General features: G+C 35.5%; 24 protein-coding genes and 7 long non-coding RNA genes across 44 annotated transcripts; 14 read left to right on the top strand and 17 right to left on the bottom strand.

The window, feature by feature from the left end:
* The first annotated feature begins 3,005 nt into the window (after window positions 1-3,005).
* On the top strand, window positions 3,006-6,302 carry LOC120333832 (uncharacterized). The gene is made up of 7 exons (XM_039401218.2): window positions 3,006-3,152; window positions 3,525-3,624; window positions 4,574-4,727; window positions 5,401-5,531; window positions 5,676-5,805; window positions 5,887-6,007; window positions 6,112-6,302. Exons 1-7 carry the CDS (start codon window positions 3,135-3,137, stop codon window positions 6,208-6,210), a joined length of 753 nt encoding a protein of 250 aa, XP_039257152.2. The 5' UTR covers window positions 3,006-3,134; the 3' UTR covers window positions 6,211-6,302.
* Window positions 6,303-8,145: 1,843 nt separating this feature from the next.
* On the top strand, window positions 8,146-14,410 carry LOC120333800 (cell cycle checkpoint protein RAD17-like). The gene is made up of 13 exons (XM_078109550.1): window positions 8,146-8,304; window positions 9,130-9,245; window positions 9,349-9,423; window positions 9,522-9,666; window positions 9,882-10,083; window positions 10,260-10,385; window positions 10,594-10,754; window positions 11,023-11,187; window positions 11,264-11,346; window positions 11,726-11,921; window positions 12,004-12,116; window positions 12,689-12,924; window positions 13,783-14,410. The coding sequence occupies exons 1-13, from the start codon at window positions 8,268-8,270 to the stop codon at window positions 13,940-13,942; spliced, it is 1,815 nt and encodes a 604-aa protein (XP_077965676.1). The 5' UTR covers window positions 8,146-8,267; the 3' UTR covers window positions 13,943-14,410.
* Window positions 14,411-15,591: 1,181 nt separating this feature from the next.
* Window positions 15,592-17,607, top strand: LOC120333852 (uncharacterized). 2 transcript variants are annotated; one of them, XR_013480651.1, is made up of 5 exons: window positions 15,592-15,803; window positions 15,900-15,940; window positions 16,032-16,208; window positions 16,484-16,605; window positions 17,277-17,607. It is a non-coding gene; the product is annotated as an uncharacterized LOC120333852 (long non-coding RNA). The 2 variants fall into 2 exon arrangements; XR_013480650.1 differs by having other exon boundaries at window positions 15,592-15,940.
* A 1,627-nt stretch (window positions 17,608-19,234) lies between these two features.
* Window positions 19,235-22,533, bottom strand: LOC120333854 (uncharacterized). Of its 5 annotated transcripts, none has more exons than XR_013480679.1 (6): window positions 22,018-22,533; window positions 21,628-21,715; window positions 21,362-21,425; window positions 20,932-21,040; window positions 20,040-20,095; window positions 19,235-19,302 (listed from the first exon to the last, which is right to left on the bottom strand). It is a non-coding gene; the product is annotated as an uncharacterized LOC120333854 (long non-coding RNA). The 5 variants fall into 5 exon arrangements; XR_013480678.1 differs by having other exon boundaries at window positions 21,317-21,425; window positions 22,018-22,532; XR_013480682.1 differs by having other exon boundaries at window positions 20,851-21,040; window positions 22,018-22,532.
* Window positions 22,534-25,078: 2,545 nt separating this feature from the next.
* LOC120333838 (hydroxylysine kinase-like) lies at window positions 25,079-26,478 on the bottom strand. Its single transcript, XM_039401225.2, has 2 exons — window positions 26,307-26,478; window positions 25,079-25,968 (listed from the first exon to the last, which is right to left on the bottom strand). Exons 1-2 carry the CDS (start codon window positions 26,449-26,451, stop codon window positions 25,532-25,534), a joined length of 582 nt encoding a protein of 193 aa, XP_039257159.2. The 5' UTR covers window positions 26,452-26,478; the 3' UTR covers window positions 25,079-25,531.
* Window positions 26,479-32,646: 6,168 nt separating this feature from the next.
* Window positions 32,647-35,223, top strand: LOC120333849 (uncharacterized). Its single transcript, XM_039401235.2, has 3 exons — window positions 32,647-32,728; window positions 33,478-33,599; window positions 33,810-35,223. Exons 1-3 carry the CDS (start codon window positions 32,703-32,705, stop codon window positions 34,076-34,078), a joined length of 417 nt encoding a protein of 138 aa, XP_039257169.1. The 5' UTR covers window positions 32,647-32,702; the 3' UTR covers window positions 34,079-35,223.
* A 553-nt stretch (window positions 35,224-35,776) lies between these two features.
* On the top strand, window positions 35,777-39,314 carry LOC120333841 (uncharacterized). The gene is made up of 4 exons (XM_039401228.2): window positions 35,777-36,037; window positions 36,461-36,605; window positions 37,006-37,145; window positions 37,395-39,314. The coding sequence occupies exons 1-4, from the start codon at window positions 35,974-35,976 to the stop codon at window positions 37,574-37,576; spliced, it is 531 nt and encodes a 176-aa protein (XP_039257162.2). The 5' UTR covers window positions 35,777-35,973; the 3' UTR covers window positions 37,577-39,314.
* Window positions 39,315-41,903: 2,589 nt separating this feature from the next.
* Window positions 41,904-44,780, top strand: LOC120333837 (uncharacterized). Of its 2 annotated transcripts, XM_039401223.2 has the most exons (4): window positions 41,913-42,353; window positions 43,102-43,143; window positions 43,216-43,350; window positions 44,453-44,780. In XM_039401223.2, the coding sequence occupies exons 1-4, from the start codon at window positions 42,044-42,046 to the stop codon at window positions 44,554-44,556; spliced, it is 591 nt and encodes a 196-aa protein (XP_039257157.2). In that variant the 5' UTR covers window positions 41,913-42,043; the 3' UTR covers window positions 44,557-44,780. The 2 variants fall into 2 exon arrangements, with proteins under 2 accessions (XP_039257158.2, XP_039257157.2); XM_039401224.2 differs by lacking the exon at window positions 43,102-43,143 and having other exon boundaries at window positions 41,904-42,353.
* An 856-nt stretch (window positions 44,781-45,636) lies between these two features.
* Window positions 45,637-49,121, bottom strand: LOC120333819 (stabilizer of axonemal microtubules 3-like). The gene is made up of 5 exons (XM_039401200.2): window positions 49,029-49,121; window positions 48,425-48,625; window positions 46,903-47,198; window positions 46,305-46,516; window positions 45,637-45,827 (listed from the first exon to the last, which is right to left on the bottom strand). Exons 1-5 carry the CDS (start codon window positions 49,119-49,121, stop codon window positions 45,637-45,639), a joined length of 993 nt encoding a protein of 330 aa, XP_039257134.2.
* Window positions 48,488-54,119, bottom strand: LOC120334541 (protein unc-93 homolog A-like). Its single transcript, XM_078109369.1, has 11 exons — window positions 53,894-54,119; window positions 53,476-53,705; window positions 53,328-53,403; window positions 53,190-53,263; window positions 52,923-53,104; window positions 52,455-52,847; window positions 52,077-52,244; window positions 51,381-51,615; window positions 51,079-51,246; window positions 49,029-50,643; window positions 48,488-48,625 (listed from the first exon to the last, which is right to left on the bottom strand). Exons 2-10 carry the CDS (start codon window positions 53,696-53,698, stop codon window positions 50,549-50,551), a joined length of 1,614 nt encoding a protein of 537 aa, XP_077965495.1. The 5' UTR covers window positions 53,699-53,705; window positions 53,894-54,119; the 3' UTR covers window positions 48,488-48,625; window positions 49,029-50,548.
* Window positions 54,120-57,390: 3,271 nt separating this feature from the next.
* On the bottom strand, window positions 57,391-62,390 carry LOC120334542 (protein unc-93 homolog A-like). Its single transcript, XM_039402051.2, has 9 exons — window positions 62,114-62,390; window positions 61,966-62,041; window positions 61,808-61,881; window positions 61,547-61,728; window positions 61,085-61,471; window positions 60,503-60,664; window positions 59,776-60,010; window positions 59,491-59,658; window positions 57,391-58,429 (listed from the first exon to the last, which is right to left on the bottom strand). Exons 1-9 carry the CDS (start codon window positions 62,310-62,312, stop codon window positions 58,335-58,337), a joined length of 1,578 nt encoding a protein of 525 aa, XP_039257985.2. The 5' UTR covers window positions 62,313-62,390; the 3' UTR covers window positions 57,391-58,334.
* Window positions 62,391-66,606: 4,216 nt separating this feature from the next.
* Window positions 66,607-67,903, bottom strand: LOC120334543 (protein unc-93 homolog A-like). The gene is made up of 5 exons (XM_078109451.1): window positions 67,681-67,903; window positions 67,534-67,609; window positions 67,318-67,454; window positions 67,120-67,274; window positions 66,607-67,044 (listed from the first exon to the last, which is right to left on the bottom strand). Exons 1-5 carry the CDS (start codon window positions 67,901-67,903, stop codon window positions 66,607-66,609), a joined length of 1,029 nt encoding a protein of 342 aa, XP_077965577.1.
* A 2,824-nt stretch (window positions 67,904-70,727) lies between these two features.
* On the bottom strand, window positions 70,728-131,795 carry LOC120333784 (uncharacterized). Of its 3 annotated transcripts, none has more exons than XM_078120386.1 (7): window positions 131,693-131,795; window positions 130,910-131,032; window positions 130,083-130,217; window positions 127,836-129,102; window positions 72,912-73,052; window positions 72,624-72,792; window positions 70,728-72,331 (listed from the first exon to the last, which is right to left on the bottom strand). In XM_078120386.1, the coding sequence occupies exons 1-7, from the start codon at window positions 131,742-131,744 to the stop codon at window positions 70,856-70,858; spliced, it is 3,363 nt and encodes a 1,120-aa protein (XP_077976512.1). In that variant the 5' UTR covers window positions 131,745-131,795; the 3' UTR covers window positions 70,728-70,855. The 3 variants fall into 3 exon arrangements, with proteins under 3 accessions (XP_077976512.1, XP_039257088.2, XP_077976513.1); XM_039401154.2 differs by lacking the exons at window positions 70,728-72,331; window positions 72,624-72,792; window positions 72,912-73,052 and adding exons at window positions 124,613-126,545; window positions 126,829-126,997; window positions 127,113-127,250; XM_078120387.1 differs by lacking the exons at window positions 70,728-72,331; window positions 72,624-72,792; window positions 72,912-73,052 and adding exons at window positions 126,336-126,502; window positions 126,829-126,997; window positions 127,113-127,250.
* On the bottom strand, window positions 73,535-77,973 carry LOC144411786 (uncharacterized). Its single transcript, XM_078109372.1, has 4 exons — window positions 77,602-77,973; window positions 76,709-76,831; window positions 75,891-76,025; window positions 73,535-74,895 (listed from the first exon to the last, which is right to left on the bottom strand). The coding sequence occupies exons 1-4, from the start codon at window positions 77,660-77,662 to the stop codon at window positions 73,535-73,537; spliced, it is 1,680 nt and encodes a 559-aa protein (XP_077965498.1). The 5' UTR covers window positions 77,663-77,973.
* On the bottom strand, window positions 79,133-85,168 carry LOC144432373 (protein unc-93 homolog A-like). Its single transcript, XM_078120389.1, has 9 exons — window positions 82,738-85,168; window positions 82,568-82,643; window positions 82,410-82,483; window positions 82,150-82,331; window positions 81,433-81,825; window positions 80,815-80,982; window positions 80,158-80,393; window positions 79,874-80,041; window positions 79,133-79,447 (listed from the first exon to the last, which is right to left on the bottom strand). The coding sequence occupies exons 1-7, from the start codon at window positions 82,958-82,960 to the stop codon at window positions 80,319-80,321; spliced, it is 1,191 nt and encodes a 396-aa protein (XP_077976515.1). The 5' UTR covers window positions 82,961-85,168; the 3' UTR covers window positions 79,133-79,447; window positions 79,874-80,041; window positions 80,158-80,318.
* Window positions 92,590-95,323, top strand: LOC120333865 (uncharacterized). Its single transcript, XR_005568317.2, has 3 exons — window positions 92,590-92,700; window positions 94,389-94,478; window positions 95,234-95,323. It is a non-coding gene; the product is annotated as an uncharacterized LOC120333865 (long non-coding RNA).
* Window positions 96,378-97,875, bottom strand: LOC144432372 (G-protein coupled receptor GRL101-like). Its single transcript, XM_078120388.1, has one exon. It carries the CDS (start codon window positions 97,790-97,792, stop codon window positions 96,455-96,457), a length of 1,338 nt encoding a protein of 445 aa, XP_077976514.1. The 5' UTR covers window positions 97,793-97,875; the 3' UTR covers window positions 96,378-96,454.
* On the bottom strand, window positions 98,145-100,470 carry LOC120333786 (uncharacterized). The gene is made up of 3 exons (XM_039401156.2): window positions 99,209-100,470; window positions 98,508-98,648; window positions 98,145-98,388 (listed from the first exon to the last, which is right to left on the bottom strand). Exons 1-3 carry the CDS (start codon window positions 100,426-100,428, stop codon window positions 98,145-98,147), a joined length of 1,605 nt encoding a protein of 534 aa, XP_039257090.2. The 5' UTR covers window positions 100,429-100,470.
* On the bottom strand, window positions 101,574-103,590 carry LOC144432374 (uncharacterized). The gene is made up of 3 exons (XM_078120390.1): window positions 103,359-103,590; window positions 102,493-102,615; window positions 101,574-101,841 (listed from the first exon to the last, which is right to left on the bottom strand). Exons 1-3 carry the CDS (start codon window positions 103,417-103,419, stop codon window positions 101,651-101,653), a joined length of 375 nt encoding a protein of 124 aa, XP_077976516.1. The 5' UTR covers window positions 103,420-103,590; the 3' UTR covers window positions 101,574-101,650.
* Window positions 105,478-112,731, bottom strand: LOC120333807 (protein unc-93 homolog A-like). Its single transcript, XM_039401185.2, has 10 exons — window positions 112,581-112,731; window positions 111,449-111,698; window positions 111,282-111,357; window positions 111,129-111,202; window positions 110,862-111,043; window positions 109,043-109,435; window positions 108,434-108,601; window positions 107,628-107,862; window positions 106,157-106,324; window positions 105,478-105,763 (listed from the first exon to the last, which is right to left on the bottom strand). Exons 2-10 carry the CDS (start codon window positions 111,669-111,671, stop codon window positions 105,696-105,698), a joined length of 1,587 nt encoding a protein of 528 aa, XP_039257119.2. The 5' UTR covers window positions 111,672-111,698; window positions 112,581-112,731; the 3' UTR covers window positions 105,478-105,695.
* Window positions 114,890-122,380, bottom strand: LOC120333815 (tektin-2-like). Its single transcript, XM_039401196.2, has 9 exons — window positions 122,088-122,380; window positions 121,641-121,768; window positions 119,585-119,731; window positions 119,153-119,223; window positions 118,828-118,971; window positions 117,577-117,799; window positions 116,918-117,061; window positions 115,835-115,914; window positions 114,890-115,593 (listed from the first exon to the last, which is right to left on the bottom strand). The coding sequence occupies exons 1-9, from the start codon at window positions 122,227-122,229 to the stop codon at window positions 115,365-115,367; spliced, it is 1,308 nt and encodes a 435-aa protein (XP_039257130.2). The 5' UTR covers window positions 122,230-122,380; the 3' UTR covers window positions 114,890-115,364.
* Window positions 131,796-136,212: 4,417 nt separating the features above from the next.
* On the top strand, window positions 136,213-138,412 carry LOC144432466 (uncharacterized). The gene is made up of 2 exons (XR_013480708.1): window positions 136,213-137,012; window positions 137,309-138,412. It is a non-coding gene; the product is annotated as an uncharacterized LOC144432466 (long non-coding RNA).
* A 1,088-nt stretch (window positions 138,413-139,500) lies between these two features.
* LOC120333781 (uncharacterized) lies at window positions 139,501-146,085 on the top strand. Its single transcript, XM_039401146.2, has 9 exons — window positions 139,501-139,638; window positions 140,121-140,149; window positions 140,382-140,459; window positions 140,681-140,809; window positions 141,110-141,244; window positions 141,803-143,063; window positions 143,415-143,558; window positions 143,631-143,802; window positions 144,196-146,085. Exons 1-9 carry the CDS (start codon window positions 139,592-139,594, stop codon window positions 145,678-145,680), a joined length of 3,480 nt encoding a protein of 1,159 aa, XP_039257080.2. The 5' UTR covers window positions 139,501-139,591; the 3' UTR covers window positions 145,681-146,085.
* A 477-nt stretch (window positions 146,086-146,562) lies between these two features.
* LOC144411617 (uncharacterized) lies at window positions 146,563-152,579 on the top strand. Its single transcript, XM_078120562.1, has 7 exons — window positions 146,563-146,711; window positions 146,938-147,066; window positions 147,429-147,563; window positions 148,084-149,344; window positions 150,022-150,165; window positions 150,244-150,415; window positions 150,652-152,579. Exons 1-7 carry the CDS (start codon window positions 146,651-146,653, stop codon window positions 152,107-152,109), a joined length of 3,360 nt encoding a protein of 1,119 aa, XP_077976688.1. The 5' UTR covers window positions 146,563-146,650; the 3' UTR covers window positions 152,110-152,579.
* Window positions 152,580-154,358: 1,779 nt separating this feature from the next.
* LOC120334319 (uncharacterized) lies at window positions 154,359-166,486 on the top strand. The gene is made up of 17 exons (XM_078109368.1): window positions 154,359-154,770; window positions 156,314-156,369; window positions 158,168-158,297; window positions 158,860-159,002; window positions 159,303-159,444; window positions 159,652-159,817; window positions 159,927-160,060; window positions 161,347-161,581; window positions 162,106-162,309; window positions 162,436-162,645; window positions 162,734-162,889; window positions 163,325-163,479; window positions 164,195-164,333; window positions 164,419-164,510; window positions 164,709-164,935; window positions 165,016-165,198; window positions 165,490-166,486. Exons 1-17 carry the CDS (start codon window positions 154,680-154,682, stop codon window positions 166,480-166,482), a joined length of 3,456 nt encoding a protein of 1,151 aa, XP_077965494.1. The 5' UTR covers window positions 154,359-154,679; the 3' UTR covers window positions 166,483-166,486.
* A 2,963-nt stretch (window positions 166,487-169,449) lies between these two features.
* LOC120334206 (uncharacterized) lies at window positions 169,450-178,166 on the top strand. Of its 3 annotated transcripts, none has more exons than XM_039401671.2 (17): window positions 169,450-169,693; window positions 170,055-170,204; window positions 170,326-170,490; window positions 170,675-170,754; window positions 171,284-171,366; window positions 171,754-171,849; window positions 171,939-172,073; window positions 172,272-172,342; window positions 172,712-172,795; window positions 173,200-173,371; window positions 173,631-174,160; window positions 174,746-174,985; window positions 175,779-175,833; window positions 175,933-176,164; window positions 176,639-176,750; window positions 177,029-177,083; window positions 177,707-178,166. In XM_039401671.2, the coding sequence occupies exons 1-17, from the start codon at window positions 169,544-169,546 to the stop codon at window positions 177,805-177,807; spliced, it is 2,511 nt and encodes an 836-aa protein (XP_039257605.2). In that variant the 5' UTR covers window positions 169,450-169,543; the 3' UTR covers window positions 177,808-178,166. The 3 variants fall into 3 exon arrangements, with proteins under 3 accessions (XP_039257605.2, XP_039257604.2, XP_039257603.2); XM_039401670.2 differs by having other exon boundaries at window positions 169,451-169,693; window positions 171,942-172,073; window positions 173,197-173,371; XM_039401669.2 differs by having other exon boundaries at window positions 169,451-169,693; window positions 173,197-173,371.
* A 3,741-nt stretch (window positions 178,167-181,907) lies between these two features.
* On the top strand, window positions 181,908-223,291 carry LOC120333766 (uncharacterized). Of its 2 annotated transcripts, none has more exons than XM_039401126.2 (14): window positions 181,908-182,072; window positions 190,048-190,244; window positions 192,141-192,303; window positions 193,232-193,393; window positions 195,223-195,403; window positions 196,103-196,397; window positions 196,838-196,934; window positions 197,966-198,032; window positions 198,736-198,812; window positions 198,892-199,522; window positions 200,394-201,006; window positions 201,091-201,230; window positions 220,755-220,970; window positions 221,293-223,291. In XM_039401126.2, the coding sequence occupies exons 1-14, from the start codon at window positions 182,049-182,051 to the stop codon at window positions 222,093-222,095; spliced, it is 3,666 nt and encodes a 1,221-aa protein (XP_039257060.2). In that variant the 5' UTR covers window positions 181,908-182,048; the 3' UTR covers window positions 222,096-223,291. The 2 variants fall into 2 exon arrangements, with proteins under 2 accessions (XP_039257060.2, XP_039257061.2); XM_039401127.2 differs by lacking the exon at window positions 181,908-182,072 and adding an exon at window positions 188,488-188,938.
* On the bottom strand, window positions 199,351-206,290 carry LOC120333767 (uncharacterized). Its single transcript, XR_005568294.2, has 3 exons — window positions 203,773-206,290; window positions 202,273-202,368; window positions 199,351-199,480 (listed from the first exon to the last, which is right to left on the bottom strand). It is a non-coding gene; the product is annotated as an uncharacterized LOC120333767 (long non-coding RNA).
* LOC144432357 (uncharacterized) lies at window positions 206,914-218,012 on the bottom strand. Of its 2 annotated transcripts, none has more exons than XR_013480550.1 (3): window positions 216,382-218,012; window positions 209,642-209,769; window positions 206,914-208,542 (listed from the first exon to the last, which is right to left on the bottom strand). It is a non-coding gene; the product is annotated as an uncharacterized LOC144432357 (long non-coding RNA). The 2 variants fall into 2 exon arrangements; XR_013480549.1 differs by having other exon boundaries at window positions 209,642-209,764.
* Window positions 223,292-228,208: 4,917 nt separating the features above from the next.
* Window positions 228,209-232,806, top strand: LOC144411836 (uncharacterized). The gene is made up of 5 exons (XM_078109450.1): window positions 228,209-228,232; window positions 229,406-229,539; window positions 229,779-229,853; window positions 230,999-231,080; window positions 231,287-232,806. Exons 1-5 carry the CDS (start codon window positions 228,209-228,211, stop codon window positions 231,296-231,298), a joined length of 327 nt encoding a protein of 108 aa, XP_077965576.1. The 3' UTR covers window positions 231,299-232,806.
* Window positions 232,807-233,981: 1,175 nt separating this feature from the next.
* LOC120334547 (uncharacterized) lies at window positions 233,982-238,882 on the bottom strand. Of its 2 annotated transcripts, XR_013480548.1 has the most exons (6): window positions 238,865-238,882; window positions 238,143-238,269; window positions 237,552-237,671; window positions 237,361-237,455; window positions 234,858-234,914; window positions 233,982-234,233 (listed from the first exon to the last, which is right to left on the bottom strand). It is a non-coding gene; the product is annotated as an uncharacterized LOC120334547 (long non-coding RNA). The 2 variants fall into 2 exon arrangements; XR_013480547.1 differs by lacking the exon at window positions 238,865-238,882 and having other exon boundaries at window positions 238,143-238,287.
* Window positions 238,883-245,779: the final 6,897 nt, after the last annotated feature.

The following is a 245,779-nucleotide window of genomic DNA, read 5'->3' as shown; positions in this document are numbered from 1 at the left end:
TACACATAAAAAGATAGGTTTTAAAAATGGAAACTTCCTATAATTTGAGACGTTTGTATAAAATGTTGTCATTCGACCTACGCCGGCCTATCAGTAACAGTATATTACACGGCTGTGTGGAATGCTTATTCATTGAAAGTAATATCCAGGCCTGTAACAAGTAAAGAAATTAATCAATATTTGCCACTGATTGAAAATATAAATTTTTGATGTTTATCAGGCGCTCCCGAAGTATGTGCACCAAGATGGCGCACAACCTGATAACCCTAACCTGGTACACATACTATGTTCAGGCTGTGCGCAATCTTGATGGCGTTCATCAATATAAATAGACCAGTAGATGAACCTGGTTGACGAATTCATGAGGAAGTTATAAATATGATTAGAAACTATTACGTTTGCTTGTCCCAGTACATCAGTCCGTGTCATAATGTAGAGGTACCCTGTATAAGCAGAGGTTCCTATTTTTTTTGGCTTCGTGACAACCGTTATCTATTCAAATCTCCACCATGAAGACAAACCTATATATTTGCAACTTACGTGTCGTTGCTCGATAACCAGTTTTGGTTCCCCGCGGCTTCTCTTTCCCAGTAAAAATGTGTGTTGAATTTTATCTATTTTTTTTCTCAATTGCGTATGTCATTTTTTACTGGATGGAAAAAATAAACTTGACTATGGCTTTTATCAGTATGCTTTTTACTTCTTGAAGTTGAAATCGTATATGATATATGCACCACTGTTATACATAAATCTCTCCACTTATGTTCATTGAAACAAGCGAGAAATGAAGATCAACTATGTGGCTTCTGTGGAATTGTGTCAAAATTTCTCCGCGTGAAAAAACTCTTAGAAATATTGCATAATGACAGGCATTAAAATGATGAGCTTGGGAAATGACATTTCGACTTTATAAACCCTGCAGGGTGTGTGTACATGTAAACATTGTCAACAATATATACACATGGACCAACCAGGGGCTTTATATCAGACCCTTTTTAGGCTCGGTTTATATTCCAATCCTACTATTATTTTCCGGTTTATCGGTAAAAATTATAATTCAAATCTTAACGGATTTTGCTTTCAATATGTAATTTTAAATGTTTAATTGTAGCTTTGTGAACACACTTGTCCAACGAAAACATGGGTTTTGCCACCAGATTAAAAAGTGCGATAAAAGGTGGTGCAATATTACACGCTTCGTTTTCTAATTATAAAATAGGAGAATTTGAAATTTTGCAAGTGCTAATTTAAAAATCGGCAATTTTTGAAAATCGACTTGCATAAATGGGGAGTGACTATTTTTTGGAATTGGTATTCGCAATTGTTTGCATTTTATTTTTAGTTTAGTATTGTAATTAATTTATTGTCTATTAAAGTCTATTATTGGTGATTTAATGGTCAAGCTTAGTCGGTAAACAGCCGAAATAATATAGAAAATGCGTAGTTATTAGATCTTGCTATACAGGAACTTCAGCATATAAATTTGGGATCATATCTTGTGAAAGTTAAAGCTACCATTACTCTATTAGATTCTTGATGAAAGTATGAGACAGAATTTCGATTAAAAAGCATTTTGTAATACTTCAATTTTCTTCAGAATACAAGTGAAATACGACATATTTTGAGCAACCACCGCATAACCGATCTCAAAATTCATGTCTCAGTAGAGCTATATTTAGAAATGTTAAGATTCATAATAAATCAAATCCGAGAAGTGTCATTTGAGATTGACAGATATTAACAGGCCTTGAGGCAAACCATGAAAAAAGAAATATTTATGTCTTGTCAACATTGTTGTTATATCGTGTGACTAGATTATCTTTCTCGGATCAAAAACGTTTCGGAATTAATTAGCAATGGATTAGTCACTCGAAGGTCAAGCACTAAGCTGTTGTCAAAATGAATGTTCGTTTCATCAGTAGTTTATGGTATTATATAATATTTCAGAATTCGCTACGTTTCGGTACACAAGGAAATGTTACATCAGTTTTCGGTAGTTCTGCTGAATAAGAGCTCTCATCAAATGTCATTCAGGATATAAAATTATATAGAGGGCCCTTAAATCCTATACAGTATATGCGTTGCGTATCGAAAAATTTGCTTTGGAAGCTAGAACTGACGACGCCATCAAATATTTGAATTGCGGTTATAGTAATCCAGATCGAGATTACTTGTCCTATTTTTGTTCGTTTTTTTTTTCAAATGCTTCACCGTATGTTGTAGATTGCGCGGTTGATAATAGAATTTCATAATATTCGAACAGGATTTCCATGACTTTGCATCCCTCTATGAAATAGCCATACATGTATTTACAGCCTAGCATAAACACGATAAAAAGATCAAATATGCTAAAAAGCCCGTTATGGCTTGATTAAACCACGATCATGGTTAGCAAAACGATTTCCGACATAAGAAGTATTAATCTATGATAATCGAAGCGTAATATGCTAAATAGAGAATTCAAAGTTTAGATTTTTTAGAGGTGACGTCTTGTGTCAGTGTTGTGTTGCTTAAACCTAATTATAAACACCGCATCATATGAATTCATGCCAAGGTGAATTCTAATCCCAACGTGACGCACCCTATACCAAAGTAATAAGTGCCACGAAAACCCACAAAACCAGGATAATTCACACTTTTCTTCATTTTCACAATAAACGCCTGTCCATAGCGCACGTACCATTCTGTTACGCCAAACGTACAATTTTTATATTCCACGCTATGAGCTAATAAAAATGATCGGGTCGCCGCGGTGTCAAATAATGACAGTGAGTCAGTCAGGCATTACGCATTTACCGGTACGATGTTGTGTACACATTACTTAGACCTGCGGGACATGTGTGTGGCGTATACTGCTGCCTGAATAGTGTTTTTTGATAACACAGGTATTTTAAATATAAATTTAGACGTTTTGTTACTCTAAGTATATCATTCATGCAGATAAACGTAATCAGCAATTTGTAGGCTGTTCCGCACACTTTGTATGTAATCTTTCTTATTCTACTTAATCTATCAATTTCTCCTTTAAATGATTCGCATACTATTTCCGCATTTGCAGCCATAGTTTAAATCGGTATAGGCTAGATTACCAACCGTAGGCTATTTGTTATTTTGGAACTGAATGCGCGGATACGATGGACGCCATTAACGAGGTAAGTGCAGTGTTGACCTCCGTATACTGGACACAGTCCCACCTGAACAGTAATGAGTTAGTTTAATTTCATACATTGTGATGACTGCTATAGTGTTTATTATAACTAATCGTCCTTTACGATATGTCATTGTAAACTATTTGTGATTGTAAATGATTTAATTTTCCAATATTCAAGCAGTATTCATACGATTCAATGTTATTAGGTAGTCGATTCGCGTTGATGATTTTGGCGGGAAACTTCCGATTTGCTACTGACATATACGCTCGCTGTGTGTATTGTTGCCATTCTTGTTCTACAATTTTTTCATTGAAATTTTTCTCCAGCATTAATTCATTTTGTAACTGCTAATAAATATTTTTTTCTTCCAAGATTGCAGATACAATTACTGGGAAAACTCTTCCTCATGTGGCAAAGCAGATGAATTGTTGTTATTTAATTTTTATGACGATACAAGCTTGCAAGACACATGGTAAGACGGCATTGCATATCACTTATTGTACTGCAAATGTATCTATATTACATAAAATTTGGCTACAGTTGTAGACATATTATTTATTGCACTGTTACGTGGGCGAGATATGATATTTTAATAAACGTACACCGACATCTCGATTTCTATTTAAATCGTTTTTGCCCAACCGTCTTTCTCATAGCGGCCGGAAGACGTACTGAATCGAGAAACGGTGTATTTTTGGCGAATCATTTTGACAAAGGTGTGGCATGAAATCCAATTTCGATCCGCATTGTGAACTCCAGTTATGCCTGTTCCCGAAATATGTTTTCTTCCTTAAGTCAGTCTAACGTCACCTCACCTTCGGTAAATACACCTATGTGGTTATAAAGCAGATATTAATATGAGTTTTCAACACGTTTGGGTAAATACTTCATTTCTTAAAATGGCTGATTCGCCTTGAAATATTGCGCAATATTCGGACTTCCAAAATGGAATTGAATTAAAAAAGTACTGAAATTAAAAAAATAATCCTTTGATAATAGCGGGGTACTCAGCGTTTTGAAGTCGGTGTTTCTCAAGTCTTCTTCTCAAAGGCAAATGATATGCAATATAAAATCTAGTTTAGTACGAAATAAGTCAAGTACATGGAAAATAGGTGGTGTGTGTTTGTGGGTAGAAAAACCAAATATAGTATTCTTCAAAGCCACAATGTCTATGTAATTTGTAGAAAGATAAACTGAATTATTTTTCATTTTTTTACGTGGTAATCCTTTTATGATTTCGACAAAACTTTTGTGTTTCATATCACGCTTCTTAACACCGAAACTGCGTCATATTCAGAATTAATTCAAGGCGATTCGACGACTTTAATACGGCTTCACATTCGAAATCATCGTGGATATAAGAATTAAATGATGAATATGATATTAGTGAATTGAACTTTTCTTACATGATAATTTGACAGACTACGCATGGCACAAGAAGAACTGGTTCCTTTCATACTGTAAAGCTGTTCTATATGGATTCGGTTGTGATATTATTCTATCAATTTTGATGGGGAAATCTTCGGTGGAGGCAATGTCAGTCAATAGATCGTTGGCACTAATTGCCTTAGCATGGTAAGAAGATGTTTTCGTTTCTTGCTGTGCTAAATTTGGCAAATGTGTGCGTGAGATAAGACACGAGGTTCGCTAATTTGAATTTATCGGAAATTTCATTTTTTATATATTTTTTCATTATTTTATATTTTAATTAAATCAAGATTAATTGGAAATAGTGGTATAATAGAAGCGATATTTTCACAATATATAATAAGTTTATTTTCATATATCGCTCATTAACAATAGACTTACTAACCAGAAAAATCCACTTAATTTACTGTAATTGTTATTTATATGTGTCGGAAATGACAAACCATGACATTTTCTACTATGACGTCAATTGGAACATTCTTCCTCGACCTTGGTGGCATAAACAGCTTTTTTTTCTCAATTTTCTAGAAAATGGAACTTTTTGGTTTCAACAGTTTGAATAATGAACGGTGTCAAACGGTTTTTCCGTATTTTGAGTTCTTATTTTGTAACTGCTTTGTATTATTTATTTTGAGAGACTATACCCACTAAGTTGTGACCTATGATATATGGATGCTCTTCTTCCTATCTTTTATTTAACATTATTGAGATAAAATTAAAAATGATATTACCATTTTAACAAACAAAACGTAGTCTGACAAAAAAATCATAAAATACGACCTCAGTAAATAATGTTGTCATATATTTTCTTTACCAATAGGTGGCTCGTTCTTTTTCTTCCGTACGATGTTTTCAATAAATTCTTGTATTTCAAAGTTGGAGAAATTCAACCAATGTTTTTGATTATGGTGACTTTTGCAACTGCTCGTCGCATGGTGAAAACAAGTGTAGGTGAGGAATTTCGAATAACAGTATCCATTCTTCAAAATTATTTGTCGGTTTATTCACTTCGCACATTTCATTGTCAAATAGAGTTAGTGTTGAATATGTATTTAACCTCATTACAAGCTTATTTATATTGGCAATCTCTTTCAGCTGTTGAAGCTTGCCTAGCAGCTTATCCCGGGTCCTACATCGCCGTGCTTGCTGGCACTTTGGTGTCCAATGGAACAACGATCGTTGCGGATGTTTTTGGCGACTTTGCAGACAGAATAACAAACATAACGTGAGTATTTATTTGGTGTTACGGATATCAGAATGACGTTTAGAACAATAAAACGTATTTCATTCTTTATTTTAATCATAGGACAGGCAGGCTTGCCGTGAGCGCGTCAATCATGTTTACTCTCATTGGAACTGGAGTCATCACTTCAATCTCTCATTCTCTCGCATTAGCATTTTTCGTTGTCTTCGGTATCATAGTTGAGGTATATATATTCATGTTTGCTTTATTTAGGAATATATATTTGTTGTGTTAGTAGTTTACGATGACTAGTAATTTTAAATCATATTTTATTTACTTTCATATCAGTCGATGGAGGCGAGCAATTACCATTTCAAAGGATTCGATTACATGCATGATGCAATCGGAAAAATCATTGCAACAAAAGATTGGGTCGGCAAGAAATAGTAAATATTTCATTAAAGAGCACCACTTTAAAACTTTTCGCCATTTATTGGGGAGATGTGAGCACGGAAGATCAATATTATAACCTCTATTTTGAGTCTATATTTGCAAGACAACATTATGTAATTATTCCATATTATTGTATCATCATGTTATTACCACTAACCTATCGTAGGTTACAAAATATTATTTTATCTAATTTGGCACTTTATAACTGACCTATATTTTTAATAGAAATAAATGTGACTCTTGTTTATCGACTATTGTTCACACATTTGTATCATTTATCACTGAGTATTCAGGTAAAAATTAAAATTGTAATGATGTAGAACCAATATCTCAAGAGCAGATGCTCATTGCGCGATAGAAAAATTGGAAGTTTAATTGGAGAACTAAAAGAGAGAGAGAGAGAGATTTAGTATTTGTCAACAAGAAAAACAAGCATTGCAATAGTAATAAAAATATATAATAATAAAGTTATTTGGTATAGACCGGGAGGAGCGATACGACACTACGGTCATCAGAGTCAGCTCCCCCATATTCACTATTTTATATTATAAATAATATTTTTTGCTTGTAAAGAGATGTCAAAGTAATATATAAGAAGACAAGTGAATGATAAATAAAAAAGTAAATAATTATAGTAGTATGAGTTGATGTAACAGTAAAATATAAAGAAGTATCGTAATTTCATTATCACAAAATATGAATATAAAAAGCACCATTGGCGAGTTGTACATAAATAGGAGGATAGGACATGTATGCTCAAAAGAAGAGCTGCAATATACTATACATAGAATATATGTTAATATACCTAGGACCCGTTCGATCAAATATGAAAATATGATATAATAGACATACAATTTGTAATAATGTATTTCAATTCGAATGACAGAAGTACAATGTTAGGTGACACCACTTGGAATAATACAAAGTCTAAATGATCTCCACTATACAAAATATCATATTCCAGAATCTGAATAGTTGTGAAAGATTTTTCAATTTTTATTTCCCTTATCAATTTTTATAATCCATATTGCCCACATATAGGGGCAAATGTCCCAGATTCGTATGGACTCAACGTAGGAAGAGAATGTAGCATTTTTTATCAGTATATACAATAATAAAAATGATTTGGGATAAAATTAACAAAAAAGACAGACGCGCGACGGAACTTTCGACTTAGCTGTGGTTATAAATTAGATTCAGTTTAGATATTTTTATATATTTATTTGATACCGTAGAAGTATATTTCGCGATAAAGCCCCTTTTGTACTTGAGAGTCTTAGGACTTAGATAACGAGTTTTATTCTGGAAAACTAAGTGTGTGAAATGATGCTAATGTTTCTCATATAAAAGCCAGGTCTCTCGATTTTTTTAAATTAAAAGATGGCCTATTCGTATCCCATTGGTACGCTAGTGTCGAATGTGTATTTTAATTTTTTGAAACGTGGTGCTACAATAAAGCGCTCACTTGAATATAAGGCAGCGGTTCCAAACTTTTTGCTCAGTGCGACGTCAAATTATCAGGGGAAAAACTCAGGGCGCACTTACACGAAAACAAAATTGATGCCATTATATATAAAACTCAATTTTGTGATCGTTAATGGGTACTTTTGCTTTTTAAACTTGTAGACATGTAGGCCTGAACAACAAACTCGGCTCACGAATTTGCGCGTACAGCGAGTACTGTCTATCTACCTAACAGTTACGTTTGGGAACTGCTGATGTGGGGAATAGTGTCAGTCGTCTCACAGCCGAGTTTTGAGTTCTGACTCGCCGTTTCAAAGTATATTCCGAGCAACACCATTTCTATATCACGTGTATTAATTTTTCACCATTTATTATTGACAAAATATATCAACTCTCTCCCTCCACTGAAATCAAAATAAAATTATTATCGTTCACAACGTCGTTAGTGGCCGCGCCACAGAAGCCAGTGGCATGAGATTCATGTCTCGTAAAGATTCGTCTTCATTTTTTAATTTTAGCTCAAGTTTTCAACTCAACATCTCCTGGTGTTCTGCGGCGAACTGGGTTGTTTGATTACTGGATATGAAATGTCATCATCGTGGCCTAGTACGTTTGACGATTTTGGTAAGGTTGTATATTCGTTTAAGCTTGAAAATATTAAGGTTAGCTCTGTAATTCGTGTGTTTCAGTTGCTTTCGTAAACTTACTGGAAAAGTTGAAAGCTCACATCATTATCAAAACTTTGCTTCATAATATTGTGGTGGTATTTGTTTAGTGCGAGAGTTTCATAAAAATGTTAGGGTATATTTAACAAGTGCAATCAAGATGTGATCAATTTTATTCCATTACAATTTCTGAATTTCAATATTTAGCAATACGACTACCTGACTACTGAACTAGGTATCGTTCCATAGCTTTATGGATAGTTTTCATAAAATAGATAGATAGAGAGTTTCATAAAAATGTTAGGGTATATTTAACAAGTGCAATCAAGATGTGATCAATTTTATTCCATTACAATTTCTGAATTTCAATATTTAGCAATACGACTACCTGACTACTGAACTAGGTATCGTTCCATAGCTTTATGGAGATTTCTAAAAAATGAGAATATTGCTATCAGGTCTCCTTAAGCTCAATATAGGTATTTCTGATTTGTAGTTATATATGGAAAAACAGTATAAAAAGTTTGAAAAACAAAGCGGCCAAAATAATACCTGTAATAAACACTGAAACATGTGATACAAGATTTGATCTGAGACAATCATTCTCTTTATACTGCTTCATACTGCAGTACTGTTATATATTTGCTTGAAACAACTGTTTGGTATATTTGTAGTCGAATAATTTTATTTTGAATTCGAATCTATTTGTATTTTCTTACATTTCATGGATTCAAGTCACTATTTTATCATTTAAGCATAGTCACCCTTTAATTTCTTTGTTTAGGATCTTCCTCCCACTCAGCATCCAAGAAAAGGAAAAGACCAGTAAATAATGTTGCTATCAAGTCATCAAATGAAGACAGCGCAACATGGATTGATAAATATACTCCTTCTACCTTTGTAAGATAATTTAATGAAGAGCTATTCCCCTTCCAGCCTTTTCAAATTTGTTATTATCTTGTACATGAATAGACTAGACTAATTTAACTTTTTAAAACTTTAGGATGATTTAGCCGTTCACAAAAAGAAAATAGCAGAAGTTGAGGCATGGATTTCTCATAGTAAAATAATGGAAAAGGTGACTATTACTTTTCAATTACTTCATATGATAAATGGAATAGGTGTTAAAGATATTTGATTCTTTGCAGTATTTTACATAGCGTGTTTTTTTTCTAGAAAGGTGCCCCCATCCTTCTGTTAACTGGGCCATCTGGATGTGGTAAAACAGCAACAGTTTTAGTAGCTGCTGCAGCACATTCAGTACAAATACAAGAGTGGACGAATCCTCTGTCTATTTCATTCACAGCATCTAGAGAAGCAGGTAGGCATGAGTATTTTTAATTTTTTTTTTCATAATAGTAACCCTTTGCTTTGATTGTTATTTTCTTCTTCTTCGTAGCCTAGCTTGTGGGAATTGGGCTTAAATTTTCAATGCGTACTTTGTTTCGTCTGCATTATTTCTGCTAAGCACACACCTTGTTCAAGGTGTTAAATTCACTCACTTACATCCACTCATTTATGAATATTTATTTTCAGGTCTTTATCATATGAACATGACCTCACAGTTTGAAGATTTTTTATTTCGAAGTGGTCGATACCCATCACTTGTTCTATCTAATGATTATACTAATAATAATACGCCTTCACAACAAAATTATGAAGGTAGAAAAATGTTATTACTTGAAGATTTACCTCATCATATAATACGTGAACCAACAACTTTCCGGGACCTTCTTAGGTACGTTTATTTTGTATTTTGTAAATTAACATTCAGATTATGAATTTCATTTTCAATTCGTTCTAATGACCGAATCACCGTGCTAAATCTACTTAATTATATGTGGCTAAACTAAAAAGTCTGTAGAGCAAATGGAATGAGAAAATATTTTTATCAAAATTTTATTATCATTGCAGGCAATACAGGCGACATCAGAAACATCCGCTGATTATTATATTAAGTGATGGAAGTATACCCGATTCTGTGAAAAGAAATCTACTTCCTACTGATGTTCTTAATCAATTGAAAATTCAAAGTATTAGGTTGGTAGTGAACAATTTGAATTTTGAAATTTACTTATTTGAGTCTTTCTATCAATATGTTTCAGCTTGTTCAACCCACCTTTAAATTACCGTAGATTAAAAAATGATTTTATTAACCAGAGATATTCAAATACCATGAGTCACCACTTTTATAGAGGCTTATTCAGAGCAATAAAAACTTGTCTTGTATGTTTGTGAACTTTTTCAGTTTTAATCCTGTTTCAATGACTTCAATGAATAAAGCATTGACTAAAATATCAACAAAAGAAAACCAAAAGCTTTCAAAAGAAGTTTTAAATTTAATAGTTTCATCAAGTTCTGGGGACATAAGAGCAGCAATTAATTCACTTCAATTCATATTACAAAAAGGTAAGTTTTACATTTCATTTAGATATAATTTTAAAATAGAAGATAATTATATTCTCTCCAATGAGGCACGTATGATGAATCTGACTGAATTATTTTAAAGATTCTTTATTATGTATGACACCTGCAACGAATTATTGTTATTAATTGTATTTATTTTAATTTTTTGTGAGTAATTTATTAAAATGTATGGAAAAAATGGTATCTGCCTTATTTTTTTATAAGCAATGTCTTGAACTGAAGAATATTTTACCTAGTTTTGTTTCTCAAGGTACACCAGTTTCATTTCTTCAACCAGAAAGCAAAAAAATGAAAGGTTCTCTCAAACGAAGGAAGTCTGTTGATCTTGTAACTAACAATGCAATGCCTTCTATTGGTGGAAAAGATGTTTCATTAGTATTATTCAGAGCCTTGGGGAAAATCCTATATTGCAAAAGTATGTTTATATTATACTATTATAACCATACCTTTTGATTTAGTTTAATTGTGCTGTTTATGTCTATATTGAACAGGGAAAGAGCCAGAGAAAGAAGCTTCTAAACTACCAAATCATCTTCAGCATTTGTACAGGGATCCTTTACTATTTGAACCTGAGGTTAGTGTGTTTTAGTGTGGACCAAAGAAGAATGATATTTGTTACTTATACTATAAAATCACAGTGTATGGGATGCTGTAATTTAACATGATGTCACAGTAAATTAAAAAATAGATGTGCAAACGATTCAAATATTTAAATTGATTCGGAATTAATTATGATATATTCGATTTTTTAATTCTTATTTTAGTAACAATCTGGGATTTCACTCTAAGCAACTGAAGTTCCTAGTAATGAACAAATTTTTTCATTTGGATTTCGTATACTGGATTATATATTTATTTCATTTTTGTTGAGTGGTGAATAATAAAAAGAACCAGAGGACTTGTATTCCTCCTAAAAAATAGAGTTAATAACAGTTTCCCTTTTTTTACGACAGGATATTCTTGATCATTGTTGTCTCTCAGGATCTTCATACAGTTTATTTCTACATCATAATTTTGTACCTTTCTTCAGTAAACTTGATGATTTATCTGCTGCACTCGATTCTTTTTGTATCGCTGATATAACAAGTACGAGAAAAACAGGAACAGATTTTTCTACTGATTCTAACACGGCATTAGATAATTACGAAGGTATGAATTACATTATTTTGACTATTTCCTATTTTTAACTATTAATATGGTATATTTTGTCAAATTCACCATCAATTTTCAGGTAGTCTGTCTTCTCGTTCAGTTGCATTTTGGAATTCAGACAGAGCAACATTAAAACAATGTGAATCTTCAACTGGTCAATGGAGACCACTCCATAAACCAAGCTGGTATCAGGCAAGTTAGGTTTTGTTTTATTATTCAAATTCACTAAAATGCATTATTGTAAGTTCAGTTTTTGTCATGAATAACATCAAAGTGTGGAAGCACTTTTAATATGAGGTGGTGTACCTTGTAACTGCTTTAGTTTTTCTAAGCTACTTTGTTTTAATTTACCGGACAAAGGTGGACCTATGGATTGTTTTGTCCTTGATGTTGTTTTTGTTGTGAAAAATGGCTTGAATTTTTGCTGTTTTTCTTTTATGGGCACACTTTCATATGACATCAGGTGCAATTTTTTGTGACATTCGGTACAGTTTCCTTCAGTACTTAGGTGTGTAAGAAAAGATTACTGAGAGGCTATTACTTTTATTTTATTTAAAAAAATTTTGAGTCTTATACGGTCTGATATTTAAGCTGAAATTTGCTGTTTTTTCTCATATGGGCACACTTTCATATGACATTCAGCGCAATTTTTTGTGACACTCGATACAGTTCCCCTAACATAAGCACAAAATTTTGTTGACATTATAGTGGTCATATTAGTCATTTGTATCTATGCTGAACAATGCTCTTTCTATTATTTTTAGGTCAACAAGAAATGTCATGAAAACGAATCCTCCAGTCATCGTTTATTTTGGAATTTCAATCTACCAAATCGAGAACTATTATTAAACATGCTTCCATATATGCAAAAAATCACTACGATACAAAGAAATAAAAATTATTCAACAACTAAAAATTTTGAAAGTATTTCACTCGATCGCAGTCAAATTGAATATTTATCCAAAGTTATAAGTTTGCCGAAGTGGAAATCTTTTTCAAGGTAATTATTATTACATTATTTAAAACATTTGCGGAACAGTTCGTAAGTAAAATATTACACTTGATTAGCAGTACACATTTTATATAGCTGCCCTAAATAGCAATTTCACTGTCTATATGGGAGCTTGTGATATCTCCTGTGCCCTCTACAGACGAGGCTATTCAAATAACTGTTGTGGGGATTCTACATATTTATCTCGCGGGAGAAGAAAGCTTAGTTACCAGTACATGTCAGATTTTGGGATTCGATAAAAAGGCATTTGTGTCATTTGCATGAAATGGATGGTGTAGGAAGTCGTAACCGACCGGTGATGACGTGAACCCGTAGGTCCTACGGCAGAAAAGAGTTCAGCAATCCTCTCGCACATAATTATTAAACAAGGATTCTAACCTGTGAACTCATGCCGGGTAATCAGATGTGTGATCGCGTACGTATTCCTAACTTAGCACTATGTGCCACACCGCCTATATATCAATCTCTATTCAGCGTTGACTGGGAAGATTTAAAAAAATGTGTTTTCGAGTTTTACTCATTTATGTTAACCAATTTAGGTGATTTCCATATATATATTTTGACTTTTATTGTCAGATCTTTCAAGTTACATAGCTGAAACATCAAGTTATATAGCTGTAATTTTCTAGTTGTTATGTCTGCAATATATTTCTATACTAGTTTCAATAACCTTTCAAAACTGATAGATCATGATATTATAACCTCCTACTGTGTCAAGATTCACTTATCGGTGTCAACCGTTCATTCTCAATATTGCATTATGATCCATTGTAGGGTATAAACTATAAAAGGTTTTGCGACCTATCTAATTTTTTGTGAAATGACTCATTTTCATCATCCTTTCAGTGTAAATGAAAAAATAGTTGAAAATGAACTGGGTGAAAATATGTCAGAAAATTTACAACAATTAGAAGTTTCATGTCCAGATGCTGCTGATGGAGAAAATATTGAAGATGTTAATAAAGATCCTGATGAAGACTTTAATATAGAGGAATTTAGCGACTAAATGAATGCTGATATTTTCCTAAAAACGCTATATTCTAACCAGAAGTCTTACCTCAGTGTGCAATAAGACTCATTTATAAAAGATGACTTCACTCTTGCCGCAGGCAACAGCCATGCACTATACACAAGGCATGGAAAAGGAATGCGTTTTCAGAGCAAAGAAAAACAATCATACCCAACTTTGATGTCTCTGAATTTATATATATTAGATGTATTAATCATTTTAACACCACATAGAAGTTGTACTAATCTGAAACTCCTGTTTCATTTGTAAGGCCAGACATCTACTCGAAATTTTTATTTCCAACTTGCCTTGTTGTGTGAACTTTGAACCAAAGATTATTAATATTTAGTATATTCTAATTCTTGTGAAATCTTGGTTTTCAAATGTGTGCATTGTTGCTGTGTATTGCTCACTGTCTTTATTATTGTCTTTACTGATCGGTTTTCAATAAAACATATTTATACATTTGTTTGTCTTAATCATCAGCAATCGGAAAAGTAAGGCTTAGTTTGCTATACATTGTGGGCTTTTCGTCAAAATCCCGCCTGCCAATATAGCTCTGATCATCAATTTGCGGAAGAAAACCGTTGACGGGGCACGCAAGCCTGCTACTGTTTGCAATCTTCTAGTAAGTGTGGGAAGAATTTTAGTTCTTTGTAGCACTTCTGGTATTGGAATTAGCCAATGACTATAATTACATGCGATAAATCAAGTATTTCGGGGAGAATGAAACCAAAAATCACATATCTGATAAATAATCTCCAGTCAGTTACGGTGAATCTACCAGAATACTGCTCTGGTCGCAGGTTTTTGGCCAGTCGGCGATTCAAGAATTTCAATAAATGGTGTTGGGTGCGGCAGCGAAGACGATGCTACGATCGCAGAGAATCCTGATTCCATCTAACAATATACACCAACCTTTATGCGTGTCAATAGGATTTCCGCGATGATCGCATTGACCAGGCAGGGTTTAGGTCAGGGATTCTCAAACCAGGCCCACACATCTCCTAGCTAGGTAGTCACGGAGCGGATTTTCAGGGCCCGATCAATCAGGATGACTACCTTAATTTAAAATAAGTTGACGGTGATTCGTTAATTCCTCTGCCTCCGTTTGTTTGGGTTTTTAAATATTAAACAGGGCGCATAAAATAACTGAGTATATAGATATATATATATAAGCACATGGAGACATAAATGTTGAACGTTTTTGGAAGGACGAAGGGCCCACCTTGGCTTGTGAATTGGATTTCATTCGGTTCTATCACTACTCCTTCTCGTTACATGATCAATTGGGTATCTTATCACGCCAAAGTACGTGACGTGCTTATCCCCAAAAATGTAGGAACCAATCATGGCGAGGCCCGTCACGTGATTGTGACCTATCAACCAATCGGTGTTATCAATCTTGTGCCACTTATTTTATCTTGTGTTTCTTTATTATGATTGCCTTTTTCTAATATTGACACGTTGGCTCGGAGGAAAACGGGGATGACGCGTATTTGAATCGGGGACATTGAGGATATGGCAGCGTTTTGCGGTCGGTTTTGGCTAGACTTCAGTCAGTTGGTCAGCCTTTTTGTAGTCATTCGAGTAGTGTTTTTTTATACACAAGGCAGAGTATAGTACTTTACTGCAATTTCGTACGTTTCATGCTTTAATTTTATTTGTTTTATTGTGCTATTTTATGGTTTATTGACTTAAGGTTACAATAGTACTATTCGTATTTGACCGAAATAATCTTATCCTCTAAAAAAGTATCGCACCTACAACAATTTTGTGCCCCATTAGTTAACTCGGTCTGGAACGAATCGTACTACAGTAGACGACATTTAATGTTTTGTGGAGTGATTTTGAAGTGGTATGTTATTATATATATTGTGTCTATTGCTGCATTTGTTGTTTTCTGCTACGTTCCGTTATTGTTCAAACAAACGCTCAAGATTTGATTTTTCAGGTCAAACCAAGAGATCTCGGAATTCATGTCCGACGTATTTTGTAAGTATTAAATGGGCGGATAGGCGATTTAGCGTCCTCACTATTTATCATTTCAAAAAAATTTATGTGCATCGATGCGTTATTTCCGCAGGTTTTTTGACTTTGGCGAATGCAATTTGTGATTGGAGGCGATGTCAAGTTAAAAGAGCTTAGCAGATCGAAGAGTTCGGCTATTGACATTCTCTACCCTGTTTCTTTTTTTTCAAAATTACCGCTCAAGAGCAAATTATGAGCAAGCTGATTTCATCGCCATATGGCCTCAACTAATGTAAGTATATCGCATTGTATTTGAAGAACAAAAATCAAGTTAATCATGTTGGATATATATATATATATATATATAGCAACCCATGAATACTTCGTGGAGGAGGCGATATCCATACCTATTTTTATCTGATTTTAAAACCCAATTTCGGTAAGAGATAAGCGATTCATGTACATTGCTGATTTTTGTTTTTTCAAACCGACCTGGCACAATTCGAAAATCCAAATTGACAGCATCGTGTTTGATCGAAAAAGTAACTTGTATACATTAATTGCCAGGCGAATCAAACATGAATTTGCAGACTATGATGACGTCATCCGTATGTAGTGTTCGCAAAATTTCTGTTGTCCAGTGAAGTTGTCGCAACGCTGGATAAAAACGTCAGAATAAGGTTCGATATGTGAGTATGAATTTTTGAAATAAATTATCGGCATGTGAAAATCTAAGTAATTAACTGTGATATGTCGAAAACCATCATACTGCCCGAATTAGTTTTTTTGTAGTCCAGTCCATTTTTCGTAGAATCAGGCAAAAGTGGGATTTTCTCTTGGCGAACTTAGTAAAATGTTAGTGTTAGATCCGGAGGATTTCAAACTTGTTACAGTGATCGAAATAAAAGGAATCTGGTTAGAGAATTCCAATGATTGAGTAAACTTTGAACTGCCAAACTCGCGAGATAATTTATTTAATTTAATAATTTAATTTGGACCTCCTGAAGTGTGCGCACCAAAATGGCGCACAGCCTGAACTCGGGTTATTCAATCATTCGTTTATCCTGCCTCGTTAGATGGTCGATCTCCCCGGTGGATGAGAATTTCAAGTGAGGGTCAGTGATGGATTAATTTGCATAGTTTTATTGAACATGCCGTCCATTAAAGTTTAAAATTTTTTTAAGGTTTGTGGCTTAAAATTTCGCGCCACTTTGAATAAATTACAATAATATCGCAATTCTGACTATGGGATTTCCACTCCCCCCAACAATCCTAATAAAACGATATACACAAGCTAGGGGTACAGAGGCGCAATGTCCAATATGTAAAGTATAAATTTCTTTTTCTTTCTTGTCCACAGGGTCATCAACAGTGTCAAACAGCTGAAGATCGAGAGAAAGTTTTTATTGCAATATTTTGTATTAGTTATTCAATTGTCCAAACCTTTTTTGTGTAATTTTCAATTTTTTGGCATATTTCCTATACGTGATCAACGTGTAAATCGTGTTTTTGCGATCTTTCTATTTCAACTCTTTTGATATTTGATTTTTCTTTTAGTCTCTGAGTAGTTTTTGTGTTTGACATTTTCTGACGTCTTATGCACGTGATCAACATTATAAATGATATTTAATATATTTCCATATCCTGCGGATCAGATTTTTTCAAGCCTATGTCGCTGTGATTCAATAAATTTTTTTCAATAAAATTCTGGCAACTGTACTTGATCTCTTAAGTTTGAATATGTTAGTAATGTGGTTAAGCTTGTACAGTAAGTTCTGCGTATTAGGGGATCGCTATTCCATATCGTGAAGTGGATCCCAGTAAGGCGTCACGGCTGGGAGGGAAATTTTTTTCCAGACCGTACGGGCCGGGAGGGAAATTTTTTTCCAGGCCGTACGGGCCGCGCTGTACAAAAATTTGATACGCGAAATTTTATATATGGCCAATCGCAGGCCATAGATAATCCAGGGATGAATGCTGAAATTTATCATTGGCCAAGCATGATCATGCATGATCGATATGTAAATTTAAAAATGAAATGATTTTCTGAGTCTTATCCTTCGATTTTTCACATTTTTGGGGAATTTCGACCCTTTTACTTACCGTGACGTCCGCCAGCACACCGATTTTTTTTTTTTTATGTGAGAGCCGTGCTCAGTGGGCCACGAACTATTGTCATCATGAACAAATAGGTAATCATTCCTCTAATTCAACGCCTTTATCCATTAGGCCATGAAAGCCAGTTGCCATGATGCTTCAAGTTCTAATATTTATGTGTGGGTATTAAAAACTCTTTGAGACATTGACTACTCAGGCCACTAAGAGTTTTCAATGTCCACAAATAAATATTAGAACTTGGGTCCTCATGGCAACTGGCTTTCTTGGCCTAACGGTTAAAGGCGTTGGATTAGAGGAATGATTACTTATTTTTTCATGATGACAATAGTTCGAGGCCTGCTGAGCACGGCTCTCACATAAAAATCGGTGTGCTGGCAGACGTCACGGTAAGTAAAATGGTCAAATTCCCCAAAAATGTGAAAAATAGAAGGATAAGACTCAGAAAATGATGACATTTTGAAATGTAAACGGTGATCATGCATGATCATGCTTGGTCGATGATAAATTTCAGCATTTAACCCCGGATTATCTATTGCCGGCGATTGGCCATACACAAAATTTCGCGCATCAAATTTTTGTACTGCGCGGCCCGTACGGCTTGGGAAAAAAATCCCCCTCCCCGGCCAGTACGGTCTGGAAAAAAATCCCCCTCCCCAGCGGTGACGTCATACTGGAATCCACTTCACGATTTGGAATAGCGATCCCCAATACGCAGACCATACTGTACGAGCTTAACCACACTACTAACTTCAAAGAGATAAGTATTGTTGCCAGATTTTATTGAAATAAAAATAAACATGAAAATACAAAAATGTTTTAAAAAAGTGGCGAAATAGGCAAGCTTTTTTAATCAAGTTCGAAATAAATTATATTATTCGTTAAGAAGTTTGCCCAGCATAACAAGATTATAGTATAGTATTCATGTTTATATCATTACACAAATAAGGCAAAAAATCCAGGCATTTGGATATGAATGCAGGGAACAATAAATAGTCTTTGCAAACTCCATGACCAGATTTTATAGACACAAGGTGATCGATTTGACGAAAATGTGTAATAATGCGTAATAACAAACAAAGTTTCTTTCATTACGTTCGAAACAATTTATATTATTCATTACGATGTTTATAAGACATGACAAAACTAACTGAAGAAAGAAAACATGAGACACGTGAATTATTTACAAAAAGGGTACAAAAATTAGAATGCAGGAACAGTCGTCAGTGCAAAATCCTCTTCACGTGCTTTCTTGGGCACGGTTGGTGAACCTGCAAACATTGAAGAACTTAAAAAAAATGCTTGTTACTGGACATGAGATTCACGGCTGCTGCCGACATTGGAGGGTCGTATTCTAGAGCAAGAGCAAGGCCATTCTTATTTTTGACTCTTATTACGACTCAAATACAGTCGAACCAAAACTATTTCTTACTACAGACCTGAAGTTGCCTGTGCGACAAAATTTTGACATCGACTCTCCCCCATGACTTGAATCTCAACAAAACACTATAACCCAGACTCCGGCTACACATACTTTAACTTGGAATCACCGTACTTCTCGCCATTTCACAATTCATTTAACAGGATCTGGCGTGATAATACACCAAAAAGATTTGGGCTAAATTTGTCTGTCTTGACCTTACATTTTCCAAATCTGACAAGATCCACCAGCTAATTTTTTAAATGTTTCAAATGATGCATAATGCATCAAGACCGAATAACGAAATAGACTTCATGGAATGTTTATATAAATGGCATGCTGAGAAGATGCGAGATTATTCGCATCTTGAGTCAAGCCAGAACCGAGTCCATTTTATTTAAGATTACTGGAGAAACTTTGGGTCGTTGATCAAATGGTGAAACTGGTCTAAACCAAATCGAGCCATTTACATCTCTCTTCACGCGGATGCAGATAATTATTTTCCAGTTTGTTGGTCACACAAATTATTGGCAAATTTCCCTATTAAAACAATCAAACTGACTGAATACGTTTTCTGCAAATACTTACTGTGAAATAGTTTTCTTCAATGCTGCAAAATCGTACGAGTTTCCCCGACTGAAAATCTGAAAAATAAATCACTTTATTTTTTTATTAACTTTAAAATCCAGATTCTTGGTTGGGTAGCAGGGATGGCAAGGAAACTTGGTACGTTGGAGTCTTGAGTCAAGTCTTAGTCCAAGACGAAAATTTAGATTTTCAAAGGGTATGATATTTCTACAGAACTTAATGGAAGGATCTACTCGACCTGCACCAGGTTTAATCCAGGTACAAAATCCCGATTAAAGGTAATTTATTTTACAGTTCTCGCGCATATAATAAACCCGACGACCCAAAGTGTGAAATTTCACATTTACAATTAGTGCGAGTAATATTTAAAACGTCTAACCTTTGGTACTCCCGAAGTATGTGAAATTTCATTCCAATTTTTCTTATTATAGTTCTATTACGAGTTCGGGGACTACCCAAGTGACTCGCGTAGTATTTGTACCTGAAAGTATGGCCCAACCCTAACCTGGTACACATACTACGTTCCAGTGTCCGACATCTTGATTCACGTACTTCGGGACTATCCAACTTTTTGCGCACGACGTAGTTTCATGCTGTATTTGTGGTATTCTCTGCTCAGCGTCAACACGAAATTTACATTCGAACATCTTTCATAATATAATTTAGTTCAAATAGAATCCCTCACACATGGTAGCCAATACTTGCCTAAACAACATTGTTTGATTTTAGCCTTTTTTACTTAATACCACCACATGACCAAACTCGCTTAAAAGTCCAGTGAAAAAGTTTCATGAAAAATATATATATGGACCTGAGGTCGCACTGGACACTTGGAAAATGTCTTTGGGGTCGTCCTGAAAATGGCTTGTGAACTTCTGTTATAAGTAGTCACCTTGTAGACTATACCCCGGCGTTTGTATTCGGTGCTGCAACAACTTGGATCGACAATAAGTGTTACATATGGACGACTCCATCAGTCTGTCATTTCTTGTTCGATTCACCTGCCATAAATATATCGACTCTTGTTAAAAATATACTTTTATTTCGCGAAAGTGTCGCACAAATATACAAAAAACAAAAGTCTTCTATATTAATAACGACCACCAGATACAATTAACAATTTTTTGCAATAGCAGACGCCTTGTGTAATTATCTGGATGTATATTTATTAATAGTAACGTACCCCCAAAATGTCATGTATCACTACTTTGTGAGACAAGCGGAAGACTGTCGGACAAGAAAATTTTTAAGACTTTCATAATATTTCAAATAGTTACCTCAAGCGGTCCAGGAGCTATCACGAACGTAGGGAACGTACCTACCATATTGCATTATTATTCTGTTCTTGACGAATTTTGACGGTCACCTGTATCTGATTCCTGCAAACTAAATTCAATGATATATTATTGACGATAATAACGATACGAACAATTATGACGTAATTACGTTTTCAAACCGCACCCAATCCCTATTTGCATGGCCTCCATATTGGGTCACTAACAGTAACAGGTTTAATTTATCGACAGCGGTACACCTAAGATGTACAATATGTACGCCAAACGCTATACGCGTTTCTCAGCACACCAACCTGAGGCGTGAGGCGATGAACCTGATCATCTTTTACATATAATTAACTCCCGACTCCAGCTACGATCTGTCTTCGCCAATTCAGAAGCCTGTGAATGAAAAGTAATATCGGTAAGACACAGAAATAGTTTAACGTTCTTTCATGTAAGGATATGTCTTTAAATTAAATACAATGCGATATAACTTAGCTGAGGAAATCCGTCGATGAAATCAGGACAGAGGAGACCATGTCCACCAAACAAAAATCGTCGAAATAACACATATCGACTCAAATCATGAATCACACTCGTCAATTCAATTACCTGTAGAACATACTCATTAATATATTCTATGCTTACAAACAAAAAACACGCAGTCATTAGAAGCACTCATTCGTCCGTTTATTACTTACTGATTGATCACTTTAAACGAGCATGCACATGAATCCCACAATGATTTTGCACTCCTTCTGAATTTCAAAAACAAACGATACTGAAATATCAAATGCATACACAAAATAGAATACACTCTACAAAATTATACCTCAATATCGTCTACTGAAGAGCGATTCGCCCCTGTTAAAATGAAGCGTAGAATTACAGCAGATGCTATGCCCAATTAGAATACGATTATTTTGGCAAGTTAAAATTACGCTTCCATTCCTGTCGTCGCGAATAGTACTACAGTAGATCATACGTATAACTTTAATAAACATTTGAATAAATACAATACAACAAACAAATTTTCAACAAAGAACGAATTTAACTAAAGAAAAATGAAACTTCGCACTGCATTCTGCTCATGCATAAATAGACACATTATTTACAAATAGTTACAAAAACTCTGACTTCTAACTTAGCGATCCTAACATGCATCGACCGCTAAACGCTGCGATCTCCTCAATGCCCCTGATTCAAATGCGCGTCATCCCCGTTTTCCCGACCAACGTGTTAGAATAAAAAAAGAGCAATCATAATGAAGAACCATAAGATAAAATTAGTGACACAAGATTGGTGGTGCTGATTGGTCGACGAGACCCAATCATGTGATGATCCAAGCCATGATTGGTCCCAACGTTTTTGGAATCGGCGACGTTTTTTTGGAAATCAATCTTTATCTCACTGCAAATGGCGGACGACAGTCCTTCCATGTTATAATACTTTTCTCTGTCACAAAATTTAAAATTGCACGAAATGCGAATTGAATTGTGTTTTTATATTTTTATACAGACGTACAACTACGCCCATAATTTTGTACTGTGACCTACATAAGATACCACTGACATATTTAGTTTTAAGTTACCGTACTGATCGTGGGTAGAGCTAGGCATTTTCAAAAACCTGATGATTCCAGAACCGAATCTCGAATACTTGTGACTTTTTTTTATTGTAATTGATTCTCCGGACACATAAATTAAAAAAGTCAGACAGTTTGCTGAGAGTTCACATCCATGAAGAAACCTGTTTCGTGAATAACTCACTAAGAGGAAAGACTAATATGTCAGAATTGCATTGTACAAATATAGCCTCAATAAAAAATTTGAGGATTTCACCTCGACCTTTAGCGGACAAAGAAAACAAGATGGCAGCGATTCGAAAACTTTTGAAAAATGAGACGGTGAACTATGATTGTTTTTTTCATGATTTATGAGCTGGGTAACGGAAATACTTCATAGTATTTCACTTCATAATCCATAATAATTCACTATTTGAGAAGACTTTCGGCGAACCAACGGAACATCCCCACCAAACCCCAGAGGTTCGGTCAAACTTAGGTTAAGAAATATGGCCTAGAGTAACTTTTCTGTTCAAGAATATTCATTGAGTCGAATATACGAGAATATCGCTCAGAGACCGAAGACTCATCGATCGAAAGTTAGGGGATCCCCAAAACAACGCTCTTACTCCATAGTGACACATTGTGTCCTTTAACTAATTAATTAATAACTCACTAATTATACGACATAAAAAAATCAAATAAAAATCAATAGGCTTCTGGTCCGAAATATGATGAATGCACATGCAAAATTTGGAGCAGATTCAACCACGCCACATTGACGCGGAATACCTGAAGGTCCGGACACCTGTTAAATAGCAATGGCTTCGCTAATTTCTTTGTCGCATTCATTTGACGCTTAGAAGTCGAAAAACAAGTTGCGTCTGCAAATTTACAAAAATGGAGCATTCCTTCAACAGACTAACGATGGATGAATCATGTACTCAGAATATTTAGGGTCCAACAGAAAAAAAAAACATTAAAGGAGATTACGAGTTCAGAATCTGCAATGGAAATGTTCAGACCATGGTAATAGGTGAGCAAGATAAATTCAGCACTAACCAAACAACAGTGACTGTCTGTGCCACTGGCATATCGTGGGGACGTGAATTAGTTTCTAATCAGGGCTGAGAAGTTGGAATTTGGAATGTTTTAGTGGTGTCGAAGCAGCAGTGATATTTTCGAATTCATCTAAAGTCCGAAGTAGGGAGTCGATATTTCCGACTTTCAAATGGTTATGAAAAAGTCGAAAACGCAAAAACCATTAGGAAAGCTTGCATAGGCCTCAGTTTTCGATGAACTCTTGAATAATAATTCAATAAAGAATTATTGTAACTTCGCTTTAGACGAAATTTTTGAGTGATATTTTTATAGATATATATATTATGATTCGACATCTTTTATGCCGTTCAAGCGAAATTCAAATCTCACGTTATAGTAGTGTGAAATTGTGTTTTTTTAAAGTACACTGAACCAATCAACACAAGTGTTGTCACAATGGAGCATCCGAAGAAAAAAAGAGCAAAATATTCGGCCAGGTGAAACGGAGGTGAAGTGGGTGGGTGAGTTAGTTTAGTTTATAGCTGGTATATTGCAAACAACATAATCTCATGGATATACGTCCGGTAAGTTGATGACTAGACCCAAGTATATAATTGAGGTGCATTACATAAATATACGTTTGAGCAATTAAGAGACGACGTCTTCTTAAAGCAGCACGTTTATGTTTAAAACCTCATTTCGAGTCTTGCCACCTTTATGAATTACCCCTCCTGTATGTTTGTCTTGTGTATTGTTATTATTTTATTTTACCAGATGCTCCAAGGTTTTCAAGGAAGATAGGGATAAGCCAATCGGATCAGGAAGCATTTCTGAAAAATATTTGTTTGTCATATTAAGACTCTGCAAGCAGCGCGAACCCGACTTGAAAAGCTAGACACGACTTAAAATCCCAACTCTGTGGGCGAAACTGTGATTCATTATTGATTAAGGACCAGAGACTAAATCAGACCGAGAATGCATCTTCATTCCATCCTGATGTAATTAAGTGAAAGATATATACAGCATATTAGTTCTTTGACTAAATGTCGACTTCTAGTCGAATTTCTTCATTCAATACAATTTCACTACAACACAGAACACGGACAAATAAATAAAGATGACCGACAAGGGCGACTGGAAGATCGAGAACGTCATCGGAATCACCATTCTTATTTATGTCGTCAATCAAAAAAGACTTTTCAACTTGTCTGCCATTAGGGTGAATGACGCAGTTTCCTCGTTAAACAATGCTAGTGCCTTCGGAACGCGAGTACAGCCAAGCAACAGCTTTCAAATTGTTTTTTAATCAGATCACAAGAAAGATTTTGCCATTGTCGGCTTCCTCTTTTTCCATGTCAGATATTATCTCATAGAGTTAGCTATACTTTTAGGCCCAAAGGATGCGAATTTCCGTGAAGTGTTAAAATAACGCATTGAACAGAATTCGACAATTTCAACTGTATGGGCAGACTACAGCTCTGGTAAGCCTTTCCACGAAACCCCTAAAAACGTTAAACTCAATTATTCAATCAAATTATTCTCACGGTTCGACGAAGAAACTATTTTAACACGTCACATGAAACTCTTTAAATTTTGTCAAATTTTCGACATTAGCTTTGAAGACATATTTCATCCCATTTAGTTTTTCCTATTTTCCATATATTCTTTATAATAATCTCTAACTTTTCTAAGTTTATTCCTGTATGGGTTGCCACGTCATTTCTATGCATTATATAGTAGCCGCCGAGCACTCTTAACGCACACAGTCTAGCCAAAACAGCATAAAATAACATATTTAGGTCGACAGTGTTCAAATCAAACTCTTTTCTGTATCCGCCCAGTATTTCTTTAGTTACAGCACAGATGTTCAAGTCAGGTAGGTTCAAGAAATCGGCTTCATACAAAACACTGCAAATTATACCCGCCGTTTCAAATATATAACAGCTGATGCTTGTGTCATAGAAATCTATTATGCCGGTGACGTCGTAGTCGTGTCCTTCCTTTTTGTAAATCAGGTTACGTAAGGTAAGATCTCCATGAATTATTCCTGTTGTGTATGAATGAGATGGGAGTTGATCTTTTTTAACATGTTCTACATTAATCTAGTAACATAGCATCCGTCAAGAAAAATGATTCATTTGGGAAATACTCGGTCAAGTTGCTCGTCGGTTTATTGCCATCATATTGTAGACTCAAGCCTCAGTCACAACGAATGTGATTTAAAAAAAGTAGTCATTTGGTGGTGTTTGAATTAAAAATCAATTGCTGGACAATACAATGGCAACAAGCAATTCCACTCGAGCTACTGGCTTGACGGTTCATACCATAAGATGTTGATTTATCATAATTTATTTGCCTATTTTCAGAAGCCCAACTTTCACCAACCTTTGCTAGCTTTTATATACAAATTTCCAGAACAGAAATCCTCAATCTTTTTCATAGTCTGTTCACATATATTTTTACTCTCCACATCTTTCAATACGTGTATTTTCTTCTTCCATGATTGAATATTCTCCATCTTCCATTCCATGTAACCTCTATGCAGTATTTTTGGCGGAGATTTAATTTTCTGTTTTAATTATGGAACAAGTTTAAACAAATTGTATCATAAACCATTCTATGAAATTATAATTTGTTTGCTTAATCTCGAAGATATATTCTGAAATTTTGAAACCTAACGTTACCTTTTCATGATCATGTTCTGGTTTAAAGGTTGTCAGATATATAAAACTGCACTAACTGACGACTGCTATGACCATAGCAGAATTGAGATATGACGGTGTACTTCAGCCTTTGCTAATAGTTTCATTGGGGCTTTCTTTTGGTAAGGTTTCGCCAACGACATGGTAAAAAATGAACAATCTTACGTATTTAATTCACACGAAAATTTAACTATGAGAGGCATTACCAACTAATAAACGTAAGGAATGTTTGCGCAAGACCTGTGACTTCCTTTTTCTTTCGATCTTTTATTTTCACAATGTCGATTAAAGTAGTATGTTTAATTTCATGTATATATATTCATTTATATCATTGCGTGCAATTTATAAAAGTCTAAGATAAGTTGCATATTTATACATACAATAAAAAACGAAACTTGCCTCCAACTGCGAGTCCAGTTTTCCACAAAATATTCCGACTTTATGACAGAATTTTAAGTAGCTTTCATATTGAAAATCTAAATCCTGTGTTTCAAGGCCGGGGATGTAAGAAAGAAGCATTATTTTTCTGAGCTGATCTCCTGGAATATGTCAAAATTTTTAATTGAGCAGTTATTTGACATTAACTTTCTTAATCATGCCTCGACTTTCCGACCTCGGTAGATTTCTGAAAGTTTACTCTATTTTTACTTTATATATTCGCCTGCAGAAAGCCAACAAGCTGGCGTTGATTGAAATCGCATCAAATCTTCTATTCATAAATTACTATCACTTTGCGAGGAATATCCCCAATTTCTCTATTTCTACAGTAACTTTTTTTTTGGTTGCTTACCTGAACCAATGCATATCACGTGTTTATTTTCATTTGACAATATCGGTGCGGAGCATGGAACTCCGCTAAACAGCACTTCTTGAAGCACAAAGACTACTGCTTCTATTAAACCTAAAAGAAATTACGTATCATTAAGATCTTATAACCGTGAAATTGAAGAATGCAGATTTGTTTTGTACTTACATACTCTCGTTGCTAACTCGTTTGTAATATTGATCAGTCATTACTTATCGATCTTAAGATCGGTAAGTATATTGATAGGTATTTGTATGTCTGTGTGTGTGTGTGTGTGTGTGTGTGTGTGTGTCTGTTAGATGAACGCGATATCTCGCGAATGCGAGGTTGAATCTGCTCCAAATTTTGCATGTGCATACATCATATCTCGGACCAGAAGCCTATCGATTTTGGGTTGATTATGTCGTATAATTAGCGAGTTATTAATTAATTAGTTATAGGACACACGGTGTCACTACGGAGTAAGACCACTGTTTTGGGGGATCCCCTAACCTCCGATCGATAAGTCTTCGGTTTCCAACCGAATTCTAGTTTTTTATATTAGCATGATGTTTTGTTATGAAAGTAAGCAAACTTTATATTCATTTGTATCGCAAATACCGATGTTTTCGTCAGACTTTATTCTCCACGATATTTGGTTTTCCAATCTCAAAAACTCCTATCAACTCTTTCATTAACAGCAGTAGGCTTGGCAGTCAGACTATGAACTAAATGAAAATCACTAAACTCACCATTTCTTATGGAATCATCTGCGTTAATATATTTTAAAACAAATGTGTCTATCTCTTCGTTTCTTTTGCATCTCACAACATAATTTATATCTTCATATCCACTCAGTTGTTTATGTGAAATAATTTCCAAGTCGTAATATTGTTTCAATACATCGCCGATGTTCAAATTGCAATGCGACATTTCAGTAAATTATGATAGAGAATAAATTTAATAGTTTGCTTCGTTGAGGTTTCGTCGAGAAGAATGCGTTTAGAATGAAATGACGATGGTAATGACCAAGTGCAGTAATTCTGTATAAAATCCGATATAGGATTGACAAATAAATTTAATTTCGATTTGTGATATGTAAACTTTAACATTGCCAAAATGCAAACTACTTTTCATTTCAGTTTAAAAAATTAACTCACGACTCATGAAGAACTTTTGGAATCCATGTATTGGTTTTGTGATTCAATTTTGACAAAAATCACATTTTCAATTCAGTTCTCAAACTTTTTGGAACAACTTCTGGAATCAGTACTAGTGACCGGTATTTGACTATCTAAGTTTGCTTCGATCATAAAGGGCCACCTGCAAGGTATGTGCATTCACTAAAGCCTACATTTCATTGAATGTTAGGATTGCTGATTGATGAAATTACTGACATGGCTTTGGAGATTGGAAAGTACGTGCCTCGTTTCGAAATAAACCAATATGGGAGTATATCTATAGAAAATTGAAATTGTAGTACAATTATAATGTCATCAATGTTGTCGTGAGCGTCGGTGTGTTCACAACATGCCCCCATAAACCCCATACCAACTCATTCGTCATTCGCATTCGACCCGCGGGCCGCAGATTGCATACATCACAAATCAAAAGATATTAAACTGACATCGCACCTGGTTGTGAGTAAAATATAAAAAACATAACCACTAAACGCAAAAATAGCCTAATTTCTCGGCAATGTCACTTCGTAAGATGGCATCGGTGGGACTATTTTAATTTAGGGCTGAGCATAGACTACGATTTCTATAAGTAATAAACCAACTCAATGAAACTACCCATGCACACCACTACTAGCGTCACAGTCAATACCATATACTTCCACAAAACGGCTCAGAAAGAAACTCAAGATTTTCGTTGCATAATCAGCATGAAAACGGTTTTCAAAATCGATAAAGTTTGGAAATCCGATCCTTTGCAAATGCAATCTTCAGGAAACACTGTTCCGTTAGATTAATCGTCATTACCACCAGCTGTACTACTGAAAGCTACATCAAGAAATTTTCGTGTTCAAACCTGGTCCCACATCACCACACTTGGTCAACTTATCCTACAGTCGGTCCACTGTTTTTGTATTCATATATTTCGGTGCAAATGTTTGCAGGAAGAATATTGAGTATGAATCATGGTATGTTCTGGGTTAGGATAGATATATTACTCTGACAGAGGGTTAAAGTATTGACATGAATAGAGATCTATACAAGTGGGAAAATTTTGTGTGACATGCAGTATACCCTAAACCAGGGGTGAGCTATGTTTTTGGCCAACGGTCAAAAATTTTGCCCACCTAGACTGGCGGGCCATATAAGTGGGACGTAAAATGTTACATTTTATGAACAAGATGTTGTTCATAGTGTTACAAAAGCAAAAGTGGAAAACAATGTTCCTCGTACCAAACTAAATGTAATTACAAATTAAACAAATTCAGATGTCTATACTCTCTATAACAATCGGATTCGGCCCGCTAGCCGTAGTTTGCCCGTGTCAGCCCTAAACTTTTCATCACCCCGGCTTTTTTCGGCAGTAGCTGTCGTGAAAGTTGCACAGTATATATTCACTATCATAAATAAAATAATATTTTATAAAAGATCAATAATGCAGAGCTGAAACAGTGATGCCCTGCAGCCTACGCAAATGACTTCGAGTTTTGAATTGCCTGAATTTGGGACTCTTCTTTTTTTGTGTATGTTGGCATAACAGTTGAAAACTTGAATGAATACTTGCGGAATCCCTGGACTGTACCGATGGAAACCGGGTTGAAAACCACTGCTCTATATGATCAGGTCTACAATCAGCAAAGTGGTGATTTGTTAGGATTTATCATCGAATCAGTAGAATCGCTTTGCACGAAATTGAATTGGACATTAAAAAAATCAACTTCTTGGCAGATGGCGATGATTTCCACACTTCCAAAATATCGAAACGAGCTCGATTGAGAATGATATAAGATGCTGTATGTCGTCCGGTTTACCTAGGTTTGATATCGCAGAAACAGTGTTTCCCCTTCAACTGAGATTAAAGCAAGACATTGCTCTTGTGTTTATGGATTCCTATGTTATTGTTGCTATTAAATTTGATAAATTGTGCGCTGGAAATTTTATTTTTGTGAAAGGGACAATTGAGCTTTTGGTAATTTGATTCAGGGGAATCTATATTAAAAAGTTAATATTAAAACGCCAATACGCCATAAGATTTTATATCATAACACATCTGATGTATATCATATGTCATTTTTGCTTTTTCACTCATATTAAATAAACTGAGACTAACTAATGTTGGGATTGATGTGATATCTCACTAAGCACGAGTTTCAAAATTTGATAACAGACGTGGTATTCTTGTGACGCGGTAAATTGGCCACACAGGGCCGTAACGAGACCAACCACAAATAGAACGCGAAGTGTTCGATTTACTTTAGATGCTGCGTTCGTGATCTTATTGATCTTCTACCTAATGGTCATGTTAAATATTAGAACACGCGAACGTATACTGCGCAGCTTGTTGTTGAAGAAGTCTATTTATCAAAAATATTGTTACGGCAGACCAGATAGAGTTTAATATTGGGTTAAGTTGGAACATAGCAAAATAACCTTGCAGGCAGTTGTATTCGCCATTTTAAATGTGTATAATAAGTATTCAATTTGATCTAATTTTCAGTAGTTGAGCTCTGGTCTCGAATAATCCATTGAAGTTGTTCGCATTGAAGTTTCCATTACAAAGTTTACTAGTCAACGTGTAATCATAGTCTACGGTCAATCTTGGTAATCTGCTGGTCGCATTAAGAAATTTCAATCTAAAGTAGCCTGAGGGTTTTCTGATAAAGACTTTGTGCAAAAATTGCGGAAACTTTTAGAACTACATCCAACTAAACACAAACTTCTCAAAGCAAGCTGTTCTCCGGAAACTAAAACCAATAGAGTTCAATACCGAAAAGTTTAAAAAATCATGCAGATGATAAATCCTTATTGTAGGTGAAATAGATATATTATATTAAGCATTGTAATTGTATCTCTACGAATATTTCACAAACTGGTGAACTGAGAGATTATTTAACACGCATGATTCATGCCAGACAAAAACGATTATGTTCATGCAGCAATATGAATCAATGCAGTCTCGACAGTTGCAAGAACAAAATATTAGACAGGTTTTTATCTATATTACTTTGGTTGAAATGAAGACGATGTTTGTTAAATTTGTTTCCACTCCATCTGAGTCTCATTAGAAAATAGAGTGAATCAGCGAGAAACTAATATACATGACAAGAAATTCTATATTATGATGGAGAAATTGGTCGACGGACCAACCAAAAACATTGAAATTGATTTTGCTTCTTTTTCTGTGGGCAATGCAATTTGACAAAACAAAGTAGTCTAATAATTAATGTAGTCAAATTGTAAAAAAAAGACTGAAATTAGCGAAAAAGCAAAACAAGTTTGTTTCACATATTAAAAACAAGTATCGCAATAACTCAATTTATCAATCGTGTCATATTCTATCTAAGTGAGGGTTCATTGGCCAATATTCTGTAGCCATGTTCTATGACTAATGGCTTGTTCTGACACCAAGCATTTGCTATTGAGCATGTGCATTGGTAGTGCTGTAATGATTTTGTATTGTGAATATCTACAATATGCATATGCAATCCGGTTCAAATGTAACTAATAGAAAACTGTGGCAATAATATTATTAGTGAATTTATTTTTATATGTAGTAGAGATTTTTGAATGAGAGTTGTATTTACTGAATGCAATTGGAAGTCAGAAATTGAATATGAAAATTGGTGATTTCGGCTTTATTTTCTTGTAAAAAATTTGTGAAATAGATGTGATTCTATCAAGAAACCCTTTTTAGAACATTTTGTTGGATTCGAACGGGCATGCAGAAATTGTTGATATTGATTAAAACGTACTTTGAGTACAAAGGCGTGGAAAGTACAACATAGCATGACATGCCACACTGCAACGACTTCTACACACGCCTCAACGGCTCACTTTTTATGTACACAATTTACATTGTGAGCATTTTAAGCAATTTTTTTTTATTAAATTCGTTTTGAGTGTTAATTGGAAGTTAATTAAAAGCAATAACTTTGGACATTTCGAAAGGATTTTTGCGAGTTTCTAATACTAATGTTTATTAGTTTTAATGATGTCTATGGAAAATACAAAAACAATTGTTAGCGGTTTTTATAATCAATATATATATATATGAATTTTACAGCTGTAGTGACAATGACACGACTATACGTGAGTTAGGTTAATCAATACTTGAAAAATGACCGATATGCTCCAGAATATAACGTAAGTAGACGAAGCTCTACATTGGAACGTGTTTGAACTCTAAATTATAAGCAGACCTAATTTTACGTCATAGCTAGTACTAGTATATCGATAATTTGGTTTCATAATTATCGGTGAGAAACATCTCTAAGACAATCAAAAACGTACTCTATGTGTTTGAAGAAGACCAGATAGAGTTTAATATTGAGTTAAGTTGGAACAAAGCGAGACAACCTTGCAGGCAGTTGTATTCGCCATTTTAAATGTGTGAAACAAGCAAATGTAGACACTAATTTGGCAAAGATTCGGTGTCAACATACATAACTCATACCAAAGACAAATTTGAAGTGTTATTTGATGGTGGGACAATGGAATTCATTAACGTATCACTCCGCAAATGATGTCATTATTTTATTGAAAAATTTGACTAGTGCAAGTATAACTAAACAGTGCGCGTATTTCGGGGTGGCAACGAAACTAAAAACTTTATTACTATAAGGATGTTTGGAAGTAAAAAATGGAATATTTCTTGTCTCTCTCATCCTAAAATATCAAAATGTGAAGCCTTCCATCCAAAGTTAGTCCTATTTTTGTTTTTAAATGTTTTCGAAAGCGACTTATCGAGCGTCACTATAGATGGGCTACTTGATTTATAGAAATCTTTAGAATAACGGTGTGGTTGAGGCAGACATCTTTAACTAATGTAATCACGAAATTTGAAGTAGAATAAAGAAGCCAATACAAAATGAAAACTAACCATTCTTGCCTAGATTTGGAACAGTTGCTGCGGTCGTCATTGGAGCGTTATTTGGTTGTCTGGGATGCATTGCTATATGTCTTTTATGTTGCAGAAGAAAAATAGCTACAAGACGACCTCCAGGATCCAGTCAGGGTGACAACCTCGCTTTTTCTTGATATTTTTATTACCAATACTAACTTTATACTGACATTTCGCCACTTCTACTCTGTTGAGAAGCGTAAAGATTAATGATAATAAAAAATAAGGACTGTATTCCCGACGACTTCTGCAGTGTCCTTATTCATTTTTCTGTATTTGATTTTAGTATTTAGGAAGACTAGTAATAAATTGCATTTTATACAGCTCAAATCTTACCGGTTCCATCTGTAAACCAAGGTCCATGTTACGAAACACCTCTGGCACAGGCGCAATGCCTCGATGCCCCACCATCTTATGAAGACCTGGCCCGAACTGCAGATTCTCCTCCACCATACGAATATCCAACACTATTAACTCTCTCTCGGAGAAAATCAGGCCAACTGAGAGTCCCTTCGTCGCCGGCACATTCTAGCTCTAATATGGAAGCGAATCATATCGTTGGATGGCAGGAACATCCGGGCCGAAAACTCTAGCATCGAACACTCACAACTTTAATTCAGAGTTTGTAAGTGTCTGAAGGTTTGGAAAAGCAAACAACATTGGCAAAACAACATTAAAATGCAAGCTAACGTTAGGCCAAGCTGGTCATCACTTTTAAATACGCTTATCACGTTGGCTACTTCGAATAATGGTGGCGGAAGGAAATGTGAGACAAGCATAAGTAAATCTGGCCATTTGTATCATTAAAATATAAAAAGATACAACATTTTTTATCAAAACTTTCATTGTTGTAAAGTACAATTTTGGATAATTCACATACTACAATATAGATTAGGTGACCGTACATTTGAACCCACGTACATTTGAACCCATGCGTATATCCACGGGTTCAATCTATATGCGGGTGCTAAAACCCATGGGTTAGGGTTAGTATGGGTTTAACTATCCGTGAAACAAAAAAAAATTCCATAGATGCAATAGCATACAGGTGCAATTGTCATGGGTTCAAATGTAATGGAAACTAAAGATCAGGGCTACTCAACTGGCGGACCGCGGTTCGAATCCGGACCTTTCGAGTATTAGATTTGGACCGCACCTATTTATTTATTTTGGATCATTAGCCCCACTTTTTGAATTTTCTATTATAAAATGACTTTCATAGTTTTGAATATATACGAAAAGAACTATAACACCATAATAAACAATTTTAATTTGCTACAAATCATTAGTCGGTCGAGGAAGTGCTCGTTTGAGGATGCCGAAATATCAGTTCTGGAAAGACCGGACCCAAATAATTTTGAAGTTTAGCTTGCGGACCTTCGATAAAAATAGTTGAGTAGCCCTGCTATCGATTATAAAGTGTCTCAAAATGAATGCGATTGGATTGAGTATGAAGAGCGTCATTTCTATCAAATTAGATGATGCTGTAGTTGTCAGTCGACCTTATGGCACATTGCAGAAACACTGAAGTTAGCAATGAGCCTACGAGGTATCATAATCTGTGAATCATTTTTTACGGATTGTGTACTGAATATATAATTGTTTTTGTATTTTCAATATTAAATTTTTTCTAATGCGTTTCTGAAGTATAATATACCAAATGGTTTGTTTCACGAAGTATTGTTTTTGCAAATAAATGTTTCCCTGCATATCCTTAGTTATATGCAGAACATAACAAGAGTATTTCAAAGTAGAATAACTTTTTGCGAGAACGGAGCTTAACACGTAGCCAACTATCCTGACAGGGGCCTAGAAAACCATACATGAAACCCCATATTCTTGCATGTAAAATTCAAATGTAAACCTTCAAATGAAAGTCCAATCGTGATCTAACGAAACGTTTCTCCCAAACTGGCTCCTCCTAAAATTTATATTATATAATATATGAAATCGTTCACCCACGCATTATTATGAATATTATATCAAGAAAATGGCATTGATCACCAGTAATATTACGGTAAGATGATAGGATTTCATTCATTCAAAACATTCTTCTGTCTATATCAAAGCGGATTGAGCATTCCTTGTCAGGTCATGCCATCTTAGTATATTATGAAAAACATGAAAATGGTCGCACGGAAACCCTATCAACGGTATAATCTATGAGCCTGAACAAGTATACACAGCAGAAATTCATCAGCGCTCAAGTGTCCTCATAACTTGGACGTCTATTTTGTTCTAATCTAACGGCTCTCAAGTCTGGGTTACCGCATCGCTTGAACGACCGCGATCAAAAACATGAATTCACAACAGGCCTATTCAACCATAAATCTTCTAGAAGCAAAACAAGCCTTGTTGTCACGCTTATTTACAGACGAGAGTATAGTTGTGAACTGTTCGGTTCTATTCTGTATATAGTACCCAGTTAATCTGAGACGAATTCGCAAAACTTGCTGCTTCAAAGGATTCTTTAACATTCTACGACACTATGCATCGACTCGAGAAAATGTGTTACATGTCACTACTGATCGTCACATTTTCTCAGAAATACGGTAAGTCACTTTATGATTATTTCGTATGTGAATGTCATAATGCCTTTTTCAGGCCCAGAAATGTTTCATTTTATTAAATTAATAAGAACACGCCGCAAAACTTGCTATTTTTCTTCACGGGTAGGATGGGACATATGTTTTATGTACTCATCCAGGAGGAAGAATATTAGCGTAAAACAAAATTGCTGACTACGACATTTAACCAATTCATCAAAATTGTGGAGTAAAACGCGACTTGGGGATGTACATCCATTTGGCAACAAGCGGTGGTCACGCTTTGCAACACATAGAACCGCAATCTTGAGTCAAATAATCGTCCCTCCTGCTTCGCCAAGCCTAATCGACTCTAACATAATTAACCAGGATTGGGAAATATCACTTATTGAGCCAATTCATATTAATATAGCCAATTTATTGTTGCAGTTGAGGCAATGTGTCAGAGAAATCGAGATTGTGTCACATTTCAAGCACCTTTTAGCAACAGAAGATATTGTTGTAATCGACGGTTTTGCTGCACTTGGGATCAGTATAGAAATCGAACAAGATCTGATCCTGTTGTGGCGTTAAGGTAAATGGCAATTAACATAACAATGAAAGAAACCAAGTTTAGTATAGTATACGATAAACGAGAAAGTGAACGCTTTTATTCTTGTTGTTGAAACACCAAAAAAATGTTAATGTCCAATGCGAGAATTTAAATGCGATTCATATATTAAGACTAATGGTTGATAGACAGAGTCATAGGGCCATTTCCCACTTATTTTGTACAAATATTTCTATTCAAGTAACATAACTGTTCACATTTGTGTTAAAATAAATCAGCTGAAACAGTATTAAAAGTTTTTGTGTTGGATACTGTTATCCGGTTTACTATGTTAATAATAATACGTTATCTATATACATAGAAATAATATGTTATTTCTATGTATAACTTTGGAATAAACGAATTCTCAATATTTTGTTCTCAGCATTGGAGCAATCATTGCTATCGTTTTCGGGGTGATATTGTTTTTCGTCATAGTTGCAGTAGTTGTTGCACGATTTTGCAAGAAAAAATCTCGAACAACTCTTCCAGGAAACACAGAAACTCCGAGTTCGCCTCACACAGGTAGACATTTATGGCTTCTAAACGCAACTATGGATATGGTGGGAATGGGAACAATATCAGTTTTTAACGAGCGGATGCGATCTTGCTGATTAGTGCGTTGTTTTGTTTTATTCTAGCATTTTCGATACCTATTTCATTTATTTCTTTTTGCATTTTAAATTGGAGTTTTGAAAATAGATATTTGTCCGAAGGTATTAGCAGAAATATATACTATATTACTTATAACAAGATTTCAATCTTTCATTACAGTTACTCGTAACGGCCAACACGAGTCTTTTGAACGCAATATGCCGGAATATGATTCAGCCGACTACGAGACAAATACTCGCAAATTGCCTTCTGCACCATGGTACGCTCCACCACCATCAAGAGAACGTACAGATCGTAACACCTACGAAACTGCTCCGCCGCCTTACAATTACAACACGTGATATATACATAAAGTAGTTGCCAGATTTTTCTATACAAGCGTATTTTGCAATAACTGTGAATCGACTTTGAATGTATGATGAATGCACTTCTGTTATTGCGACTGCTGCAACAGTATTGTTTCTCTTTATTGCACTTAGCTTCCAGCCTGCTTGGTTGGAAGTATCGCATGTTGCTGTATACACTCAGCGTGGTGTTGCATTTTACACACTCTTAGCCGTCCTTGCAAGATCCAAATTCTATGTCAAACTCAGAAGAGGCTATTCATTAAGTGGTGTTGCTACTAGTTTTGACTATTTGCTCAGATACTTCTCTGTAGCTTTGGAAAATATTTGAATAAAATAATCAGATTTTTATTACATTTAACTGACAAATATTATGCAAAAGCGACCAACAGTCCCTTAATGTATCATTTGTTAGGTTTAACATTTTTGACTGTTTATTTTAAATTGTAAAAAGAGTCTACATTTTGTTAATCTGTTTTATTCTGATCTGATTTTATTTTTTCAATAAATATTGGGTGGACATTTGATTCTGGCAAGTTCACCCTGCCTAGAGCCTGATACTTTTGCTTCCGTAATTACGATGAATGGTATGAACAACCGCCATAATATACAGAAAATGGAATAAGTATAGATACCCCTTTATGCTCGGGTCAAACTATCCGGTTCCACCAACAAAAAATAGCCAGAATGGAGCAATGGATAAATTTTAGTGTATTATCGCCACGACTTCAAAGGTGACATAATTAACGAATAAGAAAAAATGAATCTAAAAAGCGAACCATCTTATTCCCATGAATTAATGACAATGCCAACGGCAATAAAAGAATATAAAATTTAGTTCAGACAGAATAGCGGAGATCAGCGCCAGGGCATCGGCTCGGAACAAGATTTGAATAAAACCATGTCGATTGCAAAAAAATTCGAAATTGCGTCAAATATTCCCATATCATGATAGAAATAAAAACCATAACATATTTCAAATAGATTTTCTGTGTGGCTTTCATGTTGGGAGTATTAACGCCAACGTTCTTACTACTACATGGATGGGTGTAAAAACTAAGAGAATGAAGCAAAAGTCGGTTTCATGATCTTATTGCCGACATTATCTATATCCAATATTAAATTAACTAATAACACTCAGTAAACATAACTATTACACGAATATATCAGATACATCAGCCCCCGCCACAACCGCCTTGGTCACGACCACGAAGCAACCCCCGGAAGCACGGGCAGGTCCACGGAGGTATATATATTTTTTTCCAGTACAGTGGGCATCCCAGATACAAAATCAACGAGGCGTGAAAGATAACAATAATAAAATGAAGTAATAAGCAATGTTGTCAGGAATGAACAAAACAAAATATGTTGATAAAAACAATTGAATCTTTCATGGTGAACCATATAATTTCTACTTTTGATAAATAGCATTCAAAAACACATTGAGTGAGGCTTGGCAACACATAGGTATTGAACTTATAATATATATATTATACATGCTTAAAATAATATGACGTCCATGATAAACCATACCTTTATGACATGATTTCAGTCCTTCGTGAAATATTTTCCGACAAGTCTTAATGCATCTACGGAGAATGCATTCGAGACAAAAGTCATTCTTCCTATTTTGCAATGGTACGATCTAAAGCGCGTTGTGGCTGAAATATATATATATATATATAATATATAAATGGGGAATATCCTATTTGTCAGGTGAAATCTCAGGGAGAATAAATAAAAAACATTGCATTATTCGATAATATAATATACAATAAAATGAAAATAAACAGTTAGTACATTGAGTAGTTATTAAAATGGCAATTCAAAGAACCCGACTCTACAAAGTCTACTCTGATATTACAGCCATCTGAAATCATTCACCGGTTACCGGTCATTTAAAGATCTTATCCTAATATCTCAACTGTATTACCCGGGCACTGCGACCAACGTATTATAGTGAAATAATGTTTACTTTGAGCATACTAGTTACTCGATTTGCTGGATACTCGCGTTACGTTAGTAAGAGGATATATTGTAGTAATTTCAGATAGCAAGTTTTTCAACATTATGACATGAGCTTGACAATGTAAAACCTAGAAAGTTATTACACTTCACAAAATTATTACACCTATTTTGGTGTGGTGGCATGCCACACAGCATAAGGCCAGACTCAAAAACTGTTATAGCCTACCCAAGTTACTCGAATCTGTCACAAGACCTAGAAATTATACTACTAATTTGATTTTATATGCATTATAAACCAATGTTTTATTTGAAATTAGTATACTACTAATTTCATTGAGGGTTCATATTACCCCATACATTTCCATATTTTAAACTGCCTGGTCTCATATACATTCAACAAGCTGAACCATTAGATATCAACCCTACAGGTTACAGTATCCAGCCTTCACTGAATTGTGCCGCAACTGTTTAAAGATGACGTCAGCTCTAAACGCTGACGAACGTAAACAAAAGTAAAGTGCAATGTAGTTGAGTGATTGCACGACACTGTTAATCATTATGGACTTTTCTCCGACCTTTGACCCCAAAAAAATCCTTCCTATACTTCACCATTGCAAAAATTTCGGGGCTTATATTAAGAGTGGTTTATCGAGTTGGCTCTTGTAAAATGGGGTATGTGTTTCTAACCACCATTATGATTCATCGCATACAACAATCTGTTTTTCAAAAGTACCGGTAAAGAATTTTAGCCTCGTCTATCACAGCTAATTCTACACAAATCTTTATTATTGCAATTAAATTAAAATTTCTAAGAAGACAGAGTGATCATTGAATTATCTGATTCATATTTATATTTCCGAAACACAACTGAAAACTAACGAATGTAGTTCAAAAACGCGAAAACGAGGTAATGTTTATGACCACGCCTGGAAATCTTTCTGGGTGAGAAAAGTGTCTGAGCGGATGCAAAAAGGGATCATTGTTACGTCACTTTTTGCATCTTGCTGACTGCCCAATATCACGAAGTAAACAAGGAAGTCGATGCTCGGGGAATGGTCCATTGAACACGAAATGTACATATGGATCGTTTTGTTATTATGTTGGTATTTTTATTATTATGAAAAAAAATAACTATAGCTATTGGTCCGGAGTTGAACACAACCGCAGGCCCAAATTTCTTTGGGTGGTATTTACGACAATGTTAGTTGAACGTGACATCCGCTGAATGCTGACCACGAGTTACCAATAAAAGAATCAATATTAATTAAAATTATAACTTCTCCCATTCAAGGGCATACGGAATATTATTTTTTGAGAGATGTATCATGAATCTAAAACCATTTTCAAAATCACTCTGTGTGATTTAAATCAATCTCAATCGGTGTGGATACTCCATTTCCTACCTATTACCAGTGTCTCCGGAGAAATATATATATACATAAAAAAATAATGAATATTGTACACAAATGTTTCATATCAAGTCTTACCTATTTTTTTTTTTAATGGCTGATTAATTTGTTTTTTATGTTTTTATTGGATTAAAACAAGAATCTGGATATGTGAAAACTTGGTCAATTCTTATGCTACGGGCATCGATGACTTGTCCGTACGCGCCCTCACAGACTGTAGCACAATGGTCCTGTCACACCACGTGGAGTTGTGAACCACCAGATTCCCATGCGGCGAGGTCGAACACACAAGTTTGTCCTATTCTAACGGCAATGCGAGGGATTTTTCAATGAAAAAATATAAAAGGAAACAAAAGGAGTATTCTAAAAGAGCTCTTATTTAAAAACAGTCTGTTTTTTAAACAAAAAAATCTGATATACTAATGCAATCAAATTTAGATGACCTAATATTGAATAAAATTTTAATTTAAATGTTAAGCAATAATACATAATCATAGTAACTGTAATTAAGCACGGTGTACATAACAGATATCAATGTTTATGTAATTATTTAGCGCGGAACTAACCACGCATTTCTAAATAAACACATAGCATGTTGTCAAACCATTATAGCTCATATTAACCAATAGACAGCTTTCGAATTGCCTTTGACACATAATTTTGTTAGTCAAATTAACATTCAAATTGTAGTTTTTAGATGGATTAATGACCCATATATATAATATATATATATCATGGTGTAACAGGCCTACTTGCCTCTCAGGTCTAATGTGTTTTCCAATGACAGTATTTATGGGCTTAAATTTTAAAGAATGTACCTTGTACAAATGTTGAAAATTTTCCACCGGTGCTGGCATACATGCAAATTTTACGTGACGCCTGATGAGTAAACAATACGACCCAAATATAAATAAAAACCACCACAGTACAGCATACTTCATTGTGGCTAAACCAGCAAGGACCAACATCAAAACACGAAAGCTTTAGCCCGCGGCGCAATGAAATTCCATAAATAAAGTCTATACGTATACGAACATTTAATGATAAGCACGCACGTGAAAGATGACAATCAAAAATAAAAGGCTTAATGTTAATTAGTAATTGCAGAATTAGAGTGAATATAACTGAAATGTGGTCTGCTCTTCTCGGAACTTTTGTGTTTCAATCGTTATACATGGTTGGCAGCAGTTTATCGCCAATTCCAATATGTCAGAATGGTGCTACACATGATTATATTGGGGACATATTTGGAAAGCGTGGTGCATACGGTAGGCATAGCGGAACAAGTTTTTCAGCATATGGAGCAAGAGGGTATAAAGGTTCCCTGAAAGGATTTTCCAAAGCAAATGTAACGAGATTTAATGAAATAGTTGAAAGAAAATTTGCGGAACTAAAAGGTAAGATTGTGTGGAATACGGACTAGCTGTTTTTTTGCATCAGAACTAACAAGCGTTGGTCTGAAAAAGTGCAGGTTGAACAGTGGTATGGAATTTTGGTCAATAACATATTTGTAGCTCCTCTACTTATATATACTCTTACTGATATATATGGGCATGATAATGACACTCGGTATTTTACATACAGCGTCATACTAATTTTCATTTCAGTTCTGTCAAAATTACCTATACGCAGACAAGGAAACTCAGCCAGCGCAAGGCTGGGAGAAATCAACGAAGTGCCGAGAGTTAAAAATGTAATACCCTTCAGGCAATTGCGCCGTGGACAGAGGACCTGTTAATATGAACTTGAAAAGAGTTCAATTGAGACTATCAATTAATTATCTGTATATGATATACGGCTCCGCAGTGTTGCGCATTGTGCCAAGCGTTAGGAATACGCTCGCCCCCACACTTCTGATTACACTGCTTGAGGTCACAGGTTCGAATCACGTGGGGAATAAGTATGCTGAGAAATAATGCTGGCCGCCGAGTCGCCGTAGGGTGGTTCATGAAACCGCTGGTCGGTTACGGCTTTCTCCGCCCTCAAGTCCATGCATCTGAAACAAATAATAACTAGTCCCATACCCAACATTGACTGATAACCGGGCGAGAGGCCGTGTTCGCCGTATGATTATGCCCTCTTATTGTCTTTTCTCTTCCCTACCTCCTACCCTACATGCTCACTTCGCTATTTTTATTATTTCAGCTGAAAATGCGGAGCTAAGGGCTGCAGTTGAAGCAATTAAAAGTGAGTGTCAGTATGTATTAAAAATGATAAGTAAATTAATAGACTAATCCTAATCACTTACTTTTTTTATAGGAAAAATGATTCCATATCTTGCGCGTTGCTTCCGCAAAAACGGCAAAATATCATGCTTTAAAACATATCTCCATGGTCAAACAACGAATTTCACTCGTCGAACAAACGAAAACGAGCAATGTTCAAAAAAGACACGTAAGGAATTCTTTTTAGTTGCTAATTATTATTATTATATTGCGGTATTTAACTTTAGTCTAGCAGCACGTGGACATGCCTTAAAATTGCGGACGCGCATCAAATTACTTACCAGTATGTTTATAGTCTACGATTGCAAAAGCTTGAATCTTGAACATAAATTTAAATTGGTAATCCTTACAAAATTATTAATATGGTGTGGTAAATTTTACTTTCAGGGTGTCTCAAAAGTAAGTATACACTTTTAATTTTGATTTGCTTTTCAGGTACTCATCATAGAGTGTTCATTTTCTCAGAAAACATAGTATGGATTAGTAGTTGAATTTAGGTATTGTTTGCATTTTTCAACAACCCACAGAATGACAAGGAGATTAACCCAGGAAATGAGGTGCAAATAGCTGTTTGGCAAGAAGCCTATAAAACAGTGAGGCACTCGGCACTTTTACGACGAAGAATTACGCAATACATCATAAATTCATGGAAACTGGATCTGTAGTAGATGCACAAAGATCAGGAAAACAAACCATGGAGCGGACGGCCTGAGGAAAACATTCGAAGCTTAATTAATTATAAATTCTCTGTTAAAGAGACGCTAAGTTTGCCTTACTGATTTACATGCTTCTTGCCAATCAGCGATTTTGCTCCTCATTTTTGGGGTTAATTTCTTCGTTATTCTGTGGATTGAAAAATGCAAACAATACCTAAATTTCACTACATATTCATACTATGTTTCCTGAAGAAATGAACGCTCTATGACGAGTACCTGGAAAGCAAATCCAAATTAAAAGTGTATACTTATTTCTGAGACACCCTATTTAATTTATTTTTTATAATAAATCTTATGTTTATATTTTTACCTTTTTCTCTATTTTAATTTTATTGTGTATGCGTGCGTGTTTTAATTAATTTAATCCTTTTGGGTGAGCGAACACGAACCACTTCTTTTGACAACATCTTTCATTCAAAAAACTGTACGTTTAAACCTTACCTCAGGTTTTGTTCGCTTTCCTGATTTTGTAATCACTTTCATTTTGTTTTTAGCAATTATTTTATCGTCTATTATACTGATTATTGACTTAAAATAAACTTATACTTATTTCAGAATGTCGATGCGCCTCGCCACAAAAACCAATACCGCCTGTTACGAAGCCAAAGCCCCTCGTTCGTCCAATTAATTTACCGAGAGGAATGAGGATAATCGGATAGTAATGCGTTCAACTTATTTTATGTTTCTTTTTTTCTTTACACTTTTGATGGTATGTGACTTGGTTACATACTTTATTTAGGCTTAGGTATGCCACATGCAACCAATACTATTCAACATTTATTTTTCTAAATATAAGCACTTATTTTACTGTGTGTTTTACTTGTCGTGTTGTTGTTCTGGTGTATTTTGTTGTAAAAAATATACCGTATTCGGAGACGAGAAATTGTTTGGTATTGTGTTATACACATGATTCAGTATTCAGTGAGATGTATCTATATTTTGGCATAGAAAACTAGCATGTTAGATATTTAGTGATAAAGCCCAATATCTAGTACTGAAGCCGCACGTCAACCGTGTCATACGGATTGTAGTACATTTTGTAGGCTATCTTGCACAGTATAAAGATCAAGATTGTTTTGAAAATATGGAATCAGCGACCAGCGCTGTGAAAAAATTACAAAATATTGGCATATTTTGCCCAATAACTCGTCATTATAAGTAAAAAAATATAGCTCTTACAACAAGAGCATGTTGTGCTGATCAAGTTCCTATTGCCTACAAGTGCAAACTATATTGAATTCAACCATCCTCCGTTTAAAATTAGACGATCTCACATAGACAAGCAAAAATCACCATTGATTTAAAAATATATTTATTGCTCTGATGGACTAGCTAACATATTTCATGACAATACCAGTAATGAAGCAATATACCTAATATGGCACATATAACAGTAATAGAAGTCCAAGCATGTAACGTTGATACATCAAACTGACAAGTTTGATATATCATCTATTCATGCTTGGCAAGATCATAAAAAACACCAAGGTTACAATAAGGTGAATTGAAAATTATTATTTTGTACATAACTTTTATGAAAAGTAACATAATATGTCTTGCTGATTGAAGCCACGGAAAAGTCCAGCCCTCTAAATTTTAAAAATTATTGTTAAACTAATTAGACTTGAACAATGTATAAATCAAAAATTTTAAGTGCAGGTTAAGCTTGATTGGACACTGAGCATAATTCTAGCATTTGAAATAAAATAGATAAAAAAGGGACAATTGAAAGGGTATGTTCAGCTCACTGTGACTGGTCTTTTACTGCCATAGGTCATATATTCTGTGTCATACATTTTAGGGATTGACATAATTTCTTTCGGGCCGGGGCTTGCTATTACCCATGGGGTATCGACTGGACAAGAAAATATTTCTTTTACTTTTACATCAGATGGTTTGCGGAATGAGTCGGCGACTAACGATTGCAGGCCTGTAATTAAAAGATTTTGTAAATTTGTTGTAAAAAAAACAAATTTTAGGATTTTTCTGAATCATTCATAAAATGATTGCTTGCATGTCCAATTATTCTGGTCCATTTCTAAGTAGGTTAGATCGATGTCTCAAAAAACAGTAATTCTAAACTATTGGAACTGATAAAATTTCACACCAGAAGCCCATCCTTGACTATATATAATCCTATGAATTATTACATCAAATCAGTTTGAGCAACTCTATCAATCACAATACCAGACTCCTTATTAACGCAGGTTTAGTGGTGTAATCAGTGGTCCAAAAACTCCCATCAACCAGGTATACCTAGTAAGCAGCCATCTTGGAATACTAAATGACAAAAATATAACTAGCTATTTGTTAACGAATCTCACCGACTTTCCTCTTCTTGACCTTCTCATTTGAAATTTCTATAAGGTTAGCATAATTAAACCAGAACATATATAGCGTTTCATACCTTTGTGAGGAACCGGAACCATTGCTTTTGGTATTCTCGGAATTTTCGTTGCTGATGGAAACCAAGTTGGATCTCTTAATGGAGGTCGTTCTCTTGGTACAGAATGTTTCGGAAGTGGATTTAGTTTCGATCCATGACCCCAGGCACGGGGATATTCTTCACATTCCCAATATGTCGTGGCGTCTTTTTTCGGATAATCGAGCAACTCTTCCCTAACATTTAAAGAAAAATGTCTAAATGAAAATTTCTTTTGGCCCAACGAAGTACTGTTTCTAGGAATGAATCTCAACGCATTTAAGAATTCTTTTTGTTATATACAGGAATGTGAATGAAATATTAGAATACATTTTGAAATTTGATATACAGTATTCTTAATTTTAGGAATATTTTCATTATTGACATATGATGTTCTGATCAAAATTACCAACAAAAACAATCTAAACAACCTTCACTTTACCTTTCTGCACTATGAAAATCGGTCACTGTAATATTAGAATAAGCTGTACAAGTCAATTGCTAAATACCCGATTTGGAATATATTCCATTTTTGAAAATATTATTTCGCAGTAAAAGTTTAATACAATATTAAGATGATTACCTGTTGAAAGATCTATGATCACGTTGTGTTGTACTTGCATAAATATCGTTCATATTTAAAACTCCCTTATCCCGAATAAAAAATGGTTTCGCAGTCATAGATCTATTATGTGTGCTTGCAATAACATTTTGTGAGGGTCCATTAACATGATGTTGTGACAAATTAAAAGGTTGAAGACCAGCTTTAAAATTTGTTCTCATGCTCGGTGAAATTTCTTGTTTTCCTTGATATTCTGCTTTCATTTCTGAACATTGATTTCCAACTTCCAGCGGTGTTCTCCATTCTCTAACTTGCATCTTTGGAAGATAAAAAAAATTTGAGTACATAGCTACAAATGCATAAGAATATATATACGGTATATTTGTATATAAATGTATCATAGTTACACTGCGATATTGTGAATGAAAATACATAGACTATGGGATATGATAATAAAGAAATGTGCATATGCTCGGCAATGAGCAAACTGAAAATTAATGTATCTTGTTTACAATTAATATGACAACTCATATGATTAACTATAAATTTAAAGATGACATGGGTAACCTACGGCCTGCGGGCCAAATTTGGCCCATTGGGTAATTCAATTTGGCCCGCCTGATGCTGCTAAAACTAAACTAAAACCAAATTTTGATGTTCAGCTGAAAAATAGCTCAAGAAATTTGTTGAGATTGCGATTAAATTTAGTTTTGGCACGAGGCTTTTTTTTGCCACTTTTTGACACCGCTTTTGCAACACTGTAAATATTGTTCATAAATCAGTGCTCTTCAACAGGGGTTCTGCGGAACCTTAGGGTTCCGCAATACATGGCATGGGGTTTCGTGAGTTTATAGGGTTTCTTAAGGGTTCCGCGTTTTTTTTTAGGGGAAATCATTTCTTGCTTCAGCATGTTGATCGATCATTATGAATATTCTTAGACCACTGTGTCGCATTCAAACTCCAAGTAAGCCAGTTCGTTAAACAGGAGGTTTAATCACAGTGTAGTTGATAGACAAAACAGAAATATTTTCAGTTGTTGCGTCACTTTAGTCATTTTTATGCAACTAACTGTTAGTTACTAACAAGAACGCTGCTGCACCATAGTTACACAATGTTCAAAGTATGTAGATATTACTCTGTAGATATTTCGTTTTACAAGTATTTCGTTTTTTTTTAATTTTGTTAATTGGGGTTCCATAAAAAACGAAAAATGATATCAGGGGTTCCACAATAACAAAAAGGTCGAAGAGCACTGTCATAAAAAATCATCTTTTTACGTTATACTTACATGGCCCACATGCCTAGGTAGACAAAATTTTTGGCCCTTAGTCAAAAAACTGTGCCCACCCCTGATATAGAGTGTAATTAGCATGTAGTTTATTTATTTTTTACAAAGGAGATTGGTTTGAATGCAGGCCATGACATAAAATATTAAGAAAAGTAATCAAATGAGTAGCTTCAATCGTCTAATTTTTCTGGGTGCAAATAGCTGTATATGTGGTACAATGGCTTCAATAACTAAAAAATTTGATATTTACAGTACCTTTTCAATATTATCTTTAACAAAGAGCACTTTCCATGATCCAGCAGCTTTCTTGTAATGGGGATGTGATAAAACACCCCCTATATATTTAAAATCATGTGTAGTACCAGTAGTTGTATGGTAATTGTTTATCACTTGGTCATATGGTATAACTTGGTCCTGCACAGTCAATGGTGGAGGAAGATCATCGCAAACAGTCCTCTGAAATATAAAGTAAAATCAATCAAATTTATTGTACCGGTAGTTAATTTTAATATCCGCCATTGTTTTGCGAATAATTTGTGAATTTTGGTCTGAACTGTACAATTGATCATTACAGTATTAGAAAAATGATGGATAATTGTTTTTTCATTTGTGGAACGGAAAATAAATTTTCTAATATTACATTACGCCGTCAGTTAAAGTACAGAAATACCGGTACTGTATTAAATAATTTTAGTGTGGACTGATTACAGGCTAGGGTTAGCAATATAATCAGAATTGGTCTCAGATAGTTTACCAACTAATCCGTCACACATTTCTAATGTGGACATAAATTTAACGCTTAATTGAATAACATACCATGTGTTAAACGAAACAGACCGAGGGCGGTCTGAACTCTTACCCGGAAGTCTGAGGGAGGAAAATAATATCCTTTTGAATAATAATGACCTCGACCAGTGCTGGTTTTCCTCAGATCCTCGCCATTAAGCGGCATAGGCCTAGCTACCTTACCGTTCATCATTCCGAGAAAAATAAGTCGGAAAGCAGTGAAATATAGAAATAAGCAAGCTACTACAAGAGCAAAATTTATTACAGGAGTGCGCGTTGCTAATAGTAACGTCCGAACGTCGCGCATCAGTAGTTCTGGTAACATGGTGTCTCTCGAGAAGTCACACAGTTCAGTGAACTGTAATCAGCGAAATTATTATCTCCAATTATAATATTAAAATTACCCAATGCGGAAAAAATAGATTTGAATGTTTGGAAAATTAGCATGTCCGAGGCGTAGACATATGATTGCGTCACGAATACCGGTATCATGAGTTCGGCTATTTATTTGTTGGGTTGTTGATAGAAAAACCGTTTTTGTGAGATAATAATAAAGTCAATCGGATTTTGGTTTTGTCCTCCAACTTTGCTCGTCTTTGTAGCTGAACCTACAAATAAGTCTGCATCTGCAATGACGCAAGCTGCTAATAGTTTAGTTTAGTATTAAGTCACAACCGACTGGGTAAGAGCTATTTCCTCCGATAGTTTTGCCCTGAGGATTTTCTACTACTAAAGGATTTGAAGACAGGACAGCCCTTTGAAAAATCATATCGGGTTGGTTTTCGTAAGTTGTACCTCACTAGAACGCCAAAAATTGAGAATCGTTTGCAGGTGAGTCGCATATCTATCATGAAGCTAGCACGCAAGCGGCCGCGGTGAACTTAGTCGGAAATGAGCCGACTATTACCATTGATTGTTCTTTTTAGCAAGTTCGGGATAAATTGAAAATGGTTCATAGCGTTGGCTTTCTAATTTTGTCAGAGGTGCAGTGTTAGGTGCTCGTAGACCTGATATGTATTCCGGAATAGTCTTCATAAATGGTAATAATTTAATATTTCATTATTGGCTTTAACCATTTTTGAAGTCATTTGGTTTTAAATTGTTTCAATTGTCCCCATGTGTTTTTGGATTGTAGACTTGCAGTTATTAACTCGAGAAAAATCCTTAAACCGCGCTGTCGGAACGATATCGTCTCATAATTGTACTTTTGCCCTTGCCTGCCACTTCATTTCACATTTCCAAAATCTGCTCCCCTCTTATTATTAGACAGTCGTCCCACATTTATACAACGTATTTCACTTGTGCAACCTCCCCCACCCGGAGACCCATGATTTAAACACGAGCAAGTGTGGGACAGGTAAGTGGGTCGTTTGAGACACGATAATTATATAAACTTATTGATTTAATTAGGTTTATATTGAAGTTATTAGGTAAAAGCATTTCACAGCGTATACCATACACAGGCAATCAAAGACTCCCTTTGAAAAATTTGTAATTCATTTTTCGCATTTTGTCAATAGTTTGCTGGTTTCGGATGCTGGTATATTATGTGACAACTACAACATATTTGACAAAAAAGGAGTTGAAGCTATTTTAGCGGTGTTGGTTGTTAGTAGTGCTTGAGTGTTGATTATTCTCTTTTTTGTAAACAAGTTTCTTCTCTTTATTATGAATATACTCCGCTCCCGCTAAACAAGAGAAAGAAATTGTCGTACGTTTAAAAAGCATTTATCATGATATTGCAAAATCTTAAGAGTGGATTCAAATGAGGTAATGCATAGTCAGTTCCAGTGAGTTTACTTTAACGAGGCCAGTTTGGTATGATGGTGGGGTTGTCGAATAAAAAAGGGGATCACATTATCCAGTTCAGCTTGGAGGACGTGGGCCCATTATACACAGGACACATATATGCTAACGATGAGTGGAAAGATCAAGAACAAATTCTTCAAGCAACTATCGTGGAATCTTTGTATGGTTGAAAATAAATAGGATAAAGAAAATCGAAACAAAATTATGGCCTAACCTGGTACACACACTACAGGAGTACCGATTCTCTAATGTGCGATGCACCGCCGTTTCGTAGTAGGTAGTAAAATATCAGTCATTGAAATACCAAAACTTACCATAGCACAATATACCAAATATAAGAAGTCCGATTTGAATGTAAAGTTTTACACTGACACATAAGTGGGGACTACATAAGTATGCAACCGCTATTCCAAGCGTTATCCAAAAATTCCAGATTGTGAAAGAAATTTCTTGATTGTGCGGAAAATATTCCGTGTAAAAATCTGTATAAATATCGAAATGATTAGTTTTAACGCGGGGCTCATTTGTGAATGTGAACACTTTAATTACTTTACAAAAATTGAAAAATTTCAATTTCTATCACTGACAATATCTTTAATATCACAGTAAAGCATACCTATGCTGCAATTCTTCCACGTTCCATCAGAGAGGCCATACATAACACCAATCAAGTAGACAAGGTACTTTGTATCATCTTGTGGCCTCCACAGCAAACAGTATATAAAGTTTGAAAAGTCTATCACGCATGCGAAACTCATTACAATATTTCTACCAAATTTGTAGACCATTCTTGGCGTGGATGCTGACATAAAGCCGCTGACAAATGCGTAAACAATCATTACAGCCCCCACCTGAATAAAAAAACTTTCATTCATTATAAAGTGGTAACCTAGGTGTTACTATATTATACTAACTTGAATTTATTATATGTACTACTAAATACATAGAAACCAAGATCGCGCAAGATATACCGGTACGGTACTGCAACTTGCTCAAAAAATCGGCTGGCGATTATGGCGGAGGCGGTCAAGTGTGACGCAAAGCAAAAGTGTTCCCATTTAATTTGAATAAACAGCAAAATTAAAAATTATTAGCCCTTTAGCGACTTTTCCATCCTTACTGGTACTGAATGCTTAGATAAATTGCTATTGGATGATCAGTTAGTTGATCAGATTTCGCCAGAGCACTCACTGACAACGACATTTCTATTAGACATTCAAGACCTATGTATTAATTTCTAAAATTACTCTGTCTTAATCACATAAATTGTACAAATTCAAGGAAAGGCAAACAATTAGTTAAATTATCTCACTTGCTCGACCCCAAGCACACACGAAACGAAAGCTCGATTCATTTCACCGTATATGAATGCAATGAATATTCCAAGGTAAAACAGAATAGGTGATACCAGCAATTGCTTTGGGTTGCAAATTTGCTTCCATGTTTGCTTAAGTGTTAATACATACGAGAAGTTTGTGTTCTGTAAATAGGAAACGATTAGAAATCTAAACACTACAATGATTTAAGTTATCGGTAAGATTTGTCACTTCTGCGGTGTCCAGTGCAAATTTTCCAGCTTGTTGCTTGTTGTAAAATGTTTTACCAAAAATGGATAAGATTGTATGTTTTTTTTTCTTCGGATCGACTAATATAATTCAGTCTGCATTTAATAAAAAAATTGCTAGTTTACCTGGAAAATGATCTCACTTTCATCGTCAGTATTCTTCTTTTCGTACAACACGTCTTGATCATTAGATTCAACTTTTTGTGGCTTTGAGTTCGCTCTCGGAAGTAATTTAAAATGAAGGCAAATTCCAATGAGAGACATTGCACAAAATATAGAAATTAGGATATACAGTGAGTACGAATCGGATGGGACGTAGCTATCGATGTTTTCGCTGGTAACATTTGAACTTTGACAATCGTTTGCTCCACAGTATTGATACTGAATGTATGGTTTCAGGTGCGTCTCCGTTTCGTTTGCTTGTAAAAGATCTGAGGATAAATTGTACGATGTAGATATTTCTTGTGTTTTATTTTTGAATCCATATAATACGCCATAGCTGACGGAACTGCCAAAAATCTGCCAAAACATACGCAATATGGTTGATTCGAAAATTTTGAATTCAATATTCTCTCATGAATGAATCACACTTACCTGACCAAATTGAAACAGCACATAAAATAGGCCAGTATATTTCAAAACATATGATTCAAACGGTTTGGTTCCAAACTCCCCATGTTGATACCCGAAATGCCAGAAATACATAGGTAATGTCGTCCACACCAAGGCCTCACCACATCCAACTAGAGCGCCGGCAATTATCATGATATAAGATTCTAATAATAAGAAAGAATACATACAGTAGAGAACGAAGCAAATGTAATGAAATGGGCATAGATAATTTCGGTTGAGGATACTCACTGGGGTAAAAGTTAGCCAAAACGTAAATCAAATATCCCATTTCGCCGATGACAGTTGCTCGGTGTGATCCAAATCTGAACGAAAAGCATTTAATTCAATAAACCAATAAACCTGCATCAAACATACAACCATGCTCACCTTCTGATAGCGATGGGAGTTATAAATATAGAAAAAACAATTGACGATGTATAAGCCACTCCCAAGGAAAGTGTTCCTGCAATAGAGAACAACAGATTTGATGTTTAGTTTAATGCTTCATAAATTTTGTGATGTTATCACGCATTACCAATGCCTTCCTCAATGTTGATACTGCTCTGCAAGCCCGCAATTGAGAGGTATGGCGCAAAAGCCAGCAAAAAACATATATTGAATATCCAAAATTGCTTAGCGGTCTTCCTCGTCCCATGCTTTTTGTGTTTCCTATTATATGGTATGTCTTCTTCCTTATATTCTTTTGGTTTGCCATTATTTTCTAATGGCGTCATTTCATCAGCTGGCGACAAATCCATATTCTAACTGTTAACGTGAGAGCATTGTTGTGAAAATGTTAAAATTAATAAAAAACTAAATATATATATATGGAATTGCTCTTCGAGCTTCTCTGAGCAATTATTCTCAATTATTCTAACATGGAGATAATTGTAAACAACATCATTTTAAATTTTTTGTAATCAGTAAGTCAGTACAAAAAATAATATACTCACAAACAGAAAAATATAGTTGAATTAAAATCAGTTTTGCACTTTTCGACAAAATTTATTTCAAAATGTAGCATTTTTCTGACTGCGCGATAAAATTAGCTTTCGTTAAATAATATTCGTCAATACGCAACGCATAATTGTTGAGAAGTTCTAGACGTTTAAAGGTACCCGATATTTCGACTTATTTTATTATCCTATCGATACGGCGCCATGGACCTTCCGGATCAGAGAGTAACTACGCTCACATAGGTCAGAGTAACCTATATTAGTAGTAAACCTGAGAGCGATACAGCTTATGGTTCTTTAAATATCCAAGCGTATCTTAGATAGCACTTTACACAATTATCGTTAAGTCTTTATACGCTGAACCTGACCAAACACAATCTGTTAGGATTCTTGCTCAGTAAATCCATACTAAGTCTACAATTTCTAAACCGACATGTCCCGATCTGCCAACGTGTATTTGCATTAGGTCGCTGCAAAAAAGTTTACTGTGCTAATAAAGCAACGTAGTGTTTGAATAGCTCCAGTTCATTCCAGTATCATGAATTTATGAATAATAAAACAGTGAACCTTTGATTATTTTCTACACTGTATGTTTGTAAACACTAGCACTGAATAGCTAGTACATGGATGGCGAACCACTAACCTAATTGGGTAATAAAGTATCCTGCAAATAAGTCTACATCTGCAATGACGCAAGCGGCTAATATTTAGAGCTAAGTAACAACAGGTTGGGTCAAAGCTATTCCCTCCGATAGTTTTGCGCCGAGGGTATTTTGCTCGGCGTCGCAGAATAAAGGTCCCTCGACTACTGCCGAAAAAAAACAAAGTTGAAGTATTAATACCTTTTCCTAAACTCACGTATTTCATTTTACATGCATCAATATATTCAGTTCGAAAAATTTGCAGAGAGGACAGGTTTTCGGAAGAATCATGACGGTTTGGTTTTTGTAGGTTGCACCTCACTTGAGTAAAAAAAATCTAAAACCCCACAAACCAAGAATGCATATTTTGGCATTTTTACCATTAATCATTTCATTGACACAGACATTTCACGTAGATTTTGGATATATATAAATTAATCTAACCATTTGCAGATGAGTCGCACATAGCACACTTGCTCACTAACGCGGTGGCGATTATTATTAGCAAGTTCGGAATAGTTTGAAAATAGTATATGGCGCTAGCTACCTAATTTTGTCAGCATTAAAAGGCGCAGTGTGTAGTGCCCGTAGACCCGATATGTATTCTTGAATAGTCTAAGTCAGGGGTCACCAAACTACGGCCCGCGGGCCGGATCCGGCCCGCGACGTCATTTCATCCGGCCCGCGACGTCATTTTATCCGGTCCGCAATAACACACAAAAATGGCTAAATTTTTTTCCAAGGGAGATTTTCACGAGCATCGTCGTCTTTGTTTATTCCGTAACATTGGCCAATCGGCAAGATGCAAAAAAGTGACGTAATAATGGGCCTTTCCGCGTCCGCTCAGACACTTTTGTCACCCTGACAGATTTCCAGTCGTGGTTGTAAACAAAACTTCGTTTTTGCGACTTTGAATGCTACCAGTACGTAACGTTTTCTGCGATACACTTGTACACTCGTGGCGCGTGCTTTCGACGAAACTGTTTGTTTTTGATGCTAAAATAAACGTCGAATGTGCATTTTGTGCAGTACTGTAATCCCTCGCGTACTGCTCCTATTTCAAAAGCCACACTAACTTTTGTACTGCTTTAATGCGGATATTCATGTAGGTATGTTACAAAAAAATTGAAGTCCATCCGATTTAAATAAAAACTGCTCCAGTGGAAAGATCTGAGTAAAAATAGAAAACAATACCAAGTTTATAATAAACGGTCAGGAAATAACGGAGATATCGGAATTTTAGTACCGCCCGACAGGCCAATTTTTCCATAATGATTGTATTACTTTTTTGATAAGAACTGAACTAAATATGGAAAAATAACACATATCAATCACTAATCTTTCGATGTGCGTCACATCTATGGTATATTGAGACTATTTCAGAATTTATTCTGGCAACGGTCATTGACACCGCCGAAAGATCGTCGCAAATAAACGCTGGAGTTGTGCATGATAGTTTGACAGTGGTTCATTGTGGGTAATAATTAACGATGTTCTGATTGTACGAACTTCATTAAAATTGGTAAGTATCAAGTTAGGAAAGAAATACACAAGTCCACATATATTTTATTGGTGTCCATAGACAATATCATTAATTCGCACTACGTATAACTGGAGCGTAATTTTTAAAAGCGTCGAATGTTGGAAAATTTATGCGCTACTGAAAAAAATCAAATACCAGATAATAGTTGTTTATTTTATCTAAATTATGTCAAAATTTCATAGAATTCAAAGCTACAGCAGGTAGTCGTTTTTATGAGCGGTATTTCAACTCGGCGTAACGGTACTTAGCAGACCGTAGTAGTATATATTTACGAGGAGACGTGATGCGTACATTTTTGCCGCGGATTTTGTAACATTTCTAATTCATGACGACAACGTTTTGATAACAGCTAAACTCAGGATAATTGTCTAGATATAGAAATCTTGTTAATTTTTTTCCTAGGATGTTCTCGATCTGTATTCTGCGATATTCCCAACATTTGTGAATTTATTGTATTGCATTGACAAAAATATTCATCCGGCCCGTTTCAACACAATTTGAGTCATACCCGGCCCGCGGTCAAAAAAGTTTGGTGACCCCTGGTCTAAGTAGTACTAATTTATTATTCTAATATTGGCTTTAGCAATTTTTGAAGTCAATAAATATAGGTACAAATATTCCCAGCCTAGTTAGATATCCAATTTTCCCCGACTCCACAGCCATGCCTCTAACAAAGTTTAGTTCTATTATATAGCGCATTCATGAAAATGCGTACCTATTTGTTTTGAAGTTGATTCAATTCACTTCATATTATTTTGAATTGCAGTTAATGGCCAAATTCTTTATATACACTACCTACGGTATGTTGTTTTGTTGTAATTGGAGCTTTAGAAAATTGCCCAAACCTCGTTGTCGGAACGGTGTCATCTCATAATTTTACTTTTGCCCTTTTCTACCACTTGTCACATTTCTAAAATCTGCCCCGCTCTTATAAGTCGACAGTCGTCCCACATTTATATTACGTATCCCATTTGAGCATAGTCTAGTTTATTTTCCCATTCAGTGAGAAATACCATACGAAATTGACAAAAAATAAAATTAAACACACATATTACCGGGGAAGGGAAGCCGCGGGGAACCAAGATTGGTTATCGACCACCGACTCCCAAGGTTCAATATCTAATTAAATTTATAATGATAGAAATTAACTTTTTAGAATATAGTTATAAAAGGTGAATATTAGAGGTTGGCAGCTAACCCACTAACAGAATCCACTTGACGTGGAGGTTATATGAGACGACCATAAATGTTACATGGCATGACAACTATCTTTAAGCGAACCCACCAGACAACTTAAGGCAAGGGCAGGTAAGCAAAGTTGCTAAAGTGTGTAAACTGATGGAAGTATATTAGTTGCTATGGTAACTTTGCCATTCAATTCGATCCAGTGGTGCAGTGTTGGCCGGACATTGAAAGAGATGGGATGAAATAGCGAAGAAAACAGGTAATATATTTCAAATAGAAACACCAGATCTGCGCAGTAAGGTACTAATTTAGTCGGAGTTCCGTGTAATCACTCATGCTGTCATGCAAATACAAGAGCTGAAGAAGTAGCTCATTAAAACTATATTTTATGATAGACGATCGTATGGACATGTCATTGAGTCAGTCGCTCTTTAACATATAAACGAGATGGCGGTTGGAGACCGCCGACTTGTTGATCTAGCGGCGTGTATCCTTCGCTTTGACTCAATAGCGACACCACGTGTCACATCACTGATTAATCAATAACTCGTATACGACATAATTCATTCAAAATCAATAGGCCATTCATTCAAAATCAATTCTAGTCCGAGATATGATGAATGCACATACAACATTTGGAGCAGATTCAACCTGGCTTTCGTGAAATATCGCGTAACGAAAGTGTCCAACAGACAAATACCTATCAAAATACTTACCGATCGAGATCGATAAGAAGTAATAATCACTTGCCATAAAAGGAGACAAGTAACATGCAAGAGCAACCTCTCCCACCACATGATAATTCGAGGTAATTATATAATACCAATTTTTAAATTGAGTATTGAAGTTGCCTAAAAGCGTTTGAGCGTACACTTTAAACAGGCCCTATTTAATCATTGACCTCTCTGGAAAATTTGCAATTTATCCCGCATTTTGTCAATAGTTTGCTAGTTTCTTTTGATTGCATAGTTAGCATTAATTAAAATTTGTTTTATGGCTTCAGAATATTAAATGTTTAGGTGACAACTACAACATATTTGACAAAGAGGGACAAAGAGTTGAGGCTATTTTAGCGGTGTTGGTTGTTAGTAACGCTTGAGTGTTGATTATTCTTCTTTTTGTGCACAAGTATCTTTTCTTTATTATGAATGTACTCCGCTCCCGCTAAACAAGAAAAAAAAATTGTTGTACGTTTAATAAGCATTTATTATGATATTGCAAGATCTTAAAAGTGGATTCAAATGAGGTAATGCATAGTCAATTCCAATGAGCTTACTTTAACGAGGCCAGTTTTGTATGGTGGTGAGGTCGTTAAATGAAAAATGGGGATCACATTAACCAATTAAGTTGGGAGGACATGGGTCAATATAACAAACAGGACATATATTCTACCGACAAGTGAAAAGATCGAGGACAAATTTGCCGGGCACACATTGCGGAAGCTTTGATGTTTGATTGAAAAGAAATTCTTCAGTTAATAAACCGAATATTCTCCGGTGCTCCAGAAGTGTGTATACCAATATGGAGGTAACTAATTTTGTTCGCCGACTTTACATCAAGTTGTGTAGAGGGACTGATTACCAGGCGTTTCTGTCCCATCCCATAGCAATTTATGCCTATCCCATCCCATTGGAATGCAATTCAATGAAAATTGTTATATATATTTAGGTTTAACGACAACTAAATATAACTACATGTACAAAGAGACATGCAAAAAGACAAAATGTATTGACTTTGTTAACTTCAAAAATTTAGAACTATTATATAACTAAAAAGATAGCTAAGTATATGGACACTAAGTTCATACCGAAATGTTCTACCATCTATTTCCCGGAAATCATACGGTATCCTGAACAGCCACGGTAATTTACCAGTACCTGTATCGGGGTAACGATGCGCATACTGTCCTAGCTTTTTCAGGTCCTGTGAAGATGATCTATGCTACATGATTCAGTTAAAAGATCCAAACAACATGAGCAACAATAAGAACAACACCATATCAACAAAACGATCCATAGGCCCAAATACAAATATGTGCTGTCCCATCCCATTCACATCGACAAGCCTGCTGATTACTATGGGCACGGGGTATATTCACTTGGCTAACACAGACAGTCCCCGAACTCGTAATAAAACTAAAATAAGGAAAATCGGAATAAAATCATGGCCTAATCCTAACCTGGTACACACACTGAGGGAGTACGTCAATGAAATACCAAACTTACCATAGCACATCATACTAAATATAAGCAATCCGATGTCAATGTAAAGTTTTACACTGACGCATAAGTGGGGACTCCATAAGTATGCAACGGCTGATCCAAGCGTTATCCAAAAATTCCAGACCGTGAAAGAAATTTCTTGATTATGCGGAAAATATTCCGTGTAAAAATCTGTAAAAATATAGAAATGATTAGTTTTACCAAGGGCTCATTTGTGAACATTTCGATTTATTTACACAAAATTGAAACGTTGCAACGCAGCCTGTTTAATATCAGAGAAATCCATACCCATGCTGCAGTTCGTCCACGTTCCATCAGTAAGGCCACACACAACACCAACCAAGTAAACAAGGTACTTTGTATCATCTTGTGGCCTCCACAGCAAACAGAATATGAAGATTAACAAGTCTATCATGCATGCGATACTCATTACAATATTTCTACCGAATTTAGAGATTATTCTTGGCGTTAATGCTGACATAAAGCCGCTGACAAATGCGTAGACAATCATTACAGCTCCCACCTAAATATAAAAATAAAGAACCTCAATTCATTATAAAGTGGTAACCTATGTTTTACTATATTACATACTAACAAGAGTTTATTATATATACTGTACTACCAAATACATAGACACCAAGATAAGGTAAGATATACCAGTACGGTACCGCAACTTTCTTAAAAAATCGGCGGGCAAATATGGCGGAGGCAGTCAAGTGTGACGAAATGAAAAAGAGTTCCCACTTATTAAATATTAAATTAAACAGCAAGAATAGAATTAATAGTATTCTAGCTATCTTTTTTCCTCTTTAGGTACGGAAAATTGAATCGCGTAGATGAATAGCTAGCTATTGGATAATAAGTTTATTAGATGTCGCCAAGGCATTCACTGACAAGGACATTTCTATTAGAGATTCAAGACAAGTGTATGAATTTCTAAAATTACTCCTCTGGCTCAATCACATAAACTTGTACGAATTCATGAAAAGGCAAACAATTAGTTAAATTATCTCACTAGCTCGACCCCAAGCACACACGACACGTAAGCTCTATTCATTTCACTGTATATGAAGGCAGCGAATATTCCAATGTAAAACAGAACAGGTGACACCAGCAATTGTTTTGAGTTGAAAAATTGCTTGTATGTATGCTTAAGAGTTGATACATACGAGAAATTCTGCAAATTAGAAACGGTTAGAAATTTGTACATTACAAAGATTTAAGTTATCAGTAAGATTTGTCACTTCTGTGGTATCCAGTGCAAACTACTGGTACTTGATTCAATAGTCCAGCTCAAATATTTTGTTATCTTTGAATGTCAATTTGTTCCATTATTTTAATAAATGCCCTTCTGTGGTTGTATCATCAACCTAGATATAGATGTCATTTGTCTCTACTCGCAACTTGGGAATATAAACTTATCCTACTTTAAGTTTGGATCGATTACATGACAATAAAACATTTAGTAAGGTATAGACTACTTGTTGAAAAATATTGGACCAAAAATGGGTAGCATTGTAGGTATGTCATACTATTAGAGCAATCGGTATGATTTTATAATTCAGTCTACAATTAAAAACGAGTATTGCTCGTTCACCTGGGTAATGATTTCACTTGCATCGTCAGTATTTTTCTTTTCGTACAGCACGTCATGGTCATTAGATTCAACTTCTAGTGGTTTTGTGTTCGCTCTCGGAAGAAATTTAAAATGAAGGCAAATTCCAATGAGAGACATTGCACAAAACATAGAAATTAGGATGTACACTGAGTACGAATCAGCTGGAACGTAGTTATCAATGTTTTCGATGGTAACGTTTGGACTTTGACAATCGTTTGCTCCACAGTATTGATATTGAAGGTGAGGTTTCAAGTCCGTTTCGTTTTCTTGAAAAATATTTGTGGATGAGTTGTTCGATGTAGATATTCCTTGTGTATTATTTTTGAATCCAGATAATACGCCGTAGCTGACAGAACTGCCAAAAATCTGCCAACACATACGCAAATTTGTTGAATCGAAAATTTTAAATTCGATATTCTCTTATGAATTAATCACACTTACCTGACCCAATTGAAACATCCCGTAAAATAGGCCATTATATTTCAAAACATATGATTCAAAAGGTTTGGTTCCAAACTCTCCATGTTGATACCCAAAATGCCAAAAATACATAGGTAATGCCGTCCACACCAAGGCCTCGCCACATCCAACTAAAGCGCCGGCAATTATCATGATATAAGATTCTAATAATAGGGAAGAATACAGTAGAACGAAGCAAATGTAACAAAATACGCATAGATAAACTTGGTTGAGAATACTCACTGGGGTAAAAGTTAGCCAAAATGTAAATCAAATATCCCAATTCTCCAATGACAATTGCACGGTGTGATCCAAATCTGAACGAAAAGCATTCGATTTAATAAAGCAATAGGCTAAATGCATTTAGTTAACCGTTGCATCAAACACACAACCATGCTCACCTTCTAACAGCAATGGGAGTTATAAATATAGCAAAAACAATTGACGATGCATGAGCCACTCCCAAGGAAAGTGTTCCTGCAATATAGAACAGTAGATATGATGTTGAGTTGTAAGCTTCAAAAATGGTGTGATATTATTCAATATTACCAATGCCTTCCTCGATGTTGATACTACTTTGTAAGCCCATAATTGAGAGGTATGGCGCAAATGCCAGCAAAAAACATATATTGAATATCCAAAATTGCTTAGCGGTCTTCCTCGTCCCATGCTTTTTGTGTTTCCTATTATATGTTATGTCTTCTTCCATATATTCTTTCGGTTTGCCATTTTTTTCTAATGACGTCATTTCATCAGCTGGCGACAAATCCACCTTCTAACTGCTAACGTGGGGGCATTGCTGTGAAAATGTGGAAATTAATCGATAAATTTGACATTGACGGAGAACATTGAACACACTTATTTATATTATTCTAACATAAAGATAAATGTAAATGACATTTGTGGACCATTTCAAAATTTCCCTCTTCGTGTAATTACTAAAAAATTGCAATATTCCAGTTACGTGTATAGCCGTTTTTTACTCTTATACCCATTTTTTCAGATTTTAGGCCATTTCGTCGTTAGAGATCGCCCTTTACGTAGCTACGTAATCTGTACGTCACTAAGCGTACGACCGCTTATCGATCACCAGTCACCTGATCATCCTCGATCACCGATCACCTGATATATTTTTCACATAAAAAAAACAGAAGATTTTGAGTCATGACTCACTAACAAACAGAAATAAATATAGTTGGAATAAAATCAATTTCGCAATTTTGGACAAAATTTGTTTCAAATGTAACATTTTTTTCTGACTGCGCGATGAAATTTTATTTCGTTTAAAAAGATCCTTCAATACGCTACACATAACTGTTAAAAGTTATAGATGCTGAAACTAACCAATATTTCGACTTATTTTATTGCCCCATCGATAGGGCGCCACAGACCTTCCGGATGAGAGAGTAACTTCGCTCACATACGTCAGAGTATGATTGTAATGTCGAAATGAACTTATATATATATTAGTAGTGAACCTGAGAGCGATCCATGACCAGCTTAGCTAATGGTTCCTTAAATCTCCAAGCGTATCTTAGGAAGTACTTTACACAATTATCAACTTATAGATATAAGTCTTAATACGCTGAACCTGACCAGACACAATCTGTTAGGATTTTTGCTCATCAAATCCCTACTAAGTCTACAATTCCCGACAAGTCCCGATCTGCCAATGTTTATCTGCTTCATGTCGAAGTGCTTGCTTCATAATAGTTTGCTTTGCTAATAATACAACGTAATGTTTGAATAGCGCTATCGTTCTTGTATAATAAATTTATGAATAATAAAACAGTAAACTTATATTTCATTTTCAACAGTCTATGTTTGTAAACACTATAGCTAGTGCATGGATGGCAAACCACTAACCCGTATGTAATAAAGTGTCCCTGCAAGTAAGTCTGCATCTGCAATAACGCATGCGGCTAATAGTTAGAGTTAAGCAACAACAGGTTGGGTCAGAGCTATTCCCTCCGATAGTTTTGCGCTGAGGATATTTTGCTTGGCGTCGCAGAATAATGGTCCCTCGACTACTGCCGAATAAAACAGAGGTGATGTATTAATGCCTTTTCTTAACGTACGTATTTCATTTTACATGCATCAAAATATTCAGTTCGAAAGATTTGCAGAAAGGACATGTTTTCGGAAGAATCATGACGGTTTGGTTTTTGTAGGTTGCACCTCACTTGAGTAAAATAAAAATAAAACCCCACAAATCAAGAATGCATATTTCGGCATTTTTACCATTAATCATTTCAATGACACGGACATTTCACGTAGACTTTGGATATATATAAATTAATCTAACCATTCGCAGATGAGTCGCACATAGCACGCTTGCTCACTAACGCGGTGGCGATTATTATTAGCAAGTTTGGAATAGTTTGAAATTAGTATATGGCGCTAGCTACCTAATTTTGTCAGCATTAAAAGGCGCAGTGTGTAAGTGCCGGTAGACCCGATATGTATTCTTGAATATTCTTCAAAGTAGTACTAATTTATTATTATATCATTGGCTTTAGCAATTTTTGGAATCAATAAATATAGGTACAAATATTCCCAACCCAGATATCCAATTCCACCCCCGACTCCACAGCCATGCCTCTAACAAAGTTTAGTTCTATCATTTAGCGCAGTCATGAAAATGCGTACCTATTTGCTTTTAAGTTGTTTCAATTCACTTCATATTATTTTGAATTGCAGACTTGCAGTATTTGACCAAATTTTTTATATTTACTACCTACGGTATGTTGTTTTGTTGTAATTGTAGCTTTAGAAAAATACTTAAACCTCTATGTCGGAACGGTGTCATCTTTTAATTTTACTTTTAATCTTGCCTACAACTTAACACATTTCCAAAATCTGCCCTGCTCTTATTAGTCTACAGTCTCCCCACATTTATACAACGTAGCCTATCCCAATTGTCAATATTTTTCTGGTTTCTGAAGAGGGTATAGTGTTTAAGCTTTGTTTTTGCGGCTTCGGGATATTTGTTTTAAATGTTTATGTGACGACTGCAACAAAATTTCAATACTAATTTTTAGCTGTTTTTATTGTTAGCAGTGATTGAATGTTGATTATTCTTCTTTTTTTCAACAAGTTTCTTCTCTTTATGATGGATATACTCCGCTCCCACTAAACAAGAAAAAGAAATTGTGATTCGTTTAAAAAGCATTTATTATGATATTGCGAGACCTGAAAAGTCAGTCAGTTCCAAAAAGTTTACTTAAACGAGGCCAGTTTTGTGTGGTGGGGGGTCGTTGAATAATAAAAAGATATGATCACACTAACTTATCAAGTTGACGTATACGGTATAACAAGGGTGAGCAAAATATTTCGGTTTAAGAGCCGGATGAAGCAAGTCACAAATATGTGAGAGCCGCATAATTTTGAAATATTAATATTGGAGCTCATTAAATCATTCGCATTGTAACGGTTACATTGGTACTAATTTGGGAGATGCGCATTTGTGTAGCGCGACGCGAAATCGGCATTTGGGCTATTACTCGCTTTGTGTTGTTGGGATCCGAAACTGCGACAACATCAACAATCTTTTTTTCACAAAATCACAGTCAGAGTATGGGTGTTTCGAGCAATATTCCATGATGAACCAAAACTAGCTCCAGTTGTTGCATCGGATTGCTTGGCAAATGATATCATAAATTTTGTTAATTATGTGCGAGAGGATTGCTGGACTCTTTGCCGTCGTGAAATATCAGTCAGTGAAATACTTACTTACCATAGAACATTATAGCGAATATAAGAAGTCCGATTTCAATGTAAAGTTTTACACTGACACATAAGTGGGGACTCCATAAGTATGCAACGGCTATTCCAAGCGTTATCCAAAAATTCCAGATTGTGAAAGAAATTTCTTGATTATGCGGAAAATATTGAGTGTAAAAATCTGTAAAAATACAGGAGTGATGGGTTTTAGCGCTCTTTAACATTATACAGTAATGCATACCCATGCAGCAATTCTTCCACGTTCCATTGGAAAGGCCACAAAAGACGCAAACCAAGTAGACAAGGTACTTTGTATCATCCTGTGGCCTCCACAGCAAACAGAATATAAAGTTTGACATGTCTATCAAGCATGCGATACTCATTACAATATTTCTACCGTATTTGGAGATTAATCTTGGCGATGATGCTGACATAAAGCCGCTGACAAATGCGTAAACAATCATTACAGCTCCCACCTAAATAAAAAAAACTTTCATTCATTATGAAGAGGTAGCCTATGTGTTACTATATTTTACTAACAAGCGCTTATTATATATACTACTAAATACATAGACATCAAGATATCGCTTAGATGAAAAGCTAGCTATTGGATAATAAGTTGATTAGATGTCGCCAAGGCACTCACTGGCAAGGACATTTCTATTAGAGATTCGAGACATGTGTATGAATTTCTAAAATTATTCCTCTGGCTCAATCACCTAAACTTGTACGAATTCAAGAAACGGCAAACAATTAGTTAAATTATCTCACTTGCTCAACCCCAAGCACACACGAAACGTAAGCTCGATTCATTTCACCGTATATGAAAGCCACGCATATTCCACTGTAAAACAGAAAAGGTGACACCAACAATTGTTTTGGGTTGAAAAATTGCTTGTATGTATGCTTAAGAGTGGATATATACGAGAAGTGCTGCAAATTAGAAAATGTTAGGAATTTAAACGCTACAAAGATTTAAATTATCGGTAAGATATGTCACTTCTACGGTGTCTAGCGCAAATTTTCCAGCTAAACTCAACTTATGGTACCTAATTCGGTAGTCTAGTTCGAACATTTTATAACCCTCGAATGTCAATGTGTTTCATTTTTCAATAAATTCCCGAGTTTGGGTATATATCATCAACCTAGATATAGATGTCAATTGTCTCTACTCGCAACTTAACAATATAAACTTTTAATCCCAATTTAAGATTGGATCAATTGACTACTTGTTTTAAGAATCTTTTAACAAAAATAGGTAGCATTGTAGATACGTCATACAATTAGAGAAATTATTATGTTTTTTTTTCTTTGATCGACTATAATATAATATAATTCAGTCTACAATTGTAAATAGCAATTTGCTCGTCTACCTGGATATTGATTTCACTTGCATCGTCAGTAATTTTTTTTTCGTACAAGAACTGATCATTAGATTCAACTTCTAGTGGCTTTGACTTCGCTCTCGGAAGAAATTTAAAATGAAGGCAAATTCCACTGAGAGACATTGCACAAAATATAGAAATTAGGATATACAGTGAGTATGGGTCGGCTGGAACGTAGCTATCAATGTTTTCGCTGGTAACATTTGAACTTTGACAATCGTTTGCTCCACAGTATTGATATTGAAGGTGAGGTTTCAAGTCCGTTTCGTTTTCTTGTAAAAGATCTGTGGATGAATTGTACGATGTAGATATTTCTTTTGTTTTATCTTTGAATCCATATAATACGCCATAGCTGACGGAACTGCCAAAAATCTGCCAACCCATAAACAAATTTGTTGATTTGAAAATTTTGAATTCGATATTCTCTTATGAATGAATCACACTTACCTGACCCAATTGAAACATCACGTAAAATAGGCCATTATATTTCAAAACATATGATTCAAATGGTTTCGTTCCAAACTCCCCATGTTGATACCCGAAATGCCAAAAATACATAGGTAATGCCGTCCACACCAAGGCCTCACCACACCCGACTAGAGCGCCGGCAATCATCATGATATAAGATTCTAAAAATAAGAATACGACAGAAAGAAGCAAATGTAACCAAATAGGCATATATATATGGACTTGGTTGAGAATACTTACTGGGGTAAAAGTTAGCTAAAATGTAAATCAAATATCCCAATTCTCCAATAACAATTGCACGGTGTGATCCTAATCTGAACGAAAGGCATTCAATTCAATATAGCAATAAATGCATTCAGTTAACCGTTGCATCAAACATACAACCATGCTCACCTTCTGATAGCAATGGGAGTTATAAATATAGCAACAAAAATTGACGATACATAAGCGACTCCCAAGGAAAGTGTTCCTGCAATATAGAACAACAGATTTGATGTTAAGGTGAATGCTCTAAAATTATGTGACATTATTAAACATTACCAATGCCTTCCTCGATGTTAATACTGCTTTGTAAGCCCGTAATCGAGAGGTATGGCGCAAAAGCCAGCAAAAAACATATATTGAATATCCAAAACTGCTTAGCGGTCTTTCTTGTCCCATGCTTTTTATGTTTCCTATCATATGGTATGTCTTCTCCCTTATGTTCTTTCGGTTTGCCATTATTTTCTAATGGCGTCATTTCTACAGGTGGCGACAATTCCATATTCTAACTGCTAACGTGGGGGCATTGTTGTTAACATGTAGAAATGAATCAAAAAATAAATATATATAGAGTTTCTATTTGGGCTTCTCTGAGCAATTATTCTCACATGGGGCTATTAAGAGCGATAAATATATGACATTAACAAAGAATATTGATTACACTTGTTTGATATTATATAATATTATTCTAACATAGAGATAACTGTAAATAACATTTGGGGGACATAAAAAATACCCGTCAATACGCAACCCATAATTGTTAAAAAGTTATAGACGTTCAAAGGTACCCGATATTTCGACCTATTTTATTATCCTATCGATACAGCGCCATGCACCTTCCGAATGAGAGAGTAACTTCGCTCACATACGTCAGAGTATGATTTCAACATTGAAATAAACCTATATTAGTAGTGAACCTGAGAGCGATACATGGCCAGCTTAGCTTATGGTTCTTCAAATGTCCAAGCGTATCTTAGATAGCACTTAGTTACACAAGATACACAATTATCGTTTAGTCTTCACACGCTGAACCTGACCAGTCACAATCTGTTTTGCTCAGTAAATTCATGCTAAGTCCCTATCTGCCAAACGATATTTGCTTTATGTCGCTGTGTTCGCTGTATAATAGTTTACTTTGCTAATAATGCAACGTAATGTTTGGATAGCGGTTTTTGTATAACAGGGGTGGACAACCTACTTGCTACCGCGATCGACTAAAATCGTCAAAATATATCGCGATCGACTTAGCGCAACGGTAATTAGGTCATGCAAAAATGAGTACTGAATATGTAGATAACTGCACACGCGTATTCAAAATTTCCGCTGATGCCAATGCGCTCGGTTCCTTGGGCGCATTCTCAATGAAATCGCCGGTCGGTCGGTCGATCGACGTGTTGGCCACCCCTGGTGTAAGGCAGTGAGTTGAATCGGAGGTGTGGTTTCAATTCCACTCAGTAATAACTATATTTCTGTAAAAATATTACAGAAAAATTAGAGATTATATATTATGTACTTCATAGAAATAAAGCATAATATGTCTTAACGAAATATCGAATAGCACCTGTGGGCCGCGAGACGAGGCTGTTTATATTTCAGTTTCTTAGCATGCATAAGGGAACTACCTGAAATGATTTTAAAACGCTCCTTAGAAAATTAGTAACAAATAATACTTTGTTCTCGTTTCCAAAAGTTGCACGTTTCACGAAAAAGACGCTTCAACTACAAGACATATGTGTTTACTATCTGTTCTCTATTCTCTGCTTTTCCGATAACAGTGGCCAATGAAGGCAGACTTCTGCATGACGTAACAATAGGACTTTGATCTGCTGTAGTGGATTCCTGTGGTCGGATGAATCTCAGATGTACTGCTCGCTTTTGCGTTGAGTTGAGTAACCTTTCCATAGTCTTTCTCAGTTATTATTAGGTAATAGCAATTTCAAGTGAGCACTAGCTCATAAAACGTTGTTAAATAGGTACGGTATGGTAATTCCAAGGAAAACTAGACTTAGAAAGATGTGTCACAAACAACGATATTTTCATGCTTGTATGGAAAGTTTATAATTAATTTAATGACGATTCTTGACTATTCAGCAGATTTATACTACTATGAAGGCTACGCCTACAGCATGTTTGATCAGAAAATAATGGCCGTTTGTGCAATGCACGTTTGTGTGAAAGAGTGGAAAGTAACCAATTTTACTGATGTCAGTTGGTCTACTCTAAATTCACAGAGTCGACAAGAACCTGGGCAGCAATGATAAGGTATGCAGGAGTTGAAACAAATAAAGCGATTGAGAGGTTAGGGAGATCGTGTATCAAGTGGTAGGCTGACAGTTGATGTTTCAGAATATACAGGGCAATTCAGATTGTGTGATTTATCGAGATTCAGTGTAGATATAGTCTAGTATGCAAACACTGCAGAACTGTAGTGCATCAGATAAAATGCATTATGTATGAGAAGTATTAGTCAGTATTCAGTGGTATTTTTTTTTTGTCAAAAAATACTCATGTTGATAATAAATGAAGCACAACCAGTGTTAGCAAAACGATGTGATTTGCCGACGTTTCGAATTTCTATACAGAAATTCTAGAAAAACTTCATCAAGGCATGATATGGAAAGGACACAAGTGGATATATATAGCGCAAGAAAAAGAAAAAAAGGGAAAATTATCATGACGTCAACTCTAATCTAAAAGGATGATGAAAGAAAATATATATAAATAAACAAATTAGCGCAAGTTCAATTATTTAGAACGAAAAGGGTACCGTATTTATAGTTGCGTCGATTGATGAAGCCAGATGATGTATATCTAATGAACGATCAAAAAGACTACAAAAAGTGCAAGTTAGTGCAGTTACGATGGTATTATACCCACAATTTGTATTTCGAACATACACATATAAATGACATTACTTAAGATAAAATGCAGTTCTCCTATACTGGCCCAGCCGGAGAAGAGTGATTATTTACAACAACAAGAGAGCTACGCCCAAATATATGGACACGTCTGTTCGCAGTACAGTACGGTTTACCGTACCGTCAGATCACAGTCTACAAATATATTCACACCAAGCGAAGCAGTACAGTAGGACACAAAATGGCGTCCGATGTACGCAGAAGGTTTAATGACGTCATAGCAAACAAAAACAAATCTCACAGAGCTAACAGAAATATTTAAATGAATAAAAGTAATAGCCTTCTGGGGAAATATTTTATCTTTAACCACTGAAAATATCGAAGCAATTGGTTCAGTATTCGAAGAGAAAAGCGGTTTTTTAATATTTCCACTAGGTGTATTATTCTGTGTCAAACAACAAGACAAGAACAACATAATATTGAAACGATCGTTATGTCCACTACGTGTCCAATAATTCCGATAACTTAGCAAATCAATCAATTTATTGAGTTCTTTTCGTGTCCTCTAACTGTAAAGACGTTGGGTTGGATGGCGTCTAAGAATTGAGTACTGATGTTGGAGACAGCGTTTGCACGCCTGTTTTCCCACTATCATGCATTGCGATGTTATTTTGCTCGAATTCCGGATCAGGCTTTCGCGTTATACGGCGTCTGATAGAAGCTTGAATTGCTACAGTTTTGTGAGAAAGAGCTTCTCGGGCAACGGCAAAACCACTTGAGTATATAATAGGATTTAGTGAACTGTTGATTGGTAACAATAGAATCGCAGCAACGGCATATGCGTCTCCTGAGAAGTTCGTTCCAACTTGACTTGCTATAGACATGACGCAAATCGGAAGCCAACAGCACAGATCCGTCGCAATTAGAATTGTGATTTTTCTCTGCATTACTCTACTCCGGTTATCGTGCTTTGTTGCACTGCCCTTCACTTTTCTATGCGTTGACTTATGGTATATTTTACAATAAGCAATGATGATAAACAGCAGGATACAAAAATTCAGACCTATTATAAACAAAGACAACGCGTGGAGAGACGGTCTTCCGCTTATTCTGAATAATCTTGGAATACAGACTCCATCGGCGCTGTAGAAGCCGAAGTAACCGAGTACACTCGGAGCAAAGTCCTTGTAAATACTTTCCAACATATTACGTGCATTCTTCCAAGTTTCAAAGTTTGTTGATATTTTATTTACACGGCGTCCAAGAACAGCAATTCGTTCTGCAAACATTCTGTAGTCATCCCATGATACAACAGTGTTTTCAAAGTACATTGATGGCTGTGTGAGTGCTTCTGGTACCATAGTTTGATTAATTGAAGGAATCAGAGGCAACGCAGCTAGAATAAAGGACAAGGTCCACGTTATAATCACTGCAACAATAGCCCATTTTGGTTTTACATTCCTGCTTTGAAACGGTCGATGAATCCCATAAAAGCGATACATGGTCAAGACAACCAGAGAAAACACGGATGTTTCACTGGATAATACTGTCATAACTCCGATCGCGTTACAAGAACCACTGATCCTCCATTGTTTGTCCTTTAAACAGTATTCTCCGGACATTGAAGCTGACTTAATTCCAATCATAAGCAAGGTGACCCCCATGAGGAAATCAGATATTGCCAGGTTTATTATCAGTATTCTGTTACATCGACTCATTGGGCTTTGTGCACTAGACTGTGAGCCAAATTCAGAGTAACAAGTTTCTATAATAACGGCGAGGTTTCCTAGAATTGCGATACATGACATAAACCAGATGAAATAACGGAGAAACGAAAGTCTAATCATTTCTTCTGGTGAAGATAACGGGTTCAGGTCATTCCAGTTGTCTGGACATTCGTCGGTGTTGTCTTCGCAGTCTTGTTTGCCGTTCATTACTGATGAGAATGGAACAAAGAGAGGGCTTCCGCTTTTGCAATAAAAATGAGTCGATTCATTGCAGTCTTTTTCATCCGATTGATCCAGGCAGTCTGATTGTAAATCACATACTTTGTCTTTTTTGACGGCAATGCGCTAAAAATGGGAAAAAGTGGATTCGAAATAAACAAAAATAAGTTGCACTAATTTGGGAATATCACCAGGCAACTCATATATATTTATGAACAGATATTTTCGTTCAAATTCATTAAATGGATTTATATTGAAGAAACAAGCTCGAGTGAACTCACTACGGTGCCACTAAAATGCCGTTCCCTACTTGTCGGATACATACTACTTTCAGTTACACCATTTACACGACTTGAACCATAGATATTAAAAGGTTTGTAACTAAATACATTTGTAAAGATTTTAATGAGAAATCAACCTGTCTTGTGCCCAGTGGTGATTCTACTGTACCAGCGTTGCATTTAAAAAAATCTGTGCAATTCTGTTCATCGGCACCGTCTGTACAATCTTTGATTCCATTGCATATTGATTGTCCGAGGACAAAATTTGTATAATCGTAACCAAATTCCGTCACATAATCACTGCATCTGTCGAAAACAATGCTAAAGATTTGAAAGTAGGTATATTTTGATTTATCGCATTGAAATAATACGGTAATTTAGCAAACATTTCGAAGAGAGTACGAGATATCGAAATCGTCACTTACGCCCGGACTTTTTCTACTACTCCTCCAAAAATAAATTCATTGAACGTTATTTCTAACAGTTTGAATTTATCGCATTCTGGCAGATAACATTCCGCATTGCATTCATCTTCGAAGCGAGCACAATCGATTACACCGTCACACCTTGTAACACGAAAATAAAAAAGCAATACTCAGATATATGAACGCAATAGCGAAATAACTTAGCCACCACAATGTCAGCAAAGTGTTGGAGAATTCTACCAAAAGTCATACGAGTTGGGACAAGAATTGTACTTGTCTTCGTGAGAACAAATACCAGTTAAATTTATGATGAGTTATAAGACCCTGAAGGATTCTGGGACAAATTATCAATAGCCTTCTGGTGACTACTTTCATATTTATGTACTGAAAAATTGTGATCGATTGGTGTGTTAAATGCGGAGAAAAGTAATTTTCCAATACAAAAACAACAAAATCAAGTAAGAAAACCGATCCAACCAGGTACATTTCGTGTCCAACAAATCATAACAAGTCCAGCAATGGACCCACAAAAATTATCGAATCAATGATATCTTGGTTAGAACAATGTTGGAGAAAAATAACTGAAATCGGTCGTTGACGCCACGAAGCATTCGAATTTTATACTAGCAATGAGCCATTAATATTATTTTTCTAATAAATCCCTGAATTTGGATATCGGATAATTTTCGCTTTTGGAATTTTAGGAAATTCACATACTTTTTACCGCGCGTTGAATATATATTGTTGAAAAGTTCCATGAGATTTGTAGTTTGTGCTATTTCCAAAATAATATCTGAAACTTTCCAACAATCAAAATCAGTCGTGTTCCGTATTGCAACAACATCCTTGTCAGGCTGAATGCATGGTTTCTCGTCAATCGCTGATATTGGACAGTCCACAACACCATCACACACCTTTGAAAGGCTCAAACATTTTTTGCTCGTATCACAATACAACTCTCCGGCTCGGCAGTTGTTAAGATCGCCGCATTTGTTAGAATGATAACAAATCGAATTGCACAATTTCATCAACTCGACGTTATTTCGCTTCGAATTACAAAGGCATTCATCTGATAAATCTGTACAATCAATGACGCCATCACACATTTGACGTTTCGCTATTATTTTGTTGTCAGATACACAACGAGCGCAATTAAATGAATTATTCTTGAAACATAAGTCTGATTTGTCTTCGCACATAGTGTGATTATCATGTAATGTCCATTGAGGAATATTACACATTTCTTCTTCTGTTGCTAAGACAGTCTTTTTACACTTAAAACCAGGCATATATTGTGGGTTGTCGATTCCTTTTGGACAATCTTGGAATCCATCGCAGGCGTAAGACTGCGGTATACAAATTGATAAGTCGAGAGGACACCTAACCATACGCGCTTCTTTGCATCCTTCTATTTCATCGCTACAATCTCCACAATGATCCATCCCATCACATAAATATTTAGACAAAATACATCGACGCCCGTTGTGACAAGAGAATTCTTTTGTTGAGCAAGTTTGATTCCAAAATATCACTTCATCGCTGCTATCTTTACAATTTTTGACTCCGTCCCCAACCCAATTGCGCGGAATACATCTTCCGCTATCATTGCAACGAAACTCTGTCGTAGTTATGCATTCCGCCAATTGTTTTCTTTCATCAGCACCATTTTCGCAATCTGGATGGCCGTCATTCACACGATATCTTTTTAAACATTGTCCGTTGTCACACCGAAACTCTTCAGCGTTGTTGCAATATCTGGAAGGTTGAATTTCATCTTCACCATTTTTGCAATCGTCATTTTTATCAAAAACCCATTCTCTGGGAATGCATCTTCCGTTAGTGCAGTTGAATTCACTGTCACTGCAAGAATGGAGAAATGCCATTTCGTCACTGTCATCATCAACTTCGGCAGTTTTGCAATTTACGTTACCGTCCATCACTGCCCACCTTGGCAGGCATAGCCTGCTGTATCGGCATGTAAATTCTGAATACAATATATAAATATATATATATATATTAAAACGACCGTATGGTGGTTTAGAATCTATATTATACATCCTTGTTTAGAAGCAAATTCTCATATTATAAACGTTAATTTTAACCGTGATTTTATACTTGGATAAGAGGTGATGAAAAATAAACTATGATTAATTTTTAGTTACAAAATCTCAATTTTTCGCGTATTATTTTTATTTGTGTCCAGGATGGGCCCCGCAAATCGCGCATTCCCTATTGGTGTGGTCCTAGCAATAGTATAAGTCGGCCCTATTTGTATTAGCAGGTGAACCACGTTCTGTTAGGTAGGTCGATCCGATAATATTAGAAGCAGAGAACTATGCACTACTAGATTAATTTTATTCTTCGACGTTTGAGCTATTTTGAGATTGTTTACTAATTTCACCAGGCCAATCCACAACTACCGAGCGAGTTGAAACAAATAGACGAAATAGTTCAAATGACGTACACGGCCTCTGCGATGCAAGCGTAATTCCACTTGATGAATCGCGAAAATAAATCCACCGAATATCATAATGAAGGTTTATCGTGAATTTTTCAAAATCAGTAAAATTTGTGGGTAAATATTGGGACCCGTATAACTCAGATAAAATATTGTTAAAATAAAAGTAATAGCCTTACAGCAAAATCGATTGCCTATTAGGTGAGAAATAAAAATCGATATTTTCACAAAAGGCAGAACAAAGCTAAAGATTGAGCAAAATTATCCATAGGTTTGCTTGTCCCACAAGGTGACAAAAGATATGTGTGACGTCGTGTATTTTTCAGTGAGTGCTACCAAAGACACAGGAGAAAAATGTGACCTACGTTGAATCTTTTATACGTGAGAACAGTGTAGTATATATTAGAGAAAACACATATTCACTTCGTTGCCAATGAATATTCATTCAATTTAATTGACGCTTTGTAACAATAGTAAAAACATATATACTGCTGTAATTGTGTAATATTGATGTATTTTACCATCAGGCCTGCATGGAAGAGTGATGACTCCTTTCTTTCCCAAAAGACAACCATTCTTTGTTCCCAGTAACATTCTTGGTATACATCTATTGATTCCACGGCATGTAAATTCATCATCCGTACAATTCACCCTTTCTGTGATAAAATTCATTGTTAAATGGTGTTTATGTTACAGTTTATTATTCAATTTTGCACAGTTTCGTAGTGCTGGCATTTCGCAACAAATGGTTTCCTTAGTACAGACAATGAACAAAAGTGTTCCATTTGAATTGGTTGTCAATGTATGCAGAATATTAATTACTTAATATGTGGAGAAAGGTTGGACTAGTAATATTGCTTAGTTATTGATATGTCAACGAAAATTTATCCTACGCTAAAACCTCTTCCTCTTTATCCCACCTATTGGCAAAATGTACGCTCGGAGTCTTACACGTTGAGCAGGTCAATATTTATTTAACAACATCTAATTACCTGCATTGAGTGTGGACGATAAAGAGCATGTCAAGTCTAACCATACGTGAAATTCAAAGTAACTGGTCAAACTGAATAGTTCCAAGAAAAGGATAGTTATTTTTAACCCTCCTGAATAGGTTACTTTTAGTAACTGATTACACTTGGTCCCAAGGAACAAGTTACCCAAAGAAAAAATATATTGTCATTATATTGACAAGATGTGTGAGCATACTGATAATTCCTAAAAATACATAAAAGTTACGTCGGTAGAAAGATCTATAACGCAGAGTGCCGATTCCTATCAGTAAATTTTTTTTTAAATATTTGCTTGTTTTTTTCGAATAAAATTACAAGTTGATACTGACCCTTCTCGCATCTATCATCGAAAACACCATCTCGTTTTTGACATTGTCCAGTTAAAGAACATCTGTGATAGCCATCTTCAATTCGACAACCTGGACGAAGCCTTCGTATATTTAGAGAATTTACTGTGAAAAACACAAAAAATAAAAAACAACTATTCGACTGAACGATTTTAGTTCGTCCAATGATGAATAAGAAATGAAATTATCAAAATAAAACTTGCGCAAAGGTAAAACAAATGATGACAATCTAGAAATGTGTACATAGTAAGAAAGGAGTAAACTCGTCATCCCCGTTCTGAGTAATATACCATACGAATTATTTAACCAAGGGAGTCAAATCACCACGGAATATTTTGCTTCATTTTTTGATTGTTCAATTTTTAAAATGGTACAAATGTCACAATTGAAATTTTCCAATATTATTTTGTATTTACCTGGACTGCGGGGTCGGGGAAACGGGACATTTTGACTGAGCTGAAGCCAGGGTTAACAAAATAGATTAGGCCTGAGCTACCAGAAATTTCAGTGGCTCCATCTCCTAACTATCTAATTGTTTACCTTATACATTTGAATCACTCTTTCCTTTTCAGCTCCATTTTTTTTAGCTTGATTTCTGATTTTATTTTAAGTTTCAAGTTCGAAGTTGAATTTGGATATATAAACTCCGAAGAAAAATTTTAAAATTCGGGCTAAAGTTTTATGGTCATCAACATCAATGGCCAAGGATCCGGAACCCAAGCACAAATATGAAAGGCTAGATATGAAGACTTAGGTTGAATATACCAAGTCCCCGTAAGTGCAGACATTGTGATGTCTAACTAGCTCCCCAGCCCTGATGTTAACTATAGGACATCCATGTAAATTTCTGTCTCCGGTGTATATATTCAACTTACCCAAAATTGCGACATTGTAATAGAGAAGAAGACATTGAAGAAATTTGAAAAGACAGCACATCTCGCGTTTTCAGCTGTAATCCAAAGACTACTTGTGACCTAGGATGCTCATCATTGTTTGAGAATATGAATCAAAAGACGTCATTCTTATAGCAAACGTTGCAGAAAGTCTCGTGCGTCATTAAACCTTGCGAGTACTTCTTAACACACTCCACGATGTTTATATTATTTGAATTTGTCTTATTTCCAAGTCCCTTTACGACATCAATTTTGTTATGAAGTCAGTTCTCAATATACTCGTATCTTAACCAGGTTTGTTGTTACGTAATCAGTAATTGTTTACGTATTTTTACTTCATTCAATCATTTTAATGCATCTGTGAAAGACAAAGCAATATATGGTATCGATAAAATCCCTTTTGCAATTTAAAAAATTTGTAAGACAGCACATCTTGCATTTACTGCTGTAATTCAAAGACTTCCTGACCTAACGATGACCATCATTATTTAAGAATATGATTCGAAAGACGTCATTCTTGTAACAAACGTTGCAGGAAGTCTCGTGTGTGATTAAACCTTGCAGATACTTCTGACCACACTTCAATGTTAATATTATCTCTGCTACAGTTTTATCCAGGGTAGATCAAATGCACACTTAATAGGAGCAGTTAAAATACCCTTTGTTATTGCTTGTTAACAAATTTCTATGCATGAACTTCCGTCCGACTAACCGTTTACCAGTCAGGTAAATTCTATCGTTTCAAGTCTGGTATTGGTTCATATCTACCAACGTCTTTCTGGCCATTATAATCTCGTAAATCAACGCGTGAGTGATTTAATACCCAATTTTCTCAATATTAGTTAGCACGCAATCTGAACCATTAAAAAATTACAATGTATACGCAATTCTAAATTTAACAGTATGTATATTCCCAATATAGATTAATTTATGGCGAATCCCGTCTAAATTTAGGGAATAAGAAACTATACAGATGTTTCATGATCTTTTCGTAATAAGCTGCACAATAAAGACATTTTCCACAAGTGGAAATCACCGTATTCACGTCATTGTATTATTATTAACATATTTGAACAATCGATTCTTTTTATTGTTATGAAGAAAAACGACTTATAAAACTAACTATCAGTGGGCCTATATCGACCTGGAAACGGGAAGCTACCCAGCTAATGGGTATTAGATACAGATACCTTTAGTTAGACGGCGGATGAACTGTGGACACACTTGTCCTTTTAATCAGAAACTTGTAAGGATTATGCTTTCCCTATGATTAAGTATAATCAGTATATCATCAAGCGATTATTCATCCAAATAAGATCTGGTGCGAATCATTAATTGCTCAATATTCATCTAACTGCCAAATCTATTCGTAACTAGCTTAGTCCTAGCAATCTTGCAAAATAAATTGTTTCTGCTGTCTTTATATGCATACCGGTATATAAAATTGCGTTATTTAAACACGAGTGGGGTACGAGTAAGTGGCGCATAAGTGTGGGACAACAGGACGTTTGAGACACGATATTTATTAAAGGTAACTAAAAGCAATTTAAGTGAATATCATAAAGCATAAACAGGCAATCATAGACTTCTTTGGAAAATTTATAATTGTTTTTTTTTTGTCAATATTTTGCTGGTTTCTGACGAGGATATCAGTTAGCTTTGTTTTTGTAGTTTCGGGATATTTGTTTCAAATGTTTATGTGACGACTGCAACAGAATTTCAATACTAATTTTTAGCTGTATTGATTGTTAGCAGTGATTGAATGTTGATTCTTCTTCCCTTTTTTCAACAAGTTTCTTTTCTTTATAGTGGATATACTCCGCTCCCACTGAACAAGAAAAAAATTGTGGTTTATTTAAAAAGCACTTGTCATGATATTGCAAGACCTGAAAATGGATTTAAATGAAGTAATGCATAGTCAGTTCCAATGAGTTTACTTCAACGAAGCCAGTTTTGTGTGTTGGTGGGGTCGTTGGATAATAAAAATAAAATGATCACATTAACTAATTAAGCTGAGAGGACCTGAGCCCATAATACAAAGGAGACATATACAGTATACTAACGAAGAGTGGGAAGATCAAGGCCGATTTTTTCGGGCATTCATTGCGGAACCCTTGATGTTTGATTGAAAAGAAATTATTCAGTGGATATAACGAAGATCCTTCGAAGTGCGATGCACCGCCGTAACGACGTTAGTTAGGCTACGTGTGCGCGCGAGGTCGTAAAACATCAGTCAGTGAAATACCAAACTTACCATAGCACAATATACCAAATATAAGAAGTCCGATTTGAATGTAAAGTTTTACACTGACACATAAGTAGGGACTCCATAAGTATGCAACCGCTATTCCAAGCGTTATCCAAAAATTCCAGATTGTGAAAGAAATTTCTGGATTATGCGTAAAATATTCCGTGTAAATATCTGTATAAATATTGAAATGATTAGTTTTTATTTTACAAAATAAAAAAGTTTAAATAATTGCTTGTCGTTCTATCATTGACAATAAGCAACATATTTGATATCAAAGAAATGCATACCTATGCTGCAGTTCGTCCACGTTCCATCAGTTAGGCCACAAATAACACCAACCAAGTAAACAAGGTACTTTGTATCATCTTGTGGCCTCCACAGCAAACAGAATATAAAGTTTGACAAGTCTATCACGCTTGCGATACACATTACAATATTTCTACCGAATTTAGAGATTATTCTTGGCGTGAATGCTGACAAAAAAGCCGCTGAAAAGTGCGTAAACAATCATTACAGCTCCCACCTGAAGAAAAAACTTTTATCAAGAGATTATTATATAGGGCAATAGGCCATACTACCAAGGTAGCGAAATATACCGGTACGATACGAGCGAGCAGCTTACTCAAAAAATCGGCGGGCAAACATGGCGGAGGCGGTCAAGTGTGACGGAACGTAAAAGTGTTCCCATTTAATTAAATTAAATAGCAAAAATTAGACATTAATAGCCTTCTTAGCGACTTTTTTTTATCTTTAGGTCAGAAACTGAATCGCTAACCGCTATTGGATAATCAGGTGATTAGATTTCGCCAAAGCAGTCACTGACAACCACATTTCTATTATACATGCAAGAGATGTGTATTAATTTATTAAATTACTCCTCTGGCCTAATCACATAAACTTGTACGAATTCAAGAAAAGGCAAACTATTAGTTAAATCATCTCACTAGCTCCACACCAAGCACACACGAAACGTAAGCTCTACTCATTTCACTGTATATGAAGGTAATGAATAATCCAATGTAAAACAAAATAGGTGACACCAGCAATTGTTTTGGGTTGAAAAAATGCTTGCATGTTTGCTTAAGTGTTGATACATACGAGAAGTTTGCGTTCTGTAAATAAGAAACGATTAGAAATCCAAACACCACAAAAATTTAAGTTATCAGTAAGATTTGTCACTTCTGCGGTATTCAATGTAAATTTTGCAGCTAATCTGAACTACTGGTACTTAATTCAGTAGTCTATTTTAGTAGTCTATAAATTTTGAATGTCAACTTGTTTCATTTTTTTTTATAAATGCCCTACTTTGATTATATATCAACCTAGATAATAATACTGACTTTAATTGTCTCTACTCGCAATTTAGTAATATAAAGATTTTATTCCAATTTAAGTTTGGATCAATTACATGACGACAAAGCATTTTTTGAAAAATGTTTTACCAAAAATGGATGGCATTGTAGGCATCTCCTACTATCGGAGCAATTTTGTATGTTTATTCTTTCTTTGGATCGACTTATATTATTCAGTCTGCATTTCAAAAAGATGAATCGCTCGTTTACCTGGATAATGATCTCACTTGCATCGTCGGTATTCTTCTTTTCGTGCAACACATCTTGATCATTAGACTCAACTTCTAGTGGATTTGAGTTCGCTCTCGGGAGAAATTTAAACTGAAGGCAAATTCCACTGAGAGACATTGCACAAAATATAGAAATTACGATATACAATGAGTATGAATCGGCTGGAACGTAGCTATCAATGTTTTCGCTGGTAATATTTGGACTTTGACAATCGTTTGCTCCACAGTATTGATACTGAAGGTGTGGTTTTAGGTACGCCTCTGTTTCGTTTTCTTGTAAGAGATCGGAGAATGAATTGTACGATGTAGAGATTTCTTGTGTTTTATTTTTGAATCCATATAACACGCCATAGCTGACAGAACTGCCAAAAATCTGAATAAGGTAAATAATTTTTTAAACGATGCTATATCTGCAGTCACTGATACCATGCTACTGGACTACTGAGCTTCTAAGTTTGGTGGCTCTGGTTCAAAATTGAATATTCATAAAATTTCGAATTGTATATAATCTTATAGTGTTTTCCCATGAACCTTTGACACTAGATTAATTGGCATCTATGAATTACCTAAGAGCCGATAAACATTGTGGATATATGGCACCGTAATAATATTTCATAATAGCTCATTAATAAAATAGTAAACATTTTCCTAACTCGATTACTATTCTGGCAAGACCCTTTATAAGCGTATTACTTACTTGACCTAATTGATACATAGAGTAAAATAGGCCAGTATATTTCAAAACATATAATTCAAACGGTTTGGTCCCGAAATTTCCATGTTGATACCCAAAATGCCAGAAGTACATAGGTAATGTCGTCCACACCAAGGCTTCACCACATCCAACTAGAGCGCCGGCAATTATCATGATATAAGATTCTAAAAATAAGAAGAATCTAGTAGAAAGAAGCAAATGTTTGAAAATAGGCATAGATAAACTTGGTTGAGAATACTCACTGGGGTAAAAGTTAGCCAAAATGTAAATCAAATATCCCAATTCGCCAATGACAATTGCTCGGTGTGATCCCAATCTGAACGAAGAGCATTCGATTTAATAAAGCAATAGGCTAAATGCATTTAGTTAACCGTTGCATCAAACACACAACCATGCTCACCTTCTAACAGAAATGGGAGTTATAAATATACCAAAAAAAATTGACGATGTATAAGCCACTCCCAAGGAAAGTGTTCCTGCAATATAAATCAATAGATTTGATGTCTTGAAAATGCTTCAAAAATTTTGTGATATTAATGATATCTATATATATATATATATAAACATTACCAATGCCTCCCTCGATATTGATATTGCTTTGTAAACCCAGAATTGAGAGGTATGGCGCAAAAGCCAACAAAAAACATATATTGAACATCCAATATTGCTTAGCGGTCTTTCTCGTCCCATGCTTTTTATGTTTCCTATTATATGTTATGTCTTCTTTCTTATATTCTTGCGGGTTGCCATTATTTCCTAATGGGGTCATTGCATCAGCTGGCGACAAATCCATATCTTAACTGTTAACGCGGATGCATTGCTGTGAAATGTGGGAATTTATTCTAAATATATATATATTTATATAAAGAGAATTGCTTGGAGCTTCTCTGAGCAATTATTCTCACATGGGGCTATTGAGAGCGATAAATATATGACATTAACGAAGAACCTTGAATACGCATGTTGATATTAAATAATATTATTCTGACATCGAGATAATTGTGAACAACATTTGGGCGCCATTTTGAAGTTTCTTTTTTGTGTGATTGCCAAAAATTTTGCCAACATTCTAGTTAAATATCAGTAGAGGTTACGCGAGACTAACTCCCAATCCTTCCTAAATGCTGTTCCCAAAGTGAGGTCCGTGAAGCACTTTCGGAGGGTCCGCGAAAAAATCTGTTATATGGCTCATAGTTTGATTCTAAAGAAATAGTATGCTTAAATTTGCAAATTGTCGCCTTTTCTGATTCGCAATCACTGCTGGAAACACTGATTATCACTTTCTATTTTGATCACGCGGCCCATTGTGATGTCACGGAGCAAACGGTGGGCCTGTAATATCACAGAAAGAGTTCAATTGCTACCTGCTGCCATTACAAGTTAACTCAGATTTTCCCAAACTTTTTGGGCCGCGGACCGCTGTTTGTGAATTTTATTTTTGACGGACTTCCATCCTATGCCGAATCAATTTCTGTGCCTAACCAACGGAGAAGAATAATGTTTCCTTTGACGAAATAAAACTCATGAAAGTCTGATTCAATACATATTGAAGTTTTAATACTGGTAGACCAATGGCAATTCGATAATATAATGATCTATTTGCCACCCGATATTTAAACTGCCGGTACTAATTGAACACATGGACCTAATTTAAATGTGTATATAACTACAGTGTCACACAATTAACTAAATTTCGTTTCATGCCCCTTCCTTGCAGCAACGGTTAACAGCCTCAAATGACCTTAGCAAAGTCGTACAAGTTATCGACTGATGATAACTCAGTAACCCATACGATCAATTGCTACCGACGATGTAGCCCTGGAACGAAGAACGGAGGTCTACCTCACAGACCGTAAAAGCAAGAATCGTTCCACAGTTCACTTCCTTTGTTAAAGTTTCGTAACATTGACGATTTGCGATTGCGTGAACTCGTGACTTTACCTCGTTTACGAATGTCTATGTGACAGTGTATATACGATAAAATATATATGTTCCAGGCCCATCTCATATCGTTGCGGACACCCGACCCCAGTTTGGGAAATCCTGAGTTAACTAACTGCCCAGTTCAGACGTGTAGCTGACGCTGATGGGAGGGAGTTACAGTAGGCAGTCTATGAAGTTATTCCAGTTCGCTTCTAAATACCGCTTTACAACGAAACAAGTGCACCCATCTCCATAAACTTTGGCATATACTTCGGTTCGTTTCAATGTTTTTTACTATATGGCGCATTAATTTTTTGTTGTGATCTTTTAATGCTTTGCTTTGGTGCACTAATTTTGAGGTGCGATTCGACACTGTAATTCCTAACTCAAGTATAATTGTATTCAAATATAACGACTATGGCATATTTATCAGTGTAGATGAGGGGTTCCGAACCGCAGTCTGCGGGCCAATTACGGTCCGCGTGGCAATTTAAAATGGCCCGCCGAACTTGAGTGAAATAGTTTAACCCTTCATGTGGTACCTTTTGAGTTTTAGATACGTCTATTGTTACATCATTATCACAGTTTAAGCACGTTTATTTCGTAACAATTGAATTATACCGGTATCCTATGTATACGTGTGGGTATTAGGATTACACACTGCAGTATTTTAGATATCAGCCGTATATTAAGAAAGCTTAAAAGATGTCACAAAACTAAAACTAGGCACTAACAACAGACGTTTTTAGATGAATGACAGCGTTTTTATTTCTTCATTGAAAAGAATCAAACTTCAGCGATTTGTCTTCTTACCAACAAAATATTTCAGTTCTGAAGGAATACAACATTACGCGCAATTATGATCAGTTGGCGCGCGTATTTCAAAATTTAGTTCATTGCTTAATTCATACAAAAGTCAAACGGACATGTTCAAAAAAATGTGAAATGTGTAACAAAACAAGCCATAAGTAGCCATTCATACTATGCCAGATTAGCAAGTAACTTCATTAGTCACTATCAGTTGCAAATTACTTGTTGAAACGTAGTAGTATATATTAACGGTTGAAAGCCGTACTTGTTATCTATTTCCCGGGAATTCTATCAGCTAAATATTATAATTATTGATTTCATTACATAACAAACTGCGATGTCTAAAATCAAGCTCAGAGCCTATTTTGGTGCCTATTTCTCAAAATTTTCTCAGGGCGCTTAACCCCAGTCCCCAGTCGTGTCGTCGCGCACTTTTCCTCGCTCCCCTTTTCTGGCCCTACAATTTCATTCTGCTGTGGATTTTGGCTCGCGTCAATCAACTTGGGGGGCCCCCCATGTACATCGTTTCTTAAATACATACCATTTTTTTAAGAATACAAATATCCTAATTTTATCTCCAATAGCAAATTATTTACCACCCCTTAAATTTCGAAACACCCCCCCTAAAAAGAAAAGCTGGGGAACATACTGTCACTAACACAACTGTATTTCTGTAACGTTTCGTCTGACAAAAATCAGACTACCTCAGATAAACAGTTTCTAACAGTCAGGATTGAATATGTCATACGGCGGAAGTTTTTGCAGATCTTTTGTCAGTCTAGACACGCGATATACGGCAATTCATTTTCAAACCTTGGCAGCGGAAAAACTTGCATTTTGGTACGTGATAATTTACTTTATTGGGCTTGCGCATACTCAAATACTGTATGTGTATAATGTATTTTGTGTATACGCATACAAAGTATGTACTGTATTCTTCCTGTTGTAAAACACACAACGAGTTCGCGGCAATTTTTGGGGATATTTTAATAACATTCACTCAACATCAGACGCGAACGACTGCTCGAGACGTGGCGATCGACGTGTTGGCCACCCCTTGTATATATTGTTGTAAATTGCTTGACTGAGGAAGTCTGATTTTGGAATGTGATGTGAAGGTGTTCACGGCCTAACGTCACGGATCACACTGAATTAGATTGGCGAATATAACAAAATACAACCACACGCCTTTCAAACATTTCCACAATCCACACAAATTGATCGAAAGTCACTCTGATCGTATATCCCACCTTGACTTTTATATACGATACCACGGTTACTCCCGAAGTATGTGAACCAAGATGGCGGACACTGGAACGTAGCATGTGTATCAGGTTAGGGTTAGACCATAATTTCAGTTACAAATACTACGGCTAGTACCCGAACTCATAATAAAACTAAAATAAGGAAAATTGGAATAAAATTATGGCCGCCATCTTGGTTCACATACTTCGGGGGTACCATACCACGCATATGTTCGCACTTGTAGCCAATTATAAATGTGTCCGAATACATCATATAAATTGTATTTTGACAATGTATATAAATACGGACGTATACACATATTTACCCTAAAATATCCCGGTATAATACTAAATTTTACGAGATTCGAGGCTTCAATTGCACGCGGGTGCGCCAAATGGAAGCATTGTTCATGCGCCCCAGAATATGAATTTTCAGAAGGCCAATCAAGCGTGCAACGTCTGTGGCGGGACAATGAGTTTTCTATTCATTGTGAGGTCATCGATGGTGTAACTCGCTCAAAGACATCAGAGTTCAAAGAAGTAATATGCTGAATACATTATCACAGGGTGGTCCAAACCATGCGATACTATATTGCTGGAAGGGAACGTATTTTCTTGCCCACAACAAAGGTAAACAGCGTCTGGTGTGCTTTAAATTAATATCTTACACGTAAGAATATAATTTAAAGCAATAATACAAAACCAAACACGGGAAAGATACGGGAAGTGCCACGGTACTTGTTTATACACTTACTGGCAACAAAGCTCAAAACTACACATTACCAACCACGAATTATTATACTCGCAGAATAAGTTTCTCCTTGATGTAAACATTGATTAAACATCTATTACTTACAGTCTTCTTTTCACGAAATATAATTATTGACCCAATCATCAGAAAAGGTTTGCTATCCCTGCACTAGTGTATGATTGAATACGAATACGTACGGAATTGCTATAATAACCCTCTCCGGAAATGCATAACACGTATGCAACAACATATTGTAGACTAGCCATGATTACATTTTCTGCCGCAGAATGCCTTTTCTACTCAACGCACTACAGCGGTACTTATTTGTTTCGATGCAACTGCTATTTTGCATTGCCGCAGCCTGATAACGCTGCAAGCGTCTTTTGCAAGATGCGGTATCCGGTGCTCGTGTCCGACTGGTGAACCATGGTCATATTTTGCGCAACTATACCAGTTAACATACGCCTAATTCGTCATATCTGTGCACGGGGCAAAAGAATAGTGTACTCTATACAGAAGCTTTACAAACTGATTGCAACCTCGAACGGTTTATGTGGTTTCTTGAAGGGGTGGTTAAAATTAGTGTTGCATAAGTGCAACATTTTCCCTCAGAAGTGATTTCGGTAGTTAAATTATCTAAGATTCGTCCGTTCAGTTTCGCCAGTTATGTTGGCTTATTGAGCAGATAACATAGATTATGAGTTTCCTATGTCGTATAAAGTACAATCAGGTTTATTAGGATGCAGTATATGAGAATTTGCCAAGTAGGAGAAAATTTGGCTCCCGATAATTTTGTAGTAAACAGAAGATTAAGAGGCGTGATATGAAGTATGCACAAGTGATATGATTCAGGTTTATAACCAAATAAAATCGAGGTATATTAACCATAAATACGTGGTTAGAATGATAAAGAAGTGTCTCAGATTTTCTATTTGTATTTTCAGCGATCTAGCAGAACAATTGCAAATAGGCCGAATATGTAGAAATTGCATTGGGTTAGCGTGTGTTTCTAATGCCACATTTTCAGATAAAGAGACAATTGAGACTTACAAATATGAAAATGATGACGCTGATCTTGATAAAACACGTAATTTTCAGAAGGATATTTATGTAGCTAAGATTTTGAGCCTAAAAATCAGACCATTTCAGCATTTTGACTGTTGGAATTTATATGGGCAGACAATAGCTGTCTAAAAACGAATCTAGAGTTAAAACTTAGTCTTGTTTTGAAAGTCCGAGTGCGGCATCGTTCACCCTGATAAACAGAAAAGCTAATTCAACGTTCTTGGCAAGGCACAGTTTTTCTCTGCTCCGAATTTTTGACAACACCATAAAAGTATTGCAACCCACTCTTAAACCAATCTCTACTAATTACCGAGCAGAACAATAAATGTGTACACAAAAATGGAATTAGCCTGAACACAAATAAGGCTGAAAACTACCACTGGTCGTGTTTTTATTGCGTCTTCCAGAGTGGAGGCAGGGCCCGTCGATGAATTCAAACGAAAGTCTGAAGTAAAAAGAGAAGACATACAGTCCCAAAAATATCGAAATTGCCAACGATTTTTCTGCTACCAAAAGATTTATTTAAATCATACAATTCTGATTCAGGCTCTGCCTAATTTTTAGTTGTAAGTGTTGAAAATTCCTCAGAAGGCCTTCCATGAAACTGGTTCAAAGCAATTTTTTGAGGTATGTGTCAAATTATCTCAACATTAGACGCGATCGACGCGTTGGCCGTCCCTGGTGTAAGGCAGGGAGTTAAATCGAAGGTGTGGTTTCAATTCCACTCAGTAATAACGTAACAATTAAACTTTGATCTGCTGTAGTGGATTCTTGTCGTCGGATGAATCTCAGATGTACTGCTCGCTTTTGGGTTCGAGTTTAGTAGCCTTTTTATAGTCTCTTTCAGTTATTATTACTTAAGTTATTCTAAGATGGTGTTAAGAAGTAAAAGTTAGCTATTAAACACTTGCATATCTTTACCATGGATAGCAATTTTAGCTGAGCACTAGCTCATAAAACGTTGTTATATAGGTACGGTTCGGTAACTCCAAAGAGGGCTAGACCTAGAAAGATATGTCAAAAACAACGATATTTTCATGATTGTATGGAAAGTTTATAATTAATTTAATGACGATTCTTGACTATTCAGCAGACTTATACTACTATGTAGGCTACGCCCACAGCATGTTTGATTCAGAAAATAGTGGCCGTTTGTGTAATGCACGTTTGTGTGAAAGAGTGGAAAGTAACCAATTTTACTGATGTCAGTTGGTCTACTCTAAATTCACAGAGTCACCAAGGACCTGGGCAGCAATGATAAGTTATGCGGGAGTTGAAATAAATGAAGCGATTGAGAGGTGAGAGAGATCATGTATCAAGTGATAGGCTGACAGTTGGTGTTTCAGAATATACAGGGCATTTCAGATTGTGTGATTTAGTTAGATTCATTGTAAATATAGTCTAGTATGCAAACACTGCAGAACTGTAGTGCATAAAATGCTTTATGTATGAGAAGTATTAGTCAGTATTCAGTGATATTTTTATTTGTCGAAAAATACTCATGTTGTTCAAAATATGATTTTCTTCCCCATTTTAGATACTGTACTACATCAGAAAACGGCAATGTTCCATCAATCCAACCTACCGCAGGCTATCATCGCTGCTGCTATCAGCGCTATACCTGTAAGAATAAAATAGATCGAAGAAGAAGTCTCAAAGAAAATCGTCAAGGTATATGAGAATCACACGCGTTGCAAACTGCGATGGGCTATTCATATTGAAATATTTTGGCATTCTTCTGCACTTGACGATCACTACGATCAAACTGATGTTCTGTGGCGTGGTTATCAAATGAAAAAAAAAATTTTCTACTTCTCTACTACTATCAAACCTTGACATTTTGTGAAATTTTTTTTTCCATGCAACCTTTTTTTAAAACATCCGCAACAACCACAATTAATTCTGTTATTAAACTTCCGAAACAAACACATAAAATCATCAACAGATGCATATCACCAAGTAGATATTGCTGAATTGATATTTGTAGTCAGAGCTCTTGGGGCTCTGTCAAACAAAGTTACATACAAAATATTGGTTGTAAAATGCAAAACATGATCATGTTGTTGGAATAACTTGGCATTTTAACACGCATATATCATTCATTGTTGAGAATATTGACGAGAATATCGGTCGGAGACCGAAGACTTATCGATCGAAAGTTAGGGGTTCCCGCAAAACAGCGCTCTTGCTCCATAGTGACACCTTGTGTCCCATCACTAATTAATTAACAACTCGCTAATTATACATAATTCGTCCAAAATCAATAGGCTTCTGGTACGACATATGATGAATGCACATGCAAAATCTGGAGCAGATTCAATCTCGCTTTCGTGAGATATCGCGTGCATCTAACAGACAGACAGACCTATCAACCTATCTATCTATCTACCTATCAACATACTTACCGATTAAAATCGATAAGTAATAAAATCATAAAATTCAAAAATCCGTTTTTGTGAAATTTTTGTTGTAGCTGAATTCCAGGGACAGCGTGATAACAGGCAAGAGAAGCACGGTCGCCTCTTCTAGTTTATGACAGGGTTTCTTAAAAGCGGACCCCGTCCTTCTTGGAGGCCGCTGATCGGTTATCTGGGAGCACGATGGAAACAAACAGATGGAAATGCGAATATATAATAACAATGTATTTTTATAGAAAAGAAGAAGCAAAAGTGTTGAGAGTTTTTGGTAGTTTGAAAAGCATTGGCATGGAACATAAGAATGAAATACATTCTTTCCCAGGGATATACTATAAAATGTAGCAATTATCTCATTCTTGTTCTCGTGATATCATTATCTTTCACTGCGTCGTCGTGATCATCCCGCTGCATAACAATTCTCGCTAACAATTAATTGACTGTTCTCCACCGGGTGTATATCCACTTGAACCACTGGCGACTGCATTAGCAGGCTTGTATTGTTAATTGCAACAAAAACGGGTATTTTGAAATAGTACTCTTCATTTTACGCGTATGTTTCGACAGTATTTCCATATACTGTATATGGGTCGCGACCCAAAGCTGGGCTTAACAAATACCTAAAAGGTATTGATTTTATTTCCCAGTAAATTTGGTTCTTGCGTAGTTTGTGCACCAAGATTGCGCACAACCTGAACATAGTATTATAACAGGTTATGGTTCAGGTTGTGCGTCATTATGATGCACAGGTTTGACGAAAAACACTAATACAAATATAGAGCTCAAGGCTGTAAACTCCACACCCATGTAGAAATGATGAGCAATGACCCCAAGATGAATAATCACAAATAAAAAATATTTATTTCTGAAATCAAACTTGGGCTAAAAAGGTCCCCTTATCTGCCGGACTATAACCAATCTCCAAACAAATTGATAAACGAAACCTGATTAGCAGACTGACGAAGCGAAGCTAGAACAAACCGAGGCTGCCGCGTTCCCGCGATTCGCCCGACACATAATGGCGTCCGATATGCATCATTGCACTCGATGCCTCTACTTGGTTTATATTCACTTTAAGTAACGGTATCGTAATGCTGAGTGAAAATATTTTGGTCTCATTTGGAATTACCGGTAACATACAGATTGATAGCACAATATTTACTCAATTGAAAATTGTAGAAACTACATAGCCTATGTTAAAGTACCGTATTGAGATAGGACTGTAGGGTGTCTGGGTGTGTATAACTACTGACTGACTGAACTACCGGTATTGGACTAGCTACCGTACAGTACATAGGCAGGTAATTACCGTACGGCAATACGGTAACAAATCAATAAATTATGGATCGTTTAATAATCTTTATGATGTGCTCTATTGAGACAATGTTTACAGCATTGACATGATAAAAATTAAAACTGTGTTAATTTCCAGTTCTGGCTAACTTGAATAATTTAGGTCTAACGTCTGAACGTTGGTATATTTCTCAATGTCTTTTTTCGTTTCAGATTCAGTTGTTGCCAATCGATATTCTTCTCTTGTGATTTTATCGAACGAAGTGAATTGATGTTCTACATATTCCTCGTGCCAGGTCTGATAGAGAACTTTTGCGGAAATGAGATGAGGTGAGTTTGAAATTTTTCTCCTATAATTCAGGCAGATCTGTTTTCTTCGTATGGTAAGTAGTATTTCTGAGCTAGCATGTAGTACTGCATCAATCGGTGTGCTTTTCATAGCTCCAAGACAAATACGCAATGCATCATTCTGAATAGTATCTAGTTTTGTCAATTGTGTCCTAGATGCAGAACAATATAGCTGGCCTGCATAATCAAATACTGAGCGAATTAGTGATCTATAAAGAAGAACCATTATATGCAGTCTTGATCCCCATTTGTTTCCACTGATATATCTAAGAATATTCAATCGTTGTTTAACTTTTGTTATCATGTATTCCACATGGTTTTTCCAATTTAGTTTTTTATCCAAAATGACACCGAAATATTTTGTCTTCTTAACTATTGGTATAAATTGTTCTGATATTTTGAGGTTGATGTTGGAATTATGTCTTCTTCTGCTGAATAGCATTGTTTTGCATTTTGTGACAGATAGAGCCATTCCCCATATTTCTCACCATCCATTTATTTTGTCCAAATTTATTTGCATTCTTCTTTCTAGGGATTTCACATTCCTTTCGGTTTTATATATAGCAAAATCATCTGCAAATTGGCCTGAGTTTGCATTATCTACAATTGATGGAAGATCATTCACCATTATATTGAATAGAACATGAGATAAGCTTGAACCTTGAGGCAATCTGCGTATGGTACGGTGGGTTTGCGATATTCCATTTCCCACTTTGGCGCTAAATGATCTATTTCGTAGATAATTTTCAAGAAATTTAAGCATATGTCCTTCCACCCCCAAATCTGCTACTTTGCCCAACAATCCACTGTCACAAACTGTGTCATAAGCTTTGTGAAAGTCTAAGAATATGGCTAATGTTACTTGTCTGGTTTGTAATGCTTTGAGAATGTCATCTTGCAGGCATATAAAAGTATCCAAAGCTGACCTTTGTTTCCTAAATGCGCTTTGCACTGAGTTTAGTTTCCAGGTAACTTCCAAATAGGTCCATAGTCGTTTTACAATAATCTTTTCCAATATTTTGCATAAACATTTCAAAATCGGTATCATTATTGAATGCTTCTATGATTCAGGCATTTGACCTATTTCCCAAATTGTATTGTAGAGATGCAATAAAATCCCTTTACTTGGACCAGGGAGATGTTTTATCATATGCTGTGTGATTTTGTCCAGACCTGGTGTTGTATTTCTTGTTTCTTTAAGCGCCCGGTCCAATTCGAATAATGGTATACGTATGTTGTATCATCTTTGTGGCTGAGCTTCTTGTTACAATATATTTTGTTCAACATTTTGGTAGTAGTTTTCCCGAATCATTTTGTTCATAGTAAAAGTCTCTCCTGTATTGTTTTTGCATACAATATCTACAAATGATTGGGCAAAGATGTTTGCTTTTTCTATGTTATCCGTCTATGTCGTCCGATCATTGATTAATAATTTTTGGTTTTTGTATTTCCTTTCATACTATTTATAGCATTCCAGACCTCTTTAGGATTTGTTTCAGAGTCCCAAAGAAGTTGTTTGTTTGTCCAGTATTGTCTTTTTTGGTGCAATATAATTCTTATGGCAAAGCCTCGAACTTTTTTATAATTAATGAGATCCTGTGGTAAACATGTTCTCTTGGCTCTTCTATATGCTTGTTTTTTGTTTTACAGCCTAACCACAAGTCGAATTCCGCCATGGTATGGGATTTCTTATGTGTCTTTTCACTGGGACTGTGGTCACTGTTCAGATTTTCTTGTAGTGTTTCCATAGTACATGTATGGGCAATATCATTTGTAGTTATACAAAGATCAATGATTGATACCTGGTGTCCTCTGGCTTCTCTAGTTGGAGAGTCATCGTTTAGCAAAACAAGATTATTTTGCTCAATGAATGATTGTACTTCCAGACCTCTAAGAGTTCGTTTGTGAGCAATACCAGATAGTGTTTTGGGCATTCAAATCACCAAATATTACGGTTCTCCTCCCAAAGCAATTAAGTATTTGGTCAAGGTTGTCCTTTGTTAAGTTTATTCCAGAGATATATACGTTCACTATATTTATCCCATCTATTTCCACTGCTTGTATTTTTTTTTTGCTATGAGACAACCACCTCCTCTTCTTCTTGTTCTATCCTTTCTATATATTTTGCATCCAGGTATTTCGAATGTGTCATTTAAATTCAGCCATGTTTCTTGTAAGCGTATAATGTCTGGTGTTTCTGCCATATGGTATATAAGATGGACCAAGTCCAAGTCCTTGTTTCTAACGCTGCGGCAATTTCATTGCAGTATTGAAAAGCCTATGAATGATTTATTGCCATTTGTGTATCTATTGCTTGTACTGATTCTGTCATTTCTACAGAGTTTTCCATATATTCTATATTTCTTGTTTTAGGCGAAGATTTGAGGTCATCAGTAGTGATGTCGATGTGGAATCTGGATTCTGTTGCACTGGTGATGATTGTTACTATCTCCTCTTCTGAAGGTCCTTCAATGTCATAACTTTTTTTAATATATCTAAAATGAAACCAATGAAAACCATGGTATCCATTATAATAGGTGTAGGTACAGATTGTTCTGTGGGCTGAGGGTGATATATAATATTCTTTAATTTTGTTTGATTACCGGTATCTCTTTTAGGTAGGTTCTCTTACAATTGTTGATGTTGATGGTGCACCACTCAACTGTTGAGGCTGACTGTTTCTCATATTGTCAGTCCTTTTGAGCTGCCGGGCATCAACCACACGAGCAGCATCTGCATATGATACATGTTGTTTCATTTGAATATTTTTCTGACGTTTATATTGGGGGCTTGCAGCACTATGATTGCCTTGGCATCTATAACACTTAGTGGTTGACTTACATTGAGTTGTAGAGTGGTTCAATCCACAGTTGGCACAACGTTGTGTAGCCTTGCAAAATTTGGCAATGTGTCGAAACCGTTGACAATTGTAGCATCTTTTGATGTATTGTTCCACTGGGAACCGTTTATAACCCAGATAGATGTATGATGGTAAAGGTGCTGAGTCGAAAGCACGGTTTTTGTTGGGTTTTTTCACTATTGGAGCTCGATGTTCTCATGATGCGGCGGACTTGTGAAACACCACTGCTTTTCCATTCGGCTTTTAGTTCTTCTATACTGATGTCAATATACATGTTTTTAACAACGCCAGTACATTTTTTGGGTCCATTGAGCACATTGCAATATAATTCTTGCAATATTTTGCATTCAATTTTCAGGTCTCTTGAAGGCATTTTGCGGACTGTGTGTACATTTTCAACTATTTTGGAGATTTTCTGTCTTGTTTTAAGACTGTTTATATCCGACAGATCAGATATATCAGAAATACATTTGTGTTAGTGCGCAGCAGGACTCTTGAATTGAATAGTTCTTATGCTGTGTTGAGGTAAACCCATGGATATTGATTTTATGGGAATCCCCTCATATGCATTTTTGCATCAGAATTTCAACTGATTTACTTGTGTTTTTGTGCTCACGATGTTAGTTTGTGACTTCATCGCATAAAATTGATGCGTTTGATGGCGACTATCAAATGAATGCAACATTTACATACCGTGTCGTTGTAAACTTATGGTTATTGATATTCGGAGAATCCACATAAATCCAATTTTTGCATTAGGATTTTTGATGAACTTTCTTTAGTGGTAACAAGCTGTAATTCGTTTAGTATATTCATTTTCATACAAAACTAAAGAATTTATATAGTTCCCAGATGTGCGCTACGAAACTCACTTTCAAGGCGTTTTTAAGGGCCTCGTTTCACGGCCTATCGGTACCGTAATGAGTTACCAAGTAGACATCCTTTGTTAAATACCTATTCATAGTTAGGATGCATCGATCGATGATGCCAGAACACGTATATCTAATGAACGATAAAAGAGACTCCAAAAAAGGCTTCGAGGGAAATTCAGCTACGGTAAGAAATCTGAAGCAACAATGACCTCAGACGAACATGGCAATTTATGTGATTTTCAAAGCCTAACAGTTCCAAAGTAGGCATCAAGAATCTTACAAGGGTAACGCACAGGAAATATTTTTCCTGATGTCATAGGCATGGCTCGGGGAAGCATCATCAGGCTATGAGGATCCGAACAAAACCGGCACGCGGGAACAGATGTAGATACCAAACTTTTGATAATGAGCATCATGATTTCCAAAATAAAACGAATCTGCAATGAAAACCGATTCCAAATCCAAACCCAAAAAGAAATAAACAGTTAATGTGTTAGTGCAGTTACGATGGTATTATACCCACAATTTGTATTTCGAACATACACATATAAATGACATTACTTATGATAAAATGCAGTTCTCCTATACTGGCCCAGCCGGAGAAGAGTGATTATTTACAACAATAATTCCGATAACTTAGCAAATCAATCAATTTATTGAGTTCTTTTCGTGTCCTCTAACTGTAGAGACGTTGGGTTGGATGGCGTCTAAGAATTGAGTACTGATGTTGGAGACAGCGTTTGCACGCCTGTTTTCCCACTATCATGCATTGCGATGTTATTTTGCTCGAATTCCGGATCAGGCTTTCGCGTTATACGGCGTCTGATAGAAGCTTGAATTGCTACAGTTTTGTGAGAAAGAGCTGCTCGGGCAACGGCAAAACCACTTGAGTATATAATAGGATTTAGTGAACTGTTGATTGGTAACAGAAGAATCGCAGCAACGGCATATGCGTCTCCCGAGAAGTTCGTTCCAACTTGACTTGCTATAGACATGATGCAAATCGGAAGCCAACAGCACAGATCCGTCGCAATTAGAATTGTGATTTTTCTCTGCATTACTCTACTCCGGTTATCGTGCTTTGTTGCACTGCCCTTGACTTTTCTATGCGTTGACTTATGGTATATTTTACAATAAGCAATGATGATAAACAGCAGGATACAAAAATTCAGACTTATTATAAACAAAGACAACGCGTGGAGAGACGGTCTTCCGCTTATTCTGAATAATCTTGGAATACAGACTCCATCGGCGCTGTAGAAGCCGAAGTAACCGAGTACACTCGGAGCAAAGTCCTTGTAAATACTTTCTAACATATTACGTGCATTCTTCCAAGTTTCAAAGTTCGTTGATATTTTATTTACACGGCGTCCAAGAACAGCAATTCGTTCTGCAAACATTCTGTAGTCATCCCATGATACGACAGTGTTTTCAAAGTACATTGATGGCTGTGTGAGTGCCTCTGGTACCATAGTTTGATTAATTGAAGGAATCAGAGGCAACGCAGCTAGAATAAAGGACAAGGTCCACGTTATAATCACTGCAACGATAGCCCATTTTGGTTTTACATTCCTGCTTTGAAACGGTCTATGAATCCCATAAAAGCGATACATGGTCAAGACAACCAGAGAAAACACGGATGTTTCACTGGATAATACTGTCATAACTCCGATTGCGTTACAAGAACCACTGATCCTCCATTGTTTGTCCTTTAAACAGTATTCGCCGGACATTGAAGCTGACTTAATTCCAATTATAAGCAAGGTGACCCCCATGAGGAAATCAGATATTGCCAGGTTTATTATCAGTATTCTGTTACATCGACTCATTGGGCTTTGCGCACTAGACTGTGAGCCAAATTCAGAGTAACAAGTTTCTATAATAACGGCGAGGTTTCCTAGAATTGCGATACATGACATAAACCAGATGAAATAACGGAGAAACGAAAGTCTAATCATTTCTTCTGGCGAAGATAACGGGTTTAGGTCATTCCAGTTGTCTGGACATTCGTCGGTGTTGTCTTCGCAGTCTTGTTTGCCGTTCATTACTGATGAGAATGGAACAAAGAGAGGGCTTCCGCTTTTGCAATAAAAATGAGTCGAATCATTGCAGCTTTTTTCATCTGATTGATCCAAGCAGTCTAATTGTAAATCACATACTTTGTCTTTGTTTACGGCAATGCGCTAAAAAATGGAAAAAAGTGGATTCAAAATTAACAAAAGTGAGTTGCACTAATTTGGGAATATCACCAGGTAATTCATATTTATGATCAGATAGTTTTGTTCAAATTCATTAAATGGATTTATATTGGAGAAACAAGCTCGCGTGAACTCACTACGGTGCCACTAAAATGCCGTTTGCTACTTGTCGGATACATACTACTTTCAGTTACACCATTTACACGACTTGTACCATAGATATTAAAAGGTTTGTAATTAAATACATTTGTAAAGATTTTAATGAGAATTCAACCTGTCTTGTGCCAAGTGGTGATTCTACTGTACCAGCGTTGCATTTGAAAAAATCTGTGCAATTCTGTTCATCGGCACCGTCTGTACAATCTTTGATTCCATTGCATATTGACTCTCCGATGACAAAGTTTGTATAATCGTAACCACTTTCCGTCACATAATCACTGCATCTGTCGAAAACAATGCTAAAGATTTGAAGGTAGGTACATTTTGGTTTGTCGCATTGAAACAATACTGTAAGTTGGCAAACATTTCGAAGAGAGTACGAGATATCGAAATCGTCACTTACGCCCGGACTTTTTCTACTACTCCTCCAAAAATGAACTCATTGAACGGTATTTCTAACAGCTGAAATTTATCGCATTCTGGCAGATAACATTCCGTATTGCATTCATCTTCGAAGCGAGCACAATCAATTACACCGTCACACCTTGTAACACAAAAATAAATGAGAAAAGCAATACTTGGATATATGGACACAAAGGCAAAGTAACTAAGCCACCGCAGTGTTAAGAGAAATCGTCATTCGAGTTGGTAAAGGGATTTTACTCAAGGTGTTGTCTTCGTGAGAACAAAAACCAGTTAAATTTATGGTTAGTTTTAAGACCATGTAGAATTCAGAGAAAAATTATTAATAGCCTTCTGGTGACTATTTTCATCTTTACGTACTGAAAAATTGAGATCAATTGGTGTGTTACATGCGGAGAAAAGTAATTTTCCATTACAAAAACAAGTAAAAAAACCGATCCATAGGTATATTTTGAGTCCAACAAATCATCACAAGTCCTTCACTGGAACCACAAAAATTATCAAATTAATGATATCCTGGTTAGAACAATGATGAAGAAAAGTATCTGAAATTGGTCTTTGACACCACGAAGCATTCGAATTTTATACAAGTAATGAGGTATTGATATTATTTTTCTAATAAATCACTGAATTTGGATATCGGATAATTTTCGCTTTTGGAATTTTAGGAAATTTACATACTTTTTACCGTGCGTTGAATATAGATTGTTGAAAAGTTCCATAAGATTTGCAGTTTCTACTATTTCCAAAATGATATCTGAAACTTTCCAACAATCAAAATCAGTAGTGTTGTGTATTGCAACAACATCCTTGTCAGGCTGAATGCATAGTTTCTCGTCAATCGCTGATATTGGACAGTCCACAACATCATCACACACCTTTGAAAGGCTTAAACATTTTTTGCTCGTATCACAATACAACTCTCCGACTCGGCAGTTGTTAAGATCACCACATTTGTTAGAATGATAACAAATTGAATTGCACAATTTCATCAAATCGACGTTATTTCGGTTCGAATTACAAAGGCATTCATCTGATAAATCTGTACAATCAATGACGCCATCACACATTTGACGTTTCGCTATTATTTTGTTGTCAGATACACAACGAGCGCAATTAAATGAATTATTCTTGAAACATAAGTCTGATTTGTCTTCGCACATAGTGTGATTATCATGTAATGTCCATTGAGGAATATTACACATTTCTTCTTCTGTTGCTAAGACAGTCTTTTTACACTTAAAACCAGGCATGTATTGTGGGTTGTCGATTCCTTTTGGACAATCTTGGAATCCATCGCAGGCGTAGGACTGTGGTATGCAAATTGATGAGTCGAGAGGACACCTCACCATTCGTGCTTCTTTGCATCCTTCTATTTCATCGCTACAATCTCCACAATGATCCATCCCATCACATAAATATTTAGACAAAATGCATCGACGCCCGTTGTGACAAGAAAATTCTTTTGTTGAGCAAGTTTGATTCCAAAATATCACTTCATCGCTGCTATCTTTACAATTTTTGACTCCGTCCCCAACCCAATTGCGCGGAATACATCTTCCGCTATCATTGCAACGGAACTCTGTCGTAGTTATGCATTTCGCTAACTGTTTTCTTTCATCAGCACCATTTTCGCAATCTGGATGGCCGTCATTCACTCGATATCTTTTTACACATTGTCCGTTGTCACATCGGAATTCTTCAGCATTGTTACAATATCTGAAAGGTTCAATTTCATCTTCACCATTTTTGCAATCGTCATGTTTATCAAAAACCCATTCTCTGGGAATGCATCTTCCGTTGGTACAGTTGAATTCACTTTCACTGCAGGAATTGAGAGATGCCATTTCGTCACTGTCGTCAACAACTTCGGTAGTTTCGCAATTTACGTTACCGTCCATCACTGCCCACCTTGGCAGGCATAGCCTGCTGTATCGGCATGTAAATTCTGAATACAATATATAAAAAAATATATATATTAAAACGACCGTATGGTGATTTAGAATCTCTAATATACATCCTTGTTTAGAAGCAAATTCTCATATATTATATGTGCATATAAACGTTACATTTAACCGTGATTTTATACTTGGATAAAAGGTGATGAAAAATAAACTATGATTCATTTTTAATTACAAAATCTCAATTTTTCGCGTAATATTTTTATCGGTGTCCAGGATGGGCCCTGCAGATTGCGCATTCCCTATTGGTGTGGTCCTAGCAATAGTTAAAGTCGGCCCTATTTGTATTAGCAGGTGAACCACGTTCTGTATGTCGATCCGATAATATTAGAAGCAGAGAACTACGCACTACTAGATTAATTTTATTCTTCGTCGTTTAATTAAGCTATTCTGAGATTGTTTACTAATTTTACCAGGCCAATCCACAACTACCGAGCGATTTGAAACCATTAGACCCCAAGTTCAAATGACGTACACGGCCTCTGCGATGCAAGCGTAATTCCACTTGAAGAATCGCGATAAGTACTCCTCCGAAATCATATGTAGGTTTGTCGTGAATTTTTCAAAACCAGTAAAATTTGCGATTAAATATTGGGACCCGTATAACTCAGATAACATATTGTAAAAATAGAAGTAATAGCCTTACAGCAAAATCGACTGCCCATTAGTTGGAAAAAAAACGATGATTTCACAAAAAACAGAACAATGCTAAAGATTGAGCAAAATTATCCATGGGTTCGCTTGTCCCACAAGGTGACAAAAGATATGTGTGACGTCGGGTATTTTTTTTGTGAGTGCTACCAAAGACACAAGGCAAAATGTGACCTACGTTGAATCTTTCATACGTGTGAACACTGAACAGTATAGTATATTCAAGAGAACACATATTCACTTCGTTGCCAATGAATATTTATTTAATTTAATTGACGCTTTGTTACAATAGTGTAAACATATATACCGCTGTAATTGTGAAATATGCTGTATATTCAAGAGAACACATATCCACTTTGTTGCCAATGAATATTTATTTAATTTAATTGACGCTTTGTTACAATAGTGTAAACATATATACCGCTGTAATTGTGAAATATGCTGTATATTCAAGAGAACACATATTCACTTCGTTGCCAATGAATATTTATTTAATTTTATTGACGCTTTGTTACAATAGTGTAAACATATATACCGCTGTAATTGTGAAATACTGATATATTTTACCATCGGGCCTGCATGGGAGAGTGATGACTCCTTTCTTCCCCAAAAGACAACCATTCTTTGTTCCCAGTAACATTCTTGGTATACATCTATTGACTCCACGGCAAGTAAATTCATCATCCGTACAATTCACTCTTGCTGTGATAAGATTTATTGTTAAATGGTGTTTATGTTACTGTTTATCATTCGATTTTGCGCATTTCTCAATGTTTTGTAGTGCTAGTATTTTGCAACAAATGGTTTCCTTGGTACTGACAATGAACAAAAGTGTTCCATTTCTATTGGTTGTCAATGTATGCAGAATAATAAATACTTAATATGTGAAGAAAGATTGGACTAGTACTATTGCTTAGTTATCGATATGTCAACGAAAATTTATCCTACGCTAAAACCTCTTTATACTCGGAGTCTCACACGTTGAGCAGGTCAATATTTATTAAACATTATCTAATTACCTGCATTGAGAGTGGGCGATAAAGAGAATGTCAAATCTAAGCATACGTGAAATTCAAAGTAACCAGTCAAACTGAATGGTTCCAAGAAAGTGATAGTTGTTTTTAACCCTCTTAAATAGGTTACTTTTAGTAACTGATTACATTTGTAGTTACCCAAGCAAAAGATATATTGTCATTATACTGACAAGATGTGTGAGCATACTGATAGTTCCTGGAAATACATAAAAGTTAGGTCGGTAGAAAGATCCATAACGCAAAGTGCCGATTCATATCATCAATTTTTTTTTCAAATATTTGCTTGTTTTCCCGAATAAAATTACAATTTGATACTGACCATTCTCGCACCTATCATCGAAAACACCATCTCGTTTTTGACAGAGTCCAGTTAAAGAACATATGTGATAGCCATCTTCAATTCGACAACCTGGACGAAGCCTTCGTACATTTAGAGAATTTACTGTGAAAAATGCAAAAAATAAAAAAACAACTATTCGACTGAACGGTTTTAGTTCGTCCGATGATGAATAAGAATGAATTTGCTTTAGGTAAAACAAATGATAACGACCTAGAAATGTGTACATAGTAAGAAAAGAGTAAACTCGTCACCCCACTATGAATAATATATCATACGAATTATTTAACCAAGGGAGTCAAATCCCCACGGAATATTTTGCTTCATTTTTTGATTGTTCAATTTTTAAAATGGTACAAATGTCACAATTGAAATTTTCCATTATTATTTTGTATCCACCTGGACTGCGGGGTCGGGGAAACGTGACATTTTGACTGAGCTGGAACCAGGGTTGACAAAATAGATTAAGCCCAAGCTACCAGAAATTTCAGTGGCTCCAGCTCTTAACTATCTAATTGTTTATTTTATACATTTAAATCACTCTTTCCTTTTCAGCTTCATTTTTTTTTAACTTGATTTCTAATTTTATTTTATAAGTTCGAAGTTGAATTTGGATATATAAACTCCGAAGAAACTTTTTAAAATTCGGGCTAAAGTTTATGGTCATCAACATCAATGGCCAAGGATTCGGAACTCCAGCACAAATATGAAGCGCTGGTGATGGAGACTTGAGTTGTATATACCGAGGCCCCGGAGCCATTATGTCTAACTTGCTCCCTAGCCCTGGTGTTAACCATAGGATACCCAGGTAAATTATAAATACACCCCGGTGTATATAACCAACTTACCCAAAATTGCGACATTATAATAGAGAAGAAGATACTGAAGAAATTTAAAAAAACAGCACATCTTGCGTTCTCAGCTGTACCTTGCAGGTACTTCTTAACACACTCCAGAATGGTTTATATTATTTGAATTTGTCTTCTTTCAAGTCCCTTTACGACTTCAATTTTGTTATGAAGTCAGTTCTCAATATATCTTAACCAGGTTTGTTGTTACTTAATCAGTAATTGTATAAGTATTTTCACTTCATTTAATACATCTGTGAAGGCCAAAGCAATATATGGTATCGATAAATCCCTTTTGTAATTTAAAAAGTTTGTAAGACAGCACATCTTGCATTTACTGCTGTAATTCAAAGACTTCTTGACCTAACGATGATCATCATTATTTAAGAATATGATTCGAAAGACGTCATTCTTGTAACAAACGTTGCAGGAAGTCTCGTGTGTGATTAAACCTTGCAGATACTTCAGTAGAAACTCAATAGAAGCAGTTAGAATACCATTTTGTTATTGCTTGTTAACAAATTTCCATGCATGAACTTCCGGCTAACCGTTTACCAGTAAGGTAAATTCTATCGTTTCAAGTCTGGTATTGGTTCATATCTACCAACGTCTTTCTGGTAATTTAATACTTAATTTTCTCACTATTAGTTAGCACGCAGTCTTAACCATTAAAAAATTACAATGTATACGCAATCCTAAATTTAACAGTAGGTATATTCCCAATATAGATTTATCTATGGCGAATCCCGTCTTAATTTAAGGAATAAGAAACTATACAGATGTTTCATGATCGTTTCGTAATAAGCTGCACAATAAAGACATTTTCCACAAGTGGAAATCACCGTATACACGTCATAGTATAGCCTATTATTATTAACATATTTGAATAATCGATTTTTTTTCAATTGTTTTGAAGAAAAGCGCCTTGTAAAACTAACTATCAAATGCAGTGGGCCTATATCATTTTTACGACAACGCTTCAATAATATTTACATCAAATCGACCTGGAAACGGGAATAGCTACCCAGCTAATGGGTATTAGATACAGATGCCTTTAGTTTGACGACGGATGAATAGTGAACACACTTCTCCTTTAAATCAGAAACTTGAAACGATTATGCTTTCCCTATGATTAAGTATAATCAGTATATCATCAAGCTATTATTCATCCAAATAAGATCTGGTGCGAATCATCAATTGCTCACTATTCATCTTACTGCCAAATCTATTCGTAACTTGCTTAGTCCTATTTTCTTCGAAAAGTTTATGGTAATTTCGAATGACAAGCTAAATACATATGTATGATTCTATTGATGTGATTTGATGACTTGATGTGATATGCAATCTTGCAAAATAAATTGATTTTGCTGTCTTTAGATGCATATATGAAATTGCGTTACTCAAATAATGGATGCAGAGATCTAATGACTAACATGGTGACATTGTTATTACTTATCGATTTTAATCGGTAGGTATGTTAATAGGTATTTGTCTGTCTGTATGTCTGTTAGATGCACGCGATATCTCACGAAATCGAATCGGCTCCAGATTTTGCATGTGCATCCATCATATCTCGGACCAGAAGCCTATTGATTCTGTGCGAATTATGTCGTATAATTAGCGAGGTATTAATTAATTAGTGATGGGACACAAGGTGTCACTATGGAGTAAGAGCGCTGTTTTGGGATCCCCTAACTTTCGATCGATAAGTCTTCGGTCTCTGACCGATATTCACGTTTACTTACTTAGCGCATTCATGAAAATGCGTATTTGCTTTTAAATTGTTTCAATTGCTTCCATATGTTTTTTTGATTCCAGACTTGCAGTTATTGACCAAATTTTTTACATTCATGACCTACGGTTTGTTGTTTTGGTGTAATTGGAGCTTAAAAATATGTAAACCTCGTTGTCGGAACGGTATCATCTCATAATTTTACTTTTGTCCTTGCCTACCACTTTTCACATTTCTAAAATCTGCCCCTCTCTCATTAGTCTACAGTCGTTCCACATTTATACAACGAATCCCACTTGCGCAATCTCTCCCACCCGGGAACGCATGATTTAAATTCGAGTGGGGTACGAGTAAGTAGCATAAGTGTAGGACAACAGGACGTTTGATACATGATATTTATTAAAGTTAACTGAAAGCCTTTTAAGTGTATACAATAAAGTATAAACAGGCAATCATAGACTTCTTTGCAAAATTTATAATTGTATTTTTTTGTCAATATTTTGCTGGTTTCTGACGAGGATATAGTTAGCTTTTATTGTGGCTTCGGGATAATTGTTTTTAAAATGTTTATGTGACGACTGCAACAGAATTTCAATACTGAATATTCATTCATTGAATATTCTTCTTTTTTCAACAAGTTTCTTCTCTTTATAGTGGATATACTCCGCTCCCACTAAACAAGAAAAAAATTGTGGTTCGTTTAGAAAGCATTTATCTTGATATTACAAGACCAGACCTGAGGTAATGCATAGTCAGTTCCAATGAGTTTACTTCAACGAGGCCAGTTTTGTGTGGTGGTGGGGTGAACAATAAAAATAAATGACCACATTAACTAATTAAGCTGAGCCCATAATACAAAGGAGACATATACATTATACTAGAGACGAGTGGGAAGATCAAGAACGAATTTGTCGGGCACCCATCGCGGAACCCTTGATGTTTGATTGAAAAGAAATTATTCAATTGATAAAACGAAGATTCTTCAATGCGCGATGCACCACCGTAACAACGTTGGTTAGGCTACGTGTGCGCGATGGATCGTGAAATATCAGTCAGTGAAACTTACCATAGCACATTATACCAAATATAAGTAGTCCGATTTGAATGTAAAGTTTCACACTGACACATAAGTAGGGACTCCAAAAGAATGCAACGGCTATTCCAAGCGTTATCCAAAAATTCCAGATTGTGAAAGAAATTTCTTGATTATGTGGAAAATATTCCGTGTAAAAATCTGTATAAATACCGAAAAGATTAGTTTTACGAGGGGCTCATTTGTGAACATTTCGATCATTTCACAAAAAGTTTTAAAATTTTTTTGTCGATCTATCACTGACAATGCGCAAGATATTTAATATTACAGTAATGCAGGGGTGGCCAACTGGTCGGAGACCAAGAGCCGCATTTCGTACTTTATTCCTGCGAATAGCCACATTGTAAACGAGAACACACATATAACGTTATTTAGCTCTGTTTTAGTGTTTTAGTTTATTGTAAATGTCACTAACCAACATGATTATAACAAAATTTACAAGCCATTTATGGGGGTTAGCATATTTTTTTGACTTCAAAGCGGGACGCCTCCAAAAACACGACCCCTTAGCTGTGATTCTGTAACTTTACCGTTTCCGATTTTACTACATATGCCTACATTTAAAGCCATTCCGGCTGTCTTCGTTGACCGTCTCTCTCTGAATATCGCGTTCAGTTCGAAAAAATAGAAAGAAATAGACGCTAACGATACAAATGATCCGAATTCAGATTTTTTCATGTACAGCAAAAAGAATAATGAAATTTTCAAGCATTGAGAATTTACCTATTCGCTCAATCATGCTTTTCTGTAGATAACACCTTCAAAAAGACGGTGTTCAACGTTACATTCACGTGAACGTCCGAACAGGACCAATTAGAATTTATTTTACATGTGATACGTTCGCTAACAATGTTATCGGGAAACAACGAAACAAACAAAATAACGCATTCACCTTCAGTAAGTAGGCTAGCGTTGCGCTGCACAACAACAACAGTAACGAGAACATGTTCGTGTATTACGCTGGATGGCTGAACGCCAAAGCGGGACATTTGGCTGACTTGTCGGGAAGGCGGGACAAGACGCTAAAAAGCGGGACGTATGGTAAGCCTAGCCATTTATTGTTATGCATGCTACTTAGTAGAACTTCCGGCATTCCATGAATTGAACAATTCTCTTCAAATTTTGCTTGTATGTCGTTGTAGCCAAGCGGAGCAGCTTTTTTACATGGGTGACAGTCAAAACAGATCAATGCTTTGGTTTTATGTGTTTTAGGGTAAAATCACAGATTCGCAGACCTATTTGACTCAAACATTGACCATGTTCTAAGCGCATCTCGTTTAACATTAAGGTACTTTTCCATTGGTATGTATTTCCATAACTCAATGGTCCATTTCCTCAAAGCGCATTTTGATTGGTCTTACTCATAAAGATCGATCATTTTCAACTCAGTTGCAAGCATGCCGCTCGCGAGTCGCTGGTTGTCCAGCCTTGCAGTAATACATACCCATGGTGCAGTTCCTCCACGTTCCATCAGAAAGGCCACACATAACACCAACCAAGTAAACAAGGTACTTTGTATCATCTTGTGGCCTCCACAGCAAACAAAATACAAAGTTTGACAAGTCTATCAAGCATGCGATACTCATTACAATATTTCTACCGAATTTAGAGATTATTCTTGGCGATAATGCTGAAATACAGCCACTGACAAATGCGTAAACAATCAATACGGCACCCATCTGAAAAAAAAACTTTTATTAGAAGAATTATATAGGCTATACTCAGTAGTGGGATTCAGCCGGTTCGCACCGGTTCTATAGAAGCGTCTCACGGAATTTTCTGAGATCGGCGAACCGGTTAGAATTACTGAAAAAAACATGACTTTTTGTAACAGAACCGGCTGAAAATATGTCATTTGTGTGATGGAACCGGCTGACAAAAAATTTGAATCCCATCACTGGCTATACCTATACCAAAGTCGCGAAAGATACCGGTACGATACGAGCAGCTTACTCGAAAAATCGGTTAGCAAACATGGTGGAGGCGGTCAAGTGTGACGGTATGAAAAAAGTGTTTCAATTTAATTAAAGCCCAAAATAAAAATTAATAGCTTTCCGGCGACTTTTTCATCTTTGGGTCAAAAATTGAATCGCTATTGGATAATCAGGTGATTAGAGGCACTCACTGACAACGACATTTCTATTAGACATGCAAGACATAAGTATTGATTTCCTAAATTACTCTTCTGGCTTAATCACATAAACTCGTACGAATTCAAGAAAAGGCGAACAATCAGTTTAATTATCTCACTTGCTCGACCCCAAGCACACACGAAATGTACGCTCTACTCATTTCACTGTATATGAAGGCAATGAATATTCCAATGTAAAACAAAATAGGTGACACCAGCAACTGTTTCGGGTTGAAAAAATGCTTGCAAGTTTGCCTGAGTGTCGATACATACGAGAAGTTTGCGTTCTGTAAATAAGAAACGATAAGAAATTTGAACACTGCAAAGATATCGGTAAGATTTGTCACTTCTGCGGTATTCAATGCATGTTTTTCAGCTAATCTCAACTACTGGTACCTAATTCAGTAGTCTATTTCGATCATTTTATAAATTTTGAATGTCAATGTGTTCAATTTTTTTTTAATAATGCCCTTCCCCTGATTATATTATCAACCTAGATATAGATGTCAATTGTCGCTACTCGCAACTTATAAACTCTTTATTCCAATTGATTTGGATCAATTACATGACGACAAAGCATTTAGCTTGAGAGACTACTTGTTGAAAAAAGTTTAGGTGGCATTGTAGGAATCTCCTACGTCCTACTATTGGAGCGATTTTGTTTTTTCTCTTTTGGATCGACTAATATTATTTAGTCTGCATACAAGAAAAATGAATTGCTCGATTACCTGGATAATGATCTCACTTGAATCGTCGGTATCCTTTTTTTGGTGCAATACATTTTGATCATCAGATTCAATTTCTAGTGGCTTTGACTTGGCTCTCGGAAGAAATTTAAAATGAAGGCAAATTCCACTGAGAGAGATTGCGCAAAATATAGAAATTACGATATACAATGAGTATGGATCGGCCGGAACGTAGCTATCGATGTTTTCGCTGGTAACATTTGGACTTTGACAATCGTTTGCTCCACAATATTGATACTGAAGGTGTGATTTTAGGTTCATCTCCGTTTCGTTTTCATGCAAAAGATCGGAGGATGAATTGTATGATATAGAGATTTCTTGTGTTTTATTTTTGAATCCATATAACACGCCATAGCTGACGGAACTGCCAAAAATCTGAATGAGGTAAATAATTTTATAAACTACCCCGCTTGCTATATCACTGATACCACGATACTGGACTCCTATGCCTCTAAATTTGGCGGCTCCGGTTTAAAATTGAGTATTAATAAAATTTCGAATTGCATACACTATCCAGCGGTTCCCAAACTATGGGAAAGGAAAGGAAACTTAGTGGGTCGTGAAAAGATGTAGAAAGCTTTGATTCATTACTTATCGATCTTGGTCGGTAAGTATGTTGATAGGTATTTTTCTTTTTGTGTATTTGTTTGTTAGATACACGCGATATCTCACGAAAGCGAGATTGAATCCGCTCCGAATATTGCATGTGCATTCATCATATCTCGGATTAGAAGCCTGTTGATTGAATTATGTCGTATAATTAGCGAGGTATTAATTCATTAGTGATGGGACACGCGATGTCGCTATGAAGTAAGAGCGCATGAATCGAAACCGCAGTTTCTGTTTTGGGGATCCCCTAGCGATCGATAAGTCTTCGGTCTCCGACCGATATTCTCGTTATACTGGTTATTAGGATCGGTGGCGACTCGAACACGTAAATCTTCAAAAAAACAAAATAAATTAAATTGAATTTAAATTCTAATCTGTAAAAGTTTCCTTTTTACGATCTTTGTAAACGAACAAAAATTTGCCAGAAAACACTCTTTACCGTGTTTCCCCGAAATTTAGGCAGGATTTAGATTTATTTTCTTTTGAAGAATAACACTATGGTTTTTTTTGGAAAAGGTCCTGTGTTCATTTATCAAATATAAAATTACATTGTAAAAATCACGAGATTTTTTAATAAACATTATATAGAAACCGACTTCCATTGTTTTTATTTGTATTTCCTATACAAAAATCAGGCGACAAATATCATAATTGTGATATCACACAATCTTTAATAGTGGCGTGAACTTCACCTTACCCAAGGTCATTGAACCTTTCCTCTTCCACACATTTTAAATTTATTTTAAGCGTAGGGTTTAAATAAAATCAATTTAAAATTCAAATTAGGTCTTATTTTCAGGCCAGGTCTTATGATTAGCTGCCATTACTGTGTTCTGTGTTATGTCATAAAAAGTTAAATGGGTCGCCATAAGCTGTGGTAATAAATAGTGGGTCCCAACTCTAAAAAGTTTGGGAACCACTGAGTCTATACTATACAGTATATAGTATTTTCCCTTAAACATTTGACACCAGATCAACTGGCATTTATAGAGTATTTTCAGAGCCCATGAACATAATGGATTTATGGTACTGCAGTAATACTACATATAATCAATCTCATTAATGAAATAGTATACATTTTTCCTAACTCGATTACCATTCTGGCAAAACCTTTTATTTTATAAGCGTGCGTTTTATAAGACTGCAAGTAGATTTTGAATTCGATATTATCTTATAAATGAATCACACTTACCTGACCCAATTGAAACACCGTGTAAAATAGGCCAGTATACTTCAAAACATATGATTCAAACGGTTTGGTTCCAAACTCTCCATGTTGATACCCAAAATGCCAGAAATACATTGGTAATGTCGTCCACACCAAGGCCTCACCGCACCCAACTATAGCGCCAGCGATTATCATGATGTAAGATTCTGAAGATAAAGATAAGAGAGAATACAGTAGAAAGAAGCAAATGTAACAAACTAGAATTATATAAACTTGGTTTAAAATACTCACTGGGGTAGAAGTTAGCCAAAATGTAAATCAAATATCCCAATTCGCCAATGACAATTGCTCGGTGTGACCCCAATCTGAACGAAGGGCATTTGATTCAATAAAGCAATAAATGCATTCAGTTAACTGTTGCATTAAACATAAAACCATGCTCACCTTCTAACAGCAATGGGAGTTATAAATAAAGCAAAAACAATTGACGATGCATAAGCCACTCCCAAGGAAAGTGTTCCTGCAATATAAAACAATAAATAGAGTCGATGTTTAGTTAAAAGCTTCAAAAATTTTGTGATATATCTATATTAAATATATTAAAACATTACCAATGCCCTCTTCGATGTTGATACTGCTTTGTAAACCCAGAATTGAGAGGTATGGCGCAAAAGCCAGCAAAAAACATATATTGAATATCCAAAATTGCTTAGCGGTCTTTCTCGTCCCATGCTTTTTATGTTTCATATTATATGTTATGTTTTCTTCCTTATATTCTTGCGGGTTGCCATCATTTCCTAATGGCGTCATTTCTTCAGCTGGCGACAAATCCATATTCTAACTCTTAACGCGGGGGCATTGCTGTGAAATGTAAGAATTTATTCTAAATATAAAAGAGAATTGCTCTATGAGCTTCTCTGAGCAATTAATCTCACATGGGGCTACTGAGAACGATAAATACATGACATGAACGAGGAACATTGGATACAAAGGTTGATATTATATAACAGGGATGGCGAACCTTTTTCAATGAATGGGTCAAAAATTATATTTTTATCGCGGAACCGAAGAGAGTGGATCACAGATATATAAATATAATCAATGTTTGCATCTATAAAAAACTTATGAAACAATCTTATAAGCTTCAGTTGGTGTAGTTTTGGGCTTTACTTATGCAGCATTTTATCAGGGACTTTCATGGCACTCGAATTTATGGAATCAGAGTACGAAAACACGCATATGAATTATCAAAAACGTTTAGGATGATGCGGCAAATTATTTTACGATTCCAAAGAGTTCGGAGGGAATTCCACTCTGAGTGTTATATTTTTCGATCAGCCTTCAACCACATTAAGACACTTTTACACTGCCCTGTTGATATTTCAGATTTCTAGGTTTTTATTTCAAGTCTGAAAGATTTTTTTTTCTCAACGGCATCGTAGGCGAGATACTAATAAAATGCAAAGTAGCATCTAGTTCTCGTATAACCCCCAAAACAGTCTGAAGATTCACTGTTTCACAGAGTCAATACGTTGCAAAAAAAGGAACTGATCAATTGAATTGTTATGTCATAAACGATGTCAGAGCCAATAGCTGAATAACGGTACAAAGCGGTGCAGTTATTCGTCCAAAACTAGGGCTTTTAAAATTACCATAACGGCCTTGAAAATTAACAATTTGCATATGAGCGATCGCAGCCCTGGCAAGTTAGATCGGCGAATATAACAAAATATAATCACACACCTTTCAAACATTCCCACAATCCACACAAATTGATCAAACGCCAGTCTCTGATCGCATATCCCACCTTGGCTTTAATATACGACACCGAATCCGAATACATCATATAAATTCGATTTCAACAATGTATATAAATACGGCCGTATAAGTTGTAAACATATTTACCACAAAATTATAGTATATACTATATAATATAGATAGTATCTAAGGGTGTTGCAAACCCTGCGATGCTATATTCAGCATATTACTGGTAGGGAACGTATTTCCTTGCCCCAAGAACGATAAACCTCCAAATGGGTAATATATGTCACGAAAGGATACATTACAAAACCAAACACTGGAAAAGATACGAAAAATGCCACGGTACCGTACTTGTTTATACATTTACTGGTAATAAAGCTCAAAACTACACATTACCAACCACGAATTATTATACTTGCAGAATAAGTTTCTCCTCGATTTAAGCATTGATTAAATACATAATAACATACAGTCTCTATTTCATGAAGTATAATTATTGACTCGTGCAACCGCAAAGGTTCTCTAGCCGTGCAATAGTGCATGATTGAATACCAATAGTAACACCAATGCCGCAATACGGAAGAGCATACGTACGGAATTGCTATAATACAGCTCTTATTTGGGCGTTATAAGTCCTGAACAGCACGAATGCATTTTTAGTGAATGAGTCATACACCTCTGGGGAGCTGGCAGCATCTTTTTCTTTTCCTCTCGAATTATTATACTCGTGCTTCATAGATGACTTCACTTTGTTAAAAGGTTAATTCAAAATTGATAAATTTTTGGTCTCCCCCGTTTGCATAAAGTGGACTTCGTTTGCGAGATTCGAATTTTTAAAAGTAAACCCTGTAGGAATCAAACGCAAATTAGTATGTCAAAGCACACTTTAATATGTCCCGTATAGAATAGAATACTAGTAGAAATCTAAGTCCACTTTATGCAAGCCGTAAACGACAAAAATCTGTAAATCTCTGATTGTATAGAACCACATTTATAGGGATTATATTGTTATTTTAGTGAGATTTTATTGTTGTTTTTTAAATTAATAATAAAACCAGTTTGTTGCCACTTTTCAGAATTATAAACCTCCTCAACTTTTTTTTCACTGGACACAATTAAGTTTAATAGCCCCAAGCCACAACACAATGACGAATCAGTTCCGATATAATTTATCTCAGTTACATACTCGATTGTATTTATTCCGTACATGCTTATTCACTATATAAGATCATTATTCACTGTTTTTACATCCGGCTGGATCGTTGTATTGCGAATGTTATGTTGTACGATAATCGTATGCTGATGATAAAGACATTGCCTCGTTAAAGTGTGTCTGACAGACTGGGGAATCGTGAAGGCGCTACAGTGGTATTCGTCGCCGTGTGACGACAGAGGAAGCATCCTCCAAACAACAAATTAGCCTGAAATAAACTAAAAAGGCTATGAATTTTCCACAAAAATGTTTGTGTGATAACCCAGCTTTTAGGTATCGACGGTGCAAATAAGGTAAGGCAGTGAGTTAAATCGGAGGTTGGTTTCAATTCCTCTCAACAATAAATATATTTAATTTCCCATATGTGTATTTCACAGAAATGAGGCATATATCTTAATTAAATATCGATTAGCACCTGGTACCGTGATAAGTTACCAAATCTATTTAGCGTTGATTTTATTTGTTGTATTGCGGATACTATGGTATTCAATTGAGCTGTAGCGAATGTGCATTGTGTAACGATGGATTATAATGTATTTAACTCTTTCATATTAATAGCATGTAATATTTCACAAAATAGGCCGCATTATGTTTCGCAACAGCGATAATGCATTCGTTCCATGTATTGCCTTTCTAGTTTCGACCACGTATCGTTTCCGGTCTGCCGAGAATGCTCTATAATATTGTGTTTTTGTTTCACTCGATATATGACTTGTGATCTGACCGTAATCTTACTGCATTAAGAATTAAGTGTGTACAATTTCATCTGTATTTGGAATTTGGATCGTGCATCTTTTCAATAATATACAACAATTCGACAATCAACATCGTGAGCTTATTATCATCTGAGGGATTCCAGATTGGAGTCACATTCCATAACACGTGAAATTAATAACGTGGGAATCGAACTTTGAATATTAGGGTGAACAGTATTTATCCCTAAGACCGCATCTTGTCTTCCTACAGAGCCACCTGATTTACTACAATTTAAAATCCAATATGTAATGTCCATCCTATTCTACGCTGCATTTCGCGTCTACTCAACCGCCTGAATTCCCTCGAAGGAACGGACAGTAACTATTTTACAACGCATGCATTACATTTATTACATGACAGTGTGAAAATTATCGACCACAACAGCATTTAACAACATTGTGGAAAAGTAACAAAACTATATCACTATGATGTGATCGGTCAATAATTGAAAATGCATTTTATTATTTTTGCCGGCCAATTATTGAAAAGGCGTTTTGCTAAGTTACTCAAGCATGATAAATGATAATTTCGGAGTTGCAAAATGACAAAAGCAGTTTTGTAATGCAGGCAGGTTTATAAAGTCAATTAAAGTGACAAATCGAATAAAGATTTCTCGGTGGCGAGTAAGTGATGATGCACTTTAAAAACAGTGAATTAGTGAAACGCAAACTAAAATTTATTGACGGGCTAACAAAACTTAATCTAGTCCACAAAAGTGCGAATGGCTTCAAAAAATAAAATAAAGAATAGACATTTCATTTTAAAGTATCAATAAAACGAGAAGCAAAAGAGTCAAATCACTCTAAATCAAGCTGACTGGTTTTGATAGGAGACACAGGTGTGGATCGACGTTGCTGGGTACGGGAGAAGTCATCTGATGGACGTTCTGCCACAAAGGTTTCAGCTGGTACAATGAGTTTGCGACGAACGTCCACGCATCTTCTATCCAAATCCAATGAATTGCGTTTGCAAGCAAGGTCCTCTTCGATGCGATATAGATGCTTGTATAAAGCGTCTCTCGCGTGGCTGGTAAGAAATAAAAACGTGTCCAGATAGGATTTTCATATTTATTCCAGTAATGAAGAAGGCTTATTATAAGACAACCAATCAGCGCAAAAACACAGAAGAGATTCAGTAGTTGGTTCCGTTGAAACATGATTGATAGCTTTATATAAAGCTGATACGAGTTTTTAATACTCTCGTGATAATATAAAAATAAGTCATAGAATTCACCTAACTACAGTGATATTAATCAAGTAATACTTACTGTGCTTGAGCTAGTTTTTCTTTTAATTGAGAAATACTTCCTTCAATCTGTCTGACTTCTTCAACCAATCCATATTGAGGCTGAAAATTTATTTTCGAGTAGAAATGACATATGAATTCAAGTTAAGTAACAGTTTCATTTATTTATTTCATCTGATTGCTTTTTAAAGTTAAAACTTCAGTCCATGCATAAGTTCATGGCACCTTGTTTTTTTCAAGTGAATTAGAGATGGTCAATTATAGTCGGTGATCCATCAATACCTTGGTTTTTTTGAGTGGATTAGAGATAGTCAATTATAGTCGATGATCCATCAATACTTCATTATATGTGAATATACAGTATAATCTTTAAAATAATAAAAGAAATGTTCATATAGAAATAAGAAAACGACTTCACGACAAAAGATGACATTCCACCTTTTGTATACAAAACAAAGTAATTCAGTTTAAATGTTATATGTATTGTAGGTATATTGAATATACACCCACATATGTGCTTATCGAGGTTACAGTGTACTATAAACAGTCAGAGATTCCTTATGACAAATATGAGTAATGGATGCTCGACTTTGTATTAACTATAATATAGTCATGATTTGTATATGTAGTGTAAATGATTGAAATGATGAAAAACATTAACTCCTCAGATATCAGACACTTCTTATGCAGAGACATGTTCAGGACAAAGGCATAGAAATATTGCATATAAAAATGATATTTATAATACGACTATATGTTTGATTTAACATCCCTTATTTCAATATATGAAAATAGTTTGGTTGTGATAGGATTTACATATTTATCCCGAGGAAGAGTTAAGTCGATAAGACAGATCAATCATATGGTGAACCACATCATCTCGTCCGGTTAACAGTCCACGTCGGGTATGAGATTTGCTAGCCAGTTTTCAGAAAAGTGGACTTGATGGTGGAGAAAGCCGTAACCGACCAGGTGGCGAGGAGTCCAGCAATCCTCTCGCACATAACCATCCCTGCATGGGATTCGAACCTGCGGACCCACGCAGGGTAATCAGAGTTGCGGTGGCGAGCGTATTCCTAACGCTTAGCAAAATTGAATTTAGTACCTTATCTCTGCAAAGTTCCACGTTAGGTCTGTAAGTTCTTGTTTCCAGTCTTGTATGAGCAACTTTCAATGGAGCTGCTTTGGCACGAATTGCTTCCTCAAGGTTACGAATATCAGCTTCCACTTCTTCAATCTCTTCTTTCGTCTGAAATATTTCATCTTGGATTAGCAAGCAAAAAAATATTTATAAAAAGTATTTGATGAACATAGACAAAAAGAAAAGTAGATAACAAATCAGTAAAATAAAAAAGAAACCATAATAGATACCAGGCGTACTACGGCCTGTTGTCCCTTTACCATTTGATGTACGGCATGGGATTAGATAGCCAATTATTTGATTCAAATGCATGGACTTTATGGCGGAGGAAGCCGTAACCGAACAGTGGTTACCTGGGGTAAGGAGTCGTGCAGTCTTTTGGCACATAATTATACTCCACAGAATTTGAACCAGTGAACCCATGCAGAGTAATCAGAGGTGCGATAGTAATCGTATATCTAACACTTAGCATGATTGTAACAATTTCATCACATGATTAGGGATAGAAAAACATGATTGGGGATTTTTATATTTGAATTTTTCAATACTATCAAATCTATAACAATTATCTTTAGCTATATTACGTATCAAAATTTAAACTTAATTCAATTAAATGTGCTCACGTTCTTTCTCTGCCATTCCAATTCTCCCTCTGCTCTCTCAGTTTCATGAATACGCTTACGGTAGGCAAATTCAGTTGCATTTCTCTGCGCTTCCAACTCATTTCGAGTTTGTGCCAAAGTAGCAGCAGTCGCTTCTCGTAAAGTGACACTTGCCCTCATTTCTGCTTCAGCACGGTCTTTGTTGTATTGCGAGAATTGATGCCAAGCCTCGGGTGTAGTACTCCTAAACAATGCATAAATAATGATTTTTCTGTTTATGCATGATGTAAAACCTTCTGGGCACGATTTTGAAGTGACAAACGATGGTCAATTACAGGCTGAAAAAGGGATAATTCAATGAACACTAGTGCAGGGATGGCTAACAACTCATGAATAAATGCAAAATAATATACAGACATTTGAGTTATAAAAAAAAAAATTAAATAATAATGAGGTAACTACTATGGTATACTGGTATGAAGGTAGGCAATCACACAATAACAACCAAGAATTATAAAACTTGAGAAATAATGTATGAATAGATTACTCATTGGTGTTAATACTGATTTACTGATTAAATACCTATAACTCACAGTTCTTTTCAACATTAGGAATATAATAATTAACCCATTCATCATAAAAGGTTCGGCCTCCCTGCTTGCGAGCTTCTGGTTAAATCATATGGATACAAATGCGAACCCCATATTCGCCATATGGAATACCATACAGAATTGCTATGATAAAACCCATCTTTGTATGGCATGGGAACTTGCAGTTCAAATACTTAGTAATAATAGCAGTGTCAAGTAGAAATCTCAAGGCTTAGCACTGAGTCAAGTCGAGTCAATGACTGAGATGAGCCTCACTTGTGATAAGGTTGTAACGACTCAAAGTCATTTTATTTAGATAACTTGAGTCACTGAGTTTTCAATAAATGATGACTGAAGAGTCTTTCCAACTTGGAATATTAGCATTCAACTGACAATGGCAATAACTTCCAGTGTAGAGCTAGCGAACAACAGAGTTACCAATCATGTTTTTTCAGTGACCCAACAAATAATGAAGTATTGCATCAATTTAATTTAACAATAAGTGAAATACTATAGTAGTTGCTATGAAATTTTTCCTAACATTGCTTATATCAATGAACTGCATTCTTCATTTTAATGATGAAAAGATCATGTGTGACCAATGCAATAAAATGATTCATCAATCCAGTTATAGTGAATAGAACTTGAGAAGTGAGCAACATAAAATCACTCAATAACCTACTCCTTTGGTACTCTTGTTGGGTTCGGTTTGTATGAAACCCCTGCGGATTCATTGTTGAGAGCGTAACATGTTCGATCAATACTTTGTGCCTCTGTCTTGTCTTTCAAATCACTTTGCAATTGTTGTCTTGCTTCTTGCAAAAGACTATAAAATATGAAATTTCATCATCGTTGAAGTGAAAACCTGCTTACAGAATCAAGTTTAATTTGTATTTTTGTATATTTGAGACATTGTTAAAGATATATCTTGGACTCAAACTTAATAGAGTGCTGGTTGAAATTTTATTGTGTAGCTTATTTGTTACAGTAATAATTACCACACTTACCAAAGTTGTTCAAAGGATTCTGCAATTCTTTTCTGAAGTTGACCTTTGATCCCTTCAATTACTTCCACTTCCTGTAAGTTTAATAGCGTTACAGAAAAGTTTGTGAATGTACAATCAATTCTCTTAATATATAGCAGTCGCACCAAGAAAGCATTTTAACGTAAGCCATATTCCATTTTCATCGATTGCAGTTCATTAGCTTAAAGCCTGCCATTTGTGCTTGAGTAAAATTGATGCAATTTCAAGTCCCAGTCAAGCCAATGACTGTGGTAAAGTTGCCTTGGCTCAAGTCAAGTATAATCTATTTTGAATTGCTAATAAACTACAGTCATACAAACCCAGGTCGTGAAATGAATTGCTGGGTTAAAAAGTTCAACTACTGATAATGACGACATCCTTAGTTTCTTCGATTTATATTGCCTTCTTACAAACCTTATGTAACTCGGCTTCCACATTGTCACGAACCATATCAATGGACTGGCGACCTTCACGCAAAGTCAAGCACTCAATGGCAACATCTAGTGGCAGTGCCTTCGCTTCTAAAGCTTGCTCCGTTGTTAACTTGGACTGATTTAAAGCCTAGAACAATGAAAAAGAAAACTGTTTTACAAAATATCATAAATGAGGCTCAATTTTATATGAGAAGTGATTTATAGATGACCAGCTGCACATAATCAAAATTTCAGAGACTTGTCCACAGCCTTGTCTAGAGCAGGGTTTCCTAACCTGGGGTCCGCAGACCCCTGGGGGTCCGTGACGACTACACAGGGGGTTCGCAGCAATATTAGGAGTCTGAAATATATACATTCTAACGCAGGGGTGTCAAACTCGTGGGTTTTCAAGGGCCGCATTGCATTTTGGGAATTGTGCAAAGGGCCGCAAACAGCTTTTGATATATTTTGATAATGTAATAATAACTTAATAGCATATTTTTAGATATGTGTAGTTTGTGACATATATTGTGATGCAATTAAATAACCGAATGGAGTTTTGGTATTTTCTAAAATTTAAAATGGCATTTACATATTGATTTCTTGGTATTTTACTATTATTGCAAATTTATTTATTATAAAAATCCAAGTTTTTTTTGCAACTACCCGAAACAATTTTGAACAAAGATTTGATAAAAAAAATAATACATAATAAAAATGACTTAATCTAAATATATACCCCAAAAATACTAACGAATAAACTCAATGTTTTTTTCATTACATATGTCCTGACGTTTGGCATCTCTTTTGTGCCACCAGCTTACTAATATCGGGCTGAAATGATTTTACAGTACCAACTCTAATTAACGGGGTCACATGATTATCGGTTATACTGTTAACAAAAGTAATGACTGACTTTTCGGACCATACATTTCCCGCCACATTGCCTACCATTGGCACCACGTGGCATATGACCGCTTGGATTATGATTTATATATATTGACTTTTAGTAACTAGGTAGTTGTTTAATTATAGTAATATATATATAAACACATAAAAATATTCTATTCCAAGTTGATCTTCAAATTTGTCATATTGACTGATGAGCTTATTCTGATATTGTCTACTTATATTGTATTCTTTCATTGTGCTGATAGAAATGCGCCAAATTGAACAATGTGCTTTAGAATTTTAAGAAAGACAGAAATATCGCAACCCCCTTTTTTTGAAAATGCTACTTTCTTCGTGTTCTTTTTTGTTAGCTTGAAGTGTATCCATAATTGGGTCAAATTGAAAACAAACAAAAAAATTAATTTTTCAAAACTACTTTCTGTATATTGTCCTTTTTTTGTGTGAATAATCAATTAGATGAAAAAAAAATTTTACAAAATATTACAATTATTGTTAAGCGTTCGAGGGTAGCATTGGAAGTTCTCTGGGGCCGCATGCGGCCCGCGGGCCGCATGTTTGACACCCCTGTTCTAACGTATATCCACTGTTACATAGTCATTCATAAACGAGATAAAGTTGTAAGTTGACTCCCAAAATTATAATTGTTACGATTCCTTAATAAATGGCCTACCAATATTTAACGTTAGTATGTATTAATTCAGACTTTTTGGGGTTTTATTTCGTCAAAATATATGTAAAACTGCATAGAATCGTTGTTGTGGAGTCGGGCTTACGAGTTTGCTTGTCATAAATTGATCTGTAACATTAATTTCGTTTGTGTTGTTGTGTCCAAATGGAACAATATCCTTCCTCGATGGTTAGGCACATAAACTGATATAGGATGGGGGTTCGTAAAAAATAATATCCACAAACAGGGGTCCGCGGCCCGGAAAGTTTGGGAAACTCTGGTCTAGAGCACCAATTCATACAAATTTTTTCTTGTCTGAAGAATTTTTAGAATAGCTTTCAAGCTTTATGATTTATTTCAGAAACTTATGAGTACAAATATATATTAAGGTTAAGAACCATGATTCGAAAAGCTCTAAATCAGAATTTAGAAGAATATCAGATTATGATAAATCTTTCTAATACTATTCAACTATTACCCTGATTTCATCATCCGTTTCCGCTAAACATCTTTCAAGTGTTTCCCTCCATTTTGTTATGTCATCAATCCTGTTATCTAATCTTGTATTGTTATCATGTTGATCCCACTTGGTTTGATTTGCAGTAACTGTTAATGAAAGATTTAGATGTATTAATTGTTAACACCATAAAACAGTAATAATAATAAGAATGTGGGGTACAGCAATGTAAATTCCATAACTGTTCAAACAAAAATGTGATGAGAAAATAAACGCTGTAGTCTAGCTGCGTAAATAATGCCAAGCAAAAATATGGTTCGACTTAAAAATACAGACCAAACTTTTCAATTTTTGAGAAAAAATCTGTCTTGCATTAGGCTGTAAGGACATTTCTTTTTTTGTATTCCGACATCAAACTCGTAGGCTATTCAGAATTATTACAGTAATTTCCCTGAAGCACTCACTTACCATTTGCTAAAGCTCTGCTTTCCTGGCGAATCTGATGCGAGCTGACTCTTTGACGTTCAGCGTTCGTTGAAATTAATTCATTTGAAGAAAACCAATCCGATGGTGCAAACCGTTGGGTCGGCTTCAAACTTAACGTTGCCATGTCTGTATATTAAAAATTAGGCTAATTACACTTTGCTTAGAGAACGATCAACATACAAGTCGAATAAATCCAAGTAAGTTACGTAAAACACCGAGAAGAAAGCGACGAAACAGACAACGCGAGCCGCCTGTGGAATTAGCGTCGAGAACAATTGATCACTTGTTACCATAACGCTTTGCCATAGCAACGGTTAGGTACGACGCATTGTGGCGCTATGGAGCATTCAAGCAGATCTTCATTTATCACCATTAACGTAGTATTATCGAAGTGGGCCTCTTTATCGTTTTCCTATATTTTTTGCTGTAATTATTTCTGGAGCTATAACAATTCCCTACTTTCTGCAACTAATGATGAATTCAGTTGTGTATTTTCGGTATTCATAGTTGGAAGAAGTCGCTAGAATGCTAATGCCCTTATACTTTTTCAAATTTCACCGTGAGTTTTACATAGTCCAGTTTTATAATCTCCAGGGCAGTATTTCACATGACATTGACACTACACCTTCAAATCTTTTTCACTTGTCGTTGATACAGATCATTAAACTATCGACTGCAATTTTGTATGCATTGTGCTGACTATGTTAGTGATTAGATATTTGCATCCATTATTTGAGTTACGCAATTTTATATGTGCATATATAAGGACAACAGAAACAATTTATTTCGCAAGATTGTATATCACATCAATGTAGGCTTACCATACGCCCAGCTTTTTAGCGTCTTGTCTCGCCGTCCCGACAAGTCAGTCAAACATCCCGCTTTGACGTTCAGCCATTCAGCATGATACACGAACATTACCAATTAACATGTTCTCGTTACTGTTTTTGCTGTGTAGCGCAGCGCTAGCCTACTTGCTGAAAGCGAATGCGTTATTTTGTTTGTTTCGTTGTTTCCCGCTAACATTGTTTGCGAACGTATCACATGTAACATTGAACAACGTCTTTTTGAAGAAGATGTTATCTACAGAAAAGCATGCTTGGGCGAATAAATAAATTCTCAATGCTTGAAAACCAGGCTATTTTATTATTCTTTCTTCCTTTTGCTGTACATAAAAAAATCGAAATTCGAATTATTTGTATCGTTAACGTCAATTCCTTTCTATTATTCGAACTGAAACCGATATTTGGACAGAGAATATGCGCATGAACTCTCGATGACAATATGGCCTATGAAGACAGCCGGGATGGTTTAAAAATAGCCCTATGTAGTAAAATCGGAAAATGTAAAGTAACAAAATAACAGCTGAGGGGTCGTTGTCTTTGGAGGCGTCCCGCTTTGAAGTCACAAAAATATGGTAACCCTACATCAATGGCCTAATAAATATCATACATATATATATATATATGTATTAAGCTCGTCTTCCGAAATTACCATAATAATTTCGAAGGAAATAAGACTAAGCAAGTTACGAATAGATTTGGCAGTAAGATGCATAGTGAGCAATTATTGATTTGCACAAACTATATTTTATTGTTAATTTTATGACGCGTCGCCTTTCTTCAAAACAATAAAAAGAATCGATTGTTAAAATATGTTAATATGTGTAATACTATGACGTGTATACGGTGATTCCCACTTGTGGAAAATGTCTTTATTGTGCATCTTATTACGAAATGATCATGAAACATCTGTATAGTTTCTTATTTCTTAAATTAGGACGAGATTCGACATAAATAAGTCTGTATTTGGAATATACACACTGTAAATTTACGACTGCGTATACAATGTCATTTTTCAATGAATAAGATTGCGTGCTAACATACTCCCAACTAATGGTGAGAAAATTAAGTATAAATGAGTCACGCGTTAATTTACGAAATTATTCTTGCCAGTAAGACGTCGGTATATAGGCCTACCAACCTATGCCAGATTTGAACGATAACACTTAACTGTCTGGAGAACAGTTAGCCGGACGGAAGTTCATGCATAAAAATGTGTTAACAGACAATATCAAAATAGTATTTTAAGTGCTTCTATTGAATGTGTATTCGATGTACCCTGGGCGTAGTTGTAGCAAAGGTAATAAAAACATTGTGTCAGTGGTTAGCAGTATCCGCAAGGTCCAATCTCTTAATCTTTTGTTGTATGAATGACGTCTCTCGAACCACATTCTCAAACAATGATGGGCCTCTAATGTCACTGGTTGTCTTTGAATTACAGTAGTAAATGCAAGATGAGCTGTTTTATTGAATTTCTGCGGTATCTTCTTCTCTTCCACAATGTCGTAGTGTTGGGTGAGTTAGATATATACACAAAATACATATATTTAAATTATAAATATTCCAGAAATGACTATATTTACTTATGTAATACTATCTTTAAACATAATTACATATTATTTATTATTTTTCATAAAGACAACACGTCATTTTCAATTTCTCAGTTACAGCTTGTTTCTGCTTCGGAAACTTTGAGAGATTGTCTTTGAGAAATCACTTTTAATAACGTTTAATTATTAAAACCGAAAAAGCCAAGAACGTGAATATGACGTAAGATCCTTCATTGGCTAGTTCATTTAGTATATTGATATACGTAGTTAAGACCTATATTTTCTGCTATACTTTCAATGCTAATCAGAATAAGAATTGATCTAATTTTATGTACATTGTATTCTGTATACGTTGACGGAATTGTAATAAAACTCATAAGGTGTTTCAATCGAGTGTTCTCTGTTGCCACTGGGTATCGTCAGGTTGATAAACTTGGGCCAATCCAAGCCAATCAAATCAGACCAACCAATCAAAAATAAATGTGTAGTGAGATCGAATCTTCACAGTATAATTCCGATAATTTAGCAAATCAATCAATTTCGCGTTCCACAGCTGGAGAGACATTGGCTAGCGCCTAAGTATTGAGTGCTGATGTTGAAGACAGCGACTGGACGCCTGTTTTCCCACTTTCATGCATTGCGATATCTTGCTGTAATTCCGGATCAGGCTCTCGCGTTAGACGGCGTCTGATAGAAGCTCGAACTTCGACAGTGCTGTGAGAAAGAGCTGCTCGGGCAATGGCAAAACCACTTGAGTATATAATAGGATTTAGTGAACTGTTGATTGGTAACAGAAGAATCGCAGCAACGGCATATGCGTCTCCCGAGAAGTTCGTTCCAACTTGACTTGCTATAGACATAACGCAAATCGGAAGCCAACAGCACAGATCCGTTGCAATTAGTATTGTGATTTTTCTTTGCATTACTGTACTCCGATTATCGTGCTTTGTTGCACTGCCCTTGACTTTTCTATTTGTTGACTTGTGGTATATTTTACAATAAGCAATGATGATGAACAGCAGGATACAAAAATTCAGAGTTATTATAAACAAAGATAACGCGTGGAGAGACGGTCTTCCGCTTATTCTGAATAATCTTGGAATGCAGACCCCATCGGCGCTATAGAAGCCAAAGTAACCGAGTACACTGGGAGCAAAGTCCTTGTAAATACTTTCCAACATATTACGTGCATTCTTCCAAGTTTCAAAGTTTGTTGATATTTTATTTACACGGCGTCCAAGAACAGCAATTCGTTCTGCAAAAATTCTGTAGTCATCCCATGATACGACAGTGTTTTCAAAGTACATTGATGGCCGTGTAAGTACCTCGGGTACCATGGTTTGATTAATTGACGGAATCAGAGGCAACGCAGCTAAGAAAAGGGACAAGCTCCACGTTATAATCACCGCAGCGATAGCCCATTTTGGTTTTACATTCCTGCTTTGAAACGGTCGATGAATCCCATAAAAGCGATACATGGTCAAGGCACCCAGAGAAAAAACAGATGTTTCACTGGATAATACAGTCATAACCCCAATTGCGTTACATGAAGCGCTGATCCTCCATTGCCTGTCTTTTAAACAGTATTCTCCGGACATTGAAGCTGACTTAATTCCAATTATAAGCAGGGTGACACCCATGAGGAAATCAGATATTGCCAGGTTTATTATCAGTATTCTGTTACATCGACTCATTGGGCTTTGCGCACTAGACTGTGGGCCAAATTCAGAGTAACAAGTTTCTATAATAACGGCGATGTTTCCTAGAATTGCGATACATGACATAAACCAGATGAAATAACGGAGAAACGAAAGTCTAATCATTTCTTCTGGCGAAGATAACGGGTTTAGGTCATTCCAGTTGTCTGGACATTCGTCGGTATTGTCTTCGCAGTCTTGTTTGCCATTCATTACTGATGAAAATGGAACAAAGAGAGGGCTCCCGCTTTTGCAATAAAAATGAGTCATATCACTGCAGCCTTTTTCATCTGATTGATCCAGACAGTCTGATTGTAAATCACATACTTTGTCCTTTTTGACGGCAATGCGCTATAAATGTAGATTTGAAATTAGCAAAAATAAGTTGCACAAATTTGTGAATATCATTAGATAAATTCATATTTATGAAAAGATTTTTTTGTCTAAATTCATTGAATGAATGTGCATTGGAGTATGGAGATTGCGTGCACTTACTACAGTGCCTCTGACATGCGCGTCTTGTCGCCTACATACTATTTTCAGTTGCACCATTAATCCAACTTGTACCATATGTATTAAATGGTTTGTAACTAAATACGTTTGTAAAGTTTTTAATGAGAAATCAACTTCTAACCTGTCTTGTGCCGAGTGGTGATTCTACTGTACCAGCGTTGCATTTAAAATAATCTGTGCAATTGTGTTCATCAGCACCGTCGGTACAATCTTTGATTCCATTGCATATTGACTCTCCGATGACAAAGTTTGTATAATCGTAAGCAAATTGCGTCGCGAAATCACTACATCTGTCGAAAACAATGCGAATGATTTGAAGGTAGATTTTGGTTTATCGCATTAAAAAGATACTGTAAGATAGTAAACAATTTGAAGAGAGTACGAGATATCGAAATTGTCACTTACGCCCGGACTTTTAGTTCTCCACTGAAAATAAATACATTGAAGGTTATTTTTGAGAGTTTGAATTTATCGCATTCTGGCACACAACATTCCGCATTGCATTCATCTTCGAAGCGAGCGCAATTGATGACACCATCACACCTTGTAACAAGAAAATAACAAAGCAAAACTCAGATATATGGACATGTATAAGGTGAATCAAGGAAGCCAATGACTGCAAAATGGTGTGAGAATTCTACTAAACGTCTTACAAAATGTATTGAAGGTGTCTCCGTGAATTACAAAAAAAACAGCTAAATTTAGATCGAAATAACGAGCCCTGTAGGATTCAGAAAAAAATCAATAATAGCATTCTCGTGACTACTTTCAACTTTATGTAATGAAAAACTAAGATCAACTGGTGTTTTAAATGCGGAGAAGCGTAATTTTCCACAACAAGAACAACAAAGTAAGCAAACCGATCCATAGGTACATTTTGTGTTCAACAAATCATCGTAAGTACAGCATTTTCCCAGAAAAAAATGTCGAATTAATAATATTCTGGTTGGAACGATGCCGGAGAAAAATATCTGAAATTGGTCTTTGGCGTCATGTATTCAAGCCTTCGAATTTTTTTTTTTCGAATTTTACACAAGTAGTTATCCATTGATATTAGTTTTCTGAGTTTAAGTCACTAAATTTGTTTATTGGATAATTCATGCTTTCAAAATTTTGAGAAACTCATACTTTTTACCGCGCGTTGAATATACATTGTTGAATATTTCCATAAGATTTAAAGCCTGTCCTATTTCCAAAATATTATCTGAAACTTTCCAACAATCAAAATCAGTAGTGTTCTGTATTGCAACAACGTCCTTGACAGGCAGGATACATTGCTTCTCGTCAATCGCTAAAATTGGACAGTCCACAACACCATCACAAACCTTTGAAAGGCCTAAACATTTTTTGTTCGTATGACAATACAACTCTCCGACTTGACAGTTATTAAGACCGCCACATTTGTTAGAATGATAACAAATCGAATTGCACAACTTCATCAAATCGACGTTATTTCGGTTCGAATTACAAAGGCATTCATCTGATAAATCTGTACAATCAATGACGCCATCACACATTTGACGTTTCGCTATTATTTTGTTGTCAGATACACAACGAGCGCAGTTAAATGAATTATTCTTGAAACATAAGTCTGATTTGTCTTCGCACATAGTGTGATTATCATGTAATGTCCATTGAGGAATATTACACATTTCTTCTTTTGTTCCCAATACAGTTTTTCTACACTTAAAACCAGGCATGTATTGTGGGTTGTCTATTCCTTTTGGACAATCTTGGAATCCATCGCAGGCGTAGGACTGCGGTATGCAAATTGATGAGTCGAGGGGACACCTCCACATACGTGCTTCATTGCATCCTTCTATTTCATCGCTACAATCTCCACAATGATCCATTCCATCACATAAATATTTAGACGAAATGCATCGACGCCCGTTGTGACAAGAAAATTCATTCGGTGAGCAAGTTTGCTTCCAAAGTATCACTTCATCGCTGCCATCTCTACAATCTTTAATTCCGTTCACAACCCAGTTGCGCGGTATACATCTTCCGCTAACATTGCAACGAAATTCTGTCGTACCTATGCATTCCGCTAACTGTTTTCTTTCATCAGTAGCATTTTCGCAATCTGGGTGTCCGTCATTCACTCGATATCTTTTTACACATTGTCCGTTATCACATCGGAATTCTTCAGCATTGTCGCAATGTCTGAAAGGTCCAATTTCATCTTCACCATTTTTGCAATCGTCATTTTTATCAAAAACCCATTCCCGCGGAATGCATCTTCCGTTCGTGCAATTAAATTCACTTTCATTGCAAGCATTAAGAGGTGTCATTTCATCACTGTCGTCATCAACTTCGTTAGTTTTACAATTTACGTTACCATCCATTACTGCCCACCTGGGCAAGCATAGCCTGCTTTTTCCGCAGGTAAATTCTGAATACAAGACACAATATATTATGAAAGGACATCATGGTCATTTCAAAATCTCTACTTAGCCTATACACCCTTGTTCAGAAGACATGTATGAAAATGTGCAAATGAACGTTGGCAACTTAATACCCCTAGCACCTTACTCTTGTTGAAAATTTCTTTAGAAATGATCTAAAACTTAGTTGCTATCAAAAATGACTAAATTCGGTGTCAGCAAAGTACGCTTCACAACAAAAAGCCAGTGCAACCTAAGCCGCTCATTGGCCTCGTCGCACAGTAATTTTATGAGTAAAATTGACCATTATAAATTGTAACATATAAATCTTGCAATCTCATTTGCAAGAAATCGAAAAGAAAAGTTAATTTTAACCGTGATTTTGTACTTAGATAAAGGTAAAGTCTGATTCATTTTTTATTACAAAATCTCATTTTTTGCGCAGTATCCTTATCTGTACACAGGATGGGCTCTACGGCCCCCGCAATATGTTTGGCGTGGGTCCAACAATATTTAGGGCGGGCCTTATTTGTATTAGCAGGTGAACTACGTTCTGTAAGTGTAAGGTATAGTCGATTCGATACTATTATATGAAGAGAACAATGCAATGCTTGCTCAATTTTATGCTCCGGCGTTTCGAATTTCAAAGTTTTATTTTAAGATTGTTTACAATTCTACCAGTCGCGATATTTTCACAGAATTAAGAACAACGAAAAAAAGCAAAATTATCCGAAGGTTCGCTTGTCCAACAAGATGATAAAAGATATGTGTGACGTCGACCCTGGTATATTTTTCAGTGATTTCAGTCAAGCGTAACTCACATGGAATTGAAACACTTGCATGTCTTTTATACTTGAGAACAGAGCAGTAGCTTCGAGACAGCACATATACATTCACTTCCTCCCGAATGAATATATATTCAATTTAATTTATTTGGCGCTTGGACACTTAAACCAGTGTAAATACATACTCCCTTAATGCAATTTACCATCGGGCCTGCAGGGAAGAGTAATGACTCCTTTCTTTCCCAGAATACAACCATTCTTTGTTCCCAGTAACATTCTTGGTAGACATCTATTGATTCCACGGCATGTAAATTCATCATCCGTACAATTCACTCTTTCTGTTATAAAATTTATTGTTAAATGGTTTTTATGTTACTGTTCATCATTCGATTTTGTACATTTATCAATGTTTTGTAATGCTGTTTTGTGATACTTGGCAAAAAAATGGTTCCTTGGCACAGACAATAAACAAAAGTGTCTTATTTAAATCGGTTGTTAAAATGTGTGCAGAATTATGATTGCGTACAAGGTAATAAAAGATTGGACTAGTGATATTGCTTAGTTACTGATATTGAAATGTCAACGAAAATTTATCCTACGCTAAAGCGTCTTCCTCTTCATCCCACCTTTTGGCACTAATTATGCTCGAAGTGCATCACACATTGAGGAGTTCAACATTTATTTAACAATATCTAATTTCCTGCAATGAGTGTGGGCGATAAAGAAAAATGTAAGCGTGCGTGAATTTCAATGTAGTTTGTCAAATCAAATAGTTCCGAAAAAGTTATAGTTGTTTTTAATTAACATCTTAAATACATCGTTATTGTAACTGATTACTTTTGTAGTTACGGAAGGAAAAGATATGCACGTCTTAAACTGACAAAATGTGTTAGCATAATACTGGTATTTCTTGAAATGCATACAAATTTACGTCGGCAAAATGATCCATACCGCAAGAGTGCCGATTCATATCAATATATTTAAAAAAATATATTTGTTTTCTCAAATAAAATTACAATTTGATACTGACCATTCTCACACCTATCATCGAAAACACCTTCTCGTTTTTGACATCGTCCAGTTAAAGAACATCTGTGATAGCCATCTTCGATTCGACAACCTGGACGAAGCCTTCGTACATTTAGAGAATTGACTGTGAAAATTACAAAAAAATAAAAAACTATTCGACTGAATGGATGATTTTAATTTAGTTTGTTCGATGATGAATAGGAAATGAAGTTATCAGCTAAAACTTGTTTGATGTAAAACAAATGATTACGATCTAGAAATGTGTACATGGTGAGAAAGATGTAAACTCGTCACTAAAAAATACCATATAAATCAATGTAATCAAATCACCACGGAATGTTTTGCTTCATTTTTTTGGTTGTGCAATTTTTAAAATGTTACAGATGTCGCCATCGAAGTTTTCCATTATACTATATACTAGGGCTGGGGAGTCGGAGCCATGAAATTTTGACGTAGCTGGAGTCAGGGTTACCAAAATAGATTAAGACAAAGCTACCAAAAATTTTAGTGTCTCCAGCTCCTAACTATTTAATTATTTACCCGCATTCATAATTTTTTACCATTTATTACAATTACAAAACTCTTTTTCTTGATCACACTCAAAACATCAATAACCAAGAATCCGGAACTCAAGCAAAAATGGAGCGCAAGCGCTGTAGCCTATATATACAAAGGCTACGTAGGTGAGGCCGGAGCTATTGTAATCTTACCAGCTCCCCAGCCCTGGTATTAAACATAGGGCATCCTTGTACATTTTTGTCTTCTGTGTAGATATTCAACTTACCCAAAATTGCAACATTATAGCAGAGAAGAAGAAATTTAATAAAACTGCACATCTCGCATTTTCAGCTGTAATTCAAAGACTGCTTGTGATCTAAGATGCCCACCATTATTTGAGAATATGATTCGAAGGACGTCATTCTTATAACAAACGTTACAGGAAGTCCCGTACGTGATTAAACCTTGCAGGTACTTCTTAACACACTCCACAATGTTTATATTATTTGAATATGTCTTCTGTGACAATTTCAATGTTGTTATGAAGTCAGTTCACAATATATCCTAACCAGGTTCGTTGTTTCTTAATCAGCAATTGTTTAAGTATTTTTAGTTCCTTTAATACATATGTGAAGGCCAAATCAATATATGGTATCGATGAATTCCTTTCACAATTTAAAAAAATTGGCATAACTTTATGGAAACCCTATATATTCAACTTACCAAAAACCGCGTCATTATAAAAGAGAGGTAGATACAAAAGAAATTAAAACAAAAAACAGCACATCTTGCATTTACTGCTGTAATTCAAAGCCTACTAGTGACCTTAGAATTAGATGCTCATCATTGTTTGAGAAAATGATTCAAAAGACGTCATTCTTACATGCAGGAAGTCTCGTGTGCGATTAGACCTTGCAGATACTTCTGACCACACTCCAATATTAATATAATCTAAGCTGCAATTTTACCCATGATAGATCGGATACACATTCAATAGTAGCAGTTAAAATACCATTTTGTTTTTGCTTGTTAACAAATTTTTATGCATGGACTTCCGTCCGACTAACCTTTTACCAGGCGGTTAAATGTTATCGTTCAAGTCTGGTATAGGTTGATATCTAGGGACGTCTTCCTGGCAAGTATAATCTCGTAAATCAACGTGTGAGTCATTTAATACTTAATTTTCTCACTATTAGTTGGGGATATCTCAGCACGCAATCCTAATCCTTAAAAAATGACATTGTATACGCATTTCTAAATTTAATAGTTTGTATATTCCGATATAGTTTATCTATGTCGAATTCCGTCATAATTTAAGGAATAAAAACTATACAGATGTTTCGTATTAAAGGACAAACTATGGCAAATCAGTGGTTTATGCGATTGGACTTATGACAGCATTAGCGCGGTGAAACATGCGTTTTTTTTCTGGTTGTCTTGGCCATGGATAGCTTTTATGGGATTCATCGATCACTTCAAAGCAGAAATGTAAAACCTGAATGGGCTATCGTTGCAGTGACTACAATGTGGAGCTTGTCTTTTATTTTAGCTGCGTTGCCTCCGATTCTGACAATTAATCAAACCATGGTACTCGAAGCACTAACACGGTCATCAATGTACTTTGAAAACACTGTCGTATCATAGAATGACTACACAATTTTTGCAAAACGGATTGCTGTTCTTGGACGTTGCGTAAATAAAATACCAACAACCTTTGAAACTTGTAAGAATGCACGTAATATGTTGGAAAATATGTACAAGGACTTTGCTCCCAGCTTCTACAGCGCCGATGGGGTCTGTATTCCAAGATTATTCAGAATAAGCAAAAGACCCCATTTTTTTGGCTCGGCTTTGAAATCGGTTTTCATTGTAGATTCGTTTTATTTTCCGAAATCATGATGTTCATATTCAAAAGTTGATTTTCACCTGTTCTCGCGTGCCGTTATTGTTCGGGTTATCATAGCCTGATGATGTTTCCCAATTCCCAGACCCATGACAAATATTTCTTGTGCTTCACCCTTCTTGATGCTTACTTTAGGAGTACTATTACGAGTTGATGCTTATAAACTGGTTTACATGTTCATAACCATAATTGGGATTCAAAATATTGAAACACTTGCCCTTTAAAACTGACGGTAGCATTTTTACTACAACCTGACTAAAGCTCCAAGGAAGACAAAATGATCATTACTTTTTTTGATTTATGGCTGAATTTGGGAGGCAACTAAAACTGACAAATAAATGACAAAACTAGCTATTGCATATTGCAATATCCGACGTTTATTCAAATTGTTACGTCACCACAAGCATCTTGCTGATTTTCAAAGGCTACGGAAGTGAACATGGAAATATATGACAGGCGAAACAGCCGCTGTCATTCGTGTCGAAATTTCGACAATATGACTTAAACAAGAGAGCAATGCTCAAATATATGGATACGCAGAACAATTCCCCAAAAATCATATACGGTGACTTACCAGTACATGTATCGGGGACCGGGGTACCCTGACGGTACAGGGACTTGTCATATATATTTTAGGTCATGTGACAATGATCCATTCTTCTTGATTATATTGAAACATCAATTGAAATATCTCGTGATATGAGTCAACTATGTACCGTATTAACGGATCAGGTACCGAACCACAGTCAAACATTTCGCATAAAAACGTTACTAAATAACAACTTAACACCACCTGAATCAGGTTACAAATTTCGGTACAGTGACTGTCATAGCCGTTTAGGGCTGATGGACAATTCGACTACAATACACGGACAACTCACCAGGTCTATCTGTAGTCGAGTTGTCTCTGGTGAATTGTCCGTGTGTAGTCGAGTTGTCTGCCTCCCATTTCACATGTCCCGTGACAATGATCTACTCTTCTAATTGAATTGCAACATGAATTGAAATATTAAGTAATCTGTTTCATTCCCTTCTCCATATTGGAACAAAATTTCAAAAACAAGCCCCGCTTTTACCAGACAGCTACGAGTTAACTTCAGTGTCATCGCGTTGTGTTACGGAACCGAAACTGCCCTATCTTTAGAAGTTCCTATCTTGTGACAGCGTGAATTGAAATTGCAAGATGGTCCGACTCACAACCGTAGTAACACCAACGATCCGAGTCTAAAAAATCCTAATTCTGAGTAGTTTGGCACACAAAATTTTAATGTTGCCATGGACTTCTATGTTTCTCGAATCTAGAAGCAGGTGGTTTTAGATACTGTACATGTATATATCAGTTTATGTTACAACACAAATTCACGATCATCCAGTTCCCAGCTCCATACCCTAGCCCAGGGCTACTCAACTTCAGGGCCGATTTTATTTTTATTTTGGAGGATTGTCTCCATTTAACTTTGGATACGTAAAAAGATGTGGAATATTTTGCGGTTACTCAGTTTCCCACAACTCGTGTTTCCTTAACTTTTGTAACCGAAAAAATAGGGCCACTAAAATATAGTTAGGCGCGGTATGAAATGCATTTCCTGGTTAGACCTGACCCCAGGAATTTTTAAGTTTTGTATACGGACCTTTAGCAAAAATAGTTGAGTAACCCTGCCCAGTTCAGCAGAGTGATAGCATTCGACAGACCACAAAGTAATCTGTACAAATCGAAATTTGGAGATGCCTGATACATAATTTCATTTTTTCCCGAACCGCATTTCGTGACATGAAATGACTGCGTCCTTATTTTAACTGTTTTTTTTTACAATTTGTGTAGTTTTGTTCACAGTGTTCGGAATATAAATTAATATGTAATTCGTGTATATGTATAGCACTAGTTTAACTGATACGTCATACTTATTAGATTTCGATTTTGTATAATTTGAGGATGGTTTAGAAGTTTAAAAATGATTTCGTTTTGAGGTTGATTTTCGTGTTAGTCTCACTTTAGTCTGTTCCATCTGTTTTAAACATTTTTCGGGTTCAACATGACCAAGGATGTCATGACATTTTAAGGGAGGGACTCTGTGATAGGATTTTTCCGTGTGCTAACCCTTTTTGTTTTTCTGTTTGTTTTGTGGTTTGGTTATTACTTTGATGATGATTGCCGCCTAACGTAAAGGCAGGAAGGCATCGTCTGACACGTTTTGGCCGGGAAAAGGACACTCGAATTGCGTTGTGGTAGGGATAGACATGTTTTGTTGCGTTATTGTCTGTTGAGTTAGTTTATGATGTATATATAGTCGCAGTCAAACTTCTGATCTTCTAATTTTATCGCAGTAGAAGTTTTGAAAAGATAGAGAAAGAAAAACCTGCGACACGTGTACATGGCGTTTGGTAGAGCGTAGCAGTTGATGCAGTGGTTCTCAACCTGTGGTACGCGGGAGCTTTTTAAGTGGTACGCGAGCAGATTTGAAATATTGCAACAATTAACCTTTCAGTTGGCTAAAATATGCCGGCAACGCTTTATCTTCCTTACTGTATGTATTCGCTGAACAGCGTTTATGAATTTTTCCCCAGGCATCAGTTTTCCTCGTGTATTTCCGTAACTATAACCAAATAGCCATAAGTCAATAATGACGCAACACTAGGCCTATAACAATTGCAATTTCTGCACTCAGCCGCTCAGACACTTCTGTCGCTCAAACATATATTCAAGCATGGTTGCGAACATTGCCTCGTTTTTGTAGTTTTGAGTGATATTTGTCAGTTTTCATTTGTATTTCAAGAAAATAATAGTCAAATAATTAACTTAATTGTCATTATATCCTCCCCGGAGCTTTACTTTAGTTGCAATGATCGAAATTGAATCTCGCAAATGCTGCGATGGACAAGGCTAAACTTATAGGCCGCGAGCCGAGGCCATTTATCTTTCAGTTTCGTAGCGCACATCAGGTAACTACCTGAAAATGATTTTAAAATGTTCCTTAGAAATTTAGTAACAAATATTGCCTTGTTCCCACTTCCAAAAGTTGCACGTTTTACAGAAAAGACGCTTTTACTACAATAAATATGTGTTACCATCTGTCCTATTTTCTCTGCTTTTCCGGTATCATGGGCCAATGAACGCAGACTTCAGTACGACGTAACAGTCAAGTTAGTCAGCTGTAGGTGGATCCCCAGTGGTCGGATGAATATCAGATGTACTACAACTGCTCGCTTTTGCGTTGAGTAGCCTTTCCATAGTTTTTTTCAGTTACCGATAATATTAGTTCAGTTATTCTAAGGAGGTGTTGAAAAGTATAGGTAAGATATTAAACACTTGTATATCCTTACCATAAATAGCAATTTTAGTTGAGCACTAGCTCATAAGACGTTGTTAAATAGGTACGGTGCGGTAACTCCAAGGAAGGCTAGACCTAGAATAATATGTCACAAACAACGATATTTTCTGGCTTGCATGAAATGTTTATGATTAATTTAATGACTCTTCTTGACTATTCAGCAGACTTATACTACTATATAGGCCACAGCATATTTGGAAATAGAAATGAATGGCTGTTTCTGTAATGCACGGTTGTGTGGAACAGAAGAAATTAATCAATTTTACTAATGTCGGTTGGTCTAAATCTAAATTCATAGAGTCGACAAGAACCTGGGAAGCAATGATAAGTTATGCCGGAGTGGAAAGAAAGGTAGCATTGGAAACGATTGAGAGGTGAGAAATCAAGTTGTAGACACACAGTTGATGTTTCAAAATATAGTCTATAGTCCATACTCATACGGTACTGTCATAGGACATTTCAGACTGTGATATATCAAAATTTAGTGTAGATATAGGCCTAGTCTAGTAATGGTATGCAAACACTGCTGGACTGTCTTACATGCAATGAGCATATATACGCTCATTTAGTACATCAGATAAAATGCATTATGTATTCAAGGTATTAGTTAGTATTTAGGGGTATTTTTAAAATCATGCTGCTCCAAATATTATTTTCTTCCTTATTTTAGATACTGTACTACAAAAGAAAACGGCACTGTTCCACCAATCCGACCTAATGCAGGCTCTGATCCCTGCTGCTATCAGTGCTATAAAATGGATTAAACAAGAAGTCTTGAAGCTTAAAGGTATATGAGATTCATAATAGTTGCAAACAGCTTAGATGGGCTATTCATATTGAAATACTTTAGCACTTTTCTGCAATTGGAACTGCCCATCAAATTCATGTTGGAGACTTCATTGAGATTTTCAATTCATTTTTTTCCCTCGACTATGAAGATCTTTTGAGGTTAACGAGGCATTAATAAATAAAGCTGAGGAATTTGAAGAGGATATGAAGAATGTAAATGATACCAGGGCACGTCTATTTAACACTGTCAAACATAAGGATTATACTCTCCACCCAACAATGATTCACTGAAGAAGCATGTGGCCCTCAAATCAGTTCTTGAGTTGGCAAACTGAGAGAAAAATAGTCAAAATAATTTATGAAAGTGTGCCAAAATCAACTTAAATCACATTACACCTATAGAGGAAAAGTCGATTTTTGAGATAGTGGATTTCGAAAACAATTCAGAAGAAAGTGAATTAGATATTACAGTTGATTTAATAAGTATCATACATTTGTTTTTTTTTTCGGACATTTGTTAGTGTCGTAGTCCTGTTTCTAGAAATATTATTGCCTTTGTTCAAATACATAACCACATAAACTAAAAAAAGATTAATTGTAAATTGTAATATTTCTGTTCACTATGTTATGTACATATTGTACATTCATTTAATTTTCTTGACTTTTGCGGTAAATTTCTAAGTGAGAAATAACTGATTTATTTGTGTTTTCGTGCTCACGATGTTAATTTGTGACTTCATTGCTTAAAAATAAATACGTTTGATAGCTTCTATAAAATGGATGTAGCTTTTTATGCTGTTCTTGTTGTAAACTGCTTGTGGTTATTACATAAAATTTATTCGCAAATGTGAATCAGCGTTGTTGGTGTCGCTGCTTTCGAGGTCACTCCCGACTCCTGTCACACAATTAAAGTATATTTTGTTGTTGGTTACATGTATGCCATATTTTTCGTAATCTACCTAATAAATTATGATTGACTGAGGAAGTCCGATTTTGGTCAGGCAAAACATTACAGGAATACATTTGTGTTAGTGTGCTGTAGGGCTCTCGAATTGTATAGTTCTTATGTATGTGTTGTAAACTTATGGTTATTGAATTTCCGGGAACCTCTTATATTCAATTTCGCACCAGGATTCTGGAACAAGCTGTAATGCGTTCATTATGCTCGTTTTCACACAAAACTGAAGAATTTATTTAGTTACCAGATGTGCGCTACGAAACTCATTTTCTGGGCGTTTTCATGGTTTCGTCTCACGGCCCATATCCGTGGTAAGGATCTACAAGTGTTTAATAATTTACTTATACATTTTTCAACAACGTCTTAGCATAACTTAACCAATAATAACTAAACAGGGCTATGGAAAGCCTGCCCAACTCAGCGCAAGGTCGAGCAGTAATAACTAATATTCATCCGCTCGCTATCAGCTGGTTTAATTCAATTGTTACGTCATGCAGAAGTCATTGTTCCTTGCCGAAAATGTAGAGAATATAGGACAGATCGTAGCACATATTTCCTGTAGTAAAAGCATCTTTTCCGTAAAACGTGCAACTTTTGGAAGTGGGAACAAGGCAATATTTGTTACTAAATTTTTAAGGAACATTTTAAAATCATTTTCAGATAGTTACCTGATGTGCGCTACGAAACTCACTTTCTAGGCGTTTTTCAGGGCCTCGGCTCGCGGCCTATTAGCTATATCAGTACCTGCAAACGGCACATGGTTGATTAAGTTTATTAAAAATTATGATTTCAAACACGTAAACCAGTTTATATGTGCCAATGCCAACACACCAAAACACTCTCAGAATAAGCATAAAGTTTGCAGTAGTAAAGTATAAGAGTAATTTTTCCGGGGTCAATGGTCGAGGAAACGTTCATAGCGCTGGTGCGCTATCAGTTCTTGTCTTTAGAGATCGCCCTCGCCCGCTATTGCCCACCTTAAATGAAGCGATATGGGCATGTTTTTCTTCGTTTTGCGTGTTACGCCACAAAGGTTGTAGTGCCACATTATAAAGTACACACATAGCATGTTTCTTGTGTCTTTTTCCCCACGCCAAAAAGGAGCTTTGTCGGTGGTACGCGGCCATAGTAAAAAACAGTAAAATGATAAGCGGTCAGTAAAAGGTTAAGAACCACTGAGTTGATGGGAAGCCCCATTTTTCAAGTATGACACGAAGAGCAAGAGTAATTGTTCGCGTAAGAGCTATAAAAATGTAGGTAGCAGGTAAAAATTGATGTGAAACTCATTCTTCTCGGTATTTGACAAAATAGGGCAATGTTTAAAAAGGTTAACTATTTTTTCTTTATTTCATCAAGATGAAAATGTGTATAGAATTGAAAATAATTATTTGGATCAACTGAAAAATCTCCACCCCAAGTTAAACCGTTGATCCGATTATTTTTATGCAGTTGCCAGATGTATGTTCTTGGGAAAAAACGCCGGCGTTATTTGACCAAATTCATATGCAGTCGGATTGTTAGGAATAGAGAATTGAAATAAAAATTCCATCGCTTCCCTTTGGAGACAATAGAATACTCATTTTTGTATTATATATTGTTCGGAGAAGCCAATGATAATAATTGAATAAGTATTTTACAATATGTCATACCCTAAATACAAAAATACTTGATTCATAAAGTGTTAAAACCAAAGAACAACTTTCTAGATCTAAAACGGGGCTTTATGTTTTTACAGCACGGCAATTCAGTTTAACACGATCTTAGGTAATCAACTAATATCATTTTGTGTTATATACTGCATCGGCGTGTAGTGAATCAATAATTTTAATGTGCTCAAATTCACATTTGTAGTTAAAATCAAGGGAAGTGAAAAAGGCTGAGTTGACTCATGGTCTCGAGACTTCCTATAACTTTTTTATTACACCACGTCACGTCAGAAATATTTTCAAATTTAATATTCTGGGGAGCCTAACCTTACGTATTGTTTTTTTGAGAGATATTGGCTGCTGCAATATGCTTTGTTTCTATAAGTTTCTTTTATATATAGTTATTCTACATAACATCAAATATTATGGTAAGTTTGGTATAGACGCATGATACACAGTTAGAGAAATAGTTTTACTTTTATACTGTTCTTTAATTAAGCGTAATGGGATGGAATAATAGTCGAAACACAGCGATATTTAGAAAATATTATCGGTTATCCTATATAGCATTTTAAATTCTCCAACTCTAGTTTCGCATTACAAACTTATTTCAGCCTTATAAATTTGCGAATGTGTGGTATTTTTGCAGTCAGTGTCAATTCTCTGAACGTACGACGACTTCGCGCGGGCTGCCGAATAGAAGATGGTTATCACAGATGTTCTTTAAACGGGCGATGTCAAAGACGTGAAGATGTATTTAAAGTTTTTTGCGAGAAAGGTCAGCATCTAGCCAGAATTTTAATTGCACCATTTTAATAGAATTACTCGATTATAATTAAAATTCTACCTTAACACAGAGCATTATCGGCGCTTGTTATAGGCGTATATTTTGTATTAATAGAAGATAAACTGAAATCAGAGCCCCAAGAAGATTGAAATACCCATGGTAGATGTGAATGGTACATGTATCTCTATGTCTCAAACCTTCTATCAACAAATTCACTTCTAGAAAGAGTAAACGGTAAAATATGTTGTTATGTGCGACGATATAATGTATTCATATTTTTTCCCAAAACAGAAAGGGTGAATTGTACAGATGATGAATTTGCATGTCGCGGGGTAAACCGATGTATACCAAGAATGTTACTGGGGACCAAAAATGGCTGTCTTCTGGGAAAAAAAGGAGTCATCACTTTACCATGCGGAACCGATGGTACATTGTTTAAATATTGTAATTTTCTAAAATACACTAACCCCCTATCTAGTTCAAGTCAGTGAGTGATCCTTTCTTACCAAACTTGCTTCCACTTCCAACGTTTTCCATATTATGTGACTATTATAATTAGCAAGCAACTGTATCGGGGCAGAGAGTATGAAGTCGTATGTTTGCTTTATTATTGAGCTGTATTTTTTGAACAACTGATTTCAATAAAATCGCGAATTTGAACAAGAAATTGAATGTGATTGAATTTTCTATTAGAGTTAACCATTGCTTTTCAGTGTGGATGTAAGCATGTGGTTCATAACAATCATATCAAACACGTCAGTTTTGACGCATCGAAGTTTTCTTACTCACGCAGTTCGTCAGAACATGGTAAAAACTAAATACGAGCTTCTTCTTCCATTGATGACGTCGGTTTCTACTCAATGTCCACACTATGAATTATCCTTTGTATTGTTTAGTATTTTATTTTTTCGAGAAAAACGATCGTTTTACGATTTCTGTCCCATTGATAATCAAATTTAATATATCGTCAACTTATTCACTCAGAATTTACATGCCAGCACAGCAGGCTATGCTTGCCGAGACGGTTTGTGAGAGATGGCAACATCGATTGCAATACTACTGAAGTTGATGACGACAGCGATGAAATGATGTCTCTAGCTTTTTGCAATGAAACAGAATTCAAGTGTTCTAATGGGAGGTGTATTCCTAGGGAATGGGTTTTTGATAAAATGAATGATTGCAAAACTGGTGAAGATGAAAATGAACCTTTCAGTTCTTGCAACAAATCTGCAGAATTCCGATGTGACAACGGGCAGTGTGTAAAACGATTTCGTGTGATGGACGGCCATCCAGATTGCGAAAATGGTGCTGACGAAAAAGAAAACTTAACCCGATGCGTAACTACAACGGAATTTCGTTGCAACGATAGTGGAAGATGTATCCCGCGGTCTTGGGTTGTAGACGGAGTTAAAAATTGTAAAGACGGGAGTGATGAAGTGATATCTTGGAATCAAACTTGCTCACCGAACGAATTTCATTGTCACAGCGGGCGAAGATGCATCGCGTTAAAATATTTATGTGATGGAATGGATCACTGTGGAGATTGTAGCGACGAAATAGAAGGATGCAATGAAGCACGTATGTGGAGGTGTCCTCATGATCCATCAATTTGCATACCACAAGCATATGCATGTGATGGATTCCGAGACTGTCCAGGGGGAAAGGACAATCCCCAATATTTGCCAGGATTTGAATGTAAAAAGACCGTTCTGGCAACAGAGGAAGAAATGTGCAACATACCACAATGGACACTTTACGATAACCACACTCTGTGCGAAGATAAATCGGACCTATGTTTTCAGAATGGGTCCTTTAATTGCGCTCGTTGCGTCTCCGATAACAAAATTATAGCACAACGACAAATGTGCGACGGAGTCATTGACTGCGCAGATTTATCAGATGAATGCCTTTGTAATTCGAACCGCAACAACACCGATCTAATGAAATTTTGCGATTCAATTTGCTACAACGCTGGAAATTGTAAAAACGACTGTCGAACTGGAGAATTATATTGCAAAGAAGACAAAATGTGCGTGGATAGCTTTAAAATATGTGACGGTGTTATAGATTGTCCAATTTCTGCCCTTGATGAAAAATTATGCGTTCAACCAGAAGCAGAAGTCGGTTTAAAATCGAATACGACCGATTTTGAATGTTGGAAATTGAGCGAAGCCATGTTAAAGGTATTGGAAGCTTTCAAATTAATGGAACTATACGAAAATTTGTTTTCAACACACGGTACAAAGTAAGTATAATATGAGCATATCGTATTTTAAATAATTTAGTTATCTGAAAAGGTGAATTTTTTCCCGCGATAGTTTTTTTGTTACGGAACTATAATTCCACAAGGTGGTACAATAATTGAATAATAATGAATAAAATTTATATTTGGTTTCTGAATTCTTTGCGAATTACTAGAAATCTCGCCGTACTATAATGAATCTGAGTGCTTCACTCCGCATATATTAGGATATTGTGAATAATTTGGATACATGTTCCTAATTAAGTGTTGTACGATATTTAAGAGATGGCATCTCTGATTAAACAATCGTGTTCGCATAATATGATACCATTAAAATTGTTTTTAACCAACAAGATGTGACGGCGTTTTTGATTGTCTTCGATTCGAGGATGAATGTAATGATGAATGTCAGATGCCAGAATGCAAAAAATTTCAACTGAGAAACATTGGACTAATGGCATCAATCGTCGGGGTAGATGCAGCAATGTTATTACGATCGTAAGTTAGCTCATCATATTCGTGAATAAATTTTATTGAAAATATAAACACTCAAGGAAAATATATTTGCAGATGTAACGAATATGCGACAACAAAAGATACGTACGATTTCACTAATTATGTCTTTGGCCAATCAATATGCGATGGCATACAAGAATGTAACGGTGGGGAGGATGAACAAAACTGCACAGAAAATTTTAAGTGCGACGCTGGTACCGTAGAATCACCTTTGGGTACAAGACAGGTTAGTATATTTTACGTGTTTTGTTTTACATAGAGTCTAAATAATGATATATCATCCATAAATATAATTTAGATATTTGTCTGCCAACAGAAATTTGATCGGAGCAGAGCGCGCTTTTGGTTATGAATAATGTTTACGTAGGAAGTTTTTATTGTAGTGAGTAGTGTGTTGGTGACTGGAAAAAATAAAGATTCTGTCTGATATCAGCAACTCGAAACTTAAAATTAATTTTCGCGCCCTCTCATATTTGGCTTAAATGCACAAGCGGCTGTCATTACAAATTTACCCGGATCTGAAGAGTATAGGATAGAATACATTTATGTTGTTGTTAGATAATACCTACTTTTCTTGATGCGTTATAGTGAATTACATTTACGTACATATTCGTTTCAGCGTATCGCCATCAAACCCACTAAAGTGTGCGATTTACATCCAGACTGCCTAGATCAGTCAGACGAAAGAAATTGCAGTAACTTGACTCACTTCTACTGTAAAGACGGGAACCCACTTTACGTTCCATATTCATCAGTAATGAATGGTAAACAAGATTGCGACGACAATTCAGACGAATGCCCAGATAATTGGAACGACGAAAACCCACTATCTTCCCCAGAGGAAATGATTAAACTACCATTTCTTCGGCATTTCATTTGGTTCATGGCATGTATAGCAATTCTTGGTAACATAGGTGTAATAATAGAAACCTATTACTCCGAGATCAAGTCTCAATCAAGTGCATTGAGTCGATGCAACAGAATATTAATTATCAATCTCGCATTTTCTGACTTTCTCATGGGGGTAACACTGCTTGTAATTGGAGTGAGGTCAGTTTCAATGTCTGGAGAATATTGTTTGGAAGACAAAAAATGGCGGATCAGTGGACTATGTAACGCAATTGGAGTTATGACTGTGTTGTCCAGTGAAACATCCGTGTTTTCTCTTGTAGCTTTGACTGTGTATCGTTTTTATGGAATTCACCGACCGTTTCAAAGCAGACATGCAAAACCGAAATGGGCTGTCGTGGCAGCAATTACAACATGGGCATTGTCTATTCTATTAGCCTTAACCCCCATTATTCCATCGATTAATCAAACCATGGTTACTACAGCACTAACAAGGCCGTCAATGTACTTTGAAAACACAGTCGTATCTTGGGATGATTTCAAAACTTTTGCACAACGAATTGCTGTTCTTGGAGCCCGTGAATCTCAAGCATCAAACGACTTTAACACTTGGGGTAGTGCAGGAGATATTCTAAAAAATACCTACGGAGATGTTACTCCGGAAGTGCTCGGATACTTTGGCTTCTACAGTGCTGACGGAGTATGCATTCCTAGGCTATTTCGAATAAAAGGAGAGCTGCCCCTACACGCGCTATCCTTGTTCATAATAAGTCTAAATTTCTGTAGCTTGATGTTCATCATCATTGCATACGGTAAAATTTACCACAAGTCCACGCATAGGAAAGTCAAGGGCAGCGAAGCTAAACACGAGAATCGAAGTCGAGCGATCCAAAGAAAAATAACGATTTTAATTGCAACTGATCTCTGCTGCTGGCTTCCAATTTGCATTATGGCTCTTGCAAGCCAACTTGGAGCGCATATCTCTGGGGACGCGTATGCTGTCGCGGCGATTCTTCTTCTACCCATAAATAGTTCATTAAATCCGATCATATACTCGAGTGGGTTTGCCATTACTCGAGCTGCCCTCTTTAATAAAACCGTAGAAGTTAGAGCTTCTATGAGACAAAAAATGACACGAAAACCTCCCTTGGAAAATACTGTTACAGCGCGCGATACTGGCAGCACAAGTGTTCCAACCTTCGCATCAACGTCAATGCCTTCAAAATTAGCAAGTATATCTACTGTACAACAGTAGTTTCGCTAACAGCATTGCAAACTCCGTGTGCCTTGTATAAAATGTTACTGGAAATCAAGAACTCATTTCGAGCATAAAACTTATGATGTTCGATGTATTATATATGCGTGAAGCGACAGAGGATAATTTTTATATTTAATCGAGAAAATTAATATTTAAATGCATTTTGTCATCAGTGATTTTAATATTTTTCTTGTTCTAAATGTGGAATTCTTATGCATAGCATTCATAATGAATATAGGTGTTGACCGGCGAGTAATGAAATCTTCCAAGCGCATTAAGCCTACTTGTTACCGCATGTTTAATTTCAAGATTCGATTCAAGTGTGTGGCATGGTAGCATCAACGTTTCAATTCCGCCGTCCTTCATTTTAAACTTTCGATGAGAAACATCTGGATCACATTCTACATGTACGTTGGTAGAGCCTTGCTGTTGATGGGATGTCACGTTATGACATGAGGAGCGTAATTGTTCGCTTACGATCTATGAAATTGCGTGTTTGGTGGAGGGTAAAAATTGATGTGAAATTCCTTCTCCTCATTATTTGACGTAATAGGGCAATTATTCAAGAGGCTCTTTATTTTGTATTTAATTCAGCAAGATAAAAGTGTATAATGAAATGAAAATGATTGATTTTATGAAAACATAATTGTTCTGTTAGTACCGCAATGTAATATAGAGCTTTATGGTTGTTTTTTACAGCACGCCAATTCAGTTGAACACATTTTCATGTAATCAACTACAGTACCATGATTTTGTATTGATACACTGAGTCAGCGTGTAGTGAATAAGTTTATTCAAATTTGCATTTGTAGTTTACATCAAGGCAAGCGAAAAAGACTTGAGTTGACTCATGCTCTCGAGACTTCCGACCCTTATATTACACCCCGTCACGTCCGAAAATTTCCAAATATAATAGGCTGAGAATCTAACGTCAGATTGTCTTTTAAGCAGCAGAGGCGGTTGCAATATGTTTTGTTTCTATAAGTTACTTTTATATATAGTTGTTCTACACAGCATCAATGTTTATGGTAAGTTTGGTAGACCTGCAAAACCCAGTAAAGAGATTCAGTTGTACTTTCATGCTGTCTCTTGATAAAAGGTAGTGGGCTGGGATAACAGTCGAACCAGCGATATTTCGAAACGTCTTTTATCCAAAGATCGTACCTTCAATAGTATTTTAAATTTTTCATCTGTAGCTCCGCATTACAAACTTTTTCAGCCATTAGTAATTTGCAAAACGTGGTGTTTTTGCAGTCAAAGTCAACTCTCTGAACGTACGAAGACTTCGCGCGGGCTGTCGAATAGAAGATGGTTATCACAGGTGTTCTTTAACCGGACGATGTCAAAGGCGTGATGGTGTATTTAAAACTTATTGCGAGAAAGGTCAGCATTAAGCCTGTTTTTTTTTCAAGCGCATTTTTAAAAGAATTATTCGGTTATACTTCATATTCTAACACGCCTGTTTTCGGAGTGGTATGTGAAAATATAACGGGGAATATAAATAAATTGGTAGAGTGAGCTCGGTCCATATATTTTGTATCAATGGAACAAACTATACTGAAATCAGAACCCCAATTCTCATAAAATAAAGAAGTCTGAAATAACCATGGTAGATGTGAGGTAGGCCTACCTGTATCTATATTTCTCGGACCTGATATCAACAAATCCACTTCCAGAAAGAGTAAACGGTAACATATGGTGTAATAAGTGGCGATATAATACATTCATATTTTTGTACATAACAGAAAGGGTGAATTGTACAGATGATGAATTTGCATGTCGCGGGATAAACCGATGTATACCAAGAATGTTGCTAGGGACCAAGCAAGGCTGTCTTCTGGGGAAAAAGGGAGTCATCACTTTGCCATGCAGATCCGATGGTACATTGTAAATATACAGTATCGCCATTTTGTTAAAGGCAGTTTAATATGGAAAACTTGCCAAACTTGCTTATCACTTCCGAAGTTTTTTATATTATGTGCCTTTTATATTTATCAAGAAACTGTATTAAGGCAAAGAGTATGAAGTTGTATGTTTACTTTATTATCGAGCTGTAATTCCTCTATAACTAATTTCAATAAAATCGTGACTTGACTAACTTCAACAAAAACTGGATATAATTGAATTTGCTACTAGCTAACAATTGCTTTCCAGTGTGGATGTAAACATGTGGTTCATAATAATCATATGAAACACGCCAGCTTTGACGCATTAAGTTTGTCTAAAATAATAAATCATGCAGTTCATCAGAACATGGTAAAAACGGTTTTTATTCAATGCCCATACTGTGTACGGAATCATCCTTTGTATCGTTTAATATTTTCTTCACATAAAACGATTATTTTACGAAGTTTTTTCACCGGTAATCAATTTTAGTATATAGTCAACTTATTTACTCAGAATTTACATGCAAGCACAGCAGGCTATGTTTGCCGAGATGGGTTGTGAGAGATGGCAACATCGATTGCAAAACTACCGAAGTTGATGACGACAGCGATGAAATGGCGTCACTTGATTATTGCAATGAAACTGAATTCAAGTGTTCTAATGGGAGGTGTATTCCTAGAGAATGGGTTTTTGATAAAATGAATGATTGCAAAACTGGTGAAGATGAAAATGAACCGTTCAGTTCTTGCAACGAATCTGCAGAATTCCGATGTGACAACGGGCAGTGTGTAAAACGATTTCGTGTGAAGGACGGCCATCCAGATTGCGAAAATGGTGCTGACGAAAGAAAAAACTTAACCCAATGCGTAACTACAACAGAATTTCGTTGCAATGATAGTGGAAGATGTATCCCGCGGTCTTGGGTTGTAGACGGAGTTGAAAATTGTAAAGACGGAAGTGATGAAGTGATATCTTGGAATCAAACTTGCTCATCGAACGAATTTCGTTGTCACAGCGGGCGAAGATGCATCGCGTTAAAATATTTATGTGATGGAATGGATCACTGTGGAGATTGTAGCGATGAAATAGAAGGATGCAATGAAGCACGTATGTGGAGGTGCCCTCATGACCCATCAATTTGCATACCCCAGTCATACGCGTGTGATGGATTCCGAGATTGTCCAGCGGGGAAGGACAATCCTCAATATTTGCCAGGATTTGAATGTAAAAAGACTGTTCTGGGAACAAAGGAAGAAATGTGTAACATACCACAATGGACACTGTACGATAACCACACTCTGTGCGAAGATAAATCGGACTTATGTTTCCAGAATGGGTCCTTTAATTGCGCACGTTGCGTCTCCGATAACAAAATTATAGCACGACGACAAATGTGCGACGGCGTCATTGACTGCACAGATTTATCAGATGAATGCCTTTGTAATTCGAACCGCAACAACACCAATCTAATGAAATTCTGCGATTCAATTTGCTACAACGCTGGAAATTGTGAAAACAACTGTCGAACTGGAGAATTATATTGCAAAGAAGACAAAATGTGCGTGAATCGCTTTAAAATATGTGACGGTGTTATAGATTGTACAATTTCTGCTCTTGATGAAAAATTATGCGTTCAACCAGAAGCAGAAGTCGGTTTAAAATCAAATACGACCGATTTTAAATGTTGGAAAATCAGCGACGCCATATTAAATGTATTGAAAGCTTTCAACCTAATGGAAATATACGAAAATATATATGCAACAGACGGTACAAAGTAAGTAGATTATGGGTATATATATCGTATCATCTGAAAGATAAAATCCTTCCCCGAGGAAATACAGTTCTATAAGTTGATGGCAATGGCAATCAATAATGAATAAAATTTATATATATTTGCTTTCCTAATTCTTTCTGAATTACTAGCAATCTCATCATACTTCATTGAATCTGAGTGCTTTACTTAAATTATTGGACACGAAATGAACCTATGAATCGTTTTCTTATTTTGTTGTTGTTCATCATGCTCGTATTTCTCGACTTCTTCTTGTTGCGAAAGAATCGCTTCTCTCATTAACTACTGGACCAATTGCTTCAAAATTATTAAGACCATTACTTTTATTTATCTCAAATATTTTGTGACCTCTAGGCCCTATCCTATGGGATTCGTTTTTTGTGTGCGAAGACGCCATCAAAATTTAAAAGTCCCCTCCATGTGGCGGTCCCGCTTTCGTGTAAGTTCAAATCTGTTGCTCAGCTGCGACACGGTACCAGTAGGCTATTGTGTGACCGGTACCACTTCGTGTCCATATATTTGAGCATCGCTCTCTTGTACTTGGATATTATTGCGCTAGCGCTAAGTAAAAGTGGCATTGTCACACCTACCCTAAGTTTCTGCCTTAACAATCGTTATCGTATTCACATATGATAGCATTAAAAATTTTAACCAACAAGATGTGACGGCGTTTTTGATTGTCCACGATTTGAGGATGAATGCAATGAAGAATGTCAGATGCCAGAATGCGAAACATTTCAACTGAAAAACATTAGTCCAAGGGAATCAATCATCGGGGCAAAAGTAGCAATGGAAGTACGGACGTAAGTTAGCTCTTCGTTTCGTATATTTTATATATATATCTATCCAAAATATTAAAACTATGGAAATTATTTTTGCAGATGCATCGATTATGCGACTACGGAAAATAGGTACGATTACACCAACTTTGTGTTTGGTCGATCCATATGCGATGGCATACAAGAATGTAACGGCGGGGAGGATGAACAAAACTGCACAGAAAATTTTAAGTGCGACGCCGGGACTGTAGAATCACCTTTGGGTACAAGACAGGTTGGTATACTTTGCTGATTTTGTTTTACATCAAGTTGAACAGTGATATACCATTCCTAAATATAAAATAGATATTTGTTTGCTAACATAAATTTGGCTTATATACACAATCGTTTGTCATTTACCTTTATCTGAAGAGTGATAGAATACATCGTAAATATCCTTATGTTGTTATTTGTTAATAGCTACTTTTCTTAATGCGTTATATTAAATTACATTTACGTACTTCGTTTCAGCGTATCGCCATCAAACCCACTAAAGTGTGCGATTTACATCCAGACTGCCTAGATCAGTCAGACGAAAGAAATTGCAGTAAGTTGACTCACTTCTATTGTAAAGACGGGAACCCTCTTTACATTCCATATTCATCAGTAATGAACGGTAAACAGGACTGTGACGACAATTCAGACGAATGCCCAGATAATTGGAACGACGAAAACCCACTATCTTCCCCAGAGGAAATGATTAAACTACCATTTCTTCGGCATTTCATTTGGTTCATGGCATGTATAGCAATTCTTGGTAACATAGGTGTAATAATAGAAACCTATTACTCCGAAATCAAGTCTCAATCAAGTTCAATGAGTCGTTGCAACAGGATATTAATTATGAATCTTGCATTTTCTGACTTTCTCATGGGGGTAACACTGCTTGTAATAGGAGTGAAGTCAGTTTCAATGTCTGGAGAATATTGTTTGGAAGACAAAAAATGGCGGATGAGTGGACTATGTAACGCAATTGGAGTTATGACTGTTTTGTCCAGTGAAACATCCGTGTTTTCTCTCGTAGCTTTGACTGTGTATCGTTTTTATGGAATTCACCGACCGTTTCAAAGCAGACATGCAAAACCGAAATGGGCTGTCGTGACAGCAATTACAACATGGGCATTGTCTATTATATTAGCCTTAACCCCAATTATTCCATCGATTAATCAAACCACGGTTACTACAGCACTAACAAGACCGTCGATGTACCTTGAAAACACAGTCGTATCTTGGGATGATTTCAAAACATTTGCACAACGAATTGTTGTTCTCGGAGCCCGTGCATCTCACGCATCAAACGACTTTAACACTTGGGGGAGCGCTGAAGATATTCTGAAAAATACCTATGCAGATGTTGCTCCTGAAGTGCTCGGATACTTTGGCTTCTACAGTGCCGACGGGGTATGCATTCCTAGGCTATTTAGAATAAAAGGAGAGCTGCCTCTACATGCACTATCCTTGTTCATAATAAGCCTAAATTTCTGTAGCTTGATGTTTATCATCATTGCATACTGTAAGATTTACCACAAGTCCACACACAATGAAGTCGTGGGCAGCGAAACTACACACGAAAATCGAAGTCGAGCAATGCAAAGAAAAATAACGATTTTAATTGCAACTGATCTCTGCTGCTGGCTTCCAATTTGCATTATGGCTCTCGCAAGCCAACTTGGAGCGCATATCTCTGGGGACGCGTATGCTGTGGCGGCGATTCTTCTGCTACCCATAAATAGTTCATTGAATCCAATCATTTACTCGAGTGGGTTTTCTATTGCTCGAGCGGCTCTTTTTAATAAAACCGTAGAAGTTAGAGCTTCTATAAGACGAAGAATAACACGAAAGCCTTCGTCGGTAAATATTGTTACAGCGCGTGATACTGGCAGCACTGGTGTTCCAACCTTCTCGTCAACGTCAATGCTTTCAAAATAAGCAAGTGTATAAGTTATCTTCATGTATGGTCAAAAAGGCTGCAGCGAGCGACTTCGCAACCTCAGCGTAACAATGGTATAAAATGTTACTTTAATTCAATAACTCCTTCCATGCATAAAACCCAATGATTTTAATGAATTCTTTGCGTAAAGCAATGGAGGATGATTGTTATTCTTAACCGAGAACATTTTCAATTAATTGCGTCAGTTCTTCGGGAATTTTATCATTTTTCTTGTTTCAAATGTCGAATCCTTATGCACATCATTCATAATAAATATATGTGGTGACCAAACGCATCAAGTATACTTGTTACAGCGTGTTTAACTTCAAGTTGCGGTTCAAGTGTTTGGAATAGTAGAATCCCCATACGAAAGCAACGTTTTAAAAGAATGAACAAAGTTACTCAGCCATGAATATTTTTATTGATTAATAAAACCTTTTTCACTTTTCCTTTTTACTTTTTTTCTATATATTAAACAATAAATATAGCTCATTACAACACAATACTAAAGACAGTGATCTATCGATTCGGTAATAAGGAAGTCATCGAGACATTTTTTCGCACGTTCCATGACAAATTTTTTCGCACGTTCCTTCTGTAACTTTACAGTTTCCGATTTTACTACATAGGCCTACATTTAAGCCATACCGGCCATATTGTCATCTAGTGTTCATGCGCATATTCTTTGTCTAAATATCGAGTTCAGTTCGAAAAATATAAAGCAATAGACGCTAACGATACAATTGATCCGAATTTAGATTTTTTATGTACAGCAAAAGAAGGTTCATGAAATAGTCTGCCGTTTTCAAGCATTGAGAATTTACTTATTCGCCGAAGCATGCTTTTCTGTAAATAGCACCTTTAAAAAAACGTTGTTCAATGTTACATTAACGCGAACGTCCGAACAGGACCAATTAAAATTAATTTTACATGTGATACGTTCGCTAGCAATGTTAGCGGGGAACAACGAAACAAACAAAATAACGCATTCACCTTCAGTAAGTACGCTAGCGTTGACCTACACAGCAACAACAGTAACGAGAACATGTTCGTGTATTATGCTGGATGGCGGAACGCAAAAGCGGGACTTTTGGCTGACTTGTCGGGACGGCGGGACAAGACGCTAAAAAGCGGGACTGTCCCGCCTGAAGCGGGACGTATGGTAAGCATAACTATAGGCCAAGTTGAGAATTTCCGGCAAAGTTGAGAATTTCCGGCCAAGTTGAGAATTTCCGGTCATGTTCCTTCCGTTGGCTATAGTCGCGTTGTTCCGTCAGCCAGAAACAATTTCGATGACAAACTAACCGAAACTACCTCGCGATAATCACTTGGCTAGGACTCGATAAACCTTGGAAATTTCCTGCTGTTCGATCTATTTGTCTTGATGAGATAATCATCATCATTCGGTCTAGACGCATAATGCCAATATATAATAGGATACACGAACTCAGTAAAATATCGACGAAATCAGGACATCGTTCTTTCGCGACCGCGAAGTAAATCGTTCAGTTAGCTTGAAATGAATCCAACAAGGGAACGGGGAGACGAATGAGTTCGTATTGGGAGAAAGGAGTAAAATTGAATTTGAACCTAGTACACCATATGTGCTCTGATATAACCAATAAGTTCAGCATCTAACTAGAACAACAATTTTAATTAGATCCTAAATCTTGTAAGGTTGGATCCTAAATTACTGCCAGGACAATCTCTCTTATTTTTTCCGTTTCTCGATTGATAAGTCGCGATAACCCAATTAAATGGTTTTAGAAGGAAAATAAACAAACTCATCTTGAATAAAATTGTCTGATATATGGCTGTATAGTTTCGTGTGAAATGCGAACGAACGCTAAAAATGAAATAAATGATAGCGGTAAAAATTACGAAGGGTGATAGATCGTAGGCCAAAAGCAATTCAGTGATTCGAAATAATTGTCAGTAAGCCCTTGGGCGAGATCCTGTGCCCGGGATAATATAGGGTCTAGGGCTGACGCAGTATCATTTTCTTATATTTTAATAACTATTCCATTGTTTCCGCGGACAATAAGATTTATATCAAGTTCTGCCATAAATATCAGTTTTTTCCTATCCTAATCGGTTATGAATCGACAGATAGCGTTGGTGATAACGTGCGCATTTCACAAAAGTAAACGATCAGAAAGCCGTATACAATTGAGAAAAAAAAATTGCTTTATAAAACGGGCGTTGGTATTTTTGCACGACATACTGGCAATGGAGGAAAGCAAAATACCTGGTTGAAGATAATGGATTAAAAAACAACTCGGAGTTGTCAATGTTGACCGAAAAGCACGACAACATCATAGGGGTTGGATTATACAACCAAGTCAAGTTGTAATTTTAGACTGCTCGGAATCGAAACATGAGAAGTTTTGAGGTCCATATTTGATTCGAAATTTTCGATTGAAACATAATAAGAATTTCTCGTTTTTTCCTAATCGAGATGGGAGGGTTTTGCTTGATAATTTTCCAAGGTTTATCCTTTCGAGGAGTTTCTATATTTTACAACATTTTTTGAGTGCATATTTATCATAATTTTTAGTAAGCAATATACATGGAGATTTTAAACTTAGTGCACGTTGTAGTAATTTTTGCAACATTTCTTTGTACTGAAAACAACTCATGGCTAGAAAGTCATGAAATAGGTGAGTACATTCAACTTTTTGATCCTAGAGTTTTCCAGCTTTTAGAAACAATTTGTTTTACTGGTGTATTACAAACATTAAGTGTAATAGAATTTAAAATTTGTTGACACGGTTTCTATGTAGACCAGGACAATAAGAATATTTCATAAAGATGACACCCTTTGCGTAATTTTATTTTTGTCTAATTTTGATTGACGTGAGGAGTAGCGAAAGAAACATTTATCTCGGGGTGGGTAGCATCTAGGCCAGGGTTTCCCAAACTGTGTGCCACGGCACACTAGCGTGCCGCCAAGGTCTTGAAAGTTTGTCGCAAATTTTCACAAAATTCCCGAGATTTTTTCACAATAATCAGCACTGTAACATGAACTTTATTACATTGCAATCAGTAATGGGTGTAGTTCGGTACCACACATATATAGGCTGACCCAAAAATCGGATCCTAGTCCATTTGGAACATATTGTATGAATATCGTTTTATTGTATCACCCTGTAAAAAGATTTATTATTCTGTCCATCGATGGGTGATGTAAAATATGCCACAATTCTCTAATATATAAGGCATTATACATTTTCGACCCCAACCCAGCAATGCAAGTTCGCTCAAAACAAAGTCGCGAGATTTTAACTAGATAATCTTTTTTAAAATGCCAGCAGTTAAGAAATTGAAGAGACTTTTGAATTGATATTATTTTTATAATTTTTCACATGAAATATTTCCAGTTAATTTTACCCCAAATTTTGCCATGCAAATTTTCTATCAGTATATCAGTACAACATAGGCAATACAATATATACAGTACAAAAAAAAAAAAATTCCAATAACATTTTCATGATTTTGCAAATATTAATTTTATGCGCTGACAGAAAAAAATAAAAACGATAAAGACTTGTTACAATTGACCCAAAAAATCTTGTTTTAATCCCATTTACTGCCGAAACGAATATTATTTACAAATAAGGGATTTAATAAAACCGATTTGTAAGAAGTGTGCCGCGACTTTTCAATGTTGTTGTTAGTGTGCCGCAAGCTGAAAAAGTTTGGCATCCCTGATCTAGACGTATTGTATTTGAAGGCAATACGAATTTGACTGTTTGGAAATGTACATTCGATTTGCCATTCTGACTGAAAGCCATTACAACTGGTTTTGGTTACTGAAAAGCGCTAACAAGGGCGTAGCGTTCGTTTCCTTGGTGATATAATAAAAAATGGCGACCCGCCTCATCTATGTTGCATTGCATATACATACAGCGATTGTCGAAATATATATTTGAAATCTCAAAAATTTTTACAAAAATGAAAAAAATTATTGCAAAATTTTAATTTTAGCAGTCGAGTGAGTAATATAGCATCAAGTATTTTGATGTAATTGCAAATCATCGTAGCTAGTACATAGTTTCATTATAGGTAAAGTGTAAAAACACAGAAAAATGTTCATGATTTTTAGCCAAAGTTACACTATTAGGTAAAAATGATGGCTATTTTATGATTTCCGTAAAAATCTTCAAGAACATGTTTTGTATTGGGATTTCGTTAATTTTTCAGATAAATTTGGCGAACATCCGGATAATAGAGATTCAACTCTGGTACACGCGAAAAAGGTTTGTGTCTATATGTTGAGCATAGCAATTTACACCCACCAGTTTTCATCTCACTAAACAACGTTACCCGTTTCTCCTACGATATGTAATTATAGAAGAATTAAAAATTGTTATACACTAGGAAATTTAACAACCACAAAGTCACTATTTATTTTGAACCATTCTTCAAATTCTAGTTGATTTTGTGCCAATAAGTACGTTAAAGTGGATTTTTCCCAATAACGATAATTGCAAAGTAAATCGCGATTGACTACCATATTGTCAAACTCGTTAGAAACAAATAAGTGAAACAATAAGTTAAAACTAATTTATATTTCATAATTGGGGCACATACGATAATTGTGAATAGGGGAAATCTGTCACATCGCGAATTCGCGCTTTTTGCAAATTTGTGCAGCAGCATTACTTATGTCGTGTGGTGGTGTGAGATTGTGACTTAAATCAATCATAAATCAAAAGTGCCCATCACTATAGTGAAACTGATCACCGCGGGCTGACACGCAAAATACTTAACTATCAATCATAATTAACATAATCATACTGTAGAAAAATGCTACGAAACAAAGTCATAAAATTTAGATTTATTTTGCCGTAGTAATTTTTCATATCCATCGATAGATTAAACCAAGTGTATAAACAATTCAACCTTTATTTTTGGTGTTGAATTTACTGATTATTCCGTACTTTCAGCCAAACGACTAAACATTATATTTTCATTTAGATGTGTTTTATTTTTAGCTAACGTGGCCGGAAGTTATTTCTATTCCCGGAAGTCTATTTGCTCGTTAATGTGATACATAATGGTTAAAATAATTTGAACAATGATTTATCATATGATTATTTATTGTCGTTAATAGCCTACCGTTATGAAACTATATTCCCGTCCAACTATTGATAAAAGACCTTAATTTTTTTACATTGGAATTTCAATTTCGTTTCGAATTTCTTAGGATTCAATTTCCAAATTTGTTCGCAAAATGTTTGCGTTGCATTTTTATTTTAAAGTAATTTTGCTCAAATGAAATGAATGATGATTCCGAGAATACCTCACTTCGTTTATAAATGGTCATTTAGCACAATTATCATCAAATTGTTAATATCAAAAGCTTTTTCACTCTTTTATTTCGTCGCAATCAATCAAAACCTCACTACTACTATTGAAACAGGCACGCCATGTTTTGAATACCATAGTAAGTAACCTATCGATGAAAAGTGGAAATTGTAATAATGTCGTCACATTTCCCAAAAAATTTCCATCTTTTTCTCAAATACGTCACGATTCTTTCATTTGTTTATGTAGTCATTATAATGCAATATGCTTAAAAACGCACGTAATCATTAAATTTTGTTGCATTTAGCGAGCGAATTATTTGCATTATTACTTATTTCCCTAATGAGATAGATTGGCGTTCTTTTGTGATTAAAAGAAGTGATGAGATATGATTTAAAAATAGCACTAGATTGCTTTCAATTCTTCCTTTCAAGTCCCATGCCAAATGAGATAGATTGGCGTTTTTTTTTTTGATTATTGAAAGTGATGAGGTGCAATTTGAAAATAACACTAGATTGCTTTTAATTCTTCCTTTCTAGTGCCATGCCAAATGTTGCAATGCAAAACTTTTAATAAAATTAAAAATATAAAATGCGACGGGGTTCAATAAAATAGTGCGTGAGCAACTCATTTATTTGTGTCAGCTTCTCATACGTTTTACCCTACAACGTCATTGACTCATGTTGCTTCACAAGCTATTAGTAAATTTGAAAAAATATACTAAATTCATTACCCTATTTTTTGTAGAAACTCTATGGATACTGGTCACAATGCAGTACTTCTTGTGGGTCTGGATATCAAAGATGGATTTGCATTAGTGGAATGGATGAGTGCCGCAGCAATGAAACAAGACCATGCTTTATCAAGTTTTGCCCAAGTAATCTCTTTTCACACTGGTAACCACATACAACATGTGCCCCATTTTATAAATCTCAGTAATCCAAAATTACCAAGGACGTTCCCGCATATTTACTTTAGCACTTGCTGTGAAACAGTGAAACTAAACGACTATATATAGTTGTGCAAGAATTCGTGATTGGAGTCACGTAACACATTACACAATGCGTTGCCACGTCAATGTTTCAAGGGAAGCCGTACTGAAAAGTAGTAATTTGAATCTTAATATACGATACCATAGTTTCAATTTTTTTTTATCAGAACCGGTAAAAGATATTTATATTATTTTTGTAAGCTACGGGAATACCTAGGGCTAGTATTATATGCAGATCAAAACTCTATCCGAGCCCAAAAGTAGGTTAACAGTTAACAATGATCAATAAACAATTGATTAATTAAATCCATATCCACATCATTTGAATTTCAATACCTCAGTTTTCAGTGCAACACCGCGCTTCCTACAGGCATGATTGTTTATTATACGTTTAAAAATATAGCATAAAATATCATACGAAATCTTTACTATCATACGTTATATCCAGGTTATCTTTCATTTCCTCGAATGCATTTTTACGGACAATTTACTGCTGACGTCAATACCATAAATAATGTAAGATGTAATTACGTCAACAAGAGATTCACGGCTCCGAATATAAAAGAAGATATAGAAATCTTGACAAGAAAGGTAGTGATGCTTGACATTTTAATAGCGTATATTTGGAAACTAAGTATATTTAAAAAATCGAAAGACGTCTGATTTTGGGATTTCGGGTGTTAATTTCATATCAAACGTGGAATTGGCAGTTGTGAAATTTAAAGCATGATTGTGTATCTCATGTTTGTGCTTTTCAGTTCAGACCTCGACGTTTTTTTTTTTTCAGGAAAAATGTATATTCCAGAAAATACTGTTGTATTTGTATCAAAGGTACATTTTGTACAGGTAACTGCAAATATATTGCTGAAGCTTTTGCTATTCTCTGTACAGGATGGCGGTTACGAGACCGGAACTACAAATTGGAATCCAGACGGAAGTGGAAGATTTCACATAGACGCTAAAGTGACAGCACTGGTTAGAGAAAATGGTGAATATTCTACCAATGACAGCATCATTGGAAGTGAAATAAAAGGTAAATCAGATTCAGTATCAAGAGGAAAATCTTATGTTGCCAAAACAACGGCCACAGTACTTTTGAAGCGAACATAATACGATTTCAAATGGATATTTTCAACATAATGAAATTGATGAAACCTACAAGTTTTAATAAGACGTTTCTCATGGCGGCGTCGCCTGCTTTACTTCCGCGATACTTAATCATTCATCATTTTATTGGCAGAAACCTCCCCTGTAGCTATAGTGGACTTGGATCCTGACTGGCAACTCGCTTCAGAAATTTACGGATTGCAATTAAAAATACAGGGAGTATTGGAAGCAAAAGTTAAAACGTCCGCGATTCAGCAACCAAAGCCAAGAGGGGACTACGTTATGGCTACGATGAAAAGGTGATTCAAGTTCAGTTACCTTATGTTGCCTTATAATAAATTCATATGCCATGAAAATGTTTAGAAGTAGTTTTTAACTGGTTAGCTTTTAACATAATTCATTCTACAGTGTTCTAATTGATGTGAAATGGCTAAACAATGACATCAAGAATATGTTCAAAAATTCAACTAAACTCTCAATTTCTTTCCTGATGGACCAGTTTGAGATGAAATCACTAACCGGAAGAGTAACCGGGACCATAGGTAATTATGGATTTCACTCTACGACTAACATAGAGCGTACCTGCTTTTCAATTGCTCGTGATATCGAAATATTTAAGCACTCATGGTATTTCAAAGCATCTGTGGCCGTGGTAGAATCAGATACTGTACACCAGTGGTTCTCAAACTTCTTGGTATTGTGACGCCCTTCAAAAAATATGCTCAAGTTGCGACTCCCCGTGAAAAATGTTTTGATATCTTTCAATAAAAGACCTCTTTTGCAATGAGTTTTATTTAAATCATGCTTGAAGAGAACTGCCGTGGTGTCAATATTGAATATCCGTTTAAGTCCATGCGCATACGAAGTGCTGAACGTTGCTCATCAATGCTCGATATTACCATGTTCATCAGTGGATTAGAAACAAGAGAGCTATGCTCAAATATATGGACACGTAGAGCATTTCGGCAATTTCCGAAAATCATACCACAGTCCAACGTTCGGCACGGAAAACTCCCCACTTTCGCTAAGCACTAGATCCACCGGCAATCGCCGAGCACGGAATCAGCTGATGAGCGTCCGCAGAACGTTTGGTTACGTCATAGCAAACAAAAAACGAAACGAAATATTTGAAATAAATATAAATAATAGCCTTCTAGAAAAAAAATCATCTTCAACCACGGACAATTTTGAAGAAATTGGTCCAGTAATCAAAAAGAAAAGTGACTGTTTAAGTTTTCCACTAGGTGTCCAAAAATAATGCAAAACGATCGTTATGTCCACTAACGTGTCCAATACCTAGAATTGAATGACACGCAAGCCTATCCAGTGTGTGTTATGTCATAATGGGAACAGTATTGAATGATCCATGACATTAGTGAGGTCACATATAGATAAGGTTGATCGTCCAATAATAAATATATTGTCATATCCAGTTCTCAAGTGCGATTCAAACAAGATTTTAGACTTTTTCTACGCATCTCAGGTATAATTCCGCAAAAGGGAAAAGTTTTAGGACGCCCTAGAAAAATTGAAACGACGCACTTGGCCGTTGCGACGCCCACTTTAAGAACCCTGACTGTACACAGTTGAAACTTCCATATATAATTAGCGTACTACTGGAAATATATAAAACGACACGTTTGATTTTCTACAATACGTCTGTTTTCTACAATACTCACATTTAATCACCGCTCTGTCGATCTATGTTCATAGCTAAATCCCCATCACCCACGATAGCGCAATTCACTGCTTTTTACATATCTTTGTTTACATTTCTGAGATAATTCCAGTACTTGGAGGTTTAATCGTAATTTCATCAATTGAACAGGAATGACAAGCGATGATGATCCTCTTGCAACGACTGCTTTGCGACGCATGTATCCCGAAAGTAGCTGGCCAATGAAAGGAAGTCTGCCATTTTACATTGACCAGCAGAATAAAATCATGTCGATAGACTTATCAACTGCATTTAATTGCACAACTAATGGAGAATTTAATATAGTAGAAATCATAGGATCCCTGGATCTTGTTATGAACCTAGATAAACGAAATCTGTATCGCAGGTGAGTGCGGTATTGCAAGTTCATAGCAAACTATTATAGAACTGCAACATGAATACCTAAGCTTTGAATAAACATGTTAGAATTTGTAGCGTAATGTGAGGCTACTTACCAGTATCATATCGCGAAACCACAAGTGTTCTTCAAGTACCGTAAGGTTGACTTTGATTTTTCTTGAAATATACATCAGCATGTTGAACTTGACCTCGTCGTGTGACCATTTATTATATTAACTAATATACCCAAAAACTTATTGTTTCAATACATTTAGTCCGTTATCACTATTTTCTAACGGCACTGAAAGCGGTGCTTGCAATATTTGCGAGGGAAATTTTCTTCCGCTTTAGTCACGCATCGTTGACCAATAATATTATGACCACTGAAGTAGAAATATATCTTTGATTGAATCTTATTTCTCACCGTATGCTCGACATATTCGTCTCGAAATGTAGACTACAAGTATTAACAAAGTAATATTGTTAACTGTTGCCCATAAAATTTTCATTTTTGTTAAATCTTAAAAATAGCCGCGACTGCAGAGAAGGTACCAAAGAGACCGTCCATTATATAACTCAGGATGGCGCAATTTCCGAATCGATGAAAAAGAATGATGAGTGGTATAGCCTGTTTGGAGGAATCGTTAATATCGATCTTAAACGTGTACCTGACGAAGCAATTGCGTTGATGATGTCACATGAATTGGCGATCGTGAGAACAATGCATGGCATGAAGTAAGTGTTAACTCAGCAGAAGAAGCTCTGATTCACTTAATATCCTATTAACTTGTCTCCACATTCTCACACATAGCCCCAAATTTGCGTTGCTTGATTATTTTCCAAGACATAAATTTGTTTCAGAAACCCGCAAATCATATTTTCTGAAACTGAGAGTGGAATTACCATTGGATTTATGGGGAAGCACGTGTCAAGAATGAATCCTGGGGAAACTCACGAAGCAAGTGTTTTCGTCAGTTCTTTTGGTAAACCATTAGATGGTGTTGATGTCATTATGGACGTTGCAAGAAACTCAATTGCGGATACGGATTGCGGATGGAATATATGTAGCAAGTCAGTTCTGAGAATGAATAAATGAAAAATTCAAATGAATATATTTTGATATTTGATCTATTAATCTGAAAGTTTAATGTTCTTTCAGCGCTAATGGGCAGCCCCGAAATGCAGCACAGTTTTCGCATACTCCTTCAAAAAAGCGCCCAGGTTTATACGAATTCAAAATCACTGCTTTCGACCCAGGTAATCCAAGAGGTTGTGGACTTGATGGTCAAATATATCCCATTGAAATTATTTTAAGGTAACTACAACAGAATTCATATTAATATTTGATCATAAAATTATTAGCAATTGAACCGATCCTCAATGTTATAATTTGGAAGTAAATGCAAAAACATTAATGTTGAGATTAAAATGTTGGTATTGTTGAAAGCTTTATATTTAGAAATATCAAAAAGTCGGAAGTAAAACATTAATGATTGGAAAACGTGACACGTATACTAATGACATTTTGAACATTGCTAATAGATACACTATGAAAACCATAATGTGTGTAGTTCATATCAGGGCGTTCTCAATTTCATGTGTCCGCCATTTTGATAATGGATTTCGATTATAGTTCATGAGGCGCTAGCCAAATTTTGATTTGTTTTACAAGAAAAAAGTATATGTTATATTATGTAAATATTCAAACTCTTACACTGAATATATTTTCATCTATATTATTATTTTTGAGGTACAATAATAAAACATATATCGATGGTGGCTTAATGAGACAAGAAAAAACAACAGAAAAATATTATGAATATTATCTGGCAACTATACCGTCAGTCATAGCGATATATGCAGAAGTAGAAACCATTCAATGCCCGACGTGGACGGACATAAAAGGTAACTACTGTAGCGTACCGGCAGTCTATGAAATAATTATCCAAGTTCAGAATATCTTTCAATATGATCTGACGTCAAAGTTCTTCTCAATAATCACTTCAAGTTATGCTATTTTATTCTATTTATTAATTAACAATCTCAACACAACCAAATACTCCAAACAAAACGACAAGCATACAATAAAGCGACAAGTACCAGGCAGCACAATGCAAGAAAACAGAATATACACAATAAAAACACCTTGAACAGTACTGATGATAGCTAATTCCATGGCAACAACCAAAAATACAACGCTAAAATAACTGCAATGGCACTACAGTATACTGAAACTATAATATCAGCCTACTGTTTAGCATAAAAACATTCAACAAATTCCCATCCCGCAGTCACAAAACCAGAAACAAACATCCCTGATAACCCACCGGAGACCAGAGGCACTCCCATAGACACTCATGACTAGAATCCAGCCGAAAACCAACCACACTGTACCGGTACCAACCACAGCACGCGCTAACAGGATACTGAAGGACAGATCGACAGTGTCATAGCGCCCCCAGTGTCCCCAATGCCAAAATACCAAATATGGAAACAATATCACATGACATCATTTAACAGATAAAACAAGGGTCGTCACACTACACAATGAGTGCAAAGTCAACAAATTTGTCTGGCATTTCAATCATAAATAAATTTGATGAATGATGTTATTTTGCAGACATATTTCTACTTTACCACAATTTATATCCTATAATGTGGAAGAATGACATCATAGACCTTTCTTCCTATGCTGACGTCAAAAAAAGAAATAGAATGTTGAAATATGCCATGTTCGAGACAGATTTTGACGACCCACGGTATGTTTGATCAATCAATACAAGTTTTTTTTTGTATATTTACAAGATTTTCCTTTTGTTAATGCGATTTTTCGCATATTTGCAGGTACATGCCAATATCGCGTGATTTATCAAAAGGTAAAGCAAAGTTAATTAAAAATTGGATGGAGTGTGGAATGATAGAAACTGATAATCCAGGTAATGTAACTTACTCCTGGCTACTTCAACATGTACAGTGGTGAGAACAACTGTAATTTGTGGATATTTGCAAACAACATAATTTAGGGTTATACATGTTTTTATCAAATGGCTGATGCATAAAGCACAAAACAACAATAAAAAAAACAATCAATATGATGAAGTGTAGCGTTTTATAATTCTAACTCATTGTTACAGTACTCCCAACTTGCGACTATGAAGAGATAAAAAAGCGTCAAAAGCAAGTGAAACAATTGGTACAACGAGCAATAACTCTTGAGCTAACCACAATACCTCCTTATTATACTGCGTGGCTGAGCTTGCAAACGGAATTTGGAAGAAACAGAGAGGCCGCTGATATTCTTAAATCTGTTTTTGTCGACGAGATGTTGCATATGTCTCTCGCAGCCAACATACTGAATGCGGTAATATAGAGTAATAATTTATATTTCTTTTGGGTGAATTGACATTCGTTAATATCAAATTTATCTTTTATCAAATTTAGATCGATGGAACCGTGAATTTGTCCACTTATTCAAACCTTCCCCAATATCCAACAACTTTGGAGTTTGGCGAATCTTACAAAATCGCACCAAACTTGATAATTACTCTTGGGCCAATGACTAAAGGATTAATAAATGACGTTTTCCTTACAATTGAAGCTCCGGCAGACGAGCATCAGAAAAAGGTAACAAAGGCAACTTTTTGGTGAATAGCTAGGGAATGGTATATTTATCGTAAACATTTTTCGGCTAGTTTCATGTAAAAATGTTTTTTTATTATTATCAATTTTAAAGCCTTCAATGAAAATAAAAAGGAAAATGTATTCTATAATTAGGAAAAATATATTTTAATAACTATGTATATTCTAATCGTTATATCAAACAAGATATTTGTAAACGATGTCCATTCCTTACTAAAACTGCAAAATGTAAATATTGTAATGTTATCTCATATTAATCCATTTTTTGTTTATCAGATTTTAGAAAATGTCATCAGAGTTTTAGAAATGCTTCCACCAAATCCGTCATCTTCTATCTTCTCAAAATTTGTTTCTGATCATTCATACAAAATACCTGATAACGAGACCAAGCGTGACTGTTTAGGTCATGGTGCCTACGTTACCACAGATTGGGAAAAGATTAAAAACTTCTCTTCAAACGCAATTTATAGTATTTCAAAAACAGATATTTCGAGTATTGGAGCTTTTTATACTTTGATCGCTCTAAATCTTGCATTTCTAGAGTCTTGTTATCAAACCGAAAATTATGATTCTGACACGATATTTACTGGAAATCAAAGTTACCAAATTGAGGCTACTCATTGGCATAGACCTGAAATGACCGATGATATGAATAATGAATCCCCAATCTTTGGAGTATATGATCTGAAAAGCGCTTTGCATGCAATTATTGCTATTATTCACGACGGCGAAGGGGGGACGAGCTGTGCGCCACATCTGAGCAATAGTTCTGATATTCTTCCACACTACTATAGGTTTATGGAAATTGCATATGGAAACAAATTGATGAAATTACGAAAATCGAATGCGCTAGGACTATACCCGTGCATTAAAATAGACGGATGTGTGAACGAGACTGAATACGAATTTTGTTTCTCTGGCGAACCAGTATCGTTTAGTCAGGATGGAGTGTGGCCGTTAATTTTTAATCCTGGTGAGAATATTTATCAGAAAAACTCTGATGCCTATAGATTAAACAAAGATTTCAATCATTTGTATACAAGGCTATTAAAGTGCTTAGAGACTACATTTGGTGGTTCGCCTGATTATGTAACAAATTGTATGCAAGAAATGCATTATATGAGAATTATTGGGAAAAAATTAGTACAAACTCCCGTGTACAAAAATAAACTCAAACTTGGCACTGGAACTCCAACTTGGACTTACCAGCGAGACAAAAGCGATACGACAGGATTGCCTTTAATCCAGAACTTTGAAACGTTATATTAGAATCATTTTCTTTATTTTTATTATTTCTATAATACTGTGCATTATATATATATAAATATATTTTTTTTGAAAAAAATTATTTGATTTAGTTTCTTTGAGCAAATGACAGTTGTTAAAAGTGAATAAACGGCGCTATCTATTTTGATAATTTTCTTGGATTCGGGCGCATGCGGCTCGCAAGAGATTTATCGCGGCTCTTCTGGCTAGCATTCATTATTATCCAAATTTAACTAAGAGAAACTGTATCTTTATTTTTGGACACGTTTAGTTTTAATTTATTAAGCGGTGGAAGAAGTTTTCATCAATGATTAGAAAAATTATGTTTCAATATGAAAATCGTTGTAGCGTGCAATTTCAAATTTAAACCAGTCAAGCGACAAATCTTACATCACAATGATCAAATTTTTTTTTTCTGCTCAGCTTGGAAGAGAGGAGAGCCGATAAGACGACTTAATCATATGGCAATGATGAATATGAGATTAGTTAGCCAATTATTCGTTTTCAGATGGTGGACTTGATGGTGGAGGAAGCCTTAACCGACCAGCGGTTACGTGAACCACCACAGGGCGGCGAGAACGTCAGCAATTCTTTCGCACATAATTAAACCCGCATGGCAGAAATTTATGATACAATTTGGCAAGGAATTCGATGCAACAACTGAAGCTAGTTTCGTTATATCATAGAATGTTGCTCGTGCTCAACACCCATATTCTGACTGTGATTTTGTGTAAAACAAAATATTGCTGATGTTGTCGCAGTATTGGATCCCAACAATACGTATGCGGCTTTCTAACATTTCTGACTTGTTGCATGCAGCTCTTCTACTAAAACATTCTGCCCACCCCTGCAGTAGAATAAAATGGTTTTAGTCAGTGAGGTTACCTGTTGGGTTACCTACAGAATACGAGGAAATGGAAAATATAGCTTAAGTTTATTATTGGAGGTGATTTAACAACTAGAGTGTGAGAGCGAAAATATTTATACAATAGTTTAATAAAAATTATTAATACACCTTTTACAGAAGATTTATTAGTTACATCGATTTATGGATATATAGAGGAATATAGAAGATTCAAAAAATGTTATTTAGTTTTATTGCGTCGTTTTTAAATAGTTTAGAGATTGATTTCCACGGCTTTCACAAATATTACTCCCGACGTGAGACCAATTCGATTCAGAGGTTACTACACTCCGAAGGCCTGAATGAGCCTGACCGTTTTGTCCAACATAGCACATATATTTATAAATTGGCATGTAGCAATCAATATGATTGGGCTCAATTTTAGCTTCGGGGTCAATTTTGAAATCGACATTTTATCTTTGCATAGAATGTTAAGTTTTATTTTTCAATCTTGAAAAACACACATAATGGTGAACCCACGTACATTTGAACCCATACATCTGCAAGCGTATATCCGCGGGTTCATTCTATATGCGAGTGCTAGAATCCATGGGTTAGGGTTAGTATGGGTTCAAATATCCATAGGTGCAAATTTCCATAGGTGCAATGGTATCCAGGTGCAATTGTCGTGGGTTCAAATTACGAGTTCAAATGTACATGGGTTCAAATGTAATGAAACCGGATAAATATCATACACAATGATAATAGCAGCAAGAAGTTCTCGATGAAGACTGGCGGAATTTTGACATTGCCCCTGTTGTCAGCAGAGCCAGCATGTCATCATCGGCGTATTCAAAATAGTCCCTGTATTTTGTCATTGTAGCTGCGGGTCCCCGCCCATGAAAAATTCTACAGGATTACCAGTTTGCAGCTTTTGGAATTTCTGTCTCAAAAGTATGGAAGGGTCGTATAGTCAGCATAACTACCATTCCGGGCCATAAGACTTTAGTGACCATGAAAAGTTCAGAAGAACAGCATTAGAAGAAACACTAATAATATTTCAATATTATATTCAACTAGTATTATTAATGATACATGATGTTGTTTTTCTTTTTTATGAAACAAGTTTTTAACAGCAAGTGCAGGGAGTCCTCGCAATCGGTTATATAACAGCGAGGATATCCTGTTGTCTTCAGGTGTCGGGGCCTTTGTCTCGTGCGTCAAGTAGATGTGCGGCGTCTCTTCGCCCGCGCGTTGTGGCTAAAGTAGTTCTGTATTTGTGTGATTTAGTTAACTTCATAGGTAATTGCGGAAGTACGAGTGTATGTTGAATATAAGTATACCGGTATTCGAGACTTACAAATGATGACTATCTGATTTTATAGTAATTTAAATTGGGTGTGTTAGGTATATAATTGGGGATATTTTGGTTCCGTAACTTGGCCAGTACGGGTATCACTGTATCATGATACCGTACCTAATCTGGTACCGGTAGTTGTTTGTAAGCGTTTAGCGGTACAGGTATAAATTTCAGAAGAGTGTGGGGTGTGAAAACACACTCCCCTAATTAATTGCGTTGTCCTGGGCCTGGTACAGATTAAAAGTTTCTGTAGATGAGTTCGACATATTGAAATGAATTTCTAGGTTTACAGGTTTAAAGCTGGGCAAACTACGGCATGCGGGTCAAATTCGGACCGTCTGACGGTTGGTCATTTTAATTAGACCCGCCTGATGCTGCCACAAGCAAAATAAAGCCAAATTGCAGAATTAAAAAATAGCTCAAGGAATTTGTTGAGATTACAATTAAATTGAGTTTTACCATAAAGCTTATTGTTTTCCACCTATGCTTTTGTAACACTGTGAATATATTGTTCATAAAATATAAGCCGTACCCTTTCCCTCTCCCCTGGGATAAATATGTAAATCCTAATTCTGTAATTGCTGAATTGGGCCTACTTTTGTACTTCAAGTCCCAAACCTAGTATACTTTAGTACACTCTGACTGTACCAGCACCATTTATATATCTGTATAATTACCATACTGAAAGTAAGAAAGTAGGCTAGACCCCAAATATCTGAATACCATGTATATTCTCTCTGGCTTAAATCTCAGAATCTGTAATTTCGTAATTTATTTTTCAAAATAATACACTAGTAAGGTGCTCAAACCAAACGGTCATTTGACCTGCCAAGGTTTCGCTGCATAATTTGATCATCGCAATGGTGCAAAAAGGATCTGGAGGAGTAGTACTGAAACCTCAGCAAGCATCAATGAATCAATCCATGAATTATGAAGCGATTTCGCAAGATCCATTGAAGCATGTCATCACATTTATAGAAAAAAAAATTCGGAATCTTGACAAAAGAAAAGTACGACAAATAGGAAAATTTGCTTATTTTTGGTTGTTATACTGCTAATAATACACTAACACACTTATAGTTCAGCAGTTAAAATCAAAATCTCAATTAGGCATTAGTTTATTTGCATCTTAATTAAACTGTTAAAACTACATCTAGATTTCAAATATCTTTGTTTTGTAATATTTCAGCCACGACTTAATTAGACTCAATCATTAGTTAAAATATGGTCTGATTTATATAAATATCGTTCAATTGAGATCTGCTTTTTTACGTACATGTAAAAAATGAAATTTTCTTCTTTTTAGACAGGATGGATTCTTTGTGTTTAAGTCTTCTGATTATTTTAATACTAATATGCTTTTTATTATAGGCAAAGCTAGATGGTTATCGTCGAATGGTAGAAGATGGGAAACCTCTAGATCCTGATCAAACTGCGGCGGCTTCGAAGTATGACGAAGTCATTGGAAGTCTTGAGTTTGCGAAAGATCTCATCAAGAATTTTGAGGCGACTACGATTGAGGTAGTTTATTTACCTGCAACCTCACATAGAGCATTCGTTTGTTTCAGTTTTTTCAAAATCTTAACGACCGGACTTTTTATCACTATATGTACCGGTATATATATTTATATACGGTTTTTAGGTTATGAAGCAACAAAGAAAAACTACTCGACGTGAGCAGACTGCCAGAGAGGAGGCAGATCACAATAGAGTTTGTTTTGTTGTTAGAAGTTCTCGCATCATGGAGTTACTCTATGAGAATGAGTTGATAAGAGAGGATTTTCTCAATGGAAGTAACGGAGCTTGCGTAAGTCCTGTTTTGTTTTTTGGACTCTTTAATTCATGATCTAATTAATTTGGAATTGATTAATATTTTGATTGGTGATCATATTTGAATGAGTATCTACTACCCTAACTGACTTTCAATCGCATATAATATATTGTTGTTTTTTGGAATATCGTACTTATTATTTGTATTTCCGATAATTCAGGTGGTTTCGAAACTAGAACTGGATCAACTGGTAAACTTCTATGACTTGTTCATTATGAAGTCTTATGAAGCTGGTACAAAGTAAGTATGAAAAAGAGAATTGACCATTATCATAACTCTGTACTGTTGTATAGTCATTACAGTTTATTACTAGTTAGGACATAGGGTCATACAACCCCATTACAATATTCAGGTCTACATTTTGGTTTATATTTTCTCATCGTTTCAATTGTATTGGTAACCTCTATGTCACACAGCTGCAACAACCATTTTTTTGTACCATTGTTGTTATTGATTATTGACTTATTGTTCTAATTTATGTTAATCAATATAGATTTGATAGATCTAATTATGCAACTGTTTAAAGTGGCAGTCATCGCTGCTGCATTGGGTATGTGACATGTGACAGCGCAAAAGAAAATGTTTTTTAAATTGAAGTGCCAATACAATCAAATTGATATTTTTGTTACAGCATAAACTTCTTATTCTTGATAACAATATCCAATATGTTCTTATTTGCTAGTTGTTTTATTTGTTAGAAGGCACTAATAGAAAGGCTAGGGTGTCTTTGGAGAAAACCATATGTATTATGATGGTAAATCTTTTTCAGCATTACAGAGGATGCTAACTCGGCTGGAAATCACATGTATGAGCTTGCGGAAGGAAGAATGAAAGATATAGTCGGAACTTCTTGTATCCTCTATAATAAATAAATATAGTATTATCTATATGCAAATTTCAAATTGCTGTTTTAACACATGTGAGCCCAGTAAAAGCATGCTTATTTCTGATGAAAGTATAAAAGAATAAATCGAAATAATGTTTCTCATAATTGTTAAATATTTTGAGTTCAGGACATTAATCGATCTGTTTATGCTGTTCTGTCTGTTGAACCTTGAATAAACCTGAATTAAAAATTAAAAGTTTCAAAAATATTTTTGTATCTCGTTTGGAATGGTGAGTTATTCACTTCTGTTCAATGTGACATCAAATAATCGTTTTGAAATATTGTCGCCACAGGTTATATCATTGTTGAGTTACATTTTATGTATTTTCCTCAATTGTCAAATTGTCACAAAGACAAAGAACTTCATGCTTTGTTGGATCGTATTAACGATTGCAAATACTTTGAAGACCTCAGAGATATCAACCCAGTTCCTGAAACCCACCACACACGTGAGCACAAACAAAAAAAAATTTTATGTGGTTTTCATGCTTTATCCCAGATGCCACTAATACTGAGTATGATATATCTTTCATCTCAGCAGCGAAAAATGAAGTTGCGAGTGTGAGTTCAGACTCTAGTGCGGAAGAGGAGTTGAGTGAGAAACAAGAAGAGGAGAAGGATTATGAAGAGGAACGAAATGAGGATGAGGAAGTAGAGACTGCCGAGACGCATGGTAAGATGTTACTTCAGTTGTTTGCTGGAGGAACAGTATTAGAAAAGCACAAATACTGTGCAGGGATTCGCAGAACTGAATGAATTTATATTCTGGATGTTTTCTGAAAATAATATTTTTGAATATGGAATATTCGATTCAATTTAAGCATCTTGATCCCACGTTTTCATTCCTTCCTCACATTTGTGTGTTTTCTAGCGTTGAGTCCAAACACATCTGACTCCATCTCATCTTCTGGATTTGCTGATGCTCCATTGAAGACAGAAGAGGTAAATTTATGGTAGGATTATTATAGAGGAAAGCTAACGGGATGGCTCAATCATCTATGGTGAATCGCAGCGTCTTTGATAACCGGTCCATGATGGACATAGGAATTTAGTCAATTATTTGTTTCAAATCATAGACTTTATCATGGTGGAGGAAGCCGTAACTGACCTGCAGTTATGTGAACCATCCTACAATGGTGAGGAGTCTGGAAATCCTCTCATTTTTAATTACACCCTACAAGATTTTGATCTGCGGACTCACATAGGGAAATCAAATGTACAATGATAAGCATATTACTAGCACTTAGCATAATGCATCATTGGTCAACAATAATTTATCATTCAAATTTTTGTAATTTTTTTTTCTTTCAGTTTTTGGCTTCAAGCAGATCAGTAACTTACACAGCTCATACCAATGATACAACTAGTTGGCAGCAACAACCATCTAAACCAGAGGTATTAAATATTGAAGGAATTTTCTTCAATATATGTTTGAAATTGATGGATGTATGAATAAATGAAAAGAAAAATTGCTTCAAAATATAAATTTATCTAAATACAATTTCTTTTTCACTTCAATTTAGTGTCAAATTTTAGGGTCACCACCATGTGGCATGACTGTTTTTTCCTCAGACTGTATGTATGCCAACGGCTTGCCAACCTTGTTTTTCGTGGACAAATTTATTCAGTTGATTAGTTTCCAGCCTACTTGGTGCAGTGAACAGAATTAAATACAATATATTTGAGTATAAAATCAATTTATTTAAATCTTACATACACAAATCCTATTACATTTTTATGAGCCCATATCTACTTTTTAATACCTGACGAGCAGATAATCGTATGTTGTTATCTAGCAGGCTGGTGACTATTTGCCACAAAGTGTCAATTTCCAGTATACATCTACCGTTCCCAGCCAAATGAAGATACAAAATCAGTCCTCTTCGTATCAGGCTCAGAGAATTCAGGAAGTTTTAGCCGAAGTTCAAGGACCTTGCCAATTCTTACAAGAATCAATCATCGAACGTGAAAGTAATTTTTAATTTTTTTGCTGAAAATTACGGTAGTAATCATTGTTGTTCTTATATTTCGGGTGATATTAAAAATTGCAATGTTCGAAATATTTCCAAAATTATTTTATTATAGTTGTTCTCAGTAATGCTGATAGATGCTTTAAAATATAAAAGACTGGCGGAGGTTCTCTTTAACTTAGGCATTTCATAGGTCACTAGCGAGTTTACTTTTAAATGTCATTTTGTGACTGTACTTTTTACCAGCTTTTTTTTAACAGTGGGGGCTAATCCCGCAATTCTGTCATTTACCGGGATGGAAATGCACCAACAGACAATGCCTGCTACTACCGTTTCGCCGACATCTCGTACACACCAAATGCCACGGACATCAGCGCTCGAATCTGTCTTCCAACAGGGCCAAACGCAGAGCATTTCACCTATAGACCAAAATATGATGCAGTCACAAGGGCTCCCTGGCACCCAGCAACATTTGCAGACAAAACAGAAAGACAATCAGTCCCCTCTTAACAACACTGTCTCTCACCAAGAACATTTGAACACGGTTTCGGAAACGCGCCAATCCGGCCCCCAAGAACCTGATTTTCCGTCTTCACCAAATACATATATGCCGCCAGCGACAAGCACACAACCTCCATCTACTGTGGGTTACACGATGGGCAGACAACCGCCTGATAATTTAGGCCTTGGTCAGACGACATTCGGAAGCCAGCAGCAATCTTCAGAGCAACAAATGTCTTTCATTTCACAGACGACCAATGAGTCTGAAGCATTTCAACAGGATGATAAGGTGAATTTTAATTTCAGCTGACGACCTAACTATCTCGGCCCCCCCAACTTATTCAGGGTGTGAGAAATTGAGTATACAATTCCAAACACTACTGGTCTTTTGAAAAATGAAATAAATATATTTATGGCTGCATGCCCAACGTGAAGATGGTAGTAACAAAAAGAGCCTAATAACAAAAATTTGTACTTCTTTGCCACAAATAGGCTACTTTATAACATGTCAAAAGTTTCCCCAGAGAATTTCATCTGTGTTATTCATAACAACTCAATTTCTGACTATATTCACTTGGTTATGCTTCAAGTGTCTCGGCAACTACTTTATATTTACCGGTACCGGTACTTATAATAGTTCCTCCTTGTATTCTGGATAATTTCTTAATAGCTTGTGTATTTTCTTGGCCTTCTCGTGTATTAAACTCTGAATTGGTTTCATTTTCATCTATCTTTGCTTGAATCTAATTTCTTTTTAAATTACCTCCAATAATTAATCAATTGAATCAAATTCTAATATTTTTTTAATTTGTGTTGATTATCTGATACATTTTAAAAAACTAAATTCTAAGTAATTAAACCCTTTCTATTGCAGGTTCCGTCAGACGCATACAAATCTAATGCCGGTTACCCACAGTCACATACCCAACAACCCGCTGTAATACAAAACCTAATGCAGCAACATTCTCTTTCAACCCCATCTCTTCAAGCCCCCGACCCACCATCAACCCACATTCCCTTACCAAATGAACAACAGTCTGGATATAGAAGTTACCAAGTAAATGACAATGTACAGGCCGATATTAAACCAATTGAACCAACATCACAGAACCAGGTAACCACTTTCCAAGATATATGCCAATTTGCGACCTAGCCGATTATGCACCTCTGGTTTTAATACCTTGCCCCCACCTCACCCATGGAGCAAAAATCGAGTAGGTAATGCAGAACCGGACAGATTCTAGTTCTTCCAAATTCGGTAGCATTTTGCATATCGATTAATATTATTGGGTGCTTTTCCAGAGCTTTGTTCAGAGTGAAAGCGTAAATGAGCATCATTTGAAAAATTGCTCATTATAGCCACATTACTTCACATGAATTCGATATAAATTTTTGGTACTCCCGTAGTATATGAACCAAGATAGTGAACACCGGAACATAGTATGTGTACCAGGTTAGGGTTAGGCCATAATTTGATTCCAATTTTCCTTATTGTAGTTCTATTACAAGTGGGGGATTAGCCAAGTGACTCCCATAATATTTGTACCTGAAATTATGGCCTAACCCCAAGCTGGTACACATACTACGTTCCAGTGTGCGCCATCTTAGTTCACCTACTACAGGAGTACCAAATATTTTTGGTTTATGAAGAATTTGGAATAGTTGCATTACAAGTTATTCGAACAAATAAAATCTCATAGTAAGACAGTAAGGCATTGCATTTGATTTCTAAAAAATAAAAAAGGAAGCCGTGCAAAGTAATATCTCAATTTTTCTGTATTACTAAATTAAAGCTCCTTAGAGATGTTGTGATTTCCATATAATATTAGTTGTACATTTTATCTGATATTTTTTTGTCCAACGACATTCTGAGCACTACATAACTGCTGTAATAATTTTGTTTTAAGCGATCATCTCCAAGCGTGATGCAACAGGACCAAACCATCAGTAAAGATTCTCAAGGTGACTTTCATTCAGTATTCAAAAACTTATTTCAGCTGTATCTTGACTGTCTTTTGCAGTATTCATTGTTTTTTTAAAACTGCTGTTTAATATTTACAGATCCTGCAGTTTCATCCAGCACTGGAGATTCGCCTCGTGAAAGCAAAGTAGGAAACCAACAACAACCAGGTGACCAAAACCAAGGATACCAATCAAGAGGGGGGCAGCAAAATGCCAATGCTGGTAGAACAGATAGAGGAAACTATGGTAGAGGAAATCAGAACTACAAATCTGGACCAGTTAACCAGGGTGGTGGTAATGGAGGTTACCATCAGCAGAGAGGAAATTACAGGTGAATAAAAATACCAGTGTTAATTAGACCTGATTCAAACTCAGTCTTGACTACTTGTTAGAAAGAGATTGTCTTGAAACCCGTAAGATAATTTTAAAATAGCAAAAAATATCTGGTGTAATACAATTTACCGATTATTGCTGCAATAATTTGAATAGGCTGTGTTGTTGCAGATTTAAATTTGTCATACAATACATAATTTAATTCTGATTTGCTTCAGTTCCTGTGAGGCTGAAGGTTCAAGTATTAGTGACACATATTTATTCATTTCACAGTTTTCGGCTCGGGCAGGACTTGTTACCAGCAGCAGCTTTTCTCTCTCGAAACTAAAACTAAAAATTTCTGATATTTGGAACTCCAATGAACCAAGACTAGTGACTAGATTAGTGGTTTAGGAATTGTACCCAATACTGACAACTACTAAATCATAGTTCAGTAGCTTCCAGTACTACATTGTTCCTTTTTATATTCCAGGGGTGGAAACAGATACAACAACGGGAATTTCGATAGCATTGGAAGACCAAACAATTACCAGGGTGGATACCAAAATAACCAATCTGGTGGTTACGTGCCTAGACAATATCAGGTGCGTTATTATTATGATACCCACAAGCTTTGAACCCGATCAGAGAGTATCTCATGTTTCTTTCACTTCTATGTCACAAGGTAGTATTGACCATGTAGTAAGTAATACCTTTATGTTTCATGTTTTAACCTCATTAAGAGTGTTAGCAGATTTCTGAAGACTTTCCTGTGTGTTGTCGTTTTTTTTTACGATGCTCACTTCAAAATAATTCATCTTTTCTTATAATAATTAAGGTAAAGAATGATAATTAACCTTTTGTCTCTCATTTAATTTCGTAGCCGGATCAGTATGGATATAGAAGAGGTTCTGGTGGTGGTATGAGAGGAGGCAGAGGTCAGTAATTTTTTTTTATAGATCTTTTGAAATCTCCTCGTTAATTATCAACAAATGTTGAATGGTTTTAAGAGATAGATCAACTTCTCTAGCCATTTAACTATATGGTATTTAAGATAGTATGATGTAAGTGCATGACATCAAGGCAAACCAAATCATCGTAATTAAAGCTTTGTGACCAGCGTTTGGACGCTCCAGAAGTATGTGTATTGTGTACCAACACGGAGGTAACTAATTTACATCAAGTTGTGTACAGTAAAGGGACGGAAGCCTATGGGCAGGTGGATATTCACTTGGCTAACACAGACAGTCACCGAACTCGTAATAGAACTCAACTAAGGAAAATTGGAATAAAATTATGGCCTATCCCTAACCTGGTACACATACTACGGGAGTACCAGCATTTGTTACTATTATAAATATTTGTTACACTGGCGTTAATCGACTTTTCATTCTTAAATGTGGCAATTGAGGAATCCATAAAAATAAAACGGGATTTTTTTCATTGAAAAGCAGGGGGCAGTGGGGTGGTTTGAGAACCACTGCTCAATCAGAATTTTTTTTTATGTATAGTCAAACAAAATCTTTGAACTGAGTTTTTTTATACAATCCTTTCATTTCAGGTCACCAAGGACGAGGTAATCCTAGAGCTGGAGGAGGTGGCGGCAATTACAACAGGTCCCGGACATTCAGGCCACATCAATCTGGCGAACAAGCGACGTAATTGTTACTCATAAAAGCAGAACGACGTACTTAAGCGACCAACTAAATAACTGAACTTTTATTATCTTTTGTATAACGATACATTCATCTTCATTCAGTAATATACTGTTGTGCTCGAAAAGCTTGGTATTGTCGAATTGATTTAATGAGGTGCGATTTATCTCCGCCTTTTGCTTGAACATGCATGAATTGATATGTTTCAAACTTGGCCGTTTCTTTTTCTTCAGTTTCTATTCTGCCCGTCATGAACTCTTGAACCTGCAAAAAAATTTTCATGCTGACAACCTGTGTTTTACTGGTAGCTGCTTATTTACTGTGCTGCCGTTAAGTTTTCCAAAAAAAAATGAAATGCGGACTGAATTTATTGTTTAGTTGAATGTTGATTGGGTTGGTCAAGTATCACAATTATGAAGCAAATCTTTCGGTAACAACTGTTGGCTCATCATACGCGCCAACAGTTAAGAAATACCTTGCCATTATCGTTGTGTTGCAAAACGGATTTCCAAAAAGGGGGAATCACTTTGAGGTCTATCCAGACTCTGTGAATCACGATATGATTTTCTCCATCAATGGTTATTTTAAAACAGATAAACATGTGGAAAGAAGTTTAATACAAATCAACACGTTTTTGTCATCGAATGTGTTTAAGTGAATTGCTGTTGGAGGCTTCAAGGAACGTTTGTTCTCTTCACCGCGCATGTTTATTATCGGGGTTTTCCAAACCTATATTACGGGTAAAACTGCTATTTTCAGGTATTATGTCTCCGCAACTATTCTTAACCATTTTGGTCGAATTCGAAGGATATTTATTGATACGATTGGTCTAAAAGTAGCCACAAGCTTGCAAAATCTTTCCAACTGCCAAAATGTTTCTCACGTATAATATTTTCTTAATAATATACCGCATTTTGGTCATCTGAACTTCCTCTCCTGTTCCATTAAAAACGTTTTGGTCATTTCACCAGATTGGCGCAGTTTTCAATCAAAATTTCCTTGTTTTCAACAAATCAAATTTCTATGCTAAACGTTTTTTCTCTGAGAAACGCCGCCTCGGAGTATTATTTTCTCCTAGTTGTCCGAGACAGTAACTTGAATTGTTCAAGCTTTGTGTCAACCGATATCTACTCTGTCACAAGTATATATCAATACATATGCTAAGTTGCTTTGAGAAAATTAGTACAAAAAGGAATTTGAAGAAACTAGAGATTAGGTAATGACTATAATAGGATTTCATCGCTTAACAAAGGCAGATTTACATGTTTTTATTTTAATATTAGGGACACAACACCCTTCGATTCGACTTCTGCTATTCTGGGTCTATCGGTAAAACGCAGGAGGGCGCAATAACTTACCAACTTCTCAGATTACAGTTGCATCTTAATTGGCATAACTTGATGCCAAGCGATTTAATGTTTTGGTGTTGTAATTAGTTATGGAGTTTATTAATTTGGATGAGTAATTGTCGGCTGCGTGTTTTCATTAAAAATAAATAGGGATTGGTTCCAATTCACATTTAATTCATTCAAACTGATCTATGGGAGTTCACTCATGTTACTTACTGTATTGACATACAGGCATAGGTAGGCTAATACGAGTGGAAGTGGTGACTTCTATACGGCCCATGGGCCGGGGCCACGGCCCATCGAATTGGGCCTCGGCCTAATACAGTACGGTAATATACCGTGTCTTCCTTCTGTTCTATGGTTGTAGAAAGGACAGAAGAAGAACTATTTGATTGCGTCATACTTCTGTAGCTACTTCTTTACATCATTTTGCTTCTATCAATATTACCATGCTGCTGATCTTCTAATAATACAGTTAGTATGAAACATGCAAATTAATATTTAATACATCATTACAAATTTTGAGACCTCTCAGTAACCCTTTCTCAGCAATTCAGGACATCTTGCTTCCTGATACAGAACTTCTTCGCGTTCTGCAAATTCAGACATTCTGGACAGATGAAAGAGAAATAGATAGCAAATTGTGTGGTAATTCTATCTACATTCTTGTTATTACTGTATAACTGTACCGTACCTACTGTATACAGACATAACTGTATAATCTCATCCTTAAAATTAGTTAAGGGATAAAAAAGTTTTGACATCTTTATACTTTTTTGATGTCTTCATAAGACGTCAGGGTGTCTTCAGGTTTTGGGGATCTCAAGTTCCAGAATCATGGAACAGGTTCTTGAAAATAGTTTAGAAAGTGTATGCTAGTATAGTTTGGTTTTGAAGTTTTCAGGTACCGGTACTTTGATTACTGCTGGTATTTTGACTTTTGATTACTGGTATTGCTGTATTGAGCTATTCCTGTATTCAGAGTGGAAGTGGTGACTCCTCTTCGGCCCATGGGCTGGGGCCACGGCCCATCAAATTGGGCCTCGGCCCATCAGGCTATGGGCCGCGGCCCATCAAGTTGTGTAAAGAAACTATTCACTTGGCTAAAACAGACAGTCCCCATACTCATAATAGAACTATAATGTAAAAAATCTGAACAACCCTAACCTAACCCTAACCTGGTACACATACTACGGGAGTTTATTTTTTGGTTCGAATATTGACAATTTTGTAAAAATTGAAAATTTTGGTAAGATAATTGAATTTTTCCTGACGGGGCCGCGGCCCATAGCTTGATGGGCCACGGCCCATGTGGCCCAATTAGATGGGCCGTGGCCCCGGCCCATGGGTCGTAGAGGAGTCACCACCCCTGTAGTGTATTCAGCTATTGCAGTAGCAGTATTGTTCATTTGTTAGATTATTGTTACCGTTACTGATTATTTTACTTGCTGTCCTTAAATCAGGAAATGGGATTAGTGACCAGCCTTTTTTCTTTCATTCATTCATTCACTAGAAGCACTCACTTCCTGATTTCTACCGCTTTTTCCTTGTACTAAATTAATGTCGAAGATGTAGGGCAGTGTTTCAGGTCAATATACTGATATAGCTTGTAGCAATGTCTGCAATTAAAATTTTATTCATTAAAATACATACCTATGTTAATGCCTGTATGGAGTGTCGTAGTGCAGTATTGTAATCATCATTTAAGTCAAATATTTGACTAACTTCTCCTGGTCAAGCCAACTGCTTCTTGAGCCCCCAAGAAAATGTCCCTTTTCTGCTTTTCCAGTATTATGGAGACGAGTTCTAGACCTCGTTTGTTCATTACCGATTTGAGTAGTAGCGTTTGACCTTTTTGTCATTATCGACTAAAAGCCTATGAAATAAATGATTTTGAGTTAACGAGATTGCTGTTTTGTAGTATTTTGGATTGAGGATTTGTTCTGAGATTTTCAAAACAATCCTATTCTCAATTCAGGTCTTGTCTCTTTATTAGTTTCAAGTTTAATATCAACAGCTCTGTATGTTCACGAATTGTATTTATCTTCTGATCTTAGGAATTAGGAAATAATTATTGTCTTAATTAGCCTTTAATGGCTGCATTTTTTATCAGGTTTCTACCTGTGGTGTTGTGGCACGGTATGCTAAGCTTTAAGAATACGCTCATCACTGCACGTTTTATTACCCTGCGTGGATTCGCAGGTTCGAATCCCATGTGGGGATAATTATATTTGATTGCTGGACTCCTCGCCACCCCAGAAAATCTGAAAACAAATGACTGGCTAACTAATCCTATACCAGACATGGACTGGTGACAAGACGCTGTGGTTTGCTATACTACCATATGATTAATCCATCTGATATTCTTTCCTTTTCCCCCGGGATAAATATGTAAATCCTATCCTAACAAGTATGGGGTACAATAGCGTAGTAGATAATACATTGACTCAATCAAGTGTGCATCCCAGACTTCAATCGCAGCACACTGTTTGAATGAGCCCACCGAATTATCTAGGATATACAAAAATTTATAGCTGATTCCTCAGTTGGAAGTTCTGGTCCCTCCAGCTAATTAGTTTTCACTATTTTATGTGACTGCTAGAATAGCACCCATAATTAAGAAAGGTCCTTAATGTCTATCACCATATTAAATTTTTGGATTTGTAGTTTAGGCTTCATCTTTCCAAACTTATCATTTGTTCTTGGTATTCTATGTTATTGTTAGTTGGTTTCAGTCTGCTTTTTTTCTTTTTTCAGTTTTAAATTACTTAGACAATCCTGAACCGTCATTCAATGATTTCCTCAGTTGCTATATTTGACAGCTATATGTTCGTTACATGATGTTCAAGATACATTGACAAGATTTTGAAGACCAAGTCAGCTGTGATCTACCATCTCTATGAATGTAAAAATGGATAATAAGGTAAAAACTTTTTTCAATCTTTTTATTATGGATATTAGTATGGTATTGTACGAGAGGTGTTCATTGATAATTCATAAACTGAAATCAGGAAACACTGTTATGGCTACATAGGAATTGAATTATTAAAGAGGGCATTATCAACTGTGTAAACCGACCAGCGGTTAAGTGAACCACCCTACAACAGCGGGTAGTCTAGCAATCCTTTCGTGCATGATGCTTTACCCCTGTTTACCATGAGGTCAAAACCTGTGGGGATATTTTCGTGTGAGAGAATTGCTGGACTCCTCGCCACCACATGGTGGTTCATATAACTGCTGGTCATTTACGACTGTATCCACCATCAAGTCCATGCATCTGAAACAAAAAGATAAACCCATAAACGACATAGACTGGTAATCAAATTAGAAGCCAAGTTTTTTCATATGATTAAGCCATCTTAATGGCTTTCCTCTCCCACAAGATAAATTTGGAAAACTTATCCTAAATGAAAGTATTCAATTAAGTGCAATGGAACATCTCTTATCTTGTAAATCCAGATATTTATCTACTGAATTATTTTTTTGATATACGAATATCCGTTCAATAACTACCATCACTTCCCCATTTGTAACTTTTATAGGCCTATGTGTTCAATTTTACCTTAAATGATTTTTAGCCTTATTGGCATTCTTTTTACTTTAAACCAGTATTGAAATTGAATATGTCATGGGTCTATTGTTTGCATAAGTTGAACGCAATGTAAAATCATTCCATTACTAATACCTTAATAAGAAAATTCAGTTTCTTTAGCAGCTGTAATGCTTTTATATATACTTTCTCAAATATTAATATGACTACTATACCATATGAGTATAACTTCAAATGTTTTCTATGTGGGTAGATTTATAATCAATCATGTCTAGTGAAGGATATGATATTGGGAGAAAAAAATATCATTATCTTAGATACAATGCATGATATGAGCATATCAATTTCAAATGTCGTTTCTAGTATTTATAAGTATTAAAATTAATGCTGTTTGATAATTTGCATATTATGTATATTTGATTTGATTGTTGTTGATAGATATTAATAAGATTATAATGAAGGGAGTTAGGAATTTACTAGTACATGAAATGTTATAATACTCCTGTATAAGTTCATTTTCATTACAATTTATACAGATGATGTCACTTTTAGAAGTTGTTTTACAGTTTCTCTCTTCTATACACAATAATTTGAATGTGTGAGTCAACTCCATATGTAATTTTTCCTAAATCTATGAATCAATGAACAGATATATCTACTTTTTCAACTTTTTATTTTATTTGCAACACTCTAGTATTCTACTTTTTAAATTTTTTTATTTTTATAAATAATTGTGGTAATTATTGTGTAATTTGAATTGATTGTGAATACACAATTGAATGTTTTCTGCATTGAGTCGAGCTGGGTTACCTCATCCATGAAATATAGGAACCCATTGATAATGCTTATCTCAGTCAAAATGGTTCATGGTTGTTTATCTATGGGACATGCTTGACTGAATTAAATTTTCAAAATGTTTTGAATTTCTATTATATGACCTATATAGAACATTTCCAAATTAATTAAGACCATGCATAACACGATTAATTGATGCAAAGTTGTCTTGATCAATTAATTTTAATTTAGCTGGACCGGAAGTATAAGCATTTGAATAAAGTATGGGGGATTCCATATCTGGAGATCAAAAAGTTATTGAAAACTATAAATAGATAGCGTGTGGATATGCTTGCCATATATATGACATGTTTATATGGAATTTTTTAGAAATTGCATTTCCTAAGGTCATTAAGGAGATATTTTGTATTTATAATGCTTCATTAAAAATGGGAAATTTCTTATATGCATTGAACTTGTGATGTTTTTAAAAGCTAACCTCTTGGAATGCCAGGTGAAATCTCTCTCCGCTTTAATAACAATGCCTGACCAAAATTAACCAAGTTGCGTTGTGCATTACTTGTGTCTAGACGTGTACTTCAATGACCCACAGCGCATATTTTTTATGTATCTTATCTCTGTATTTCTGGAAAGTCATTTTAGAAATTTACCAGTAGAATGAAAAATTGAAAATTGCATTGCCCTTTCCTAGTTGCCTTGATATTAGTGCATTTATAATAATAATATATGACCTGACCTGACGTTTGAAATGATAGAGTGAAAACCGAAAATAAGAACGATTAATGACTTTTATACGTTTTGTTCCTCTTAGTATTTGTGACAAATTTATTTTGTTAAAGAAATATTTGTTTTTGGTAATTTAAAGATGAAAATATTCAATATTCTTATTATTTAGAATTATATCTTTCAATCAATTTCGGTTTGAATATCTTGAATAAATTTATTTAAAAAACAAAAGAAAACATAGATTCTCTTTTAATTATCTATACATCCATAGTAATCTTCTCATTTTATTATACACCCAATAAAGCACCCAATAGTTCCAACGAAACAAAAACTGTAAGATTGGATAAAACCGGCTTCGGCTTATGTGGATAGATTCGGCGAAACATTCGCGTGGCGCATTTGTCACGGGTAAAGTGTCGGTCTTTACTTTAGCGCCCACAGCATCGCGGTCTATGCGAATTTCAGTACCGGTGCTGATTATAATTATTTGTCAAATATTACCACAGCCTAGTTCAATATTGCTTTTCTCTTAGCGATTACCGATATCTACCTTCTATTTGTGTGTGTTTTATCTCATTACCGGGAGTTAAACATGGCTAATGATCAAACCTGATGTTGACATTGACGCATTCTTTAAAGTAGGTCAGGTCATTGACATACACCCCAAGGACCATACATCCATCCTTTATTGTAACTGCAGAATAGGCAAGGTGCGTGATATTTCGGCGATATTTATATATATATTAACACCATAAGTGCAATAAACCACAATCAATGCGCGATAAAATTCTTCGGTAGAAGTTACCACCAGTCAAGTTTTCGACAGAAATTAAAAAAAAAATTTCATTTTTTTCACTTTTTTTTCATTCACTTTTTACTATTTTTTTTTTTTAATTTTTGTTGTATTCATTTGGTTAGCACATAAACTGAATTAAAGTTGAAATTTTCAACTTTGAGTTATATTTCTTGGATCCTCGAAATCTAAGTCGTGGGGAATATTTCGCAAATTGTCAAAGTTAGACTTAACGTATTAATCTATGTAACAGGCCACCACTTCGCGCTCTCGCTTCTTACTTTTCTTTACGAACTTTGTCACATATTCAAATTCGAGATTGTTTACAATTTCGCTAATCTGAAGATAAGAAAATATCTTGTGTCTGTCTTCCCGCCGCGAGGTATTCTGTACTATGTTTATAATAATATTATAATTGAGTTTCTTGTCATGTTCAAATCCAAACCTGAACCGCATCCCATCGGTGTATATATGTATACAAACAAAACGGGTAATCAAATAAACTTTTAGGGACTTCATTGTTTTTTATATTTCTAACCCTTCTCTCGGATCCCGACGAATACGTGCAATTTTGCATATTTGTTTAGAAGAGTTCACGCAAATTGGTTTTTAGGCGCGTCATGAGTTTATATCGAAATACTTTCCCGTTCCCGAGATCTTTATCAGTGAATTGCATGAAAGTTCGTATCAACTTATGAGTGATTTGCATTTTTATAGTTATTTCCGTGCTGTGTAAAGAGGTGGAAATGACAGGATTAAGATCCAGCAAGGTTACTAGAAATTTGTGTATTAAAATACTTTATGGGTGAAGTGGAAAACATACCATTGTATATGTTTAGGTGAATAGGATTTGACGCCATGGGGAGTGGTGACCCATCTGTACCCGCTGTTAACGGCTTTAGTGAGGCGCAGTATTTTGCTGAGAATATATTTCGATATTATGATCATATTCAGAATGTTACATGGCATGCTATCTTCTTTCAAAACTGTTTTAAGGTATAAAATTTACTTGGAAATCGCTCACAGGGTCTGTGCAAAGAGCAGTAATGTAGCGCGAAAATTTTTACTTCAAATTTAGTGATAGTAGGTTGGGCGTGTACTACTGGAGTAAACTTTGAAACCAGGATTCATCAAAAATAGGTGATGTTTTATCCAAAAATGTCTAATCGATATCTAGTCGATAACTATGTGTGTTGAATTTTGTCACAAAGCCACAGCGACACCACGCTTCCCAAACGCACTCGCCTGTTCTATCTTTCTATTTCCAAAATTCAGAAGAAGACAATTTTCTATTGTATGAAAAATATGACGAATAGAAAAATGATATCAACACATTTACGTATGATTTATCAATTTCATCTCTTTAACAGCTGGAATACATGCATACGCATGCAATACACGGTTGGGTAGATGTAAGGATACCGTAGTTGTGTTACGATATTTGCATATATCTAATCCGCTTTGTAATGTATAACCATGTTTTCATTTTTAACGAACATCTGTTTGGGGAGTCTAAGAGTATATATGGCATATCCTGCAATATTCAAAAATTTTCTGCCCTACGATTTGATAGGTATTTTAATATTTAGAAAAACAACGATCTCAATTGTTGCGAAATATCATTTTACAATAGCATTAATTTCAAATTCCATTCGAATTAAATTCTTCAATTTGGTAAACTCAAAAACAAAATTGTGGTTGCCATGCAAACAAAACTCCTTCTTCTGGAAAATTGTTCCTGTAAAGCATTTGAAAAAAAAAAATTGAAAATTAGTTGCCAGAATAAAAAACGAGAGAGGAATTTTCGAATGCGCGGTACCGTATGGCTTTAGCTGCCTGAGTACTGATTTGCTCAAAAGATAGACGGACAAGCGCGACGGAATATAGGTGTTCCCCATTTCTCATAAAAAATGTTCCCATGAAATAAAATAAAACAGTAAAATTTGGAGTGAAATATCGGACTACATGGGACTCGGAGAAAATTAAAATAAAATAATAAAAGCAATAATCTCTTAGCTTAGTCAATTCAATAATGTTTTTAAAACGGAAACTATTGAGAAAAAGGTGATTTTTCTCTAACTACAACAAGAAAAACCCTGTGCCTAATGAATCGATCAAACACATATAATGTATACCGCATTGGTTTTGATAATTATGGTGACACGGAAACCAAATGAAACAATCCAGAGGTTCACGAACAATTAAGAGCACTCACTGTAAAAAGAATTTTACAAACTATAAATAGATATATAAAAGCAAAGTCATTACTGGTAAACCTTAATGCTTTTTAAAGGGTTGCGATTTTTAAGTGACAAACGTAATATGTATTTGAGTATAGTTAATCAATTCACATATGATAATATCAGATCTGAATATAAACTTATGGAACCCATGGACTGTACTGGCGACAAATAAGGAGCAAGATACTTTTTTTTCACTTGAATGCAATTTGACATTGAAAATATGAAATTTGATTTGGTTGTGGTCCGAGCTATTTTATTGAGTGGTTCGATTAAACTTATTTCAGTATAATAATATTGCATCTTTCTTTTCATTTGATTCATGTCTATTTATATTTTCTATAAATACTGCATTGCAATTTCCAATATGCACAGGACGTGCGACATTATTTGCGAGCATGATTCTGTTAGATGCGTGTTGTGTTCTTTTATGTTGGTAGATTTATTTCATTCTCGAACATTTTCAATATTCTATAATTACGTAAGTATATACATTTTCCAATCCCATCCTTTGTAGAGTAGCCAGAAGATTTATCAAGCATCTTACCGGGGATACCGGGTAACTATGTACAGCGAGATTTAAGCTCCTGCTCCTCTTCCATGAAGTGCACTCGCCAATTTGTCACAATCTGTCCTGGTTACTGAAACCCCTAACAACCACAAGTGAATTGAACCAATTTAAGGAAACACCTATTTTTACACCCAATCAGAATTACTCTTATTTATAGTAAATTAGAGGTAAATTAGAATTTCAGTGGTATCTATCCCATTGATAAATCTATGCCGCTCTTGTGAACAGCGATACTGTGAAATATGTCACTCTTATAGAACACTTTCTCTCAATTTTTAGTTAGGGATCGGGACCTTGCTCTGCGCGAACGTGTAACAAAAAAGCAGTTATTCGCGGGAGAAATGAAAAACGTATTTGTCTCGGTAGCCAAGGGTCTTTTCATAGGAAGTTGCCAAACCCCAAAATCGTTGGAATTTTAAGGTCCATTCGTAATCCATTATACGTGAACGTTCCAGTAAAGACAAATAATGATATAATGCTTTCTTTGTAGCGTAGTTAGAGCGTAACCACCTCCATTTAACGCTACTATTTTCCAATGCTTTTGTCAACGCAAATCGGACATTGGAATGGTGTTTGTCCGTTGTGTAGATATAGATATATGATACTGCGCACGAATCACCGATACGACTTTGAAAAGAATGAACGATGCTTTATTCCTTTGTCGTTTTGATTATAAAAAGGCAACACGATCCCACTCTGGAAATTTTCGTAGTAAAGTCTTTTGTGTTTTTTTTTTATTTCTAATGGAAAATAGGCCCCCATCACGTCGTATACTCTCAATTGTTTGTGGGAAGTTAAAACATACAATATGGTCATTCATGTTTAACGGACCGTGATGGGACGCGCCATTGAGCCGATCGCTTCATGGTCCATGCTTTCGTTACCACCTTGTATTTGCTTATACAAAATTACGCAAGCAAACTAAACGAAGTAGTAGTATTATACGTAAATCATTCACTGACGCAGTCAGGGAAAGCGAGATCAACGCAACCCCGTATTATATTTGTCAGTTAAAGTTTCTTTCAATATTCAACTTGTGGCCGAAAAAATTCGAAATTTTCTATAGGCGTTTAACGGCGGATTACAGTCTACACCAGTGTGTGGGAATACGCTGGTAAGCAATTATATGCAAATTTTTTATGACTTGAGGGTATTTGCGTGTTTTTAACTTACGTTGTCTTTATATATTTAAATGTATTTGCATATATATCTGATCTTTTGTTCGGACGATGTTATGATTTCCAAAATCAATGGTTTATAGCGAAAGAGGGTTTGAGTTTCGTAATTTCGGTCAAGGGCAAAATACATATTATTTTGTGGCGATACTTATGGAATTGTAATGTTATTATATAGGAAAGACTTAATTCTGGTAGTCATGGTAATTTAAAGTAGACATAAAAGCCGCTGCGTCTTCGGAATGATACTCATCGAATTTTTGTTTCCATTGGTTATCAAGAAGTTATTAGAAAATTTAAATCGAAAATGAAGTTGTCGTCGTGGCGACAAAGTGACACGCATACAGGATAATCGCTCTTCACAATTGTAATATATTAAGCGTTAGAAATGTGCGTAACATGTATATTTGTACGTATCCATACAGTATTTGTATCATATTTCAAGAGTGAATTTCCGATATTTTTTTTTTGTAATGGAATAATAAAAAATGATATTGCCGCTGTTCGCTATATAAAAAAGAATTAACGTAATATACTATAGCGCGTGCCTGAGAGAGCATTTCGTTCGGCCGTATTTGTTCATGTAAATGTACCTGAAAACAAAATAACTGGCAAACTAATCCCATGCCCGACATGTAATGGCAACCGGACGAGAGGCCGTGCTTCGCTATATGATTAGGTCGTTCTATCGGCTTTCCTCTCTCAGGAATAAATATGTAAATCTTGAATGTTGCTGAAATAGAATTTGGCTTCATGAGAGCAGTGTACAATTACATATTATAAATGACATGTCAATTTTTGTTGAAGTTGTCACGAAAGTCGGGTCTTAAGTCTCGATTTTGAGCAATTAATCGTAGGTAATTGAAAACAGTAATCCTTTTTATAAAATGGTAAATAAAATTTAATTGTTAAATTCGAAAAATTTATGTATTTCCCAAGACAAGTGTGGTTATGTATAACCGTTGACATTAGTTCGTCTTTGTCCTGACCATTCAAAAAACTTGGAATATATTATGGCTGAAATCACCGATAAATTTTTTTTCTCTAGTTTTCAGTTTACATGCCAAGCTTGGAGACAGAAGGCGGCAAACTGGCGGCACAGAGAGCCATGCATTCGCAGTATGTATTACAGCTGCTGCAGTTACAGAGAAGAGCGGGATTTCTTTGTGACATCACAGTCAATATTCAGGAGAAATCGTTCAAGGCACACAAACCTCTATTGGCCGCGTGTAGTTTGTATTTCAGGTGAGTAACAAGCAATGATAAATTCATTTTCTGTTGTTCATTAACGAAAAGACTTACTTCATATAAACTCTGTATTGTGAAATAATTCGGTTGCCATGTTAATAAATAACCTTGACTATTTTGCCTCGGCATTTATTACTTTGGAAATGTGATGTGGCCTTTTTCTCTAGTTTCCATGATCTAGTGTTTTCAAGCGATACACACTGATAAAATGAAAGTATCTTCACTATATTGATCATACGCCATTAATAAAATGCTATTTGACAATAGCTTGTGTTTAGAATATCAACTTGACATTTGTTTGGATAGGTGATTCTCATTACTTTTTTTGAATTTGGAGTTCATCTTTCTCCTTACGTTTTTTATATGATATGGTTGCCCATTGAACAATTGTATGATTTCATAACCATGAAAATGACCCTATTTTAGTCTAATATTCAAAAGCTATTTTCAGTTCTCATCAGCATTTTATGCTACAGTATATGCTTTCAAATTCCTTATGTATGGTTCATTTCCTTTGTCGAATGCATTAACAAATTTTTATATTGGTTCAAAATCGTTGAAGCATATAGGACTAGCCTTTTACCTGAGTTACCATGTTATCATCTCTATTCTGTGGTTTCCTGCTATGCACCTTGACAGAATAGATCATTTCAAAAATGTTTTTTAAAATATTCGATATTGGAACGTACAATTTAACTGTGACTCATCCCTGATATTTAAATATATTTAATAAACAGGAAAAAAGCTCAGATTACGTTTGAATTGTTTGAACAATTTTATACTAAAAGATCTTTTTTGAACCTCATGATTTTTGCCTTGAATCTGGCTTTTGCCAAATATGAATTTTTTGATAAAATGAACCAACATTTCGTATGAATATTTAATGATATGATTATAATAAAAAATGGTGTAAAAAAAGTGTAATGTGTTATTTAACTGGACTCACAGAATTGAATTCATCTATCCTTATCCTCATTAAAGTTAACTCAAAGAAGCTATATTCTTAGGACTACATTTAGTAAATCATTACCTAGAAAATGAAACAGTTTGCAAATAGCATTCCCTTTAGTTTTACATTTACATACTCAACAATTGTAGCTTACATTTGTTAATGATCAACCTGGGTCAACAGCATAAGTACATATTTACTGCTTTTGTGACTTCCTTTTTTATGATTATATTTTAATACTTTACGTCCTATGTCATTGAATAAATCTTAATGACATTTTTAACGGTTTACACTGTGTATACACAATGGTATGCAAAAAAACGGATGATAAATTATCTATGTGTCACCCTGTTTTTGGATTATTAAGATTCTTATAATATTGGTAATCACTCGAATATTTGTTCTCTCTCAGAGTGGTTATTACATATGTGTTGAGTGAGGCCTCAGAACAGATTTAAACAAATTATGGGTTATTGTAACAGTTAGTCGAGTACTTAAAAAGTGGAGAAGTTAAGAATATGAACACTCATAGTCATATGCTAAGAAAAAAAACTCATTTTCAAATCAACAACCCAAAAATTCAAGTAAAAAGAGGAATTTTATACAGCCTTGTCATAAAACTTTTTGCTTTTTGGTGCTTTTCAATATTAATATAATGTTGGCTATCATGGTAGCATGTTTTATTACCTATTATGGGATATTTTATTTAAACTCGTCATCTCATTGTTTTGAATTGTTCAATAAAGCTGCCAATATGCCATCAATCAGAATATATATTGGTATTTCATTTACGGTAATTGATATATGCTTTATGAGTTTACCAACATGTTTTTATAAAGGTTTGGACTTGCACAACGTTAGACACATTTAATATTGTGAAGACCCCTTGGCACCACTCACTACATAGTGTTGTACAATTTTAATCAACTAATATTGCATTGCAGAGCACTTTTCGCTGATTCTGAAAATGCAAAGACCTCAACTTTAAACTTTGAGAAACTGTCACCCAGCGGATTTGAAGTTCTTCTTGATTACATTTATTCTGGCAGCCTCGCAATTACATCTGAGAACAGTGATCAGGTCTTATATGCAGCAAACTGTCTCCAGGTATACATATCAAAACTCAACCTGCGAAATGGCTCTTTAATTGCAGAAAATTTGTTTCATCATTTTATAATAATCTGAAGTAAAAATAACTGATTCAATTTTTTCCGCGTTTTTTCCCATCCCCTAATAGCATTGGCAATGATTTTAAGACCAGTGGTTCTCAAACCTTTCAAAGATCCTATATTTGTTTCCCTCTGTTCTTAAATAAAGATACTCAACCTCACACTTACACTTACAAGGTTTTCTACCAGTTATTTTGTTCGCCATGTTTATTAATACAGAGCCAACACAAAAAATAGAAGAATAAATGCATTACAGACAAAAAATATCACAGTCCATTTACTCCGAATTAATCAAGCCATCACAAACGTTATCTAGTAAAAATCTATGTTTGCAGCCTCCCAGAGACCCGTTCGCGGCCCTCTAGGTAGGCCAAGAACCCAGTTTAAGAAACTCTCGACTCAAACAGTCTTCAAATGATGGAAATTTGACTCAGTTGACTTTTGAGGCATGAGGTATAAAGGATCACCAATTACTTGGCTTAATGCCACTGTCCGAGTATGATGTATGCTCTTCACCTCTCATTGTGTATTAGATACTGTACTTTGATAAGTAAGGTGGAAATCCCTTGATATTTGCTCAGTTGACATAAAAGTGTCTTCATAAAGAATGCACACCCATATTGTCAGTGAAAATATGAATAGCTATTTGCACTGTGAATATTTTCCATAACTGCAGAAGTTTGAACACCAAGGGCTTCGTATTGTATATAATTATAGACTAATGTTCTGAAATAAAAAATGTTCAGTAGCCTATATATATATGTATACGATCGAGTTTTTGGCTGAAAGTGTAAAAAAGTTTTTGTATCAAAATTTAATTAAAAGAAAAGTTAAACGTTCATTTTCTATATTTTCCTGTTTTGCAGATGACTAATGTTGTTGAAACCTGCCTCAACTTTATACGTTCTTCATTCCAAGTTTCAGCAGGAGGGCCAGGGAATCATCCAGGCCTAGGTGGCCAAGAATTACATCCAAGAGTTGATAGTACTGCTAGTACTATTGGACCGCATGTTACTGGTAATGAAAAGGTATGTTGAACATCTTAACCTGTACCCAGTTGCATGGTAAATTCTCTAGAAAGAGTTGTTGTACACAGCACAATAGTCTTTTACTATTTCACCAAGGTTATTATATTGAATTATGGCTGCTACTGAAAAAAATGGAGGAGCACAAATATAAATCGGTTGCCTAAAAAACCTATATGGTTGTACAATTTTTCAAACAGCATCGATATTGGGTTGAAATAATTTTTCCAAGAGAAGAAACAAAAAAAAAGATAAGGCTAATAACAGCCTCATGGGAGACTTGACTTGCGAGCTAATATATATAGGTGCTAAACTTATTAAGTATGTGGATTCAGTGTGTGTTCAAGGTGTTTCCAGTTCTTCCAAACTATAGTAATTCCATTCCTATGATGGATGCTTATTCAGAACCTTATTCAGAGTGACAGGTATATAAATACGTCATGCTGTTGAGGATTTCTAGATGCAGAAAATATTTATTGAAATTGAAGAATCAATTCTGATGAACAATAATCCTATAAGCTATAATTGAAATGAAAAATGAATTTGCATACATGTGATTAAATTTGCATAGCTGTCAAATTAACTCAAAAATGTGAACCGCCTGGCATGATTCAGTTTTGGTTTTACAATTATGGTGGTTTGTGGTTATATAGTATTTTAATAACACCACATTATCTTTTCCAAAAGATAAGTGGACATGAGAAAATGCTGGAAGCAGCTTACCAAAAACAGCTGTTTTTAATCTTTGGTCATTAGTTATGAATTAATTGCTTTTATTTGAATACACATTTGGGCAGCAGTACATAAAATTTCAGGGAAAATTAAGCACACTAGGCATATGCCTCAAAACATACTGCTGTGTTGATAGGCATTTGATTAAAATTGATTTTTTGCCTCAAATTTTAATGTCTGAAATAATTTTTGTAGAGGAGGACTCTTAATTTTAGAATAATGTAGGTACTAATTGATTCGTGTTAAATTTTTCACCTTCGGGTAATATTTTATACCATGTTTTTATGTTGATGTCCAATCATTTTCAAAGAAGCATCTAGGCAAATTCTGGGAGTTGTTAGCGACTTACTTGAGATTGTCAAAATTATGAAGTATTGAAGCTTTATTACTATAAAAGCGATTAAAAGTTGGCTGAAGCCTGCAGCTCAGTAAATTTACATATCAAATTATTGATTTTTAATTAAAATGAAGCGCATTAGAAAGGCTGTGTCAGAAATAATAATTAATCACACATTTTAGTAACTCTGCAGTAAAGACGGCATTTATCACCTTTTTGAAAATTTCTTTTCTAAATCAAGTCAGGGATGGGGAGCTGGTTGAAATTATAATGGCTCTGGATCCAGCTATGGTCACAGTACATATATTCAACCTGTGGCTCCAGCTTTATTTTTTCCCATGTTGGCTTCATAACCATTGATGTTTTTGATATGACTTCTACTACCATGATACATCAGCCAAATGCGATGCAAGGTTTCAAATTTTAAAATTGAATTTTCAAATTAGTAATGAAAATGAATTAAAAATAATTTGGGCTGGGAAAAATGATATTGTTTGATGCTGGAGCCACTTCTGATAGCTACAAACAAAACGTCTACGGTTTGGCTCCCCAGGGCTGTATCGAATATAACTACAACTATCGAACTACTACTATTAAGTTCATTTATACATCTTTGTATATACCTCTTTATAAATTTATGAAAAAAGGGTACAACTAACTATTGTACTCTATCTGTCATATTCAACTATATACTCACTGTTATTATGGGTACTCTTTCACACAAGAAGAATAAATTCAATTCTATTTCTCTATTAATGATTAGGAATCTATGACCGTTGGAACATCATGCATTCAGTCTATGGCACACCCACAGAAGACAACAGTTCAATATACTCATTCTGATCAGAGACCAACTTCGCAGCAATTAACTTATCCATCTGGTGCTACACCAAACTACCCTCCTCCAACTTACGAGAAATCAGATCAACTTAAGATTCCTCCAAGTATGTTGGCAGAATATATCAAATTTGTTACAGATGTATTATATTCTGTAAAATAGCGTAAATAATAAAATTCTTCATTGATATATTCAATACAAATCATTCGTGTATAATTTCTGATGCCATAACTTATAGGGATATTCTCGTTAGGTCGAAGACTCAGGCTCTTGACCCGGTACTCTTGAAGTATGCATAACAAGATGGCAGACACTAGGATGCAGTATGTGTACCAGATTATGGTCAGGCCATAATTTTAGATACGAATACTTTGGGGAGTCACTTGGCTAGTCCCCGAACTCGTAAAAGAACTAAAATGAGGAAAATTGGAATAAAATTATGGCCCAACCCAGGACACATACTACGTTCCGGTGTCCGCCATCTTGGTACACATACTTCAGGAGAACCCTTGACCCTCTATTTATTTTGTAAATTCCTAAATTACTAGGCCGCAAGAAATCATAAAATGAGCAAGCATGTAACAACTACTATCGCTAATTTTTCCCAATAAACGACATAATTATTCTTAGTTTGCACTTTGGTTTGTCACTCTGAAAAGCGAAGTTTTTGTCCAATGAAATTTTTCAAGCACAATCTGTTTTATCTAGGGCCAAAACAACTAAACTATTTTCCTAATGAACACAGTTTTACTATAATCCTAAGAAATTAACTAATTGTATAATAAATGATGAACACAACTTTCAGCTATGCAACCTATCATCCACGGACCTCATCAAAGTGTTAGTATTACTCACACTCCAATTCCACCTCAACCTCCTCTGACCAACCCAACATCCGAAGCTCTCACAGTGTTGATGCCCTACCTTGTAGCAAAAAATGCCCGTAGACCTACTCTCAATGAGGTTCGTCAACTCTTGTTGACGAAAACTACTCAACCGGAGAATGCAGAGAGATTTACACTTAAACAACCTCCTCCTGCACTGATTCCTGTTGGGGAAACGCAAGAGAAAGGCGTGCCGGTTCCCACCGCCAATAGCAAGTTAGTAGCTTAATTAGTCAAACTTTGTGATATGGCAATGTCAAAATTTCAGTGCTTTATCATGTATAAGTAATTACATATATCAAAGTCACCTGACATTGAACTATTTACTATTCAAAAATTGATACCCATATTTGAGAAATTTGCTTGAATCAATTCAATATATGAGGAGTACAATTCCAAAGAGCAGAAAGTTGATTTACTGTATTTTCACTCTTATCTAAATTCAAGTGCAATATATTTGTATTTAATTTTATGATCAAAATGAATATATTTGGTGAACATTTTTTTTAAGTTACTTAATTAATTATCTTCACAAGTCAATGGTGAATTTTTTGATCAATTTCTCTTATTATATGATAATATTTTGGGGTAAGACTTGTATTAGACATAGAAATGTTAAATTATCTAAGATATCTATTCACAATTTTGTTTTACAGTTTGGTAACAGCAAGTCAGATAGTGGATCATAATCTCAGGCCTATAAGCATCCCAACACCAACACAGCCTTCAACAGTAAAACCTCAAACCCAGTCTGTACGTAACTTAAGTTTAAATAAATATATTCTAAAGATCCATTAGAAATAAATTTCAAAATGCCTTCGCTTTTGAATTTTCTATTCTAACATTCTCAGACATTATGGATAGAAGTTGATAGAACATAAATAAATAAATGCGTTTCTGATTGGTTATGGACTTGATTCTGAGTTATTGTAATACTCAAGGTAGAATAAAATTATAATATGATTTTGGCTTCCTCAACACTTTCTGTGCGGTGGGCACGTATACGTACCCACGACAAAACTCGCTAGATTGCGGCGGGTACGTTGATGTACTCCACTGTTTTATTTAGCAATCGGTCGCAAACTGTTGGTCTAGTTTTTCCGGGTTTTAGTTTATTGATAAGAAGTCTTCTTCGAGATTAACATAAGTGACGGTAAATCTCGCTTTCGTTTACCATGGGAATTTTATTTGCGGCCGAACGAGGGAGTGTTTTTGAAATTTATGCAAATTTCGGTGTTTTTTGGGTGGTAATAGAAGACATATTATCCCTTCCATCTACCAAAGTATTTTGAGTTAGATAACGAAATTGCTACAGCAATATTATGCTATTGTTTGCCAACCAAGAAGCGGTAACAGTAAAAGATTTAGCGAATATTTCATTTTTTTATCACGGTTTGAAGTTTCAACACCCAAGAAAAAAAATGCCTTTTTTCTATCCGGTTTGTGACTCAGACCACCCCTTTTGAAAAAAAAATTTTTTTTAATCGCCAATTGCAAGCTCTTTAAATAAGCTTTCCAACGAGCCGTCAGCAGAGGATCATTACTTTTTCGTTAGTCTATCGATCAGTTGTGGGGGTACAAATGCATAAAGTCGGCATCGCAAATACGATTATTTAATAATCGCATGGAAAGGGTTAAGGTCTCTTAATTAATGAGGCAGTGTTCAATTTAATAGATTTACATTCGTCCGAATTCCTGCTCTGTATTTCGAATAATTTGTTATCATGAATTTATATATACATTTCACTTCTATCGAAACCCGAGTTTTCTTTACCTTTCTACAGCTAATGCAGAATCCACATGTTTCCACCGATGACGTCAACATAGCGAATCGGACCACTGCTCATACAGGTGCGTAAAAATTTCTTTTTCGGTAACACGCACCCGAACGAACTAGTGGGTAGACTCAAGTTTGAGTAGGAATGGTGGACTGTGGTATGCTTTAACATGAAGACTCAGCACAGTTATTAACTAGGACTTCAATTACAGACATGCAAAAGTATTTTTGGGGTTAATAAAAGGACTGGGTTAATATCATTAGACATTATACTACCTAGCATGGTGTACTGGGTTAAAGTGGTCACCTATAAATGTCTAGGTTTCAAACAAGATTTATTATCAAGATTTTGATAATAAATAGTGACTAATATGTTAACCATTAAGCTACGAAGGAAGACTTTTACACTAATAGAAATGATAATATTTATATTCCCTTGTGGATACTTTTGGCATGCACATATCTGCTATGCACATATATAGGGCATTGATCCCTAATATTATAAACATGTTCTCTATATTTAGCTCATAAAGCCGACATATTCATTGCAAATTGCCAGCAATATCAGTCTGGGAAAATTTACACGATTCAAATTCCAATCCCAACTTTGTTTTATCTCTGTTGAAATTCTGATTTTGATTACTGTTCAATTTTTTTGATTTATCCCACAGAGTTCGGAAATGTAACTCTTGCTACAAATCCAATATCAAGAAAATTATGCCATTCCTAGATTCCAGTGCATGTAATATAATTTGCATACACTGATTTGTTTTTCAGGTTGCACCTTCGATGTAAACAACCCTCATCTGATTTCTAAAGAGATGCAGCCATTCGTTTTGATCACCACTGATATTGTAAGTTTTTTCTATCTTTACTGTACTATGCATTTATCTACTTTCAAGTCTAATTTATTAGAAACCATTTACTTTTCAGGATTCAACTATATCTCAAACATCAATCAGACAACAAACGTCAGATATGCATGATGAAAGTAGTAAGGGTAGTGCATGGAGTGATGATAGATCAGTAGGAAATAATCATAAAGATGGGAATACTACTCATCTGTCTGGCACACCATGTTCAACCAATCTTACTATGGATAATTCCAGATCCACAACAGATCCTGCGGACTTGACCACACCGCGTTATATGGCATCATCCCCTGCCTCATTCAGCTCATCCCCCCGAATTGAGATATCTCCTATCTCTGCAGCATCTGATTCTCAAATTACTAGTGACCATTCCATCACCGCTAAAACCAGATGGACTCGTACACAGTCTCTGGACTTTACAAAAACCCCTTTGCAACATTCTTCATCTGCCAGCCCAAAAAATAAAACGAAATCTCACGACTTTCGCTCTGTTAGTTTGTCACCAAGGCTTTTCAATACAGAAAGTTACCATTCTGAGACATCATCCAAAGAACAGGAAAGCCAAAGCAAAGTTCCCGGCGATCATTCGGCTCTTATATCAATTGAACAAGCTACAAATGCAGTTGGTGCTCTGTTTGTTGGTGCCTCATCTGATAAAAGTAAAGAATCGTCATCATCTGTAAATTCCCCAGGTTGGTTTCATTTATTTTTGCGTGGGTGTGATTAATTGTCGAAACTTTCGACATAACTATGTTAGCATTAGCACCACAAGTTAAATTAAAACAAATTCGGTTGAATTAAAATTTAGGCGCTCCTAAAGTATGTGTACCAATAAGGAGGTACCGGTAACTAATTCTGTTCGCCTATTTTACATCAAGATGTGTAAAGGGACTAAAACCTATGGGCAGGGGGATATTCATTTGGCAAAGACATACAATCCCAGAACTCTTAATAGAGCTAAAATAAGGAAAATCGGAAAATTTTTGTTAATCGGTGAACAATTTTTTAAAAAACTTACTGTAAATTGAAATTATAAAGATAACTTGAAAGTCATACTTAAACAGTTATTCACTGGTTTCCCTATCGCAAGAACAATAGATATTAAGGGGGAAATTAGTACATGGTCATGTGTATCCTTTCTGGGAGTTAGTAAGTTTCCTATTCCTAGTCAAAAGCTTGCCACCCTGGCTTCGCTACGAATAAATTACACTATACTAACTAAATAGTAGTAGTAGACTACTTGCATCAAATTTCATAGATTAAGTAAGCAAAATTTCCAAACCGACAAATGTCATTTGAGTATAAACGGACGGATGGGAGAATATGATATTGATTATATTTGAATAGTTGCAGAAGGTTTAATCAATGTCAAGTTCAAATGACAGATAATGTTGCATTTTGTGGCTTGGTGATTATGTCTTCTGAAAGCGTGTGCATATCACGTTAAAATATGGACTTTTGAACTATTCACCATGATTAGGTGAATACTTAAAAGAATGAAAAGTAGCAATATTATTAAATAAACTTGATATTTGACTAACTTCATTGCATATTCTTTCAAAGATGAACCAAATGATGAAGAAGAAAGAAACTTGGTAATAGAAGAATCACAAGATGTGCCAGAAAATGAAGAAAAAGATACAGCAGAATGTGTTGGGATTGTGAGGAATACCACAAAGCAAGAAAATGATGAAGAATTGGGATTTCCAACTTCGTTTAGCGAAAAAATACAAAACGATGAGATCACAGTTAATCAAGATATCAATGAGACTGGTGATCGTGCAGAGACACAAAGAGTAAAAGCTGAATACCAATCAAGAACCTCGCCTCCTGCTGATGACTCTTTTTCTCTACTAGAGCATGAAGTTGCGGAATCCACAAGTTCAACAACTGCAAGTGTTGCTAACAGCAGTCGCACAGAAAGTGATAATGAAGATAATTTTGCTCTCGATCTTACCATGCCAAAAAGTTCTAAGCCACTGACAGTACAGCGCGCACCTCCTGTTCGTATTGTACCTGATAAACTCATAATGCACGGAGCCTCAAACAAATCTACAGATCCGAAAATGAGAGAGGCACTCGATGCCTTGGTAAGGATGCAGAATACCGTGAGCCCTGCTAATGTTATGCCACCACAATCCATTTTGGTTTCTCCAAATCAAGTTACTGAAGAAAAGTGAGTTTAGAAAATTTTGGTTTCTATTTATTTCTTTTTACAGTCACGGATACTGATATGTTATTCGTATTATTTTCTGCACAGTTCTATTATGGCTGGATTCTCAAGAAAACCAAGGCGATCTTCAGGAGGGCAAACGTGCCAATGGCCAGGGTGTGGCCGATTGTTTCGTCATCGAAATATTTATGAAGAGCATAGGAAACTTCATGAAATGGGTGTACCAGGTATGGCAATTTTACTTTATTCTTTTCCGACAAAACAAAGCAGTAGAGGGGCTTTTTGAGTGCTGACTCATTCTCAGCATCTCTCAACTCAGCATCTTGAATCTATTCTGTGTATTTTGATATGTATGAAAGTGAGCAGAACGCAAAATTCATGTAAGAGTGCAGGTACTGGAGGAATGATTTATAGACATTTCTGAAATGGCGCTCATGTTTCCAGTGATGCCTTTCCTAATTTGCCTAATCTTAAGCAAAAGGGTGAGCTCTCTTGAAATTGAGTCTCATTATTCTGATAAAATATTACTGATAGTCATACTGCGAGTTGAATAAAATTGCGCGAGTACTTTCTATTATTACAGACATATTTGAACTAGGCTTTAATAAAAAAACATGGTTCAAATATGTTTGTGGGTTCAGTGGTTAGGAAATACCGTAGTTATTGATTTGGATACTGGAAACCTGAGTATGAAAATTGAAAGTCCTGGGAATCTGGAGAAAACCGCAGAAACTTGAATATAGCTACATGAAAAGACTTGTCATTCAATAGTCCGATTTCGAGTGGGAGTAACGTCTACGTGACAAGCCACAATTTACCTGTTGGGTAATAATTAACTAAAACCGGAATTGTCTTCATTAATCAACAACCACCAGCAATTTATTGCGATTTGCAAAGTGTATATTACTTTATCAAGTGTTGTGGCAAGTTTATTTATAATCAGCCTTGGTTTATAACTAGGCTAGCACGACTCTACGTTCGGCGCATCGTGTTTAGCGTTAGATAGCACTTGCCAACGCACACGTGACTACCCCACGTACGATAGGTTCGCACCTGTCGGGGTTAATTATATGCGTTTGGATTACTTAACTTGAACTGCCAATCGTACATTCGTACGTCGAAGTTCATACATATGAAACAGTTAATTGGCTAACAAAACCCATATCCGACCTGTGTCTGTAAGCGAAGTAACAGGCTGTGGTTTATGATTAAGTTTTATTGGGATCACCTCTCATAAATATGAAAAAAAAAGGAATAATAAAAATTCACCTTGGCGTGGTTAATCTCCGCCTCAATTGAAACTCCTCCCTCTCCATTTTTTTTCTGAATTCGCGACTTTTTGTGCGTGTGATTGATGCGTCAAATCTGCAATAAAATGAATAACTAGTAATATATTAATATTGCAATGTTCATTACTTTCACAAGGGCGAGGTGATTTTTTAATGAGTAAAGGACCACAGTAAATGCGAATCCGCCAGAACGCGAAAGAGAGTTTGCGAGAAGGCATTACTCGCGGAGTCGCGCAACACATACATGATCGATCGGTCGCCATTTTATATTAAACAAATTAGGGTTAAGCGGGTTCAGCGTACGTGCATTTGTCAAGTTCATTTTTCATTCTGTAATGCAATTCAATATGGAATTTAGAGATGTAAAATATATTTTTTAAATTTTTCAATAAGCGGATTACGAGGAAACGAAAGGGGAATTACAAATTATCTATTAACTAACAACAGCGTTACTTTGTCTTTTCATACTGTGTGGGCGGTTCTTGTTTTTAATAGTATTTCGAATGGCAGTGTTAAAATTTCCCGCGCGATTACAGCGACAAGAATTCGTAATGAATGAGCACGTTCCACAAGGCCAACAACGGTATTTAGGTATTACATAGCATGATGTTGTTCTTGAAAAATGCAATACAACTGTTACGATTGTGGGAATTTTTTTTCCGACGTGACTAGGATTTTAGTCTCGACCATTACTTCCTCCACGTGCTACTTTTGAATGTATTGCTCGTCGCATGAGTTTCGCGAAGCGTTTACTTAAGCTTATCATTTTCACCTTACAAATTTTATATTATTTCAGTTGTTCGGTAATGGAGTATCTGCCGCCATTTTATGTACGGGACGTTAAACGTTTAAACTGTGATTTATAAAACTCATTACGGCAACCTTTGATACAATTTTACTAATAATAGTTCACCTACTACCGATTCTAGAAACTGTACAATTGCAACGTTCTACGGTATCGGTTCTGTGACAATAGTTACGCCTTGTTGCATAAATATATAAACATACCAAACTGGGAGTCTGAATGCTTGACAATATATCGAATGCGATCATACCCCCACCCCAGGAACACTGGCTAATCCAAACTATAAAGACAAGACACATAGCCAAATTAGTGAAAGCTACCGGGTACTAACCGTGAGGGGTAAAAAAAAAATAAGAAAACTTAAAATCCCCTGGCTTGACATCGGTAGAAGGTTATTAAAGTAAACTTAGCAAATACAAAATGACTGGTTCATTGCCATCGTGCTATAAATTAATCATTGTTAAATAAGGTGGACAATGAAGTATTTATACGAAATGCAGCTTACCTAAGCTATTTACGTACAATGCTCAACAAGGTATTACCCCAAACATTTTCTATTTTTTCTATTCTGGAATAAAATTTATGAATCCAAATGCAAGGTTATGTTTTCTTTTCGAGTGAAAGAAAGATTGCATATCTAAATTATTAAGGAAATTTATAATTAGGCATACGTACCACTTTGTCATGAAGTGTAGTTCCCGCGGTTTTCCGACTTGCAAATGTGGCGTTCTCCAATGTCAGGAAAACGACGAAATTCTCTGGTTATATTTTCACTATTGTTTCTTGCAACTAATTGAAGAATAAGTCGTACAATCTCTATGCCTTCTGTCGAACTACCTGACCTACCGTAGCCTGACTGAATATAAACTGAATAAAATAACCCGATCACTTGTCAAATAAAATGCGATCATCTCATAGGCGGATGAAAGTCTCGCTAACCGCTCCTCGACGAGCTTGAAAAGTGAGAGAGTGTTAAAAACGAGAGAAATGAAACCTTGGTTTCAAGCAAGGGGCTTTCCCTTCAGTGAAACCTTGACGCACGCTTTACGCACTTTCGGTTTTTTTAGTCCTTTTTTATTATTATTTTTCACGTATGCACTCGCTACCTGACCCGCGTAATTATTTTTTTTTATAAATTTTTATAAATCTATTAGACAGTTTTCTTGCAGAATCGCCAGTAGAGTGGTCAAGTTTCAGGCAAGTCAAATTCTGAAGTCAGATATTACGACAAAGTCGCTTTACTGTTATGGTGAACAGGCTGTTGACAAGCGGGTAGCAAATATGTATCAAAGGATTAGTAATTTAAATTAGAGTTTGTTGGATGAGTGCCCCCCTCAACAAATGAATTTTATATGCTAATCGATTGCATTTCATTAAAATAATGTATTTGCACACCGAGTATTATTATATAGGAGCTATTCCACTTTTAAGCTTTATATTGAAAACTTTGGGATATGATGATCAATACACAGAAAGTTACAGACAATATTGTAATAGTTTCCGACAAACCTTAATCTATAATCTTGATGTTCACCTATAATGTGTTGAAATGGCTCGCCAGTATGGATTTTGCAAGATATGCCCACACTCATATTACCAGGGGGAACACTGCACGATACAGGAGCTAGAACCAGCCTTTTTCTTTTCGGAGACCCATTAACCGACCGATAAGGCCGGTCCGAATTTAATTTTAGATTTTTATGTATTTTATTACTCAATAATAAAGGCGATAAAAATATATTATGTTTATCAATTCAATCGCATTAAATATTACCACACAAAGTGCAAAAGTATTGATCAGATCCTGTACACTGAATTTATCTTTGGTAAACTCTATTTTTCATATTCTTGCTGAATTTTCTTGTTTGAAAATTTTTGCACCACCTTTTAACGTCTCTAATTTTTTTTGAGAGATCAAGTTGCCTAGAAAGACTTTGCTAACCTATTAAACATGCGCGCAATACAAGCCAGTATCAGTTAAGCAATTAGGTTTTTTGTAGTAAATGTGACGAATGAATGGTTACTGGTATAAATTTTAAACTGGCCACCATTTTGAGTAAAAATCTTGATGCCAATCAATCGCAAGTCAAATTGGTTAGAAGCTGTCAATATTGGTCATGTTTCTGGGGTAAAATTTGGTCTTGGGAATTTTAGAAAACGTTTTCGAAAAAACTAAAGTCACAATGAAATCTTTTGCAGAATATAGTGGATTTTTAACAATTATTTTTTTATTTTGAAAATGCTCGTGGTTTTGTAATTTGAAAACACCTATTTGAAAGATTTTTTATCCGCCAATACAGTATTTGGCCGTATTGTTAAGGAAGCCCAAGCGTATTCAGGTATCCATGACACGCATGTACAATTACATTCACGATTTATTTCAACCTATCAGCGACCAATTGTGTTTCTATATTGTTTTTCAACGTGTGCGTATTCACATGAATAGAACATTTGTTACACCACTTTATTACCTGGACCACAGTTCAATAATATTATATTTGTTCCGCACTTGTCTAGTACAGTCAACAACTTCTCAAAAAAACTAGTATTCAAATTCGGTGTGCAAAACAACCGCGGCTCCCCAAACAATGTCGCTACATCGTATATTTTTACTGCCAAGTATGTTCCTGTAGTAAATGACCTTACCTGTTCATAGGACTAGCTTGATCTGTGATGTTGATTAATTATTATTCCTACCTTGAATAGTACCACATGTTAATTTGCGTACAAGTTCTGTTTCTGAAAACCCCAAATTGCCCTGGCGACGAATTCTATCCTCGCCCCTTACTTTTCTCCTGTTTTTTATGCAAACTATAGTCAAACTTTACCTCCACGACCTTTACGAGAATATAGTTTCTCCGTATTTCTTATATATATATACTATGCTTTCCTAGTGCCAAAATTAGATATGACTCATTACTGATATAGCACTGTTACCCATTGGAGCTGTATTCAGTTTCAATTTGGTTACTATCTACATGTGCCAGTTGACTTGAATCGCGTAGTTCTAAATACTTTTGGTTTCCACTCCTGTTATTGTAATTTTGGAACACTATATAACTGAATTAGTATCACTAGTTTTCCCCCCTTTGCGGTAGTGTACTGATTATTAAAGAAGGCGGTGGATTTTTACGGAAATTTTATTGGTCGACCTTGGCGGGTTTTTGCTATACCAAAAATAGACATTTTTGATACTATGCATGGTGTTTTTTATGGTTGTTCCAACCTTAATTGCGACTGATTCGAGTGTGTTATCACTTTGTAACCCAACCCTATTTGTTTCTTCGACGCAGACAGAGACAACAGTATGACAGCGTACACTTTGAAAATATTGCCCCGGCAGCGCGATAAACAAAACCGTTTGGCCGCGGACGACCCACTTACATACTCATTTGCATACTAGTTTTTAGGGTGCTATTGAAAAAGTCCACAATCCAAACATATGCCCACACCCACATTCCAAACTTGTGAGCGAATACGCACACTATAGTCCAAAAGAACACGCGGGGTTGGTATCTATACACGGCCGAAATTATAGTGTATATGCGTTCCATACGTGACATTGAGATGCATTTTGCAAATCAAATCTAAACATTTTCAGAACAATGAAATGACATTTACCGCCGAACGTGGAGCGGTATTAGAGAATTAGGAACCTGGCTGAGCGATCAAATATTTCACGCCCAATAGTCATGAGATTCTCTTCAACTGCGCCTATCTCAAGTTCAATAATTACCAAATGCCCATTCTTGTTTTAATCGTGCGTATTTGCGTCTTAAATCGAAAAAGAAAAAACAGAAAATACGCTTAGTTGTTAAAAGCGCTTTATCATTAAACAAAGAATTCTCACTGAATGCCAGTAACTGGCGAAAGCTGGAGCGCACTGACCTGTTGTGAAAATACCAAGCAGTATCTTTTGCGTAGGTAAAGATGCCAATATAGTAGCAAGTCCACTATACAAAATGCATTTGACGAAACAGTTGAATCAGAAACTGAGATTCCGGGTGGTATTGGTTATGGCTTGTTTTGTCCATTTCCTTCAACGTTTTTCTCACTGGTTGCGTGAGTTCACAGGAGCACTGCCCGGCGATTCTTAGGAATAGCTAATTATTAACCAACAGTTTATAGTTACCCGTGTCATGCTCAACGCATCGAGATCGTATCGTCGACTTCGGTCAAAATTTTTTGGCTTTCCTATATATATATATATAGCCTTTTATCAAATTTTATATTAATCTTTCACTTTTACGACAATGGTGCTAAACGCATAGGAGTTCAATATAAATATTAAAGCAAATAATACCAGCATGTGTGTATCGACACTCAACTGTAGATTTAGTTATACAACTTAGAATCTTATTATATCGTATTTAATCGCTATATAAATCTGCCATGTATAGATATATAATAGATAACAAAATTTATATATAATAGATAACATAATCCAAAGTTCTTTACTATAGTTATCATTTGCATCCATAAATTATAAATATCATAGAAGACAAAACTAGATTTAACACTGGGTCTATTTCAGATTGTTTTATCTCTGACCATTAGAGTGAACTATGAAATACGTCTAGGTACAATCTAGAAAAACACATCCACTTTCTAAGTTCTGGCTACCTATTCCCAGTATAACTAACGGTTTTTAAAGACAGTTTAAGTGAGCATTGTTTTCTCGTCTTCTGTTTCAATGATATGTCTGCCATTTTGTGTGTAACAATTACATCCAGGATTAATTATTCAATTTCAATCTTAGACATTTATCAATTTGTATCGATCACGTTACAGGTATCCCCACGCTATGCAGTTTGAATATAATCCCTTAAATGACTAAGTTTGCGACTGTCCGAAACTGACTAATAAAAACCACGTATAATATCAATTAATATTTTACATGTACCAATCCAGTAAAAATATCAAGAGTATCTTGATCAATAATATAAAAAATATATGTTGTTTATTCGATAAACTTAAAAATGAGAGCCATAAATTTCCTGAATACAATGATGATTATTTGCTCACACTGCTATATAACCCTACAACTGGGTAACGGTCATTGATTGTTAACATCACAAACCAACCGCCGCGACCTAACATACCAACCACAGTTTTATAGGTTGGTATTCTTGTTATTTATGGCTTCAATGCAAAGGAATGAAGTTAAATATATCTGAAATTCCAACCATAATGCTAGCACTTTTTCACATAGGGTGTGAAACTTGATTGGGCATAGCCAAACCGAAATAGTTTTGATCGTTCTTGGTAGACCCTGCGCCTGGATAAACTGATTGTATAGATCCTTGTTCGAGGTATAATAGTGTGGAATACCTTTTACTAGGTTGCAGCTTTCTCAATAGATACATTATTATCCCATTTATTATTATATCAAAGTATTTGGGCCGTCACGAAAGTGATTGATATCTTCACTTTTACATAGTTCACCTGAAATAAATATCCGAAACGCGAGTCATTATACACAATAATTGATTTTTTTTATGCTTACTTTGTGCCATAAATCAAATATGTACACAAAAAATACTATATATAAATATTCTATCCTTGTCGAATGTATCTTCCATCCACTACATACAAATCGTTAGCATGTTAATTGCGGGTTTTTATTTCAGTTTTCATTGTTTTTTATTCATTTTATAACTATTTTAACGTATTTGCGTTGAACTTTATTATTTGAGATTGGGACAGCCACAATATTGGCAACTGCCTTTCAAAAGCAACTATTATATACTTATTGTGACAAATTATCGTATCTCGAATATGAATATTTCAGTTACAGCAATGTAAAACACCCTCTCCCTTAAATACAATTTCTACTGATAACCCATCGCGCTGTGGATTTTAGGGGTCACTAAATATCTTTTTTAAACAAATTTAGCCGACACATCGATCAGATCATCATTGTTAAAAGAGCGAAACATTTGTTTCTTCGCTCAATTTAGAAATTAGGAATTGCCAATACATCTCGAGTGTAAATTCATAAAAAACTTAAGGGAATACATGCGAGAGACCAAAGCCGCTTATAAATTATCAACCGTTATATGAGGATGTAGTGCCACTGTTTCCGGTAAAACAATCGATTTTCAAGCGATTAATGTTAGGAAAATAACACGTCTGTCGGAAAAAAGTGTATATTAGGATTTTGTGAGCTTTCTATTCCGAATATTTAAATATTTTGATAAAAGGTTTGAACTACTAATGGATAAATATACCTTGCTGTGATATTTGGATTGACGTAATTGTTTTTTTTTCATATCTTTGGCAACCATAGATTTTGTTTCTTTTGAAAATAGGGTAAATCAGCAATTTTTTTTAGCTGAAGTCTCCTACTAGTAACCTAAAAACCATGGCCAGTATTTTAAACTGTCGAATACTAACAAGCAAATGAAATAATGGGATGAACATTATCTTCGTTTTTAAAAACTGTGAACACTTGTAGTCAATATAACGTCTCCTGCAATTATCTAAATCTAGCGAACGAAATGAATATATTGGCCAACTAAAGAAATATAGATCGTTCGATTACCTTGATTTGTCCCATTTTCACTTATTCGGAAACTTCTCTTCTCTCCCTCGGAAGTATTCTTATACGTTTTCAATTTCTCCCTTTCTCTGGGATTTCAGAATTCCGTTTCTTTTCTAATTGAAACTGTTCTTTCGTAAAAGAAATATTTTTGTTATATAACCGTATATTTGATAAATCTAAATCTGTAAATATTAGCATAATCTATCTACGCTGACGTTTCAAATAAATACTATTTTGCTACACTGTATGTAATACATCTATCTATACGTATACCACGCCACGTCTTCAACGAGGACTTGTAATTAAAAGATCTGTCTTATTTATATCACAAGCTTAAGATGGGAAAGTACGTTGTTTTCGTCAAAGGATTGGATCGGAGAGTCCCGTTGCGTGTTTTTTTCTCAGAATTTTTGTGGGAAATTTTTAAAAATAATTGTTATAGCCAGGTGTTCGGAAAAATCGAATTTAATAGTAATAGCGTTTCCTGTATTTTTATTTATTCGTGGCATTTATAAGGTTTTGAAACAAATAATATATATATATGTTCATTCACATTTCGCTAAACATATTAAAAAGGAAAAGCTTGAAACAATCGTAATATTCATATTTTTAGATGAATCTGGCAGTTTTGACAAGCTAACTCGTATTACTTGAATTCCCCTCTTCTGCATACGCTACACGTCAACAAATATACAAACTTCAAATTTATATTTGAATTATTCGAATGAACCGCGTGAATTCCTCTATTTTCAGTTGATTCTGGAGTTTTTGCACAATCTTAATAGTTAGTTTGTTTTATTAGACTTAATATATATGTATCAATTTATTTTAATTTTTCAATATTTTTCTCATTATTAATTTTCGACTTTATAGAATTAAAATTTTTAAAAAGTAAAAAATTAAAAGAAAGCAAAACTGCCGAAAAACATTAATATTGATGAATTTATTTATGAATTTAAGTATCTTAAGATTATAATATTTTTCTGGGAAAATTTTTTCTCAAACTAAAAACATGGGGACTGACTCTTTGGCTAATCTACTAATGTTGGAAAAAATAAATCAATTTCTTTTTGAGATATTTTTGTGACAAATTTGAAAAAGTTTTTCAGAGCCAACACCTGGCCAACCTAATATCTCTTCTACAAAGAAAATTTTTGACAAAACAAACTAACTAATATCAAATACTAAATTTCATATGGATGAAATAAATTTGGTAATAAAAAATTTTGAAAAATATATTCCAGAATTTATTCCTTAAATTAAGTTTGAAAATGAAACTAAAAGATTGGAATCTTTATGTCGTCGTGGTTTGTAATTTCTCAATATCTCGCGGAAGTGGAGTAAAAATCACGTTTCGATGTCGTCAGCTTTTCGCGATTTTGTATATTATTTCCCTAAATATTAATTCCGCTGGAGTGCCCGAAACCTGACGTATGACAAATATACACGGTGTTCATTACGAATTAAAATTTTTTAAATTAAAAAGGGAATTATCGATACCATTTAGTTTGTTGGCTCCTACTGATATAAACGAAGTATAAAACTCAAATAAACAATGATTATAAGGAAACAAACCTTGGGATATATTGAAAACTGACTATCGCATATCAAAACTGAAATTGTAACGGGAATTTATGAACACCGTTTATGGTGCGATAGTTATTCTATTCTTTTTTCGATTATAAGTAATATTCCCAGCGTCCTTTTTCTGTGCACACGTACTTTTGCGAAAGTGGCCTTGGATGGTGTTTTCCCCGACGTCCGAAGTAAATTGTTCTATTAAACGCATTTTTCAGAAATTTTAATCCATAGTAATTACTTGATTTCTCTTGCACCCGCGACTTACAGCGTCTTAAGATGACAGACGGGCAGTTTAGTCATTTTTGATTCGTTAAGCGTTGTTTCATTGGTACTCCTGTAGTATGTGAACAAAGATGGCGGACCAGGTAAGAGTTGGGCCATACTTTTAGGTACAATTACTACGGGAGTCACTTGACTAGCCCCCGAACTCCTAATAGAACTAAAATAAGGAAAATTGGAATAAAATTATGGCCTAACCCTAACCTGGTACACATACTATGTTCAGGTGTCCACCATCTTAGTTCACATACTACAGGAGCGCCGTTTTGTTTTTCACGTTGCGTTTATATTAATTTATAATTTCTCACAAGTCTTGGTACTTCGTAGCTTGCCACGTTGGAAGAGTTTCTATTAACAGAACCTGTAAATATGTTACCACAATTTGGAGTGGAATTTTTTTAAATGGCGCACCTCTAAAGAATCTTCGATAAATTTTAAAGAATACGATAGTGTATCAAAGAGTTGAGCCATCAATTTAGAATAACTAGGAATAACAATAGGGCGTGGGATGAGGAAAAAAATCGTTATCAAAATGGCGGCGAGTTCTTTTATTCAAATTTCAATATTCTTTTATATCCTATTCGTAGAAGGCAATTTGAATTTTAATTGGAACTTATAAATCAGGCTTTTACTAATTTGGATTATTAAAACTAATTTGTGAATCAAAATATTTCTAATTTCAAGTTTTCATTTGTTTTTCAGAGTGAAATGAAACTGTATGGATTTATTAAGATTTTCTTAAAAGCGATAAAAAAATTTCTCTTTCAAGTAAAGGTGGATTTTATTGTTTTTATTACCCTGTCAGGAATTTAATCGACCGAGAATTAGATTTAAAGCATTCTAGGCTGGATTTGAAACGAGATAATTTTTCACAACATCAACTTTCAGTTATGTAAATTATTTTGTGATCATATCATTGATCATGTCTCCTATAAAATATAAATTCAGCGGGGACTTAGAACTAATTCGGAACAGCCTGGTAACAAATCGCTGAATTCGTTAGGTTACTTCAACTGTGGTTTCTTAGCATAGTAATTTTGGCCTCGAGGCAATCTTATACCGGCGCTTTCGATCAGGTTCAAATACTTATTAGCTGACCAAGAAAAATCCCAAAACGTTCGAGCGGTTACATCTGTCAGTGGTGGGCAAGGTTTTTGGACCAGGGGCCGAAAAATTTTCCCACCTAGACTGGCGGCCATGTAAGAGTGACGTAAAAAAAAGTTACATTTTATGAACAATATTAACATTTATAAAAGTAAAAGTGGAAAACAAGTCTCACACCAAAATTAAATTTAGTAGCAATCTCAACAAATTCCTTGAGCCATTTTTTTTAGCTAAAACATAAAAATTTAGTTGTAGTTTGGTTGTGGCAGTATCAGGTTGGTCAGAATGAAGTGCCCAACGGGCCGGATTTTGCCCGCAGACCGTAGTTTGACAATGTCAAACTAGTTGGTAGAAAAACGAGTTGTGGTAAAATAGCAAAAATACTAAATCATAAAATTGTAGAATTTTTTTGCGGTATTCTACATCGTTATCTGGGAAAATTTTCCCAAGTTCTTACTTCAAGGTTTTGCTATGTTATTCTGAGCGACGAAGGAGCGTTGGAAAACGTGCTATGCGGTCGTTTAATGACTATTTTTGCCAGAAGTAGAAATTTTGAATATATTTTTTTCAATATATTTGTGATTAATTCCGCGGGAAAGATTCCCATCTATTTTCATCATTGTACATTCATTTAGTTTTGTAAATTTAAACATTAGATGAGATTAGACTGAAATTATGTAGCGTGCGATTTAATTAAAAAGTTAACTAGCTCACCCAAATAGTGCTTAGATAATTACATTTGTAATATATTTGCGAACCTTTATTCCAGATTCAAATTCAAAAACAGCGAAAATATAAAAGATACAAAGATGTCGTTAGGGTTCGCTCCGTTAAATCACCGACAGCAACTCCCGACTGTCTCCCAATTTCTGGGATTTGACTACCCAGTGCTGGCTACTGCAACCTATGCCACCACAATGAGTCGGCACTTCCATAGGCCCCGTTAAATGCGGCATATGGTGCAAAAACCTTTTCCACCTCAACCCAATCAAGTATTACTAAAGACATTGACAATTCAAGGACATAGTCTGAACAACCTTGCAATTTTTACCCTTGAGCGTGATTTATGTATAGAGTGTCATTTGCTGCATGACTGCTTCACACTCAACGTTGGTAAAAAAGCTACTTTAATCGCGATTTGTAATGAATTAAAAAGTATTGAAGTGTAAATATGAACTCATATTTTATCGCAAGTCTCGATTTACAGTTATAATACCTTTTTGTGCAACAATAGTCATATGGCCCACCGTGAGATCACCGTTTTTACTGGCTGTTCGAAAAAAGCTGTAAACTTGCAGTAAACATACTGTACCCATAATTCACACGTCCTTGTCGAAAACTGCATGACTGGTTTTCAATAGCTTTTGCTAGGAGTTAGAAGAGCCTGTTTGCAAAACATTTCTTGGCGCGTGGACAGTCTTCGCGTTGTTACAGTCACCAAAATACTCTAACACAGGGTAGCGACCTGATCAGATTTCAGCAACTCATTAGACGTGATCGATCTAACGTTAACTTTTATTCGCGTAAAATTTGAGTTAGAGAACGAGGTACGGGTTTCAACCGCGAAACTTTGGAATTTGTGTCAAAAGTCAAATCTTTAATTTTGTAAAAAATTACGCACTGTTTATGAGGACAAATATTAAATACAGCTGTCTAAATTCAACTGCTTTTTGTCCGCAAATTCGATTTAATCCGGAATCAAAGCAATGATATGAATGTACGGAACAGTTTATAAACGTTTATGATTATGCGATACTGAAACGGAGGCAATTTCAATCGACTTTAAACTTTACACAAAATTTAGTATTCTCATTGTCGATGGCCGAAAGTTTTTTGAACCGAAAATTATGTTTTTTGAATACGTGGGGCTAAGACAAAGGCCACAAGCTACAAACTCAACCCTCGGTACATACCGATTTAATCGCACTTACGTAGCCAACCACCCATGTATATATGTAAAAGTAATGAAATTCTTGATGAAACCAGTAATTTGTTTTTGAAATTTAAAACATGCAGCTATAGCCTTAAGCGTGGAAACGCAAAACACAATGTCTATTATTTCCTTGGCTGGTTTAAAATTCCCGCTCGATTTTATTTATAAAACATAGACGGTACATATATCTCGGGATGCGAGTACAAAATTCCATGCCGTAGGAAACCTCGACCCGTTTCATAACCTATGTATTAGACATAGACGTTATGTATCTGTTTATAGGATTTCCTGCATTTTACTTTGATTCGAAGTAAGTGAACACTGGTAAATACATCTCTATTTTAAGATGAAAAGGGTCAAAATACTATTACATTAGCGTTGATGTTAACGTTACTTTTGTAACTCAGGGCAATGTTATGACGGTAGATCCGTTTTATGGGTGCATTTTATAGACATAACACGATTATGAAACTTGTTTTTAATATTTAAGCATACCGTTGCCGAAATCAATACAGTGCAACGGCTGCATAACCCGCCGGCTATTTATACGATGAAATAAATAATAAAAAAAAAAATTACCGACCCTTAAATAGTATACTTTATTGCACCGACAGAGTGAAATTATATTCATCTATGAAGTGATTTAAGCATTAATATTTCATATGTTTACGTCTTGTACCGTTTATGGTTGATATCCAATTTGAATTTAGCTGCACGCTCGAAAGAGCATTGCGCAATATTGCCCCATCGCGCTAAGCGCAAGTGTTCAGTTAAGCGACGCCGCCATTTTGTATTTTTATGATTTCGCGTAACGGTATTGAAGGCTTAAATCACATACAGTATATTTTATTGGAACCACATTTCAGTGCTGATTATTCATAATCGTTCCGCCTCCATTAATATCAATATCTTCTGCTAGATGTCGCTTATAAAACAGCGATTTGTATGATATAAAATTGCTATTTCGATATAAAAAAATTTTTTAAATATTTTCCAAAATATAAAAAATTACATATTATCATAAATGTAAAGAATAATAAAATAACCTTAGTCTTCTATCACCTCTTGATCCTCCCTGAAATATATTTTCTCAAATCTTACCTCTTGAAGCTGGTCGCACATTCTCACACCAAATTATATATAAATATATTATAAGAAATATGCAATATTAAATTTACTCTATTATTATACTTAAGTTATATGAGTAATATATTACTGTTGTTACTGTATATATTTTCTATGTCCTGTATTATATGATTACACAAGTGATAAAATTTAGATAAAAATGCTAAAAATTTAAATAGGAGCCAGTGACAGTTGAACAAAATGCAATTATTTATACTACACTCTTTTAAAAAAAGTTCCATAATGGTCCAAAAAGGGAGAAATTATCTCAGTAACCAATAACCACATATTTTTTAGATGATTTAGGGGCCTGAACCCATTAAAAATTATTATGCTCAACTTACATTAGTGGATGGCGCATGAAACCTGTGTTTGTAATTGATGGGGAAAAGGGTCCTCACACTTTCCTATTTTCAGATATTACATCATTTATATCGAGATATATATTTTTTTTATATTTTTTCAATACTTTATTTTGATCTATAAATAATTTTTGATACTATCCTATTCTTGTCAGCCACTAATTTTCTTATCTGTTTTACTGTATTTGATTCTGTTCATATTAGGCTAGCCTACAATCATACCTCGTTAGGATAAGTTAGGTAGGTTAGGAGAGATAATTGGGGCATTAGCAATAATCTTAGTTAGTGATGAGGCAGTAATATGGTAGTACCAACTTTTGAAAACGATAGTATTTACTACAAAAAAATACACTTACCGATTTCAAATGACCGATTTGCAACGTTCACAATCTTCCAACTGTCGTTTGCCTCCCCGCCATTTTACTGATATGGAGAAATATGACTATAGTTGTTTCCGCATGGAAACTCATCCAGTTTCGTTTCTTTTCCAACTGTATCCGGGGTGTGTCATTGCAGCAGTCCGCTTATTCAGTTTTTAATACAACCAGTATATTAATTAATCATTCAATACAGATATATAATATACAATTAACATTTAGTTATCGAATTAAATTTGCATAAAACAGGTAAATTTTTAATGCAACCGGTTTAATGTTATAAACAAAATATTCATTCGGATTTTACTTGGAAATAAGCGATGAGCTCCGGATATTACATTGTCACAGAGACACCAGCTTGTGTCGTTGGTAGAACAAAATGGAGGTGTGCCTACTTTGATTTAAAATATTTTTTCTATCCGGTGCAAAATAATTCAATCAAATATATTCTTCCGGCATGAATCTCGTTTTGATATATTTCAATTTGACAGCACGTGTAATTGAAACTGCCTAATCTATCGCACCTTATTAGGTCAAAAGTTCACCCATTTCAGTCCTGGTAAAAGATTTGTACTTTTATTCTAAAGCTGTTATTCTTTCTCATAATTGGCAGGACCTTTTTATCATTAACTACACATTCAGCTAATCACTCTGTACTAACCCCGTCCAGTTGCCTATTAAGTCGTCTTATGTACAGCTTTCGACGTAAAATGAATAGAATTTTGAAGAGCTGTTAAATATAATTCCGTACCGTGGTCTAACTGCCAAGTTTATCAAAACTGAATTTATAACCCATACAAATCGTTCTCTTGATTTTAATTTGTATTTAGCCAGCTGGGCTAACGAGTCATTCTTGTGTACATACATGCAATATATAACTGTCAATTCGCGTTTGTTATTTCGATTCCAACGCGACAGCGACCTTGAGTGAACCTGCTCGTTCATTGCCGCTGCGAGGTAAGCCCTGCTGGTAGTCATCCGTGCGAACCACGACCCGCTACACGCTTTTCGTGTTGCATTAAAGCCAAAACGAACTCTATTGAAAATTGCATTGTGACGAAGCAGAAATGATCTTCTTCTCGACTGTCGTTTCTATTTTTAGCGGCATCTTGTCTGAAATTTATATATTCATAAATACCAAGTGCCAGAGTTTTGAACGCGCTCTTAGACTCGATAAAAAATATTCAAATGAATCAATGCTGCAATAGGCTCTGGTAATTGAAAGCTGGTAATTACAAGCACAAGCAATTTGAAAATTAGTTGATAGATATTCTGGCAACAGAGCCAAGAACTCTTTCTTTTATTGAACTACAAATGATAAATTCTATGACATGTCGAACATCACCTTTGCACCCATGACGCTGGCTCAAAATATGTTGCCACATCACGCAATGTTAATGTCAATCGCGATATACCAACTTAGCGGTATTGTTTTGTCAAGATTTCATCGATCGTGTTTCAACTGTAGGCAATTAAATTGCTTTTCACTGTTTTATTGAATTTTTAGGAATGTATCCTATCTGCAATAACTTCAATATTACAAGTTCTGGTGGAGTGATATGCGTTACCGCGACTTTTGATTCTATTTACCCAATCTGTTACACTGCCACACTACCTACTATAAATTCGAAATATAAATTTTTAAACATGTTTGGGGTTATAAACGAGAGAGACTCAAAATGTAAAAGAAAGAACTTAGGAGGTGTGTCTTTACACAAAAGACGACATCCTTCCCAAACTGCTAATTTTCATATTAGTAGCGACAACCCGAGATGTTCTGTAAAGTATTGAATTCATACCAAAGCCTCTTACCTATACCTCTTATGCGGAGAAGCAGTTAGTGCTACCGCAGTACACTGCGAATTGATGCGAGTACTCGGAACTTATCGAGTGTACTTACGTTGGATGTTGGTCTTTGTCTAAAGTATGCATCGTCAAATTCATATAATATTTGCAAATCCAATTTAATAATATATAATAGAAGAGCTAATTAGGCTCTCCTTATTCACTATATCCAAAGGCGCATAACCTTTATAATATACAGTTCAGCTCCGCTTAATGCACAATCACTCATTAAAATACTGGGCGCAGTCAATCTGATTCTACGGTATTCAAGCATGAATAAACTAAGGGTGATTGTTGAATAAACATAACTTCTTCGGAGGTGGGTAGTCTCACCCAGATCTCTTATTGTTATTGAGACACCAGTATTAAGTCATTGGTCGATCATTTTCTGATGGTAGGTATTACTTGTCTGTTCTACCAAGCTTGCGTTGGTAACTTGCCACTCTTCAAAGACAGGCTTTGACACAATGCAAGCTGGGACCGAACAGTTATCATAAAATTTTCAGACCTCGTTACGATTTCCCCCGAGTGTTTGTCTTTAGTCTGTACTGCGTCCCCGATACGTCGCTCAGAAACCGGATATGGGCAAGCAACTAAATATGAATAAGAATATAAATGGCCTATTTTTTTAATACGCTTTGTTTCCCATTTTTGCATGTAGTTTGACCCTATAATATATAACTTAATCATATTATACCAAATGCAATTACACACAAATAGCAGTTTACTTCACATATTTTTAGTCTAGTTTTTCGACCAAGGGTATACTTTGCTTCTGGCATAAATCTAATCAAAAAGTAACAGGCAAACCAAACAACGCTGCCTGAGAGCCAAACAAACCTATAAATGAACTAGGGTTTAGTAAATTTTACAGACGTGTATTTATTAGAAATACCAGGTGAAAGATCTATGATGTTATTTCGACCAAGGGTATACTTTGCTTTTGGCATAAATCTAATCAAAAAGTAGCAGGCAAACCAAACAACGCTGCCTGAGAGGCAAACAAACCTATAAATGAACTAGTAAATTTTACAGACGTATTTATTAAAAATACCAGCAGGTGAAATGAGAATAATGCCCTTATTTTACTTTGTTGTTTACGGTGGATTGGATTCATCGAGGGTTGGTTTTGTGGCATGGGTTTCATAAGTCTTTCTTTTTTGTAACTTTGTAGTTTCGATCCCCTTTTTTCCTTGCTCGCTCTCGTCAACGGTATTTCTATCAGACGCTAAAGAAGACAAATATGCTTTGGGTAGTCGTAAAAGAACATGCTATGCACTTGTCAAGCATGTACCGTACATACGAAAAGTGATTTTTCAACACTCATGCCCGATCAAACTTAAGTTCGTAATGTATATTGACTTTGATCTATTAGAATACACAAGTAATTTTTAGTAAAAATTGTATGTTACTGGAATTAGCATTTTATGTTATCCTTAATATTGGACATATATCTTGGGCTTATCTAAATTATAATATATCGTAATGTGGCGCGTTTTCAGGTGTTAGCTCTGAACCATAGATTTGCCGTTTAGGCGACAAGAACACTATGTTTCTGTCCATACATTGCGGACCTATTAGTGTACGTCAGTTGCTTATCACGACAACAATTAATATTTTGTGTCAATTATGCTTCGAATATGCCAGCTTTATTTAGATTATTACGCAGATCAATGTAGACGTAAAATATACAGTGATCAATTTCAAGTAGTCAAAGGTTAAAATTGTTTTGAGGTAACCGTATATCCATTTATACCTCACAAGAATCCGGATGACGTATTTGAAAATTACCGTCAAGAGTCCCACATAACCTTGACTTTGGCTCCAGTTTTTATACCTACCGATTTTATCTATCCGTCGATTATCTCGCATTGTTGGTTCCGATTGAATTGTCAACAAATCGTGTGCGTCATTCGTGAGGGAACGTTGACAAATGATAGTTTAAAAGTTTGCGTTATATTGTTGTGCGACAGACAGTATATTCCGAATCCGTGACGATGTTTTTCAAATGGATCTCCTTACGTGAACATATTATTTACCTATGGAATGCCTAACCCAATGACGGAGGAGTTTTAACTTAGTTTCAATAAAGAAAATAATAATTGTAACCGTAATATTAAAAAATCAATTTTATTCTTGTTCTCAATTGAATCATACTTGCTTTCCATCGATAATATTTGAGCAATGTAGGGTCAAAATTTTAAATTTCAAACTTACGCAACATGGTAGTCACAATTTCCATCATAATAATTTCCAGTTGAAACAGAAAGCTGGAAAACTTTTTTGTAGTGAATTTTTTTGTTATTCTAAAATATGATTTTAAGCTTTATGGTTCTGAATGACTCTGTGTCGAGTGATATTTTTCTGGGAACCCTCTGCACGAATAGCGTTGGCGTTGCATAAAAGTTGTGTCTGTGTTTACCGAGATATGAAGTATTTGATTTTGATTTTAGCCACCGCAAGGTAAACGCGTACTGAGAATTAAATTTATTTTAACTTTATTACAGTTACACAGCTGAGAAAATGTTACATGGGCGCACGGGTCAAGAAAACGGCCAGAGAAAGGTTAGAAGAAATGAGAAGTGTCGATGGAAACTCCTCGCCAAACGTACCTGCAGATGACGCCACAGAGACCAGACAGAATGGCGAACGCAATCTGAATGCGACACCGCAAAGACCGACCAATGCTCGAAAGCGAAATTCATCATCCTACGGCAAAGAAGGTATAATATGCCGAGAGGGTTAAATATGCTGTTTAAGTATATGATCCAAGTATAAATGCTCAATCAATAGGGTAGCATTACATGCTACCATTTCATTGGACAAGAAAATTTGTGATCGAGATTACATTGTGAAGTTATAATTTTACTGAAGATGCACTAATTTTGTGAAACAAAATTTGAAAAATGCTCTCCTTGAATACTTTTAGTTCTTGAACGAATCTAATCTTAATACGAAGATGGGATGTACTCTACCATCATAGCACTTCGGATATGTGAAATTTTTCAACACCTTTAATCAATCGAACATTTCTCTCAAATTTAGGTCCTGATCGAAAACGAGTCACGGTGAAGGATAGGAAAGATCACTTTTTCGCTCAGAACATACAATGGCAACAACCACAACCTCCTCAAGTTCCAACGCAGGCTCAAATTCGTCATACCTTTCCACAAGCACCAAGCATACCTTTGGCCGTCTTACAGGCTGTGAGTTCTAACGGACCCATGCGCTGGCAAGGTCCTCGACCACAAATGGTAAACGGTGTCGGCGGACTACCTCCGAATATATTAAATCAAGTGCAAAGTCTTCCGAGTTATTTACAACAATCAACGCAGGCAGCACTTGCGAGCATGCATCCACGCGATGTACAAGGGCAAGTTGCGGCTAATAATTCTGCCGTTGCTGAAACGTTGGCCGCTCTGGGAATTCCCCTCCCAGCGAAAAGGGGAGGAGAAGAAATTGCTCAGCGATCTAATACCACCGGACCTCTTCTGTCACCCACAACAGCGATGACACTCGACCAACTTCGCCGCACAATAGCGTCTCGAGAGATGGGGAACGTTCCTGTGGCTCATCAACTCGAAGGGCATGTTGTTGTGTCCTCTAGGGCGCCAACTGGCGGAGTAGGCGAAATTCATTTTCCGCCGCAGCAGTTGATTTCTACTCTAATGTTTCCGCCGCCACAAAGAACTGGGAATGTCGTCGACAACTTCTGCTCTGATCAAAATCAAACTGAGAGACAAGTAGAGGGCCCAAACATGAACCCTGTATCACTCCAAATGTCGCTTCCCAACTATCATCACGGATCAGCCGCCGCCAGCGGACAGCATGGTCCACACAGTAGCTAATATTTAGCATTACAAGTCTCGGTATAACCTGACTTGAGATTCTTCATCGTCCACAGTGTAGCTAATATTTAGCATTATACAAGTAATGGTCCAACCTTGCTCGTGACTTTAAAAGACTATGACTAGCCGTCATTTTTTTTATTGTGTTGTTTAAATTGAAAATGTTTTGACCACTAAACTATCAAGTTATAAACGATTAAGCAATTGATTAATTTATTTTTGATTATGTTTCAAATTTGAAGTTCCGAGATTTAATTCTATATTTTTCACCGAAAATTGTGCTTTTTTTGATTCAGTGCCGTTGTGCTTATGTTTGTTTATTAAGATCGAATTTTGATTAAATGAAATATTTATAGATTTGAAAATGTTTTGCCACACTTGGTTCTATGTATTTGGTACTGGCATATGAACCCCTCCGTTTCGTAGACAACGATTTACAACAATGCAAATTGATATTTCTTTAGCCACCACTAGTCTTCGAAAGGTGCAACCTGGTAGTGAGCGTTCGCTTTTAGGACCAAGATTCTTTTACCTCATAGGAATTCAAGTCGAGAAAGGACCTTGCCTATATGCTATACCGTTTGAATGGATCAAGTATTTTCCTAGAAGTACTGTTTTGTCAATTTCGCATTCTAACATTAGTTTTGACTGTTACTAACACGAGTTCTTAATATAATTTTGATTTATATGTTTCCTTCAACTTCTTCAATTCTAAAGTCGCACCGTATTGTTTTATATTTGGCAGCAAAGACGATCTAAATTTTTGTTCAATTATTTTTTGTATTTTTCTTGTATATAATTTTAACTTGTAAATAGGTCTGGCCTGGCCGATTGTAATTCTTTGATATTCGCATCTGTGGCCAAGCGTAATTTAGTATGAGCTGATTCTTATTTTAGGAGCTGTATATATCGAGTGTTTGTTTCTGTACCGTATCAAGATCGGAACTTTTTTTCTTAGTAATGTATATATTCCAGCATAACTTGGTGTAACTTAATTACTGCACTTCGCGGCGTATGGTACAATTTGGCTCGGCCAAGTATATGCAGATGACACTTTTGTGCTCTTTATGCCCAGCTTATACTTGGCCGAGATGGGACGATTTAACGTTTTTTAGTAGATAGTTGTATTCAAGTGTCATATTTTTTTGTTTTGATCATGGTGCTAAATCGCGTGTGCGTTTTTCTTTCTTTTTTTCATAATTCGTGGTAGATCATTAAAAATCTTAATTTTTATTTTGGTATGGATTAGATATGAACCAGAACAAGCACCGGAACAAGTGGCATGTGGGGTCAGGCATCAAATAAAAATAAACCAGGCAGGTATAGTAGCCTGGAATGTGCAGTAGAGACGTGGAATAACTGTATTCAGTCGCGCAAGACGCCTTTTTCTAGAGATGTCGGAATACATTAAAATAGTACGGGTGTTCGTTATAAGAGTTGTCGGGTCACTGACAAACTAGTGCATAGTAAGTGTAATGAATTAGTGCAGGGCCCGTGGGCCCGTCGTGACTGCACTAGGGGTCCGCAGCGATATGAAAAGAATCTGATCGATCTTTAATGATTGATTTCAATCAAAAAGCCATTGCATCTTTTTTGTTGAGTGTTGCGGACGAACATCCTTGGCTGTCATGGAGGAAATTTCATTTATTTATTTTCAGCTTTTACCAATGGGATGACAAAATACAGATCGAGACTTGGCGTAGAGTCTAGTTTGCTTGTAACAAATCGCTCAGAGAATTGATAAGTTGTGCAGTGAAAAGCAACCTCATCCATCACATTAGTGTCGTTTGTGTTGTAAATATACATTATCCTTTCTCGTTGGTTAGGCACATAAATTGATACGGAGAAGAGAGGGGATCCGTCCAAACTAAGATTCATAAATAGGGGTCAGCGGCCCAAAAAGTTTGGAAAAACCTGGATTAGTACAGTTGCTCTCGATCTTTCCAGTGCTATGTACCGCCATGGTATCCTTTTTGAATATTGAGGAGCGCTTTAAATCAAGGCAACCAACACTACTGTGTACAAGTGGTCTCTGCCAGCGATGAGATTTAAACTTAGGAATGTGTTCTCTTTCTCATCAAACTCACTAAAAATAGGTTTCATTATTTAATAAAACTATACTTAGCTTTTAGCTGTATAACAATACAAAAGCTTGACATGAGATTACAACTGAAACTTCATATTTGCACATTTAAAGCAACTTTCGCAAAGCCAAGCCAATATAACACTAGCCGTCCGCTACAATATAACACTAGCCTAAATATAACACTAGCCGTCCGCTATGGCACACGTTGCTGCGATAATCTAACGTTTTAAAAAAATATATAAACGGCTGGCTGATTAACACGATATCTGAAGAACGAATCCCATCACTGGTCTCTGCAAGAAATAAAGTTTATCTTCGAATCTGCACCGCCTCAAATTTGGAGAAAGATATTCTCTATCGAAAGCTTCTCTCGTGGATAAGATACTAAGAGCAAACAGTCTCAAATCTTTTTTTTAACTTAAAGTAAGAAAAGCATTTTTTCAAATATAGAATAGATATCTTATTTTATCTCGTGACCTGTCTTATCTAAGCTAGACCAGAATGGTGACTAGTTTTATACTTCTAACTTCGTTGTAAAGTGCTATATATATTCTATAAAGAGTCTCATCAGTGAAGAAATGAGGTAGAGAAGTTCTTTAGCCGATAGTATTACAGGGGCGTAGCCAGGGGAGTGGTTTTGCGGGTCGCCCCCCCCCCCTCCCCCTTTTGAAATGTAAAAAAATAAAATCAATTTTCTGTGTCATAGATAGCAATTTTCCGTAGCTTGAAATACAATTTGATGATCTGGAATTGTGCATTGGTTGAGGGTATCGTTTTTGATAAAGCTTCAATACTTGTCATTCGCTATTTCGTCTCTGCAAAAAAATGGGATTTTAAACTAATAGAGTGCTTTTTTACATTTGCACTCAGAAATGGAAGCGCTCGCCTGTATCGACATTGAGACCACGTGAGATCTTGTCAACCAATCATTGTTCGCCATGATACCAATTGTCTGTCGCTGTTTGTTTCTTTATTATCCCTTATCCTTTTTTCTCGCCTCGTTGGAAAATTGGTGTGGCCGCGTGGTCTTTTCGAATTTGACGCGGCCGGATAAGTAGTTTTTTTTTGTTCCCACAAGTTATTATCTATTATATTTTGATTTTTAGCCATGTGATTTTCGATTACCAAACAATAAGATATATACTTAGAAACCTACAGACAGATGTATAGGGTGCGTCAAAACGTAATCTCAAAATTACCAAGTCACACGTTAAGATTGGTTCATGTGGTCAGCATATTGCCGGTTACACAAAATGCGTTCAAAAAGGTAATACTTCAATGTTGTAAATTGTGATTAAAGGCTTCTATATCTGATAGCGAGCATGCAGTTACATCGGTTTCAACCAAAAAGTAAGTTTAATTTTATTATTTGTTTACTCAAAAGCCTGCTAAACGTAAACAATGCAATTATGTCAGCAGAATTGCTAAACCGGTTGTCATTATTAGTTCCGCGAAAGCCGTGTAATAGAGAATTTGCGATTTAATGTCAGTAGCAATCAGTGTAACCGCAATGTACCTATTATTTCAGGTGATGTACCTTTCCGTCAGTCTGACCGCGATGTATCTAATATTTCAGGTGGTGTTCCTTTCTTGTCCAATAAAAGAATCGTGTTGTTACAATGCGAAGATGCAATATGAATAGAGTTGAATAGGGTAAGTGTTGGTTACTAGACTAGATTATAGGAACATTGTTTGAAAAAGACAAGGTCGACGAAAAAGTCCCCGAAGAAATCGTGTCGATTCTACACATACTTGCAGTTTGTTTTATGTCAGTTAGGCGCAAAGATTAATATAGAACAAAAGATGTAACACTTCTCATGGAGTATTTGTTTTGAATACAACGGTGATTGAGATTTGGTGAGCTAAGTTTTGTATATATTCTATTTGTGATTTGCTAGCTTTTGTCGACTCGCAACTCATGCGCAGAAAATACCACGAGTACCCGGCCATATACTTTAAATTTCCAAATGCTCGTGAATTTTATATTCTAATAATTGGTGCTATCATATCACACTGTCCAGGCTCAATATGCGCTTATTATTTTCTTATATCTTTCTATTCATGTAGACTCCAGCTCTGATGTCAACAAGATTTCAGGAAGATGGTCCAATCTATTCAGACAGAATCAATCAAAGAAACGGAAAATGCGAAAATACATGTGCTCAATATAGCGTGATGACTGAGACAAATACAAAGAGGGTAGGTGAAATTTTGTACCTCCAGTGAGTCCGAGATAAAATTATTTCGTGCATTAGCTTGCATCGAGCAACTCCTTTTTCAGTTATCTTTTCACAGTTAGGATACTTTGATGTTCATATAGGCTCTAGATTTATACTATGTGAAGGTTATGCAATAATATGCAACCAAACACGCTGAACTCTGGCTGACTTATCGCGAAAAAGGGGAAGAAAGGAAAAAGCAGGCAGATAAAAAAAAATATAAGCGAGTAAGTTGTGTTTATGATTCTTTTTTAATTTGTTATTCCAAGTATTTGAACTTGTTAATTAATTCCAATAAATAATAAAATCTGTCAATTTGCGACTTATTTTATTTTTCAGTTGTCTTTCAACAGTTAGGTTACTAGTCAACTAAATTTATAGTATATATAATGAAGCTTATACTTCGATACCATGCAAACCCAATGACGACCTCTTGCTTGCTCTTCATAAAAAGGGGGATAAAAAAAGAGTGAGTTGTGTTTATGATTGGGTTGTTAATTTAAATATGGTATTACACGTTGAGATTGGTTCATGTGGTCAGCATATTGCCGGTTACACAAAATGCGTTCAAAAAGGTAATTAGGGTAGTCCAAACCTCGTGTTGTAAATTGTAATTAAAGGCTTCTATATCTGATAGCGAGCATGCAGTTACACCGATTTCAACCAAAACGTAAGTTTAATTTTATTATTTGTTTCCTCAAAAGCCTGCTAAATGTAAACAATGCAATCATGTGATGATTGGGTTGTTAATTTAAATATGCTATTACACGTTGAGATTGGTTCATGTGGTCAGCATATTGCCGATTACACAAAATGCGTTCAAAAAGGTAATTAGGGTAGTCCAAACCTCGTGTTGTAAATTGTAATTAAAGGCTTCTATATCTGATAGCGAGCATGCAGTTACATCGATTTCAACCAAAACGTAAGTTTAATTTTATTATTTGTTTACTCAAAAGCCTGCTAAACGTAAACGATGCAATCATGTCAGCAGAATTGCTAAACCTGTTGTCATTATTAGTTCCGCGAAAGTCGTTTGATGGAGAATTTGCAATTTAATGCCAGTAGCAGTCAGTCTGATCGCAATGTACCTATTATTTCGAGTGGTGTACCTTTTTTGTCTAATAAAAGAATCATATGCTGTTACAATGCGAAGATGCAATATGAACAGAGTTAAATATAGAGTTAGTGTTGGTTTGCTACGTTTCGTGGCTTCTATAATTTTTAAGTTTCTTTATTTTGTAGCCAACATCGAGCCAGATTTCTTCTACGTGCAAATTTTTTATCTTGTTTACAGAAATTAAATTAGAAACTAGACTAGATTGGAGGAACGTTGTTTGAAAAAGGAAAGGTCGACGGAAAATTCACCGAAGAAATCGTGACGATTCTACACTTGCAATTTTATTTCGGTTAGGCGCATAGATTAATATAGAATAAGATGTAACACACCTCATGGAATATTTGTTTTGAATACAACGGTGATCTGAGATTTGGCGAGCTAAGTTTTGTATATATTCTATTTGTGATTTGCTATCTTTTGTCGACTCATTACTCATGCGCAGAAAATACCACGAGTACCCGGCCATATACTTTAAATTTCCAAATGCTCGTGAATTTTATATTCTAATAATTGGTGCTATCATATCACACTGTCCATGCTCAATATGCGCTTGTTATTTTCTTATATCTTTCTATTTATGTAGACTCCAGCTCTGCTGTCAACAAGATTTCTGAAAGATGGACCAATCTATTCAGACAGAATCAATCGAAGAAACTGAAAAAGCGAAAATACATGTGCTCAATATAGTGTGATGACCGAGACAAATACAAAGATGGTAGGTGAAATTTTTTACCACCAGTGAGTCAGATGAAATTTATTTCGTGCATTAGCTTGCATCGAGCAACCTCATTTTCAGTTATCTTTTCACAGTTAGGATACCAATCAAACACGCTGAACTCTGGCTGGCTTGTCGCGGAAAAGGGGAAGGAGGGAAAAAGCAGAGGCAGATAAAAAAAATATATAAGCGAGTAAGTCGTCACGCTAATAACCGAATTGCGTAAGTCATTTTTGGCGGTTTTGAGTTTTTCATAAAATAGGTATTTATGCAATGCTGCGCACCTGCCTGTTAACTCAGATTTTATTTTAAGAATTCCGAAACCCATAAGAATAGAGATTTTGTAAGATATGCAAATTTGTTCAATTGTTTCGTCATAATGAATTATCATTGTTAACGCAGGACTATTGTGACGTCACAAAGGCAAAATAACCTCGGCGAATGATTTTCAAGTTTTTGCATCTCAGATGCTAGCTTAGCGCTTATAAATTTCAATTTATATTACAGACGTGCACTTGTGATATTCACTGTCTGAGTCCAATTCACCTTGGTTGGATTTTATATAGGTGTATATTGCTGTTTTATTCTCTATATATATTTAACTTTAGTCCCATTTCGGTGGATGTGCAGAGCGTGTTATATTGATGAAATATATATTTTTAAACATAAAAAATAATGTAATTGAAACAGATTAGCTATTTTGGGGATTAGACATCGTATATACTAAGAATTACATTCGTTTTTGGATTGTTTGGTTTTGAGGACTGGTACAAAATTTGCAAGTTGCAAAGTTTGCAAAATTGCGTATGTCCCCTCGTCATAGACACATTTCTGCCTAAGTCACAGTGCGCCATTATGACGCCACATGACTGCGTCATACAAATTAAGATAGCATCCGGCTACGATCAAAAAATTGAACTATGGCAAATTATTGACTCTCAATGGCATAGCAATATCATTAGGAAGTTTTTTACGTTTTTCTCAAACTGCTAAAAATGACTTACGCAATTCGGTTATTAGCGTGACGAAGTTGTGTGATTCTTTTCTAATTTGTAATTCCAATTATTTGAACTTGTTAATTAATTCAAATAAATAATAAAATCTGTCTATTTAATTTGCGACTTTTTTTTAGTTGTCTTTCAGCAGTTAGGTTACTAGTCGCTAGATCTATAGTATATATATGAAACTTATACTGCAATACCATGCAAACCAAATGACGACCTCTTGCTTGCTCTTCCTAAAAAAGAGGAGGAAAAAAAGACAAAGGAAATAGAGCAAATAATAGAGCATGGGAATCAGTACACCGAGTGAGTTGTGTTTAGGATTGGGTTGTTAATTTAAATATATATTAAGAGCTGTCAATATGCGGTTGTGATATAATTATGAGACGGTCTGGTTGGTCGGAAACGATATGGGTTCTTATTCGTTAGCATTATACAATTTTTTGAGTAGTATCAATAACCGAAATAGTGATGCAAATGCATGACACTAGAATTCGTATATTAAAATTGCTTTTTTAAAATATAAGAAATAAATTTGTGTTCAGCTGCTCAAATCAACGTAGAGTGAAATTTAACATATGCAACAGCAACACAAAACAAGCAAAAGATAGACGAAATTGGTAAGTTTGGTCTTATTTATCGGCTACGACGGGACATCGGCATTACAAAACTAATTTATCTGGTCAGCGTCCGATTTTCTTATGCTTTTTGCACTAAAGGTCTTATTAATGATATTGACACTAGAATTCGTAATAGTAGTGTTGTTAGATGTTCGATATTCATATAAATTTTTATTTAGATTTCGCAATCGACTTTGGTTCAAGTTAAACACAACAGCCGTAAAAACGAGCAGAGCAGTGGCGAAATTGGTAAGTTTTTTTTTCCTATAGTCGAGGTTATACTTCGTATTTTCCCGCCGAGACCCATTCAGACGAACTTCAAGGAATTTCACTAAAATTTTATGAAAACCATTAGAACAACAAATGATTCATTTGATTTTACGTAAAAACCCTAAACTCTTTATGGATAATGATCCCCTATTTATTCCGAAAGGGGGGACTATAAGACTGCTTAATCCGAACCACGTTTTTTTTGGTCTAGTTACCAGTTCCTGGAGGGCATGGCATTATTCGGTTGGTATTTGTTCCGGATGCATTAAATTTGCGTGTGGAGGAAGCCTAAATCGACTACATGAACCACTTCATCTTATACCACCAACCTGTAGTCGAAGTTTCTAGAGACCATAGTCAATTTGACACGTCAGTGGACATAACGATCGTTTTGCATTTTATGCTGGCATTCTTCTTCTTGTTCTTTGACACGTTTTTAAAAAATCGCTTTTCTCTTTGATTACCGGACCAATTGCTTTGAAATATTCAATGAATAATAATTGATTTTTTCGCCAGAAGGCCATTACTTCTATTTATTTCAAAGATTTCTGTGAACTTCAAGAGATTTGTTTTTTATGTTATGGAATAAAAAATGGCGGCACCCTATGACGTGTTCATGAATTTGAGCATAGCTCTCTTGTTTTCAATGCCAAAGTAGCCGGGTTTCTCCTCGTGGTCGAGGTCGCTTTTACATTATAATAATCGGATTGCTATACAGGAAAATACGATTGAATTGGGTTTGCTTACTTGTAAAGGTGGTTTGAAGGCACGTAGAAAACTTATTATTTGAATGGCATTTCTTCGTTTGGCAGTTATACTATTTCCTGACAAATGGGGGGAAGTCTATGGATCCTAATTTTGGTTTTCATTTTTAGGAACGTGAAGATTATCGAACAACTTGTTGAAACGAAAGTTGGATCAACCCACACGAGAAAACGAAAAATAGCCTTGATGAAAGTAAGTAATATTATACCTCCACAATATTATGGTAGTCATGCTTAATCATGAGATTAAAAAAGCAACGCAAACGTGAAAAATTCATATCAGCTTTCAAAAAAGCCCCCAAATCATGGATCGAATGAAAAACCACCCGTCGCCACATCTCTCAATCCAAATACTGTTGATACGATGAAAAATTTTTAAGCATGAAAATATTTTTTCAGATAAATCAATAGTGAACGATCAGCAATGTCACTGTTGAGACACCAAGAAGATCAGAAAAAAGATATTCAAATTCACGCTTGCTTCCAAAAGAAAGAAGAACTGCCGATTGATTTGTATATTTCGCTCTTCTGCCTCCGACATTGGGGATTCGTTTATAAATTGCGTCCCAACGCCTCTACAATCAATGATAGCTCGCCACATTGAGTTTGACATAATAACGTTTCCAGCTCCATTTTACTGAATAAACTTGTCATATATACATCTTATTTTGCTGCGTTATCAAAACTCTACCCCCAGAGTGTGTATGTGTGTCTGTAATCCTCATCTGTCTGTGGTATTTATATCACAACACAAGAACCAAAATAATCTTTCAAACTCACAAATTGGAGTCTCAGCTTTTGATAATGACAATTCGACCGACTCCCAGGCAGATTCATTTGTATAAACGTTATTTTAATATTTTTTGTTAAAACATAAATAGCACGAAGAATTAGATTTTACCAGCCAATTTCTCACACCATACGTGCTCTTTACCTCCAAATCAGTAAACTGCATGCTTCTAAATGTTATTGGTTTAAGATTTCTTCGAAATATACTTGTGTTACATATTTAGTATTACGACTGCATTTTATTGTGCTTACCGAATTCATTGCCATTTGCTACATTTTTTGTATTTCTTCTATTTTCGATTTTTAATGTTCATACAATTCCGTATTTATTATCAAACTGCATTTTTTTTAGTACGTAACATATATGGTGACGGCCCCCTTCCTCTGTGAGAGATGGGACAGATATGTGATCCGAAAAATAAGAGATAGATGGATAGAGCTTATATACTGGTAAAATAATGGGATACGACTCCGGTCTATGCTGTTATTACATCGGGTAACTTTGTTGGGTTAAATGTTTTGCTCTATTATCAATTATTTTGTTCGTTAAGATATTACAGGCGTGCGTGCTTATATGACGTCCTTTCATATTACTATGAACGAATTTAATTCATATTACCGTGTTTTCTCGAAAATGAGAACTAGCCTAAAATAAGACCTCCCAACCTGAATTATAAAAAAGATTGTTGTCTCTCCTACGCGTTAAATAATAAATCTGAAATAATTAATCCCCCCCAAATGAGCAAATAAGCCAGAGTGTTATTTTTCGAAAGAAGAAAACTTATATATCCTATTTTTGGGGAAACACGGTAGCTGTTATTTTGTTATTGCAATATTTCACTGTGATGTTTATATATTGTGCATTTTTTGTTGCTTGCGTTTATTTATTTTTTATTTTTTTGTATATGTACCATGATGGTGTGGTTTCATGCCGGATTCTCTGTAACGAATAATATAGCCTTCTTGTTTTTTACCATGGTGTATTAGTTTTTTGTATTGAAATTTCAGTGTATTCATAACTTAAGTGATTTTACGTGATGATTATTTTTTCTAATTTTTAATCCATTATTATTGATTTCTTGCTATTGTTTATATGTTGGTGTGTTTATCAATAAAATCTGGCAACGGTACTTAATCTCGTTAGTAGTTCGGGGTTTAGAAACTAAATTAGGAGGAACATATTTTATGGACTTAGCGATCGCTATGTAAGAGCCGAAAGCAATACCTGGTCGGTATGACGTCACGGATAGGGAGGGGGATTTTTCGGGGCGTGCGGTGCCGCCCGCCCGCTGGCCAGCCAGCCGCTAGCGGGACGGTTTTTTAATATGTATGGCCATACTCGGCCATAGATAATTCGAGTATAAACGAGTGAATTTATCCCCGACCAAGCATGATCATGCATGATTTGGTTATAGATTTCAAAAACTCTTGTTTTTCCGACTCTAACCCTTCGATTTTTCACTTTTTTGGCGATTTTTGACGAATCTGAGATATTTCACTTTGCGGTGACGTCATGGATTCAGGAATTCGCCAGTGTTTGCTTGAGAGACACGAGTGACTGCGGTTCCCAACATCAAATTTAATTTGAGTCATGCTCAGCAATGTTCGAACCACGGACACACTGAACAAATATAAGTCAAACGCCTTTAGCCGTTAGACCACGAGCGCAAGTTTCAGAATTGTCTAAGTTCTAATATTTATTTTTGGACATTGTATACTTTGCCGTTGAGGCAGCTTATCGTTTTAATACTGCTCCTACGTATTTCCAAAGTTAATTGCAAAGTCCAGAGATAAATATTAGAACTTAGACCATTGCCGTAACTCACGTTCGTGGTCTAAAGGCGTTGATTATAGCGATACCATACTTATGTTTGTTAATATTGACTGTGGTTCAATCCCTGTGGAGCACATGGCTTTCATATTAAAACCAGCGCACTGGCAAATTTCGAAATTCATGACGTCACCTCGAAGTAAAAGAGAGTCGTCAAAAATCGCTGAGAAAATGTAAAATCGAAGGGCTAAGGTCGAAAAAACAGCAGTTGTTGAAATTTACAATCATACATGCATGGTCATGCTTGATCAAATGCAAATTTTTGTAATTTTCCTTGAATTGTCTATGGCAAACGATCGGCCAAACATCAAAAATTTCACGCAGAAAGTTTTGTACAGCGCGGCCCGTAGGCCCGAAAAATCACGCTCCCTAGTTGTGACGTCATCCGTATCCAGAATTCGCACTGCGATCTTTTCCAACGAGACTGGCCAAAACTATTTGCAAACTCACTAAAATATAGAGAACAGCAGAGAGTACCGTTGCCAGATTTTATTGAAAACGAACGATAGTAATAACATTGCACAATGAGACATGCTTGAAATGAAAAATGTAGAATATACAAGAAAAAATGGAGAGTTAATAATCATTTATATTATTTGCCACGCAGTGAACAGGGCATGACAAAATTGACGAATCAAACTTTGTGTGAAGACAAAAAGTTAATAGTAAATTTTACGAATAAAAACTCATTCATCTTCATATGCTTCCTGGCCACAGTTGGGTAACCTGCGAACATAATACTGGTAACTGAACAGATTTCAAATTCCGTTAATTCCATTAACTCGAATTTTATCTACATACACCTAAGTTTCGACTACAGAATATGAAAAAGCCAGTTTGACCAAAGTACCAATAAATATTCAGCAAGAAATGTGCTTAACACCAAAAAGATTTACTTTTAAATTCAATTGATCCCCGCCATCTATTCCCTCCTGCCCCGAATAATCGGCACAATCAAAGTCATTTATTGCGATTAGTACAATTGGATTTGAAAAGATTAAAAGCAGAATTCAACAATAATTTTGCGGAAAGCTAGTATTGCTTGACGTCCTTTGTCAAGTGACTGGTCATCAAAGTCTCGAGTGAATCAGTAGAGTTCAGTCACTGGGTTGCCAAGACTCATCAACGAGTCCGACAAGGGCCATCGGAGCTTTTGATGCCCGCAGAATCACTCAGCCCACTGGTGGTTAGTGGAGTCATCCGAGTCATTTCATCTATATGGCTGAAAGACTTTGCTAAGGATTGCAAATAGACGAATACGCGCCAAATTTGAAACTCCTCTATATATCTCTCGAATATTAGAATAATATACTCAAAACGGGATAAATATTGTGTTCCACAAATACTTACTTCGAAGGTTCTTCTAAATACCCCAAAATCGAAGTGAACTGTCTCAACTGTAGAAATCTGGAAAATAAATTATTTTATTCAACTTTGAAAGATTCCTTTTACATTACTTGGGTTTTGATCTATCGGTCGGTTTGTTGATCTATATATAAGCCTAATTTTCCCAATTTATAGACATACATGCGAGTTGGTATATCTCATGACGAAAGAACTACATACTACGGATGGTACCGTTTGAATTTTATGTCCAGCTTATCGAGGACGCCGGCGCGTCATGTATCAATTTTATTAGACAGGGTCACTGCGGATTATGTTTGTAAGCATTGCCAAGTTTTAAATTTACTTACAATCAATAAAGATTTACTCAGTACGCACTAAACAATCTCATGATCATCACAATCAAATGAAACAAAAGGGTTACGGTATATTAACATAAAATTAATGGAACAAACTACAATAAAAAATTTCTAAAAATACGCTACTTTTTCAGACCTATGCGCACATCGTGGAAATATTAGGAATTAAACTACCAGATAAAAGTCTCAATAGAAAAATACAATCAGTTAAAGCTGGAAACAGTTATACTGTAATGAACAAACTAGAAGAAAATAAGAAATCTATTAACCGTTCTCGCATTTTGGTAACCTCCCGAGTCGGTCATTAGGGGCATTATATTAATCACAGCAACTTCTCACAATCCGGCAGACAAACTGGCATACAAGTTACATACAAACACGATGAAAAAAAAAAATATTTGAACCAGGGTTTGAAAGACATTTCCTTAAAATGACGTATGGCGGATAATAAATAACCAAGTTATACATATTCACAAATTACGATCTAGCTATACAACGCAAACTGGGACGGATCTTCAGTAAAAAACCAACTCCGTAGTAACACGTAGTCAAGAAATCTTTATACACCGGATTTAGAACCGGACCGCAATTTAAAAATAGACTCCGGGTTGATTCCAAGTCGGGGTTTAGGAAACTCCCGATCCCAAGACACCCGGTCAAGATAAGTTTTGACTTTGACACGAACGCTGATCCCTCGAGAAAATTGAATTGGGATAACCAGAACTTTCGCCACAAACAAATACGCAGTTGAGAGCGCGTGAGAAACTTTTTACTTTTGATTTAAAAGTAAATTGACTACTTTCATTGTCATCAAAAGTCTGAAACTGTTGGAAACTAAGAAATTCAACTCCGGGGGAACAGTGAAGGCAACCAAGTTGTATTTATACAATAACTTCTCAATCGGACTTGGGAAGTCGGAGATATTTTTTTCGACATTGTCAGGTTCATGCATCTGGAACAAACTTGGATGGCTCGAAAATTTTGAGTCGAGTTCAGACTCCAAATATATAGCGATGGTGATGGGACAAAATTATTTATTGTTCAGGGACGATATGCGATAAAAATCACAGAATACTACTGTGGTAAACTGTATTCTACTAAACTAATATAGATTGTACAGGCCCACTCAAAATTATCCCACAGAGTGTCAAGTAAAGTCATATATCCCACTCACCACCAATTGACAAGCAAGCCCTCAAAAACTAACAGAGCAAACAAACCTTAGCCTTATTTACAAATACAGTGCAATTAACGGATTTAAACAGACGAATATTTCTCATAACATATTCTTCGCTAAATTTTTATCTGGACAGTGGTTTAAACTTTAGTGAAATTCCCCCACCCCAGTAGTATAAATGGGGGGATAGCAACATAGCTCCACATAGCAACGTCCAAGTACGTTTGTCTTTTTGTCCGAAAAATTCAATTTATTAATTGCATGATAATGTTCATTGGCGAACAGCGACACAATCAGCTGCTTGATACAGACGTTGACACCTCGTTGGGTTTTAAGTAAAGAAAAACGTTTACAACTATTTAGTTTTATCAACATAAAAATATCAAAAACAAAAAAGCAGAGCCACCATTCTTAATTAACCAAAACGTTGTTACTAGCCAAACGCTACTTTCTGAAAGAAGCTAGTGGGGAGATTGAAGCGGAATCGCTAAAAGGTAAGAGCGAGATCCAAGTAGTGAAGATCTAAATCACTGTAATTTACGACAATGCAAGTGGTACTATATCGCAATTGTAGACTCAGAAAATCATGGCCAGGGTTACATACAGCTGCAAAATAAGCAAAAGTATACATTTTGATTTGAGCGTCATTCAAAATTCATTCTAGCCAGACTCTACTTTCCTGGTTAACTGAATTTCAGAGACTGATTCGTGCTTTGATTCCAGACTCCCAAGTTGAGGGACATTTTTAACTCCGGTAAAAAATTTCTACTTCAACAATATCGGTTTAAAAATGCAACAAATAATGGCTCGCGACGTATTAAAATCCGTTTTTGACTCCCGAATAAGGGGAATTAAAAATTTACGACTCCAGCAACCACATTAACACGCTAAACTCGAGTCCAGCCCAGAGTTGATTCACCTTTTCAGTCCATGGCGATTTCGGCTAAGACCCTTAATATCAATAGAATCATACCTGGGGTCGGGTATTCGGGTAGCGCTTGTAAAGCGCGCAAGTTTATTGATCAACAAACGTGAAGCAAAGTGAGTTCGGACCCGGTGGAGCAACTTCTGAAAAATGACGTAAAATCAACAAAAAGCACTAACCATTCATTGAGGTGTTAATAAACTTGTGTATATTCTAAATAAAGTTAATTGCACGCATACCTTGTGAATATTTCTACTCAACTTTACAACCCTCAAAATAAAAATGGGATGCCTATTCAGAAGAGCAACGGTAGATAAGCAGCTGTGTTCCAGAGGTGTCACCGGGCGATCTAAGAAAGCCTGGAAAGATTATAATAAAATAAGAACCAACCCTTAATTTTGAGAGTCGAGAAACATTTCAAATCACTCTAAATATATTGAACAACGATAAAAATAAAAATAATAACTATAGTATATCATATATATATCGAATAGATCAATAGAACTTCTGCGTGTATTCATTTATGTTAATGTTTCTTTTTGTTAGGCTGAATGTGAAGATATTTTTATTATGAGCACACACACAAAATCGGCTCAGCGGATATAAATATTTTTATCCAATTGACTAATGATAATCAATAAACAAAATTAATACACGACTGTACTTGATATATAACCTCAAATCATTGGAATTTGGAAGCAAGGTAAGACCAGATACAAAATGAGCGAGGGATGGAACAATAAATATAAAATAGTGACGCAGTATTGTTGCCAGATATCGACAAACAAAGTACGTTGAAAGTTAATTAAAAATAATTTAAAATACAATGCCTCAATAAATCTACATCTTTATCAAATATTTTCCGAAGACTATTGTAATTGTAAAGAAAACATCCTGGGCAATGCTAGTCATTCTTATTAATTTGACACAATGACACGATCGAAAATGCGTTGCATCCTAAAAATATTTCATTTTTAAATGAGTAAATACTACTCGTTAGATAAAATCACACAGAGAAAAAATAAAAGACCAAACGGATCGGATAAAATATTACAATAAAATAAAATGCAAATAAGCAGTCATGTGAAAGATCAATCAATAAGATACAGAACCTAACCTTAATCTAACAATACGACCATTTAGAATCGCTGACAGTATCAGTCAATCAGTTATCAACTTAACCTCTCAACGACATATTCAAGATGGAGGCAATCATTAATATTCAAATAACATATGATGGTGATTTCATATGACATGCAATAGTAAGTTTCCTAACATTAGGTATGAACTTGATATAAAAACATTTATCTTTTCAAAGCGTACCTTGGGATCATACCTAATATAGGGTCACCACATTCACATATAATCCGAAATTTAGTTTTAGGAAAGGTATTAGCAATCCGTCAAATAAGCATAAAAATGGAAAATATTTGCACTAAATAAATTTGAGTTAACTGCATATCTAATTTCAGTGTGGTAGCATACCACGTAGCACAAGACTGGACAGAAAAACGGTTAAACCAAAAACAATCAAATCTGTCTGTCACTTCACCTAAAACTTATACTGGACTTTGCACCTTGCCAATATTCTGAACTACCTGGTTGCATATACTTTTCACTAGCTAACCTTCGCAAAATTGAACCGCCCTTATTCAAAAGAGACGGCAGATCTGAATCCGACGAATGTAAACAAAAACAAAACCCCCTTATTATAAATGAACTGTGACAAAGAAGTCGGAGCTAGAGTGGCAGTTGAAGCAGTTGAATGGTGTACACAACACTGTTAATTATTATTACCAGAAAAAAGATACAACGGAAGCAACTAAGGAAAACGTAAAATTAGGTAGAATGTCTATGTCAGCACGGGCAGTGGAATACATAAATATTTCAGACAGGTGGTACAAAAAGAAGAAGGAATAAGTAGAAACAATGCAAAATTTTAGATATCAAAGTAATCATTGCAAGACATAATTGCGTTCAGTGTATTTTAAATTTTTCTTCTAACCAGATGCGATGTCAGTTTAATATCTCTTTATTTGTTACATATTTTCATTTTTTTATTTGGAATGCTTTAAATTATATGACTTAATTCGTCGCAATCACAGTTTTCAACCTTGCGAGATTGCATTCATGATGTCATTAATACAGCTTCACTCATGCCAATCGATGTCGCTGTTGATCTCTTCCTTGCCTGTACCAAATCGCCAGTGCTATGATTTTTGTCTATATTATATTCATAATATATTCAAGCATTCCGAACCGAAACGAACAAACATTTCAGAGGCTCCTTTCCAGTGTTCCCTCTAAGGTGTGCGCGTGTGCGCGCGCACACAGCTTTCAGAGGCTGCGCACACGCATAGATTTACTGCTATTTCGATGTAATGTAACAATTTTCTCGGTTGGCAGGTTGAGAAAGTTTGTTGTTGGCCCACCCATTACCCGGTTAGAACGCCAAAATTTCTTCATTGGTTTTTGCACAAATATTAGCCATTTCCAAAAAAGTGCGCACATACCAAAAGTTCTGCGCACACATACTACAAGAAATTAGAGGGAACATTGCTCCTTTCCCATGCCAATGATATTCACTCATGCCATCCGCTAGATGTTGACCACAAGTCATCAATCGATTAAACAGTTATGGCTAATATTCTCCTCTCCGACAAAAATATTAAATTTCTCTCATGGGACAAACGAAAAAATATTTTTTTTGGTGATTAGATTTGTATTCACAATATTTTCATCCATATTGATATTTATATGCAAGGTATTATTACACATATTCAACATCTATTCAATAAGATTCAAATGGCGGATTGGTGGACTCTAGTATTTTAGATATGTAATGTCTCTGATGTTATGAAGAACAAAAAAATTCAGTAGAACGCTTTGTGTAATGTACATGAGTCGTGAACTTATTGTAAAAATGACGAACTCAATATTTTTCAATCCAGACATAATTCCGGAAGTTTTGAATTTCATTCAGACCATTCCGGCATTTGGTATCTGCTTGGTCGTTATTTCGTTATTAAATTTTATTGGCTCAATAAAGTCAAATCTTACGAGAAATATGTTATATGTTATTCTATATAGTCTAAAGGATGTTTTAAAATTGTAAGAATAAAATTGAATACTCTTACTTTTGACCGTTGTTTAGGGCAATTACCCTATCCAAGTGAGGTGAACCAGGTCAGTTCGTGGTCACCTAAGAAGGTTAATCCCACTTTAACCCCTAAACATGATTAAATCTGAGGGTGTTACTGGACACGAACCGACCAAAGCGGTAAAGCCTCTCTTTAATGCACTATTGTTTGGAGTGATAAAAATATAAACCCAATGACGTCACTAAATCCAAATTATGTTGACCCGATACGCGTACAAAATCTGTACTGTTTATGTTAAAGCAAGAACGGCCCAAAATTAACAAATATACCACTTAGAAAAATTGTCCCATTGTGATAAAAATAATTCAGTTAATTCCGTAATCCCGCAACTATTCAAGCGTACTCTGTAAATTCCAAATGCATTTTGAGTGTTATAATACCTACATGCACCAAGAGAGTTTGCCCAGTGAGACGTGTTCAAATTGTTGGTTATGTTCGACGATAACTCTTTGATTGTAGACTAAGAAAGGAATATTTAGGCTTCAATACTTCTTATAAGATAAAAGACAATCTAGTGTTCCAGAGTAATTATAAATAATGTTTAGAAGCTGGAACAAGCTTCTAGTAGACAACATTCATCTCCGCAAATGCAGAATTCCGTGATTCAAATATTTGGACTTGTGGAGTCAGTGCTCATAAGGATATGAAGTTGAATCAAAAAGTGCTCGAAATGTTACTTCTATACTCTTTGCAGGATTTTCCTTTTCACTATGGCCTGTTAGTATTGCGACATTCCTGTCGCTACCATCGGCTGATTTTCTAGACATGTAATTGAAACACCTTGTGTATATAATTTGTGGTTGACTGATATAGAACCACAAAGGTAAGTTTATCCTAAATATACGTTTCAACAAATCTGTCCTTTGTTAAGTCATCCCAAAATTTTATGGTACGATAATGATTCGGAAATTCAACTCTAGGATGACTTTCTTATTCACGCTTCAACACAAAATTTCAATCATTCCGGTAGAATTGATATATACAGAATATCATATTAGTATAATTGCCGGATTGTCAGCAAGGAAACCAGCATACAAAAAAAATCGGCTAAATCCAGAAATTTAACAAGTGAAGTCTGTTTACTATGTAAGAAAAATAGTGCGTCTAGCATAAGTAATAATCTAGATGAAGTTGTGTAGTCAGGTTTAATAAACATTTCCGTAGCTCATATCTGGACTCATCTGAACAGCCATTGATGTATTAATGAACGGAGCGTACAAGAGTTGAGAGCGATCTCACGTCCAGGGACATAATCCGGTTTTAATCGAATCTAACTAAGTCTATCAAAACATTTTGGCATGTAGCTATCTTCTCGATAAAAATATTTTTTACACAAAGTGTGAGAGAGTAAATTTCGTAATTTTTTATTTAAAAACCGATTTGAGACTTTGTGCATCTTGTTTTCTACTAATGCTTCAGCTCATCGTGTTAATTTTACAAAAATAGCGATCAAGAAAGGGATGTTTGTTTATTTAGCGGGTTATGATTTGTTTTGCATTTGCCAATATTACTTTACTGCTAACTTCGGTCAAGTGGAAGAACTTTGGGTGATTTATACTTGCATTGCATCCTACTGTGCTTACCTAAAAATCACATCGTAATGGCGTTATAACGTGGTTGAATCTTGACCTTTCGACACTAGGAAAACTTCTAATCGCTTTGTTGGCAGTTCTCGCATATCGGGAAACGGGGGCAAATAATTTGTGGTTAATTTGTTATAACAGTCACGTTATGACATCACGCGATGTAGCCCGCGTTTGTCGATTTTTTTTTTTATATAAAATGAATAAAAACAAAATAAATAAACCTAAACTCTTTGATTAAAATAGAGTTAACTATTGCAATAAGTGATTTAAGATGTTTTTGCAATTGTTATACTGATGAGTTGTTATACTAATTAATCTTTCCGTGTAGTCGTGTCAGAATTACGTCATGTGATTTCACGGTCCATTTAGCGCCCTTCGTCTTGTCGTAGATACGCGACTTGAGGGGTGCAGATTTATCTTTTATCAGAATTTCGTGCCAGCCATGGACTAAGAATCGACTATTCATTTTATACGCGGACCAATGATAACTAATGCTTAGCTAAGGATGATTTTGGCAATCAAAAAATTTGAGATAAGGTGGTAACCAGACTATGGTTGACATTATGCGGTCGACATTAGATAGCTTGACAGGAAACGAACATCAGCGAAGAGAAACTCCATTTGTTTGTAAATAATCAGGCTTAGATATTCACTGTCAAGAGAAGATTCGTATATTGTGATAGGAACTGACCAATTAACCAAGATCCAGTGTATAGATACAGGTAGAATATTTTTCAGCGAAGAGGAGAAATTGTGTATTCAAGAATATATTTTTAAAAAGCATTTCTTATTTTTCATGTTTACTCGGTACATTTTAAAACCTTTGCACTGAACAAGCCTCTATACAAGCAGTAAATACGGAGTAGGGTGTGAACGGGAAATATTCCATGTTTCATGTTCTATGAGTGAAATAGCAGACTTTTGGTGTATTTTTGGGCTTTTTCCAAAACTTTTCACGAAGCGTTCCTACGCTTTCTCCCCAAACAAGGGTTTGGAAGTTTTTAAGAATCCTGTGCTTCAGAGAGCCACAACTCATTTTTTATCTTCAAATTTGAAGTTGTCAGCCTACAGTATTTACAATTATCAACCGACCAACGAATCGCGCTCTCCGGCCTGCTCAATGTCGGTAACGCGCTTCGAACCGTCCTTAGTTTGCCAATGCACTATAACGATATAAATTTCTGCATAGGGCAGTGCAGTTCACAGAATAGTGAATACTTTTCTTCAATCGATATTTTGCGATTTTTTTGATTTATTATAATTAGTGGTAAACTTGAACATTGCATATCGTAACATTACTTGCTTTGTTTATTACGAAATAAACGGATTAATATTTACATCTTGATACGGATATATTGTGTTTCAGTTTTCCCAGAGAAATTGCGGGAAGTGGTAGCCAGGGGCAGACAGGTTATGTGACGTTTTATTATAGGTACTTGACCCTAGTTTTGGGTTCATTCTAGTTCGTGTGTGAAACGTTGGAGTAAAGTTATATTTGTGTACCATCGAACCCAATAGTTATTCTTGATCAAAGGCAATGTCTTGGCTAATAGACTGTAAACGTTAGCAACCGTTTCCGAAGATTAATGAATTATATTTAATCCAATTATGTGATTTCTGCTATTGTTTAATTGATGCGTGCAAACAGATACATAATTCCGTAGAACAGTTAAGAATTGGAATAGATATATGGTCTAAATCCCCATATGAAACGCATATATTAGTTCAGAAATCCGACAGAGTGCAATTTTCGATTTAATTTATTAACTGTAACCGTTTGTTTCATCTCATTTTGTGAAGTGTTGTGTATTGTAAATTTTTTATGTGCTGTTATAAAAATTCAATAGAATAATATTAATATAAAGGACAATGAAATGCATTGCACAATTGGTAGGTGTATTTTTGGAAAGTGTGAACTTGAGTAGAAATTTAATTTTAATTTTTTTTTTTTAATTTTCATCAACCGTCCAATTGTTTGTCCTCTTCAAGTAGTCACAAGCAACAATGGCAACAATGACGCTATATCGTAAGTAGTTGGATGAAACAGAGTCATATTGATTCGAGTTTAGGTTTTATCTACGCAGTTTGTCACCTAATTAGTAATATATGACTAATGAAATCAGTAGGTAGGGTAGATAGACAGAAAGCTCAAAATCAGAAAATCTTTTACACAATATGGATTGTCCAGGGAAGGCAAAGCATTTGAACAATTTACTGAGTTGATTTTACTTCAAAATACCGGTACAATAGACATAATTTTTTAAATTTTCGTGGTAGCTGAAATATTTCCAAAGTTTGATTTTTTGGGCAAAAAATATTTAACCGAGCCAAGTTGGTTTCCCTATAATATCAAGTTACAATCGTTGATCATATATGACCAAGCACATTTTGTTCTTATTTATATGCTGTCCAAGTTCATACGAGAAAAAATTGAAATAGAAAAAAAACTTGTTCGAAATCAATGTTTGATATAATTTGAGTGGTTTTACTAATGGACCATGATATATTTGTTTTGTCTTAAAAGTTGGAATTTTTACTATTTTGGATATAAACAAACCACAGATGGCTTCATAGCCGAAAAATAGACGAAATTTGAAGCTAAAAACAAGTTTGTAACATATTTTGTTCGTAATTTTTTACAAAACAAAATAGATTTGTCAATTTAGAGACTAATATCAATGAAAATCGTATTTTCTTCATTTTTTGAAACTCTTTAACGGGAACGCGCGATACTGGCTCAAATTCACTTTCAGTCTTAAAGTGAGTTTGTAACGTTACTCTCACTGAGAATACCAATATTTATACAGGACGCAACATACTTAGAAATATTTTTTTTTTTTATAAATTTCTTGTTTTGTAATTTAGAATTTTAACATGTGAGATTTTGAAAAATATTTTTGTGTACTTATACAATTTTTGTATTGTTTGAAAATTGTGTTCAAATTCAAGTATCAGAATCTGCATTAGTATAGTTAAGTTACTTCTAAATTGATTTATTGAATTTAAAAATGTTTCCTTATTTTTTAAACAAGAGAACAAAGTTCAAATTTACAGGGTCAAATGACTATAATGACCATCACAATGTCAAAGCATTTCAGCCAAATGTTATAAGAATTATACCGAATGTCATCTGATGGTGTGTCCGTGAATTAAAAAAAACAGCAGAATTTTAAGTACAAAATCGCGCTCGAACGACTAAAAATGAAGCAATAGCCTTTTAGCAATTTCTTCTATTATTATATGCTAAAATTCTATCTGCCCATTAATTGCGGAACAAAGTGATTTTTCATAACAACAGCAATTCAAGAAAATGATATGCTATTTCGTGTCCAATAAATATGGCGTACCACACACTCTTGGTATAAATAGTAAATACCAGCATACGAAGTAAGAAGCGCGACCCTATTTACACAGCCGTTTCCTTTCCTATTACGTCAAGTTTTAAAAGGATTCGAAACGAATATGCTTTGATGAAACTAGTTGTTCCCAAAATTGGATTAGAATGGGATGACTGACTATTCTTTTTATCAGGGTCAAAATTTTGAACTCTTAATGCGAGAAAATTGTCGAATATCTTAAAAGTAAACTTATTTTCATTCAAAGTTAAATCACTGCACAATAGTCAAATATTACATATTGAGTTTTATAGCAATATTTTTTTTTTTGACAAAAATATACAATACAATGGATCATAATTATGCTATTACCCCAAAACTGACA

Source organism: Styela clava, chromosome 15 (assembly GCF_964204865.1).
Source record: "Styela clava chromosome 15, kaStyClav1.hap1.2, whole genome shotgun sequence".
Lineage (NCBI taxonomy): Eukaryota > Metazoa > Chordata > Ascidiacea > Stolidobranchia > Styelidae > Styela > Styela clava.
The sequence above is the reverse complement of the archived record's forward strand: the minus strand, read 5'-3'. Positions and strand labels throughout refer to the sequence as shown.

What these genes read in the sequence shown, in the direction of transcription:
- LOC144411836 (XM_078109450.1), top strand. Translation starts at nt 228,209, where the DNA reads ATGACCGAGACAAATACAAAGATG. An exon ending in CATGGGAATCAGTACACCGA is followed by an intron (nt 229,540 to 229,778) that starts GTGAGTTGTGTT and finishes ATTTGTGTTCAG; the next exon opens with CTGCTCAAATCAACGTAGAG. An exon ending in GCAAAAGATAGACGAAATTG is followed by an intron (nt 229,854 to 230,998) that starts GTAAGTTTGGTC and finishes TTTCATTTTTAG; the next exon opens with GAACGTGAAGATTATCGAAC.
- LOC144432374 (XM_078120390.1), bottom strand. Translation starts at nt 103,419, where the DNA reads ATGTGCTGTTTTTTTAAATTTCTTCAGTATCTTCTTCTCTATTATAAT. An exon ending in TTATAATGTCGCAATTTTGG is followed by an intron (nt 102,616 to 103,358) that starts GTAAGTTGGTTA and finishes CATTTTTCACAG; the next exon opens with TAAATTCTCTAAATGTACGA. An exon ending in CGATGATAGGTGCGAGAATG is followed by an intron (nt 101,842 to 102,492) that starts GTCAGTATCAAA and finishes ATCTTATCACAG; the next exon opens with CAAGAGTGAATTGTACGGAT.
- LOC120333815 (XM_039401196.2), bottom strand. Translation starts at nt 122,229, where the DNA reads ATGGCAACGTTAAGTTTGAAGCCGACCCAACGGTTTGCACCATCGGAT. An exon ending in AAACGGATGATGAAATCAGG is followed by an intron (nt 119,732 to 121,640) that starts GTAATAGTTGAA and finishes TCATTGTTCTAG; the next exon opens with GCTTTAAATCAGTCCAAGTT. An exon ending in CCAACAAGAGTACCAAAGGA is followed by an intron (nt 117,800 to 118,827) that starts GTAGGTTATTGA and finishes TGCATTGTTTAG; the next exon opens with GAGTACTACACCCGAGGCTT.
- LOC120333766 (XM_039401126.2), top strand. Translation starts at nt 182,049, where the DNA reads ATGAATGTAAAAATGGATAATAAG. An exon ending in ATGCAGCAAACTGTCTCCAG is followed by an intron (nt 192,304 to 193,231) that starts GTATACATATCA and finishes CCTGTTTTGCAG; the next exon opens with ATGACTAATGTTGTTGAAAC. An exon ending in TCGGACCACTGCTCATACAG is followed by an intron (nt 198,033 to 198,735) that starts GTGCGTAAAAAT and finishes TTTGTTTTTCAG; the next exon opens with GTTGCACCTTCGATGTAAAC.
- LOC120333800 (XM_078109550.1), top strand. Translation starts at nt 8,268, where the DNA reads ATGTCATCATCGTGGCCTAGTACGTTTGACGATTTTG. An exon ending in GGCATTAGATAATTACGAAG is followed by an intron (nt 11,922 to 12,003) that starts GTATGAATTACA and finishes ATCAATTTTCAG; the next exon opens with GTAGTCTGTCTTCTCGTTCA. An exon ending in ATAAACCAAGCTGGTATCAG is followed by an intron (nt 12,117 to 12,688) that starts GCAAGTTAGGTT and finishes TATTATTTTTAG; the next exon opens with GTCAACAAGAAATGTCATGA.
- LOC120333841 (XM_039401228.2), top strand. Translation starts at nt 35,974, where the DNA reads ATGCATCGACTCGAGAAAATGTGTTACATGTCACTACTGATCGTCACA. An exon ending in CACATTTTCTCAGAAATACG is followed by an intron (nt 36,038 to 36,460) that starts GTAAGTCACTTT and finishes TTATTGTTGCAG; the next exon opens with TTGAGGCAATGTGTCAGAGA. An exon ending in GATCCTGTTGTGGCGTTAAG is followed by an intron (nt 36,606 to 37,005) that starts GTAAATGGCAAT and finishes TTTTGTTCTCAG; the next exon opens with CATTGGAGCAATCATTGCTA.
- LOC120333807 (XM_039401185.2), bottom strand. Translation starts at nt 111,671, where the DNA reads ATGGATTTGTCGCCAGCTGAAGAAATGACGCCATTAGGAAATGATGGC. An exon ending in CGGTGTTTCAATTGGGTCAG is followed by an intron (nt 109,436 to 110,861) that starts GTAAGTGTGATT and finishes TACCTCATTCAG; the next exon opens with ATTTTTGGCAGTTCCGTCAG. An exon ending in CAAGTGAGATCATTATCCAG is followed by an intron (nt 108,602 to 109,042) that starts GTAATCGAGCAA and finishes TCTTATTTACAG; the next exon opens with AACGCAAACTTCTCGTATGT.
- LOC120334541 (XM_078109369.1), bottom strand. Translation starts at nt 53,698, where the DNA reads ATGGATTTGTCGCCAGCTGATGAAATGACGCCATTAGAAAATAATGGC. An exon ending in AAAGTGAGATCATTTTCCAG is followed by an intron (nt 52,245 to 52,454) that starts GTAAACTAGCAA and finishes TCCTATTTACAG; the next exon opens with AACACAAACTTCTCGTATGT. An exon ending in ATTTGGTATATTGTGCTATG is followed by an intron (nt 50,644 to 51,078) that starts GTAAGTTTTGGT and finishes TCTCTTGTTTAG; the next exon opens with CGGGAGCGGAGTATATTCAT.
- LOC120333837 (XM_039401223.2), top strand. Translation starts at nt 42,044, where the DNA reads ATGTTAATTAGTAATTGCAGAATTAGAGTGAATATAACTGAAATGTGG. An exon ending in TGCAGTTGAAGCAATTAAAA is followed by an intron (nt 43,144 to 43,215) that starts GTGAGTGTCAGT and finishes CTTTTTTTATAG; the next exon opens with GAAAAATGATTCCATATCTT. An exon ending in GCAATGTTCAAAAAAGACAC is followed by an intron (nt 43,351 to 44,452) that starts GTAAGGAATTCT and finishes TACTTATTTCAG; the next exon opens with AATGTCGATGCGCCTCGCCA.
- LOC120333781 (XM_039401146.2), top strand. Translation starts at nt 139,592, where the DNA reads ATGACACGAAGAGCAAGAGTAATTGTTCGCGTAAGAGCTATAAAAAT. An exon ending in TAAAGTTTTTTGCGAGAAAG is followed by an intron (nt 140,810 to 141,109) that starts GTCAGCATCTAG and finishes TTCCCAAAACAG; the next exon opens with AAAGGGTGAATTGTACAGAT. An exon ending in TTTTCAACACACGGTACAAA is followed by an intron (nt 143,064 to 143,414) that starts GTAAGTATAATA and finishes TTAACCAACAAG; the next exon opens with ATGTGACGGCGTTTTTGATT.
- LOC144411617 (XM_078120562.1), top strand. Translation starts at nt 146,651, where the DNA reads ATGTTTTGTTTCTATAAGTTACTTTTATATATAGTTGTTCTACACAGC. An exon ending in TAAAACTTATTGCGAGAAAG is followed by an intron (nt 147,067 to 147,428) that starts GTCAGCATTAAG and finishes TGTACATAACAG; the next exon opens with AAAGGGTGAATTGTACAGAT. An exon ending in TTTGCCATGCAGATCCGATG is followed by an intron (nt 147,564 to 148,083) that starts GTACATTGTAAA and finishes TTATTTACTCAG; the next exon opens with AATTTACATGCAAGCACAGC.
- LOC120333849 (XM_039401235.2), top strand. Translation starts at nt 32,703, where the DNA reads ATGACCGATATGCTCCAGAATATAAC. An exon ending in GATATGCTCCAGAATATAAC is followed by an intron (nt 32,729 to 33,477) that starts GTAAGTAGACGA and finishes ATTCTTGCCTAG; the next exon opens with ATTTGGAACAGTTGCTGCGG. An exon ending in ACCTCCAGGATCCAGTCAGG is followed by an intron (nt 33,600 to 33,809) that starts GTGACAACCTCG and finishes CATTTTATACAG; the next exon opens with CTCAAATCTTACCGGTTCCA.
- LOC120334206 (XM_039401669.2), top strand. Translation starts at nt 169,544, where the DNA reads ATGGTGCAAAAAGGATCTGGAGGAGTAGTACTGAAACCTCAGCAAGCA. An exon ending in AGATATAGTCGGAACTTCTT is followed by an intron (nt 171,367 to 171,753) that starts GTATCCTCTATA and finishes ATTGTCACAAAG; the next exon opens with ACAAAGAACTTCATGCTTTG. An exon ending in CATCAGTAAAGATTCTCAAG is followed by an intron (nt 175,834 to 175,932) that starts GTGACTTTCATT and finishes TAATATTTACAG; the next exon opens with ATCCTGCAGTTTCATCCAGC.
- LOC120334319 (XM_078109368.1), top strand. Translation starts at nt 154,680, where the DNA reads ATGGAGATTTTAAACTTAGTGCACGTTGTAGTAATTTTTGCAACATTT. An exon ending in AGAACAATGCATGGCATGAA is followed by an intron (nt 162,310 to 162,435) that starts GTAAGTGTTAAC and finishes AATTTGTTTCAG; the next exon opens with AAACCCGCAAATCATATTTT. An exon ending in GACGTGGACGGACATAAAAG is followed by an intron (nt 163,480 to 164,194) that starts GTAACTACTGTA and finishes GTTATTTTGCAG; the next exon opens with ACATATTTCTACTTTACCAC.
- LOC120334543 (XM_078109451.1), bottom strand. Translation starts at nt 67,903, where the DNA reads ATGGAATTGTCGCCACCTGTAGAAATGACGCCATTAGAAAATAATGGC. An exon ending in TACATTTGCTTCTTTCTGTC is followed by an intron (nt 67,275 to 67,317) that starts GTATTCTTATTT and finishes TGATTGCCGGCG; the next exon opens with CTCTAGTCGGGTGTGGTGAG. An exon ending in TGATGTTTCAATTGGGTCAG is followed by an intron (nt 67,045 to 67,119) that starts GTAAGTGTGATT and finishes ATGGGTTGGCAG; the next exon opens with ATTTTTGGCAGTTCCGTCAG.
- LOC120333784 (XM_078120386.1), bottom strand. Translation starts at nt 131,744, where the DNA reads ATGTGCAGTTTTATTAAATTTCTTCTTCTCTGCTATAATGTTGCAATT. An exon ending in GTAGTAGAAAAAGTCCGGGC is followed by an intron (nt 72,793 to 72,911) that starts GTAAGTGACGAT and finishes TGTTTTCGACAG; the next exon opens with ATGCAGTGATTATGTGACGG. An exon ending in CACCACTGGGCACAAGACAG is followed by an intron (nt 72,332 to 72,623) that starts GTTGATTTCTCA and finishes TCCCATTTTTAG; the next exon opens with CGCATTGCCGTCAAAAAAGA.
- LOC120333838 (XM_039401225.2), bottom strand. Translation starts at nt 26,451, where the DNA reads ATGGAATGGAAGATGGAGAATATTCAATCATGGAAGAAGAAAATACAC. An exon ending in GTATATAAAAGCTAGCAAAG is followed by an intron (nt 25,969 to 26,306) that starts GTTGGTGAAAGT and finishes CATACACAACAG; the next exon opens with GAATAATTCATGGAGATCTT.
- LOC120333786 (XM_039401156.2), bottom strand. Translation starts at nt 100,428, where the DNA reads ATGGACGGTAACGTAAATTGCGAAACTACCGAAGTTGTTGACGACAGT. An exon ending in TATTCAACGCACGGTAAAAA is followed by an intron (nt 98,649 to 99,208) that starts GTATGTAAATTT and finishes TTGTGTTACAAG; the next exon opens with GTGTGACGGTGTAATTGATT. An exon ending in GTAGTAGAAAAAGTCCGGGC is followed by an intron (nt 98,389 to 98,507) that starts GTAAGTGACGAT and finishes TGTTTTCGACAG; the next exon opens with ATGCAGTGATTATGTGACGG.
- LOC120333832 (XM_039401218.2), top strand. An exon ending in ACAAGCTTGCAAGACACATG is followed by an intron (nt 3,625 to 4,573) that starts GTAAGACGGCAT and finishes ATAATTTGACAG; the next exon opens with ACTACGCATGGCACAAGAAG. An exon ending in GCACTAATTGCCTTAGCATG is followed by an intron (nt 4,728 to 5,400) that starts GTAAGAAGATGT and finishes CTTTACCAATAG; the next exon opens with GTGGCTCGTTCTTTTTCTTC.
- LOC144432372 (XM_078120388.1), bottom strand. Translation starts at nt 97,792, where the DNA reads ATGAACGGCAAACAAGACTGCGAAGACAACACCGACGAATGTCCAGAC.
- LOC120333819 (XM_039401200.2), bottom strand. Translation starts at nt 49,121, where the DNA reads ATGCCGCTTAATGGCGAGGATCTGAGGAAAACCAGCACTGGTCGAGGT. An exon ending in TTAAAGATAATATTGAAAAG is followed by an intron (nt 47,199 to 48,424) that starts GTACTGTAAATA and finishes TATCTTCCAAAG; the next exon opens with ATGCAAGTTAGAGAATGGAG. An exon ending in GGTTCCGGTTCCTCACAAAG is followed by an intron (nt 45,828 to 46,304) that starts GTATGAAACGCT and finishes TTTTAATTACAG; the next exon opens with GCCTGCAATCGTTAGTCGCC.
- LOC144432373 (XM_078120389.1), bottom strand. Translation starts at nt 82,960, where the DNA reads ATGGATTTGTCGCCAGCTGATGCAATGACCCCATTAGGAAATAATGGC. An exon ending in CTATGTATCAATTAGGTCAA is followed by an intron (nt 81,826 to 82,149) that starts GTAAGTAATACG and finishes TACCTTATTCAG; the next exon opens with ATTTTTGGCAGTTCTGTCAG. An exon ending in CAAGTGAGATCATTATCCAG is followed by an intron (nt 80,983 to 81,432) that starts GTAAACGAGCGA and finishes TCTTATTTACAG; the next exon opens with AACGCAAACTTCTCGTATGT.
- LOC120334542 (XM_039402051.2), bottom strand. Translation starts at nt 62,312, where the DNA reads ATGACGTCATTAGAAAAAAATGGCAAACCGAAAGAATATATGGAAGAA. An exon ending in ACTCCCATTGCTGTTAGAAG is followed by an intron (nt 61,882 to 61,965) that starts GTGAGCATGGTT and finishes CTTTTCGTTCAG; the next exon opens with ATTTGGATCACACCGTGCAA. An exon ending in CAAGTGAAATCATTACCCAG is followed by an intron (nt 60,665 to 61,084) that starts GTGAACGAGCAA and finishes TCTAATTTGCAG; the next exon opens with AATTTCTCGTATGTATCAAC.
- LOC144411786 (XM_078109372.1), bottom strand. Translation starts at nt 77,662, where the DNA reads ATGTGCTGTCTTTTCAAATTTCTTCAATGTCTTCTTCTCTATTACAAT. An exon ending in TTACAATGTCGCAATTTTGG is followed by an intron (nt 76,832 to 77,601) that starts GTAAGTTGAATA and finishes TGTTTTTCACAG; the next exon opens with TAAATTCTCTAAATATACGA. An exon ending in CGATGATAGATGCGAGAAGG is followed by an intron (nt 76,026 to 76,708) that starts GTCAGTATCAAC and finishes ATTTTATCACAG; the next exon opens with AAAGGGTGAATTGTACGGAT.